The sequence below is a fragment of the Corythoichthys intestinalis genome, chromosome 14 (genome assembly GCF_030265065.1).
Source record: "Corythoichthys intestinalis isolate RoL2023-P3 chromosome 14, ASM3026506v1, whole genome shotgun sequence".
NCBI lineage: Eukaryota > Metazoa > Chordata > Actinopteri > Syngnathiformes > Syngnathidae > Corythoichthys > Corythoichthys intestinalis.
Window position 1 is genome coordinate 2252814 of NC_080408.1, and position 260504 is coordinate 2513317.

The window sequence follows — 260504 nt, forward strand, 5'->3', positions numbered from 1 at the left end:
ACACGGTAAGATTTTTCTTATTTTGGCCTGAGAGAATATGCCATGTTGCTTTAGCCTTGTGCTGAGTGATCATCGCACACTAAATGTAACTCGTAGCATTAGCATAGCATTAGGCTAATTAGGCTCTTAAACTCTCAGACTTGGGCCATGGGCGTAGGTTTGCATAGGGACGGTTGGGACATATCACTAGCAACTTTTCAGGATGTACTTATTTGCATTATTTAATGAGTTCGGTTATAACGGTCATTTAGATTGTCTTCACATTAGGGCTGTCAAACGATTAAAATTTTTAATCGAGTTAATTACAGCTTAAAAATTAATTAATCGTAATTAATCGCAATTCAAACCATCTATAAAATATGCCATATTTTTCTGTAAATTATATATTCTATAAAATAATTTGTTGGAATGGAAAGATAAGACACAAGATGGATATATACATTCAACATACGGTACATAAGGACTGTAGTGGGCATTTCACTCTACTGTCATTTAAATCTGTCTATGCTGTCCTCACTCCGAAGCGTCTACTTTTTCCAAAGCTAGACAGCTAGTGAACGACGCCTTAATAATCAGACTTCTTCCTTTTTTTTTTTTTTCATCTGATTTATTAATAAAATGGCCTCAAACCACTGTCCTCTTTAGACCTCAGTGAAACTACAAAAAAAAAAGTACACAAGCATTGCATTAGCAACAACGTTAGCTTAGCACGCTATACAGGTTCACTAAACATAAACAAAAAGCGTCTCATACAAAAAATATAACATTTCGCTTACTAACATAATATGTACATTCTTTACAACAACCATACTTATGGACAAATCTTGTCCAAGGATAATATAAGCACAACATTAAAATGGAGGCGTCAGCCATGTCGCAAAGCGACCACAAGAGTTCGCTGTTAGACAGCATTAAAAACCTTGCTGTAAAACTTACCAAAAGGCAGAATACTGTCTGAGCGGGACATGTGCGTTAATTGCGTCAAATATTTTAACGTGATTAATTTAAAAATTAATTACCGCGCGTTAACGCGATAATTTTGACAGCCCTACTTCACATATTTCGTAAGGGCAGAATTGACGCTAGCATTATTAAGTGAATTATATTCAGACTTACATTTACCCAGGGGTGAAAGAGACTAGAATTTCTTGCCGGAACTGCCCGACGTGAAGGTCGCCACAGAGCCAGAAATTTTGTTTATTTTTCATTCAAAATTGTATTTTTTTCAATGATTTGCAAAATAAAAGTGAAGAAAAACAGCAATAACCCCAACCTCTGTCAGGAATAAGAGTGTGACAATATCTCGAACAGCGATATATCGCGATATTTTGCAACCCGATGGGTTATCGATATGCTCCCGCCAAGAATCGATACTTTTATTTAACATATTGGCCATACAATGGAGTATGGATGCTGTAAACTGCTCAATGTTTGTTGAGCAATTCCTTGGCGGTCCACTAGGGGCGCTCGGGAGTGGCGGTGAGGGTAAAGTGCGCACAAGTTGTCTAGAGAAGAAGAGAGGAAGCTCCAAGTGGGTTGAAAAAATAAAAAAGCTCCGTGAGAACGGTGGAGGGAAAAAATGAGAAAAATATTGCTACAAATCACACATGGGGACACAGTTTAGATTTTACACCAACAAGAAAGGAAGTTAGGTGAACAAGGACTTTGCTGTATGCAAGAATTGTCTAAGAAAAATAAGTTTCACTGGGAGCTGGTGACGTAGTGGACACCGGAGTTTGTGAGCTTCGCTTTCATCACTTGAGGTAAGAAAGTTTTGCAATGTAATTGACTTTTTAATTTACATGTATGATTTTGATGACATTTGGTGTTGAATGATATAAAATAAACCAGGACCCTAAACTGGATGAAAATGAATATCGAACAAGCCCACATGAATTTACAGATTTATATGAGAACCAATTTCCATCTAGTTTACTACACAAACTTATTACTGTCATTTTGTTACAATAAGCTATAAAAGTGGTTTGAATAGGTTCCAAGATATATAAAGTGATGTGCATGATAATTAATGTAGCCTACATATTAAAAATAGGGAATTATTGAATTTTTAATTTCTATACATTCAATTCATATTTTTTTTAATTCAATACTTCCAACACAAAAAAAATCAGGATTTCAACTCAAACGCTATGAAGTAGCTAATATTTTTTGTTTTATTTTGTTGTTTTTAAGGTGAGGAAGACTGTGACTGAGCAAGTCTGACATCTTAAATGCTGAAGCAGATAGCGGAAGTGCTCAAACCAAGCAACAAAGGTCATATACGAAGAAAAGACCCACCAATTTGATCATTGCCCCACTCCAAGCTCAACTGCTGACACCTACGGCACTTTTTATTTATTTTTTTTTTTAAAGATTTAAAACTTTAAAGAAATTAAGGGTGCCATTCATCATGATCTCTTCAAGCGATATCAGTGGTCGTGGTTGGTTTCCTCTATATGTGCAGGGGCACAATTTGCAGTAGATTTATATTTTACAGCAATGTTGCACAGAAAAGGTGTCACTGTTTAATAAATGACTTAAACAGTATTTTTTCTATTTTTAAATATCTTTTTTTTTTCCGTTTCAACAGTAGTATCGTAAAATGTCATGTATCCAATTTCTGACTAATATATCGATAATCGCTGTATCGTGATATAATCGTTATCGTGAGCCTTGAATCGCGAATCGTATCCTATCGTGAGGTGCCCTGAGGTTCCCACTCCTAGGCAGGTTGTGGACCCAAATGCAGGGAAACAACAATGCACTCAAAAAAGCTTTTAATAATAACTAACAAAAAGCACAAATCACAACCAAAAGGACTGGGGATTAAAAAGGCAAGGTTCAAACAAACTTACTTTATCGGAGGGACTAATACACGAGGGCTTGGACAGGAGTTCAACATCTACATTGACATTGACCTAGACAATGACGCAACAAGGAGTGAAAAGAAACTGGGAGCTTACATACACACACAGGCAAAGGGTAAAGACACAATGAGGAACAGGTGAGCACAGGAGGATGCAGTTTGGAGGATACACTGGGAGGAGGCACAACAGGTGAAATCAATGGGCAATCACAGGGACAAGTCACACTAGGAGAAAACCAACACAAAACCTAACAACCTCCATCTCCTCTAATTTTTGTTTTCCCTCATTTCCTCACATACTAAACGCCAAATCTCAATTTTAACTACTTAAGAACATAGGATATATATCAAAATATAAGTTAATGTAAACATTTACTGTGTTTTTTTTTTAATAATAAAGATTTAAGTAACATACATTCAGAAAAATACGTACAAATGTCTTATATTATGCAGTGAAATGGAATATATTATGAAAATCTCGCAAACATTGACTTTTTTAAATCATAAGGAAATGAATAAGTAGCCTAACATAAATGAACAGAAAAAAGTCCAAAGTGCACATTGACAGTTAAGATGTTCTGAACCTCCTCAGCAGAGCAAATAAAACTAAATATGATGAATAAGCCTCCTCAACTCTTTCATTGCGCTTATAGATTTGATCCATTTTAACCAATCAGAGCTAACCATCTCTGCTGATCACATGTCAGTATGTCAGCCAATTGAACGTATAAATGAGTCCAGGCGTTTTGCTTTGCTGCGTGCATTCGCACATTGACGTGACTCATCATCGTCAGACTCAGATGACTGCAGTACCTAGGGAAACCTCCATAAAATAAATAATATAGGTGGAAACGGATTACGCTACACAAGCCCTTTATTGTGCTTGTTGTTAACACTTGTGTATGTAAATCTGATGTTGGTAGATTGTTTTCTTCTTGGAGATGAAATGCATGTGTGGCAGCTAGAGCTGGGAATCTTTAGGCACCTAACGATTCGATTACGATTATGATTCAGAGGCTCAGATTCGATTATAAAATGATTAATTTATGCACCGCCCAATTTTTTATTTTTTTTATTTTTTTTAAAATGTTTTGTACATTACTTCCAAAATTGTTCAATTACTCTCAGGCTAAACCAAACTACTATTTCAGTATCAAGTTAACATATAGCAGTAAACAAATATACAAAAATAACAGTAAATAAAAAACTCCAGTCCCCATTCTGTATCAGCAGCTTTAAACTACATTCAATTAATTTAATGTTGTGAATCAACCGTTAAAGTTGTTAAAATTGCTCCCGTTATTCCATAATTTCCCTTTTGTCTACTTTCGACATGTGAAAGTTTTAAAACTATTTTAAAGATAGATTCAAGTCAATATTTTACCGATTTAGGAGTATTTTAGATAAAAAGTTAATTAGGTTTGCTTGGAAGGTTCACTACAACAGCCGTGCAGGGAAATGTACTGCTTTAAGATGGCGGCCGTTTACTAACGCCCGCATCTAGCTTTTTGTAGGTGTGCTGCTAACGCTAACGAATCTATATTGCATCTAGTCTTATATAAATGATATCTACTGTAACGTTATGTGGATGTACATTGTAGCAGCTTTTCGGCAGCAGTCAGGTAGGTTGTTTTTTTTTTATCTCGTGGCATGAGTTGAGCTAGAGCCGTGAGTTGAGCATTGGCATTACCCGAGGGGCCGGGTAATGAGAAGCATGATGTTTAGCTACTCTCGCTCCGTTCCTCATTGACTGCGCGGCGCGCTAAGTGTGTTGTACTTCCGCTTTACTTGGCATATTTCAATAATCGGAATTTGGATGTTTGTGAATCGTTCTCGAATCTTCCACGGCCGAATCGCGAATAATCTAAGAATCGGAAATTTTGCACACCTCTAGTGGCAGCTTTGTTCTTTGTTTTTACATAGCGTTTTGACAGTTGCCTTCATATTTTTGGAATCAAAGTACCGTGTACTGGAACCGGCCCTGAATCTTATACCGGAACTGCGTTCCTGACCCTTCTGACCCACTTTCACCCCTTCCTGGAACAGTTGGCCAAAGAAGACTGGTCTAAAATTCCAGCAGAGCATTGTAAGAAACTCACTGATGGATCTCGGAAGCGGTTGTTCGCAGTTATTTTGTCTAAAGATTGTGCTACCAAGTATTAGGCTGAGGGTGCCAATACTTTTGACCGGCCCATTTTTGGAGTTTTGTGTAAAATGATAACGATTCATGAAAAAATGTCATTCTTTTGTGTTTTTTCATTGCAAGCTAAATAAATGAAGACATTACTACCAAAGCATTTGTAATTGCAATCATTTTCTGGGAGAAATTCAGCATTATCTGACAGAATTGCAAGGGTGCAAATACTTTTTGCCAGCAATTTATGGCCCATTTCAGAAAAATCCTAGAAGCGCCTCTGGGCCAACCTCACGAAGGTCTAGTCCTCCCAGTCATAAATGTAATTCGACTTGCCCGTCTCCAACAGTCACTGGCAGCCCGTGAGTTAATAAAGTGGGAGGAGCTTGTAATAAGATATGTAGCACATGACCTTGGCGCAGGTAATCTAATATTAATTCAGTCTGGTATACCTCAGGCTGCAATTAGAACGTCAGCAGTAAGTACCCTAGACCCTCATTAACAGTTAATTAAATCAAATCTATCAGGAATTAAAGCTGTCCGGACCCATCGAAATGAGAACACGGAGCCAGCTTTTGTTCTGAAAAGTCGGCCTCGCTCATATTCATATTTGACACGTCGCGTGTGCAAAAAATAGGGAATGAAAACAGAGGCCGTCACAAATAATTAACAATTTAATTCCAAAAAAAGGCATCATATTTAACATTAACTGTACACATTTAACAGTGAGAGCAAGATTTAAAATAGTGGATCATTTGGACATGAATTTGACAAAAATAACATTAATTTATTTCTTCTTAAACATGTAAAAGAAACTAGAAAAAGACTGGATACGTATGCACAAAAGTAAAAACGTATAAAAGTCAGAGTCAGTGTTCCTCCTCTTCAGGTCTTCAAGTTCATCAAGTGAACTTATACGTGTGAAGGTCAAGGAATCCATTTATCAACTCATCGGCTCCTGTTGACGACGCTACAACATTCCATCGTTTGCCGCCACTCTCCCGATTGAAACAGATTGGACGTCGAGCGCCGTCAATGGCAGATAAACTAGGGCCGCTACGATGAATTGGCTTATCGATTAGCTAAGGAATCGTAATCTATTTTGTTTAGCGTTGTTGTTTTGGTCGATGACGACGAAATATTTCGTCGGCGATAACGAGCTAAAACGTGTCTCGGGAGACTAAAAAAATCCGATAAGACAAAAATGTGCCATAGTTCAGTTGGTCTAAACGAAAAGTAGCATTTGATTGGATTTTGACATGTGGCATTGTTTTTTTTTTTCTGTCATGTGGCATTGCATATTTTTTGTGGTATGTGGCTTTGTTGGGGGGGGGGAGGGGTATGGCATTTTTGCAGGCCATGCACGTCAATAAAATTGGACGTTAATGGCCAGCAAAAATGCCATATACACCCAAAAAAATGCCACATACCAAAAATTCCACAAACCAAAACACATTTTGCCACATGGCAAAACAAATTCACACATAGCTAAATCCATTTTGCCACACGGCAAAAAAATTGCCACTTGGCAAAATCAATTTTGCCACATGGCAAAAAATAATGGCACATGACAAATCAATTTTTCCACATGGCAAAAAAAATGCCACATGGCAAAATCTATTTTTCCACATAGCAAAAATAAATGCCACATGCCCCCCCCCCACTCCTCCAAAATGCCACATGGCAAAATCAATTTTACCACATGGCAAAAAAAAAAAATGCCAGAAGACAAAATCCATTTTGCCACATGCCAAAAAAAGGCCACATGGCAAAACCCATGTCACCACGTGCCAAAAAAATGCCCCATGGCAAAATCAATTTTGCCACATGCCGAAAATAAAGGCCACTTGGCAAAATCAACTTTGCCACATGTCAAAAAAAAAATGCCACACGTCAAAATTCATTTTGCCACATGCCGAAAATAAAGGCCACTTGGCAAAATCAACTTTGCCACATGTAAAAAAAAAAAAGCCACATGGCAAAATCCATTTTGCCACATGCCGAAAATAAAGGCCACTTGGCAAAATCAACTTTGCCACATGTCAAAAAAAAAATGCCACACGGTAAAATCCATTTTGCCACATGCCGAAAATAAAGGCCACTTGGCAAAATCAACTTTGCCACATGTCAAAAAATATATATATATCCACACGGCAAAATCCGTTTTGCCACATAGCAAATACCACTTTTTGTTCTCGCCATCTCAACGTTGTAGCGTCCACAAGGACAATGCTAACTTGGTGGTGATATTATTACTACAACTTAATCTAGTGGACGTTGCCATGCAAGTTAGTTCATTGTAAACATTAGCATTATATAGCATTTAAGCTAGTAACACCATAACGCCATAGTGGACTTTTGTGGCGTAAGTTAGCAATTTGGTGTAAACATTAGCATTTTATAACATTTAAGCTAGTGGACTTTAGCTATGCAAGTTAGTCAATAGCAACACTGCAACAATTGTCTAACTTGCAAAGCAAAAGTCCACAAGCTTAAATGCAATATAATGCTAATTTTTACCAGATTGTTTCCAGTGCGCACCAAAAAGAAACAACAATATGGTAAACGTTAGCATTATATAGCATTTAAGCTCACGGACTTTTGACATGCAAGTTAGCCAGTTGTTGTAAACACTAGAACTGTATAGCATTTAAAGCTAGCAGACTTTTGTTATGCAAGTTAGCCAATTGTTGTAAACCTTAGCATTATATAGCATTAAGCTAGCAGACTTTTGCTATGCAGGTTAGCATATTGTTGTAAACATTAGCATTATACAGCATTCAAGCTAGTGGACCTTTGCTATGCAAGTTAGCCAATTGCAACAATGCAACAATCCGAGAGCTCAAATGCTATATAATGCTAATGTTTAGCAGATTGCTTTCATTTTTTTTCAGTCGATCTCTCTTTAGGTGTGCCGTAGAAATTAAATACTTAATAATCCCTGTATTTTTCATGATCTTTTCTTTACAATTTTGATAAACACAAATGGTGAAAATCGGTAAACATTCTCATTTCTGTATTTAATTTAAAAAAAAAAAAAAAAAAGTTGTTTTTTTATTATTTCACCCAAAAAAGAATCTGATTTTTTGGACCACACAAAACCATGCCCACGCTCATTCAAGTCTTTTCACTGCCGACGACAGAGCAGACCTGTTGAAATTGATTGGACGTCTATCGCTGTCAGTGGCGGTGAATGAGTGCGACTCATGAACTAACCAAGTGACTGACTGTTTGAAACGGCACGAGCGTTAAAAGGATATGAATCGTAGTTAAGTTTCTGGGTGAGGACTCCGGTCAGAATGAACTCGGCGTTGTGGACATCTGGACAATAAAGACACACCTTAGAATCGATGAGCTTCAATTGTTATTCCCCCAAAAAACGAATGAATGACGGTGCCTTACCGATGTTTTTAAGGAAGTACTCTCTACACAGGTGGAGATCGTTATCGCACGAAATCAAGACGATCTCTGGAAGATTCTGCAGGAACAAAAAAGAGCAGCAATTGTTTGACGAGTCCTATAGCTTCCAGGATAATATTTATTGACCTTGTTCTGTTTGTGCTCCATGATCTTCCGGTAAGAGGGCTGTTTGGCGAGCAGCTTCCCTCCGGCGCTTTCCACGATGGACTTCATGGTGCTGAGACTGGGGCTCATACCGGGGGTCAGGTAGAAATACTTGCCCTAAGGAATCACAAATTAGGCCAGAAGATATAAACAGCTCATTTTCCTAATCAAAACATTTCAGTTTGAAAACTTGAAAATGCTTTGCTGTGATGGTTGGTGTATCGGGTCACTTCCTGCTGATTTTCAGGAATGTCCAGGTCACTTCCTGTTGATATCGGGTCATTTCCTGTTGATTTGGGGGCATTTTAGGGTCCCTTAAAAACAACTTATTACCGTAATTTCCCGAATATAACGCGCACTTTTTCCCCCCAAAATCAACTGGTAAACTCATGGTGCGCATTATAAACGGGTACATGGATGGAGACAGAAATATATATGTATTACATATATATATAAACCGATTTTTTTTTCATTGACACGGCCACGTTGTGTTGAAGAAACGTATGCGGCCACCCGTTGCCGACCATTACGGTACGTGACGTCACCATTTTGTTTCGGTAATACTTCACTCTAATCGGCCGAATGATTTCGTCTGTGTTAAATTCTGCTTTTTTCACTCTTCATAAAGCACAGAATTTAGTTTCTTGAACTCATTTGAGTCGACGTTTATTGCAGCTCCGCAATTCGGACCGTAACAAATGTAAGGACACACACTTCCTGTGTCCGTCAACTATATCGGTCCCTCGGGAAACTCAAACCCAAATAACAATAGTTCCTTTTGTTACTGTCGTGCTGACAGCTATGAGCTCTCACGGATTTCCGACTTACGTTCTCACTTTCATTTTACCGTATCGATCCATGGAAGAAACATTTATTCATCATGAGGAAACGAGCAAGTTATACAGCAGCCTTTATAAGAAAAGTCACATCTGTTTTGTTTTCTCCTAGATTCTGGTAAGTTGGAGAAGTTGTCAAATCATATTATTACCGTAAATATTGTCAGTTCACGTTAATGTTTTGAACTACCAATGTGCTATGCTTGAGCTGTGTTTCACCTGTCAGTAAAATGACATCTCTGTATCTGTACACAAGCTCTGTTTTCTTGTATTCTTCTATTTATTGGTGCTAAAATTAGGGTGCGCGTTATAAACAGGTACAATAATTTTCCCTAGATTTTACAAGTAAATTTGGGGTGCGCATTATACACGTGTGCGCCTTATATTCGGGAAATTACGGTAACTGATTTGGCTCCCGCTGAAGGCGATAGACGTCCAATCCATTTGAAGTGGGAGGACTGCCCTCCTAGTTCAAATGAATTGGACTTCTGCTATAACAAACTAATTTAAAAAGTTTTAATTGATTTTACAAGATAAAAAAACACGACTGGACAGTCGTCATTGTCAGTGGAACTGAAAGAACTAACTTTTACTAGCATTCGCCAGTGTACAGTATGTTGTCTAACAGCTAAGCTGCTATGCTCAGGCACGAAAATGGGTCTGGGGTTAAAAAGGTGAGAAGGGTGTGGAGGAAATATGTTCCGGTGTTCAGTCATTCCTTACTACACGGCGAAACGTGCTACACAATGCTAAGCGCGCTTGCGCATGCATCCACACGCATGCACACATCGGTTGGATACTTTTTGCATGTACTACCATCTCATACTTTTAACCATTGTGTTTTTTGTGTTAGCTTTGAAGCAGTTGACCACATTAGTCACGTAGCGTATTTAAACTGTCCTTATTTGATATAACTACATTTAAATATTTTCTGCAGGCATTTTTTTTAGTACGTTATTCCTGTATGCATCTAAACACAACAAGTTTAGAGCGCACAGTAGTACTTTGGGTGTCAAATTCGACTAATGTAGGACGTTTCGCCGATGTAGGAGATTTTGGCAGAACCCCGGTACACTGTACAACTAGGGCTGTCCCAAACGACTAATTTTCTCCCGGTTAGTCAGCCGACTATTTTTGCCCTTTTTTTTTCCTCACTAATTTAGCAATGAAATTTTTGATGACGCTTATTAACTCACAAAAACCTATTGTAACACTTAAATTCTTTATTAAAGTACCAATAACACGTAAATAACAACAATGAATCACGAATAAACAATGAGGTCAAATGCCGATAGCATTAACTAGTGCAAAATGATGGAACCTAAACAGATTCAGAACACTGACTTCGCCTTTCCAACATGATTGAAAACAATTCTTATAAAAATATCTAGCATTAATATTTTAGTATACTATTATATATAATAGTATTATAATACTCATTGCCAATCAGATTTTTCATAAAGGGTGTCCTTTTAAAGCTATTCTTAGTGTAGAATCTGAATTCTGAAGTACAGTATGTGGGATTAACTCCAGAAATCGTTATTTATATGACGAACATGAAGTGCTTTTATTTTGAAATGTTTACCGGACGTACATTCGCTAAACGGCTCACCGCTTTACACTCCGCAAAAGTCAGTAATCTTTTTTTAATTTGCAAATGCTGTTAACCTGCGATTTTTCACGTTTGAAGTGTCACCTTTTAACCGCACGTTTGGGTTTTGGAAAAGACTGCCAATGTTTTATAGCAGGCTAAAGGAGGTTGTCTTTTCCCCCCCATTAGCCTCAATGTAGCAATGCTAACGTTTACAGTGTTTAATATACATGTTTCCTTATTTTGTATGTTTGAACTTAATTAACTTAATTCTACGGCATGTTGATAACCAATAAACTTCTGTGAAAGGAACTTGAGTCTCATATGCCATCAAAAAGCACTTGTACACGCACGCACAAATGTATGCACGCGACGATAAAACGCAGCCGTGAAAATTATCACCTTCATTTTTATTTACTGTGCGATAAATTGACTCACTGCATATCACGAAAGGCTTAGCAACTTCAATTAAACATGTCGTTATTAGTAAGATGGACTTACAAATTGGGTGACGGCGCTTTAGGTGTTCATTCACGGCCAACGTGCAGCCAAGCTTGGCATTGAGGAGACAGGAAAACAGTGAACCCTCCTTTGTTTCGTTGAAATAAGTCAATGTTTTGGCCACTCTGGTGCACTTTTTTGACTTTGTATCGCTTTCCCCGCTTGCATACCAAGCGTCCGACATTTAAAAAAAAATCTCCCGACCCCCCCTGCTTAAAAAATTTCTGCTCGGATCTACACAATTCACGAAGGTCACCCTTTTTGACTTCAAAACGGCGAATTTCGCCGAAAGGTGAGAGATTTTCATGCCTGTATGCTATGTCGCGGTAACGATTACACCTAAAAACGGCATGAGTGCACCATGTAAGCTCTTCTTTTCTAACCTTGAAAAGTGGTGTGCTGTGGGCTTTCTTTAGCGACTCTTCCAGACTGAAACTGAACAAGACCTCGGCTTCGGCGTCCCTCAGAACGTAGCTCTGCTCATCTGGAGCACAAAATACAACATGTTAGAGACTCCGTCAACAGGAAAAAGCTAACGCTAGTCCCTGTGTAGAAATCGGAAGCCACGTCAACGTTAAGAAACGTACCGACGAATTTCTGGCTCCTCCAGCTTTCTTCCAGCCAATCCGGGGTGACGATGTGTTTTACCACAGACATCGCGCTGAGAAATTTGACAGTGCGCTTCACTTTACTGGCCACCAAGTGCGTCGTCTTCAGGCTGCCATCTGCTACTTCGCCACCTAAAGCATTAAGCCTCTGACAAAGGGAGATGCCAGAATGTCTGTGCCAAAGTCCAATGATTCTTGTAATGTGAATTGAAATGAGTGTATTACTTCAAATGGACTGGACGTCTAGGACTGGCAATGGCAGCCAAAGAGTTACCAAATACACATAAAAGCATTGGAGGAGTACATAGGTACATATAGTATTGATAAAAAAGAAAAAAATAATAGATATAATACAGAAAAATACAGCAAGAAATTTTAAAATCCTAAAATCAAAAAAAATTAAAAATATAGAACATTTAATTTATAAGTCATTTCTTGATTGCAAAATATATTTCAATTTCTCAACGATTTTGATTTAAAATCATTTTTAATTTCGATATTTTCTTTTAAAAAAGATTTTTAAAATATAACAAACATACAGCTAGAAATTTAATAATCCTAAAAATAATAATAATAACAATAAATGTAAAAATTGAAAATTAAAACTAAACTGGTTTTTAATTAATTTTGAAAAATGAGTGAATTCTTCATTTTTTATGTTTTTTTTTTTGCAAAAAATATTTCAAAATTTCAGTGTTTTGTTTTAAAATCATTATTTTGAATTAATTTTCCATATTTTCTTCAATTTTCTTTTTGGATTTTTTTTTTAATGTTTTGTATTTTAAATCTTTTATCTTAAAATAATATTCTATATTTTCTAGCATTTGTCAATTTAAAAAAGTAAAAATAAAATATAGAATTGATAGAAAATATAAAAGAAAAATAGCTAAATTCAAAAATCCTAAAATTAAAAAAAAAATAATAATAAAAGTAAATATAGACATTTTTTTTTAAATCCTATTTATTTTATGTCTCACAAAAATATCTAAATCTTTGATTGTATTATTATTATTATTGTTATATTCAATATTTTAAATTAATATTCTATATTTTCTAACATTTTTAATATTAAAAAGTAATATAGAACTGACAAAAAATATAGAAAAATAAACAGAAAAATACAGAAATGAAAAAAATCCTAAAACAATTTTTTTTAAATAACTTAATTAAAATATACAAAATTAAAAAGCTTTTTAAATTAGTCATAAAAAATGAATTCCTCTGATCAATTTTTTGTGTTTTACAACAAATATTTACATTTTTAAGCTTTATTTTAAAAATGATTTTCCATCTTTTTTTTAAAAAAAAATATTTTGATTTAAAATAAAAACAAAAAAATTGGTTTTTATTTTAAAATAATGTTATTTTCTACCATTTATAATGAATTTTTTAAAATTTTAATTATATTTTCATTTCAATTTTTATTTATATTTGTTACAATAACAAAAAAAAGAAAGTAGAATATTTTCATATACTCATGTATTCCCCAAATACAAATAAATTCAGGCAAAAAAAAGTTGGATGTGATATAATATAAGGAACAATGACATGACAGAAAGAATGATATTAACTTGAGTGTACCTTTGTGTATTGCTGAACCTGAGAGGGCTCAAACCCTGTGAAAACAACAATCGGAGTGGACTCCGGTGGAAGCTTCTTACTGGGGGACTGGAGGTCCTCCATTCTGCTCAAACACAAAATCAGCATTGGAGAAAATGGATAAAAGTAGATCATGTAAAAAGGCGGTCATGTGACTGACCTGGCCTTTTTATTGACGGGTTGGTTCGTGGCGTCGGCCAGCTTCTGTTTCTGGATAAGTTGCAGGTTCTAAATACCAAATCAAGAAAACCACAACTCAACCGGTGTCGGAAATGTACTGTTCCGAGTACAGTGACTTGACCTGGGAGTTTTTCCAAATACGACTCATTGATCGGTCGTCGGTGATTATTGCATGTTTTGAGTTACAAGCAAAGGTGGGTAGTGTACATATACTAGTGTTGGTCTTCACAGGGAGCAGCTGGATTCAGCCATGTGAAATGAGTTACAGTATATCATATTCACTGTTGCCATTTAAGGCCAAATCAATAAAACTAAATGTAAACACTTTCAAAACACAGCATTACAACACCACTTTAATTAAACGAATACTCGAAGCAGCAACACACTAATGTGGCTCATGACTTGAGTATTCCTTTCGCCTAATACTTTTCTACTTGTACTTGAGTATATTCTTTGGATGACTACTTTTACTTGAATAATATTTTAGAAGTAACGCGACTCTTGGTTACAAGCATCACCTCAAAAAATATGGCTTTCATCTCAAAACACCATATGAGTAGAATCAGTCACAAACTCACCGCTAAGGCTTCTTGAGATATTTTGATTGGTGCCCTCCAAGGAGCTAAAAAAAAACAACAACAAAAGGAGTCAAAACAGTTGAAGTCATGTTCACCCAGTAAATGGATGACTCAAATAGGACTGCAGCTCTCGATTATTTACGTAATTAATTAATCAATCGATTAGTTAGTTCGAATAATCCAGTCATCGGATTACGAACATTTGCTGCGTTGCAGAATACAATTTAGGAGATTTTAAAAAGGAAACAAGGGTTTATGACTGTAATAACATTTACTTTTAGCTTGCTAAGATTACCTGAGAAAACAATATAAAATTCCTGCGTGTTTCTTCAAACGATGCTGAATTGCACTTTCATTTCGCAAGATTAATAAATGCATTTAAAAGTCAATTAAAACACCTGAGCTTAGCCTCAAACAGTATAAAAATGCGGTAAATAAAAGAGAACAAGAGTCAAACTAAATACAACAAAAGAACAATTGGCTAACTTGCATAGCAAAAGTCCGCTAGCTTAAATGCTATAAAATGCTATTGTTTTTTTTTTTTTTTTTTTGCAAAGCTTTAAACAAATCGTTCAAAAACATTTTCCCACAAAAAAACTGCCAAATATACTTCTAAACTAAATAACGAATGAATAAACAAAGAGTATCTCAAACAAAAATTTACCTTATGTTGGTCTTAACAGGGAGCAGCTACAGTGGTGTGAAAAAGTATCTGAACTTTTTGGAATTTCTCACATTTCTGCATTAAATCCCCATCAAATGTGATCTAATCTTTGTCAAAATCACACACACGAATAAACTGTCTATTTTAACTAAAACCAACCAAACAGTTATAGGTTTTCATATTTTAATAAAGATAACATACAAACAATGACAGAAGGGGGAAAAGAGGTAAGTGAACCCTCTGCCTAAGGAGACTTAAAGAGCAACTGAAACCAATTTTTACCAAACAATTAAAGTCAGGTGTGTGCCCAATCACTTATGGGTGGTTTAAACCTGCCCACTATAAAACACACCTGGTATGAATTGTCTTGATGAGAAGCATTGTCAAATGTGCATCATGGCTTGGTCAAAAGAGCTGTCTGAAGACCTGCGATCAAAGATTGTTGATTTGTATAAAGCTGGGAAAGGATACAAAGCCATCTCTAAAAGCCTAGATGTTCATCAATCGACAGTCAGAGAAGTTGTCTACAAATGGAGCGTTTGGCACTGTTGCTTCTCTCCCAAGGAGTGGCTGTTCACCAAAAATGACGCCAGGTGTTCAGCGCAGAATCAGAGAGGTAAAAAAGAACCCTAGTAGAGTGTCTGCTAAAGACTGACAGAAATCACTGCCACAGTCCAATATCTATGTGCACACATCAACTATATGGCCAAGTTGGTGTGCAAGGGAGGACTCCATGGAGGAAGCCACTGCTGTCTAAAAAAAACATTTTTGCTCGTTTAATTTTCGCAAAAAGGCACCTGGACCCTCCACGGAAGTTTTGACAAAATATTTTGTGGACTGATTAAACCAAAGTTGAACTGTTTGGGAGTAAAACACAACGTCATGTATGGAGGAAAAATGGAACAGCTCACCAACATGAACACCTCATCCCTACCGTGAAGCATGGTGGAGGGATCATCATGATTTGGGGCTGTTTTGCTACCTCACGGCATGGACAGCTTGCAATCATTAACGGAAGAATGAATTCAAAAGTTTTGCAGGAAAACCTGAGGCCGTCTGTCAGACACTTGAAGCTAAAAAGAGGACTGATGCTGCAACAAGACAATCCAAAACACAGAAGTAGATCAACATCAGAATGGTTTCAGAAGAACAAAATAAAGGTTCTAGAGTGGCCAAGTCAAAGTCCAGACTTTAACCCCATTGAGATCCTCTGGCATGACCTAAAGACAGCGATTCATGCCAGACATTCCAGGAATCTGACTGAACTACAGCAGTTTTGTAGTGAAGCATTGGCCAAGATTAGTCCTGATCAATGTGCCAGACTGATCTGCAGCTCCAGGAAGCATCTGGTTGAAGTTATTGCTGCCAAAGGGGGGCCCACAAAATATTAAATGTGATAATTCACTTACTTATTTTTCCCCCTTCTGTCATTGTTTGCATACTATCCTCATTCAGATATGAAAACCTATAAATGTTTGGCTACTTTTAGTTAAAACAGACACTATTTTTTCATCTGTGTGATTTTGACAAAGATCAAATCACATTTGATGGTGATTTTAAGCAGAAATGTGAGAAATTCCGAAAGGTTCAGCCATGTTCGACAAGTTATGGTATATTCACTGCTCCCACCAGAGGGCAGGGTATCCACCCAAAAATAAATGCAACACTTTCAAAACCAACCATTATAATGTCACCCTAATTAAACGAATCCTTGAAGCAGCAAAATTTGATTTGAAGCTTCCCCCCCCCCCCCCCCCCTAATCGAGTTAATCGTTGGAGCGCTATACTCAAATACGATTTGTACTTACCAAGCAGGTTCTGGACTAGCTGTAGATTTGGTACCAGAGGCTCAGGATGTGTAAAAATGGAATATCTGCTGTGCTGAATTTGTCTTAGCGCTTCAAAGTTCCCCAACAGAATATCACACATCCACTGGGCGTTTACACATGGAATCTTCCACTCTTTCGCCTTCTCATACTTTAGCCCGCTGGGTCTGCAGAGGAAAAACCCGCAACACAAACATTAACCAGACTTATTATTCTGGAAAATTGCTTTGTGATAACTACTATTGCTCCCAGTTAATCTCTGTACATGTATTTTATTTTCCTTACTCTTTGCAGATAAGGACCGTGTTGCTCCGGCACAGGTAGCCGGTGTATCTGGCACCGGCCAAGTACGCCATCAACTTCAAGTCGTCCCTGTCGGCGTCCACAAAACCAGTCACAGATACGATCTGAGAGCAAGAAAAGTGGATTACAATAGCACAAGACAGCAATAAAAGTTTGTAAAAGTAGTTTGTGTGGCATCTACACACAGAAGTCTGACAGGACCTTTTTATTTTTACTTTGGTGTTTGTCATCACGTTTTTCATTTATTTTCCTTTTTTATGTACAGCTTCTCTCTTGGATCTTTTAAATGTGCTATACAAATACAGTTGATCAATTGATAAAGAAACAGCATGAAGCTAACGCAAAAAAATAATTTGTTTTTAAAGGGAACCACAGACAGAAAGACTTGTCGTTCCTAACAGATAAATGTTAGTACGAGTTATTATAATTTGTATTCAAACCCTATTAATGTTTTTGTTTTTATAAAATTTGAAAAATAGCTTAATTAGGGTGTCGCCATTGTTGTTGACGACGCAATGCACTCTGGGCGGTCACGTCACTGGGCTGTGCTGCCGTACTTTCACAGTGTCACTCGTTAACTACATAAACATGTCGTCGGTTCTGTCCTTTCAGTTTTAACCCGAGCAGAAAAGTGATGGGAAGGACAGCACTGTCGATATTTCACAAAATGAGCAGCAAAAGCAATTAAATGAAGGTTTTCAGCAGGATTCGAACCAGCGTTTCCCGTGAGACAGACGAGTGCATAGACCACAGGACGATACTAAAACCTGAAAAGGAAATGCAACTGAAAAGAAATGAATAATAACATAGGGATTGCGTAAAAGGGTTAACTGAACACGCAAAAAAAAAAAAAAAAAACACTTAATCGCGAAAAGGGTTACACAAAAAGGGTCCGTGATAATAGGTCGGGATCAAAAAACAAAACAAAAAAAACCAAGGGAAAACCACGGTGAGAGGTAGACAAACGAAAAAGAAACAAGGCAATGATGCAACTAACAACGAAGGGATATACAAACAGTCAAATGGCAGCAAGTCAATATCTCAGGAAGCCGCCTAGGATCGGTTTTTAAGATGTTGCTGATGAGCTGGATTTGGACGCAAGAAGGATGTTGGGAACTCATCCCAAATTTTTGTAACAAAACAATCAGACCAGCAGCAGAAATCATGCCAGTCATCATGCTAGCTTCGCTTGCTAGCTAGCACAGCTATTCTCTCAGTCCAGGCCATCACTTCCAGTTTGCATTGCGCGCGTAAAACATGGCGCCCTCTGTCGGTCAAAACATGTACTAAACAATGAACTCAATACAACTTAACATTAGTGCTGCAACAATTCATCGATTAACTGGAGTATTCGATGAGAAAAAAAATATTCAAATTAAATTTTGCTGCCTCGAGTATTCGATTAAAGTGGCGTTGTTATGGTTTGTTTTGAAAGTGTTTGCATCTCTTTTTATTTATTTGGGTGGATACACTTCCCTCTAGTCTGCCTCATTTCACATAGCTAAATCCAGCTGCTCCCTGTTAAGACCACCATAAGCTAAGTTTTTGTCTGAGCTAATGTTTTTTTAATGCATTCGTAATTTAGTTTAGAGGTATATTTAACCGTTTTTGTGGGAATATGTGTTTGAACTATTTGTTAAGAGCATTGTAAAAAAAGTTGGCATTTTATAGCATTTAAACTAGCAGACTTTTGCTATGTAAGTTAGACAATTGTTTTGTTGCACATATATCCTCATTTATTTTTTTACACCGTTTGAGGCTCACGTCAGGCATTTTAATTTTTTTATGTTCCTTATCCGATTACTCGATTATTCGAACTAACTAGTTCATCGATTAATTTACTAAAATAATTGATAGCTAGAGGCCTACTAAATATTAAAAGATTTTTAAATCAATGGCAATTATATATGTTTATGAACATATTTTAGTAAAAGAGAACAATTGTGGCTTCGTAGAGCCTCCAAGTCTTTAATTCTGAGGTACCCTTTATTTAAAAAAAAATAATAATAATAATTTTAAATCAAAAACCCAATCCTTTTCACTAGATTCCGATCCTCTGAAAAATGGCACAATCAGCCTGATTTCCGATAAAGTGATTGGATGGGGGACATTCCTACCATTGCCTCTACATTTGGCAAGATTCCCAGGTCACTTCCTGTTCTGGAACCCCAGAAATGACCCAAAATCAACAGGAAGTGACTGAAAATCAACAGCAAATGACCCGAAAAGCCCCAAAATTAAACTGTCTAAATTGGTTGTCATTGGCCGCCATGGACATCCAATCTGTTTGAAGTGGAAGGAATGGCGGCGAATGAACATTCCTCCTAGTTCAAATATTTGGACGTCTACTAGTGATCAACCCAATTCAATTCACAGCAGAACGATTAAAAAAAGCTTGTTTTTCTGTTTATTACTTGTATAGTAAAATATTGTAAAATGATTTCCTGACCTATGTATTGATAATCACCATATTGTAAGATTATCGTTATCGCGAGCCTTGTATCCCAAATCGTATCGTATTGAGAGCTGCCAAGAGGTTCCCACCCCTACTATACATACATGTTGAGAACAAGGCTTGGCTCCAGGAGGAAAGGCAAATGGCAGATGCAGTGTTCGATGAGGAGGCACCATTCTCTTGCGTTTGACCACCGTGTTGAGCCAGTGGACCGTTATGCAGCGTTTCCCCTCTCTGAGGGCCTGGTGGGAGCGACACAAGTGCCACAATGACAAGGGTGTCAAAACAAACAGAACATCTTGACATGCTGCTTAGCAAGCATGTGTCATTTTTTACATATTGAATCTTGTTTGTCTGCGTTAGCAAAAAAAAAAAAAACAGCCTCTAACGCAGTATTTCATGCCATTGTATGCACAAATCATTCTTACCTGCACATACATGTTGCTGACCTGACTCTCACAAAGCAGGTGAGTACAGCGACTGGTCAGGGTGGGATCCACGGCACCCCCGTAGGTTTGGATCACCTGCAATTGAAGGAGGGGGAAATAGTTTCTATAGTTACAGTGCATTCAATTCCATTGATGATATTGATATCCAATCATGTCAAGGTTTCCCCTACATAAAAAAGATTGTGGTACACCGCCAAACCAAAATCTTGCAGATGAGATGTTTTATTTTGTTTATATTAGGGCTGTCAAAATTATCGCGTTAACGTGCGGTAATTAATTTTTTTAATTAATCAGGTTAAAATATTTGACGCAATTAACGCACATGTCCCGCTCAGACAGTATTCTGCCTTTTGGTAAGTTTTACAGCAAGGCTTTTTGTGCTGCAGCACAACAGCGAACTCTTGTGGTCGCTTTGCGACATGGTTTATTTTTTTCTTGCCAGTTCATATGGCTGCACGACGTCTCGGGCTGAAGCCTACGTTGTAATGTTGTGCTTATATGATCCTTGGACAAGATTTGTCCGTAAGTATGGTTGTTGTAGAGAATGTACATGTTATGTTAGTAAGCGAAATGTTCTATTTTTTGTATGAGACGCTTTTTGTTTATGTTTAGTGAACCTGTATAGCGTGCTAAGCTAACGTTGTTGCTAATGCAATGCTTGTGTACTTTTTTTTTTTGTAGTTTTACGACGGTCTAAAGAGGACAATGGTTTGAGGCTATTTTATTAATAAATCAGATGAAAAAGGAAGAAGTCTGATTATTAAGGCGTCGTTCACTAGCTGTCTAGCTTTGGAAAAAGTAGACGCTTCGGAGTGAGGACAGCATAGACAGATTTAAATGACAGTAGAGTGAAATGCCCACTACAGTTCTTATGTACCGTATGTTGAATGTACAGTGGGGGGAACAAGTATTTGATACACTGCCAATGGGAAAATCCACTGTATATATCCATCTTGTGTCTTATCTTTCCATTCAATGTATTTTACAGAATATATATAATTTACAGAAAAATATGGCATATTTTATAGATGGTAATTAACTGCTGTTATTAACTCGATTAAAATTTTTAATCGTTTGACAGCCCTAGTTTATATTTTTAAAGCCATTTCAAACTAGTGGCAGCCTAGTGTGAAGAGTTCAGCAGCAGCCCATTCATCTTTTTGGCAAAAGTGAGCGGTGGACAGCTGTTCGTTCATCCGCCATCCCTCCCACTTCAAACAGATAGCACGTCTATGGCCGTCAGTGGGAGCCAATCCTAGGCAACGAGTTCATTTTGGGGCATTTCAGGTCATTTGCTGTTGAATTTTAGTCAGTTTTCTGTTGATTTTGGGTTACTGAACAGGAAGTGACTCGAGAATAGTGCTGCAACGATGAATCTATTGACACGAGTGATTCGATAAGAAAAAAAGATAAGAATTAAATTTTGCTGCTTCGAGTATTCGTTTAATTAAAGTGGCGTTGTAATGGTTTGTTTTGAAAGTGTTTGCATTTAGTTTTATGGATTTAGGTGGCTGCACTGCCATCTAGTGGCAACAGTGACTATGACATAACCCATTTCACATGGCTGAATCCAGCTGCTCCCTGTTAAGACCAACATAAGCTACAAGTTTTTGTTTGAACTAATGTTTTTTTTAATGCATTTGTAATTTAGTTTATAGGCATATATAGCCATTTTTGTGTGAAAATGTGTTTGGACCATTTGTTGAGAGCATTTACCAAAAAAAAAAACAAAGGGAAACATTAGCATTTTATAGCATTTAAGCTAGCGGACCTTCGGTATGTAAGTTTGCCAATCGTTTTGTTGTAACTAGATCCTCTTTTATTTATTTTTTCATACCATTTGAGGCTCAGTTTAAGTATTTTAATGTTATGTTCCTTATCCGATTACTCAATTATTCGAACTAACTAATTCATCGATTAATCAACTACTAAAATAATCGATAGCTACAGCCCTACTCGACTCAAAATCAACAGGAAGTAACTTGTAAATGCCCTAAAATCAACAGGAAGTAATCTGTAAATACCCAAAAAAAAGACTGACTGTGAATGCTATGGTTTCAGTGCCATTGACGGCGTTACATGTCCAATCCAGTCAAAACGAATTGAATGACAATTAGCTAACATAGACACAACTCTAATGGAAAATGTTGGTAGCAACCTGTAAAATTAAAAATAAATAAATAAAACAGTCGCACTTAAATTTTAAAACGATACATCGATTCTTGGCGGGAGCACATCGATAACATTTTGGGCTGTAAAATATCGCAATGTATCATCACCTTTTTGATATGATAAATTTTGTCAAATATGTCAGAGGAGGCGTTGCCAGATAAAGTGACGTGACTAAGAGACATAACTGTTACCATAGCTGCAACAACAACAATCATAGATAAAGGGGAACTAGTTTCATTTTATTTTTTTTAACTGTGTGATATCATTGAGAGTGGATCCTTTGGACTGTTCCTTCTTTAAAGAGAGCTTACGGTACAGTAATGTTTACCTACAAGCAGGCAAAACAGGATTATGTAGCTAGCGGGGTAGCTGGCATATGAATGTCAGCAAACTGACGGAATTTCAAAACAGGCTCACAAATTAACAAATGATAACAGAATTGGTTGGGGAAGCACAATTTCATTCTTCAACAACCTGATTGTTTCTTTTTAGCGTAACTTTGATATCTTACCCGTTTCCATGAGGCCAGCAGTTGTTTGTCCGCTATCTGTTCTGGGTAGTCAGCAATGGCAAAGACACATCCTAGCATAAAGCCATCCTGTGGAACTGTGGGACAAAAAATAAAATTAGAAGCATATCCAATTCCAGCCACAACAAAAATAAATGTTAAAAGTTTGTGTAGCTCAGTAAACAATTGGTGTTTTCTGGAATGAAAAAACTTGTGGCAGTCGCCTGCAGATGGATTAAACGACATTTCATTTTCCAGCGGCTGTGTGAAAGATGAATAGTAATAAGGTAATGAATCCAGTTGTGGCTAAACAATAGCATATGACGGTTAGCAACCGTGCGGCTAACTGTGGGCGTCATGCCAGCAAGTGAACGCTAGGCCAATGTTTATTCTGTATATCAGGGGTCGGGAACCTATGGCTAGATCCGGCTCTTTTGACGGCTGCATCTGGCTCGCAGACAAATCTTTAGTTATTAAAAAGTTTCGTTATACAGTCCCTGACAAAAGGCTTGTCGCTTATCCATTTTGTTGAAACAATTGCTAATAACCTGACTTTTACTTATTCAACTGGTTTCAGAAATGGCTCATATGAAAGCTAAGACCTTCCCAAGTGATGATAAATGTACAAAAATATAGTTGTTTCACTGAAAAAAGATTTATCATTTAATGAAGACATAAAGGTCAAATTTTGGCAAGACAAATTTTGTCGCCTACAGAAAGTAGTGTGAAATTGAACAAAAAAATGTACTTCAAATACAAAAATACGTTACATAACATAAGTGAATCAAGTAGTGGTGCTGTGAGATCCAAATGTTATGTTAAAATATTTTGTATGGCTTCCATGGGTTTGAAGGACTGCATCCATGCAGTTCGGCAAGGATTCATACAATTTATCGATGAAGTCCTCAGGAACATAAAGAAAGCAGTCTTGCATGCCTCCCAGAGTTCATCAACATTCTTGGGTTTTGTCTTCCATGCTTCCTCTTTCATCCTACCCCAGACATGCTCAATGATGTTCATGTCTGGTAACTGGGCTGGCCAGTCCTGGAGGGTCTTGATCTTCTTTGCCTTGAGGAGCTTTGAGGTAGAGATTAAAGTATGTGATGGAGCACCATCCTGCTTCATAATTTGTCCCTTTTTATGGTTAGAAATGTAACCGCCCCATACTGGATGTAACCCCAGACCATGATTTTGCCAACACCAAACTTCACTGTTTCCTGAGTGAATCTCAGATCCATGCGGGCTCCAGTAGGTCTCCTGCAATATTTACGGCGACTGTGGTGTAATTCAATGGAAGATTCATCTAAAAAAATGCACCTTTTGCCACAAAACAGTGAAGTTTGGTGATGGCAAAATCATGGTCCGGGGTTACATCCAGCATGGGGGTGTGCGAGAGATCTGCAGGGTGGAAGGCAATAAATAAATAGTCTGAAATATCAACAAATCTTGGCTACCTCTTACATTCCTAACCATAAAAAAGGACAAATTCTGCAGCAGGATGGCGCTCCACCGCATACTTCAATCTCTACCTCAAAGTTCCTCAAGGCAAAGAAGATCAAGATCCTCCAGGACTGGCCAGCCCAGTCACCAGACATGAACAGGATGAAAGATGAAGCATGGAAGACGAAACCCAAGAATGTTGATGAACTCTGGGAGGCATGCAAGACGTTTTTCTTTTATGTTCTTGATGACTTCATCAATAATTTGTATGAATCCTTTCTGAACCGCATGGATGCAGTCCTTCAAGCCCATTGAAGTCAGACAATATATTACATTTGGATCTCACAGTACCACTATTTAATTCGTTTATGTTATGTAACATATTTTTGTATTTGAAGTACATTTTTTTGTTCAATTTTTGCACTACTTTCTGTAGGCGACAAAACTTTTGTCTTTCCAAAATTTGACCTTTATGTCTTCATTAAATGATAAATCTTTTTTCAGTGAAACAAATATATTTTTGTACATTCAACATAATTTGGGAAGGTGTTAGCTTTCATATGAACCATTTCTGAGACCAATTGAATGATTAAAAGTCAGGTACAAAATGGATAAGCGACAAGACTTTTGTCAGGGACTTTAGAGTGTGGCTTATGGTCTGAGCACTAACAGGCTGACCCCCCACCTCTTCAATCAATGCAGCAATGCTGACAGAAGCCCTGTAACGAGTCACATGACATTTTGGAGGGAATATGACAAGCAGTTCTGAATTTAGAAACCTGTACGTTTTTTCAAAGGGGTGTACTCACTTTTGTTGCCAGGTGTTTAGATATTAATGGCTATATTTTGAGTTATTTTGAGGGGAAAATGAATTAACTCTATTATATAAGCTGCGCACAGACTACTTTTCATTGTACCAAAGTGTCATTTTGTCAGTGTTATCCCATGAAAAGATATACCATATTGTCCCGAATATAAGACATTTTTTTTTTTTTTGCATTGAAATAAGACTGAAAAAGAGGGGGTCGTCTTATATTCGCGGTCTAGACATTATACCCATTCACGACGCTAGATGGCGCCAGATATCATTGAAGTGAAGTTCTGTCATGACTAGGGTTGTCAAAATTATCGCGTTAATGGGCTGTATTTTTTTTTTTTATCAATCACATTAAAATTTTTCACGCAATTAACGTACATGCCCCGCTCAAACAGATTAAAATGACAGCACAGTGCAATGCCAACTTGTTACTTGTGTTTTTTTGGAGTTTTGTCGCCCTCTGCTGGCGCTTGGGGGCGACTGATTTTATGGGCTTAAGCACTTATGAGCATTGTGTAATTATTGACATCAACAATGGCGGGCTACTAGTTTATTTGTTTGATTGAAAATTTCACCAATTTTACTAAAACGAAAACATTGAGGGGTTTTAATATAAAATTTCTATAACTTGTACTAACATTTATATTTTAAGAACTACAAGTCTTTCTATTCATGGATCGTTTTAACAGAATGTTAATAATGTTAATGTCATCTTGTTGATTTATTGTTATAATAAACAAATACAGTACTTATGTACCATATGTTCAATGTATATATCCATCTTATCTTTCCATTCCAACAATAATTTACAGAAAAATATGGCATATTTTATAGATGGTTTGAATGAAGATTAATTAATTTTTAAGCTGTAATTGACTCGATTAAAAATTTTAATCGTTTGACAGCCCTAGTCATGACAGATCTCAGCTACTCTCCCCATTCACGACGCTAGATGGCGCCAGATTTCAATGTCGCGATGTTCTGTCATGACAGATCTCAGCTACTCTCAAGTTTAACCAGTTGGCATTATTTTATTGCAATGTTTTTCCTTATTCAGATTTGTTTCAAGACTACAGTTACAGTTAGACTTCACTTTGATGGTTAATGCAATTATTGCAATGTTGTTGTTTTATCACAATAGATTGGTTTATTTACATTTCAAAAACCAGAAGCCATTCATTTACGAATGTGATTGCACTTCAGTTTACATATTTAAATGTTCAGATATTAAGATTTGAATGAGGCAAAATAACATGCTTTTTCTCTCAAATATATTGTTATTAGTGCTGCAACGATTAATCGATTAACTCGAGTATTCCATTAGAAAAAAATATTCGAAATAAATTTTATTGCTTCGAGTATTCGTTTAAAGTGGCGTTGTAATGGGTGGTTACACTACCCTCTGGTCTGCCTCATTTCACATGGCTGAATCCAACTGCTCCCTGTTAAGACCAACATAAGCCAAGTTTTTGTTTGAGGTAATGTTTTTTTTAATGCATTCATAATTTAGTTTATAGGTATTTTTAGCATTTTTTTGTGGGAACATGTGTCTGAACCATTTTTTAAGAAGAGCATTGTAAAAAAAAAAAACGTTAGCATTTTATAGCATTTAAGCAAGCGGACTTTTGCTATGTAAGTTAGCCAGTTCTTTTGTACATAGATCCTTATTTATGTTTTTATACCATTTGAGGCTCAGCTCAGGTATTTTAATTTTTCATGCATGTTCCTTATCCGATTACTCGATTATTCGAACTAGTTCATCGATTTATCGACGACTAAAATAATTGATAGCTGCAGCCCTAATTGTTATAATTATTTGTTTCAGATGTACTGTAATTATTTTCTGTATAAAAATTTGGTGTTCAAAAAGTCTTTTTTCAAACTTGAGTCTTGAAAAAGAGGGGGTCGTCTTATAATCAGGGCCGTCTTATATCCGGGCCAATACGGTACTATATTTTTTCCTGGTGTCCTATAACATATAAATTTCATTTTTTTAGGAGAGTTTTATGTTTTTTCCTCGTCATGATGTACTTTCTGGCTGGTGCAACCTACAGTGGCCTCCATAATTATTGGCACCCCTGGTTAAGATGTGTTTTTTAGCTTCTAATATTTTTTTTATTCAAATGATATGGGACCTTAATGGAAGAAAAGAGAAAAATCCAACCTTCAATACAAGTGCATTTATTCAGTGGGGAAAAAATCCCTCAGGAAGAAATAATTATTTGACATCAAATCATGTGTGGCACAATTATTAGCACCCCTGGTGTTAATACTAAGTTTGTACAACCCCCTTTTGCCAACAAAACAAGGTCTGGGGACTGAGATGGCCGTGGGAGGTGCTTGATTTTGTGTCTGGTGAACCATTTCTGTCTAGATTTGGCCATATGTTTAGGGTCATTGTCTTGCTGAAAGACCCAGTGACGACCCATCTTCACCTTTCGGGCAGAGGGCAACAGATTTTGATTTAAAATGTCCTGGTATTTCAAAGCATTCATGATGCCCTGCACCTTAACAAGGTTCCCAGGACCTTTGGAAGCGAAACAGCCCCACAGCATCACTGACCCACCTCCATACTTCACAGTAAGTATGAGGTGCTTTTCAGCATGCACATCTTTCGTGGCACGCAAGACCCACTTAGAGTGTTTGTTGCCAAAAAGCTCAATCTTGGTCTCATCTGACCAAAGCACACGGTCCCAGGCTTCAACTTTTGTTGGCAAAAGGGGGTTGTACAAAGTATTAACACCAGGGGTGCTAATAATTAGAGGTGTGCAAAATTTCCGATTCTTAGATTATTCGCGATTCGGCCGTGGAAGATTCGAGAACGATTCACAAACATCCAAATTCCGATTATTGAAATATGCCAAGTAAAGCGGAAGTACAACACACTCAGCGCGCCGCGCGGTCTTCGGGAGCAATGAGGAAGAACGGAGCGAGAGTAGCTAAACATCATGCTTCTCATTACCCGGCCCGTCGGGTAATGCCAATGCTCAACTCACGGCTCTAGCTCAACTCATGCCACGTTATAAAAAAACACAACAACATACCTGACTGCTGCCGAAAAGCTGCTACAAAGTACATCCAGTGGCATCCACGTTACGGTAGATATCATTTATATGGGACTAGATGCAATATAGATTTGGTAGCGTTAGCAGCACAGCAACAAAAAGCTAGATGCGGGCGTAGTAAACGGCCGCCATCTTAAAGCAGTACACTTCCCTGCAAGGCTGTTGTAGCGAACCTTCCAAATAAACCTAATTAACTTTTTATCTAAAATACTCCTAAATCGGTAAAATATTGACTTGAATCTATCTTTAAAATAGTTTTAAAACTTTCACATGTCGAAAGTAGACAAAAGGGAAATTATGGAATGACGGGAGCAATTTTAACAACTTTAACGGTTGATTCACAACATTAAAATAATTGAATGTAGTTTAAATCTGCTGATATAGAATGGGGACTAGAGTTTTTTATTTACTGTTATTTTTGTATATTTTTTTTTACTGCTAATTGTTAACTTGATACTGAAATAGTAGTTTGGTTTAGCCTGAGAGTATTTTTGAACAATTTTGGAACTAATGTACAAAACATTTTAAAAAATAAAAATAAAAAAAGTGGGGGGTGCATCAATAATCGTTTTATAATCGAATCGGAGCCTCTGAATCGTAAACGTAATCGAATCGTTAGGTGCCCAAAGATTCCCAGCTCTACTAATAATTGTGACACACATTATTTGATGTCAAATAATTATTTCTTTATGTGCGATTTTTTTCCCCACTGAATAAATGCACTTGTATTGAAGGTAGGATTTTTCTCTTTTTTTCCATTAAGGTCCCATATTATTTGAATTTTAAAAAATGATTAGAAGCTAAAAAACAGATCTTAACCAGGGGGGCAAATAATTATGGAGGGCACTGTATAGTAGGTGTGTTTTATAACCTGAAAAATCCAGTAAATGTCAAGCGTTTCCTTTTTTTAGAAGTTGAGATCAGTATATGCTCACTTTCTTGTCCTGGCTCGTGACCAAACAGCGAGATATGAGCGGGCTGCTGCGGTTGCTGCGGCTGAATAGTCTGTTGTTGCTGTTGCTGCTGCTGCTGTTGCTGAAGTTGCTGTTGCATGGCCTGTTGGTTGTGGTGCTGAATAGCTTGCTGCTGATGATTCTGCAGTTGCTGTTGCTGCATCTGCTGAATTTGTTGTTGTTGTAGAAAGTGTTGTTGTTGTTGCTGCTGTTGTAGATGCTGTTGGTGTAATTGCTGCTGATTCTGTTGTTGCTGCTGTTGTAATATCTGCAAGCGTTGCTGTTGCTGGAATTGCTGGAGCTGTTGTTGCAGCGCTTGCTGCTGCTGCAGCTGCTGTAGGCCGGGACGTAAGAGTTGCTGAGGGCGAAGCTGCTGCTGTTGTTGTTGCTGCTGCTGCTGAGTGAAGGCATGTTGCTGTTGCTGTGAGAACATTTGCTGTTGGTGCATTTGCTGTTGTTGCTGCTGCTGCTGCTGCTGCTGTTGTTGGAGGAACTGATGCTGTTGGGACATTTGGGGAAAGCCCTGCTGTTGAACCACTTGAGGCTGTTGCTGTTGGTGATGTAGCTGCATCATCTGATGTTGCTGCTGTTGCTGTTGGAGCTGCATCATGGGGTGTTGAGCTTGCTGGGGTAACTGTTGGTGGTGTTGTTGTTGGACCGTCTGATGGGATTGTTGTAATAATTGCTGCTGCTGCTGCTGCTGGGCAGTGAGTTGTTGGCCGACCATTTTGGACTGATTGAACAGAAGAGGATTGATGCTGTTTGGAGTTGGGGGATGGCTGTGATTTGTTTGGGGCTCTAATGGCTTTCCCTGGTTGGCTGTCAGATTATGGAGAATCTGGAAAAGAGGAAAAACAGGAAAGAAGGTACCACTGTGCTTGTTTTTTTTTGTTTTTGTTTTTTTTTTGGGGGGGGGGGTCATACAGTGTTGGCCTAAGGTATTGGCAATTCTGTCAGATAATGCTCAATTTCTCCCAGAAAATTATTGCAATTACAAATGCTACAGTAGTAATATCTTCATTTATATTGCTTAATATGAGAAAACACAAAAGAAAATGGGGAAAAAAATAATAGACCATTATCATTTTACACAAAACTCCAAAAAGGGGCCAAACAAAAGTATTGGGAAAAAAAATCATGTGATGCTTCTCTAATGTGTGTAATTAACAGCACTAGTTACTTACCTGTGGCACATAACAAGTAGTGGCAATAACTAAATCACACTTGCAGCAAGTTAAAATGGATTAAAGTTGACTCAACCTCAGTCCTGTGTCCTTGTGTGAACCACATTGAGCGTGGAGAAAAGAAAGAAGACCAAAGAACTGTCTGTGGACTTGAGAAGCAAAATTCCGAGGAAGCATAAGCAATCTCAAGGCTATAAGTCAATCTCCAAAGACCTGAATGTTCCTGTGTCTACTGTGCGCAGTTTTATCAATAAGTGTAAAGCCCATGGCACTGTGGCTAACCTCCCTAGATGTGGTCGGAAAAGAAAAATTGACAAGGGGCTTCAACGAAAGATTGTGCAGATGGTGGATAAAGAACCTCGACGAACATCCAAACAAGTTCAAGCTGTCCCGCAGTCCGAGGGTATAACCGTGTCAACATGTACTATCCGTCGGCATCTGAATGAAAAGGGACTCTATGGTACGATACCTAGAAAGACCCCACTTCTGACCAAGAGACATAAAAATCCAGGCGGGAGTTTGCCAAAACTTACATGAGAAAGCCAAAAACGTTTTGGAAGAATGTTCTCTGGTCAGATGAGACAAAATTAGAGCTTTTTGGGAAAAGGCATCAACGTAGAGTTTACAGGAAAAAAACGAGGCCTTCAAAGAAAAGAACACGGTCCCCACAGTCAAACATGGCGGAGGTTCCCTGATGTTTTGGGGTTGCTTTGCTTCCTCTGGCACTGGACTGCTTGGCTGTGTGCATGGCATTATGAAGTCTGAAGACTACCAATAAATTTCATAGTATAATGTAGGACCCAGTGTGAGAAAGCTGGGTCTCCCTCAGAGGTCATGGGTCTTCTAGCAGGACAATGACAAAAAACACACTTCAAAAAGCACTAGAAAATGGTTTGAGAGAAAGCACTGGAGACTTCTAAAGTGAGTCCAGACCTGAATCCCATAGAACACCAGTGGAGAGATCTGAAAATGGCACCCTTCAAATCTCAGAGACCTGGAGCAGTTGGCCAAAGAAGAATGGTCTAAAATTCCAGCAGAGCATTATAAGAAACTCATTGATGCATACCGGAAGCGGTTGTTTGCAGTTATTTTGTCTAAAGGTTGTCATACCAAATTTTAGGCTGAGGGTGCAGATACTTTTGTCCGGCCCATTTTTGGAGTTTTGTGTAAAATGATAATGATTTTTTTTTTTTTTTTTCCATTCTCTTAAATAAACAAAGATATTACTACCAAAGCATATTAGGGCTGCAGCTATCGAATATTTTAGTAGTCGATTAATCGATGGACTACTTAGTTCGAGTAATTGAGTAATCGGATAAGGAACATGAAAAATTAAAATACCTGAGCTGAGCCTCAAACTTTTTTTTTTTTTTTTTTTTTTTTTACAATGCTCTTAACAAATGGTTCAGACACATTCCCACAAAAAACGGCTAAATATACCTATAAACTAAATCAAGAATGCATTAAAACACATTAGATCAAACAAAAACGTAGCTTACGTTGGTCTTAACAGGGAGCAGTTGGATTCAGCCATGTGAAACGAGGCAGACCAGAGGGCAGTGTATCCACCTTGATCACAAAAATTGCAAACACTTTCAAAATAAGCCATTAAAAGGCCACTTTAATGAAACGAATATTCGAAGCAACTAAATTTAATTCGAATATTTTTTGTAATCGAATACTCGAATTAATCGATTAATCGTTGCAGCACTTAAGCATACAATTGCAATCATTTTTTGGGAGAAATTGACCATTATCTGACAGAATTGCAGGGGTGCCAATTAAAGATGTCCCGATCGTTCGGGATGTCTGATCACATCATTTTCAAAGTATCGGAATCGGCAAAAAATATCGGACATGGCTTTTTTTAATATATATATATATATATATTTTTTTTTTTTTTTAATTTAAATCGTTTTCTAATTGTATTTAACGTTACGGACAAAATGTCTTACACTCATCCAGAGTCTTCAGTTTTGTCTTAAAGTAGGGCTATCAAATTTATTGCGTTAACGCCATTAACTAATTTTTTTTAATTAATCAAGTTAAGTAATTAATACATGCGCTGCACGACCCACTCATGCATTGTCGCGTTCAATCTATAAAGACACCGTTTTACCTGTAGATAGCGCTAAAAGGCAGCGTATAATGAGTAGAGAGAACACTGACAGCCTATGGGCCATTTTTTATGTGGCTAAAGCCTTACAATACCTCTCTCAGCAATTAAATATAACGTGAGAATGTGGGGAAGAAAGGTAGTAGTTGATCATTTTCTTAACACCCTATGTTCTTTCCCAACGCAGAGAAGATATATCAATTGGTAGCCCTACGCAGTCATGGTTGCACTTCCCATCATGCATTTGGGCAGAAGTTAAATGGCTGTGGTATCATTTACTGAAAGCTCAATAAATAAACTAGATGGCAATATTTAGTCACAATATACAAAGTCACATTTATCCTTTAAAAATTACAAGTCTTTCTATCCGTGGATCCCTCTCACAGAAAGAATGTTAATAATGTAAATGCCATCTTGAGGATTTATTGTCATAATAAACAAATACAGTACTTATGTACTGTATCTTGAATGTGTATATTCGTCCGAGTTTTATTCATTTTTTTCTTAATGCATTGCCAAAATGTATATGATCAGGAAAAATTATCGGGAATGATTGGAATTGAATCGGGAGCAAAAAAAAAGCAATCGGATCGGAAAATATCGGGATCGGCAGATACTCAAACTAAAACGATCGGGATCGGATTGGGAGCAAAAAAACATGATCGGAACAACCCTAGTGCCAATACTTTTGGCCAGCACTGTACATGTTGAAAAAGCAATAAACCTTTTTGAATGTCTTACATGTGCTACATTGGTTGGTCGAATATTGGGCTGCATGTCAGAGTTGTTGGTAATGTTGCGGAGTGTTCTCGCTGCTTGGCTCCAGCCAGCGATGCTATCTGGAACCGATGCACCCCCTAAAAAGAACAAATCCCAGGTTAACTCATCGGCTGCCGTTGACGTCTACTAGCGACAAAGCCATTTCTTACCTTGGGCGTTTTGACCGATGACGGCAGCAGTGCGGACTTCTGGCGGGATAGCTCCGGCGCCGGGAGGCACGGTGGCGCACAGGTTGATCAAACCTCCGCCCGTTGAGGAAATGGGGTCTTTGCTACCCGGCGGCCCGCTCCGCCGCCGCGCGACGCCCCCCGCGAACGGCGGGGTGGGCGTCACCACTTCGGCGGGAGTCCAGTTGAGATTGGTTCCCTCCTTCTCCGTGGACGAGTCGTCGTCCGAGTCATCGAACATGCGCTCGCTGCGACGTTCGATTTTCCGCGGGGACGACGGAGAGACCGAGTTCAGTTTTTTGGGGCCGGGTCGTCTCCGGGGGCTGGACTCTTCAGACGAGGCGCCGCTAGACATTCGCGAACGCCGCGGGCTGTAGCTTCCGTCCGAGCGGGAACGCTGGTCGTAAGATTCCGGTTCGCTCTCGTCCACTTCTTCCGGCTCTACGTAGGTGAGTCGGGGGTGATAGAGCGCTTCGTCATTCCTGCTTTTTGCTGGAGAGGACGTTTGAGAAATGTTCATATTTAAAGAAATCCACAGATAAAAATACATGTAGTTCTTAAAAGATAAACGTTATTATGGGTTAAAATTAGGGGTGTAACGGTCCACAAAAATCTCGGTTCGGTACGTACCTCTGTTTTGAGGTCACGGTTCGGTTCATTTTCGGTACAGTAAGAAAACAAAATGCAAAATATACTGTAAATGTGCTAGCTAGAATTCTGCTCAAAAAGTAGCGGGTATTTAAAGATAATCCAACAACAATTTGGTCAGCTTTCTTTCTGAAAGAAAGAAGAAAAAAGTCATTTGCTAATGAGAAAAGCAATCCCAATGACAAAGATTTTACATGTATTTTCCAAATGAAATGCCTCAATGAGTCTTTTTTTTTTTTTTTCTTATGAACGGTTTTCAAAAGCTTTATTGGTGGATTTTCTCAAGTTAAAGCACCACACCGAAATTAATAAATTTAATTGTGTAAGCAGGGCCTGTGTTTTATTCTTATTATTTAATTACAAGTGTTTTAGCTAATTTTAATTTATTTTATTTAAATGGGCTATTATTTATTTTATTATGTGTTTATATTTTACAAATGTGATGTAGTATTCATTTATATTGTATATTTCATGTTGTATAACTTTAGTTCCTATTTGTTTTGTTGTGGTAGGAGGGTTTTGTATTGAACACGGGGCCGTGTTGGTTATTATTATAGCAGAGAAGACAGCAGTAAATCCACAAAAACAAGTCAACTGTGCCCCGATCTACCACCCAAGAGATCTGATGGACTCAAAAAGTGCGTTACGATTGCATATTAGTTTAAAAATCGACCGGATCCACCGTATTTTTACTCAAGTGACTTCCGGTCTGCCCGATCCTAGCTACCGGTAGTAGTATTGACGCAGGAGGGTCGCGTCTCGCGTCAAATAATAAACTCTGCCGTTGCGTTGAGCCGCTTCTGGGACACGTCTACCCCGCGGCCGCACTGCGACTGGTGTGCATTGGCTGATTGACTTTAACGCCCGCGTTTCACTGCGTTCTCGCTGCGGCCACGTTGTCGCGCCGTTGACGTTTCTGGGTTATACTGTCCTACCGTGTTGGTCCTCATTATAGTAGAGAAGACGGAGTAAACATAATCTACGCAAAGAAACTCTAACCCGATCGACTCACAGCCACGAAAAGTAAGGGTTACATTGCGTCAGAAACTCATTCGGTACGCCTCCGTTCCGAACCGAGCACCACGTACCAAAACGGTTCAATACAAATACATGTACCGTTACACCCTTAGTTAAAATAATTTGATATTAAAACCCCTCCCATCCCCATGGCCCAGGTCTAATTCTACCTCCCAGCAGAACCAGAACTTTACCTTTGACAGAATCTGTTATCCAGTCAGGAGTGACAATCTTAATACCGGGATGTTTCAGGGCACATTCATACTTGGCCTAAAGGAAAACAAATATACACAGATGAATTATGCAGTACGCAATTTGTTCAAATTGAACAAAAATCTCAGTTAACAAAAGAATAAAATTAATAATTGTGCGATGTCAGAGCTTCCACTTACCCCTTTTGGTTCATTCACCACCAAGTGTGTGACTTTTTTGTTAAGGTTCAGCTGACATTCTCCACCATAAAAGGTGATATATGCCCACAATGCATTGAGGTCATCTGGTAGCTGTGGAGAAACAAGCCGTTAAATTGTCTTTTAATGTCAAAAAATAAATCACATAACTGTTTATTTATGACTAATATCACAATTTTCTCCAAGGACAAGCTGTCGTAATATTTCAGTATTGTACACTCACACGAGGAAGACAGGCCGTCACTCCAAAGAAAATCTGTCCAGATTCTGGAGAGAACCCTGTGACTCTGTGGGGTTACTGGTTATGAAAACAAATATTCAACTTTTTAGAACTGCTTAAAATAAATGTATACTTTTTAACCACTGCATAAACTTGCTCATCGTGGAAGGATACGGTAACAGGTCTCCGCACCGGACCGAGAGGATCACCCAGGATGGCTGGAAAACACCAGTGATGCTTTTGAGTTAATCGTGTCTTTGAAATAATCTCCGCGTCACTAGCTTTTAATAGTATTTTTAAAATATTGTCGACATGTATGTACTTACCTTTGTGGAAAATAAAGAGAAAAGTAAAGTACCGTGATTTTCGGACTATTAGCTGCTATGTTTTTCCCCCTCATTTTGAATACGGCGGTTTATAGTCCAGTGGCTTATACTACGAACTGAGTTCAACCTCCCCAGAAGTAATCCAGTTTACCAGCGGGTAACCGGAGTTGACAAAACCTGGTTGTCTAGTTTGTGGTCAGTCGGTGCTACGACGCTGATTATGAGGTTGATTAGTCGAACGTGTGTCAACCCAGTCAGAGTTACTGCGCGTTCACATAAAAGGATGCGCGATGATCATGCGGAGTTATGAGGAATTAAAATCCACCCTCACCGCGAAATCGAACACCGTTTCAGCGAGTAGAACGCAACGGGTCTGTTGACAGCGAATTTACAGATCGTGTGATTTGTGAATGCGTCAATATGCCAGTTTACTTATGTCCATGCAAAGAAATAAAGCCTGCTGTCAGGACAATAAAATAAGATTTGGTACGTTAACAGTAAGAAATAATTTATCGCGCATCACCACATGAAGCAGGATAATTGTATGTTTAGTCCCATTGACTGTATGAATACGTATGTCCTTTTTTTTTTTCCTTAGTTTGGGCCTAAAAAATCAAGCCCGACCAGAGCCCGATCAATTAACTTGATTTGCAGGCCCGAGCCCGACCCCCCCCCCCCCTCCAAAATTTTATGTTATCTTTGTGAGGACTCAGGAGAAGAAGGAAATGCGGGATGCCATGCGTTGTTGCGTGAATTAAAGCCCGTCTTTTGTAACGAATTTTCAGTTAAACAAGACTGTAAGTTGAGTATTCAATAAACATTTATATCTTTTATATTTGTGCGTCTGTCCTATCAGTGGATTTGACATTTAATCTCTTCGAGTTGGCAGAAAAAAACGCAAGTTTTCTCAATGCAGTGTTTCCCACAAATGAACGAGACTGTGGCGGCCCGCCACAGTCTCGTTTGCCCCCCCGCCGAAAAAAAAAAAAAAAGATAATAATCAGATGCGTCAGTCAGCTGATTACACAGCTGTAGCCCACTCCACTCTACTACCCGCGAGAGCGCGCGCGGGTAGTAGAGTAGCTTTTTAGAGTAGTATTTTAATTTATTTATTTAAGAGACGCAAGGGGAACGAGTAGGAAGAATGGGAGAACGAGCGAGATAGCGAGAGATATCGGTCGCATGTCTTAGCAGCATGCTGTTATTTTGTTATTGTTTTTCTGTATTATTGTTACCACAATCAAGTGGGTAAGCAAATACAGACTTCTCTCCTTCTTCCCCATATCCGGGGCATTACAATAGTTTGGATCGGACTTTTCGGCGAAAGTGAGCGGTGGACGGGCGTCTTGGACGGAAAGCAAACTTTGATTGAACTTGCGCGGAGAGGCGGGGCCCAAAATAAAGCTTTGCTCTATTTTCAGAGCGTTGGTCACAGTAAAATATTTATTAGTTCAAGCAGAGTAAAATGATACATATTCACAGTACAAGAACGTCGTTTCCGTGTCCATCGATTGGTAAGAAAAGGCTGTTTGTACGAGTGACGTGTGGGCGCTCCCGTCGGGGGGACATTTCGCGTGGAGTGGCTATTTTTCGGCACAACACCGACGCGCCAACTTCAAACAGGAGTTGGATAAATGCGCCCCCCCCCTCCCAATTTCGCGAGCTCTGGGACACTTGAAAAATGACTTTCATACCTCTCCTTGCTAAGTTAATGGTACCTCGATGTGCGTTTGTGTGGAAATTTAGTTCACGAACAACGGGGAAAAAACTATTCACCTTCTCACCGAATCAAGAAAAACTCTTTACACGGCCATTAGAATTCCCCCAGTCCTGTAAATGGGTCAGTTGACAGAAGGACTGTTATTGTTGTGGTAATGTAGTACTTATGAGGGTCAAATAAAAAGGAAAAAGGAGGGCTACGACGGCGGTCTGAAACCCGCGGCTCTTGGGCCGCATGCGGCTCTTTAGTGCTGCTTCGGAGCTTTTTTTTTTTTTTTTTTAATGGAAAAAGATGGGGGAGGGAAATATATTTTTTGTTTTAATAGGATTTCTAGGAGGACAAACATGATACAAACATTCTTTCAATTCATTAATATTGTAATGAAGTTAAACTTGTGGTGTCATCGTACAACAGAGTAGTCACGTGGTGCGCTATAGGATCCACTGCAGGGAAAATAAACATTTAATCATGAAGGCTAATTATGTATTTCTAGCCAACTTAGTCATTTTTATAGTAGGCTAATATAGCTAGTATTGATAATTATAAGGCTAGTACAAGGCTTTGAATTTTTTGCTGCTCCAGACATACTGTATCAGTTTTTTTTTTTTTTGGGGGGGGGGGGGGGGGGTCAAATATGGCTCTTTCAACAGTTTGGGTTGCCAACCCTGAGTCACTACGAGATGTAAGTCGTACTATTGCTACGAGAAAAAAAGTCGCATTATTAAATAGAGTAACGTAGCTGTAATCAGCTACGCATTTTACATACATGTACCGTAGCTGAGAGCTATAACATTAGCCTTGCTAATGAAATATTTCAAATATATCTTTGTTGTGGTTCTTCTTGGGGGAAAAAAATAATGAAGAAAAAAATAAAAAATTCGCCATGGCACGACATGGTGAGGCTGTCCGACTCCGATGCAGCCCACCACCAGTTTCAAAAAATCCTATGGGAAACACTGCTATGTTTACATAGTCTACATATTTCTATGATTATTATTAACTCATTTACACAACGAAATAACGCTGGAAAAGTCCGTTAAATATATTTCTTGTATATGAGAGCAAAGCTCCGCATTCGTTTACATTCAGCAATTTCAACGATCAATTTGAAGCGTTTCCATACCCCACTTCGAATCGCACGGCATACAGTGTTCTTACGCAGATATTCAGCATCACCATTGGAATGCATATATTGTCCCTGGCGAAAGAGCGCACGGAGAGGCACACAATCTGCCCGTTTGTGAGGGCCTGACTTCGGCGGGTTACATTATAGTGACGTCCGCCTCGATCAGTTGGCACAGGTAAAGAATTCCCTCAGCTGAAAATCTTTGATGGAGAACATCTTCCGGGTACGCCAGCGGATTCTGGCGGTCTCCAAAAACCCGTGCACTCCGAAGAGAGCCCCTCACAATCCGCGCGCCAATGTCGTATGGGTCGTCCAGGTACGCTGTCATTGTCAGGAGGACACGTCCGCGGCTGAGTGCTGTTTAATTATAGCGTGGTTAATTAGAAGTCTGGGGTTGAGCAAGATCTAACTCTGAGACGACCAGGTTTGGCATGTGGCGTGTGTTGCCATGGCAACACTTCTTGGTTCCAACATATCCACCTTTCGTAGTCTCGCTTAGCTGCGAACTTAGGTCGCACGTGATGAAGTTACTCTCGAAGTTACCTTGCTAAGCCAGAAAACTGGCTTCGTAGTATAGGCCACAGTGCAGCTTATTTGTTTATTTATTTGGGTTTATAGATAAAGCTTTATTTGACAGCGGCGTCATAAGACTGCCATAAGACCATCATAATTATGACATGACACTATCGTGGGCATCACTGAATGCTTATGACAGATGTCATTAAGTGTTATCCGGCAAAATACGTCACTAATTTCATTTATGTCCAGCTTGGATGCTTTACATCCATTCAAAAGTGTGACAATTTACCAGATAACACTAAATGACATCTGTTATAAGCATTCATTAATGCTCATGACAAAGTCATATCATAATTAGCATTGTCTAATGACAGTCTTATGGCACCACTGTCAAATTAACTGTTACCAAATACCATAACTAGCAATTAATGAAACAACTGGAACAGTAACTGAAGAAATAATTAGCACAGAACATGAATTTCGATAGTTATTTATAGAGGTGGGAATCTTTGGGCACCTAACGATTCGATTATGATTACAATTCAGAGGCTACGATTCGATTATAAATCGATTATTGAGGGGCCGGGTAATGACAAGCATGATGTTTAGCTACTCTCGCTCCGTTCCTCATTGCGTCCCAAAGACCGCGCAGCGCGCTGAGTGTGTTTTACTTCCGCTTTACTAGACATATTTCAATAATCGGAATTTGGATGTTTGTGCATAATTCTCGAATCTTCCACGGCCGAATCACGAATAATCTAAGAATCGGAAATTTCGCACACCTCTAATAACTAGCAATTAATGAAACAACTGGAACAGTAACTGAAGAAATAATTAGCACAGAACATGAATTTCGATAGTTATTTAAATCTGTAACGCTGCAATGCATGCTAGGTGGCATGTTTGACAACGACAGTGTTGACAGTATATGGCAGCAGAGGTTGACTGTCTCCCCCAAGAGAACAGTGATGGCTAAATTGAAGCTTCTTGAAGAAATGAAGCTTTGCAGCCAACTGGTTCAAAGCTTCATGGTGGTTCATTTGGTCTTATGACAGTATTATGATGCCTCTGTCAAATATAGTGTTACCGGTTAATATTTTTTGGTGTAAATATCCCATAATCCAGTGCGGTTTACCTATAAACAAATGGTAAATGGTAAATGGTGTTACACTTATATAGCGCTTTTCCACCTTTCAAGGCGCTCAAAGCGCTTTACACTATCTCACCATCCACCTACTGGTGACGCAGCACCAGGAGCAACGTGGGGTTCAGTGTCTTGCTCAAGGACACTTAGACGAGTTCATCAGGGTGAAGAATCGAACCCACAACCTCCGGGTTGGGGGACAATTACTCTACCACTGAGCCACGCCACCCCACAAATGCTGTTTTCGTGTCAAATTTGGTGGGTTGCGGCTTATAGTCAGGTGCGCCCTATAGTCCAAAAGTTACAGTATGTTGTATGTTCTTTTTTTTCCCATCAAAAGATTATAAAACAGAAATACAATGCATCGTGGCATATCGCTAACGTGATATAAAATAGCCCATATCATGATATAGATTTTTTCCCATATCGCACACAACAATAGGAGACTATCCAAAGATGATCCACTTGTACGTGAATTTTACAAAAGACAGAATTCATACCTTTACCACAGGCAGATCGAAAACTTCCCGGGATTCCCCCACTTCAGGGTTGTCCCCATCCTCAGCGATAATATGAGTGGCCAGAGCATTGTAGGAGACCTCTTTGCCTTTTCCGTCTTTTAACAGCTGCACCACCTGAAATATCAGCGAGCACGGCCAAAAAATGCAATTTAGTCATGATTTGGATCTTTCTATGATCAAGTCACGCCCACTTGACGTCCTTGCGTCATCATAGTTCCCACCAAAACTTCACTCCATCATCTAACTACCTTATCACAAGTGCTTTCAAAAGAAAAGAACGATTATTCCATTAAGTCACACCTTGGTGGACTTTTTGGCAAGAAAGTACACCTTCGCATAAAGTTGACAGTCACAGGTTGATGCAGATCTGTGACCATTAGCATGTCAAAGTTGTTCACCTTGGTACTTCTACATCACTCAGTGCAATCACTTACTATTTGAATACTGCATATGCAAGAAAAAACTAAGACATTGCTACACCGTCTAGAAATTGGTACTATTTCCAGTAGCTAACCATAAATGCCAATGGTAAATTCAAGTCCGCACACTGAAGAACCGAGTGAATATTAACTCATTCATCTATTCGCTTACGTTGCTAATAGAATAAATGTGAGGTATTTGATAGCCCATAACTTTGCCGAATGTGGTATGATTGACGCAGGCTCTCATAAATAAAATGTTCGCCAAGGAGCAAGCGCGCGAACGCGAGCAGCGTTCGACAGCCTGCTAGCCAGCTAGCTAGCTTGACAAACAAAACCTATTGCAATTCAATGGTGCTAGCATGCTATATGAGGCTAGGAAGGAGAAGCTAACATCCACACAGCCTCACCTTTGGGTCAATGTCCCCAACCACGTAGAATTTGACATCTTTAAAAAGTTCCTCAACAACCTTACTTTCCTCCTCAGACATGGTGGTCCATTAAGGTACTATGATGAAACATGTATGCAACCTGAAGCGATACGGCTTAAAACTAGAAGATAACTGCGCCTGCAGTAGAGCTTACTGTAGACCTGAGCTACTCTAGCGCCAAATCGCTGAGCGCGCCTTGGACTACACCATTCTCATGTGACAGGGGTGTTTTCAAACAAAACGCTAGAGTCTGAAAGTCTTTTGGGGGTGTTTTTACGCTATCTTCTGCATATTTATTAATTAAACTGATAAATTACCAAGGATATGCTGAGGATTTTTCGAGTGGCAAAGAAAACAAAAACATTTGACAAATGCGTAAACAAGTATTTTTCCAAGGATCCTGGACACCACTAACCCAGCCAGGCTAATGTTTTGACCCATTTCGTAGTAACCGTTTCCGCCCCAGAGAAGTCAAAAGTCAGGTTCTTTTGCTGTAGTAACAGTGCAATACATTGAAACAGAATACTTTATAAGATGTGGATTTTAAAGGTTCCTCATACTAATTCTAAGTCTGAAATGAGGTACACTTCAATTAATTTGAAAAATATTATGGCCTGCCACTTCTCTGCTGCAAATGGAAAACAGTAAAGGCCCTGCAGGCTGCAGTGGTTAAAGATGCGCGCAGGGGAGAGCGGGGTTGGTTGTCACATTTTTCATATGTTTTTGACTATTAATAGACATATTTTAGAACACTCAGTTATTTATTACAGGGAAGCTTAATATTTTGGCCTGGATTTGACATCCTCATTGTATATCTTCCTTTTTATTCTATTTTGTGAGTTATTATTAATCAAACATGACAACCATGCCCATTGTGGGAATGGTTAGCATTTTTTGTTTAATTCAATTGGGATTTTCTTTTTAAAATTATAGCAACATCTGAATAATTTGGTAACACTTTAATAACTATAAACCTATTTTATAAAAGCCCCCAAAAAGAATAGTGAAGACCTCAACATTTTTAAATTGACCCTATATAAAAGTATATGCCTCTTACCTCAAAGTGATGTCTGACTGTGGAGTAAAAACAATGTACAGGTAGTCCCCAGGTTACGAACAAATTCCGTTCCTAGGCTGACGACGTAACCCGATTTTCCGCGTAAGTCGGAATTTTAACCCTTTAACTCATTTGCTCCCAAAAACGTATAAATACGTTCTATTTTTAATTGTTTCAGTGTCCCGAAGACGTGTTTATACGTCTTTTAAGTTTGTTTTTTTGTTTTTTTAAAAAAAGACATCTCTGGGTCATGTTTCAATTTAGCTCCAAAGCACAAAGCTGAAAATTCTTTTTAAAGCACTAAAACTGGCCACTATAGGGCAGTAGCGCATTTGATAAGAGCTGCAACCTGATTCAACGGCCACGAACGGCCAAGCTGCACAGCCGGGCGCCGGCGGAAGGCGACCGAATGGATGCCAGGCGGCAGACGATCGAGCAGAACAACCGGTAGGACGCCCAGGATGCCAGGCGTTGGACGACCGAGCAGAACGACCGGGACCACTTGTGCAGCGGACAATGACTTTGAGTTCGTGCTGCTCGCGAGCAGAGCCCGCAGAGACTAAAAAAAAATTCATGAGACAGACGGCGATGAGGGAAAAGTTTAACCGACTGTCGCGGCTAGAACAGTGTCATCTTTCAGTTAGTTATGTGTAAATAAATTGTTACTTTGCTATCAAAAGTTCTATTTGTCTTGTTGTGTATATTATTATGTAAAAGGAAAACATTATTGAGATGTTTGGGATGTAACTAAAGTAAAAAATAGCTGTGTATAAGTCAAAGTTATGTTTGAAATGTATGCTTTCACAAAAAGCTCAATTTTTCAGTTTTTTCATCAGAAATTGGAAAATTGCTCAAACTAAGCTATTTTCAAATGCTGATTTCTAAAGAATGGAAAAAGATGTGAAATAACTTTTTTTCTGCTGAAAAAAGAGAGTCTAATCTTTCTTATGGTGGGTTCCATGTTCATATTGAAATAGAACAGAATTTTCTGTGGGCCTTGCAAAATCAGTCAAAATCCACTAAAACGGCTGGAAGTGAAGGGCCTTGCTCTGGTGAAAATGGCTGGGAGTGAATGAGTTAAGTACCCCAAAATGACGATCGAAAAACATGTATAATTCGTCATTGTGCCAAGAGCTAAATCCTAGCTAGACAGCGAGCTAAGCGCCGAAATGACGAAATCAGAAGTCCGCGTGGTTTGCTGAATTTATTCAGCTATTCATGACATCAACACCTGCAGAATGAAACTAACACAAAAATGAAATGAAATCAGTTTCATCCTCAATAATAGCAATTCCAATTTGTGTTTACAACTAGCTGCTAATGCAGCTATAAGAACCCACACAAACGATTAGCATGTACCAGTTAGCATCCGCACATCATCAAAAACAATCACATCAATTCGCCCCAAGAATTCGACCACAATTGAAAACACAATAAAGAGTACAAGAGGTGTTATATCCAGGTGTTGCCTCTATGGATGCTTCACAAGCAACATATGTGTGCGCAGGCTTGCAGCTCTTTCCCCTTCTTTGTGGGAGCAAATGGTTCTTCCTCACGTGGGTGTGCGTGCGCTGTTCTTGGTGTGTGCAGATAAGTTCTTCTTCGCATAAGCGGATTTTAAGGGGGGTCAAACCCCCCCCGGTGGCCGAAAAGTGTCATTGCATCTAATTGACTTTCCGATATATGTAAAAGTTGTAAAGCAATAAAACGGCCACAAAAATGAATGAAATGAACAAAAAATATATTTTTATAATGGGTCAAAAATATTTTTCGAGCAGATCATGTGACTAGCACTTTAGACAGTCATTTGTTTTGCATATAATTTAAATATATATATATTAGCGGAGGGCAATTTTATTTTTCTTCGATTGAAAATATTTTTTTTTTTTTTTTTTTTTTTTGATTGAAGCAACTTTTTGGGGGATTGAATGATTTAGACACAAACGTCCTACCCATAATATCAAAGACAACTTTTTCAATGAAACATTAAAGAGCATACGACACGAGAAAAAAAGTCTTCAACGGCATTATTATGTGAATTAGAATCATATTTTGAGACGATTCGACTATATACAACAATTTAGCAAAGCACAGATGACGAGAAATTAGCCTTTTAATCTGCCGGTTAGCCACGCCTTCCATTATAGGGCTTTAGCGTCCCCAACAGGTGGATGACGTCAGCGGTAGACTGGGCTCATCGATTTTACTATTCAGCCCATTGAGGGGGAATTATTCAGAACGAGGAAAACGCGACGAAGAAAGCCGCAAAATGTCATTGTTTCAGTCTCTCTACTCCAATATTTTTACAGGATATTCTTTTTATCCAAGTATTTTTCCCCAATAGCAATATAAATGGCTTGAGAAGGACCAGTCAGCCCGTCGAGGGGGAACTATTCACAATGAGGAAAACGCGACGAAGAGAGCGGCAAAATGTCATTGTTTCTGTCTCTTTACTTCAATATTTTTTACAGGATATTCTTTTTATCCAAGTATTTTCCCCAATTGCCAAATAAATGGCATGGTCATGACAAATAACAGTCTTGTGCTGAATGGAATATGAAATAATAAAAATGCATTTATTCAGGACGACATGGCAAAATTACTCCATAATGGTCAAAACTGTCGACTTCACCTTTACTGTCGCACCTCCCGAACTATATTTTATGACACCTAAATCGAACATATGTCATTTCCCTTCCCCGGCTTCGGAGAATGTAAACAAACCAGAAGGCGTGACAGCTAGCCGACATGCTAACCCGAACCGAGTGATGTTTCAAAGTCTTCAAAGCGGAAAATCACACATAACTATCCTGGATTATTTGACATGACGACCCGGTTGTCTATTGTCGTCGCGGATCGGCAAACCGCCCGGCGGAGAGCAATTTACAGTTCGTTCCCCGGAGGAGGGTGGCTGGAGTTATTGTGCCGCTAACGTGCTGCTGCTAATGAGCATTAGGACAGCTTTTTACATGCCTATCAATGATCAAACGTAAGTAGTCCTTCATTTAAAGGAAGTTTGTAGTGTTTACTTTGTAATCGCTGTATTCGTATTTGACATAATACAAAACAAGATGTTTATTCACTTCCTCGTAAGTCCAATGGTCCCACAGTAAATATCCACGGTGAATGTGAACCTTTTGAAACTCCAAAAAGGCGCATACGCCTCTCCCTCATACAGAATGATTTTTCTGCAGCCGTTTGGCTGGCGTGATGCGAAAAATAAACATATTAATCCGCAAAATCAGCTGAATCCTTCGTCCCCATACACAACAGTACGCTGTATAGTGAAGAGGACGTCTTCTACCGTACACGTCACAGCGCCCTCCTCCTCAATGCAAGACCGAAGCCGGAAGTCACTCATTTTCCTGGCGCGGGATTCAAAAAACTAAATAAATATAGCGATCGCTTCCACACACATCCAAGCGGTCCATATCATTCAGGAGCATAAAATACCGCGTGTATTATGAAATAAACATGCTTTTTCGTGTCACAGGTACTTTAAGTGTTCAAATGCAAATTTTTCAATCTCACATATTCTTTCGCACCCAAAAACTATTTCTATGATTGAAATTTGTCTTTTTTTGATTGAAGTGATTTTTCTTTTTGAAAATTTTTTTGGAAGCAACTTATTTTTTGATTGAATAATAAAGACAAAAAATGTCCTAGCCAAAATGTGGCCCAAACACAAAGCAATGGCACTTCAATAAAAAAAAAGTTGCTTGAATTAAAAAAAATTGACTTCAATCCAAAAAAAAAAAAAAAAAATCAAAGAAAAATAGCTTTCACCTGCTTTTTTTTTTGTTTTTGTTTTTGAGTTTCAAATTTATTTCAAACACTTTTTTTTTAAATTGAAGCGACTTTTTGATTGAAGCAACTTTTTTTGGATCGAATAATAAAGACACAAATCTACCTCCATATGGCTCCGCCCATGGGATACAATTTTTAACTGGGGTAACTACATTGGCACGACACTGACGGGCGTACCATATTCAATGGATGACGATTTTGGCGTAAAGTGTTGTCTAAGCAGCCTGATTTAGAATTCCCCTCAAGAATGACCAGAAACAAAAAAAATGCTCATTTTCAAATTATTGTCAATATTCTTGTAAGTTAATTTTATTGCTGACACTGCGTTTCGGGGTCATCAACATGTTGTGCCCCCCTGCCCCAAAAGTCAAACTCCGCCTATGCTTCTTTGTGCGTACATGCGCTCTTGCTAGCGTGCGGAAGTACTACCTGCTCTACGCTTCCTGCGCCAAAATAAAAGCATGCATCGCAAAACAAAAGTCAACTTTTTTTTTTTTTTAAATGACTGGAGACTCCGGTGTCGTAAAGTCGAAATCAAGTAAGTAGGGTACGTCGTTTTTGACACAATTATGATCATTTCGATCCTGATGTTTGTGCAACGCCACCCTCTAGTGGTTGAATTGTAGCAAGGGTGTCCACCCACTCATGGGTCAATGAACCCTGCTCTCCACTACTTCAAATATATAACAAAAATCTAACAGACTACATCACTCAGACATAGTTTTAATTCATTCAAATTCCAACTTCTGACTTATAATTTTCAATCTTGTCTTTACATTGACAATTTGGTTAATGATTCCATTAGTGTCAAGCCCATAATCATCCACATTAATGGCCGAGGTATTTAAGACGGAAACACTGCACGGTGAATCAAAGATGAGTCCGTTCCAGAAGACCTTGACTTGCAAATTGAGCTGCAGCCAATAATGTGATAAGCCACATTAATTATGACCTTTTGACCTTCTCGGTGTGAAATGGAGACATTATCCTTTGGACACATCACATGTCATTACCGTCTTGCTTTCGGATATTAAATCTGTCATTATTTCACCTTCCAAACACCACTCGCTAATCATAATTACGTGCATGAATGACACGTTGAATGAATGAACTCTTTGAGTGCCATTGACAATGATAGATGTTGTATCATCCTTCTGCCGTGAATTGAAATGAGTTTGTCACTAATAGACGTCAGAGGTGGGTAGTAACGTGTTACATTTACTCTGTTAGATTTACTTGAGTGGCATGTTTGCTGCTTTTTTAGTATTTTAGTGATACAGATGCAACTAAAATTATATTTATAATTAGGGTTGTTCCGATCATGTTTTTTTGCTCCCGATCGTTTTAGTTTGAGCATCTGCCGATCCCGATATTTCCCGATCCGATTGCTTTTTTTGCTCCCGATTCAATTCCAATCATTCCCGATAATTTTTCCCCATCATATACATTTTGGCAATGCATTAAGAAAAAAATGAATAAAACTCGGATGAATATATACATTCAACATACAGTACATAAGTACTGTATTTGTTTATTATGACAATAAATCCTCAAGATGGCATTTACATTATTAACATTCTTTCTGTGAGAGGGATCCACGGATAGAAAGACTTGTGACTTTGTATATTGTGACTAAATATTGCCATCTAGTGTATTTGTTGAGCTTTCAGTAAATGATACTGTCGCCATGCCCAAATGGATGATGGGAAGTGGAACCATGACTGTGCGTAGTGCTACCAATTGTTATCTTTCCATGATATTTCTAATCATAAGGAGAGGGATTGTAAGGCTTTAGCCAATTAAAAAAAGGCTCCAAAGGCTGCCAAATTTCACTCTACTCATTTTACGCTGCCTTTTATCTCTCTATATAGGTATAACGGCGCCATTACAGATTGTGCGCAACAATGCGTGAGTGGGTCGTGCAGCGTATGCATTAATTGCGTTAAATATTTTAACGTGATACATTTTTAAAAAAAAATTAATTACCGCTGTTATCAGGATAAATTTGATAACCCTACCTTAAGCCTAAACTAAAGACTCTGGATGAGTGTAACATATTATGTTTGTAACGTTAACTACAAGTAGAAAAAATTTAATTAAAAAATATATATATATTAAAAAAATGGCATGGCCGATATTTTTTTGCCGATTCCGATACTTTGAAAATGACGTGATCGGACCCGATCGATCGGCAGTTATAATCATTTGTTTCAGATGTACTCAGGGGTGAAAGTGGGCCAGAATGGTCGTGAACAGAGTTCCGGTATAAGATTCAGGGCCGGAACGCGGTTCCGGTAGACGGTGCTTTGATTCCAAAAATATGAAAGCAAATTTCAAAACGCTGTGTAAAAAAAAAAAAAAAATCCTAAACTGCCACACATGCATTTCATCTATCTCCAAGCAGAAAGCAATCTACCAACATTAGAGTTACATACACAAGTGTTAACAACAAGCATAACAAAGTGCTTGTGAAGCGTAATCCATTTCCACCGATATTTATTATTTCTTTTATTCCACGGACGGCATGGAGGTTTCCCAGCTGCTGCAGTTATCAGAGTCTGACGATGAAGAGTCACGTCAATGTGCGAATGCATGCAGCAAAGCAGAACAGCTGGACTCATTTGTCTGTTCAATTGGCTGACATACTGACATGTGATCAGCAGAGATAGGTGATTGGTTAAAATGTGCATGTTTTCTGGAACAGCAAAAAAAAAAAAACAAGTTTGTTGAATTGATGCGACCAAAAAAATGGCAATGCAACAGAAAAGGGATCAAATCTTTAAGAGCAAAGAAAGAGTTGAGGAGGCTTATTTAGTTTTATTTGCTCTGATTGGGAGGTTCGGAACATCCTGGCTGTCAATGTGCACTTTGGACTTATATTTGTTCATTTGTATTAGGCTACTTATTTATTTCCTTATGATTTAAAAAAAGGTCAATGTTTGCGCAATTGTAGCGTGGTGCAGACAAAGGCGAAATGCTTAGGTCTGTCGCTACAAATTTATTTTATTTTCCCTTTTTCTTGCACACTGTAACACAAGAAAATACTTTTTAACACAACGTTCGTCTGGCGTGGATGGACAAGTGCTCAGGCGGCTATTTCTTATTCGCTCCCAAAATGCGACTTCCCATAGCCCATTCACGCCAAGCGGCGAACGCTGACACCTGCTGGCTAAAACCCGTCAGTACAATTGTCTTTTCAGGCAGAAACGTCTGTGTATATTTTCCAAAACCCAATGAAATAATATGAAACATTTTAAACATATGGTTAATCACGTTGTGGACACAACAAAATATTCAAATAACTATTTTGATTTTAACTGTGTGCCACACAATCTTCAAAATATATTCCATTTCACTCTGCATACTATAAGTCATTTGTGCTTATTTTCTGAATATGTTACTTATATATTTATAATTTAAAAAAAAAAGAAAAGAAAGCAAAAGTAAATGTTTACATTAACTTCAATTTTAATATACATCCTACGATCTTAAGTAGTTAAAATTAAGATTTGGTATGTGAGGAAATGACGGAAAATAAAAATTAGGAGATGGAGGTTGGGGTTATTGCTGTTTTTGTTAGCTTGTAGTTTGGAAATCAGTTTTAGAAATAACTGTGCCAAAACAGTTTTCTTTGCATTTCAGTAGTTTTAGGAGGTTTGACCCCAACCCAAAAAATGAAAATAAATAAATAAATACACAAAATTTCTTGCTCTGTGGCGACCTTCACGTCGGGGAGTTTCGGCAAGAAATTTTAGCCACTTTCACCCCTGGATGTACTGTAACTATTTTCTGTATAAAAATGAATTTGGTGTTCAAAAAGTCTTTTTTCAAACTTGAGTCTTGAAAAAGAGGGGGTCGTCTTATAATCAGGGCCATCTTATATTCAAGCCAATACGGTACTACCAAAGCATTTGTAATTGCAATCATTTTCTGGGAGAAATTGAGTATTATCTGACAGAATTACTTTTTGGCCAGCAGTGTACATGGTTTTAGTGTCAGTTCAAACTCAAGTCAGAACTTCCGGAATCCCTCACTGTGATGCCTCCTTTTTTCCTGCAGAGAAGAATGTTGGAGAGACCTTTTAAAATTAAAAAAGCAGTGAAGCAAAACCTCCCTTTGTCATCCATGCCTGCTGTGAACTCACTCGGGAGCGCGCACCCGTCCGGTCTGCCAAGCTTCACCGGCGCCAGGGACGCCCATCGCTCGGGCCCGTGGGCCGCTTTCACGCCGGGTTTATTCCCGGCACGGTGATCAGGGGGATCAAAGCGGCAACTGATAGTGACAAAGCTACTCGCGGCCTTTTCAACATGTTGTCAGGGCTCCGGACACGAGCGAGCGGTACTGAAAAAGAAGATACAGGAGGAGAAGTCTTAAAGTAAGAGTCATATTTTTTTGCTTATTAAATTCACTACGGACACCTGATTGAGTACAAAATTTGCAAAACTTGACTATGCATCCAACTTTATGGAGCACCTGCACACTACTTGGTGCCTACTGTATATTAGAAAAGCAGTACGCTGATTAGGGGTGGGACATTATATCAGCATATTTTGCATCCCAAAAGGTTATTGATATGATCCCACCACTGATCTTTTAACCAAAATTTTTTCATCTTCCTCTAATTTTCCAATTGATCTATAAGAACTGTCATGTTCCCAGTCATTAGCACTCAAACGTGATCATTAGCATTTAATAAATCCAGGGTAGATTAATCTGTCAAATAATTTTGTTATTAATAGATGAATCAGACAGATGAATCTGGTGACCATATATCATTTTCTTCTGATCAATCTAATTTTGCTTTTAATTAGGGCTGTCAAACGATTAAAATTTTTAATCGAGTTATCACAGTTTAAAAATTAATTAATCGTAATTAATCGCAATTCAAACCATCCATAAAACCATCTATAAAATATGCCATATTTTTCAGTAAATTATTGTTGGAATGGAAAGATAAGACACAAGACTGATATATACATTCAACATACCGTACATAAATACTGTGTTTGTTTATTATAACAATAAATCAACAAGATGGCATTAACATTAACATTCTGTTAAAATCATCCATGGATAGAAAGACTGGTAGTTCTTAAAAGATAAATGTTGCTAGGGCTGTCCCAAACGACTAATTTTCTCCCGATTAGTCAGCCGACTATTTTTACGATTAGTCGACTAATCTAATAATTTAAAAAAATATTTTTTGTTTTTGTTTACTAATTTAGCAATGAAATTTTTGTTTGACGCTTATCAATTCACAAAAAACATATTGGAACACTTAAATTATTTACTAAAGTACAAATAAACACGTAAATAACAATAATAAATCACAAATAAACAATGACTTCAAATGCTGATAGAATTAACTAGTGTAGCATCCAGATTGAAAAGATGGTCTCTTAAACTGATGGTTTACAACTTTTATTCCATCCTTGATGTAATCACACTGTAAGAGCTACGGTGCACACAAATAAAACAACACAATTAGAAATTAATGAAAACTTTTCACCTTTTTCCTTTTAAACCTTATTCATATATCAATGAATTGCCTATATGAATTGCCTTTATCTTAATTTATTACCTTATCATTGACAATCTCTTCCTTGAGTGCAATCACTGTATATACTGTATATATTTATGACCTTTTAACGTTATATAATTTTCTATACCATAAAATAAACCATAACATGAAATAAACCTTTCAGTTGGCAATACTAATAGCACTTATAGGCCCATTGTCAATGAAACATTATTATTTACTAAAGCGACAGCATCCTCTGGTGTACAAAAAATGAAAATTTTTTTTTTTTTTTTTTTTTTTACAAACGGTGACGGCGCTTGAGGTGTTTATTCACGGCCGACGTGCAGCCAAGCTTGGCAGTGAAGAGACAGGACACAAGAGTGTACCCTCCTTTATTTCTTTGAAATAAGTCAATGTTTTGGACACTCTGGTGTGCTTATTTGGCTTTGTGCCGCTTTCCCCGCTTGCATACAGAGCATCCGACATTCTGAACTTTCCGCGCATATTTTTTTTTAACCCTTCATTAACCGTCGACGGGATGTTGTGCTCGTCGACGGATTTACGTCATCGATGACGTCGACTATGTCGACTAGTCGGGACAGCTCTAAGTACAAGGTATAGAAATGTTATATTAAATTAAGGCTGTTAAAATTATCACGTTAACGGGCGGTAATTAATTGTTTACATTAATCAAGTTAAAATATTTGACGCAATTAACGCACAAATGCCCCGCGCAAACAGATTAAAATGACAGCACAGTGAAATGTGTACTTGTTGTGTTTTTCTGAGTTTTGTCATCCTCTGCTGGCGCTTGAGTGTGACTGATTTTATAGGCTTTAGCACCCATGAGCATTGTGTAAGTAATTATTGACATCAACAATGGCGGGCTACTAGTTTATTTTTTGATTGAAAATTTTACAAATTTTATGAAAACAAAAACATTAAGAGGGGTTTTAATATAAAATTTCTATAACTTGTACTAACATTTATCTTTTAAGGACTACAAGTCTTTCTATCCATGGATTGCTTTAACAGAATGTTAATAATGGTAATGCCATCTTGTTGATTTATTGTTATAATAAGCAAATACAGTACTTATGTACCGTTATGATGTTGAATGTTTATATCCATCTTGTGTCTTATCTTTCCATTCCAACATTAATTTACAGAAAAATATGGCATATTTTATAGATGGTTTGAATTACGATTAATTGCGATTAATTGCGATTAATTACGATTAATTAATTTTTAAGCTGTAATTAACTCTAATTGACACTAATTGACACCCCTAATTAAAACCCCTCTTAATGTTTTCCTTTTAATAAAATTTGTACAATTTTGAATCAAAACAATAAACTAGTAGCTCGTCATTGTTGATTTCAAACCATAAAATCACTCGCACCAGCAGATGGAGACAAAAAACACTAGTAACAAGTGCACATGACACTGCTGTCATTTTAATCTGTTTGAGCGGGGCATGTGCGTTAATTGCGTCAAATATTTTAGCGTGATTAATTTAAAAAATTAATTAACGCCCGTTAACGCGAAAATTTTGACAGCCCTTCTTTTGATCTATGAATCATACCATTGCCAGTTCAAAGTGATTGGGCATTGACGCTAAATCCTGATCATTAGCAGTGAATACATTGAAGACAGATTAATTATTTTATGATTAATCAATGAATTTGATAGATGACTCTGTCAACCAAAATACATTTTTGAGATTAATCTAATTGCAACGTTGCCTGTCATTGACACTGAAACATGAACATTGGCAGTGAGTAAATCCAGGATATATTAATCTGTCGAAATATTTTGTCATTAGTAGATTAATCCGATAGATTAATAGTAGATTAATCTGATAGATAAATCCCTTGACACCCCACCTAACTTTGTGCGATTAATCTAATGTTTCCATGAATGCTAACGTTGCCAGAATAATTTTGTGATCACTCGAACATTTGGATAGATTCATCACGACGACTCATCTTGCGATCATTCTAATTTTGGAATTAATCTACGAATGCTAACATTGCCTGTCCAGCTGGATTGCTCATGGACCCTGAAACATGATTTTATCAGTGAATAAAATCAATGACAGATTCATCCCTCCAATAATTTTGTTATTAATCAATGAATTGGATAAAATCATCTGAAGACTCATTTTGCAATTAATCTAATTTTGCGATTAATCTACAAATGCTAATGTTGTCCAAATGAATTGCTCATGGACACGGGCACGTGATCTTGTCAGAATAAAATGAACGATAGATTAATCTCTCTAATACCTTTGTGAGCACTCAATCATTTGGATAGATTTGTCTAACGACTCATCCTGCGATTAATCTGATTTTGCAAATAATCTGCAAATTCTAATGTTGCCAGTCCAATCAGATAGCTCGTGTATACTGAAACATGATCTTGTCAGTGAATAAAATCAACGACAGGTTCATCTCGCCAATAATTTTGTGACGAATCAATGAATTGGATAGATTTGTCTGACGACTCCTCTTGCAATTAATCTAATTTTGGAATTAATCTACGAATGCTAACATTGCCAGTCCAGTTGGATTGCACTTGGACACTGAAACATTATCTTGTCAGTGAATAAAATCAACGACAGCTTAATCTACTCAACGAATTGGATAGATTTGTCTGACGACTCATCTTGCGATTAATCTAATTTTGCAAATTATCTATAAATTCTAATGTTGCCAGTCCAATCCGATTGCTCGTGTACACTGAAACATGATCTTGTCAGTGAATAAAATCAACGACAGATTCATATCTCCAATAATTTTGTGACGAATCAATGAATTGGATAGATTTGTCTGACGCCTCATTTTGCGGATAATCTAATAATGTGATTAATCTACAAATTGTAATGTTGCCAGTCCAATCGGATTGCTCATGGACACTGAAACAAGATCTTGACAGTGAATAAAATCGACGACAGATTAATCTCTCCAATAATTTTGTGCCTAATCAATGAATTGGATAGATTCTTCTGACGACTCATCTTGCGATCAATCTACAAATTCTAATGTTGCCAGTCCAATCGGATCGTTCATGGACATGGAAACATGATCTTGCCAGCGTATAAAATCAACGACAGATTAATCCCTCCAATAATTGTGTGATGAATCAATGAATTGGATGGATTCATCATGAAGACTCATCTTGCGATTAATCCAATTTTGCAATGAATCCACGGATTCTAACGTTGCCAGTACAACTGGGTTGCTCATGAACACCGAAACATGATCTCGGCAGTGAAAAATATCAACGATAGGTTAATCTCTCGAATAATTTTGTGATCACTCGATGAATTGAATAGATTGATCTGACGACTCATTTTGGGATTAATCGATTTTTGTAACGAACACGATCACCGGCAGTGGATGAGTTCGTTGCCGCCATCGACGGCAATAGACGTCAAATCCATCCGGACTAGGTACATGTTATGCGGATGATTTTTTTGTACGCCATAATCAAACAAAGGTCAAGAGTTCAGCCATCTCCATTTCCTGGTACGATGCGTTAAAAGTTGTGCGATTATTGTGTGGCCTCGCGCTAATTCCCCCCGTCCTTGTGTAAACAGAGCGCACGGAGCAGAATAGGAAATGTCCCCTAACCCCGGCGTCCCTCTCATCCCTCCTCCCCCTCTGGGAGGTTTTGTAAAGGGGACAGGAAGCCGATGCTAGTGGCTGACCTCCGCTTTGTCTCTTGACTCATCTCACATCTGGGCAGCCGCACAATGTGGGAGACAGCGGTATTCAGAGTAGCACAAAAGCCCAGCTCTTATCTTGGGAGCTGCACATCAACCCGAGTCTAATTGACTGAAATGATTTTGGACGTGTTGCTGTCTGAACGGCCATGCCAAAAAAATCGAAATTGTGCATTAAGACAACCTAGACTAACACTACAATGAGTTGCCACAGCACACTTCAGACTGGGCCACCGCTAGTGTGTAACAAGCTTAATGATAATTAACACATTTGTGCAGTGCTTAATTTTTTTAGATCATAAGGTGCCGGAACGCAAAGTACATATGACAGCGTAAGGGTGACGAGACGGGCACAGGTCCTGGAACATACGCAGAAAATGGTGCTTAAAAACAACACGCAAAGGCCCACTTGCCATGCTTTAGGACTTACAAGCCTCAATTTCAGATAATATCCATGGTATAAATGTTATGACAACAATTTACAATTATTTAGACTATACTCTGCACAGCACGGGCAATTGCCCACATAATCACAGGTGGGACTTACAGTAACGTACAGTCTAACTTGTAAAACATAAAAAACTTTATTTTTGCAAGGTTTTTTTTTTTTTTTTTTAATGTCAGGAGCGTGATTTGTTGGTCCAGCTTTTCAGTGCATCAACAAATCTCTGACTCTTTCAAATGATGTTAAATTTTTATAAACAACATGTAATTCTTGGGATTTGTTCTGTAAATGAATTTATGCATATTAGTGCTGTCAAATTTATCGCGTTAATGGGCGTTAATTAATTTTTAAAATTAATCACGTTAAAATATTTGACGCATTTAACGCATGCGCGGAATGACCGGCTCATGCGCTGCCTCAGATTACATTGACGTACAATTACAATACGATTACAATGAAGCAGTTAATGAAGACAATCATTTGAGGTATTCTTGTTTAAAAATAGTTCACATGATGAATGTGGCACAGTGGTTAGCATGTCAACTTCACAGTTCAAAATCAGTGTCTGAGATGAAAAAAATCTAGTCAAATAATCTAAAGAGAAGACAAAATGATGTTAATGCAATTTATTGTAAGTAGTTGTTTAATATCTGGGTAATGGAGTTACATTACATCTAGTGTGTAAACTTTACACAACTTGAATTAATATTTTTTAAGAGGAGACATTGCTTAATTTCAACAAAAGGTAGTGACACATTTTGCATATAGAATATTCAAATAGGAATTTTAAAAAACTTGTTCAAGTGGTTTATTAAGTGAAGGAATCTGACCTTTTAGCCAGACAGCCGGAATTTTGCCACCTCAGCATCAAAGGGGCTCTTGGAGTCTTACCAGCTGTGCTATCAGTTGGATATTGGGTGTTCTCCTGTGTTCCTTGCGTTGGGACAGGGCATCCCGCCATTTGTTGTGTACGGTCCGGGAGAACTGATTGCGAGAGTTGGTGGTGCAGACGTGGGCTTGTCAGGGTCAATCTTGCTCATTCAGTTGCATGACGCACACTTTGGGCTTCCGTGATAAGAAGGCGTCATGTATCTCTTATGCCCTATATTCTGCTTGTTTCCCTTAAACTATGGTATAAATGCTATTCATTTTATATTGGGTGTGTTAGAGTAATACAAACAGTCAAACAGTAAATACGAGAAACAATACCTCATTGATTATATTGAGTATATTAGAATAATGCAAACAGACGGTGCTTTTTTTTTAATAAGACTTACTTAAATCAATTTTTTATTTAACTATACAAAACTTAATAGTTAAAGCAGTTGTGTGTAACCACTTGAAATAAGATTCCTGCATAAATAATATGTTTCATTTTTTGGAGTGATACCATAGTGCAAAATGAAATTTAGCCCATGATGTGGTCTTGCGGAAACATATAATCGATACTTTGGCAAGCAAATATCGTATCTAAATACAACATTTCAGATGTCATGCTTTCCGATACTACAGAAAGTTTCGTTTTGACTTCAAATCCCCCTCCCCCCAAGTTTTTATGAAACAACAGTTTCAAATACATTTGACATCTACTAGTGATAAACTCATTTAAAAAAAAAAAAAAAGAGTCGGATGATTGGACGTATATCGCCGTCAATGGCAGCCATTGAGGAAATGGTGCTTCAATGTGTAAAATTATCAAAGTTTTTTTTTTGTTGTTGTTTTTTTTAAATCAGCATCTTAACTTTTTAATTATTTTCACAACTAACTGCAAATACAACGTGTTTTTTCTATATAAGTGAGACAGGTTTTTATACTTTTCAAAATCAATAACAACAGATTAAAGTATATATATACTTTAATTTTTTCAGTTTTATTACCGTAGGACGCATGCTGAATAATTTCAATGTTAATTGCAATACTTCTACCAAATAGGGACATATCACAAAATTTCCCCGAATGTTCTAATTTAACGTGCAAGAGAAATATTTTTATTTATTTATTTATTTATTGGAGTTCAAATAAATATTCTCAAAATAAACACACACTTACTACTCAATGACAAAATGGTTTGGATGCAAAAAAAAAAAATGAATTCCGAAACGGTTAATTTGTACCAGCGGACAAACATAAGTAAAAACACTGAACTGGAAATATAAAGGCCGCCCGTTAAAATAATTATCAAGCGCATTGTACGATTTGAGACAATAATCGGCCCACTTTTAGATTTTTTTTTTTTTTTTAATTTATTTGACTGCATCATGAAGCAACATCGCAAATTTTAATTTTAGCACGTGGAAAAAGAAACCTCCGATTGCAAAACAAATCTCTGCAGTAAATCGTATCAGACAGGATTTTGTGGGCCGATTCGGGATATCTTTAGGGTTGATCATCAAGCCAAGATTTAACTTGAAGTCCATACACATTTTAATTTAATTACAAATATAATTACATTGCGGACTTGTGTCGTTGGCGTTCAAAATCGGACGAGAAGCACACATGCAAAAGGAACAAGAAAATGAACTCTATCACAGCGGGTCAAATTCAATTTGTTGTTAAACAGACAGAAAGACGTCTATCACCGTCAAAACCAGCGATTGCGGGGAAGAGATTTACGGATACTTGAAACTAACGTCGGCTCAACATTTTCTCATATGAAATGATTACGTCATCTGCTGCCAAGTGTGTGTGTAGGATGACGAACTTTGACGTATTGAGGCACGTGCGTGATTCACAGTCATGTTTTATTTATGTGCGACTTGGAGTCTTTACTGCCATTCAGTTTTGAATGGGAGAAGCACAAACAAACAAAAACATATGTATGGAAGAGATTTCCCCTGTGTTGCATTCATGTGCTATCGGAAAACGGGGCTAATGTGTTTAACGGTGTCAAGTTGTGAAAAATAATCTCAGCAAAATTGTTTAAGGTCAACGGAGTGGAATTGAAAATATGAAAATTGTAAACATGTTTGATGTGATTGGCGGAGCTAGACGTCCAATCCATTTTGACTGGGAGGGATAGCAGTCATGAAAATCACACTGCGTTACTTTTAGAAAAAAACATATTCCCTATATTGCAGTTGGTCGTGACAATAATAAAAATCTTAAAATGCTGATTTTTACATATTGAAGCAGCATTAACTCATTGGGTGCCACTGACGGCGATAGACGTCCAATCATGTGGCCTCCATTCATCTCTCTGCTGTGAATCTGAATGAGTTTATCACTATAGTATACGTCTAACCCATTTGAAGTGGGAGGGCTGGCAGCACGGGTGTTAGGCCTGTTATGGAGGAGCTGAGTTGTGCTTGTTTACGAGTTTGTTTAAGAGTTTAATGTACGTTTAATGCACTTATTGGATGCATGGTTTTAACCTTGAAGCAACACTTGGTAACTTTTCAGTTTTGGTTGATTTTAGCTACGCCTGTGGACAAAAGCGGTAGTGTTTTGCCTTTCAATGGTAAATGGACTGTACTTATATAGCGCAATCATCTGCATGTTGACCATGCCCAAAGCACTTTACATTACAACGCTCACATTCACACACCAACGGGGCTGTTGCCAAGCAGGGCGCGTTCAACCCATTGGGGGTAAATCAGGGTTACCACTGACCCTTCGGTCCAGGGACAACTCTAACAACCAACTGCGCCACGGCCGCGTCGCTTAAGGAAGACTGCATTTTCCATGAGGACCAACGCACAACCACACAGTGTTGTAAAATCATGATCTCCCGGTCGCCTGCAGATGTATTCAACGATATTTATGTTTTCAGTAACTGTGTGAAGGATGAATAGTAATAAGGTAATGAATCCAGTTGTGGCTAAACAATAGCACGTGACGGTTAGCAACCATGTGGCTGAGGCTACGTCTTTCTCCAAGGTATTTTGTCAACAATTTTTATACCTGTCTGCAATACGTTTATAAGGTGAGTTTAAGCCCCCCCTCGACCTATTCTGCAAGGTACATGCGTAGAAAGGAGCAGCCTTATGTGTTACGTCATCGTCTGCGCGGTTTACCTCTGAACCGGAAACTCATTACTAGGTGGTGGGAAATTTCAAAATGACTACACCTTGTAGATCAGGAATTGGGAACTGGTTTTTGTGATCACTGTTTTTTTTCATGAACGCTTTTGAACGCATCACGCAGGAGCTAGAGTGAAGGGACTGAGGGCACACTCAGCTTTTACGAGCAGTCGCCAAGTTGTGATTGAAAAAAATCTTTAGAAAACAACAATGAAAGCCTGACATGGTTACTGGGGATGTTACAATTGATGCTCAGTTGCGCACTCACCACCTGGAAAATAACAAATAGAAACATATAGGACATGTGTGAATATGTGAATATGAAACATACTTTATAAGTCTTTATAAGTCAGCACATTTGTAGTTTGCTTGTGTGGCAGGGTTCCTGCTACCCTCCTCAAAGTGAATTAGTGACGGTGCAAGCGATACATTGCGGGGACACGTTCTGTTGATATCAGGTCACTTCCTGTTGATTTGGGTACATTTCGGGGACATGTCCTGTTGCATGGCTGTCAATTGCGTTGACTTACTCGGGCGTATTTGAATGTCAGTTGGCTGTAATGGTAAGTTTTTAGTGAAAAATCGAAACCACAAAGTTTTTTCTGGCATTGAAAATGAACAGGAAATTTGGTCATACATGGCCGTCAATGGCATGGACCTGAATGTAATGTAATGGCAGGGACCTAATTGGGCGCCAGTTGAATGTCAATGGGCTGTCATGGTAAATGGTCAAAAGTCACAAGGACCTATGTTTTCCTGCCATTGAAAATGAATGGGAAATTTGGATGTACATGGCTGTCAATGGCATCCCATTAGATATGAATGGGAAAAATTTGAGCGTATATTGGAGGAACCGTAATTTTAGGACAAATTCTTTATACATTTATGCCATTTACCGTCCTGGAATTTTTGCTGTTATGCGATTTGGTCAAAAATTGTAGGACAAGTAGGTTTTTTAATCGTTATTTATTTATTTATTTTTACTCGCGTTTACGGGCAAACAGAAAATGTTGGGGGGGTTATTTGAAAAATTCCCTGCATTGCACAAAAATTCCAGTCATTTTAAAATTTGAACGACGACGGTCGGTCAAACCATTGGGGCTGTGCGGCGTGCCGAAGAAACGCCATTCTTTTTTTTTGTTTTCTTAAGGAATTTTACTATCTGGGCCTTTGCCTTGCAAAGCCCCATCTAATTATATATATATTTATTCACAAATGTCCTTCCATGCACTTCAAATGGATCGGACGTCTCATGCCGTCAATGGCAGCCAATGAGAACATTTGAATGTTAGTGGGCTGTAATGGTACGTTTATAGTCAAAAATCGCAACTAGAAAGTTTTTTCTGCCATTGAAAATGAACGGGAAATTTGGACGTACATGGCCGTCAATGGCACGGACGTGCATGTAATGTAATGGCATGGACCTACTTGGGCGCCAATTGAATGTCAATGGGCTGTCATGGTAAATGGTCAAAAATCGTAAGGATCTTTGTTTAACTGCTATGAAAATGGGAATGGGAAATTTGGACTTACATGGCTGTCAATGGCATCCCATTAGATATGAATGGGGAAATTTTGGGCGTATATTGGGGGAACCGTAAAGTTTGGACAAATTCTTTATACAACATTTATGCTATTTACCGTCGTGAAGTTTTTGATGTGTAAGGTATATGCAATTTGGTCAAAAATTGTAGTAAGTTTTTTTTTTTAACCAGCATTTACGGGCGAACGGGAAATTTTGGGGGGTCCTTCGACCCTCCAAAATTTTTGGGCTGTGCAGCGCGCCGAAAAAACGCCGTTCATTATTTAAAAAAAAAAAAAAAAAAAAAAGGCCTTTTAATATCTAATTATATATATATATATATATATATGTTCATTCACGAGTGTCCTCCCATGCTCTTCAAATGGATTTGGACGTCTAGCGCCGTCAATGGCAGCCAATGAGAAAATTTGAAAACGTCCACAAAAACTTTTTTAAACTGTTAAAATTCACATTTATTTCTGAGACATACCGAACGGAACATTATTCAAATTCCAAAATATTTCTTCATTTTACCTAATGAAGCATTATTAACTGACTGGGTGCCACTGACGGCGATAGACGTCCAATCGTGTGGCCTCCATTCATCTCTCAGTTTGTCACTAGTATACGTCCAATCAATTTGAAGTGGGAGCTATTGAACGAATGTTCATTCAGAAATGTCCTCCCATGCACTTCAAATGGATTGGACGTCTCGCGCCGTCAATGGCAGCCATTGACAACATTTGAAAATTTCAACAAAAACTTGATTTGTTTTAAACTGTTACATTTCACGTTTATTTCTGGGAGACGGAAACCGAAAATTACGCAAATTCCAAAATATTACGTCATTTTATTCACGTTCATTTCAGTTTGTGTTTGAATTCGTGAAGCTAATATTTCAAACATTTTTGCTTTAACATGAACGTACCACATATGGGTTGGACCTGTTCACCCTCCAAGGAATTCCGGTAATATCACGTGACGAGCCTTCCGCCTCGCTATTGGTTCAAGGCACGTGTCTCAAAGCGTCGTAGTACAACGACTCTCAGCCAATGAGAAATAAGAAGCAAATCCTTAGTCAAAAGTATTTGAGCGTCGTCTCATTCACAACGCTTTTACTGCTGAGGGCATCAAAAAAAATGTGTGGACAGATCCGTTAAAACTCAACAAAACCACCCAAAAGTATTTTCCATAAATTTTCTAATCGAGTGGTTTATAACCGGAAAGCGAATTATGATTTTTCTGAGTAAAAAATCTCGTTTTTTGAGTAAACAATAAGTTGTACTCTAATTTTCTAGGGTAGTTTTTCTGTTGTTGTATCGTTTGACTGGAATTCTATTTAAAGTTCTGAGGAGATTCGGACTTCATCATCATCATCATCATGGAAGAGAATGCTCGCCGAGACCCGGACGATTCCGCCGAGGAGTCCAACAGAGCTCTCATAATTCCACCTGGCAACCAGCAGTCCCACAGGATCACCAACTTTTACATCGACAACATTTTACGGCCGGATTTCGGTCGAAAGAGAAAAAGCGCGCTTCTGCAGGAAGCCTTCAGAACACGGCCGAAAATTGGGGACACCGCAAGGGATGATTCTGGATCGTCCGACCGTAACATTGGGAGCCGGAAAAGAGAGCTGAGAGGCGGGGAGGAGGAAGAGAAGGTCCGGGAAGAGGACGAGAACCGCTGCGGAAGCCCTCAGGCCGGTTCGGCATCGGATGGGGCCAAACAGATGCTGTGGCCGGCTTGGGTTTATTGTACACGCTACTCGGACCGTCCGTCCTCAGGTTAGTCAATTCAGTCCTAAATAATAGAATATTATAAATACAATAAGATTTTTTTTAAATTAAACTTTAAGGAAAAAGTTTACTCCAAGAAAAAACAAAAATTAAGGGTTTTTTTTGTTCTCAGTATACGACACACCATCCCCCAATCAAAGTTAATAGACATATCACTTGTAACAATTGACAAACCAATTATTATATAATAACATGATCAAATCTTACTGTTATGATATAATACAACAATCGAATACTTTTATTTTTTTGCATCCTTTCAAAAAATAATCATACAATACCGTAACAATAGCCCAATTTGGACTCGAATTCCTCTCCAATAAATAAAAACTCGACGTTTTAGCACATGCAGTATACTTAAAATGAAGTTTTAATCAGAATACACTCCAAAAAGTGAAGTACAAACGTTAAAAAAGTGAAGTAAAACCAAGTTTAACGCCATTGTTCCTGACTCTTCTTTGTTAATATTCTATTAGCATATTTTTGACAATGGAGGGTGTCTAAAAAAAGTGAGGGTCCGAAAGGGAGGGAATTCATCGATGTGAAATGCAGGCCACGAAGCTGCTAAAAGACAAAAAAAGCATATCCAAAATATATTTTAATATCATTTTTGAATAAATACCCAACTCTGTATGCATCATTCGATGAATTTAAGTGCGTGTACTTAAAGTTAAAGAAATACATGAGTACTATTCCTTTGTTAAAAAGATGAAAAGATCAATGTTTCCCTTATTTAAATCGATACTCAAAAATTTGGAATACAACTTTTACGTATGCAAACCCCCTTACAATAAACATATGCATATATTACCAAAATTGCCATTGAAGGTCAGCGTGAAACACAAAACAATAAACGTTCGAATGTATTTCCATTGTTTTGTTTAAGGACAAAAAAGTTTGAATGAAATGAATGCAAATATGGAAATGAAGGCCCGCAATGGGGGTATGACGCATCTATCAAAGAATAACCAATGACGTAACAGAAATTAATTATTATAAGGTCTGACGAACTCTAAACTTCTTATTCCCGATTTTATGAGTCTATTTTTCTTCTTTTATAAACCTGCAGTATATACTTTTGACCGTAAAACACGAAGGTCTAGTTCATATTTCTGATTTTCCCTAAATGCATCATTCGAACAAAAGTTTGTCGTGCCTTTTAATGAAATAAAATGGGGGAAAAAATGCCAAGTAAGAGAGGGAAACCCCCTCCTCCATTTGATTATAGCCCCACCCCCCGTCTGCCCCATGCACCCCCCATTTTATCCTGAGCTACCTCCAAAACTCTTGTTTAAGTGACACACAATAAGTATTATGGGACGATCGCGGCCAGCCCGCCCAGTTCAAATGGATTGGGTGTCTATCGCCGTCAATGGTAACGAGAGAGTTCAATGTTGGGGAGTTGCTTTGTTTTGATTTTGATTCAAATGGATTGGACGTCCACTGGCGTCAATTGTACTGAAACGTCACGCAAGGGAACACATTTTTTTTTTTTTAAATACTGTATTGTTTTAGGTCAGACAACTGTTTTTAAATAATTTTCGGGGGCGGAATATCAAACTGATGTTAGTTATTCCTCTAACAAGTCAATTATTGAACTGCTGTGACTGTTTAAAAAAAAAAAAAAAGCTAGTTATTGTACCCGTTTTAAAACACGAATGAATATATTTGTAAATTAATCAAATTTGAATAGAAAAAAACATTAAATGGGTAAAACCAGAAATAAACTTTTTGTGATATATAAAAATCAAAACAACATAATTCATTTTCAAACATTCCAATGCAGCTTAGAAGGCAACTGCAAAATGTATTTGAATTATTTCTGGATACTTAAAAAATATTAACTAATATTATTTTATTCTTTTAAAATTCTGGACATTTTAATGAATAAATACATTATTAACTTAACAAAATGTAAATAAAAACAGATTTTAAAAGTTTAGTGCATATAGATAGATAGATAGATAGATAGATAGATAGATAGATAGATAGATAGATAGATAGATAGATAGATAGATAGACAGATAGATAAGTAATGTGTAGTTTAGTATCATATATATTATATATATGTGGTAGTATAGTATAATGTATAGTATAGTGTGTATATATAGTAATAGTTATATGGTGTGTGTGTATATATATATATATACATACATATGAATGTGTATATCATATATTATATTCGTCGTAGTATATTATAATGTCTAGTATATGGTGTGTGTATATATATATATATATATATATATATACTTTTAGTTGTATAGTATAATATGCTTAATTAAAAAAAATTAAAACATTAACAAAGACTGAAACATTTAAGAAACAGGTACTATGTTGACACGACGTCTTCTGTTTGGTTACTTAAAAAACATTTTTAATATTAAAAATATTATGATATACAGTACATATATATGGTAGTGTTGTATAAAGTATACTGCATATTTAGTCATTTGTTTACAGTATATGCATGGTATATATATAAATATATATAATTTAGTAGAAAATATATACTTTAAGTTGTGAAGTTTAATGTGCTTAATTTAAACCAAAAAATCAAACATCAACAAAGACTGAAACAAAGAAACAGGCACTATGTTGACTCAACTTTTTTTTGGTTTCTTAAAAAAATATTTTTAATATCATTTTTATGATTTTTTAAAAATGAATACATTATTAAATTAACAGAATATTAATAAAAACTGATTTCAAAGTTTAGTATAGTGTATACAATATATGTATAGAATAGTGTATAGTGTATTGTATATATAGTAATATATTTAGTAATATAGTGTATATAGTGTGTATAGTGTGAAATATATATATATATATATATATATATATATACATATTGTATGCTTGTATTTTTTTAGTGGTATAGTATGATGTATAGTATAGTTTATATGGTATATTTCGATTGGTGGCCTTTGGGGTTCAAAATGGAAAAACACAGAACTTACTATATGACAACAAAGTTCAAATTGTTAGCAAATATGGTAAATTCAATAAATGGTGCCGTTTGTTTTGTTATCTGGAGAGAGAAAAAAAGATTTAAAAATAATAATTAAAAAAACAAGCACCATGTTGACCTGACGTCCCAAAAACTGCCATCACTTTTGAATTCCGTACCCAAAAAAACGCCTTCAAAAACAGCTGTCAGACGAATTTCTTTCCAAAGCGGTACTCATTTTCAATCCCCTCCCCGTCGCACGCAGGTCCCAGATCCCGCAAACCAAAGAGGGCTCGGACCCCGACTAAAGAAGACAAGCGACCCCGGACCGCCTTCAGCGCGGAGCAGCTTCAGCGGCTAAAGACGGAGTTCCAGAACAACCGCTACCTGACCGAGCAACGGAGGCAAGACCTGGCCCGGGAACTGGGCCTGAATGAATCCCAGATCAAAATCTGGTTTCAGAACAAACGGGCCAAAATCAAAAAGGCCACCGGGAATAAAAACTCGCTGGCGCTTCACCTCATGGCGCAAGGATTGTACAACCACGCCTCGTCGAAATCGGACGCCAAATCGGACAGCGATTAGCTCCTCCTCGATCTCCATGCAATAATAAAAAAATCACTCCGATATACCAGCGTATTTAAAATAGAGACCTTTTTTAGAATGTGTTTGCATGTGTTTTGTCCTCAGGGCTGGTGATTGAAACGATGTGACCTTGTCGACTCATCTACCATTGACGGTGACGGACGTCCAATCCATTTTGACTACGAATGGATTGGACCAAGGGCGTAGGTTTGGTCTCAACATTGGTAGGGACAATATGGCGAAACCTGCACTTAGACTTAAATCTGCATTGACTTGACAAAAACTACTAAAGCAACATTTTGAAAACTGCCAGAAAAAATGTCCAGATTTTATGAGCAAATTGAAATTGCGTTATTTGAACATCACTAAAATAATATTAACATACACAATAAATAAAAGCTTGTTAATCATCTCTAATCTATCTGGGAATGCGGGGAAATAAACAAAAAAAAAAAAAAAAAAAAAAAAAACCATACAAACATTTGTCTTAAGACCACTCAACATTGTCTGATTAAAGACATTAAATATAATAATATAATAAAACTTCTTTGTCAGGAAATAACAAAAATAAATAAAAATTGAGCTTTTAAAGGGTAGCAAGTTCACACAGTTTAATATTACGCTAACTCTGATGCAGGTTGGACTTTCAGTAGCAAAATTAGTGGTGTGTTCCCCACTCCCACAACATTGAAGCCTTTTTACATTTCTTATAGTGGCTGCTGCTGGCTGAAAAAAAATTCTAATAATCAAAAAATAATTTACTTAATAATGGTGGGGTCAGTTACAACCGTTAAAACTTGTGGGGAGACAATCTAAATTGTCTTTATAAGTGAAGTCATTATATTATTATTTAAAAGTTGGTGGGGACAATTTGAGCATCCTGAAAAGTTGCTAGTGTTTTGTCCCGACTGTGTGCAAACCTACGCCCGTGGATTGGATGTCCGCGCTTCAATTGGTAGCTAAAGAGTTAACTTCTAGTTCTGATAGGTCACATGAACAAGACTTTTTTTTTTGAGACACGAGAATCATGCAAATGGAGCTGAGAAACACGGATGATGACCCGTTCACAGGACTAGTGATTATACAAACTATATGCTGAATTCCAAAGATTTTTTTTGCTGCAAGTTTTGTTACGAAATGTATGAAAATGTTTTATTTCTGAATGAATTCTGCATTCTTCTTTTGGTCCTTATTAGCCGATAGTGTCTTTTCTTTGCGTCAATAGGGCTCGGAATTTGGCCTTTCACGCACGGGTGCCTGCAACCCAAATTCGGGAAAAAAGTCCGAATTATGGGAATAATTCATAATGGCATTTTTTTGTATTTTAGAGTGAGTTTGGCGTGAATCAACCTGAATTTGAACGAGACAAAAAGTTGTCAGTTATTTCGTTGAATGAGAATCAACAAACCTTTAACCCTTTATAGGGCAAGTGATTATTTTTGTTCATCAAACAACAACAAATGCGTCCACAAAATTCACATTTTTTATGTGACCTATAAAATGTGAGGTCGCCAGGTCTAAATTACATATACTTTTGTTGTTGTTTTATTTATTACTCATTATATTTATATTTTAATGCATACATTAGAAATAAAAGCTGTAATACACTCTGCATGGTTATGGCCCTTAATAATACTCCCAAGTTGATTTATTTGATTAAATGACGAAGCATTTAATCCTTTATAGGGAAAGTGATTATTTTTGGTAATTAAACAACAAGGTCTGCCTCACAGTTCTGAGATTGTTGGTTCAATCCGGCCACCCTGTGTTTGCATGGGCGTGGGGTTTTTCGGGTACTCGGGCATCCCAAAAACATGCGTGGGAGGCTGATTGGATACTCCAAATTGTCTTTACAGGTTTGAGTGTGTGCATAGATGTTTGTCGGTCTCAATATGTGCAAGGTGTACTCTGCCTCTGTCCGTTATTAGCTGGGATAGGCTCCAGCTCCAGCGTGACTCTCGTGAGGATAAGTGGTTCAGAAGATGAATGAAACAACAACAAAAACTTTAAATGCGCCCATAATATGAACATTTTTTGGTATGCGAGTTAAGTGATGAACGCCAAGGTCTAAATTACAATTACTTTATTAATTATGATTCACTAAGTTTTTATGAATAAATAAAAATTTAGATAAAAACGGTGATACACTCTGGTTATGGCTCATAATAAAACTCATAGGTTGATTTACACTATTATAACTCATTGCCTGTATGTCATTGACAACGATGGACGTCCAATTCATTTCAACTATGGCTGTGAATGCTCATCTTTCAGTACCGTTGATGGCGCTAGACGTCCTATGAATGACTGGGTCTTTCAAAAATGTGTTACTGATTTAAAAAAACAAACCATTTTTAAATGACTAAATACATGAATAAAGGAATGAAATCTTAATTTTAAAAAATCCTCTTATTCACATGTGTGGCCTATATAAAGGGTTAAACCAAATATGAAAAACATTGCATTTAACACATTGAAAAAATGGACATTGATAGTATATATTAAGTAAAGAAAAGAAAAAAAAATCAACAAATGGTCCAGGCTTTGTGTTTCCTGGATTTTTTTTTTTTTAAAAAGGACATGCACTCCTCCCATTGTAAATTGATTGGACGTCTTGCGTCGTCAATGGCAGAGAATGAATTAAACGAGTGCCCTGTAAAGTTTTTTTTTTTTTTTTTTTTTAATGTTTGGCTCGCATGTATGCTGCGTTCAGGGGACATGCGTTTTTTTCATGCAACAAAATATGTTGACGTAGCACCGAAATAGTATTACAACTTAACCCTTTAAGGTCTGGGCCTATTTTTTCTGATTTTGCATGCCTTTATATTGCAAAAAGGGAAAAAATGTTCACAATGGCCTGGTTGGGTCCCTTTTTCCAGCATACCATAACCTTCACGTCCCAACTGTTGTTTTCTTCACTGACCAATTACGATTAATATTTTAGACCCAAAAAGACCATCAATCATAAATCTAAAATATTTTTGTCAAAATTTGTTGAGGTCCTGCTGACAACCAAATATGCTTGACGAACTGTTTTGAAGCTTGATCATATTTAATGAACTTGTCAAGATAAACATTCAAAAGGAAAAAATTAGACAATAGTTTTATATTTGATTATTCAACAAAAACAGCAGATATGGTCATAAAGGCGTTTTTGGCCTTTATAGTATGTATAAAGCGTTGGGGTTTTTGGACTTTATACATACTATAAAGCCTTTATACATACTATACGGTCATAGTCACAGTATACAAAGTATAGAGTAAGTGACTATACTATGACCGAATAGGATGTGCTTTGGGGTTTTTGGCCTTTATAGTATGTCTAAAGAGTATGTATATACTATGTTAGAGTATGTATGAAGGCTGCAGCTTTATATATAAAAGACCACTTTATAAAGCTATGGTAGTATAGTATGTATAAAGATACATTTATGGTATGTTTAAAGTGTATGAAGCTTGGCGTTTTTGGCCTTTACAGTACGTATAAAAGGCCACTTTATACATACTATAAAGGCCAAAAAGGCCGATGACCATACCTGCGGTTTCTGTTGAATTATCAAATATAAAACTATTGAGTCTAATTTTTCTCAGTTCAATGTTTATGAATCTTTAAAACTTTATAGTATATATAAAGGCTATAGTATGTATAAAGTTTGTAGAATGGCTAAGGATTTATACGCACTATAAAGCTTTATACATGCAATATTCTATTATATATAGTATGTATAAATGCTATAGCATGTATACAGGCATACTATAAAGCTTTATGCATACTATAAAGTTATTATAGATAGTATGTATAAAGGGTATAGTACTGTATGTATAATGGCTAATGCTTTATACACTCTATACATAATAAAAAGATTTATATATACAATAAAGGTCAAAAACACCAAACTTTATACATACTATACGACTAAACAGCAGGTATGGTCATATAAAGGCATGTTTATACATACTATACGACTAAACAGCAGGTATGGTCATATAAAGGCCGAACATGCCACCACTTTATAGACTTTGTACATACTATAAATGTATCTTTATACATACTATCCTACTATAGCTTTATAAAGCGTATGAAGTACATTTAATATATAAAGCTTTCTCCTTTATACATACTATAAAGCTTTGTACATGCTATAAAAGCCAAAAACGCCTATGACCATACCTGCTGTTTCTGTTGAATTATCAAATATAAAACTTTGCAGTTTCATTTTTTTCCTGTTGAATATTTAGGAATGTTTGAAGCTTTATACTATATATAAAGGCTATAGTATGTATAAAGGTTGAAGTATGTATATTATATATACAGTACAGGCTATAGTATGTATAATGGCTAAATGGCTATATACATACAATAAAGGTCAAAAACACCAAACTTTATATATACTATACTACTAAACAGCAGGTATCATCATAGGCGTTTTTGCCCTTAGACATACTATAAAGCTTGATACATACTATAAAGGCCAACAACGCCAACACTTTATTCATTCTATAAATGTATCTGTATACATACTATACTACTATAGCTTAAGAGTATAAGTACATAGAGTACATTTTATATATAAAGCTTTAGCCTTTATACATGCAATAAAGCTTAATAAATGCTATAAAGGCCAAAAACACCTATGACCATGCCTGTTGTATAGCAGTATAGTATGTATCAAGCTATATAGTATGTATAAATTGTATAAAGCTTTGGCTTTATTTAAGATATAAGACTGAATACTTGTATATTAGATGGCTTTATATAAAAAATAAGACTGAAAAGTTTTATATTTGCTTATACAATAGCTTTATACATCGGCGTTTTTGGCCTTTATAGTATGTATAAAGCCTTATAGTATGTATAAAGGCTAAAGCCTTATAAAAAGCATTAAGAGTATGTATAGAGCAGTGGTTCTTAACCTTGCTAAAGGTACCAAACCCCACAAGTTTCATATGTGGATACACCGAACCCATCAGAATTAGATAATAAAGCTTTTTTTTTTCTTCAAATTCAATATCAATATATCTAAGCTAGCAAGCTAATAATTTTCAAAATCCCCGTTCAAAATTCTTCTAATTTTGACAGCATGTTTTATAAGCAGGTCAAAATTTGAGACCATCCTGCCCCTCGGTCTGTTGTATTCCCTCATACCAAGTGCGAGTCTGCCTTCCACTGAGTTGAGGATGAGCAGTTAAAAGAAATCGATTAAGCCTGTAAATTGGGAGCAAACCAGTCCAAAATCTGATCTAAAAGCCACTTTGCCCAGATTTAATTAGCGTACGAGAATAGGGCTCTGCATTTCTTTACCTTCGCCGAACCCCTTACACTTACTCACAGAACCCCTGGGGTTTGATCAAACCTAGGTTAATAACCACTGCTTTATAGTATGTACAGTGGGGCAAATAAGTATTTAGTCAACCACTAAATGTGCAAGTTCTTGAAAAGATTAGAGAGGCCTGTAATTGTCAACATGGGTAAACCTCAACCATGAGAGACAGAATGTGGAAAAACATCCTAGAAAATCACATTGTTTGATTTTTAAAGAATTTATTTGCAAATCATAGTGGAAAATAAGTATTTGCTCAATACCAAAAGTTCATCTCAATACTTTGTTATGTACCCATAGTTGGGAATAACGGAGGCCAAATGTAACTCTTTACAAGCTTTTCACACACTGTTGCTGGTATTTTGGCCCATTCCTCCATGCAGATCTCCTCTAGAGCAGTGATGTTTTGGGGCTGCCGTTGGGCAACACGGACTTTCAACTCCCTCTTCACCCCGTGGCGTCAAAATGATAACAAGAACGGTGAGCAAAAATCCCAGAACCACACGGGCGGACCTAGTGAATGACCTACAGATATCTGGGACCACAGTAACAAAGGCTACTATCAGTAACACAATGCGCCGCCAGGGACTCAAATCCTGCACTGCCAGACGTGTCCCCCTGCTGAAGAAAGTACAGGTCCAGGCCCGTCTGCGGTTTGCTAGAGAGCATTTGGATGATCCAGAAGAGGACTAGGAGAATGTCTTATGGTCAGATGAAACCAAAATAGAACTTTTTGGTATAAACACAGGTTCTCGTGTTTGGAGGAAAAAGAATGCTGAATTGCACCATACCCACTGTGAATCATGGGGGTGGAAACATCATGCTTTGGGGCTGTTTTTCTATGTTGCCCAACGACAGCCCCAAAACATTACTGCTCTAGAGGAGATCTGGATGGAGGAATGGGCCAAAATACCAGCAATAGTGTGTGAAAAGCTTGTGAAGAGTTACAGAAAATGTTTGGCCTCCGTTATTGCCAACAAAGGGTACATAGCAAAGTACTGAGATGAACTTTTGGTATTTACCAAATGCTTATTTTCCACCATGATTTGCAAATAAATTCTTTAAAAATCAAACAATGTGATTTTCTGTTTTTTTCTCTCTCCACATTCTGTCTCTCATGGTTGAAGTTTACCCATGTTGATAATTACAGGCCTCTCTAATATTTTCAAGTGGGAGAACTTGCACAATTAGTGGTTGACTAAATACTTATTTGCCCCACTATATAAAGTGTATAAAGCTTTGGCTTTATATAAAAAAAATAAGACAGAATTATTTTGTTTCTAATGGCTTTATATAAAAAACAAGACTAAATAGTTTTGCATTTGATTATTCAATGGCTTTACACTTATAATTAGGGTTGTTCCGATCATGTTTTTTTGCTCCCGATCCGATCCCGATCGTTTTAGTTTGAGTATCTGCCGATCCCGATATTTCCCGATCCGATTGCTTTTTTTTTGGCTCCCGATTCAATTCCAAAGATTCCCGATAATTTTTTCCGATCATATACATTTTGGCAATGCGTTAAGAAAAAAATGAATAAAACTCGGACGAATATATACATTCGACATACAGTACATAAGTACTGTATTTGTTTATTATGACAATAAATCCTCAAGATAGCATTTACATTATTAACATTCTTTCTGTGAGAGGGATCCACGGATAGAAAGACTTGTGACTTTGTATATTGTGACTAAATATTGCCATCTAGTGTATTTGTTGAGCTTTCAGTAAATACTGATACTGCAGCCATTCAACCCAAATGCATGATGGGAAGTGGAACCATGACTGTGTGTCGTGCTACCAAGTGATATATCTTCTCTGCATTGGGAAATAACATAAGATGTTAAGAAAAAGATCAATTGCTACCTTGCTTCCCTTGATATTTCTAATCATATGGCGAGGAATTTGAAGCCTTTAGCCAATTAAAAAAGGCTCCAAAGGCTGCCAAAATTCACTCTACTCATTTTACGCTTTTATCTCTCTATATAGGTAAAACGGCGGCATTACAGATTGAGCGCGACAATGCGTGAGTGGGTCGTGCAGCGCATGCATTAATTGCGTTAAATATTTTAACGTGATACATTTTTTAAAAAATTAATTACCGCCGTTATCGGGATAAATTTGATAACCCTACCTTAAGCCTAAAGACTCTGGATGAGTGTAACATATTATGTCTGTAACGTTAAATACAATTAGAAAACAATTAAAAATTATATATATAGTTAAAAAATGCATTGCCGATATCTTTTTGCCGATTCCGATACTTTGAAAATGACGTGATCGGACCCGATCGATCAGGACATCTCTACTTATAATATAAAGGCCAATTATTATATATATTATTATTATATCAATGAAACAATTATAAAGACAGGTACATTTTAAGTGAACTAAACTTAATACTGCAAGCAGTAAAATTTACTAAATAAAAGTGCAAATTCTTACAATGACTTTATCAAGTAAATCCACCAGTTATTTTTTTCCAGTGTATGGATTTATAAAGTGTATAAAGCTATTGAAAAATCAAATATAAAACTCTTCAGTCTTATTTTTTGTATTGAATGTTTATCCTAACAAGTTGAATAAATATTATCAAGGTTCAAAACGGTTCGTCGAGCATATTCGGTTGTCAATAGCAGATTACTATTACAAATTTTGACAATAATATTTGGAATTTTTGGGTCCAAAGTGTAGATAATAATTGGTCAGTGAGGGAAAACAACATTTTGGACATGAGGGTGTCCTAAAAAGGGGACCCAACCAGGCCATTGTGTACATTTTGACATCAAAGGTATGCAAAATGGGACAAAATATGCTTAAACGGTTCATTGAATATTAATCGTTTAGAAAGAAGAAAAAAACAATTTCAAGTTGGTATTTTTAAGAAAACAGCTATTTTCCAGCAATAACTGTGTTTTTAATGCAAAATCTCAAAGGCCTTCTCGCAAACCAAAATGGCGGTCTACTAACTATCCTGTGAATGTTTTGTTTTTCCTGGCAAGTCAACTCATTTGCCTTAAGAACCGATGTAAATAAAAGCTAAATACAATGCAGTGTTGTCAAAAGACGTCTTTTCTTGTATGGCAAATTTATATGGAAAAAAAACAACAAAAATGAATGAAATGGGCCATTTGGTCTTCAGCTCTCTTGCACATGGTTCTATATGTAAACGAGTTTTCAATGGATGCTATGAGAGTCAATAAAAAGAAGTGCTGAATCATTTTGGGGATTTTATTTTTTTGAGGTGGGGGTCAGAAATGAAGCATTTCATTAATTCATTCAATAATTAATAAAGAAGCTTCGGAAAATATCAAAAAGAAGAATTAATTGGAATAAGTTTATCACTGGTAGACGTCCGATCTGTTTGAAGTGGGAGGGTGGCAGCGAATGAACGAACGTAAGGCAGCCAATGGGTCGATGGAATTTCTCACATTTCTGCGTAAAATCACCATCCAATGTGATCTGATCTTTGTCAAAATCACACAGATGAAAAAAAAAGTGTCTGCTCTCACTAAAACCACCCATACATTTATAAGTTTCCAAGTTTAAGAGGATAGTATGCAAACAATGACCGAAAAGGGGGTAGAATAAGTAAGTGAACCATCACATTTAATATTTTGTGGCACCCCCCCTTTGGCAGCAATAACTTCAATCAGATCCTGTGGCTGCAGATCAGTCTGGCACATCGATCAGGGCTAATCTTGGCCCATTCTTCTCTACAAAACTGCTGTAGTTCAGTCAGATTCCTGGGATGCCTGGCATGAATCGTTGTCTTTAGATCATGCCACAGCATCTCAATGGGGTTCAAGTCTGGACTTTGACTTGGCCACTCCAGAACGTGTATTTTGTTCTTCTGAAGTTGATTTACTTCTGTGTTTTGGATCATTGTCTTGTTGCAGCATCCATCCTTTTTAAGCTTCAACTGTCCTCTGACAGACAGCCTCAGGTTTTCCTGCAAAACATTTGAATTCATTCTTTTAATAATGATTACAAGTTGCCCAGCTCCTGAGTCATGATGCTTCACAGTGGGGATGAGGCGTTGATGCCAATAGTCGCGGTCTGCCCCGACAGTTCCGTCACCTGGCGCAAGGTTGCATCCACTTTTCTCCGTCCTTCCTCGGACCGAACCGGGAGTCCACGGAGCCAGTTCTCGATCCGAGCCTCGACCCGGTCTTCCGATGCCTTGAATCGGACAGTTTGATCCGTGGTCAAATTGTTGATTTCCTTGAAAGCTGCCGTCTTGGAAACTTTCAGGTAGAGCAGGGTACCTCCTAAACCATGCAGAAGGAACGTAATGCCGAACAGCCAAATATCCTTGACATCGTCCACAGATAGGACAGTAAGACACGCTGGCTTCTGGTAATCCCATGAATCTCTCAAATATCCAGCGGCAAAGGTCTCTTGTTGAAAAAATTCCTGTCAATTGCGCTGGGACCAACTAATCAGATCCATTTTTGTATAAGAGAGTAGCACAGTTGATCCACAGAGGAAATACAAAAAAAGCAGACAGAATAGACTGATGAAGATAGCAGCAAGCAGGAGCAGGGAGGAACCACGTCCGTGGAAGGCAGTAAGAAGAAATACAAATAAAATCCATGGTATTTCTGCTTGTTTTCTCCGGTAATCTTTCAAAAAAGAAAATGCCAATCAAACACTGCTGCTATGGAACTTGTAGAAACGACTCTTGATATCACGACATATGAAGTATGTTTTCTTCATACGTTTCCCAAAACCAAAAATTTCATTCCATTCACATTTCATATGGAGTAAATAATTTGTTGGGGGCCATGGTGCTTCAGAGGACAAAGTGGTAAGCCATTTTGATATTTTTACTTATTTTTTTTAGCGTGGCGCTTTGCCGCGGTACTTCTGTCTGGCAACGAATGACTTGGAACAAAAATTAAAATGGTATCTGACTGCCACCATTGTTACCTTTTCTGCTGTATAGAAACAACTTTAGTAAGGGGGAAACGTAAATAAATTAATAGAATTAAGATTAGTTATCAATGAAAAAAATTAGGTGTTTGTTGGCTGTCACTGAGTCGCATTTATGATCGCTACACACAACTAACAATGTAAATTACCCCCAAGAACGGGCAGAGACGTAAGACAACCAGAGGGTATAATATATAAGAAAGACAGGGCATATGATGCTAAAGGATAGCTTGTTGAAACAGAATTTTATTGTCAGTCGCGTAAGAAAAAGGTGTCGATAAAAAGCTACCTCTGGATCAGGTCGGCTCTTTTTTAGCCCTCAGCCTAGACACTCAAGCCATCTCTTGAACTGAACATTTGTACATTCTTCCACATCTTTACCAGTGAATTTTGCACCAGGGACATCCTTTTCGAATTTGTACTACAGAATTTGTAGGTTTAGCTCAGTAAACATCTCGTTTGTGCACTATTTCCATTTATTTACTATTAGGGACACACGGAGGTTGACCCGCCTAGCCATAAGCGGAGTTTACGGGGGGGCCAGGCCTCCCCTCAGTGGCCAAAAAGTGTCATTGCATGTAATTGACTTTCCTATGTATGAAAAAGTTGTAAAGCAATAAAACAAACAATAAAAATGAATGAAAGGAACAGATTATGTGATGAGCATCTTAGACAGTCATTTGCTTTGCATACCCCCCCCCCCCCCCAAAAAAAATGAGGGGAGGGCAATTTTATTTTTCAAATGATTTTTTTCTGTTTGAAAATATATATTTTTTTTATTTAAGCAACTTTTGGGGGGTTGAATGATTTAGACACAAATGTCACTCAAAAAGGATTGCTAAAATCAAATATTTTTTTAAAATGAAAAATTAAGTGTTCAAATGCAAATATTTGAGTCCAATATTTTTTTCCGCATTCAAAAACTTTTTGTCTATGATTGAATTTTTTCTTTTTTTTGATTAAAGTGATATTTCTTTGGAAAATATATATTTTTTGTTTGAAGCAACTTATTTTTTGATTGAATTATAAAGACACAAATGTCCAAGCCAAATGTGGCCCGAATGCAAAACAACATTACTTCAATCAAAAAAGTTGCTTCAACCTAAAAAAAAAAAAAAAAAAAAAAAAAAAAAAAATCCAAAGAAAAATAGCTTTCAGATGCATGTTTTTGAGTTTCAATTTTTTGGGGCATTCAAACACATTTTTTTAATTGAAATGTTTTTTCTTTTGAAAATATATTTTTTTGTTTGAAGCAACTTATTTTTTGATTGAATAATAAAGACACAAATGCCATAGCCAAATGTGGCCCAAATGCAAAAAAACATTACTTCAATCAAAAAAATTGCTTCAACTGAAAAAAATTGACTTCAAAAAATCAAAAAAAAAAAAAAAAAAAAAAAAAAAAAATCCAAAGAAAAATAGCTTTCAAATGCCTTTTTTTTTTTTTAGTTTCAAATTTATTTTTGCATTCAAACACATTTTTTTTATTTTGATTGAAGTGACATTTTTTAATTGAAAATAAATATTTCGACTGAACTTTTTTTTGACTGAAGCAACTTTTTTGGATCGGATAATGAAGACCCAAATCTACCTCCATTAGGCTCAGCCCAGGTGATACAATTTTTGACTGGGGTAACTACATTGGCACGACACCGGTGGGCGTACCATATTCAATGGATGACGATCTTGGCGAAAAGTATAGCTGTCCTAAGCAGCCTGATTTAGAATTCCCCTCAAGAATAATGGGAAACAAAAAACAATCATTTTCAGCTTATTATAAATATTCTTGTAAGTTAATTTTATTGCTGACACTGCATTTTGGGGTCATCAACATGTTGTGCCCCTCCTACCCTAAAGGTTAAACTCCGCCTATGCGCCTACCAACAATTGCTAACATCATGAATATTAATGAGCAGAAGTAACGTGTAGCATGCAGTATGCTATTGGCGGCCACTGACAGCCATAGAAGTGGGAGTGGCCCGTTTTAAGTGGGAGGGGTTCATTTGTTGCCATCCTCCCAATTCAAATGGATTGGACGTCTACTAGAGATAATCTTACAGCAGAAGGATGAAGATAGCTTGTTTTTATGTTGATTAGTTGTTTTGTAGTATACCCTAGCATGATTTGCAGACCAATATATTGATAACTATTGTATCGCCATATCGTGAGATTATTATCGTGAATTTTGTATCATGTATTGTATCGTGAAGTACCAAGAGGTTCCCATCCCTACTAGTGGGTGAGTTTGGGGGGGGGGGGGCACATCACACGAGTGACACAGGCAGACACTGCTACGATGCGGGCTAACTACACATAAAATGTCACATATTGTGAACACGTGACAAAAACTATGGTGCGTTTTTGTCTCGTTCTCGTCTCGTCAGACGAAAACTGGCAGTCGTGTCGTTATGTTTCAGGCTCCAAAGACATGTTTTTAACTCGTTATCTTCTCGTCACAGTCATGAAAAATTATTCGTCGACGAAATATTTTCGCTTTAGTCATCGTTGACGAAAACAACATTGCTGCCATCCATCCCACTTACAATGAATTGGACATCTATGGCCGTCAGTAATGGCAATGAGTGCATTTTAGGGGCATTTTACCTCATTTTCTGTTGATTTTCGGCCACTTCCTGTTGATTTTTGGGGCACTTACAGGTCACTTCTTGTTGATTTTTGGTTACTGGAAAGGAAGCAACTAAAAAATACAACATGCACACAAGACACGCTCTGGTTTCAGTGACGTTGATGGCGCTACACATCCTAGCCAGTCAAAATATAGTGGATGTCTTGAGCCGTCAAAGCTAACGTAGACACTATTCTAATTGGAAAATTTTGGTAGCATTTTTAAAACAATGACACCTTTTTAAAACGATATATTGATCCTTGGCGAGAGTGTTTCAATAACCGTTTGGGTGACAAAGTATCGTGATTGGAGATGTCGCGATCGATCGTGTCCGATCGGCAAAAAAATATCGGACATGCCTTATTTTTTAAATTAAATCGTTTTTTAATTGTATTTAACGTTACAGACATAATATGTTACACTCATCCAGAGTCTTTAGTTTAGCCTTCAGGTAGGGTTATCAAATTTATCCCGATAACGGCGGTAATTAATTTTTATAAAAATGTATCACGTTATAATATTTAACGCAATTAATGCATGCGCTGCACGACCCACTCACGCATTGTCGCGCTCAATCTGTAATGGCGCCGTTTTACCTATATGGAGAGATAAAAGACAGCGTAAAATGAGTAGAAGGAATTTTGGCAGCCTTTGGAGCCTTTTTTAATTGGCTAAAGCCTTCAAATTCCTCTCCGTATAATTAGAAATATCAAGGGAAGCAATGTGGGGAAGCAAGGTAGCAATTGATCTTTTTCTTAACGTCTTATGTTATTTCCCAACGCAGAGAAGATATGTCAATTGGTAGCACGACACACACAGTCATGGTTTCATTTGGGTTGAAAGACTGCAGTATCATTTACTGAAAGCTCAACAAATACACTAGATGGCAATATTTAGTCACAATATACAAAGTCACAAGTCTTTCTATCCGTGGATCCCTCTCACAGAAAGAATGTTAATAATGTAAATGCCATCTTGAGGATTTATTGTCATAATAAACAAATACAGTACTTGTGTGCTGTATGTTGAATGTATATATTCGTCTGAGTTTTATTCATTTTTTTTCTTAATGCATTGCCAAAATGTATATGATCGGGAAAAATTATCGGGAATGATTGGAATTGAATCGGGAGCAAAAAAAAGCAATCGGATCGGGAAATATCGGGATCGGCAGATACTCAAACTAAAACGATCGGGATCGGATCGGGAGCAAAAAAAACATGATCGGAACAACCCTAATCGTGATACATCTTTTCGATGTATTGTGACAACCCAGTTATACTAGTATAGACGCAAAAAAAAAAACATGTTAAAAATGGTAATGTTTTAGTTTTTATAATGACCCAAACTTGCCCTATATAGGGTTATAGGTCAACTTTTGAATAGGTGTCTACTATATCAACCAGTCCTTGAAAGGGTTCATTAAAACATTAAAAAAAAAAGCTCTGAAGTGCCTTTTTTAGCATTAGCATGCTAGAAAAAAACGGGGCACGTTAGCTTGAAAAGAAATATCATCTGTTCTGACTTGAAATATGTGATGAAAGAGAAAAGAAAGCAGCAAAAAGTTGCTCCGAAACGAAACAACCCGAGTTGTCCGTCAACCCTCGGCGGAAGCGTGTTGACTTGATCTGCATTTTCTTTTGTTTATTGACTGTGAGCTAAAAGGAAATGCCGAATGGCTTTGTCAGTTGAAGGGTGTGAAGAGTCCAATCAGCAGAGAACCTGGATGAAGGTCAAAATACTCTACGCAAATAGCAGCAGGTGCCCGAGCTGCTGCCAAGATTGCCCAGAAAAGGGCATTCGTCTCCTCCGTGCTTCCAACTGTGCATGGGGATGAATGATTTCATATTCAAATGCTTCCTCTGACTAAATGAGACGCGATCCTAAATGGCTGCTTGGTTTTAGATCGGGGGCCTCCAACAAAGCTGGATTGAAAATAAGAGCAAATGGTATTAGCTTGAGCTATGTTAGGTTAAAAAATTCCTATGGGCAAAGTACACAGGGGTTAATTTATGTCATTTTAAAAAATTCATTACATTTTCTTCCCATTATTTCATTTGATTTTTGATTCATTTTTATTTTTTTTATTGCTCAAAGCAAAATATTCCAGGGCAAATGAACTTTTTGGGACTGATTTTTTTTTGCCCTCACAGATTTTTTGGGGTTTCATTGTTTTTGCGACCACATTTTTTGCAACCTGGTATATTGCAGTTGAATTTTTCATGACTGAATTATGTTCTCTGACTGAATTTTATTGAATCAATTTTATCGACTGATTTTTTTCCTGATTTTTTGTGATTCAATTTTTCTGCAACTGAATTTTTTTTGCAACAAATTTTATTTTAACTGAATTCAATGCGACTGAATTTTTTTGCAACCAATATTTTTTTCCCGACTGAATTTTATCTACTGATTTTTTTTTGCGTCTGATTTTTTGGGATTCAATTTTCCTGCAAGTGATTTTTTGCGACTAATTCTTTTGCAACCCAAATTTTTTTCCCGACTGATGTTTTTGTGACTGAATTTTTTCCAACTGAACTTTATCGACTGAAATTTTTTTGTGACTAATTTTTTTGTGTCTAATTTTTTGCGACTGGATTTTTTTGGGGATTCAATTCTTATGAAACTGATTTTTTGCGACTAACGTTTTTGCAACCGAGTTTAATGCGACTAAATTATTTTGTGAATGAATTTTATTGACCAAATTTTTTTGTGACTGAATCTTATCGACTGGATTCTTTGGGGATTCATTTTTTTCTGATACTGATTTTTTTCGCGACTAAAGTTTAGAGTTTAATAAGACTGAATTTCTTTGCAACCGAATTATTTTTACCGACTGAATATTTTTGCGACCACTTTTTTTTGGTAACCAATTTTAATTGTGACCGAATTTCTTTGCAACCCGATTTTTTTTGCGACTGAATTTTATTGACTGAATTTTTTGGGATTCAATTTTTTTGCGACATTTTTTTTTGTTTACGAGTAAATTTTTTTTTACTGAATTTTTTTGCCACTTACTTTTTCCTACTGATTTTTTTTTTTTTTTTTAACAAAAAATTTTTTAGTGACTGATTTTATTGACTGGATTTTTTGGGGATTCATTTTTTCTGCAACCGTTTTTTTTTTTTTTTTACGACTAAAGTGTTTTGTAACGGAGTTTAATGCGACTGAATTTCTTTGCAACCGAATTATTTTTACCGACTGAATTTTTTTAATGCAAATCATTTTTTTAGGGATTCAATTTGTCTGCAAGGGATTTTTTTGAGACTCACATTTTTTGTAATCGAGCTTAATTGCGACTGACTTTCTATGCAACCTGATTTTTTTGCGACTGAATTTTATCAAATTCAAATTTTTTTCATGAGTGAATATCATTACTGATTTTTTTTTTTGTTACTGATTTTATTTCCATTTTTTTTCCCCTGACTGATTTTTTTTTTTCGCAAGAAATTTTTTTTGTAACCGAGTTTGTTACGACTCAATTTCTTTGCAACTGAATTTTCCCCCCTACTTTTGGCGACAAAACGTTTTGAAACTGATTTTTTTCCCCAACCGATTATTTTTGCTGTTTTTTTTTTTTTTTTTTTTTTGTGGCCGAATTTTTTTTCCCACCCTTGGTCAAAAGTTCCGAGACTTTTTCCCAATCAACCGAGTGGTGACAAGTCTCAAAACATATGACCGCACTTCTACTTTAGTACACTTTGATTTTCAAAAAGATATTCTGATGAGTAAATGATGTGAATGGGATCGAAAAAAAAATGTAGGACAAAATTCATTTACTAATTTCAACTATTTTTTACCTTTAGAAACGAATGGGGATTTTTCTTCCTGGTGAAAATCCGTCAATATGTATCGAAACAAACAAAAAAAAAACCGTGAGACATATCCATAACAACGAATCATATTAAAGTTTGGATATCAGCAAAAATAGTCGGTTTGCCTTGTAAAGGCTCGATTGAGGTGAGGTTGTAAATGTTTCAGTTGAAGCCGCAATCTTTGTACTTAGAACAAAACTCTTTGTGAGACAAAGTGTGATTTAGTTTCCTAACGGTATAAAGTTTGCTCACTGAGCTGTGGCATTAACTTGTATTCTAACAAGATTAAAATATATTTGTCCTGGAGATTAGCATAGTTAAGTCTCTCCTTTTTTGCCTTTTGGGGCGGCTTTGATCAGTCTAGCGCAGGCTTGGCCCGGCCATCCGCGGCCCGGGTGTGAAATTGCTCTGATGTCATCCCCCCATTCTCCCGCTTTCAGGCCCGTAATTATATTTCCGCCACAAAGCCCCCGTCCCGTCCCGTCCCGTCCCCTTCGTTCCATATTTCGCCTTTGACTAGGAAGCGTTTTGGAGAAATGACTCAGTGGGGGATGGGGGAACTTGATGCCTCCTCTTTTGTCCCTCTTGGACATCGCTACTTGTATATGTACTTTTCTTTTCTCTGTTTGTCTGCCATTTGCCTCTTGCTAAAGCACAGGACGGGTGAAAGGACGCCAACTTTGCTCCCGAAAACACAACTTTTGCACCTCCGAAATGAACAGAAAATTGTCAAATACATTTGCTCGTGATTAAGAAAAGTTGCCATTCATTGAGAGTTTAAAATAGCGAAAAATTTGCAGACAATAATAATTGAAATACAGATAGTCCACGAGTTACGACGTACTCTATTTGCGCGATGTTGCCTTTACGACGCCAAAGTCTTGTCTGCCATTTTGTCTCCAGTCGTTTTTTTTTTTTAGTTGCATGCATCTCATAGTATCTTTTTTTTAAATTTTTTTTTACTTCATTAATATGACGTGTTCTGGTCTGAGTTGTTCAGCTTGACAGACAGCAAACAAAGCAATTGTGCTTTACTTTTTTTTTTTAAATTAGTATAATTTGCCAAACTAAAGTCCACTAGCTTAAATGCTATGAATGCTAGCAATTCTCATAGCAAATCGCTCACACCTAAATCCACAAACTGTAGCTTTAAACTTAATTACAAATGCATACACATATATATATATTAGCAGAAACAACTTACAGACTTATGAAAAACGGGAGGACAGCTATCTTTTATCCATGTCAGACGTCAGAGTCTGCTTCTCAGTCATACAAGCCAGCCAGAACCAACACTGCCAACAGAGGTCAGTGTATCCTCCATCATTTAACAAAATACAATACTTTTAGACTTTTTGGATGGTTATATTGGTGTACTTCAAGTGTTAATTCTGATTTACGTGGAAATTCGTGTTGTGTCGCCAGTGTAGGGACAACCTGTATGTGACATATTTGCAATCAGTCGTGAGTTAACTACTAAAAAAGCAACAAATTTACAAATAATTATGAACAGGGGCGTCAGTACATCTAATATAATATTGAGTCACAACAGGGCACTGGCGAGCATGCAAATTTTCTATCCATAGATAATTTTATTATAATCTATGATAAAAATTCAGAAATTGCACTTTAAACTATATAAAATCTAACCAAAATACAAGTTTCTGTAAAAAATAAATATAAAAAAGAAAAAAAAGAAAAAAAGTTTTTCAGGCCTCCGTATTCAAAATCAAAATTGAGGCATCCCTTGTCGTAAGTTAACCATAAAAATGCAAAAAATATGCGATGAATTGCGAGTTAACTATAAAAAAAAAAAGCAAAAAAAAAAAAAAAAGTAATTTGTGATTAACCTTCAGTTAACTCTAAAAAATGGGACAAATTTGCGATTAATCCTGATTTAACCGTTTAAAAATGTGACAAATTTGCAGTTACAGTGGGGCAAATAAATATTTAGTCAACGGCTAATTGTGCAAGTTCTCCCACTTGATAATATTAGAGAGGCCTGTAATTGTCAACATGGGTAAACCTCAACCATGAGAGACAGAATGTGGAAAAAGAAACAGAAAATCACATTGTTCTATTTTTAAAGAATTTATTTGCAAATCATGGTGGATAATAAGTATTTGGTCAATACCACAAGTTCATCGCAATCCTTTGTTACGTACCCTTTGTTGGCAATAACGGAGGCCAAACGTTTTCTGTAACTCTTCACAAGCTTTTCACACACTGTTTCTGGTATTTTAGCCCATTCCTCCATGCAGATCTCCTCTAGAGCAGTGATGTTTTGGGGCTGTCGTTGGCCAAAACACGGACTTTCCCTCCACAGATTTTCTATGGAGTTGAGATCTGGAGACTGGCTAGGTCACTCCAGGACCTTGAATGGGGCAGAAAAACACCCCCAAAGCATGATGTTTCCACCCCCATGCTTCACAGTGGGTATGGTGTTCTCCGGATGCAATTCAGTATTCTTTCTCCTCCAAACACGAGAACCTGTGTTTCCACCAAAAAGTTCTATTTTAGTTTCATCTGACCATAACACATTCTCCCAGTCCTTTTATGGATCATCCAAATGCTCTCTAGCGAACCGCAGACGGGCCTGGACGTATGCTTTCTTCAGCAGGGGGACACGTCTGGCAGTACAGGATTTGAGTTCCTGCCGGTGCATTGTGTTACTGATAGTAGCCTTTGTTACTGTGGTCCCAGCTATCTGTAGGTCATTCACTCGGTCCCCCTGTGTGGTTCTGGGATTTTTGCCTATCGTTCTTGTTATCATTTTGACACCACGGGGTGAGATCTTGCATGGAGCCCCAGATCGAGGGAGATTATCATTGGTCTTGGATGTCTTCCATTTTCTAATAATTGCTCCCACAGTTGATTTCTTTACACCAAGCGTTTTACCTATTGAAGATTCAGTCTTCCCAGCCTGGTGCAGGTCTACAATTTTGTCCCTGGTGTCCTTCGACAGCTCTTTGGTCTTGGCTGTAGTGGAGTTTGGAGTGTGACTGAGTTTGTGGACAGGTGTCTTTTATACCGATAATGAGTTAAAACAGGTGCCATTAATACAGGTAACGAGTGGAGCCTCGTTAGACCTGTTAGAAGAAGTTAAGACCTCTTTGACAGCCAGAAATCTTGCTTGTTTGTAAGTGACCAAATACTTATTTTCCACTCTATTTTGGAAATAAATTCTTTAAAAATCAAACACTGTGATTTTCTGTTTTTTTTTTTCCACATTCTGTCTCTCATGGTTGCGGTTTACCCATGTTGACAATTACAGGCCTCTCTAATCTTTTCAAGTAGGAGAACTTGCACAATTGGTGGTTGACTAAATACTTATTTGCTCCACTGTATTTGCACATTAACTATAAATCGTGGTCATTCAGTCCAAAGTCATGTTGTGGGGTCTAATAACAAAACATAAAATGCGACTTTGGCGTCTTCAAACAAAACAATACAACGCTCAACTCTGCGTTGATTTATAACGTACACGGCGTATGCGTGAGTGCGTGCGGTTGAAAACTATATCCATCAACGTTCCAAACCTGTTCAGAATAAGTCATTAATATATAGAGGCATAGTGATGACGTCATTGCCCATAGTGGCACGTTACGTCACTCAACATAAAAACTGCTCCAACAGTAACAAATTTGCAATTAATCGCGAGTTAACGTCAGAAGAAAATGCAAAAAAAAATCCAAATAATTGTGTGTTAACTGTTAAAAAAAAAATGGAACAAATTTGCGATTTTCGTGAGTTAACCATTAAAAAAAGAAAAGAAAAAAAAAAAAAAGGAATTAATTGCGGTTTTACTTTAAAATAAATGCAAAAACTTTCTGAGTAATCATGCGTTAACCGTTAATTTTGTTTGTTTGTTTGTTTTTTTGCAAATTTGCGATGATTGCAACTTAACCATTAAAAATCTATATAACAAATTGGCGATTAATCGCGATTCAACTTTAGAAGAAAATGCACAAAAAAAAAATTGTGAATAATCGAGTGTTAACTATTTTTTAAAAACGCAACAAATTTGAAATTAATCGCAAGTTAATTTTTAAAGAAAATGCAAAAAAATTCTGATTAATCGTGCGTTAACTGTTTAAAAAATGGAACAAATTTGCGATTATCCTGCGTTAACCATTAAAAAAAATAAGGAAGTTGCGATTAATCGAGAGTTAACTTTAAAAGAAAAATTTTTGAAAAATGTGCTTAATCGTGCGTTAACCGTTAAAAGAAAATAGAACCAATTTGCAATTATTGTTAGTTAACCATTAAAAAAAGCAACAAATTTGCGATTAATCGTGACTTTAAAAGAAAATGCAAACAATTTCTGATTAATCGTGTGTTAAACAAAAAATAAAAAATACAAAAAATGCGATCAATCATGAGTTAACTTTAAAAAATAAAGCAAAATAAATTTCTGATTGTGTGTTAACTGTTACGAAAAAAAAAATGGAACAAATTTGCGATTATCGTGAGTTAACCATTAAAAAAAAAAAGAAACAAATTTGGAATTAATTGCGAGTTTAATTTAAAAGAAAATGCAAAAACTGAGAAATCGTGCATTAACCGTTAAATGTTTTTTTTTTTTTTTTTTGCAAATTTGTGATGATTGCAACCATTAAAAAAATATATATATAACAAATTGGCGATTAATCGCAATTTATCTTTAGAAGCAAAAAAAAAAAAAAAAAAAAAAAAAAAAAAAAAAGGGAAAAATCGATTTTTAAAAAATGCAACAAATTTGCAATTGATCGCGAGTTAACGTTAAAAGAAAATGCAAAAAAATTCAGATTAATCGTGCGTTAACTTAAAAAGAAAAAATAGAATCAAATTGCAATTATCGTTAACCATTACAAGAAAGCAAGAAATTTGTGATTAATCGTGACTTGACTTTAAAAGAAAATGCAAACTATTCCCGATTAATCGTGCGTTAAACAAAAAAATATATAAAAAATACAAAAAAAATGTGATTAATCATGAGTTAAAACTAAATACATTTGATTGATTGTGCGTAAACTGTGAAAAAAAAGAAAGGAACCAATTTGCAATTATCGTAATATAACAATTAAAAAAATTAGCAACAATTTTGAAATGATCGTGAGTTAACCATTACAAAAATGGTAATTGAACTATTAAAAAATGTGACAAATTTGTGATGAGTCATTCGTTCATTCAACCTTCCTAGTCAAAATGGATTGGACGTCTAGTGGTGTCAATGGCAACTGATGAATTAAGAAGACAATAAGAACGTAAGACAGAGAAAGGTCAAAACAAGTTTGAAATCTTAACATGATTTCCCCCCCCCCACCTATTTGTGCTGTCAGCCCCCCCAAAACTAATGGTGGCTTATTTGATTCTGATCTTTGCAAGAACCCATGAATGGTACCTAAATATCTACTCCTCCCGAGATAGTTGGTGGGAAATGAGCAAGAGCGGCTGTCAGCCCTTTGTCAGCACTTTTGTAACCCTTGATCTGTCAAGTGTGCAAGCCCAGCTCGCTAACATTTCCAGACAGGCGGCTGGCTACACAAAGACTTTGTATGGGTCCTACCGTGACTTGAGCTGCAAGGAGAGAGGGATGTCTTGGCTTTAGTCCTTATTGTTCTTGCTTATTACTTTTGGAAAGTAGAAAATATTCACCCGACGCAGGCTGTTGATTTCAACCTTCACGTTATGGTTTTTCGCCCCAGTCAAATGGCAAAAACAGATGTATTTTTTTTGTATTTTATAAGTTACACAAAAGTTGTAATGAGTTTTTGTCAAAAACAGACAGCTCTGCCAAATTTGGACATCAACTTCACCATTCATTTCCAAGTAGGGAAAAAAATGAGCAAATATCAACAGGGTGACACTTAAAAAAACAACAGGAAGTAACCCAGAAATGCCAGAAAATTAACAGGATATGAGCCAAAGTGTATAGGAAGTGACACAGAAATGCCCCCCCCAAAAAAACCCAGCAGAATACAGGTAGTCCCCGGGTTACGACGTACTCGACCTAGGCCAGGGGTCCCCAAACTACGGCCCACCTCCACATTTGGTCCGGCCCCCTGAACATTTCCCCCCCCCCTCCAATAGTGTTATTTATTTTGTGGCTTTTTTCTGTGAAGAACCCAGAGAGGGTTATTTGGTTATTATCTATTTAATTGTGTTATTATTATTTATTATTATAATATATATTATTATTACGGCTGTCAAAATTATCGTGTTAACGGGCGGTAATTAATTTTTTAAAATTAATCACGTTGAAATATTTGACGCAATTAACGCACATGCCCCGCTCAAACAGATTAAAATGACAGCAGTGTCATGGCCACTTGTTACTTGTGTTTTTTGTCTCCCTCTGCTGGCGCTTTGGTGGGACTAATTTTATGGGTTGACATCAACAATTGCGAGGTACTAGTTTATTTTTTGATTGAAAATTTTACAAATTTTATTAAAACGAAAACATTTAGAGGGGTTTTAATATAAAATTTCTATAACTTGTACTAACATTTATCTTTTAAGAACTACAAGTCTTTTTATCCATGGATCGCTTTAAGAGAATGTTAATAATGTTAATGCCATCTTGTTGATTTATTGTTATAATAAACAAATACAGTACTTATGTACCGTATGTTGAATGTATCTATCCGTCTTGTGTCTTATCTTTCCATTCCAACACTAATTTACAGAAAAATATGGCATATTTTATCGATGTTTTGAATTGCGATTAATTACGATGAATTAATTTTTAAGCTGTAATTAACTCGATTAAAAATTTTAATCATTTGACAGCCCTAATTATTATAATTTTTATTTTATTTACTTTTGTTCCGTGAGGAATCCAGAAAGCGTTATTTGATTGTGGCCTTCTGAAAAACAATACATTTTTACATTTAGGCACTCCTGCAATCGTCACACTTTTTCTGTTACAAACTGACCCGGCCCCTCATCAGAGAACGGAAAAGTTATGTGGCCCTCATAGGAAAAAGTTTGGGGACCCCTGACCTACACGATTTCGACTAGGATGCCGGAGTCTCGTCCAAAAAGCCCCCACCCAAAACATGAAGTGAGCCAGAAATGTCAAAAAAATCCACAGAAAATGATCCAAAATGTACAGGAAGTGAGACTGTAATGCCCCAAAATCAACAGGGAGTTACCCAGAAATGTCCCCCCCCAAAAAAACAAACAAACAAAAAAATCAACAGTAGAGGTAGTCCCCAGGTTACGACGTACTCGACTTGCGTGATTTAAACTCTACAACGCTGGAGTCTCGTCCAGCTTATTATTATTTTTTTTTAGGGCTGTCAAAATTATCGCGTTAACGGGTGGTAATTAATTTTTTAAATTAATCACGTTAAAATATTTGACGCAATTAACGCACATGCCCTGCTCAAACAGATTAAAATGACAGCAGTGTCATGTCCATTTGTTACTTGTGTTTTTTGTCTCCCTCTGCTGGCGCTTTGGTGGGACTAATTTTATGGGTTGACATCAACAATTGCGAGGTACTAGTTTATTTTTTGATTGAAAATTTTACAAATTTTATTAAAACGAAAACATTGAGGGGTTTTAATATAAAATTTCTATAACTTGTACTAACATTTATTTTTTAAGAACTACAAGTCTTTCTATCCATGGATCGCTTTAACAGAATGTTAATGTTAATGCCATCTTGTTGATTTATTGTTATAATTAAAGATGTCCCGATCGATCGGGTCCGATCACGTCATTTTCAAAGCATCAGAATCGGCAAAAAAATATCGGACATGCCTTTTTTTTATATATATTTTTTAATTAAATCGTTTTCTAATAGTATTTAACGTTACAGACAAAATGTCTTACACTCATCCAGAGTCTTTAGTTTTGGCGTAACGGCGGTAATAATGTTAAAATATTTAACGCAATTAACGCATGCGCTGCACGACCCACTCACGCATTGTCGCGTTCAATCTATAATGGCGCCGTTTTACCTATATATAGAGCTAAAAGGCAGCGTAGAATGAGTAGAGAGAATTTTGGCAGCCTTTGGAGCCTTTTTTTAATTGGCTAAAGCCTTACAATCCCCTCTCTCAACAATTAGAAATATCCTGGGAAACAATGTGGGGAAGAAAGGTAGTAATTGATCTTTTTCTTAACACCCTATGTTATTTCTCAACGCAGAGAAGATATATCAATTGGTGCCACTACACACAGTCATGGTTGCGCTTCCCATCATGCATTTGGGCAGAACAGTTAAATGGCTACAGTATCATTTACTGAAAGCTCAACAAATACACTAGATGGCAATATTTAGTCACAATATACAAAGTCACATTTATCCTTTAAGAATTACAAGTCTTTCTATCCGTGGAGCCCTCTCACAGAAAGAATGTTAATAATGTAAATGTCATCTTGAGGATTTATTGTCATCATAATAAACAAATACAGTACTTTTGTACTGTATGTTGAATGTATATATTCGTCCGAGTTTTATTCATTTTTTTCTTAATGCATTGCCAAAATGTATATGATCGGGAAAAATTATCGGGAATGATTGGAACTGAATCGGCAGATACTCAAACTAAAACGATCGGGAGAAAAAAAACATGATCGGAACAACCCTAGTTATATTAAACCAAAACAGTACTTTTGTACAGTATGTTGAATGTATATATCCGTCTTGTGTCTTATCTTTCCATTCTGACAATAATTTACAGAAAAATATGGCATGTTTTATAGATGGTTTGAATTGCGATTAATTACGATTAATTCATTTTTAAACTGTGATTAACTCGATTAAAAATTTTAATGCTTTAACAGCCCTAATAAAAACTCATTGGAGTTTCATAGACTTATTGATACACTCCTACCGGCAAACACAGAAGAGGGTATGACAATTACCCCCGTTTTCAAAAACAATATGATTAAAACTACATGGAAGATTTGAATGCTCCAAAATCCCTTGGACAACCAAATTACCAATCTTATCAAGATGAAGTACGTCCTCTTCATCCTCCTTCATAGACAGCGTGGTGCGTTCGCAGCCTGCCTGAAATCACAAAAGCCTTTAACAACAATGTTGCTATCAAGATGAAGAAGAAAAGATCAAATCCACTTCACCTTTGATTTCTTCTTCATCGGTAAAAAAAAAATCACTGGAGTGTTTGACGAAATTCACTGGAGTAGACCGGTGGAAGCGAACGTCCTCTCCGTGTTTCGTGCACCGCTCACGCTCGGCGTAAATTCTTCGTCTTCCCTTGACAATTTGGTATGTAATTACCTCGCTTTCGCTCAAACGATAATAACATGGCAGTCCGGGTATAAAAATGGCCTCAATTTACACGTAAAATAAACAAGGAAATCATTAGTATTATGTCACACGTTTACCATTTTGTTTTCCAACCAAAATGTGTCCACCACATAATAAAGTCAAAATACACAAACCCTTCTGAAAATGAATTTTATTTTTGATATTCTTCAAATTCCCATTTCATTACAACAAAATGGATCACCCAAATTTGAACTACAAAAAAATACATCAAACACTATAACTCGTCATTAGTGTTACTGCTGCCTTTACAGTAATCTGAAACAAAAAGCAGAAAAAAAATTGCTCAATTATTCATGCGTAAATTAATTAGACAAAGTAGCACAACGACTGTGAACGTTCAAGACGAAATTGATAGAGAGCCTTAGTCGCTACACTAGCCTATACAACACAACACAACAATTTCGCAGCTGTCATAGTAAAACAACAAACATATAAAAGTTGCTCCAGCCCCAGCAGTCAAAATATGAAAAAAGTGCGGAATAGTGCTGCAACAATTAATTGATTAACTCGAGTAATTTGATTAGAAAAACCTTGCTTTGTGTGTTCGTTAAAATACTGTGACGTAATAATGGTTTGTTTTTGAAAGTGTTTGCATTTAGTTTTATTGATTTGGGTGGATACACTGCCCTCTAGTGGCAACGGTGAATATGACATAACTAGATGTGCAACAATTAATCGATTAAGAACTAATTAATCGACAACTAATATGATAACAGATTAATCGTTTAGGACCTTCTTCACCTTAAACCCGCAGCAGGGCCGAGAATCAAAAGTGGTATTTGCCATGTGGCAAAATGGATTGGCCTTTTTTTTTTTTTTTTTTGCATGCGTGTATAGCCGTCAATGGCATAATCTGACTTGGGTGTCATTTGAATGTCAATGTGCTGTAATGGTAGGTAGATGGCCAAAAATCAAAGCCACACGTTTTTCTGCCATTTAAAATGAATGGAAAATTTGGATGTGCATGGCCATCAATAGCATGGACGTGCATGGCCTGCAAAACTGCCATATACCCCCAAAAATGCTACATACCCACCAAAAAATGCCACATACCCAAAAAATGCCTCATGTCAAAATCCATTTTGCTACATGCTAAAGAAAAAATGCCACATGGCAAAATCCATTTGCCACATGGCGAAAAAAAATGCCATGGCAAAATCAGTTATACCGCATGGCAAAAAATGCCACATGGCAAAATCAATTTTGACACATGGCAAAAAAAGCCACATGGCAAAATCAAATGGCAAACAAAAAAATGCCACATAGCAAAAATCAAGTTTGTCAGCTGGCAAAAAATGCCACGTGGCAAAATCAATTTTGTCACATGGCGAAATCCATTTTGCCACATACCAAAAAATTGCCACATACATGGACGTGCATGGCCTGCAAAACTGCCATATAGACCCAAAAATGCTACATACCCACCAAAAAATGCCACATACCCAAAAAATGCCCCATGTCAAAATCCATTTTGCTACACGGTAAAGAAGAAATGCCACATGGCAAAAAAAAAAAGCCATGGCAAAATCAATTTTACCGCATGGCAAAAAATGCCACATGGCAAAATCAATTTTGACACATGGCAAAAAAAGCCACATGGCAAAATCAAATGGCAAAAAAAAAAAAAAAATGCCACATGGCAAAAATCAATTTTGCCACATGGCAAAAAATGCCACATTTTGCCACATGGCAAAAAATGCCACGTGGCAAAATCAATTTTGCCACATACCCAAAAAAATGCCACATACCAAAAAAATGCCACATGTCAAAATCCATTTTGCCACATGGCAAAGAAAAAAATGTCACATGGCAAAGAAAAAAATGTCACATGGCAGAAGCTAATATGTTTTTCCATACATTCGTAATTTAGTTTATAGATAAGTTTAGCTGTTATTTGTGGGAATACGTGTTTGAAAATTTTGTTTAAAGTATTGTTAAAAAAAGGTCAGTATTTTATAGCATTTAAGCTAGCGGATGCTTGTTTTGCAAGTTAGCCAATTGTTCTTTTGTTGTACTTAGATCCTCATTTCTTCATTTTTTAATACCGTTAGACGCTAAGATCGGGTATTATAATTTGTTTTTACATGAAATGCAATTCTGCATAGTTTGAAGAAACATTCAGTAATTTGATTCTGATTTGATTGCATTTAATGGTTTGTTTTGAAAGTGTCAGCATTTAGTTTTATTGACTTGGGTGGATACACTGCCCTCTAGTAGCAACGGTGAATATGACATAAATGATTTAACTTGGCTGATTCCAGCTGCTCTCTGTTAAGACCAACATAAGCTATTACGTTTTTTTATGCATTCATAATTTAGTTTATAGACATATTTAGCTGTGCTTTTGTGAGAACGTGTTTGAACGATTTGCTCAGAGAAAAAACTAAGTTAGCATTTTATAGTATTAAAGCTAGTGGACTAATGCAAGTTAGCCATTTGTTCTTTTGTTGTACTTATATCATAATGTGTTTTTTTTAAATACCGTTTGAGGCTAAGCTCAGGTATTTTAATTTATTTTTAAATGAAAGTGCAATTCGGCATCGTTTGAAGAAACATTCAGGAATTCTATTTTGTGTTCGCATTCTATACTCTTTTGAAAGTGCAATTTAGCAAGCCTTTTTTACGGTACGCCTCCTAAAATATAGACTGCAACGAATGAAATGTTCCTAATCCGATGACTCGATTATTCAAACTAATTAGTTGATGGATTAATCGACAACAAAATGAATCGATAGCTGCAGCCAAAGTCCGGAAAATACGTTATTCTAAATGCACTATGTACTTCTAAGTTCACGTATCAGCTAATAACGTATTAGCGAATGAATGACTACATTGTTAATGTTCAAATTGGCTAACGCTGACAGCACTAGACGTCCGATCCATTTGAAAGTGGGAGGGTTGGCAGCGAATGAACTCGCTGCCAACCCTCCCACTTTCAAATGGATGGACGTCTACAAGCAATAAATTCATTTCGATTCGCGGCAGAAGCACAATTGGACGTCTAGCACCGTTAAAGGCTTTGATGAATAAACAAAATGCTGAGCCATGTGTACTTACCTGATACATTGTTGCATAACTCCTCTTGCGCGTTCTCTGTGTTCTTGCTAAAAAGAGCAATGATCTCATCCTCCAGCTCCTCCACGATGGTTTCACACTGCCGGAAAAAAAATACACAATAAGAAGAAAGACCCAGCCTGGAAGGGCAAGTCACGTGTACATGCATACACGCACTGTATTGGCAAGTTTTGTCCATTTTTGTACACAATAGAGTACCGCTGCCACCTCATACGGCCATTTTGTTCCGTCTGTTTTCCTATTTGTAGAAATTTTGTGTTTTGACTTCGATTGAACATTCGCTAACTAAAGATTAATCCCAAATTTGTGTCATTTTTTTCATAGTTAAGTCACTATTTACCGCAAATTTGTTGCATTTTTTCCCCAATAGTTAGCTTGTTATTAATCGCAAATTTCTTGCATTGTTAAATCATTAACTCGTAATACATTGCAAATTTGTTGCATTATTTTAATTTTTAATTCACAACGATGTGCCAATTTGTTGCACGTTTTTTTTACAGGTTAACTCGGAAATAATCGCAAATTTGTTGCATATTATTAGTCGTTAGCTCGAGATTAATCACAAACTTGTTGCAATTTCAAATGGGTAAATTCACAGTTGATCAATTAAGTAATTAATTAACTCGCTATTAATCGCAAAATTGTTGCATATTGAATCGTTAACCCACGACTGACAACAAATTTGTCACATTTAAAAAAAAACAACAAAAAAAAAACACATCGTTAACTCACAATTATTACCAAATTTGTTGCATTATTTTAATCACAAACTAAAGATGAACAACACATCTGTTGGATTTTGTTTTAATTGTTAACTCGCAATTAATCGCAAATTTGTTGCATATTATTAGTCGTTAGCTCGAGATTAATCACAAACATGTTGCAATTGCAAATTGGTAAATTCACAGTTGATCAATGAAGTAATTAATTAACTCGCTATTAATCGCAAAATTGTTGCATATTGAATCGTTAACCCACGACTGATAACAAATTTGTCACATAAAAAAAAAAAAACCCAAAAAAACACATCGTTAACTCGCAATTGTTAGCAAATTTGTTGCATTATTTTAATTACTAACTAAAGATGAACAACACATTTGTTGGATTTTGTTTTAATTGTCAACTCGCAATTAATCGCAAATTTGTTGCATATTATTAGTCGTTAGCGCGAGATTAATCACAAACTTGTTGCAATTTCAAATTGGTAAATTCACAGTTGATCAATTAAATAATTAATTAACTCGCTATTAATCGCAAAATTGTTGCATATTGAATCATTAACCCACGACTGATAACAAATTTGTCACATTTAAAAAAAACAAAAAAAACCCCACATCGTTAACTCACAATTATTAGCAAATGTGTTCCATTATTTTAATCACTAACTAAAGATGACACATTTGTTGGATTTTGTTTTAATTGTTAACTCGCAATTAATTGCTAATTCGATATATTTTTTATGGGTGAAACACGGTGATATAACAAGGGTCGCGATGCAGAAATCGCAGACATCAAGGAGTGGTCGACATGTTCTTTTTCATATATTTACCCTTTTAAACGTTCTTTTTTCCCCCAAGTTTTCCTTGTTTAAATCGATTATCATCTAAAATATCTGGAAAAATGCGACAGTAACAAATAATACAATTAAGCGATAGTTATGAGGTAGATATCCGTGATTTATTTACAGACACAATTTTTTTCATTGTGACATCATTTGTTTAAAAGTTTAAAATATGCGAGTGAAAAAAAAATTTAGTCTTTTTTTTAAACTAAATATTAGACATCAATGAATGATTCTAAGCGAAATATGACGGACATTACGAATAATAAATACAATTTACCTTCTTTTTATGGCTAGGGTGAAACAAAAGTGGTTGTGCGGTGTCTGTAAACGGGGGTTTCTGGGGTAAAACGGACAAATCAAAAATAGTTCAGGGGTCTAGTTTGTCATTAAACTGCCATGGCAGCATATAGACATATTGTTCTATCAAACACAACAGTTCTTTTGTCTGTGTTTTCCGCCATATATATGAAAAAGAAGTTTAAGATAGGAGAATCTAAAGATAGTCATGGGTTTTTGACCGAGAGCCAAAACACCCAACATATGATTCCACAAAAGCCATACAGTGTGTGTTTGTGTATATATATATATATATATATATATATATATATATATATATATATATATATATATGGCGGAAAACACAGACGAGGCAGAAAAAGCAGTTTCTGCTCTTGCACGCCTCTTTAGAATAAACTGCTGTATTTTAAGCCATAAGAACTGTTGTGTTTGATAGAACAATCTGTCTTTATGCTGCCATAGCAGATTCACGGCGCAAGAGGTCCCCGAACTATTTTTAATTTGTCCGTTTTACCCTGGAAACCCCCGTTTACAGACGTCGCGCAACCGCTTTTGTTTCAACCTAGCCATGAAAAGAAGTATTCGTATCTATCATTTGAAATATCTGTCATTTTAGCTTAGAATCATAATCGATGTGTAATATATTGTTTAAAAAAAAAAAAAGAAAGAAAGAAAAAAAAACCTTCAAAAAATTATTCACTCGCATATTTTAAACTTTTAAACAAATTACGTCACAACGAAAAAATTGGTATCTGTAAAAAAGTCACGGATATCTACCTCATAACTATTCCTTAATTGTAGTTTTATCATTACTGTCGCATTTTCACCAATATTTTAGATGAGAAATAATTGATCCAAACAAAGAAAAATAAAAAAAGTTAAAAGGGTAAATATATGAAAATGAAAATGTCGACCACTCATTAATGTCAGCGATTTCTGCATCGCGACCCTCGTTATAAGACTATTATGGCTACATTCATACTACAGGTCTTAATGCACGAATCCGATTTTTTGTCATATCCGTTTTTGGCGTGCCCGTTCAGACTGCCTTTATCCATTGAGACCGTTCAAGTATTACGCATGCGCACTAATTCGCAGTCCGACACGCGCTAAGCAAGAAGACCCGCATGCGCAGAAGCATCAAAACAAATGACAGACGTCATCCGTCATTCCAGGGTTATCATATTTTGCTTTTCAAAAGGTGGACACAAATAACAGACATAAATAATCCCCGTTTAGGCTTATATTCAAAGTTTATATGGATCGATAGCATGCACGCACTTTCCGTGCACGTCACACACACATACGGGCAGTTTGTCCCGACTCTCGGCCGTGGAGGCAATCTTGAAATATTGCTCACTTGGAACAGAGAGAAAACTGAGCATTCTCAGGCTTATCCTCAACCCATTTTTATTTTTTATGACTGTTGTCAAGCCCAGCCCTTCCCCAAAAGCCGTGTTCAATGCAAGCTAGGCGCTAATAACGCACAGGTGCATCGCTACGGTAACGACTCTCTCGCTATTTGATGACGTAATTGCTGCATTAAATCCGATTTGCGGGACTGGACAGTACAGACCGCCGCGACAGTCTGGAAAAATGTGGCCCAGATCGGATTTAGACCACATACAAAAGTGACCCAGATCGGATTTGAAATGGTCCCGTTCTATGCGACCTGTCACGTTCAGACCGTCAAGTTAATGCCTCACTCGTGTCGGAAAAACACCAAAAAATCGGATTCGTGCATTAAGACCTGTAGTATGAACGTAGCCTTTGTTTCACCCATAAAATCCTCCAAAAATCCGGCTGTGGCCATTCGCAGCTGTGTCTTGACACTCAGTGATACATGCTACGTGGAGTTTTGGGATCGAAACAAGGTACCGGTAAGTACACAATAATATCTTGTTAAAGTCATGGCGTCTTTAATTCTGCTCTCGCACGCTCTCACCTCCAGTTAGGGTTTTGCTGTTTAAAAAAAAAAAATTGGGGGGAAAAATGCCCTCCTGTTCAAAATTTTTCTTCCTTCAGAAAATTGAGATTTAAAGCTTTCCAATAATGTATCACACATGCATATAGGACAATTTTGAAATTTGGCCAAATTGGGGGTCTCGGAGGGGAACTTCAAGTCACCTCAGTGTTTTCCGACATATATATTATACATTTGTATATGTGTGTGAGGGAGGGAGTACGTGGTCACGCTCTGATTTTCCAAGCAGTCGCAGAGTACGATTAAAATAAATCTTGAGAAAAAGACAAAGTCTAACATCGTTACTTAGGATGTTACAAGCATTGCGCAGTTGCTCACTCAGCACTTGGAAAATATCAAATCGAAACATGGTGTGGCACCGCATATATTCCCTAAAAGCGATAACCACGACCAGAGTGACGTTTGAATGAATGTGGCCGAGGCAGGCGGAGCCTCTCGGGGCAACCGTTTTGTGAGTCTTTCTCTCCTGGAACTGACCCGGAAGTCCTTTTCTTGTGTTGTATTTTCCCTGCAAACAAGCTCGTTACGTGACCGCACACTACTCGATTTAACCCTGAAGGAGTTTGTCACCCCCCCCCAAAAAAAAAAAAAAAAAATACAATTCAATCTTACTGGTCATGCATGCGCGAGTAGAAGAAAAAATACTCACACTGGCTCTAATTTTAGTTGCAAAATGTCCCCATTTGGGGGCAGTCTGGAGTCCTGACATAGCGTGATGAACTTTCAACAGGGATGCACTTAGTGCTGCAACGATTAATTGATTAACTCGAGTATTCGATTAGGAAAAAAAGATTCAAATTAAATTTTGCTGCTTTGAGTATTCGTTTCATTAAATTGACGTTGTAATGGTTTGTTTTGAAAGTGTTTGCATTTAGTTTTATTCATTTGGGTGGATACACTGCCTCATTTTACATGGCTGAATCCAGCTGCTCCCTGTTAAGACCAATATAAGCTAAGTTTTTGTTTGAACTCATTTTTTTTAATGGATTCGGAATTTAGTTTAGAGGTATATTTAGCCTTTTTTTGTGGGAATATGTGTCCGAACCATTTGTTAAGAGCATTGTTTAAAAAAAAAAAAAAGTGAGCATTTTATAGCATTTAAGCTAGCAGATTTTTGCTATGCAAGTTAGCCAGTTGCTCTTTTGCTGTACACATAAATCCTTATTTATTTATGTTTTTATAGCGTTTGAGGCTCAGCTCAGATATTTTAATTTTTCATGTTCCTCATCCGATTACTCGATTATATGAACTAACTAGTTAATCCGTTAATCGACTACTAAAATAATCGTTAGCTGCCGCCCAAGACGCACTGATCCCAACTCCAATACAGAAGCTCAGGTGTCACATTGAGTGACTAAGAAAGCTTTTAAAAAAATGTTTTTGTGTTTTTTGGATTTCTATTCAGTACACGACGTGATAATGTTAATATAGTCGATATACTGTAAGTTAATTACATTTTTTGCTTGGTGGCGTGCCTTGGGATTTTTTTTTAATGAGAAAAGTGTTCCGTAGGTCAAAAAAGGTTGAAAAACACTGACTTAAACTGTTAAAAACAGCTTTTGATGACTATAGTTCAAAATTTTGAATAGCAGTCCAATGCAGTGAGCACTTTAAGAATTAAAGAAGGTTAAAGAATGTATTTAATGTGCTTTTTCACACACGGAAACATTTTTTTTTTTACTTGTAATGAAATGAATGATTCAGCTCATTTTTGAAAGAGTCTATCTGGAGTAAAATGATATTGTACTTACGGCGAATTTCAAAGCATTGGGAGCTTCTGGTCCATCGAATTGGAAGTTTTTAATGTCGGGGAAGCCCTCATTGGAGCCGGCGCTTCTGGGCGCGAACCTCTTGTATCGTTTTCGCTGGGTTTGGGGGTCCACGTAGAGGGCGTAGTCGCTCATGGACTCGCAAACCGCATCCAAGAGTTCGCTGAGGTGAGTCTCCGATCGAGCCAGGGGTACCTTGGACCCACCAAAAAAAAAAAAAAAAATTCTCAGCTTCTTTAATCCTTTTTTTAGTCAAATGTAGAAAAATGCAGGGTCTGCAAATGTCAAAACATGATACTAATGCGGGTAAAATTGAAATGAAGATGGGGGAGAAGCTCTTGAAAAGCTCTTCAATGTTAAAAGTCCTTTGGAGTGTCATTCGTGTTACACCGCAGGTCAAAAGTCTGACCTCCTATTCCTGCCATGTTTTCTTTCTCCCCGCGAACAAACTCTGACTTTTAACCCGCGCTGATCCCGACCACGCCGCTACGTCCGAACCCCGCGGTCTACTTCCCGGCCCCTGTTCGGAAGACAAAACAGAGAGCGGCCACGTCTAGACGGGTCAAGACAGGTGCGGCGCCCTGACCGCCCGGCCCCGGAAGCACACCCGCTTTTGCGGTGAAGCGTGGAAGAGTGGGAGGTGGCCATGTTCATTCAAAAGGGCAAAAGTGAGGGGCTCATTTTGAAAAAAAAAAAAACTTTTTTTCAACAGAGCAAGGCTGGGAAAAAACACAGAGGGGTGCATTTCCTGTGGAGGATGGCTGTCAAAGGCCTAAACAGAAGCCAAGTACAGCTTTGTGTCCCGGATATCTCACGCTTAATGCTGCAACCATCAAAATTAGGAAAACGCTGGGTGATAAAAAACTTTTGTGCTACCGATATCAACTCCTATCACCTGCTGCTGATATTGTACCGATTAAAGATGTCCCGATCGATCGGGATGCCGATCACGTCATTTTCAATGTATTGGAATCGGCAAAAAAATATCGGACATGCCTTTTTTTTATATTTTAATTAAATCGTTTCTAATTGTATTTAACGTTACAGACAAAATGTCTTACACTCATCCAGAGTCTTTAGTTTTGGCTTAAAGTAGGGCTATCAAATTTACCACGGTAACAGCGGTAATTATTTTTTTTTTAAATTAATCACGTTAAAATATTTAACGGAATTAATGCATGCGCTGCACGACCCACTCACGCATTGTCGTGTTCAATCTATAATGGCGCCGATTTACCTACATATAGAGCTAAAACGCAGCGTAAAATGAGTAGAGGGAATCTTGGCAGTATTTGGGGCCTTTTTTTTAATTGGCTAAAGCCTTAAAATCCCTCTCTCAACAATTGGAAATATCGTGAGAAAGCAATGTGGGGAAGTAAGATAGTAGTTGATCTTTTTCTTTACACCAGATATATCAATTGGTGCCAATACGCACAGTCATGGTTGCACTTGTCATCATGCATTTGGGCAGAATAGTTAAATGGCTACAGTATAATTTACTGAAAGCTCAACAAATACACTAGATGGCAATATTTAGTCACAATAAACAAAGTCACATTTATCCTTTAAGAATTACCGTAATTTCTGGACTATAAGACGCACCCAACTATAAGCCAAATTTGATATGTTCATACATAAGCCGCACTGGACTATAAGCCGCAGTTGTCCTCATTGTATTATGGGATATTTACACCAAAAGATATTAACTGGTAACACTTAATTTGACAATGGCATCATAAGACTGTCATGAAACCAAATGAACCACCATTAAGCTTTGACTCAATTTGGTTCAAAGCCTTATTGTTTTAAAAATCTTCATTTGGCCATCACTGCTCCCTTGGGGGAGACAGTCAACCTCTGCTGCCGACACTGTTGTCATCCAACATTCCTCCTAGCATGCATTGCAGCGCTACAGATGTAAAAACAATCAAAATTCATGTCATGTGCGAATTATTTCTTCAGTTACTGTTCCAGTTGTTTTATTAATTGCTAGTTATGGTATTTGGTAACATTTGTTTGGATAGTGGTGTCATAATACTGTCATAATTATTACATGGCACTGTCATAGGCATTATTAAATGCTTATAATAGATGTTGGTTAGTGTCATCCAGCAAATTACCTCTCTTACACATTTTGACACCTGTCATAATAATTCAGTAATGCCCATGATAGTGTCGTGTCATGTCATAATTATGACGTTCTTATGACAGTCTTATGATGCCGCTGTCAAACAAAGTGTTACCTACAAACCCAAATAAATAATCAAATAAGCCCCACTGGACTATAAGCCGCAGGATTCAAAATGAGGGAAAAAAGTAGCGGCTTATCGTCCGAAAATTAAAATCTTTCTATCCGTGGATCCCTCTCACAGAATGTTAATAATGTAAATGCCATCTTGAGGATTTATTGTCATAATAAACAAATACAGTACTTATGTACTGTATGTTGAATGTATATATTCGTCCGAGTTTTATTCATTTTTTTCTTAATGCATTGCCAAAATGTATATGATCGGGAAAAATTATCGGGAATGATTGGAATTGAATCGGGAGCAAAAAAAAAAGCAATCGGATCGGGAAATATCGGGATCGGCAGATACTCAAACTAAAACGATCGGGAGCAAAAAAACATGATCGGAACAACCCTAGTACCGATACCACATTTTTTGCGAAAATATACAACTTATCTTTCTTTTAAAGGAAATTGTAACCTGTGAGTGACTATATATCGAAAAGGTCGCCCAAAATGTCATCGATATGCTCCCAACCAAGAATTAATGTATCATTTTTAAAAGCTGTCACTGTTTAAAATGCCAGTGACAGCATAAAAAAAACTTTTAAATAGCATTATTATGTGAATTACGATCTTATTTTGAGACAATTCGACTATATACAACAATTTTGTAAAGCGCAGATGACGAGAAATTAGTCTTTTAATCTGCTGTTTAGCCCTGCCTCTCATTATAGCGCTCTAGCGTCCCCAGCTGGAGGATGACGTTGGCAGGGTAACAATTTCATCTGATTCAGAATCGAGCCCAAAAAGAAGGAAAATTCCACAGAGAACAGCAAAATGTGATGATTGTTTCAATCGCTCTACTCCAATATTTTTACAGGCTATTCTTTTTATCCAAGTATTTTTACTCAATTGCTAAATAAATGGTATGGTCACGACATAACAGTTTTGTGCTAAATGAAATATGAAATATTCAACATGCATTTATTCAGTACGGCAGGGCAAAATTACTGCATAATGGTCAAAAACTGCCTATTTCTTCCTCTGCCGAATGGTATTTCATGCCACCGGAGTTAGTCAGGCTTTTGTCATTTTCCTGCCCCCGCTTCGGAGATGGAGGAAAGAACGTAAACAAAACAGGAGGCGTGACAGCTAGCCGCCATGCTAACCCGAACCGAGCAGCTTTTCCAAGCCTTATTCTCGCCTTTCGAAAACTAAAAATCACACAAAACTACCCCGACTTATGTCACACACGGCGGCGGGGTTGATTGTCTTCACCGATCGGCCACCCCCGGCAGCGAGCAAGTTACAGCTCGTCGTTCTTGATACTACCCATTCAGCAGGAAAACAGTACATTACTTTTAATATATGTATTATACCCACCTGGACGCCACAAATTGTATTTACCCCCCAAAAAAGTTAGCCGTTAGCATTAGCCCAATGCTAACGCAAACATGAATGCTATGCTAACGCTTGCTATGCTACATTTACAGTCTCTGCAGGGTTCAACAAGCCAAATTTAGGACTTTGAAAGACTTTTTTAAGAACATAATGGATCAAATTTAAGATCCATTTCACATCTATACCGGCAAAAAAACGTACAAAAGATATAAAGGAAAATTGGAAGCCGGGAATCACATCTAACGTATATGAATTTTTTCCCAGCTCTTTCCCACTGTGATACAAATGAGCACAAAGTACTGCTAATAGTAGTATTGAAGTAGTAAAGTAACGTCAATAGATTTTCAAGACCTTTAAAAATTGTATTTAAGACCTTTATTGAGATTTTAGGAGAATTCTAAGGTCTTGTATTCAAATGATTGGATTTAAGACTTTCCCAGACATTTTAAGACCCCGCAGATACCCTGATTTAGTGTGTGATGATCACTCAGCACAAACCTTTAAAGGCTAAAGCAACATTCTCTTGCCAAGATAAGAAAACAAATCTTACTGTGTATGTTTCAAAACAAGCAATGGGGAGACTGGAGAGGACACTGGTGAGTTGGGAGGAGGGGTGCAGCACGTCACATGAGTGACACAACCAGACACTGCTACGATGCAGGCTAACTACACATAAAATGTCACACATTGTGAACATGTGACAGAAACAAAGGCGCATTTTCATCTCAACAGACAACAACAACTGGCGTCTCAATATGTTTTAGTCTCCCAAGAGACGTTTTTAGCTTGTTATAATCTCGTCATCGTCATGTAAGTCGACGAAATGTTTTTATAGTCATCATTGACGAAAACAACACTGCGCAAAATCATCAATCAATCCAAAATCAATCTCCCTGTTAAACAACATTTCTGTTTCCAACGAGTGTGTGAAGGATGAGAAGTGAATTTCACGCCAGCGAGTGAAAGCCGGCCAATGTTTATTCTGTAGATCTTTGTAGCCTTCATTTTTTCCTCCTCAGACAAAACTTTTTGTCTCTTTTGTTGCTCTGCCATCTTTAAAGCGTTCGTATCGACTTCTGTCTTTATAATGAATAGGGAATGGAGGAATTGACGTATGCCGTAAAGCAGTCAGCACATTTGTAGTTTTGTTTCTTCTGCCACCCTCCTCAAAGTTAAATGGTGTCGGTGAAAGCGATGCAGGGCCCCTCAAGATATAAAAGAAGTGTCATCCAACTAGTTGTCAGTCGACATATTATCACAAATGTTATGAAAATATTTTATAAAGGTTGAAAAGTTACCTATTATTACTTTAAAAATACAAAACAAAAAACCAAGTAAGGCCCTAAAGAACTGACTAATCCCTAAGTCTTTGGGTTAACTCCACCTCTTCCCCATTCATGAGAAATGCGACTCATTGAGAAGAGGATCCCTTGAGCTTGAAGAGGAAGTTGGCAGAACAACACAATGTTACAGCACGAGGGCAAAGGCTGAAAGGTGAGCAATTGAGGATGTTGCTCAGCTTTATCTGTCAATCCAATTTTTTTCATACTAACTATTGTATACATTCATTTGTATTCATTAAAATACACTGGTGTTAAACGATCTCCTGACCCATAATTATATATGGCGGAAAACACAGACACGGCTGAAAAAGCAGTTTCTGCTCTTGCACCCCTCTTTAAAATAAACTGCTGTATTTTAAGACAAAACAACTGATAGAACAATTTCTATATGCTGCCATAGCAGATTCATGGCACAATAAGGCCCTGAACTATTTTTAATTTGTCCGTTTTACCTTGGAAACCCCCATTTACAGATGTCGCGCAACCGCTTTTGTTTCAACCTAGCCATAAAAATAAGTTAAGTAATTGTATTTATTATTCGAAATGTTTGTCATTTTCAGCTTAGAATAATTAATTGATGTCTAATACTTAGTAAAAAAACAAACAAACAAACAAAAAGACTTTAAAAAATTATTCACTCACATATTTAAACTTTTAAACAAATTATGTCACAATGAAAAAATTAGCATCTGTAAAAAAAGTCATGGATATCTACCTCATAACTATCGCTTAATTGTATTTTCCCCGATATGTTAGATGATAAATAATCGATCCAAGCAAAGAAAAATTGAAAGAAAACGTTTAAAAGGGTAAATACAGTGCCTTGCAAAAGTATTCGGCCCCCTTGAATCTTGCAACCTTTCGCCACATTTCAGGCTTCAAACAGAAAGATATGAAATTTATTTATTTTTGTCAAGAATAAACAAATAGTGGGACACAATCGTGAAGTGGAACAACATTTATTGGATAATTTCAACTTTTCTAACAAATAAAAAACTGAAAAGTGTGGCGTGCAATATTATTCGGCCCCTTTACTTTCAGTGCAGCAAACTCACTCCAGAAGTTCAGTGAGGATCTCTGAATGATCCAATGTTGTCCTAAATGACCGATGGTGATAAATAGAATCCACCTGTGTGTAATCAAGTCTCCGTATAAATGCACCTGCTCTGTGATTCTGTGATAGTCTCAGGGTTCTGTTTAAAGTGCAGAGAGCATTATGAAAACCAAGGAACACACCAGGCAGGTTCGAGATACTGTTGTGGAGAAGTTTAAAGCCGGATTTGGATACAAAAAGATTTCCCAAGCTTTAAACATCTCAAGGAGCACTGTGCAAGCCATCATATTGAAATGGAAGGAGCATCAGACCACTGCAAATCTACCAAAACCCGGCCGTCCTTCCAAACTTTCTTCTCAAACAAGGAGAAAACTGATCAGAGATGCAGCCAAGAGGCCCATGATCACTCTGGATGAACTGCAGAGATCTACAGCTGAGGTGGGAGAGTCTGTCCATAGGACAACAATCAGTCGTACACTGCACAAATCTGGCCTTTATGGAAGAGTGGCAAGAAGAAAGCCATTTCTCAAAGATATCCATAAAAAGTCTCGTTTAAAGTTTGCCACAAGCCACCTGGGAGACACACCAAACATGTGGAAGAAGGTGCTCTGGTCAGATGAAACCAAAATTGAACTTTTTGGCCACAATGCAAAACGATATGTTTGGCGTAAAAGCAACACAGCTCATCACCCTGAACACACCATCCCCACTGTCAAACATGGTGGTGGCAGCATCATGGTTTGGGCCTGCTTTTCTTCAGCAGGGACAGGGAAGATGGTTAAAATTGACGGGAAGATGGATACAGGAACATTCTGGAAGAAAACCTGTTGGTATCTGCACAAGACCTGAGACTGGGACGGAGATTTATCTTCCAACAGGACAATGATCCAAAACATCAAGCCAAATCTACAATGGAATGGTTCAAAAATAAACGTATCCAGGTGTTAGAATGGCCAAGTCAAAGTCCAGACCTGAATCCAATGGAGAATCTGTGGAAAGAGCTGAAGACTGCTGTTCACAAACACTCTCCATCCAACCTCACTGAGCTCGAGCTGTTTTGCAAGGAAGAATGGGCAAGAATGTCAGTCTCTCGATGTGCAAAACTGATAGAAACATACCCCAAGCAACTTGCAGCTGTAATTGGAGCAAAAGGTGGCGCTACAATGTATTCACGCAAGGGGGCCGAATAATATTGCACGCCCCACTTTTCAGTTTTTTATTTGTTAAAAAAGTTTCAATTATCCAATAAATTTTGTTCCACTTCACGATTGTGTCCCACTTGTTGTTGATTCTTGACAAAAAATTAAAATTTTATATCTTTATGTTTGAAGCCTGAAATGTGGCGAAAGGTTGCAAGGTTCAAGGGGGCCGAATACTTTTGCAAGGCACTGTATTGTTGACAATGGCAGGCAACGATTTAATAGTCATATATTTATTTAATTAAATATACATATATATATATTTTTAAATGAATTTAAAAAAACAAAAGGGGGGAACTCATAAATATTGTATTTGTATTTTTGTATATTTTGTATATTACATAAATACTAAGAGTGTAACGGTACATGTATTTGTATTGAACCGTTTCGGTACAGTACTTTTGCAAGGCACTGTAGACGTCCAATTCATTTAAAATGTGAGGACTGGCTGTAAATGCTCACTAAATACATATTTTATGAATACATTTATTTAAAAAGTAAAAAACACGGTAAGAAAAATAAATAAGAGAATTACAGGCTTTTCATTTTTTTATTTAAAATGTTTTTGAATTCAATTGAAAAAAAAAAAACACACCTCATATTTACGTTTTTCCCCCTTTCCTGTTTTAATTTTAAAAAAAAATTAAAAAAAAGGGGGGGGGTCAAAAATAAATTTGTTTTTCCATTACATTTAAATTAAACATGGTAAGTATGAAAAATAAATAAGAGATAATTAGCTTTTTTTCTTTTTTTTTTTTTTTTTTATATTTAAAGTGTTTTTGAATTCAATCTAAAAAAAAAAATCGCAAAAAAACATCATATTTACTGTTTTTATTGGTTTTTTAAAAAGGGGAAAATATTTTCTTTTCATTCGCCCATCCCAGTCAAAACAGAATGGACATCAAGCGCCGTCAATGGGCGCCACAGAGTTCAACGATGGAAAATAAAAGTATTTTGTAACAGGAAGAACACTTCTGATTTAAACAAAAAGGAAAAAATGGCACTATTTGTCCAATTTGAAGCCCAGCTTTCTCTGTCAAAGAACACAAGGCAAAGCATGTTGGTCTATTGCAGCCCTTGGGCTTGTGTCTGAGTCATTATCATGCCATGCTACAAAACGGTTTAGAATTAAACCCCTTCCTTGCCAGTCGCGGCCCTGTGAAAAGGAGCTGTCAGTCACCGCGTTTGTTTGAAGAATGAGCTGGAAGGGGGTTCCAATAGGGATGCTTTCCTCCATTTAATTCCCATTGGACAGGGCGCCATTATTACACCGCTGCGGACGGGGGCCTTTCATTTTCATTGTCCGGCTAAAACGGGCCAATGAAGACCCAGAAAAAAAAAAAAAAAGATTTATATAGATATATATGTACATATATATTAACAATAATACGAAATGTAGTTGACTATGCTAATTAAATCCGTCAGCGAGTCCACTGGGCAAGGAATAATTTCGTTGCTGTAATTTATATTCAATCATTGAAAAACAATCGGATATCGCCTTCAGCTACTTTATGTCTGTCAGTCTCAAACTGGAGGACAGCTGTGGCAAAAAGCAGCCAGCGGTGTGACACCAGAGGACGCTTTTCTCCATGGAACTCGCTTCGTTTATTACCTTGACGAACAACGACAGTTGGATTTTAAATAGGAAACAGTCGGTCTTGCTTATTAGTACTGTATCGCAGGAGCATCACGATCAAGATAAACCCTTTAAAGGTAACCTCGGACTTAAAGTCTTGTAGGCTCTAATAAGCCACAATTGTTCTGTTTTACTATAATGTTATTAGAAACACATACCGTAATTTTCGGACTATAAACCAACATTTTTTTCCCTTCATTTTGAATCCTGCGGCTTATTTATTTGGGTTAACAGGTACCCTAATTTCTGGACTATAAGGCGCACCTGACTATAAGCCGCCACCCACCAAATTTGACACAAAAAAGACATTTGTTCATAGATAAGCTGCACTGGACTATAAGCCGCAGCTGTGCTCACTGTATTATGGGATATTTACATCAAAAGATATTAACCGGAAACACTTTTTTTGACAGCGGCATCATAAGACTGTCATAAAACCAAATGAATCATTATGAAGCTTTGAACCAATTGGCTGCAAAGCTTCAATAATTCAAGAAGCGTCATTTTGCCATCACTTCCCGCATGGGGGAGACAGTGAACCTCTGCTGCCACCTGCTGTCAACACTTGTTATCCAACAGGCCTCCTAGCATGCATTGCAGCTCTACAGACGTAAATAACATTCAAAATTCATGTTCTGTGCTAATAATTTCTTCAGTTACTATTCCAGTTTCATTACTTGCTAGTTAGCTACTTTGACTGTGGTGCTATAAGACTGTCATAAACCATCATAATTATGACATGACACTGCCATGAGCATAAATGAATGCTTATGAGAGATGTCAAATTATCCCACTTTTGACTGCATGTAAAAGATCCGAGCTGGACATAGAGTTGGTGATATAATTTATGATAAAATGTGATAAAAAGTGATAAAATGACAGTTAGTGACATCTGTCATAAGCATTAATTGATGCTCATAATAGTGTCATGTCATAATCATGGCTGTCTTCTGGCAGTCTTATGACGCCGCTGTCAAATAAAGTGTTAGCTATTAACCCAAATAAATCAACATATAAGCCGCACAGGATTCAAAATGAGGTAAAAAAGTAGCGCCCTATAGTCCGAAAATTACGGTAATACTTTATTTGACAGCGCAGTCATAAGACTGTCATAAGATCGTCATAATTATGACATGACAATATCATGAGCATGAATGACATTATGAATGATGTCACTAACTCCATTTATGTCCAGCTCGGATTTTTTTTTACAACCATTCATAAGTGAGATAATTTGCTGGATGACACAAAATGACATCTGTCATAAGCATTCATTAATGCTCATGGCAGTGTCATGTCATAATTATGATGGTCTTATGACAGTCTTATAGCACCACTGTCAAAGTGTTACGAAATACCATAACTAGCAATTAATGAAACAACTTGGACAGTAACTGAAGAAATAATTAGCAGAGAACATGAATTTGGATTGTTATTTAGAGCTGTAGCGCTTCAATGCATGCTAGGAGGTATGTTGGACAAAACAGGCTTGACAGCAGGTGGCAGCAGAGGTTGACTGTCTCCCCCAAGGGAGCAGTGATAGCCAAATACAGCTTCATGGTGGTTCATTTGGTCTGATGACAATCGTATGATGCCGCTGTCAAAGTGTTACCAGTTAATATCTTTTGGTGTAAATATCCCATAATGCAGTGAGGACAGCTGCGGCTTATAGTCCAGCGCGTCTTATCTATAAAGAAAGGCCATTTTTGTGTCAAATTTGGTGGGTGGCGGCTTATAGTCAGGTGCGCTTTATAGTCCAAAAATTACGGGACATCATTGCCATTGATTTAAAAATCTATAATATTTAGTACATGTTTTGACCTACGGAGGGTGCCATGTTTTGCGTGCGCAATGCACGCTGGGGGTGATGACGCGGTTGGGCTGGACTAGGAGAATAGTTGTGCTAGCTAGCAAGCGAAGCTAGTATGACAACTGCCATGATTTCTTCACTTTCTGCTGCTGGTCAGATTGTTTTGTTACAGAGCTGTGGGATGAGCTCCCGACGTTGTACCTGCATCCAATTCCAGCTCATCAGCAGTAGGGCTGCAGCTATCGAATATTTTAGTAATCGAGTAATCGACTGAAAATTCTATCCATTAATCGAGTAATCGGATAAAACAAATACATTTTTAGGTGAAGAGCAATTATAAATATACATGAGAAAACAAGACATTTCATCTAATCTTGAACCATTTTCAGTCAATCAATGTCTTTATTTTCGATGTATATTGTTGAAAACAGCCAACAATTGCATCTCAGATGTAACTACAATTAAAAAAAAAAAAAAAAAAAGACTAATTCACTGCTTTCACTCAAAAAACTTTTAGATCTTATGGAAAAAAAAATATATAAATATGTATATATATATATATATATATATATATATATACCCAAAAATGCCATTACGCTTGATAACACACATCACTTAAAAGTTAGGATTTTTTTCCCCCACGTGTTTCAATTGAATTTCTATTTGTGTCAAGCCATTTTTAAGTTCTAGTTTAGTTTTAAGTTACTGTAAGTCCTGATAGGATTTTGAGTTTTGGCAGTGTTCAAAATAAATGTATGATACAGGCTGTATTGGAGCACATTAGGGACCAGTGCTACTTGGTGTTTTATCCAGCAATGACTACTGAGCTAAAATTGATAGTTAGCATTACTGAGTTTTTATTTTACACCCTCATCACTCCAAAACGCTATGTTATGTTAAAGCCTGTCTGTAAAACACGTTAGCCACGCATCGACAGTGGTCATAAGTAACGTTAATCTTTATTTAATAGCGCTTAGCGCTCTTTATTAGCGCTTAGCGCTCTACTGCTTTAAGATGGCGGCTGTTTACTAACGCTGCCCAGACGCGGCCAAGTCTGTCATTGCGCATCTAGTTCAACATACATGTGATCTCTATGAGACGCTACCTACCAACGTAGCATCGTGCGGGCTAGTATTTAGCAACGTCGGCATCGTTTGGAGCGGCTGTCGGTTGCAGTCAGTTTTTTTTTTTTTTTTTGCTTCTTCCTCTACGCACGTGACATCAGCGCGTTGTCCCGCATTAAAAATAGTCCGAGCAAAACGTGATGTCAAAATAAACGATTAGTCGAGGTGAATAAAATTACTCGGATCAGTTTTTAAACTCGAGTTACTCAAGTATTCGTTTCAGCTCTAATTTTACACCCTCATCACTCCACAATGCTATGTTATGTAAGACACGTTAGCCACGCATCGACAGTGGTCATAATTAATAGAAACCTAGCCCTCCGCAGGGCTAACGTTACGTGAGCTAGTCGTGATAGTAACGTTAATCTTATTTATTAGCGCTTAGCGCTCTTTATTAGCGCTCTACTGCTTTAAGATGGCGGCTGTTTACTAACGCTGCCCAGACGCGGCCGAGTCTGTCATTTCGCTTCTAGTTCAACATACATGTGATCTCTATGAGACGCATCAGACGCTACCTGCTACCAACGTAGCATCGTGCGGGCTAGTATTTAGCAACGTCGTTGTCGTTTGTAGCGGCTGTCGGCTGCAGTAAGTTGTTTATTTATTTATTTTTCCTTCTTCCTCTCCGCACGTGACATCAGCGCGTTGTCCCGCATTAAAAGTAGTTCGAACAAAACGTGATGCTTAGAGCTGTCAAAATAAACGATTACTCGAGGTGAATAAAATTACTCGGATCAGTTTTTAAACTCGAGTTACTCGAGTTGCTCAAGTATTCGTTTCAGCTCTAGTGTCTTTAAACCAATCCTAGGCGGTTTGCCAGGAATTGACTTGCTGCAATTTGACAGTTTGTATATCCCTTCGTTGCTAGTTGCATTATTGTTTTGTTTTTTTCATTTTTCTGCCTCTCACTGTGGTTTTCCCCCGGGTTTTCATTTTATACTGATCCTGACCCACTGTCACGGACCCTTTTAGTGTCTTCCTTTTTGCGATCGCGTTTTTTTTCTGTGTTCCTACTCATTAATGTTCCGCTCCGGCTCAAATTGGAAGGGCAGAACCGATGACATGTTTATGTAGTTAAAGAGTGACACTGTCATGTCCCTGTACGACCGGTGTCAGAGTTCGGTCCGCATTGCCGGCAGTAAGTCAAATTCGTTCTCAGTGAGGGGGGCTGCGAGTCACGTCTTCACTCAAAATGATTGTCTCAAGCACCCCATTTACTGCAAAATGGACCTGAAGGGGTGCCGTTTGTTTGTGCTACGTTTGCGTTAGTTGTTGGGACACCCCTGTTATCAAGAGAGTTGGTACGCTCCATCAGCTGCGTGAGTTGGATACGGATAAGCGGCTAGTGACGTCGTCACTTGAAATGAATATCTCAATATCTACAAAACAATAGCGGCACAAACAAAATTTTTACCGCACAAACGACTGACACCATTTTTAGCTATTTTTGATCAAAATGGGGGTTGGTTGACCTCAGATTGACCTGTAAAACAAATGTAAATGCTGTAACTTTTGGACTATAAGGTGCACCTGACTACAATCCGCCACCCACCAAATTTGACACGAAAAAGACATTCGTTCATAGATAAGCCGCACCGGACTATCCTCACTGTATTATGGGATATTTAAACCAACCGGTAACACTTTATTTCACAGCGGCATCATAAGACTGTCATAAGACCAAATTAACCACCATGAAGCTTTGAACCAATTGCCTGCAAAGTTTCATTGCAATAAGAAGCTTCATTTGGCCATCACTGCTCTCTTGGGAAAGACAATCAACCTGTGCTGTCATAACACTGTTGTCATTCAACATGCCTCCTAGCATGCATTGCAGCGCTACAGATGTAAATAACAATCAAAATTCATGTTCTGGGCTAATTATTTCTTTAGTTACTGTCCCAGTTGTTTCAATAATTACTGGTTATGGTATTTGGTAACACTTTATTTGACAGCGGCGCCATTAAACTGTCATCAGACCATCATAATTACGGCTTCACACTGCCACAAGCATAAATGAATGCTTATGACAGATGTCATTTTGTGTTATCTGGCAAATTATCTCACTTTTGAATGGATGTAAAAGATCCGTGCTGGACATACAGTGCCCTCCATAATTATCGGCACCCCTGAAAAAGATGCGTTTTTTTTAGCTTCTTATATATTTTTCTATTCAAATAATATGGGACCTTAATGGAAAAAAAGAGAAAAATCCAACCTTCAATTAAAGTTGCACCGATACCGATACCAGTATCGGCAGGGGGTGCCGATCCGGCCCGAAATGGTGGTATCGGTATCGACGAGTACCAACATTTAGGGCGCCGATACCATCGACTAGCATCACTTGAACGCAAATGTACTGTCCTCCCCACGTGAGCTAACTTCCCAAATCCCGATGCATGACATTTGTATGTCTTTGTCTCGAAATTACCAAACAAAATTAACACCTTTGTCTTCAATATTAAGGATGTAAACTACAACGCGTATCCGCGATGTTACGCTGCTCATCTAACATGGCATTCAAAACGATTAGCATGCGTAAGCTAACGCCCGTTGTTGTAGCGCTGATGAGATCAGAAAGGTTAAGACTGTGGGAGACTAAGCAAACTCATGGTTTCATGATGAACAATGAGTGGCAAATTAAGAGCGCCGTACTTCAAACTCGTTCTGTTTATGAAAGTCGATTGTCATATGCTGGTGTTGTGCAGTAATGAGCAGAAGTGACTTCTGTGGCCAGAAAATACTCTAGCGGCGCAGCGCACACACTAGATATAATCAAATGGCAACCTAGATGTCCGATGTTAGATCCCATGCCAATTCTCGCACGCACACACTAGATATCATCAAATAGCAACCTAGATGTGCTACATTAGATCCCATGCCATTAGCTGCGTGAGCCCAGAGCGACGCGTAGTCCATATACTACATTGATGAATTAGAAACCGCCATGACTGAATGGAAGTTAAGCAGGCCAAATCAATCCATACCAGTGACTATAGATAATGCTGCAAATACTGTTAATTCAGTACATGTTACAGATGGACTCGGACCACAAATAGGATGTTTAAATATTGCTGCTAAGAGAGCTGCAGCAATCAGCAGTGTGCCCCACTTTACAAACAGTAAAGATTGTTCTCAGCACTTATATACAAAATTTCTTCAGCTCAGTAAGAAGTAAGCACATAAATATTCTGCACTAAAATACACACGGTCCTAGGCTTCAACTGGGACCGTGTGCTTTGGTCAGATGAGACCAAGATTGAGCTTTTTGACAACAAACACTCTAAGTGGGTCTGGCGTGCAACTAAAGATGCGCATGCTGAAAAGCACCTCATACCCACTGTGAAGTATGGGGGTGGGGCAGTGATGCTGTGGGGCTGTTTTGCTTCCAAAGGCCCTGGGAACCTTGTTAGGGTGCATGGCATCATGAATGCTTTGAAATACCAGGACATTTTAAATCAAAATCTGTTGCCCTCTGCCCGAAAGCTGAAGATGGGTCTTTCAGCAAGACAATGACCCTAAACATATGGCCAAATCTACACAGAAATGGTTCACCAGATACAAAATCAAGCTCCTCCCATGGCCATCTCAGTCCCCAGACCTTGTTTTGTTGGCAAAAGGGGGTTGTGTACAAAGTATTAACACCAGGGGTGCTAATAATTGTGACACACATTATTTGATGTCAAAAATTTTTTTCTTTATGTGGGATTTTTTCCCCATTGAATGAATGCACTTGTATTGAAGGTTGGATTTTTCTCTTTTTTCCATTAAGGCCCCATATTATTTGAATTTTTTTTTTCTTTTTCAGGGGTGCCAATAATTATGGAGGGCACTGTAAATGGAGTTAGTGATATAATTTGCCAGATGACACTTAATGACATCTGTCATAAGCATTCATTAATGCCCATGATAGTGTCATGTCACAATAATGACAGTCTTATGGCAGTCTTATGACACCGCTGTCAAATAAAGTGTTACCAATTAACCCTAATTAATCAACTAATAAGCTGCATTGGACTATTAACCACATGATTCAAAATGAAATAAAAAAGTAGCGTCTTATAGTCTGAAAATTACGGTAATCAGGATCTAAGTACAACAAAACAATTGGCTAACTTACAAACCAAAAGTCCGCTAGCTTAAATGCTATAAAATGCTAACTTTTTTTTTTTTTTTTTACAATGCTCTTAACAAATCATTCAAACTCATATTCCCACAAAAACAGCTAAATTAGGGCTGTCAAACAATTAAAATTTTTAATCGAGTTAATTACAGCTTAAAAATTAATCGTAATTAATCGCAATTCAAACCATCTGTAAAATATGCCATATTTTTTTGTAAATTATTGTTGGAACGAAAAGATAAGACACAAGACGGATATATACATTCAACATACGGTACATAAGTACTGTATTTGTTTATTATAACAATAAATCAACAAGATGGCATTACCATTATTAACATTCTCTTAAAGTGCTCCATTGATAGGTAAACTTGAAGTTCTTAAAAGATAAATGTTTGTAAAATTTTCAATCAAAAAATAAACTAGTAGCTCGCCATTGTTGATGTCATTACACCATGCTCACTCCGCAAACCCATAAAATCATTTGGACCCAAGCGCCAGCAGAGGGCGCCAAACAACAAGTAACAAGCGGACATTACACTGCTGTCATTTTAATCTGAGCGGGGCATGTGCGTTAATTGCGTCAAATATTTTAGCGTGATTAATTTTAAAAATTAATTACCGCCCGTTAACGCGATAATTTTGACAGCCCTAAGCTAAATAAAATAAAAATGTTAGCTCAAAACAAAATCTTACAACTTTATGTTGGTCTTAACAGGGGGCAGCTGGATTCAACCATGTTTAATGTGTTATGTCATATTGACTGTTGCCACTAGAGGGCAGTGTATCCACCCAAATCAATAAAACTAAATGCAAACAAACCACTAATTAAACAAATACTCGAAGCAGCTAAATTTGATTTGAAGCTTTTTTCTACTCGAGTTAATCGATTAATCGTTGCAGCGCTACAAAATGTAAAGCCTGATAAATACTTTGGATCTCAACGAGCCCTCTCTCTCATCTTGAGCAACAGAAAACGGCTTCGCTCCATCTCCCGTGATATTATGTGTCAGTGTGTATAAGCGGACCATTGTGCATCCTCTCATTCTCAATGCATGACTTCCCACCGGTCGCTATGAGATGAGCTCGCCTTCCAACTAAGTTCAATGTCTTTGGAAATCTTAAATGTGTCATTGTTAGCACGGGCAGGTTTAACTTTTGTGCCGCGCGGCCCCCAGGAAGTCCTACTGTGAAGAGGCCAAAGAGCAGAGACTCCAAAGCGGCAAATCCTCCTGGCTGATGGCATCTAAGCTGTGACATCCCTCCCTCTCTGATTCACGCTAGGTCAAAAGCTGCTGAAAAGGAGGGCACGGGATCAAGGTTTGCCTTCTTCTCCGCTCCGCTAACATTTGACGGACGAAACAACAGGTGGAGGATTGTGGCGGCAAAGGCCAGAGGAGGGGCTCGACTCTAAAATCTTCTTCCTGAACAGAATGCTCACAATTCAGCAACTCTTCACTATAACTTTAAAGGGAAATTAGGCAATAAAACCAGAATTCATTGGAGTTTTTTTAAGTTGCTGTTTTTTTGCCGTAAAGGAAATCTAGAAAATCTAGGAACCAGTTATTGAATTGATTATTCCATTGCTTTTTTGCATAGTTAGGACTAGGGATGTGACAAAATACCTTTGTATCCTGAAAGGTTATCGATATGCTTCCGCCAAGAATTGAGGTATCGTAAAAAGGTGTCAATGTTTAAAAAAAAAAAAAAGGAACCAACAAGTTGCTACCAAAATCTTCCACCGTAATATTGTCTCAGTTAACTCTATGGCTGCCATTGACAGCGCTTGACACCCAATCCATTTAGACTGGGAGGGGCGAATGAACATTTGTTCATTCGAAACCAGAGCATTCACACTAAAGCCGGGCGGTTAACTAAAAATTTACAGTTACTGAGATTCACGATGACCGATGTAATTTTGACCCGTGGGTAAATTTTGATATCAGGTCACTTTCCTGTTAATTTGGGGACAATTTAGGGACATGTCCTGTTGATATCAGGGGATTCGGGGACACAGTTTTTTTGCCATTGAAAATATGTGGGAAATTCAGACGTACAGTGGGGCAAATAAGTATTTAGTCAACCACCAATTGTGCAAGTTCTCCTACTTGAAAAGATCAGAGAGGCCTGTAATTGTCAACATGGGTAAACCTCAACCATGAGAGACAGAATGTGGGAGAAAAAAACAACAGAAAATGACATTGTTTGATTTTTAAAGAATTTATTTCCAAATTAGAGTGAAAAATAAGTATTTGGTCACCTATAAACAAGCAAGATTTCTAGCTGTCAAAGAGGTCTAATTTCTTTTAATGAGGTCTTACAAGGCTCCACTCGTTACCTGTATTGATGGCACCTGTTTTAACTCATTTTCGGTATAAAAGGCACCTGTCCACAACCTCAGTCAGTCACAAGAGACAAAATTGTAGACCTGCAACAGGCTGGGAAGACTTATTCTGCAATCGGTAAAACGCTTGGTGGAAAGAAATCAACTGTGGGAGCAATTATTAGAAAATGGAAGACATACAAGACCACTGATAATCTCCCTCGATCTGGGGCTCCATGCAAGATCTCACCCCGTAGCGTCAAAATGATAACAGGAACGGTGAGCAAAAAACCCCAGAAACACACGGGGGGACCTAGTGAATGACCTACAGAGAGCTGGGACCACAGTAACAAAGGCTACTATCAGTAACACAATGCGCCGCCAAGGACTCAAATCCTGCACTGCCAGACGTGTCCCCCTGCTGAAGCCAGTACCCATCCAGGCCCGTCTGCGGTTCGCTAGAGAGCATTTGGATGATCCAGAAGAGGACTGGGAGAATGTGTTATGGTTAGATGAAACCAAAATAGAACTTTTTGGTAGAAACACAGGTTCTCGTCTTTGGAGGAGAAAGAATACTGAATTGCATCTGAAGAACACCATACCCACTGTGAAGCACGGGGGTGGAAACATCATGCTTTGGGGCTGTTTTTCTGCAAAGGGACCCGGACGACTGATCTGTGTAAAGGAAAGAATGAATGGGGCCATGTATGGAGAGATTTTGAGTGAAAATCTCCTTCCATCAGCATGGGCATTGAAGATGAGACGTGGCTGGGTCTTTCAGCATGACAATGATCCCAAACACACAGCCGGGGCAAAAAAGGACCTCAAGGTCCTGGAGTGGACTAGCCAGTCTCCAGATCTCAACCCCATAGAAAATCTGTGGAGGGAGTTGAAAGTCCGCGTTGACCAACGACAGCCCCAAAACATCACTGCTCTAGAGGAGATCTGCATGGAGGAACGGTCTAAAATACCAGCAACCGTTTGTGAAAAGCTTGTGAAGAGTTACAGAAAACGTTTGGCCTCCGTTATTGCCAACAAAGGGTACATAATAACGTATTGAGATGAGCTTACGCTATTGACCAAATACTTATTTCCCACCATGATTTGCAAATAAATTCTTTAAAAATCAAACAATGTGATTTTCTGAGGGGTTTTTTCTCCACATTCTGTCTCTCACGGTTGAGATTTACCCATGTTGACAATTACATGCCTCTCTATTTTTTTCAAGTAGGAGAACTTGCACAGTTGGTGGTTGACTAAATACTTATTTGCCCCACTATACATGGGTGTCATTGGCATCTGTCTACATTGGTGTCAAAGCAATTTAAATGCTATTGGAAATGAATGGGAAATTTGGACGTAGATAGAGGCATAGAGGCTTAATGTTTTTTATTCATTTTTTTAGTGTTTCTGAATGCTAAAAAGTTGCACTTTTGAACTAATTCATTATTTTTTTCAAGCTTTTTATCCGAGTTTGTTGTTCTACACCAGGGGTTTTCAACCCAGTCCTCAAGGCACACTGTGGGTCCTGGTTTTTGTTCCAGCCGATCCAGCAGAGACAGTTGAACCAATGAGGCTTCTGCTAAAACAAGCCACACCTGACTGCAATCAACTGATTGCACTTGTAAAACACCAGATTGGGGAAAAAGTGTTGTCATCTTGTTTGGTAAGAATGAAATCCTGCACCCACAGTGTGCCTTAGTGGAATAGGTTGGGAACCCCTGTTCTACACGATAAAATGTCTGAGTGAGTGCTGGTCCGAGACTGGTGATTCCATACTTTTTGTTAGGGGTTGTAATAGTCCGCTTGGGCGAATTTATCGTCATTGATCATTATTGAGATAAATCTGTTCTATTTACCGTGATAAGTACTTAATCGCCTAGTCCTAGCTGCCACCCAGCCAATTCAAACCAATTGGACATCTATAAGTGATAAACTCATTGAGAAGATTAATTGGAAACCACATGATAGGATGGCACAGAAAGCAGAGTCTTTTCTCACTGTATCACTGACAGTGGAAGAGGCTCTAATCCTGGGAAATCAATACCAGATGGACACCTAACGATAGCCAGCTTCCTGGGGAATAAAGGATATCAGTGCTCCAGTGGGACGCGACCTCATTAGACCACCAACAATAAGCTAAATCTGCTGTGTTAACACACTATCAGTGTACCTTCAGCTCCTTGTCATTTTAAGATAGTTATGCACACAAATGACAAAACTCCGGTTTTACGGCGTCAATGTCAAAACAAAAGCACGGGATTTTGTATGTACAGTATGTATGAGCTACAACAGACAGAACACCCATGTTAGTGCATTTTTACCTTTTTATCTTTGATTGTTCCATCCGCATCGAGTCGAAAGCCGCCGATATTGATGGTTTTCTTCGGGTCCACCAGATTGATTGAGTGAGTTAATTCGTCTACAATTGCACCGCAAGCTAAAAAACAGAGGTTACACTCAGAATTAAGATAGGATGTGGATTATCTACAGTGGTATGAAAAAGTATCGGTAACACTTTATAATAACTACCTGTTTTACTAGTTAATAGATCATTAGTAAACTGTTGATAAATGATTTATTGTTGTTTGTGAAGTATTTGTTAACAGTTTGTTAAGCATTTACAGGGTGTTCCAAAATGGTTGACCCCATTCTAAATGCCCATGCTAGTTGATGGATCTTAATAAAACTATATACACTTTATATTGAAGGTCATAAGTTTTATTGGTTAAATATACACAGAAAAGTACAAATATTTGTTGGTTCTATGGCAGATTTTCATAAATGTGCAACATGAGCGCTGCCTGCAAAATGCCTTATCAAAATGCCTTTTCTTTTGAAGTAAACGGCTTTTCTTAACCTGAAAAGATAGAAATACCAAACGTTACACACAAAAACTTGAAACGTTTATACACAAACTGTGTTTCAAGTTAAGAATACCCTGTAAATGCTTAACAAACTGTGAACAAATACTTCATAAATCAACAATAAATCATTTATCAACAGTTTACTAATGATCTATTAACTAGTAAAACGGATAGTTGTTATAAAGTGTTACCAAAGTATCCGAACCTTTTGGAATTTCTCACATTTCTGCATAAAATCACCATCAAATGAGATCTTTGTCAAAATCACACAGATGGAAAAACTGTGTGCTTTAACAAAAACTACTCTAACATTTAAAGGTTCTCATATTTTAATGAAGATAGTATGCAAACAATGACAAAAGGGGGAAAAATAAGTAAGTGAACCGTCACATTAAATATTTTCTGGCCCCCTTTGGCAGCAATAACGTCAACCAGACGCTTCCTGTAGCTGCAAATCAGTCTGGCACATCGATCAGGACTAATCTTGGCCTATTCTTCTCTACAAAACTGCTGTAATTCAGTCAGATTCCTGGGATGTCTGGCATGAATCGCTGTCTTTAGGTCATGCCACAGCATTTCACTCGGGTTCAACTCCAGGCTTTGACTTGGCCACTCCAGAACGTGTATTTTGTTCTTCTTAAACCTAAAGTTGATTTATTTCTGTATTTTGGATCACTGTCCATCCTCTTTTCAGCTTCTACTGTCTGACTGACAGCCTTAGGTTTTCCTTTTGAATTAATTCTTCCATTAACAATTGCAAGTGGTCCAGGCTCTGAGGCAGCAAAACAGCCCCAAATCACGATGCTCTCTACACCATGCTTCACTCTGGGGATGAGGTGTTGTTGTTGGTGAGCTGTTCCATTTTTCCTCCACATATGACGTTGTGTGTTACTCCCTAACCAACTTTGGTTTCATCAGTCCACAAAATAATTTGCCAAAACTTCTGTGGAGTGTCCAAGTGCCTTTTTGTGAACATTAAACAAGCAACAATGTTTTTCTTTAGACAGCAGTGGCTTCCTCCGTGCAGTCCTCCCATGAACACCATTCTTGGCCATATAGTTGATGTGTGCAAATTATGTGTGCAACGATTAACTCGAGTAGTCGATTAGGAAATGAAGATTTGAATTAAAGTTTGCTGCTTCGAGTACTCGTTTAATTTAGGTGGAGTTGTAATGGTTTATTTTTAAAGTATTTGCATTTCGTTTTATTGATTTGGGTGGATAGTCTGGCTTCTAGTCTGACTCATTTCACATGGCTGAATCCAGGTGCTCCCTGTTAAGACCAACATAAGCTACAATTTTGTTTAGCTAATGTTTTTTTTTTTTAATGCATTTATTTAGTTTAAAGGTATTTTTAGCCTATTTTTGTGGGAATATATGTCTGAACCATTTGTTAAGAGCATTGTAAAAATGTTAGCATTTTATAGCATTTAAACTAGCGGACTTTTGCTATGTAAGTCAGCCAATTTTTCTTTTGTTGTACATAGATCCTCATTTATTATTTTTTTTATACCATTTGAGGCTCATCTCAGGTAATTCAATTTTTCATGTTCCTTATCCGATTAATCGATTATTCGGACCAATGGTTCTTCGATTAATCGATTACTAAAATAATCGATAGCTGCAGTCCTAGTGCAAATAGACATTGGACTGTGCCAGTGATTTCTGTAAGTCTTTAGCAGACACTCTCGGGTTCCTTGCTACCTCTCGGAGTATTCTGCGCTGAACTCTTGGTGTCATCTTTAGTGGACGGCCACTCCTTGGGAGAGAGGCAAAAGTGCCAAATTTTCTCCATTTGTAGACAACTTCTCTGACTGTTGATTGGTGAACATCTAGACTTTTAGAAATGGTTTTGTATCCTTTCCCAGCTTTATAGAAATCCATAATCCTTGATTGCAGGTCTTCAAACAGCTCTTTTGACCGAGCCATGATGCACATCAGACAATGCTTCTCAAGACATTTCTTACCAGGTGTGTGTTTTTTTGTGGGCAGGGCAACTTTAAACCATTCATCATTGATTGGGCACACAACTGACTTAAAATGTTTGGTAAAAATGGGTTTCAATTGCTTTAAGTCTCTTTAGGCACAGGGTTCAATTACTTATTTTTCCCCCTTTCGGTCATTGTTTGCATTCTACTCTCATTAAAATATGAAAACCTAGGAATCTTTGGGTGGTTTTGGTGAAAGCTGATATTGTATTTTCATCTGTGTGATTTTGACAAAAGATCAGATCACATTTGATGGTGATTTATGCAGAAATGTGAGAAACTCCAAAAGGTTCAGATAATTTTTCATACCACTGTAACTATCTATCAATCGCACAGGCAACGCAGATGAGGCAGAGACACTGTTCAAGTGGGGTTGCCGTATTTTGCTGTCCAAAACAGCGGCCTATGTGCGCATGTGCGTGAGATCAGAAAGTAAACTTCCCTCGCTTTCAGTTTCGTTTTCCGCGTTGTCACTTGTCAGCTAATTTCAGAGACCCATTTGAAAAGATGGCAAAAAGAAAAAAAAGACGAGGAGTATCGTACATATCAGCAGGACACAAGGACATAAATGCAGCACCATTTTTTTTCGCTCGCTTTGGACGAGTCAACAGACATAAGCAACTTATCCCAGTTCAGCGTGATTGCAAGGTTTTGACTAGGGTTGTTCCAGTCATGTTTTTTTGCTCCCGATCCGATCCCGATCGTTTTAGTTTGAGTATCTGCGATCCCGATAATTCCCGATCCGATTGCTTTTTTTTGTTCCCGATTATATTCCAATCATTCCCGATAATTTTTCCCGATCATATACATTTTGGCAATGCATTAAGAAAAAAATGAATAAAACTCAGATGAATATATACATTCAACATACAGTACATAAGTACTGTATTTGTTTATTATGACAATAAATCCTCAAGATGGCATTTACATTATTAACATTCTTTCTGTGAGAGGGATCCACGGAAGATTTGTGACTTTGTATAATGTGACTAAATATTGCCATCTAGTGTATTTGTTGAACTTTCAGTAAATGAACTGTAGCCATGGCCAAATGCATGATGGGAAGTGGAACCATGACTGTGCGTAGTGCTACCAATTCATCTTCTCTGCGTTGGGAAATAACATAAGCTGTTAAGAAAAAGACCAAGTGCTACCTTGCTTCCCCACATTGCTTCCCATGATATTTCTAAACGTAGGGAGAGGGCTTGTAAGGCTTTAGCCAATTTAAAAAAAAAAGGCTCCAAAGGCTGCCAAATTTCACTCTACTCATTTTACGCTGCCTTTTATCTCTCTATGTAGGTAAAACGGCGCCATTACAGATTGAGCGCGACAATGCGTGAGTGGGTCGTGCAGAGCATGCATTAATTGCGTTAAATATTTTAACGTGATACATTTTGTAAAAAAATAATTACCGCAGTTATTGGGGTAAATTTGATAACCCTACCTTAAGCCTAAACTAAAGACTCTGGGTGAGTGTAACATTTTATGTCTATAACGTTAAATACAATTAGAAAAGGATTTAATTAAAAAACATATATACACATTGTATATTAAAACAAGGCATGGCCGATATTTTTTGGCCGATTCCGATATTTTGAAAATGACGTGATCGGACCCGATCGACATCTCTAGTTTTGACTAACGAAAGAGACAAGAGGGGAGGATTTATTCAAGTCCTTCACTGAGTTTGCTAAAGAAAAAAAATCAACCGATGGATAAACTTGTTTCGGGAACATGAAAAGAGACGAATCCTAAGTTTCTCAACGCCAGCATGAAGCTTAACCCCACCAAGTATCAACCAGACTACAAAGCCATCAGCAAAACCATGCAGCACCAGAAGTCGCATTAATGGTAAGAAATACTCATCATTGATTAACAACAGCATAACAATGTTATTAAAAAGAATTCTGAGCCTTATTGTACCTTTAAAAGTGGTGAAATTACATACAATGCACACTTTACTTGTATTTTTAGTTTTAAAGTGCATGTGACATGAAAAAGCATGTTTATTTCATAATACAAACGTTTTTTTATGCTTTATGATTATGATTAATACGTTTATTTTTCGCATCACGCCAGCCAAACTGCTGCAGAAAAATCTTGCTTTATGAGGGAGAGGCGTGTGCGCCTTTTTGGAGTTTCAAAAGGTTCCCATTCACCGTGGATATTGGCCAAAACAAGCCCTACTACTGTGGGACCATTGGACTTACGAGGAAGTGCGTAAACATCTTGTTTTGTATTATGTCAAATATTAATACAGCGATTACAAAGTAACCACTGCAAACTTTCTTTAAATAAAGGACTACTTACGTTTGATCATTGATAGGCATGTAAAAAGCTCTCCTCGTGCACATTAGCTACACGTTAGCGGCACAACAACTGCAGCCGCTCTCCTCCGGGTAACGAGCTGCAAATTGCTCTCTGCCGGGCGGTTTGCCAATCCGCGAGGAAAATCGACAACCCAGTCATCATGTCAATTAATCCGGGCTAGTTATGTGTGATTTTCCGCTTCGAAGACTTTGAAACATCACTCGGTTCGGGTTAGCATGTCGTCTAGCTGTCACGCCTCTTGGTTTGTTTACATTCTCCCAAGCCGGGGAAGGGACATGACATATGCCCGATTTAGGTGTCCTAAAATATCGTTCGGGATGTGCGACAGTAAAGGTGAAGTCGACAGTTTTGACCATTATGGAGTCATTTTGCCATGTCCTGAATGAATGCATTTTTATGATTTCATATTCCATTTAGCACAAGACTGTTATTTGTCATGACCATGCCATTTATTGGGGAAAATACTTGGATAAAAAGAATATCCTGTAAAAATATTGAAGTAAAGAGACAGAAGCAATGACATTTTGCCGCTCTCTTCGTCGCGTTTTCCTCGTTGTGAATAGTTCCCCCTCGACGGGCTGACTGGTCCTTCTCAAGCCATTTATTTAGCTATTGGGGAAAAATACTTGGATAAAAAGGATATCCTGTAAAAAATATTGGAGTAGAGAGACTGAAAAAAATGACATTTTGCGGCTCTCTTCATCGCATTTTCCTCGTTCTGAATAATTCCCCCTCAATGGGCTGAATAGTAAAACCGACGAGCCCAGTCTCCCGCTGACGTCATCCACCTGTTGGGGACGCTAGAGCCCTATAATGGTAGGCGTGGCTAACCGGCAGATTAAAAGACTAATTTCTCGTCATCTGCGCTTTGCTAAATTGTTGTATATAGTTGAATCATCTCAAAGTATGATTCTAATTCACATAATAATGCTATTTAAGACTTTTTTTTCCTGTTGTATGCTCTTTAAACATATTGTATGGCTCTTACAGAATTACATTTAAAACTAGAAACTGCAATTTCGGGAGAAATTACACACCTTGGTCTTTCCTCTGTGGAGATACAAATCTTAGCCCCACTCAGGTCTATCAATAGAATGGACCATAATGCCAGTCATTGGCACTAAACAAAGTTAAAGCCATTAGAAAAGATTGGGAGAATTGGACGTCCATGTCCGTCAATGGCAGCACCCTCCATAATTGTTAATGGAATCGGGGAAGTTTGGGGGACACGTCCTATTGATATGTAGTCATTTTCTGTTGATTTGGGAAAAAAAAAAAAATTCCCATTGAAAATGAATGGGAAAAATTTTGGACGTCCATGGACGTCAATGGTATCAACTTACATAAGCGTCAATGGAATCCAAGTACATTGGCATCAATAAAATGAAAAAACATGAAGAAATGCCATTGGAAATGAATGGGAAGTTTGGACGTCCATGAACGTCAATGGCATCACCCTCCATAAGCGGCAATGCAATCGGGGACATTTGGGGGACACGTCCTAATGATATCTAGTCATTTTCTGTTGATTTGGGGAAAAAAAAAAAAATTCCCATAGAAAATGAATGGGAAAAATTTTGGACGTCCATGGACGTCAATGGTATCAACTTACATAAGCGTCAATGAAATCCAAGTACATTGGCATCAATAGAATGAACAAATATGAAGAAATGCCTTTGGAAATGATTGGGAAGTTTGGACGTCCATGGACGTCAATGGCATCACCCCCCATAAGCGGCAATGCAATCGGGGACATTTGGGGGACACGTCCTAATGATATCTAGTCATTTTCTGTTGATTTGGGGAAAAAAAAAAAATTCCCATTAAAAATGAATGGGTAAAATTTTGGACGTCCATGGACGTCAATGGCAGCACCCCCCATAAGCGTCAATGGAGTTGGGGACGTTTGGGGTATACGTCCTATTGATATCTGGTCATTTTCTGTTGATTTGGAGAAATGTAGTTTTTTCCCCATTGAAAATGAATGGGAAAAATTTTGGACGTCCATGGACGTCAATGGTATCAACTTACATAAGCGTCAATGGAATCCAAGTACATTGGCATCAATAGAATGAACAAACATGAAGAAATGCCATTGGAAATGAATGGGAAGTTTGGACGTCCATGAACGTCAATGGCATCACCCTCCATTAGCGGCAATCCAAGTACATTGGCATCAATAAAATGAACAAACATGAAGAAATGCCATTGGAAATGAATGGGAAGTTTGGACGTCCATGAACGTCAATGGCATCACCCTCCATTAGCGGCAATGCAATTGGGGACATTTGGGGGACACGTCCTATTGACATCTGGTCATTTTGTTTTGATTTTGGGAAAAAAAAAAAAATTCCTATTGAAAATGAATGGGAAAAATTTTGGACGTCCATGGACGTCAATGGCAGCAACCCCCATAAGCGTCAATGGAGTTGGGGACGTTTGGGGTTTACGTCCTATTAATATCTGGTCATTTTCTGTTGATTTGGGGAAATTTAGTTTTTTCCCCATTGAAAATGAATGGGAAAATTTTTGGACGTTCATCGAAGTCAATGGCGGCACCCTTCATAAGCGTCAATGGAGTTGGGGACGTTTGGGGTTTACGTCCTATTGATATCTGGTCATTTTCTGTTGATTAGGGGAAATTGTATTTTGTCCCCATTGAAAATGAATGGGAAAAATTTTGGACGTCCATGGCCGTCAATGGCATCGACATCCATATAGTCAATTGAATCCAAGTACATTGGCATCAGTAGATTCGACATGCATGGCCGTCAATGGCATCAATGCAATGTAAATTCCATTGAAATCCCATTGTAAGTGAATGGGAACTTTTCCCATTAGAAATGAATGGGAGAGTTTTTGGCAAATTTCCGGGGAACCGTAAAGTTTTGCCAAATTCTGTATACAACTTTTATGCCCCTCACCGTCCCGGAATTTTTGATACCCAAATTATGTGATTTGGTCAAAAATTGTAGGACTAGATACATTTTTAAACTTTTTTTTTTTTCCGGAAAATTGCCGTTTACGGGCGAACGGAAAATTTTTCGGGGGATTTTGAAAAAGTCCCCGCGTCGCGCGAAAAATCCGGTCGTGTCAATACTTGAATGGTGCCGATCGGTGGTACGGTTCGGGCTGCGCGGCGCGCCGAAAAAACGCGGAGAATAAGATGATGATATAACTAGAAACTGCAATTTCGGGAGAAATTACACACCTTGGTCTTTCCTCTGTGGAGATACAGATCTTAGCCCCACTCAGGTCTATCAATAGAATGGATCATAATGCCAGTCATTGGCACAAAACAAAGTAAAAGCCATTAGAAATAAATGGGAGAATTGGACGTCCATGGACGTCAATGGCGGTACCTTTCATAATTTTTAATGGAATCGGGGAAGTTTGCGGGACACGTCCTAATGATATCTAGTCATTTTCTGTTGATTTGGGAAAAAAAAAAAATTCCCATTGAAAATGAATGGGAAAATTTTTGGACGTCCATGGACGTCAATGGTATCAACTTACATAAGCGTCAATGGAATCCAAGTACATTGGCATCAATAAAATGAACAAACATGAAGAAATGCCATTGGAAATGAATGGGAAGTTTGGACGTCCATGAACGTCAATGGCATCACCCTCCATAAGCGGCAATGCAATCGGGGACATTTGGGGGACACGTCCTAATGATATCTAGTCATTTTCTGTTGATTTGGGAAAAAAAAAAAAAAATCCCATTGAAAATGAATGGGAAAAATTTTGGACGTCCATGGACGTCAATGGTATCAACTTACATAAGCGTCAATGGAATCCAAGTACATTGGCATCAATAGAATGAACAAACATGAAGAAATGCCTTTGGAAATGAATGGGAAGTTTGGACGTCCATGGACGTCAATGGCATCACCCCCCATAAGCGGCAATGCAATCGGGGACATTTGGGGGACACGTCCTAATGATATCTAGTCATTTTCTGTTGATTTGGGGAAGAAAAAAAAATTTCCCATTGAAAATGAATGGGAAAAATTTTGGACGTCCATGGACGTCAATGGTATCAACTTACATAAGCGTCAATGGAATCCAAGTACATTGGCATCAATAGAATGAACAAACATGAAGAAATGCCATTGGAAATTAATGGGAAGTTTGGACGTCCGTGGACGTCAATGGCATCACCCTCCATAAGCAGCAATGCAATCGGGCACATTTGGGGGAAACGTCCTATTGATATCTAGTCATTTTCTGTTGATTTGGGGAAAAAAAAAAAATTCCCATTGAAAATGAATGGGAAAAATTTTGGACGTCCATGGACGTCAATGGTATCAACTTACATAAGCGTCAATGGAATCCAAGTACATTGGCATCAATAGAATGAACAAACATGAAGAAATGCCATTGGAAATAAATGGGAAGTTTGGACGTCCATGAACGTCAATGGCATCACCCTCCGTAAGCGGCAATGCAATCGGGGACATTTGGGGGACACGTCCTAATGATATCCAGTCATTTTCTGTTGATTTGGGGGAAAAAAAAAAAATTCCCATTGAAAATGAATGGGAAAAATTTTGGACGTCCATGGACGTCAATGGTATCAACTTACATAAGCGTCAATGGAATCCAAGTACATTGGCATCAATAGAATGAACAAACATGAAGAAATGCCATTGGAAATGAATGGAAATTTTGGACGTCCATGGACGTCAATGGCATCACCCTCCATAAGCGGCAATGCAATCGGGGACATTTGGGGGACACGTCCTAATGATATCTAGTCATTTTTTGTTGATTTTGGGGAAAAAAAAAAAATTCCCATTGAAAATGAATGGGAAAAATTTTGGACGTCCATGGACGTCAATGGTATCAACTTACATAGGCGTCAATGGAATCCAAGTACATTGGCATCAATAGAATGAACAAACATGAAGAAATGCCATTGGAAATGAATGGGAAGTTTGGACGTCCATGAACGTCAATGGCATCACCCTCCATAAGCGTAAATGGAATTGGGGACGTTTGGGGTATACGTCCTATTAATATCTGGTCATTTTCTGTTGATTTGGGGAAATTTAGTTTTTTCCCCATTGAAAATGAATGGGAAAATTTTTGGACGTCCATGGACGTCAATGGCAGCACCCCCTATAAGCGTCAATGGAGTTCGGAACGTTTGGGGGAGACGTACTATTGATAACTGGTCATTTTCTGATGATTTGGGGAAATTTAGTTTTTTCCCAATTGAAAATGAATGGGAAAAATTTTGGACGTCCATGGACGTTAATGGCAGCACCCCCCATAAGTGTCAATGGAGTTGGGGACGTTTGGGGTATACGTCCTATTAATATCTGGTCATTTTCTGTTGATTTGGGGAAATTTAGTTTTTTCCCCATTGAAAATGAATGGGAAAAATTTTGGACGTCCATGGCCGTCAATGGCATCGACATCCATATAGTCAAATGAATCCAAGTACATTGGCATCAATAGATTCGACATGCATGGCCGTCAATGGCATCAATGCAATGTAAAGTCCATTGGAAATACTATTGAAAGTGAATGGGAACTTTTCCCATTGGAAATGAATGGGATAGTTTTTGGCAAATATCCGGAGAACCGTAAATTTTTTCCAAATTCTGTATACAATCTTTATGCCCCCCACCGTCCCGGAATTTTTGATGTCCAAATTATGTGATTTGGTCAAAAATTGTAGGACAAGTAGCGTTTTGAAAAAGTTGTAAAAAATCGGAAAATTGCCGTTTACGGGCGAACGAAAAATTTTTCGGGGTCGTTTGAAAAATTCCCATCGTCGCGCGAAAATTCCGGTCGTGTCGATACTTGAACGGTGCCGATCGGTGGTACGGTTCGGGCTGCGCGGCGCGCCGAAAAAACGCGGAGAAACCATTGCATAATAATAATAATAATAATAATAATAATAAAGTTGTAGAATAACATAACCTTGTTCTTTCTTTCAGAAAGACCAAGGTAATAAATAATAATAATAATAACTAGAAACTGCAATTTCGGGAGAAATTACACACCTTGGTCTTTCCTCTGTGGAGATACAGATCTTAGCCCCACTCAGGTCTATCAATAGAATGGATCATAATGCCAGTCATTGGCAAAAAACAAAGTAAAAGCCGTTAGAAATGAATGGGAGAATTGGACGTCCATGGACGTCAATGGCGGCACCTTTCATAATTGTTAATGGAATCGGGGAAGGTTGGGGGACACATCCTAATGATATCTAGTCATTTTCTGTTGATTTGGGAAAAAAAAAAAATATCCCATTGAAAATGAATGGGAAAAATTTTGGACGTCCATGGACGTCAATGGTATCAACTTACATAAGCGTCAATGGAATCCAAGTACATTGGCATCAATAGAATGAAAAAACATGAAGAAATGCCATTGGAAATTAATGGGAAGTTTGGACGTCCGTGGACGTCAATGGCATCACCCTCCATAAGCAGCAATGCAATCGGGGACATTTGGGGGACACGTCCTAATGATATCTACTCATTTTCTGTTGATTTGGGGAAAAAAAATAAATTTCCATTGAAAATGAATGGGAAAAATTTTGGACGTCCATGGACGTCAATGGTATCAACTGACATAAGCGTCAATGGAATCCAAGTACATTGGCATCAATAAAATGAACAAACATGAAGAAATGCCATTGGAAATGAATGGGAAGTTTGGACGTCCATGAACGTCAATGGCATCACCCTCCATAAGCGGCAATGCAATCGGGGACATTTGGGGGACACATCCTAATGATATCTAGTCATTTTCTGTTGATTTGGGAAAAAAAAAAAAATCCCATTGAAAATGAATGGGAAAAATTTTGGACGTCCATGGACGTCAATGGTATCAACTTACATAAGCATCAATGGAATCCAAGTACATTGGCATCAATAGAATGAACAAACATGAAGAAATGCCTTTGGAAATGAATGGGAAGTTTGGACGTCCATGGACGTCAATGGCATCACCCCCCATAAGCGGCAATGCAATCGGGGACATTTGGGGGACACGTCCTAATGATATCTAGTCATTTTCTGTTGATTTGGGGAAAAAAAAAAATTTCCCATTGAAAATGAATGGGAAAAATTTTGGACGTCCATGGACGTCAATGGTATCAACTTACATAAGCGTCAATGGAATCCAAGTACATTGGCATCAATAGAATGAACAAACATGAAGAAATGCCATTGGAAATGAATGGGAAGTTTGGACGTCCATGAACGTCAATGGCATCACCCTCCATAAGCAGCAATGCAATCGGGCACATTTGGGGGAAACGTCCTATTGATATCTAGTCATTTTCTGTTGATTTGGGGAAAAAAAAAAATTCCCATTGAAAATGAATGGGAAAAATTTTGGACGTCCATGGACGTCAATGGCATCAACTTACATAAGCGTCAATGGAATCCAAGTACATTGGCATCAATAGAATGAACAAACATGAAGAAATGCCATTGGAAATGAATGGGAAGTTTGAACGTCCCAGGACGTCAATGGCATCACCCTCCATAAGCAGCAATGCAATTGGGGACATTTGGGGGACACGTCCTATTGATATCTAGTCATTTTCTGTTGATTTGGGGGGAAAAAAAAAATTTCCCATTGAAAATGAATGGGTAAAATTTTGGACGTCCATGGAAGTCAATGGCAGCACCCCCCATAAGCGTCAATGGAGTTGGGGACGTTTGGGGTATACGTCCTATTGATATCTGGTCATTTTCTGTTGATTTGGAGAAATGTAGTTTTTTCCCCATTGAAAATGAATGGGAAAAATTTTGGACGTCCATGTAAGTCAATGGCAGCACCCCCTATAAGCGTCAATGGAGTTGGGGACGTTTGGGGGACACGTCCTATTGATATCTGGTCATTTTCTGTTGATTTGGGGAAATGTAGTTTTTTCCCCATTGAAAATGAATGGGAAAAATTTTGGACGTCCATTGCCGTCAATGGCATCGACATCCATATAGTCAATTGAATCCAAGAACATTGGCATCAATAGATTCGACATGCATGGCCGTCATTGGCAATGCAATGTAAAGTCCATTGGAAATCCTATTGAAAGTGAATGGGAACTTTTCCCATTAGAAATGAATGGGATAGTTTTTGGCAAATATCCGGGGAACCGTAAATTTTTTCCAAATTCTGTATACAACTTTTATGCCCCTCACCGTCCCGGAATTTTTGATGCCCAAATTATGTGATTTGGTCAAAAATTGTAGGACTAGATACATTTTGAAACTTTTTTTTTTTTCACGGAAAATTTCCGTTTACGGACGAACGAAAAAATTTTCGGGGCCATTTGTAAAGTTTCCTGTGTCACGCGAAAATTCCGGTCGTGCCGATACTTGAACGGTGCCGATCGGTCTAACGGTTCGGGCTGTGAAGCGCGCGTTTTTTTTCCATTCAAAATGAATAGGAAAGTTTTTGGCAAATTTCCGGGGAACCGTAAATTTTTGCCAAATTCTGTATACAACTTTTATGCCCCTCACCGTCCCGGAATTTTTGATGCCCAAATTATGTGATTTGGTCAAAAATTGTAGGACTAGATACATTTTGAAACTTTTTTTTTTTTTTCGGAAAATTGCCGTTTACGGGCGAACGGAAAATTTTTCGGGGCCGTTTGAAAAATTCCCATCGTTGCGCGAAAATTCCGGTCGTGCCGATACTTGAACGGTACCGATCGGAGGTACGGTTCGGGCTGTGCGGCGCGCCGAAAAAAACGTCAACAATTATTGACCTATAATAATAATAAAAAAAAGTACAATAAAGTTGTACAACAACATAACCTTGTTCTTTCCTTCAGAAAGACCAAGGTAATAATAAGGCGAATAAAGTTGCAGAATAACAATACCTTGTTCTTTCCATAGGAAAGACCAAGGTAAATATGTGGTGTTCATGGCCTAAAGGGACAGAAATAAAATACATTTAAACCATCTGGTAAGCACCAGATAGTATGTGTTTCACACCACAAACAATTTGGTGTGTGAATTTTTTTGTTTGTTTTTTTTTTTAAACCCATACATCTCAAAACAACACATTTTAGAGCTATAATTGCAATGCCGTGATACTGTGAAACAATAGTATTTTTTGCTTAATATTGATACATTTTACTGCTTGTGAACTGAACTTAATATTGCAGGCAGTAAAATGTACTTATTAAAAGTAAGTGCAAATTGCTACAATGAGTTTATCCAGTAAATCCACCAGTTATTGTTTTCAGTGTAGGAATAATAACTTACCAGAACAGTAAAGCATCCGGTTCCTCTTTGCCTGGGAACAGCAGATGAAGACAAATAAGATAATGGTCATCTGAATAATCCATGGCCCCATCGTGTACTGTTAACCTGAAGAAAAAGTAGTAAGCTTTCAAAAAAAATACGTAAATTCCACATGAATTGACGAGACGAGCAGGTAATAGGTGAATTAACTCATTGGCTGCCAGTGAAACATGATCACTCAATGCCAGCCATCCTGTCAATGGAAGTGAATGAGTTCATATACTAACACGGCAATTAAATTATTACTGTATATGCTGAATTAAGGTCTCTTTGTCTAGTAGCAATGCAAATACGCTTCGTTTGAGCAATTTACACTCGTGACCCTGCTGTGAACTCGAACTTTTAGCGATGAAATTCGAGTTTGACAGGTTTAGAATGTGTCTTTGAGGTAGCAACGTCTTACTGGGCGAGAAGTTCATGCTAACAAGCTAACACCAGATGTAATTTAGTTCGTCATTCAAAAAATGATTTGAAATGATACAAGAACAACAAAGAGGAATCGATTATTTCCATTTTCGGCGTTTACCTGTGCTGGACTTGAAACGAACTGTCGGAAGTATGATTTACTTTGATAATATTAAAACTGTATGACTTCCGGACAATTTTCAAACAAAGAGACATATTCAACCTGACTAACGTCAGATGTTTTTGTAAAAATGCCTTAAATAACATATTTATCATGTTAAATTTGTAAGGCAGTCTTCATAAACAATTTTAATGACATTACTTCGTGTGATTGCGTCGTTAAAATGCAAACTATGCTTTATTTTGAAGGCAGGTTTATCTGTGTTCAGGGTTAACACAAGCGATTTCCTTACTTTACCGTACAATTGCGACAGGCTTGTTTGACGTCACCATCCTAACGTGCCTGACAGTAGTGGAGCCACGACAGAATCCATCAACCAATCACATTCAACGTCCAACTAATTATCTTCAAACTGTAATTAACTCCACTAGCTTTGATGCCTGAATTCACATTTAACAATTATACATAAAGCGTTGGAAGAATACATACGTACATTACAATTATTATTATTAAAAAAAGAAAAAGAAAAAAAAAAACCTAAATATTGTATGGAAAATTATTGGAAAAATACGGTTACAATTGCAAAAAAAAAAAAAAAAAAAAAAAAAAAAAATCATGAAACGATAGAAAATGAAACGAAATACAAGTAAATATATAATCAGGGAAAAATTGGAGGACTTCAATAATGTACATTCTTCTCCCTATATTTTTTATATCAACAAATATTTTCTTTATTTTTTTTATTTTAAAAATGTATACAGTATTTGTTTTATTTTAAATGAATTTTCTTTCATTTTTTTAAAAAGCTTTTTTGTTTATACATTTTTTTAAAAATCTGACTTTCCAATTCATAGTTTTATTTTTCAATTCAATTTTCTCTCTATCTGGTATTATGACTATAATTTTCATGTACGTACTTATGTATTCCGCCAAGTTCAGATGCGTATTTATTAAATGTAAATTCGGGCCGGAATTCACATTTTAAAATGAGAAAATCACACAATAAAAAAATATATATATAAGATAACATGATCGAAACTAATAAGAAATACAAGTAAATATAGTACAATTAATTTGAAAAATGAATGACTAATACATTTTTAAAATTCCGGAAAAAAATTTGAGGAATTTGTTTGTGTACATTCCTTCCCCTTATATTTTTTATCTTAAAAAATATGTACAGTATTTTCATGTTTTTTTTTTTTTGTTTTTTTTTTTTAATTTTCAATGAATTGTTATTTCTGCAATTTATTTTTCTGTATTTGTTTTTTCTTTTTGTTAAATTATAACAATAATATATATGTTAATATGATTATGTATATTATATATATATATATATTCATTCATTCATTTTCCATGCCGCTTATTCCTCACGAGGGTCGCGGAGGTGCTGGAGCCTATCCCAGCTAACTTCGGGCAGTAGGCAGGGGACACCTTGAATTGGTTGCCAGCCAGTCGCAGGGCACAAGGAGACACACAACCATTCATGCACACACTCACACCTACGGACAATTTAGAGTGTTCAATCAGCCTACCATGCATGTTTTTGGGATGTGGGAGGAAACCGGAGTTCCCGGAGGAAACCCACGCAGACACGGGGAGAACATGCATACTCCACACAGGAAGGCCGAAGCCCGGGATTGAACCCTTGATCTCAGAACTGTGAGGCAGACGTGCTAACCACTCAGCCACCGTCCCGCCTATATGTATATATAATATAAAAATATATATATATATATATATATATATATATATATATATATAAAATAATCATTTAGAGCAACACTAGGTAACTTTTTAACCTTTATAAAATATTTTCATAACATTTGTGATTATATGTCAACTGACAACTAGTTACATGACACCTACCACAGAAAAAAAGCTACAAATGTGCTGACTGCTTTACGGCATACGTGACTTCCCCCTTTCCTCATTCATTATAAAGACGGAAGTCGTTGCTAACGCTTTCGCACGAAATCTGCAAAGATGGCAGAGCAACAGAGACAAAAAGTTTTGTCTGAGGAGGAAAAAGAAAGGGAGATTACCAGGATACACAGAATAAACATTGGCCTGGCTTTCGCTCGATGGAGTGATGCACTAGCCACACTGAGCCACACGTTTGCTAACCATCATATACTATTGTTTAGCCACAACTGGATTCATTACCTACTATTCATCCTTCACACAGCCGCTGGAAACAGAAATGTTGTTTATTCCATCTGCTGGCGACCGGGAGATTGATTTTTAATTGATTGATGATTTTACGACACCGTGCAGGCGTGCTCTGGTCCTCATGGGAAACGTAGTGTTCCTTAAGGCAAAACACTACCGCTTTTGTCCACTGGCGTCGCTAAAATCGACCAAAATTGTTGCTTTAAATTTTTTACATGAAAGCGTAAAGTTTGATAGCCAATTGCGACATTGCCATCTTTTTATGGTGTTAAATCACTGCCAAAAGTTTTGTAATCTGAAAAAAAGAAACGATTGAAAAAAAAATCTTTGAACCTGAAAATATCAACTTTGTAACTGGAAAAAATAAAACTTTTTTTTTCGCTTTTGAAAGATTCAAGAATAAAACTTAAACATTCAGTTTCAAACATTTTTTTTTTCCAATCGTTTCTTTTTATCAGATTACAAAACTTTTGGCCTTGGTTTGACACCATACATCTTAAAAGACGTGTCTTTTGCCTGAAAGATAGTGCTGTTGCCTCCACAATCAGGGATTTTCTCTGCCTATTTTTGGTGTTTCAAATTAATTTCCTGCATTAAATGGAGGCTTATGGAGATTAAAGCCATCTAAGAACACTCCAAGACACATTGAAGAGCATACGACAGGAGAAAAAAAGTCTGAAATAGCATTATTAAGTGAATTAAAATCATATTTTGAGACAATTCGACTATATACAACAATTTAGCAATGCGCAGATGACGAGAAATTAGTCTTTTAATCTGCCGGTTAGCCACGCCTACCATTATCGGACTTCAGCGTCCCCTCCAGGTGGATGACGTTAGCAGCGGCTATTTTTAACTCAAAGTTGCAATTTCTGATCGGTCGGAAAATTTGACAGAACACCGGGCACATGAGCACAATAAGCCGACTATAGTGCTCTCCCGGCGGATGGATGTGCGACAAGCCGCCGGTGTTGTGCCGAAAAATAGCCGCCCCGCATGCATGTCAGCCACAAAATGCAAGCCACCTACATAATAAAATGATCCCAGTATTTGACATAATACAAAACACGATGTTTACGCGTAAGTCCCATGGTTCCACAGTAGTAGGGCTTGTTTTGCCCAATATCCACGGTGAATGGGAACATTTTGAAACTCCAAAAAGGCGCACACGCCTCTCCCTTATACAGCAAGATTTTTCTGCAGCCGTTTGGCTGGCGTGATGCGAAAAATAAATGTATTAAACCGCAAAATTAGCTGAATCCTTAGTCCTCATCAGAGGTTGCGCTAGACTTTTTCGTTGTCTGTCATTTTGACTGACAGGGTCATAAAAATCCGGTCATAATCTATTTTTACCCGTCACTTAAATTTTTAAAATGACTATATCTTGATGCAGTCACTATATGTATATACACAATAATACTTTATAATATAAAGTAACGAACATTAGTGCAGTCATGGATTACAGTAAACAGGCCAGTACTGTGTTTCCATATATATTTTTATTATATTATGTATATACACGATATATATACAGTGCCTTGCAAAAGTATTCGGCCCCCTTGAATCTTGCAACCTTTTGCCACATTTCAGGCTTCAAACATAAAGATATGAAATTTAATTTTTTTGTCAAGAATCAACAGCAAGTGGGACACAATCGTGAAGTGGAACAACATTTATTGGATAATTTAAACTTTTTTAACAAATAAAAAACTGAAAAGGGGGGCGTGCAATATTATTCGCCCCCTTTACTTTCAGTGCAGCAAACTCACTCCAGAAGTTCAGTGAGGATCTCTGAATGATCCAATGTTGTCCTAAATGACCGATGATGATAAATAGAATCCACCTGTGTGTAATCAAGTCTCCGTATAAATGCACCTGCTCTGTGATAGTCTCAGGGTTCTGTTTAAAGTGCAGAGAGCATTATGAAAACCAAGGAACACACCAGGCAGGTCCGAGATACTGTTGTGGAGAAGTTTAAAGCCGGATTTGGATACAAAAAGATTTCCCAAGCTTTAAACATCTCAAGGAGCACTGTGCAAGCCATCATATTGAAATGGAAGGAGCATCAGACCACTGCAAATCTACCAAGACCCGGCCGTCCTTCCAAACTTTCTTCTCAAACAAGGAGAAAACTGATCAGAGATGCAGCCAAGAGGCCCATGATCACTCTGGATGAACTGCAGAGATCTACAGCTGAGGTGGGAGAGTCTGTCCATAGGACAACAATCAGTCGTACACTGCACAAATCTGGCCTTTATGGAAGAGTGGCATGAAGAAAGCCATTTCTCAAAGATATCCATAAAAAGTATCGTTTAATGTTTGCCACAAGCCACCTGGGAGACACACCAAACATGTGCAAGAAGGTGCTCTGGTCAGATGAAACCAAAATTGAACTTTTTGGCCACAATGCAAAACGATATGTTTGGCGTAAAAGCACCACAGCTCATCACCCTGAACACACCATCCCCACTGTCAAACATGGTGGTGGCAGCATCATGGTTTGGGCCTGCTTTTCTTCAGTAGGGACAGGGAAGATGGTTAAAATTGACGGGAAGATGGATGCAGCCAAATACAGGAACATTCTGGAAGAAAACCTGTTGGTATCTGCACAAGACCTGAGACTGGGACGGAGATTTATCTTCCAACAGGACAATGATCCAAAACATAAAGCCAAATCTACAATGGAATGGTTAAAAAAATAAACGTATCCAGGTGTTAGAATGGCCAAGTCAAACTCTAGACCTGAATCCAATCGAGAATCTGTGGAAAGAGCTGAAGACTGCTGTTCACAAACACTCTCCATCCAACCTCACTGAGCTCGAGCTGTTTTGCTAGGAAGAATGGGCAAGAATGTCAGTCTCTCGATGTGCAAAACTGATAGAAACATACCCCAAGCGACTTGCAGCTGTAATTGGAGCAAAAGGTGGCGCTACAAAGTATTAACGCAAGGGGGCCGAATAATATTGCACGCCCCACTTTTCAGTTTTTTATTTGTTAAAAAAGTTTAAATTATCAAATAAATTTTGTTCCACTTCACGATTGTGTCCCACTTGTTGTTGATTCTTGACAAAAAATTAAAATTTTATATCTTTATGTTTGAAGCCTGAAATGTGGCGAAAGGTTGCAAGGTTCAAGGGGGCCGAATACTTTGCAAGGCACTACATATATACATTTTTTTTTTTTTCCCCCAAGTGGGACCTTCCATGATCCTAATACATTTAATAATAATAAAATATTATAATATATATATATATATATATATATATATATATATATATAATTTTTTAAAAATTTATTATTATTATTAAATAAAAATGCACGTTGATACGACGCACATAAAGGCAACTTCCAATTTTTAAAAAAATCGTTAGAAAGTTGTATGGACTTACAATCCGCTAGCTTGTTGTTTCCTGTTGTCTTCCGAAATACTCCTGGGTGACGGCGCGTCAAGTGTTCGTTCATAGCCGACGTGCTACCGTGGTATGCGAGCTCAGCTTGGCAAAAAGAGTACACACAGTGGTGGCACCCTCCATATTTTCCTTGAAATAATTTCAGGCTCTGGCTAGTCTGGTCCGCTTTTTTGGCTTTGTGCCGCTTTCACCGTGTTACCAATTCTGCCCTTCTTGGTAATTGGCGGCGTTTTCAACTGCTCGCCGCAGTGAGGAGTGAACCGGCGATTCACTTGATTCGTTGTCATCCTTCACTGCATCAGTCCCTCTTTTATCAACACCATCGTCGTTTTGGGGCTTTTTGAAGAAACTTCGGACACTCAGTTGCCTTGACATTTTTCCGAGTAAGGCCAAAGACGTCATGCATCAAGAGAGACAGTAGCTAATTAATATGCTCATTCGCCACCCTGTGGTCTGGGGTGTGAATTGCAACCTGTCAAAAATAACAGATGGACTTCAGTTTTTTCCGTCACCGTTGTAAAAAAACAGTCAACGACGGAAAATATTCGGTTAACGCGACCCCTGGTCCTCATACACAACAGTGCGGCTGTATAGTGAAGAGGACGCCTTCACCCGTACACGTCACAGCGCCCTCCTCCTCAATGCAAGACCGAAGTCGGAAGTCACTCATTTTCACGGGGCGGGATTCAAAAAACTAAATAAATATAGCGATCGCTTCCACACACATCCAAGCGGTCCATATCATTCAGGAGCATAAAATACCGCGTGAATTATGAAATAAACATGCTTTTTCGTGTCACATGCACTATAAGTCTCCTTAGGCAGAGGGTTCACTTACTTATTTTTCCCCCTTTTGTCATTGTTTGCATGCTATCCTCATTAAAATATGAAAACCTATAAATGTTTGGGTGGTTTTAGTTAAAGCAGACACTGTATTTTCATCTGTGTGGTTCTCATTTTGGTTCATTTATGGCAATTAGATCAATATGTACCATATTGTTTGGACAGCTTGCGGAAAACACTCACGTAAGCATGTTTGTCCATTTGTCAACGTGTACACGCTTGTATTTTCACATGACCTTGTTCTCATGTAGAACAACTGTAACCTTTTGCACTCCATACATGCTTTTCATTTGTAGTCAAGTGAAAGGTCAACGTGGAGCTGCTTTACTTCTTTACATTCCAACTGTATACTGTAAGAGGACTTTTTCACTCAACAACCGAGATCTATACTTATATATAAATGGAACTTTTTTCTTTGTGTGTGTGTGTGCGTGTGTTCGTTCCCTATAGACCCTACTCACCTATGTCACAAAATGACGTGTCGCTGTATCCGGCCGCCATATTGTCCGTCATTTTTTAGCCCGATTCTCAATGGTTTCAATTAGTCGTGCAATTTATAGAGCAATTCATGGAAGCCCCGGTGTCATCTGACGCTGTAAACTCATTGGATGCGTTGCATAAAAGGCGTTATGTGGAAAAGCTTCAGTTTATCCATTCGCCAGATCCATATTTGATGCCTAAATCGATGTTTTTCGACCCGCTGTCTTCGCCGTCTCTGCCTGACATCTGCTACCCTGATATTTACAACTATCTTGTCCACACAAAATCAGCCTATTCTCACGAAAGTTTGAAAAACTTTTAAGAGCTTGGAGGCTTATAAATACTTCGTTGCTGGTTGGGTGAAACAGGTCCTCGTCCATGAAAATTCGGCAGGAATCTATCTTGTGCTCGGGAAGGTGAGTTACGAGATTTTCAATTCAAAATCTTTCGTTCTTGCTAACATCCACTGTCAAGTCTAATGTATTTCATGTCATTTGTCAATGGAGCTAGGGCTTTTAATGTTTATATGGTTTAGCGATAGCCCTCTCACTACATACATATGTAATATGTAATAAATATGAAGTGCGATAGCACTACTCCAGATTGTCCTTAGTTGAATTTATTTTTTGGCTTTTGACCTCAATAGTGAAATTGTAAATTAACTGTATGACAACTGTCTTATTATCCCCTTATAATTATATATTTTCAGGTAGTTCATTCACAACGTCTGAGTGTATGTTGTCGGCTATTAGCCTAGCAATGATCTTAATTGTGGTTGTCAGCCCCAAACCCTCTAAATATATATTAAATGAATCTTACCAGATATAAAATGACTACTACATAATCTGTGGTAATCGTATCGTTTGGAGCCCAGTTTTCTCGTCGAATTGCAGCAGCCCATCTCGCTCTCCTCTCCGGGTCTCTCGGAATCCGGTAGAACTTCAAGTCTCTCCGTCTATCTTCTCTGTTATTGCAACCGACCGCCACACACACCTTCACCATTTTGATTATTAATGTTAACGAGCAGAAAAACACGCCATAATAGGAGGAATTTACGTCGCGGTAATGCATCAACAGTGACGAGTTGACGGACAATATGGCACGGGGGCGTGTTTGTGACGTCATGTGAGTAGGGTCTATAGAGTCCGAAACAGCTGGACGAATCTTGACGAAATTTTACACCATTGTACTTAATGTGTCTGGGAGTGTTCTTAGACGGCTTTAAAGTGCATGTGACACGAAAAAGCATGTTTATTTCATAATACACGTGGTATTTTATGCTCCTGAATGATATGGACCGTTTGGATGTGTGTGGAAGCGATCGCTATATTTATTTAGTGTTTTGAATCCCGCGCCAAGAAAATGAGTGACTTCCGGCTTCGGTCTTGCATTGAGGAGGAGGGCGCTGTGATGTGTACGGATGAAGGCGTACCCTTCACTCTACAGCCGTACTGTTGTATGAGAAGGACTAAGGATTCAGCTGATTTTGCGGATTAATACGTTTATTGTTCGCATCACGCCAGCCAAACGGCTGCAGAAAAATCTTGCTTTATGAGGGAGAGGCGTGTGCGCCTTTTTGGAGTTTCATAAGGTTCCCATTCACCGTGGATATTGGCCAAAACAAGCCCTACTACTGTGGGACCATTGGACTTACGAGGAAGTGAGTAAACATCTTGTTTTGTATTATGTCAAATACGAATGCAGCGATTACAAAGTAAACACTACAAACTTTCTTTAAATAAAGGACTACTTACGTTTGATCATTGATAGGCATATAAAAAGCTCTCCTCATGCAAATTAGCTGCACGTTAGCTGCACAACAACTGCAGCCGCCCTCCTCCGGGGAATGAGCTGTAAATTGCTCTCCGCCGGGCGGTTTGCGGATCCGCGAAGACAATCGACAACCCAGTCGTCATGTCAAAACATCCAAGCTAGTTATGTGTGATTTTCCGCTTCGAAGACTTTGAAACATCACTCGGTTCGGGTTAGCATGTCGGCTAGCTGTCACGCCTCTTGGTTTGCTTACATTCTCCGAAGCCGGGGAAGGGAAATGACATATGTCCGATTTAGGTGTCATAAAATATCGTTCGGGAGGTGCAACAGTAAAGGTGAAGTCGGCAGTTTGGACCATTATGGAGTCATTTTGCCATGTCGTCCTGAATAAGTGCATTTTTATGATCTCATATTCCATTTAGCACAAGACTGTTATTTGTCATGACCATGCCATTTATTTAGCAATTAGGGAAAATACTTGTATAAAAAGAATATCCTGTAGAAAATTTGAAGTAAAGAGACAGAAACAATGACATTTTGCAGCTCTCTTCGTCGCGTTTTCCTCGTTGTGAATAATTCCCCCTCAACGGGCTGACTGGTCCTTCTCAAGCCATTTATTTAGCTATTGGGGAAAATACTTGGACAAAAAGAATATCCTGTAAAAATATTGGAGTAGAGAGACTGAAACAATGAATTTTTGCGGGTCTCTTCGTCGCGTTTTCCTCGTTCTGAATAATTCCCACTCAATGGGCTGAATATTAAAACCGATGAGCCCAGTCTCCCGCTGACGTCATCCACCTGACGTCATCCACCTGATGGGGACACTACTGCCCTATAATGGTAGGCGTGGCTAACCGGCAGATTAAAAGACAAATTTCTCGTCATCTGCGCTTTGCTAAATTGTTGTATCAAATCGTCTCAAAATATGATTCTAATTCACATAATAATGCTATTTAAGACTTTTTTTCTCTTGTCGTATGCTCTTTAAGTTGACTGTCTGAACGGGACAGGTCGCATAGAAGCCCACCCCGCTATTTGAGAAGTACTGAGCCACAGGAAGCGTCCAGTTGAAGTTATTGTTCCCAAAGGAGGGGCCACAAAATATTAAGTGTGATGGTTCACTTACTTATTTTTCCCCCTTCTGTCATTGCATGCTATCCTCATTAAAATATGAAAACTCGGGCTGTCAAACGATTAAAATTTTTAATCGAGGTAATCACAGCTTAAAAATGAATTAATCGTAATTAATCGCAATTCAAACCATCTATAAAATATGCCATATTTTTCTGTAAATTATTGTTGGAATGGAAAGATAAGACAGAAGACGGATATATATATTCAAAATACAGTACATAAGCACTGTATTTGTTTATTATAACAACAAATCAACAAGATAGCAATAACATTATTAACTGTTAAAGTGATCCATGGAAAGAAAGACTTGTAGTTCTTAAAAGATAAATGTTAGTACAAGTTATAGAAATTTTATATTAAAACCCCTCTTAATGTTTTCGTTTTGATCAAATTTGGAAAAATTTCAATCAAAAAAATAAACTAGTAGGTTGCCATTATTGTTGTAAATAATTACACAATTCTCATGGTCATAAAATCAGTCACACCCAAGCGCCACCAGAGGGCGACAAAACACAAGTAACAAGTGCACATGACCCATTCTGTCATTTTAATCTGTCTGTTTGAGCGGGGCATGTGCGTCAAATATTTTAACGTGATTAATTAGAAAAATGAATTACTGCCCGTTAACGCGATAATTTTGACAGCCCTGATGAAAACCTATACATGTTTGGGTGGTTTTAGTTAAAGCAGACACTGTTTTTTTTCATCTGTGTGATTTTGACAAAGATCTGATCACATTTGATGGTGATTTTATGTAGAAATGTGAAAAATTCCAAAAGGTTCAGATACCACGGTAGATGAAAACGTTTTGGAGTCCACACTCATAAAAGAGATCAAAACAGACATAAAAGAAACCCAAAAATAGTCTTCCCCAATGTAATAAAAAAGGTATGCAGTTTCATCTGCAGTAAATTTCTAAAGAAATCAGTGCTTTTGAGAGTGTTAAATCAGCAGAAAACAAGCTTTGAAGGCCTCCAGGGGGCACCACTGTTTTGTCCACATGGCGACAAGGGTTTGTGTGATCCCGACAACCTTGACAGCAAGGTGTGTGCTTTTGTCTATCTACGTGACAGCTATCAGTGACAAGAGAGCTTTTCACTTGTTTCCCAGCTTTGGATAAACGGGCCACATTGAAACTAATATTGACGTCCTGGACGTCAATGTGACAAGGTAATTGTATTTCCTCTACTTTGTTTCTAACAGCCCTTTTATCATATTGTCGGCGAGGTCAACAATATATTGATCCCATAAAAGTAGACGGAATGGGTGGTGGCAGTCACATTGTTGTGACTTGATTTGTTATCTATCTGCTCTTTCATTCACTGCCATTGACAGCATTGGACGTCAAATCCTACGTACTGAGCTATTCCAGAATGCTGCTGCTAGAGCAGGGGTCCCCGCCTCCACATTTGGTCCGGTCCCTTGAACCAAAAAAAAAAAGAAAAATTCCCTCAATAGTGTTATTTATTTCCTGGCTTTTTTTTCTGTGAAGAACCCAGAAAGGGTTATTTGGTTATTATCGATTTAATTAATAGTGTTATTATTATTTATTATATTATATTATTAATAGTGTTGTTATTATTATTATTAATAGTGTTATTATTATTTATTATATTATATTATAATTTATTATTAGGGCTGTCAAACGATTACAAATTTTAATGGAGTTAATCACAACTTAAAAATGAATTAATCGTAATTAATCGCAATTCAAACCATCTAGAAAATATGCCATATTTTTCTGTAAATTATTGTTAAAATGGAAAGATAAGACAGAAGACGGATATATATATTCAACATACAGTACATAGGTACTGTATTTGTTTATTATAACAATAAATGAACAAGATAGCAATAACATTATTAACTGTTAAAGCGATCCATGGATAGAAAGACTTGTAGTTCTCAAAAGATAAATGTTAGTACAAGTTATAGAAATTGTATATTAAAACCCCTGTTAATGTTTTCGTTTTAATAAGATTTGTAAAACTTTCAATCAAAAAATAAACTAGTAGCTCGCCATTGTTGATGTCAATAATTACACAACGGTGCTGAAACCCATAAAATCAGTCGCACCCAAGCGCCAGCAGAGGGCTACAAAACACCCAAAAAGACAAGTAACAAGTGCACATGACACTGTGCTGTCAATTTAATCTGCTTGAGCGGGGCATGTGTGTTAAATGCGTCAAATATTTTAACGTGATTAATTTTAAAAAATTAATTACCGCCCATTAATGCGATAATTTTGACAGGCCTATATAATATATTATATTGTATTATATTGTTATTACTATTATTTAAAAAAAAAAAAAAAAAAAGTTCTTTACTTTTGTTCCATCAAGAATCCAGAAAGGGTTATTTGATTGTGGCTTTCTGAAAAACAATATATTTTTACATTTAGGCACTCCTGCAATCGTCACACCTTTTCTGTTGCAAACTGACCCCGGCCCCTCATCAGAGAAGGGAAAAGAGTTATGTGGCCCTCAAAGGAAAAAGTTTGGGGACCCCTGTGCTAGAGTCTTTACAAATACAAGGAAACAGGACCATATTTCACCAATCATGAAATCATTTTATCTCACCAAACAAAAATATCATTGAATTTGGCCCGCACAAGAAGCTCCAGCTCAGCATGCACTTTGTTGCACTTCTCAGTTTATTGATAGCCAATCACAAATCGCGATACATCACATTATCATACTCTAACTGATGTTTCAGACAGTGACATCCGTCTGCCCGGCGCCCCGTTGGAGTCAGAGGCCAGAGCCAATCAAGTGGCGGGTCTGACGATAGCTATCGATCGAGGGTCTGCTGTTGAAAGAGTCTCTCGCAGGCGTATTGAGCTGCAAGAACCTTTGTCTGAGCTCATCATCTAGTCTCATGATAAGGCACCGCTAATGCTTTCTGACCTTGAGCTGTCAGAATGGCCGAAGAACAATATGCAGAGACGGAAGATGCTTTACATATTTAATGTCAGTTGATTAACACTGAAGGAGATCGTACCTTTTCTCGTAGGCACCGTCTAACTGTTTGCATTATTCTATCACACTTAATATAATTTGCCAAGTGGTATTTTGTTTGCCATGTGGCAAAATTGATTTTGCCACGCAAATTTTTTTTTTGCCATTTGGCATTTTTTGTGCCATGTGGCCCTGAAATGACTCAAAATCAACAGGAAGTGATCCAATATAAACAGTAAGTGAACCTGAAATGCTCCAAATTTTACAGGAAATGACTCCATATATACAGGAAATCCGAGATGCCTCAATGGCAACAGGAAGTGACCCTGAAATGACTCAAAATCGCAGCAGGGCGGAGAACGAAAATTAGTATTTACCATGTGGCATTTTTCTGCCATGTGTCGTAATGGATTTTGCCATGTGGCATTTTTTTCCCATGTGGTAAAACGGATTTTTCCACGTGGCATTTCTTTTTGGCGTGTGCCAGATGGCAAAATCCATTTTGCCACATGGCAAACAAATGCCACGTGGTAAAATCTGTTTTGCCACATGGCAGAAAAATGCCACATGGCAAAATCCATTTTTCCAAATGGCAAAAAAGCGATACGGCAAAAAACATGCTACATGGCAAAAAAATAAAATAAAATAAAATAAAATGCCACATGGCAAAATCTATTTTGCCACATGAAAAAAAATGCCACATGGCAAAATCCATTTTGTCACATGGCAAAATCTATTTTGCCACATGCCAAAAAAAGCCGCATGGAAAAATCCATTTTGCCACATGGAAAAAATGCCATATAGCCAAAAAAAAAGCAACATGGCAAAAAAAAAATGCCACATGGCAACAAAAATACCACATGGCAAAATCCATTTTGCCAAATGGCAAAAAAATGCCACATGGTAAAATCCATTTTGCCACATGGAAAAAAATGTGACATGGCAACATCCATTTTGCCACATGGAAAAAAAAATGCCAAATGGCAAAAAAAAAATTCCACATGGCAAAATCAATTTTGCCACATGCCAAAAAAATGCCACATGGCAAAATCAATTTTGCCACATGGCAAAAAAAAAAAAGCCAAATGGCAAAAAAAAAAAAAAAAAAAAAAATCCACATGGCAAAATCAATTTTGCCACATATCAATTTTGCCACATGGCAACAAAAATGCCAAATGGCAAAATCCATTTTGCCAAATGGCAAAAAAATGCCACCTGGCAAAATCAATTTTGCCACATGGCAAAAAAAAAAGCCAAATGGCAAAAAAAAATATTTAAAAAACATTTAAAAAATGTTTTTTTTTTTAAATGTGGCAAAATCCATTTTGCCACATGGCAAATCCCACTTTTGGTTCTCTCTGTCTCTCCAAAATCAACAGGAAATGACCCAATATAAACAGAAAGTGAACCCGAAATACCCTAAAATGTGACCAGATATCCAGAGGTAGTCCGAGAAGCCTCAAAATAAACAGGAAGTGACCCAATATACCAACCATCACAGCAAAACTACCATAGCAATTTCTCCAGATTTTTTTCTTTTGTTCATGATCCTTTTTTTCCCCATCACCTGGTGCAACTTATAGTTTGAAAAATACGCTCTGTAAAGGAAATGTGTGTTATTTTTAAAACAGTTCTTTGTCTGAGGGTTTTATTCAGTGTCTCATTGAAGTGCCCTTCATATGCATCCCTAAGCAAACAACAAATAGTCAGAGGCCCACTCGGTCCTGAGAGACACCCGGAGAGTAGCAGCTGCTGTCCACGCACGGACGCACACACACTCTTCTGACATGCTTGTTTGCCATTTGTAAGGGTTGGTAAACATTGATACGCCTCCCTTCACACAACTGCTATCCTGTGATATGAGCCTCCAGGATTTAATGATTCCATTTTGTTTATTAATGGCGGCAGTGCAATTTGAATAAATAGGCCAGGTAAACGGATGACATCATGCTTATCACCAGTCACACTGCATTGAAAAAGAAAAGGGCGGAAATCTGAAGTAACCAGACAGTTTCTAGTGCGCACCAGATATTTTCTATGGTGCACCAGGTAGTTTCTAGTGCACACCAGACAGTATCTAGTGCGCACCAGACAGTTTCTAGTGCGCACCAGACGGTCCCTAGTGTGCATCAGACGGTCTCTAATGCACACCTGACGGCTTCTGGTGCACACCAGTTTCTATTGCGGACCAGGTAGTTTCTATTGTGCACCAGGTACTTTCTTGTGTGCACCAGATTGTTTCTAGTGCGCACTAAATAGTTTAAATTTATTTGATTTCTGTGGATGTCCTTTTACTTCAAAAGAACAGTTGGCTAACTTGCATAGCAAAAGTCTGCTAACTTAAATGCTAAATAATGCTAATGTTTACCAGATTGCGTCTAGTGCGCACCAGATAGTTTTCAGTGTAAACCAGATTGTTCCAAGTGCACACCAGATTGTTCCAAGTGTGCACCAGATTCTTTCTAGTGCGCACCAGATAGTTTCTAGTGTGCACCAGTTAGTTCCTAGTGCGCGCCAGATTGTTCCTAGTGCGCACCAGATTGTTCCTAGTGCGCACCAGATTGTTCCTAGTGCGCACTAAATAGTTTAAATTTATTTGATTTCTGTGGCTGTCCCTTTACTTCAAAAGAACAATTGGCTAACTTGCATAGCAAAAGTCATCTAGCTTAAATGCTAAATAATGCTAATGTTTACCAGATTGCGTCTAGTGCGCACCAGATAGTTTTCAGTGCAGACCAGATTGTTCCAAGCGCGCACCAGATTCTTTCTAGTGCTCACCAGATAATTTCTAGTGCGCACCGGATAGTTTCTAGTGCACACCCGTTAGTTTCTAGTGCGCACTAGATTGTTCCAAGTGCACACCAGATTGTTCCTAGTGCGCACCAGATTGTTTCTAGTGCACGCCATAGTTTCTAGTGTGCACCAGATTGTTCCCTGTGTGCACCAGATTTGTTTCTAGTGCTCACCACATTGTTTCTAGTGCGCACAAGATAGTTTACTGCGCCCACCAGATTGGTCCCAGTGCACACCAGATTGTTCCAAGTGCACACCCGATTGTTTCTAGAGCGCGCCAGATTGTTCCCAGTGCGTACCACAGTTTCTAGTGCGCACAAAATAGTTTCTGGTGTGCACAAGATAGTTTACAGCGCCCACCAGATTGTTCCCAGTGCGCACCCAATTGTTTTTCTAGTGCGCACCATAGTTTCCATTGTGCACTAGATTTTTCCCAGTGCACACCAGATTGTTCCTAGTGCTCAACAGATTGTTTCTATTGTGCACCAGCTAGATTCTAGTGCGAACCCGATAGTTTTTAGTGCGCACCCGTTAGTTTCTAGAGTGCACCAGATTGTTCCCAGTGCACACCAGATTATTCCCAGTGCACACCAGATTGTTCCTAGTGCACACCCGATTGTTTCTAGTGCGCAAAAGATAGTTTCAGTGAGCACAAGATAGTTTACAGCGCTCACCAGATTGTTCCCAGTGCACACCAGATTGTTCCAAGTGTGCACCCAATTGTTTTTCTAGTGCGCACCATAGTTTCCAATGTGCACTAGATTGTTCCTAGTGCACACCAGATTGTTTCTAGTGCGCACCATAGTTTCTAGTGCGCATCAGATAGTTTTTAGTGCGCACCCGTTAGTTTCTAGTGCGCGCCATAGTTTCTAGAGCGCACCAAATTGTTCCCAGTGCTCACCAGATAGATTCTATTGCACACCAGATTGTTTGTAGTGTGCACCAGATAGTTTCTAGTGTGCACCCATTAGTTTCTAGTGCTTGCCATAGTTTCTAGTGCGCATCAGATTGTTCCCAGTGCGCACCAGATTGTTTCTAGCACGCACCAGATTGTTTCTAGTGCGCACCAGATAGTTTTCAGTGTGCACCAGAATGTTTCTAGTGTGCACCAGATTGTTCCCAGTGCGCACCAGATTGTTTCTCGTACTCACCAGTTTCTAGTGCGCTCCAGATAGTTTCTAGTGCACACCAGATTGTTTCTAGTGCGCACTTGATAAGTTTCTAGTGCGCACAAGATAGTTTACAGCGCTCACCAGATTGTTTGTAGTGTGCACGAGATTGTTTCTAGTGCTCACCAGAGTTTTTAGTGCACACCAGCTAGTTTCTAGAGTGCACCAGATTGTTTTGCAGTGCGCATGTCCCTTTAGGAGCTCCGTACAGGTTTGTTGTCTTCTGTTCTGAGGAGTTTTCTTGTCAAGGAAATGCATCCGTGGCTTGTCGCCTTGTTAAACTGGATTGCCCTCTAGGGCCTAGCATGAATACATCGTTTTCACGTGGAATTGCGCTGTCGTTCGAATGGAGATGGATACATGAAATTTGTCGTATTCTTGGATGTAAACAGCACTTTAGAACCGTCATGGACGGGGCTAGAAGTTCTATCCGTTTGAGGCCTAGCAACGAATGAACGAATGTCCAGCCTCCCACTTGAAACGGATTTGACGTCTACTCATGATCAACACATTCATTTTTCAAGAGTAAAAACTGCATTTATTATGCAAACTTTCTTTAGCCCTTTGTTTTCAAGCCCTGTATATCCATAAAAAGAAATCCTACACCAAACTAGAAGGGAAGCGTACTGATAACCATGACACTCACTTTCTCTCCCTCACCCAGAGGGAAATTTTCCAGTCGCGGAGATGATAAGAGTGTGGCAGATCACGTTGACAGTCGGTGAATGAAGATGTTGGGTTGCTCAGACATGCTACACTTGGACTGGACAAGCATCCAGAGAATAATCTGCGGAATGATCGGTATGCACTGTGACTGTATTTACCTTGAAAATCATTGATCCGCTGATACAATTGGACAGCGAGTCAAAGAATGAAGAAGGAAATGAAACGAGATTATCATCTGATTATCGCTGTTCTCGTCTCCCGCTAGGAACAGGTTGAGAATTTCCTCCGCATTCAAACCTTTTGTCACCTTCGGGTGTATCGAACCGGGACGGCTGGCGTTGAATGATGCCGTTTCGGCGCCGATGACATCGATAGACGTCCAATCCGTTTGGAGTGGGAGGGCACAAGTGTGTGCATGTTTGCTTGTTTTCTTTGCTAAACCATGATGTATATAAAATTTCTGTATTCCTCGATGGCACTAGCATATGTATGTTTTTTTTTTTTTGCCATTTAAAAATGATGTACAGTGCCCTCCATAATTATTGGCACCCATGAAAAAGATGTGTTTTTTAGCTTCTAATAATTTTTTAAAAAATTCAAATAATATGGGACCTTAATGGAAAAAAAGAGAAAAATCCAACCTTCAATACAAGTGCATTCATTCAGTGGGGAAAAAATCCCACATAAAGAAAAAATTATTTGACATCAAATAATGTGTGTCACAAGTATTAGCACCCCTGGTGTTAATACTTTGTACAACCCCCTTTTGCCAACAAAACAAGGTCTGGGGACTGAGATGGCCATGGGAGGAGCTTGATTTTGTGTCTGGTGAACCATTTCTGTGTAGATTTGGCCATATGTTTAGGGTCATTGTCTTTCTGAAAGACCCAGTGACGAACCATCTTCAGCTTTCGGGCAGAGGGCAACAGATTTTGATTTGAAATGTCCAGGTATTTCAAAGCATTCATGATTCCATGCACCCTAACAAGGTTCCCAGGGCCTTTGGAAGCGAAACAGCCCCACAGCATCACTGAGCCACCCCCATACTTCACAGTGGGTATGAGGTGCTTTTCAGCATGCGCATCTTTCGTGGCACGCCAGACTCACTCAGAGTGTTTGTTGCCAAAAAGCTCAATCTTGGTCTCATCTGACCAAAGCACACGGTCCCAGTTGAAGCCTGGGACCGTGTGTATTTTTGTGTGAGACCAAGATTGAGCTTTTTGACAACAAACACTCTAACAATGTGCTAATAATTGTGACAAACATGATTTGAAGTCAAATATTTTTTTCCTTTATGTGGGATTTTTTCCCCCACTGAATGAATGCACTATTGAAGGTTGGAGTTTTCTCTTTTTTTCCATTAAGGTCGCATATTATTTGAATTAAAAAAAAAAAATAGAAGCTAAAAAACACATCTTTTTCAGGGGCGCTAATAATTATGGAGGGCACTGTATATAAAATTTGTATTGTTGTTGATTGTGGGACATTTCGAGGTCACTTCAGGGTCACTTCCTAATGACTTTGGGACATTTCAGGGCCAATTTGAGCTAATTAGGGGGCATTCGATTGTCCCTTCCTTTTGATGTGTCACTTCCTGTGATTTTGGGGCATTTCCGGGGTCACTTCCTGGCGATTCGGGGCAATTTCATTGTCGCTTCCTGTTGACATGTCACTTCCTGTGATTTGACTTAGAGTGGCTGCTGCTGGCTGACAAAAAAAAATTCTAATATCCCTCCTCTTTAAAGGGGCAAGATGAGGCGGCATGTTGGTGACATGTTGTATTTTCATCGGGTCAGTGCGTGTTTGTGTGTGTGGGGGGGGGGGGTCAAGTCATCAGCCGATCAAACGTGAGTTTGAGGGGGGAAAATAGCACATTCAGCAAGTGAAAAAGAGGTAAACATAAGTCTGAACATAATGAGAATAATTCACTTAATAATGGTAGGGTCAATTGTAACCTTACAACATATGAGACGGGCAATCTAAGGCTACGTTCATACTACAGGTTTTAATGCACAAATCCGATTTTTTGTAATATCTGTTTTTTTGGCATGCCCGTTCAGACTGCCTTTGTCCATTGAGACCGTTCAAGTATTACGCATGCGCACTAATTCGCAGTCCGACACGCGCTGAGCAAGACGACCCGCATGCGCAGAAGCATCAAAACAAATGACCCACGTCATCCGTCATTCCAGGGATATATTTTGCTTTTCAAAAGGAGGACACAAATAATCCCCATTTAGGCTTATATTCAAAGTTTATATGGATCGATAGCATGCATGCGCGGTCCGTGCACGTCACACACACACATACGGGCAGTTGGCCCCGACTCTCGGCCGTGTAGGCAATGTTGAAATATTGCTCACTTGGAGCAGAGAGAAAACTGAGCATTCTCAGGCTTATCCTCAACCCATTTTTATTTTTCATGACTGTTGTCAAGCCCAGCCCTTCCCCAAAAGCCGTGTTCACTGCAAGCTAGGCGCTAATACGCACAGCGGCACCGCTACGGTAAGCGTCTCTCTTGCTATTTGATGACGTAATTGCTGCATGAAATCCGATTTGGGAGAGCGGACAGTACAGACCCCGCGACAGTATGGAAAAATGTGGCCCAGATCGGATTTGAACCACATACGAAAGTGACCCAGATCGGATTTGAAATGGTCCAGTTCTATGCGACTTGTCACATTCAGACCGTCAAGTTAATGCCTCACTCGAGTCGGAAAAAGACGAAAAAATTGGATTCGTGCATTAAGACCTGTAGTATGAACTTAGCCTAAGTGACCTATACAACTGAACTCAATATAAAATGGTAAATGGTGTTATACTTGTATAGCGCTTTTCTACCTCTCAAGGTACTCAAAGCGCTTTAAAATGCAAATAAGGCTGCTTAAAAGTTGGTGGGGACAATTTGAGCCTCCTGAAAAGTTGCTAGTGTTATGTCCCTACTGTCCCTATGCAAATCTACGCTCTTGCCTGAAACTAAAGACGGCTTCGTGAAAAGTACATATCTCGGCTTTTGTTTGCGCCCTAATCCTCTCTTTGACAGTCCGGTCAGGCGACACTCAACTAACTAAATATCAATGAGGTGGATTTGAACGTCGTGTTAACACTTGATTAGTACAACACACATTAGGTTGAAAACAAATACTCTATTTACTCCCATTCATTTTCTCTACCCTATTCCCTCATTTTGGCCTCAGCTAACAGAAGCCTAAGCAAGATGACTCAAAAGGATTTAGCTAAAAGCAAAACAAAGCTTTGAGAAAAAGAACGTGATTAACGGAAGAATCAAAAATGGGCAATGGAACCTGGCAGCGGATCTAACCTGACAGTCAATCTGGCTTAACGCTTTGAATTCTAAATTACAGCCCCGCTACTGAACGTCAAGGTTGATTTTCTCACCCGGCGTAATGAAATGATTCCATATGACACCTCCAATTTGTGTCTTTGGAGGCGTGCCCAGCGGAACACTTCGCTATGCAGAAAATATTTACTTATATCCTTCAAAAAATGGTGATATTCTTGATTACATAAGACTGCATCACTCTTAAAATCATAGTATCACACTATAATAAAAAAAAAACAGATTTGTAATATAGCAGATGTCAGATGAATGTGACAATGTGCCATTTCCTTCCTTCCCCCTTTTCATGCTTCACTAATTTAGTGCCCCCTTTCCCTTCCCACCCCCCAGCCCTCCCCAAAACATCCAAATATGTTCCCTCTTCCTCCCCATCTGCCCCATGTTCTTTGTGTTCAGTGGCATCCGGAAACAAACAAAAAATCTGATCATGAATAATCATATTTCAGTGCCACGGACGGTCATAGGCGTCCAATCTATATGAAACGGGAAGGCTTACAGTGAAGAAAATAGTACCTTTCCTCGTATTTACCGGTCGACTGTTTGTATTACTCTAACACAGGGGTTCCCAACCTATTCCACTAAGGCACACTGTGGGTGCAGGATTTCATTCTTACCAAACAAGATGACAACACTTTTTCCCCAATCTGGTGTTTTACAAGTGCAATCAGTTGATTGCAGTCAGGTGTGGCTTGTTTTAGCAGAAGCCTCATTGGTTCAACTGTCTCTGCTGGATCGGCTGGAACAAAAACCAGGACCCACAGTGTGCCTTGAGGACTGGGTTGAAAACCCCTGCTCTAACACACTTAATATAATCAATCAGGGAATAGTATTTACTGTTTGTCCATCCATCCATCCATTATCTTCCGCTTGCTCAGGGGCCGGGTCGCGGGGGCAGTAGCTTTAACAGGGAAGCCCAGACTTCCCTCTCCCCAGCCACTTCAACCAGCTCCTCCGGCGGGATCCCAAGGCGTTCCCAGGCCAGCCCAAAGACAGTCTCTCCAGTGTGTCCTGGGTCGTCCCCAGGGACTCCCGCCGGTGGGACATGCCTGGAACACCTCACCGGGAAGGCATCCGAACCAGATGCCCGAGCCACCTCAGCTGGCTCCTCTCAACGCGAGGAGTAGCGGCTCAACGCCGACTCCCTCCCGGATGACCGAGCTTCTCACCCTATCTCTAAGGGAGAGCCCAGAAACCTTGCGAAGGAAACTCATCTTGGCCGTTTGTATCCGGGATCTTGTTCTTTCGGTCACGACCCACAGCTCGTGACCATAGGTGAGAGTAGGAACGTAGATCGACTGATAAATCGAGAGCTTTGCCTTTCTGCTCAGCTCCTTCTTCACCACTATGGACCGACACAAGACCCCGAGATACTTGAAGTCCTCCATTTGGGGCAGGATCTCATCCCCGACACGGAGAGGGCACTCCACCCTTTTCCGACTGAGGACCATGGTCTCTGATTTGGAGGTGCTGATCTTCATCCCAATCACTTCACACTCGGCCGCGAACCGTTCCAATGAGAGTTGGAGGCCACGGCTTGATGAAGCCAACAGCACCATATCATCTGCAAAAAGCAGAGATTCAAAGCTGAGGTCACCAAACCGGACCGCCTCAACACTTTGGCTGCGCCTAGAAATTCTGTCCATAAAAGTTATGAACAGAATCGGTGACAAAGGGCAGCCTTGGCGGAGTTGGCGGAATCCGACCCTCACTGGGAACGAATTCGACTTACTGCCGGCAATGCGGACCAAACTCTGACACTGGTCGTACAATGACCGAACAACCCGGACCAAGGGGCTCGGTACCCCGTACTCCCGGAGCACCCCCCACAGGACTCCCCGAGGCACACGGTCGAACGCCTTCTCCAGAGCCACAAAACACATGTAGACTGGTTGGGCAAACTCCCATGCACCTTCGAGGACCCTGCAGAGGGTGTAGAGTTGGTCCACTGTTCCACAGCCGGGACGAAAACCACACTGCTCCTCCTGAATCCGAGATTGGACTTCCCGATGGACCCTCCTCTCCAGCACCCCTGAATAGACTTTACCGGAGAGGCTGAGGAGTGTGATCCCTCTATAATTGGAACACACCCTCCTTATTTATTGTTTGTGTCAGGGAAATTCACTTTTGAACACCAAGACAAGTATCAAATAAGAGAACAAAATCAGACTCAGGCAAGGATTGTCTTGCTTCGAAAACTTTATGAACAAGAACTCTTGGGTATAGACACAGAGCCACGCACAAAGCGTCCTCTCCGCATGTGAACGAAAGAGAAATGCAGGGCATGCCTCTATTCATAGGTTGACATCATAGATACAAAACTGAAACTTACTATAGCATATCCTTGTAAAAACATCTCAAGTTACAAAAAAAAATCTCCAGTCGGGGAAAAACACCTCAAGTTATGACCTTGAACACCGGCTCTGGCTAGAACGATGATGAGCTCAGTCTGATAAGCCACAGTCGCCCATTGTATTCATTCAGGGCATATTGGAAAACACAGGAACATAACAGTCCATATTCGGGCATATTGTGATCAGTCTACAATAGTCAAGGCTATGGGAAGGCGCACTCAAACAGATTAATATAACAATGATACTCTATGCTACAATGTTCTCATGCAAGGATAACAAAAGCATACAGAAAATGATGTATAATGGTTGTGTTTTAAGCATGAATAAAATTCTGACAGTTTGTCTGTATTACACACCCAAGATAAAATAAGTAGCACTTATACTATAGTTTAAGGAAAACAAGCAGAATATAGGACATAAGAGATACATGACGCCTTCTTATCACGGAAGCCCAATGTGTGCGTCATGCAACTGACTGAGCAAGATTGACGAGGCAAGACATCTACAAGCCCACGTCTGCACCACCAACTCTCGGAATCAGTTCAGAACAAATGGCGGGACATCCTGTCCCAGCACAAGGAACACCGGAGAACGCCCGATATCCAACTGATTACGCGACTGATAAGATTCCAAGAGCCACTTTGGCGCTGAGGTGGCAAAATCCACAACCCTCGTTGCCCTGACAACAATAACTCCCGAATCCTCCTGTCCAATCCACAAACAGACAGTAATCCTAAACAATGCCCGAGCTCACCCTTCTTCTGCCCACAGCCCGCACCCTGAGAGCCTTCAAAAAGACTGAATGTTTAATTGTTGCCATTTTTCTCAGGGACCTTTTGTTGACTTGTGATATGGTGACCTTGAAACAAGCCTGCTTCCTCGCCGGAGTCTGTTTCTATTTCGCCTTGCTTTTGGATTGCTGTTGACTTGAATAAATTGTCAACTTGTGCTCCGAAGCCTGTTACCAGCTTTCAAAATGGAGTCTGTACAAGGGGTTAAGACTAAGGTGAACACGCAGAGTTCGGCCTTTTGGCCGGGTTGTTGGGTCCCGTCAGCCCTGGTCGTTGGAGCTGTGCCAGCGCGGGTCCGGCGGTTCGGCTGGCATGATTCCCGCGATTTGGCTAAAGGGTCAGATTCCTTCAATTGTTAGGGTTTACCTGTTGTATCGCTACATTGCAGTATCTTTTCTCATATTTACTGTAATACATAGACTTCATGACTATTGACGTGTCACTTTGTCATTTTTTTGCGTATCAGAGGGGGCGGAGCTTCATTTAGTGCACTTGCTCGGCGCAAGTGCACTGTGTTTACATGGGAAAAAAAAAAAAAAATTTAGGGCTGTCAAACGATTAAAATTTTTAATCGAGTTAATCACAGCTTAAAAATTAATTACTCGTAATTAATCGCAATTTAAACCATCTACAAAATATGCCATATTTTTATGTAAATTATTGTTGGAATGGAAAGACAAGACACAAGATGGATATATACATTCAACATATGGTACATACTGTAAGTACTGTATTTGTTTATTATAAAATAAATCAACAAGATGGCATTAACATTAACATTCTGTTAAAGCGATCCATGGATAGAAAGACTTGTAGTTCTTAAAGGATAAATGTTAGTACAAGTTATAGCAATTTTATATTAAAACCCATCTTAATGTTTTTGTTTTCATAAAATTTGTAAAATTTTCAATAAAAAAATATACTAGTAGCTCGCCATTGTTGATGTCAATAATTACACAATGCTCATTGTGCTTAAACCCATAAATTCAGTCGCACCAAAGCGCCAGCAGAGGGAGACAAAAAACACAAGTAACAATTGGATGTGTCACTGCTGTCATTTTAATCTGAGCGGGGCATGTGCGCTAATCGCGTCAAATATTTTAACGTGATTCATTCATTCATTTTCCATGCCGCTTATTCCTCACGAGGGTCGCGGAGGTGCTGGAGCCTATCTCAGCTAACTAGGGGTAGTAGGCAGGGGACACCCTGAACTGGTTGCCAGCCAATTGCAGGGCACGTGATTCATTAAAAAAATTAATTACAACCCGTTAACGCGATCATTTTGACAGCCCTAATTTACAGTGGGAAGAACAAGTATTTGATACACTGCCGATTTTTGCCGATCATACAAAAAAAAACAGAAAATCACTTTGTATGATTTTTAAAAAACAAATTTGCATTTAATTGCATGAAATAAGTATTTGATACATCACGAAAATCGAAGTTAATATTTGGTACAGAAACCTTTGTTTGTTATTACAGATACCAAACGTTTCCTGTAGTCCTTGACTAGGTTTGCACACAATACAGCAGGGATTTTGGCCCACTCCTCCATGCAGATCTTCTCCAGAGCCTTCAGCTTTCGAGGCTGCTGCCGGGCAACACAGACTTTCAGCTCCCTCCATAGATTTTCTATCGGGTTCAGATCTGGTGACTGGCTAGGCCACTCCAGGACCTTAAGATGCTTCTTACGGAGCCACTCTTGAGTTGCCTTGGCTGTGTGCTTTGGGTCGTTGTCATGCTGGAAGACCCAGCCACGACCCATCTTCAGGGCTCTCACTGAAGGAAGGAGGTTGTCAGCCAAGGTCTGGCGATACATAGCCCCATCCATCCTCCCGTCAATACGGTGCAGTCTTCCTGTACCCTTGGCAGAGAAGCAGCCCCAAAAAATGATGTTTCCTCCTCCATGTTTCACGGTTGGGATGGTGTTGGGGTTGTACTCATCCTTCTTTTTCCTCCAAACACGACGAGCAGAGTTTAGACCAAAAAGTTCCATTTTGGTCTCACCCGACCACATGACCTTCTCCCATTGCTCCTCTGGATCATCCAGATGGTCAGTGGCAAACTTCAGACGTGTCTGGACATGCACTGGCTTCAGCAGCGGGACCTTGCGTGCGCCGTAGGATTTTAATCGATGACGACATAATGTGTTTCCGATGGTTTTCTTCGAGACTGCGGTTCCAGCTCTCTTCAGGTCATTGACCAGGTCCTGCCGTGTAGTTCTGGGCTGATCCCTCACCTTCCTCATGATCAGTGATGCCCCACGAGGTGAGATCTCGCATGGAGCCCCAGAACGAGGCAGATTGACCGTCAACTTGAACTTCTTCCATTTTCTAATAAACGCTCCAACAGTTGTTACCTTCTCACCAAGCTACTTGCTTATTTTCCTGTAGCCCATCCCAGCCTTGTGCAGGTCTATTATTTTATCCCTGATGTCCTTATATAGCTCTTTGGTCTTGGCCATTGTGGAGAGGTTGGAGTTTGTTTGTTTGAGGATGTGAACAGATGTCTTTTATACAGGTAATAAGTTCAAACGTGCAGTTACTTCCGGTAATGAGTGGAGAACAGGAGGGGTTCTAAAAAAAGAACTAAAGGCCAAAATATTTACTCGTTGATAACGTATCAAATACTTATTTCATGCAGTTTAATACAAATGTATTATTTAAAAATTATACAATGTGATTTTCTGGATTTTTGTATTAGATTCCGTCCCTCACAGTTGAAGAGAACTTATGATACAAATGACAGACCTCTACATGGCTTGCAAGTGGGAAAACCAGCAAAATCGGCATTGTATCAAATACTTGTTCTCCCCACTGTATTTGCGTCTCATTTTACACCGTGAAAATAGTATGTGAAGCAAGGATATGATAGAATGAGAATGTCGACATGAAAACAAAAATATAGTGTGAATTGAATCAGGTTTAATTTGATTTTCAATGTAAAAAGCAAATGAAAAGGCAAAATTATTTGTTGTAAAACCAATATTTATTGGATTTGTCATGTTTTTTAAATAGCATAATGACTGTGTACTAATGTGCCGATTATTTTGTGCAGGGGAACTGAAAAACAATGCAACAATAAATTCATAAACCACTCGTCAGTACACTGAAAACGATGGAGTCATAATGAAAACAGCTTTAGCATTGTTTGCATACAACTCAATTACTATGCGTATTGGAAGATATTTGTGGGATTTTTTCAGCAAGAGTGGCAGATTGGAAGGACGTTCAGTACAGTGTGAAAGTGTGCCAATGTAAGGAAGGGAAGATGGTGGGGGTTCCGGGCCCGCTGAGGTGGGCTGTCAGTGTTGGAGCATGTCAGCTGAAGGGCTTTTTCGATCATCTGCGAGTGTCCTGTAGAGAGAAACCTGCTGACTGTAGGGAGATCCTTTTGGCTAGGTCAAAAACGTTTCCCGCAGGCATCGCTGACTCCTTCGCATTAACGAACAAGCTTCTTGGCGCTCCCTTTAACTATGTTGTGCATGTGAAATTGATTACATGATTTCACAATGCTAAACAGTGCTGGGAAAGTTCTTTTTCACCATGAACGAGTTCAAATTGCAGTTCACAAATTACACAAATAAAACAAACTGTTCAGTTCATAATTCTAAGTTTTTGACTAAAGTAGTCAATTAATCTAGTTAGTTCGAGTCATAGAGTAAATGGATAAGAAGGATAAATAATTAAAACACCCGAGCTTATCCTCAAACGGTAAAAAAACTATAAGGCGCACTTACCAAATTTGACACAAAAACTGCATTTGTTCATAGATAATCCGCACTGGACTATAAACCGCAGCTTTCCTCACTGTATTATGGGATACTTACACCAAACGATATTAACTGGTAACAGTTTATTTGACAGCTGCTTCATATCACTGTCATAAGACCAAATGAACCACAATGAAGCTTTGAACCAATTGGCTGCACAACTTCATCAAGAAGCTTCATTTAGCCATCACTCCTCCTTCTGGGCGACGTATTGTCAACACGATTGTTATCAATACATACCTCCTAGTAGAGCTGGGAATCTTTGAGCACCTAACGATTGGATTACGATAACAATTCAGAGGCTCCGATTCGATTATAAATCGATTATTGATGCACCCCACCACTTTTAATGTTTTGTCCATTAGTTCCAAAATTGTTCAAAAATCCTCTCAGGCTAAGCCAAACTATTCTAGTGTCAAGTTAAAAACAGTAAATAAAATACTCAAGTCCCCATTCCGTATCAAAAGCTTTAAACTACATTCAATTAATTTATTGTTGTGAATCAACCGTTACAGTTGTTAAAATTGTTCCCGTTATTCCATAATTTCCCTTTTGTCTACTTTTGACATGTGAAAGTTTTAAAACTGTTTTAAAGATAGATTCAAGTCAATATTTTACCGATTTAGGAGTATTTTAGATAAAAACTACAACAGAGCCTTCTAGAGAAGTCTACTGCTTTAAGATGGCGGCAAGTCTGTCATATTGCATCTAGTTCTTTGTATATGTTCCAACATTGTCGTCTGTCATTTTGCATCTAGTTCTACATATATATATGTGATATCTACTATAGCCGTATGTTTGTAGCAACTAGCAACTGGTCGCTGTTTGTAGCGGCTGTCGGCCGCAGCCAGGTATGATTGTTTGTTTTTTATCTAGCGGCATGAGTTGAGCAAGATATTTACTCTCGGTCCATTCCTCATTGCGTCCCGAAGACAGCGCTGACTGTGTTTTATTTCCACTTTACCTGGTATAATTCAATAATCGGAATTTGGATGTTTATGAATCGTTCTCGAATCTTCCACGGCCGAATCGCGAATAATCTATGAATCGGAAATTTCGCACACCTCTACCTCCTAGCATGCATTGCAGTGCTACAGATGTAAATAACAATCAAAATTCATGTTCTGTGCTAATTATGTCTTCAGTTTCTGTTCCAGTTGTTTCATTAACTGCGAGTTATGGTATTTGGTAATGCTTTATTTGACAGTGGCACCATAAGACTGTCATTAGACAATCATAATCATGACATGACGCTGTCTTGAACATTAATAAATGCTTATAACACATGTCATTTAGTGTTATCTGGCAAATGATCTCACTTTGAATGGATGTAAAAGATCCGAGCTGGACATAAATGGAGTTAGTGACATAATTTGCCGGATGACACTAAATGACGTCTGTCATAAGCATTCAGTAGTGCCCATGATAGTGCAATGTCATAATTATGATGGTCTTATGACAGTCTTATGACACTGCTGTCAAATAAAGTGTTACCTACTAACCCAAATAATTCAATAATAAACCGCACTGCACTATAGGCCGCAGGATTTAAAATGCAGGAAAAAAGTAGCGTCTTATAGTCCGAAAATTACGGTAATCAGGATCTAAGTACAACAAAAGAACAATTGGCTAACTTGCATTCCAAAATCTGATAGCTTAAATGATATTAAATGCTAAAGTTTTTTTAGTTTTTTGTTTTAATAGTGATATTAACAAATGGTTCAAACATATTCCCACAAACAAACGGCTAAATATACCAATAAATTAAATTGCAAATGCAATAAAAACATATTAGCTCAAGCAAAAACTTACCTGATGCTGGTCTTAACAGAGAGCAGCTGGATTCAGCCATGTTAAACGAGTTATGTCATATTCACTGTTGCCACTAGAGGGTAGTGTATCCACCCAAAAAAATAAAAATAAACGCAAACACTTTCAAAACAAACCATTACAATGCCACTTTTATTAAACAAATATTCGAAGCAGCAAAATTTAATTTGAAGCTTTTTTGTAATTGAATTACTCGAATTACAATATTGGCCCAAATATAAGACGGCCCTGATTGTATGACGACCACCTCTTTTTCTAGACTGAAGTTTGAAAAAATACTTTCTGAACACCAAATTAATTTTTATACAGAAAATAATTACAGTAGATCTGAAAAAAATGATTATAACAATATATTTGAGAGAAAAAGCATGTTATTTTGCCTAATTCAAATCTTTATATTTGAGCATTTAAATATGTAAACTAAAGTGCAATCACATTCGTAAATGAATGGCTTCTGGTTTTTGAAATGTAAAAAAAAAAAACAATCTATTGTGATAAAACAACAAAATTGCAATAACTGCATTAACTATCAAAGTGAAGTCTAACTGCAACTGTAGTCTTGAAACAAATCTGAATAAGGAAAACCATGGCAATAAAATAATGCAAACTGGTTAAACTTGAGAGTAGCTGGGATCTGACAGAACATTGCTTCAATGATATCTGGCGCCATCTAGCGTCGTGAATGGGGAGAGTAGCTGAGACTTGTCATAACAAAACATCGTCTTGCGTCTTGAATGGGTATAATGTCTAGACCGCGAATATAAGACGACCCCCTCTTTTTCAATCTTATTTCAATGCAAAAAACACCGTCTTATATTTGGGCCTATACGGTAATCAAGTAATCGTTGCAGCGCTAAAGTTCATAGTAAAAAACAAAAACAAAAACAAACCTTTGTAGTTTAAAAAAAAAAAAAAAACTTTTCTAGTATCTCCTTCACCAATAATTGCTGCAAGATATTATTGACAGTCAGTATTAGAACCCCAGAGAGCAATTACTGTATCCACTTAAACTCTGAAAGTGTCAGATTAGTTGTTGCAGCCTAAGAACACAAAAGAAAGAAAATGCCCATCTTCCATGATAACTTTTTTCCCCCACTTTTCATTTATATTTTACTTTATAAAATGTAAGAAACAGTATTGTGTTTTGTTAAATTTATTTCCATATTGTCCCTTGAATGAAAAATGGGTTGCAAACATTGGAGGACTAGATACATTTTGATATACATACAAATATCTATATCTATATATCTAATATATATATAAAAATGTCTATATCCATATATATTCCCCCCCCCCTCCCCCCAAACCTATGTTTACGGGCGAACAGAAAATTTTGAGGGGTCATTCGAAAATTTCCCCGCGTCGTGTGAAAATTCCGTTCATTTTGATATTTGAACGGTGACAGTTGGTCAAATGGTTGGGGCTGTGCAGAAGAAATGCCATTATAAAAAAAAAGATTTTTACTACCTGGGCCTTTGCTTGAAAAACCCATTCTAACTAAACTAAATACTGTAACAACAATCATGTCAGTGGCACAATAGTAAAGCTTAACCTTATAAACAGCACCCCCAGTTGGTCACCACTGCTCATTACCTTTACTGCTTGCTGCAGTTTCAAGTTTTAACTGGTCTCTAGCGTCCCCTACTGTCGCACAATATCACAGTGAAATCAGCGCTCGGTGACCTCCACTTTCACGACGGTGGAAAGGGCTCCGGACATTCTTCGGGTTCAGAGAGCTGACGTTGCAGGATGGGATACTTCAGGGAAACATCCAAACCCACCAGAGGGCCGACCGAGCTGAGCCATGTCAAAATGTAGTTCACTTGACTGCAAAAGTGTAAAAAAAAAAAAGTGACTTAACGTGTTGTTTTTTCAAATTGATTTGATAAATCAACATCACCTTCATCTTACCTGTGTTGCTCTTTTTCTATTTGCACAACCGGTTTCATAAATTCCTCAGTTCTACAGGGATGGAGCATGAAGAAAGGCTGACCTAGGAGTGGATGCTCCTGTTACAGTACAGATTAAGATGATCCAATTGAACAAGCCAAAATTTACAGTAATTACATTTCATGTGGGCCGGACCCAGGCCCGGATCTAGGTTGACCCACCAGAGTGGGCACTAAGAAAACTTGAGGGGGCACCCACAATGCAGGCTTTTTTTTTTTTACCCTCTGCATTTCTCTGGGTTTGGGACCGGCGCAAGTAGGACACTGGCTTGTGTCCCGTTGAGGCTGCATTTTTTTTTTTTTTTTTCCTTCATCTACTTATTTTCGCAGTCGGCATGATGCTATGATGACGTCATCTCGCATGGCAACGTGTCGCCATTTTGAGATGGGGGCACGCACAGGTAAACAGCCGTAGACAAACGCTGTCTAAAATTCATAATTTTCAGCTGCGTTTTGCGTCTTTTTTCATAAAAACGTCTTAAACATGACTTATTATTACCACGAGTCACTGCCGACAGACACGAGGAGGCAATACTACTTAAAATTAGCGTGTAATGGCCTGCAAATCTGCCCATACAAAGTCGCAGCTGATAGCTGGATAAACATTCCACAGGAATTGTCTGCAGTGGAGTTCGGAAACATCTACAACTACCTCATAAAGAATTGTGGGATTGCCTGTGAAGACAGCTATGAGAGAGGATGTATCCGCATGTCAGTGGAAATTAAACACGCCCAAGTTTTGGCTAAAAGACAACTTATTCTCCGTCAATTCTTCCTACGAATGCAACATTGAGCTGCAACCACCTCAACACAAAATATGCACAATATATGAAATCGCATATGTACTGCACTATCTTTAGCAAATTTTGCCGACCCTCTAACTCGTGGGTAATTAGCATATCACAGGTTTCATGATAAGTGAATCTGTCTCACTTTTTTTGCACTGAAGTACACACAGTTCACATATTTACGTTTTTAAACACATTTAAACAATAAATACCGGCGATGCAACTTCAAACTCAAGGCAAAATGGTCACACAGACGGTGCGAACTGACTGCGGCCGTCGTCTGATTCTCTACAGAACAACGTCCCTTCCTTGTTGCAGTTTCATTCAAATAAAGTGCGCATGAGATGCAGTAAATTAAGGCGTCCACTAGATGATGCTAATAAGATGTAAAAGAAACTCAGGTATTCAATCACAAAACCCATCAATCTTTTATACATAACAGAACACCGTCATTTTGATTGGGTGGGCACGACTCACGTCTGGGTGGGCCGTGCCCACCCTGGCCCCCCCATACATCCGGCCCCGGACCAGTTTATTTTTGGCCAAACAAGTTAACTCACTGGCTGCCATTGACTGTGCTCGACTATGGAGGTAGATTTGTGTCTTCATTATTCATAAAAACAAAAAGGTATTTCAATGCAAAAATGAATTTGAGACTCACTTTTATCTTTTTGGATTGAAACAACTTTTTTTGGTTGAAGTAATGTTGTTTTGTTTAGCGAACTGGAAGTTGAGCGTTCGCAGCCAGTCCTTTGAGTATAAGTGAATTGGAAATCTATAGTTGTCAATGGCAGGCAATGAGATCATGTTGTGTCACTTTCATGTCAGATTAAGATACTAACAGGTCACACTACCTGACAATTTTGGATCATTTCCTATTGATTTTTTAGGCATTTTCAGGCATTACCAGGTGACTTCCTGTGTATTTGTTGTCATTTCCTATTGGTTTTGGGTGACCCCCTTGTTAACTCATCTGCTGCCATTGACGGTGCTAGATGTTGAAGGAATCTGACGTTTTAGCTAGATTGCCGGAATCGCGCCAGCCAAACCGCCGGACCCACGCCGGAGCAGATCCAACAACCAAGGCCGGCAAAACCCCAACAACCCGACCACAAGGCCAAACTCCACGCGTTCACCTTAGTCTTAACCCCTTGTACTGACGCCATTTTGAAAGCTGGAAAAAAGCTTCGAAACATAAGTTGAGAATTTATGCTGAGTGGACAGCAATTATACAGCACGGAGGGACCCAGGCAAGGTCACCATATCACAAGTTAACGAAAGGTTCCCGAGAAAAATGGCAACAGTTAGTTAAACATTCAGTCTTCCCTAGGCGGGGGCGGGCTTTGAGCAGAAAGAAGGGTGTGTTTAGGCGTTGTTTAGGATTATTGTCTGTTTGTGGATTGGACAGGAGGATTTGGGAGTTACTGTTTTCAGGCCAACGAGGGTTTGGGATTTTGCCACCTCAGCGTCAAAGGGGCTCTTGGAGTCTTGTCAGTCGTGTTATCAGTTGGATATTGGGCGTTCCTTGTGTTGGGACAGGGTGTCCCACCATTTGTTCTGGACTGTCCGGGAGAACTGATTGCGAGAGTTGGTAGTGCAGACATGTGCTTGTAGATGTCAGCGTCAATCTTGCTCAGTCAGTTGCATGACGCACACGTTGGGCTTTCGTGATAAGAAGGTGTCATGTATCTCTTATGCCCTATATTCTGCTAGTTTTTACTTAAGTATGGTATAAGTGTTATTTATTTTATATTGGGTGTGTTAGAGTAATAAAAACAGTCAAACAGTAAATATGAGAAACTGATTAATTTAATCAAGTGTGTTCGAATAATGCAAACAGACGGTGCCTACGAGAAAAGGTACTATCTCCTTCAATGTCTAATCAATTTTGACTGTAAGACAGCGAATGAATGAATGTAACCGCCAAGTGCACAAGAAATAAGAAAACAAGTAGAATATATTTGAAGTATGAGTGGTTGGACTTGGAGTGATTGGAATTTGCAGCGCCAAGACAACGGGCGAATAAGGGCCATAACAACTACAGGATGCCTGCTGACCAACATGCGTGTCATGCAGCTGAATGATCGAGATTGATGTTGACAGAGCAATACAACCAGGTGATGGCCAAGACATCTACAAACCCACGTCTGGATCACCAAATCCCACCGTCAGCTCTTCTGGTAACCAACAATGGAAAGTCCAGAACAATGAAAGGACATCCTCTCCTCCCACAAGGTACATCTGATAACGGAGGAACCCGTTGGCCACTCAGCGCACACACATGGAAAAATTCTCAACTTTTGTTGCCCTGACAACAGTAACGCATAAACACTCCTGCTCAAACCGAGACAATTACCCTAAACAACGCCCAAACACACTCTTCTTCCGGCCCACAGCCCGCCCTACAAAAGCCTTCAAAAGACTGAATTCTTTAGCTAGCGCTGTATTTTGTCGGGAATCTTTTGTTGAACTGTGATATGGTGACCCAGGTTCTAGCTTTCCTCTTCGTTTGGGTCTGTTTGCTGTAAAGACCCTGAAAAGACAGTAGTCCTTATAATGGGCCGAAAAGGGTGAGAGACTCTTCAGCTGCCCAGATAGTCAATATGGACAATGTAAATGTAGCCTCCAGCACCACAGTTAAAAACCTAGGAGTTTTATTCGACCCTGACTTATCGTTTAAAGATCACATTAAACAAACCTGCAGAACGGCCTTCATTCACCTGCGCAACATAGCCAAAATTAGAAATATTTTATCTAAAAGCAATGCAGAAAATTAATTCACACGTTCTTTACATCGAGATTGGATTACTGTAACTCCCTACTTGCAGCTTGTCCTAAAAGTTCTCTAAAAGGTCTTCAGCTAGTCAAAAACGCAGCAGCAAGACGTTTAACAGGAACCAATAGAAGAGAGCACATCACCCCTGTGCTCCAGGCCCTTCACTGGCTTCCAGTCGAGTTTAGAATTCAATTTAAAATCCTCCTTCTTACATTTAATACCATTAATGGGTTGGGGCCATCTTATCTCACCGATGCTCTGCTTCCATACTGCCCCAACAGAACACTTCGCTCTCAGAATGCAGGTCTACTGGTAGTTCCCAGGGTTTCTAAAAGCACTGTCGGAGCTAGAGTCTTTAGCCACCAAGCCCGTTTTATGGAATCAGCTTCCAGCTAATATTAAAGAAGCCGAGACAGTCTGCACATTTAAGATTAGATTAAAAACGTTCCGATTCGACAAAATTTATGGTCATGCTAGTTGAAGTCGGAGTAGACTCACAGTTTAGTCTAAGCTGCACTAGAAGCTATAATGCTGGGGTAAGTACAACCACTGAGTTCTATCTCCTTTTTCTCACTCTACCAATCACTTGTCTTGCTTTATTTGTATTTTCCAATGTTAATATCTAGTTGTATAGTCCCTTCATCAGTAGTCACCCGGTGTCCCCTTTCCCTATTTTTCAGCTGCAGCCTCCTGACTGTCCGGACCCCTGGCTAGATGGACCTCTTCTTGTTCCTTTACTCCACTGCGTCTTTACGGACTGTAACTTCGCCTTTTAATTTCCATTAGCAGTCCTGGGGCTTCCTGTCTATCCGTCCTGGGAGTGGATCTCTCCTGACTGTGGTACTCCCCAAGGTTTCTCATTTTCTCCCAAAGACTCTGGAGTTTTTTGGAGTTTTTCCTTGCCGAAATGGTGGGTCTAAGGATGGGGGATACCCAGGACTTGAACTTTATTTATTCATCTTTGTTGCTTCATTTGCCGTTTCTGATTGTGTATCATATTGCCTCTGCAAAGCCCTTTTAGACAACCTTGTTGTGATCCAGGGCTATACAAATAAAATTGAATTGAACTGTGGACTACCTGCTGCGTGATGGTCGTCAATGGACTTTGCTGTAGTCGCAACCTGAAGTGCGGATGGACGGAACGACACACTTGGTCTAAAGAAAGACTCCTCCCCTCTAATATTCAGAAGAAAAGAAACGAAGGCATTTGAATCTTTATGATCATGAAGGGCTAAAATAAAACTCACCGAGAGTGAAGGCTCTGAAATAGAGCACTGGGTTCATATAGCTGCAGGAGTACAGGATGTGATATTCATACTGGATGACTTGACTGCTAACAGCATCTTCATGACAATGGTGATCAAAGTCCTCATTGGTTTCCTCATCAGCAGCGGGAATCCAGCTAGCTCCAGAATGGACCGAGACTGACCTGAGAGAAGTTTTTCTCAGGTAGCCCTCATTTGAACTCTGGTGGTAAAGTCACAAACATATGTAGGGATGTGACAATATATTGAAAGCAGAAGCTGTCCCCACTGTATTATGAGAAATTTACACCAAAATATATTAACCGGGAACACTTTATTTGACAGTGGCATCATAAGACCAAATGAACTGCCATGAAGCTTTGAACCAATTGGCTGCAATGCTTCATTGCTTCGAGAAGCTTCATTTGGCCACAACTGCTCCCTTTGGGAAGAAGTCAACCTCTGCTGTCAACACTGTTGTAGTCCAACATGCCTCCCAGCATGCACTGCAGCGCTATAGATGTAAATAACAATCAAAATTCATGTTCTCGGCTAGTTATTTCTTCAGTTACTCATCCAGTGGTTTCATTAATTGATAGTTATGGTATTTTGGTAACACTTTATTTGACAGTGGCATCATAAGACCAAATGAACCACCATGAAGCTTTGAACTAATTGGCTGCAAAGCTTCATTGTAGTGCTACAACGATTAATCGATTAACTCGAGGATTCGATTAGAAAAAAAAGATTCAAATTAAATTTTGCTGCTGAGTATTCGTTTAATTATTGTGGCGTTGTCATGGTTTATTTTGAAAGTGTTTGAAATCAGTTTTATTGATTTGAGTGGATACACTGCCTTCTAGTCTGCCTCATTTCACATGGCTGAATCCAGCTGCTCCATGTTAAGACCAACATAAGATAAGTTTTTGTTTATGCTAATGTTTTTTTTTTATGTATTCGTAATTTAGTTTATGGGTATATTTAGCCGTTTTCGTTGGAATATGTGTCCGAACCATTTGTTAAGAGCATTGTAAAAAACGTTTTATAGCATTTAAGCTAGCAGACTTTTGCTATTTAAGTTAGCCAATTTTTCTTTTGTTGTACATACAGTGGGGAGAACAAGTATTTGATACACTGCCAATGGGTTTTCCCATTGACTGTGTATCAAATACTTGTTCTCCCCAGTGTAGATCCTTATTAATTTTTTTTATACCGTTTGAGGCTCAGCTCAGGTATTTTAAAATTTTTCATGTTACTTATCCTCGATTATTCGACAAACTAGTTCATTGATTAATCGACTACTAAAATAATCGATAGCTGCAGCCCTATTTCATTGCTTCAAGAAGCTTCATTTGGCCATCACTGATCTCTTGGGGGAGACAGTTAACCTCTGCTGTCAACACTGTTGCCGTCCAACATGCCTTCTAGCATGCATTGCAGCGCTACAGATGTAAATCATTATCAAAATAAATGTTTTCTGCCAATTATTTCTCCAGATATTGATCCAGTTGTTTCATTAATTGACAATTATGGTATTTTGGTAACACTTTATTGGACAGCGGCATTATGTTACTGTCATAAGACCAACTGAACCACTTCAAGAAGCTTCATTGTGCCATCACTGCTCCCTTGGGGGAAACAGTCAACCTCTCCTGTCAACACTGTTGTCATCCAACATGCCTCCAAGCATGCATTGCAGCGCTACAGATCTAAATAACAATCAAAATTCATGTCCTGTGCTAATTATTTTCTTTAGTTACTGATCCAGTTGTTTTATTAATTGATAGTTATGGTATTTTGGTAACACTTTATTTGACAGTTGCATCATAAGACTGTCATAAGACCAAATGAACCACAATGAAACTTTGAACCAATTGGCTGCAAAGCTTCATTGCTTCAAGAAGCTTCATTTGGCCATCACTGTTCCCTTGGGGGAGACAGTCAACCTCTGCTGTCAATACTGTTGTCGTCCAACATGCCTCCGAGCATGCATTGCAGCGCTACAGACGTAAATAACAGTCAAAATTTAAGTTCTCTGCTAATTGTCCCTTCAGATAATGATCCAGTTGTTTCATTAATTGATAATTGTGGTATTTTGGTAACTGTAAATGCCCCAAAATCAACAGGAAGTGGCCAAAAATCAATCAGGAATCAGGAAATGACGTGAAATGCCCCAAAATGAACTCACTGGCTGCCATTGACGGCGCTAGACGTCCAATTAATTTTTATTGGATTGGACGTCTAGCGTCGTCAATGACACTGAAACCAGCGTCTACTCGTGATAAACTCAATCCATTTTATTCAGGTTGAAAAGAGCTTGTTTTTCTGTTTAGTAGTCATATTGTAGACTATTCTAGAATGGTTTCCTGACCTATCGTGAGATCGATAAAGTGAGCCCTGTATCGCAAATCGTGTCGTATCGTGATGTATCCAGAGGTTCCCACTCCTACTATTTACATCCAATTGATGTAAAATAAACAGCTACAGCTACCTCTAGTCATATGCGAACAACATATATTGTTGTCGTATTGTAGACCGCCAATAATTCCTCACCTTGACCGACTCCCAAGTCCAGCCGTCTCTTAACTGATCCGAGAGCTTCAGGAAGGCCTGACAGCACCGATGGAAGTTCTCTTCTCCTTGCAGACGTGCGCCCATTCCTGCATGGAAAGAATCGGACATGACTCCGCAAATACGGCTATAATCAACTCATTGTTTGCCATCGACGACGCTAGACGTCTAATCCATTTGAACGAGGAGAGGTGGCAGTGAATGCCATCCTTCCTGGTTAAAATTGATTGGACGTCTACTGGTGATGAATTTTCATTGAAATTCACAGCAAATTAAAAATAGACACAATTGGACATCTATCAGAGTTCATAAAGAATGATTTGAGCGTTGTTTTTACCGGCTGTCATTTAGACTTCCGAACCCAAGAGGGTGCAAACGTGAACTTTAGTGCAAAAGCTAGCATAGAAACATTATCGCATAAAAGGAAAACATGACAGCGGGACATAATTTAAGTCACATTCAAAGGCAAACTATAAGTGTGTCAAATGGATTCAAGCACATTCGCGTGCAGGCATAATTTAACTAACATAAGTAAGTTAAATTTCGAACATGTTTTCATTGAAATGCTATGGCGTAAAAAACACTGAGGAGTCATATCCATCTTCAACAAAGCGTTTTTACTAAACTTACCGTTAGTCGACATCAACAGGACAAATTATAACAGTAATTCTTTTTTACAGTCCATGGGAATGATCAAGCTAGCAACCGGGAAAAGCGCTACTCGTAGATGGATCACGTGAGTAGTCCACACTATCACGTGACTATGATATCGCCTTTTCTTGCATTGTACTGTACTGTTATAACATACACCATCATATTAAAGTGGTATATTTTTTTAAACAAACAGAAAATCTCCCTTGATATAATTTAAAAAATAATTCTTTCCAAATGAAGCTCTCATTTATGTTTACGTGCTGTGACGCTCACTCGCCACATGACATTCCACCTTTACGCCAGCAGATGGCAGTGTTGATAAACAAAGTTCTAACACTTTCCTGTTCGACACGACTTTCCTCTATCAAAATCTTTTTTTATTCTCTATTAATTCTTTATTCTCCAGTAAAGATTGTATTCTCTATTAAAACATTCTTCCCTATGTTTATTGTTGGAAATTGAATAATAAACATATCAGCTTCAGTAACTCAACCGATAAAAGCAGGTATGTTTATGAATATCGATTAGCATGTTAGCAAAAATACCATTTCCTTTCATTTCTTATTGAAAACCAGTCGCGATTGGATCTTCTACTTTGACAACTTTTCAATACAACCCATCTAAAAATGATGATAATCAGCCGCCCATCAATTTGTCCTCACAGTGAAAAAATAAAACTCAGTCAATGGCAAAAAGCCATTTATTGGAACAATGCAAAAGAGAACCTAAACATGAACGCGCCCCTCCTCCCCATTCAGTCAAGTAAGATGGAACATTTCCACGTCAAAACGCAGCCAACACTAAGCTTCTTTGATGAAACATTTAGTGCTGAAGGCAGTTACCAGACAAGGCTGCTCGGAAAATCTTCCAACAAATGGGGCCGAAAAACACAAATCCGAAACACTGATTCCCCCCGCCCTCCCAAGCCAATTTTGCTTACATCATTTACACGTAGAAAAAAAAAAATACCACAGAAGAACTTCCAATTCTACCAATGAACTACATCTTGTTGACAGAAATATAGCAAAGTATGCAGACACGGCAAGAACAAGACGTGGCTGTTTTCATAATGCTGACGGCGGGCTTTTGCTGAAATCCAAAGAAAACAAGAAAAATGACATTTCGGGAGAAATGCTGTGATGGTTGGAATTACGGGTCACTTCCTGTTGGTTTAGGGTCACTTTCTGTTGACGTGACCCCGCAAGTGACCTGTTATCAGCAGGAAGTGACCCAAAAATGCCCCCAAATTAACCAGAAGTGATCTGGTGTAAACAGGAAGAGACCGTGAAATGGCCCCCAATCAACAGAAAGTGATCTGATAGCAATAGGAAGTGACGTGATATAAATGTGTGTCACTTCCTGTTGCTTTTAGGTAACTTCCTGTTTATGTGTGGCCATTTACGGGTCACTTCCTGTTGATTGGGGGGCATTTCAGGGTCACTTCCTGTTGATTTGGGGTGAATTTCTGTTGAAGTGACCGCAGAAGTGACCTGTTATCAACAGGAAGTGACCAGGAAATGCCCCAAATCAACAGGAAGTGACCTGTTAGTAAAGGTGAGTCACTTTCTGTTGATTTCAGGTCACTTCAAGTTGATGTGGGGGCAGTTTGGGGTCACTTCCTGTTGATATCCCTTCACGTCCTATTGATAACAGGTCACTTCTAGAATCACTTCAACAGGAAGTGACCCCGAAATGCCCCCAAATCAACAGGAAGTGACTCACGTTTATATCAGGTCACTTCCTGTTGATTGGGGGGCATTTCAGGGTCACTTCCTGTTGATTTGGGGGCAATTTGTGGTGAACTTCTGTTGAAGTGACCTGTTGTCAACAGGATGTGACCCGGAAATTGCCCCACATCAACAGGAAGTGACCTGATATAAATGTGAGTCACTTCCTCTTTATATCTTCACCATGATTTTGAAATGCCCCCACATGGTCACTTTGCAGGGTCACTTCAACAGGACGTGACCCCTAAATTGCCCCCAAATCAAAAGGAAGTGACCCCGAAATGGCCCCGCATCAACAGGAAATGACCTGATATAAATGTGAGTCACTTCCTGTTGATGTGGGGCCATTTCGGGGTCACTTCCTGTTGATATTGGTTCACGTCCTATTGATACCAAGTCACTTCCTGCTGATTGGGGCGTATTTCAGGGTCACTTGCTGTTGATATCAGGTCACTATCTGTTGATGTTGGGGTATTCCAGGGTCACTTGCTGTTGATACCAGGTCACTTTCTGCTTATTTGGGGCCAATTTGGGGTCTCTTCCTGTTCAAGTGACCCCGGAAGTGACCTTTTATCAAAGGGTAGTAAGCCCAAAATGCCCCAAATCAACAGAAAGTGACCCTAAAATACCCACTAATAAACAGGAAGTGCCCTAGTATGTATGTGAGTCACTTCCTGTTGATTTCAGGTCAGTTCCTGTTGATGTGGGGCGATTTTGGGGTCACTTCCTATTGATTGCGGAGCATTTCAGGGTCAGTTCCTGTTGATTTGTGGGCAATTTGGGCTCACTTCCTGTTGAAGTGACCCCAAAAGTGACAATGAAATGCCCCAAAATCAACAGGAAGTGACCTGATATAATTGTGGGTCACTTCCTGTTTATATCAGGTCACTACCTGTTGATGTGGGGGTATTTCAGGGTCACTTGCTGTTGATACCAGGTCACTTTCTGCTTAGGTGGGGCCAATTTGAAGTGACCCGTTATCAAAGGGTAGTAAACCCAAAATGCCCCCAAATCAACAGAAAGTGACCCTAAAATGCCCCAAATAAACAGGAAGTGACCTGATATAATTGTGAGTCACTTCCTGTTGATTTCAGGTCAGTTCCTGTTGATGTGGGGCCAATTTGGGGTCACTCCCTATTGATTGCGGGGCATTTCGGGGTCAGTTCCTGTTGATACCAGGTCACTTCCTGTTTATTTGTGGGCAATTTGGGGTCACTTCCTGTTGAAGTGACCACAAAAGTGACAATGAAATGCCCCCGAATCAACAGGAAGTGACCCGATATAAATGTGGGTCACTTCCTGTTGATATCAGCTCACTTCCTGTTGATGTGGGGCCATTTTGTGGTCACTTACTACTGATTGTGGGGCATTTCAGGATCAGTTCCTGTTGATACCAGGTCACTTCCTGTTGATTTGTGGGCAATTTGGGGTCACTTCCCGTTGAAGTGACCCCGAAAGTGAAAATGAAATGACCCCAAATCAACAGGAAGTGACCTGATATAATTGTGGGTCACTTCCTGTTGATATCAGCTCACTTCCTGTTGATGTAGGGGCATTTCAGGGTCACTTCCAGTCTATACCAGGTCAGTTCCTGTTTATTTGGGGGCAATTTAGTGACGTGTCGTCAACAGGAAGTGACCCCGAAATCAACCGGAAGTGATCTGATGTCAATAGGAAGTGATCATCAAACTCCCCTACTTCAACAGGAAGTGACTTGAAATAAATGTCACTTCCTGGGTCCTTCCTCACTTCCAGGGTCACTTCAACATAAATAGGGAGTGACATACTAAATAGGAAATGACCCCACATCAACAGGAAGTGACATGATAGAAATGCAAGTCATTTCCTGTTGATATAAGGTCACTTCCTGATGATGTGGGGCCGTTTTGGGGTCACTTACTGTAAATTTGTTGTGTGATTTTGGTGTCGGGTCAATTTCTGTTGATCCTTTGTCACTTCCTGTTGATAGTTTGTTACTTCCTGTTACTTTCCAGGCATTTTGGAGTCATTTCCAGTGGATATCGGGTCACTTCCTGTTGCTTTGCTGGCATTTGGGGGTCACTTGCTGTCGATTTGGTGGAATTTTGGAGTCTGGTCACTTTCCGTTGATTGCGTCACTTCCTCTTGATATCGGGTCACTTCCTGTTGATAGTTTGTTACTTCCTGTTGCTTTACAGGCATTTTGGGGTCACTGCCTGTTAGTATTGGGTCACTTCCTGTTTATTTTGTGGCATTTCGGGGGTCAAGGGTCACTTCCTGTTGATAGTTTGTCTATTCCTGTTGATTTGCGGGCATTTGGAGGTCAAATCCTGTTGATATAAGGTCAGCTCCTGTTCGATTTGGCATTGGCGTTGGAAATCAATAGGAGTGAATGGAAGTTTTTGTGCCATTGAAATGAATGGCGATTAGGACCATTGGAAATGAATAGGAAATTTTAGCCATTAGAAATGAATGCAAATCTACCGTTAATAAACGATTGATTGTGAACTGCTAAAATTCCTTATTTCACCGTTACGCTGACAATGCAACAAAAAAAATTCTAAAAGAGTACATTTTGATCTGTCTTAAGAGGATGTTACGATGGTTCTGCTTCTATTTGAAAGATCTAGTTCACAATAATGGCATCAACAGTTGCTTACGTCAAGCTTTAATTAATTTACCAAATACTGTGTTGCCTCAAATAGTTGCCCGGAGTGTTTATAAACGCCCTTAATGTTACAGTGCCATTTAAAGTGATAAGACGTCCAATCCATTTGGACTGGGATCGGGGACATCCCTAATTTTTGACACCTATCACCATCAATGGCAGCCAAAGAGTACATTTTTGTATTAACTAGGGCTGTCAAAATGATCGCGTTAACGGGCGGTAATTAATTTTTAAAATTAAGCACGTTAAAATATTTGACGCAATTAACGTACATTGTGTTTTATGGAGTTTTGTCGCCCTCTGCTGGCGCTTGGGTGCGACTGATTTTATGGGCTTAAGCACCTATGAGCATTGTGTAATCATTGACTTCAACAATGGCGGGCTACTAGTTTATTTTTTGATTGACAATTTTACTAATTTTATTCAAACGAAAACATTAAGAGGGGTTTTCATTAGTGCTGCAACGATTAATCCATTAACTCGAGTACTCGATTAGAAAAAAATATTCGAATTAAATTTTGTTGCCTCGAGTATTCGTTTAATTAAAGTGGCGTTGTAATGGTTTATTTTGAAAGTGTTTGCATTTAGTTTTATTGATTAGGTTGGATACACTGCCCTCTGTTCTCTTTTCACATGGCTGAATCCAACTGCTCCCTGTTGAGACCAACGTAAGTTAAGTTTCTGTTTGAGCTAATGTTTTTTAAGGCATTCACAATTTAGTTTATAGGTATATTTAGCCATTTTTTTGTGGGAATATGTGTCTGAACCATTTGTTTGTAAAAAAAAAAAAAAAAAAACTATCATTTTGTAGCATTTAAGTTAGCAGACTTTTTCTATGAAAGTTAGCCAATTGTTCTTTTGTTTTACATAGATCCTCATTTTTCAAAAAATAAACTTATACCGTTTGAGGCTCAGCTCAGGTATTTTAATTTTTCATGTTCCTGATCCGATTACTCGATTATTCGAACTAACTAGTCCATCGATTAATCGACTACTAAAATATTCGATAGCTGCAACCCCTAGTTTTAATATAAAATATCTATAACTTGTACTAACATTTATCTTTTAAGAACTACAAGTCTTTCTATCCATTGATCGCTTTAAGAGAATGTTAATAATGTTACTGCCATCTTGTTGATTTCTTGTTATAATAAACAAATACAGTACTTAGTATGTACCGTATGTCGAATGTATATATCCATCTTGTGTCTTATCTTTCCATTCCAACAGTAATTTACAGAAAAATATGGCATATTTTATAGATGGTTTGAATTGCGATTAATTACGATTAATTAATTTTTAAGCTGTAATTAACTCGATTCAAATTTGTCATCGTTTGACAGCCCTAGTATTAACATTAAAGCTGTATAACAAAAGGAAGATTCTTGATGTGTTTCCTTTGTTTCCCAAAGTTATTGTCTCATTTTCGAGGGCCACCACAAAATATTTCAAGTTGAGGCGACCATTTGAGAAAAGACGGTATTTTGTGTGAACGTAAAGGTTTGAAAGATCCGCGAATCTCTTCCATGCACATCACCTGACCTATTTTAGCGGCTGAACTAACGAGCGGTTGATGACTCACAGGACTCAAAGCAAACCAGATGTGATTTCAAGGATTGTTTCTCTATGATAGCTCAGTAGTCTTTGTCACGAGGCAGTCACATTGTTCGTGTTGCTCAAGCTAATGTTCAAATTTTCTCCGTCAGAGTCCCTAAATACTTGCAAGTAAAGGTCGACCGATATCTCAATCAGCTGACTGTTTTTAAAGATCGGACAATATTGTCAGACAACTAGAATAGTAATAATAATGTTCACTGTTTTGAGTGATTATATTTGTTAAAGGGGAAGTTCAGAATTTTTGACATTAGGCTTAATCTTTGAGTTAGCGGGGGTTTAAAACTAGAAGTCCCAGAGAATTCTGGTACTCCTACGAGTCCTAAACAATGGCCGTTATGACCTCTCTCCACAGAAAACCCAGAGGTGGCAAAAATGACCCAAGTGCTTTTGAATTGGCAAGTCGTTGTCGGACAGACAACAGCCGTTCATATGGAAATGCAACCACTAGACATACATTAACTCAGACAAAATTACCACAATCCATTCTCCATGCCCCTGATTCAGTCCTTCTAAACTATAGACACAATTCCTGCTTTACACTCAAATTGCAGTTCTAAAACGTTTTTTTTTTCCTTCTTCAAAACAATGTACACATTTGGGCCATTCTTTCTGTCGTTATGTGTGGAGTATAGGAGAAGTGAATAAAAAAATGTGTAAAAAGTGTCGAACTTCATAAATAAATGTAATTAAATATATGTAGCTTGACTTGAACTGACACAAACTATCACGAGTCACGGAGGAGATGCCAAATCAGCCACTGTTAGGGAATACTAGTGAATATTAGGAGTGTTTGTCTTGGGAAAGGCCAAGTCGGCCTCTGCTGGGTTTTCTAGTGTTAATTAGTTGGTGGAGTTTGATTTCAACTCTGTGCAAGTTATTTGTTATTAGTTTCAGGGCTCCAGAGTGGCTAAGCTAGCGCGAGTCAATTGAGCTGACTTAGCGTGCCAATAAAAAAAAAAAAAAACGATTCAGATCTACGAACAGATCCAACATAGTCAAATAAATTCAAAATGCAAATCATTGTTCCAAAACAATGTCACACCAAATTGCCGTAGTTCATTTCATTCTGCAGGACGGCCACTCGTGCTCACGCTGCATTCGAGGGAGTTGGAAGTTGGATTTATCCAGCTCAGATGGTACCAGTTAGGACCTCAAAGCGTTCCGAGCGAATGTAAACAGCAAAGATGGCTGATGGCGAAAAGCTGTTTATTTTGGCCATCAAAAGACATTTTGACCTCCAGCAAACCAGGGGTCAGCAACCCAAGTTATTGAAAGAGCCATATTGGACCAAAAACACAAACAAATACAGTATGTCTGGACCCTCAAAAAATTAAAAGTCTTAATAAGCCTTATAATGAACATATGCTGTATGTATCTACTGGACTGTCTCAGAAAATTAGAATACACAATATTCTAATTTTTTGAGACAGTCCTGCGTATATATACAGGACTGTCTCAGGAAATTAGAATACACAATATTCTAATTTCTCTCAGGAAATTAGAATATTGTGTATTCTAATTTCTCTCAGGAAATTAGAATATTGTGTATTCTAATTTCCTGAGACAGTCCTGTATATATACGCAGGACTGTCTCAAAAAATTAGAATATTGTGTATTCTAATTTTCTGAGACAGTCCAGTATATTAGCTCATAGACTTCATAATGTATAATATACTGACTGGTCAGATCGGTCATGCCACTGCGCCTCGCATTCAAGTAGGGGGACGCCCACATCAAGAGAAGCTATTCACAAAGTGATCACTATTCACAGTGATCTAACGCCGGAATTCTGTTGAAAAAGAACAAAAGCTGTACCGCATACAAACAGGAAGGATTGTCTCAGGAGTGATTTGTTCGAGGATTCAAGGTAATTATTATATTTTCCACGTAAAAAGCTCTTTGCTGTAAGGCTGCCGCCACATTTACTAACAGACTAGCATCATTCTTCAACATATTTATGTGAAATAAACGCTAACTGCACGTTTTTTTACTTTTAACCAGGAATCGAGACTGTTTTAGTTCCATATTTTTAAAGAATTCAGGGAATTAAGCATTTATTCACAAGAATTTTCACTGGAAAAGCTGTTGACATCAGGCGGCAGCTGGCTACATTCACTAGCAGACTAGCATTGTACTTCGTCATATTTACGTAAAATAAACGCTAACTGTATTTCCCCCCCCCCCCCCTGCTTTTAACCAAGAATCGAGACTGTTTTACTACCATATCTTTAAAGAATTCGGGGCATTTATTCACAAGAATTTTCACCGGAAAGGTGTTTACATCAGGTGGCGGCTAGCTACATTCACTAGCAGACTAGCATTGTACTTTGACATATTTACGTAAAATAAATGCTATCTACACATTTTTTTTTTTTTTGCTTTGAATCGAGACTGTTTTACATCCATATCTTTAAAGAATTCGGGGATTTAAGCATTTATTGACAAGAATTTTCACCGGAAAAGCTGTTTACAACAGGTGGCGGCTAGCTACATTCGCTAGCAGACTAGCATTGTACTTCGACATATTTACGTAAAATAAACGCTAACTGCACGGTTTTTTTTTTGTTTTTTTTTTTTGCTTTTGACCATGAATCGAGACTGTTTTACCTCTATATCTTTAAAGTGTTATTTTGAAATTATATTTATGTTGCAGTTCCAATTTGCAAATATGTTGTGAAAAATAAAAGAAAATCCTGTTCAATGGAAGAAAAAAAAATTAGCAGCCCATACATCTCAAAATAACATTTTAGAGCTTTAATTGCAATACTGTGATACCACTGTATTTTTGCTTAAGGTTATCATACCCTCAAAATCTCATACCGGCGCAAGCCTAGTTGCTATTCATACTGCAATTATAGCCATTTAATGGTAAGTTTTAATATTTCTAACCTGCACTCTTGATTGCATGTGTCGTCAATGATTTCCATGTGTGCATACGCACGCTAGGTCAGCCCAATTGACTCGCGCTAGCGTTAGCCACTCCGGAGCCCCGAAACTAACAAACGACTAACAAACCACACGGAATTTGTTGTGTGCCGGTCTATTTTTTCCACCTAAACGCACATTTGATTGGCTGATGACTTGACCACTCCCCCACCCCACACACACACATTAAATATTAGAGATATTAGAAGGTTTTTTTTCAGCCAGCAGCAGCCACTGTAAGAAATGTAAAAAAGAGGTCAATGTTGTGGAAGCGGGGAACACACCACTAATTTTGTTTCTGAAAGTCCGACCGGCATTAGAGTTAGCATAAGATTAAACTGTGTGAACTTGCTACCCTGCAAAAGTCGACTCAAGGTTTACCCCCTTCTCGCCATTTTTAGTTTTTATTTTATTTATATGGTCTTAAAGCAGCCCACAGGAGCTTTCATTTTTAGTGTCGAGTTTGGCTGTGGACAGAAGCAGTAGTGTTTTACATGAATGTCCCGTCCCCAGCAAAAAGTGTACAAGCAGGTTATGCCATATCGTCCCTACCAATGTTGTCAGTGTTGTCAGTAACGCGTTAGTTAGTAACGCGTTACTGTAATCGGATTACTTTTTTCAGTAACGAGTAATCTAACGCGTTCATTTTTCTACACCAGTAATCTGATTAAAGTTAGTTTTCTTAGTATCTCTGTGTTACTATTTTTTCATTGCCTCATAACGTATGTAAATTGAAGATTATTGTAGTCATGTACGAAGAGCATTTTGAATAGAAAATGCTAAAAGGTTCCCGGTACGTGTTTCCATGACAACCTCTTAGCTATTTCCTGTTTTGGTCTCGTGTCACATGTGTTGTGGGACTGAAGGCGTGGGCCAGGCGGGTGGACATTGGAGCCGAGTGTTGACACGTTGCGAGGGAATGTTGATCTGTGGATATCCATGAATAAAGGTGTGTATTTTTCCTTCATTCTGGAGGGTATCAGCAAAAGGTTGGACTTCCTACATGCGTGGCCGTTTCGTAGCTTTGCTGTAGCAACGACGGGCAGTCATCGCTCCAAGTTGGCAAGCTTTGTTTACATCATGATGTGTTCGTTTAGCATCTGTGGGATGTGTTGTAAGTCCGATTGAGTGTAAAGTGCGTTTTGTGGCCAAATTGACCGCCTGTGTGTTGAGAGGAGTACTTCCGGGTAGTGGACGCGCATCCGCGCCCGCCACCACCTTTGCAATTTTGTGCAGTCAGTTTGCATTGTTTTTAGGACTGTCAAAATTATCGCGTTAACGGGCTGTAATTAATTTTTTTAATTAATCGCGTTAAAATATTTGACGCAATTAACGCACATGCCCCGCTCAAACATTAAAATGACAGCACAGTGAAATGTGTACTTGTGTTTTTCGGAGTTTTGCCGCCCTCTGCTGGCGATTGGGGCAACTAATTTTATCGGCTTCAGCATCCACGAGCATTGTGTAAGTAATTATTGGCATCAACAATGGCGGGGTACTAGTTTATTTTTTGATAGAAAATCTTACAAATTGTATTAAAACGAAAACATTAGGAGGGGTTTTAATACAAAAATTCTATAACTTGTACTAACATTTATCTTTTAAGAACTACAAGTCTTTCTATCCATGGATCGCTTTATAAGAATGTTAATAATGGTAATGCCATCTTGTTGATTTATTGTTATAATAAACATATACAGTACTTATGTACCATATGTTGAATGTATATATCCATCTTGTGTCTCATCTTTCCATTCCAACAATAATTTACAGAAAAATATGGCATATTTTATAAATGGTTTGAATTGCGATTGTGCTTAATTACGATTAATTAACTTTTAAGCTGTAATTAAATCGATTAAAAATTTTAATCGTTTGACACCCCTAATTTTTTTACATTGGCTCTGATATGCTGTTAACCATAACCCAAAATTCAGAAGTTTTGACATTAGTCTTAATCTTAGAGTTAGCGGGTTTAATTGGTCGGTGGAGTTGATTTCAACAAATTCCAAGCAGTTTGTCAGATATTTGTTAGTTTCAGGGCTCCGGAGTGGCTAAGCTAGCGCGAAATTCTGATATTCCCCTCGGAAAGGTGATGACATTTTTCTGTTGTCATTCTTATGTTGAGGCGGCAAAGGAAGAAAAATGGGTAAAAAGTAACTGACAGATGACTTTTAAAGTAACTTAGTTACTTTGATAATGAAGTAATCAGTAAAGTAATTAGATTACTTTTTTGAAGAGTAATCAGTAATCCGTAAATAAATGACTTTTTCAAGTAATCTGTGACAACACTGAATGTTGGGACCAAACCTACGCCCTTGCGACTAATTAAGCCTTCGCTAACTCGATCATTAAGCCTGATTGAAAAAATTCTGCACTTCCCCTTTCATTGCGATTTTGCACTACCTAGTGGCCAAAAGGAAGTAGCAGAAGAAAACTTGAATCTTGAAGACATATTTATGACTATTTCAATAACCTTTCGTAATCAATTTGAAGAATATCGGCCTCAAATATCAGCTTACAAAATTGACTTTAGGGTTAGGGTAGTGAAGGGTTAGGGTTTGAATTTATTGATTTTTTTAAAATTGGCCTTTGAAAATCCCAAATCGGTCGACCTCTACTTGCGAATGAATTGAACCGGTTGGTGTTCATACATGTCATTGTATTCTTTCGAAAGCAGTTTCAGACCAGTGACGAGAAGCGCTTTGATTGTTATCTAGACATGAGAGACTTTTTGCGTCTCTCTGGCCTGTTTGATGCTGTACAGCCATTTAATGACCCTGGCGTTGCGCTCCACGGCCGAGATGCCGTAAGGAACTCGCTCTCCGGCCTCCTCGTCCTCGTCTTCCGCCTCGTCCCCGTCCGACAGCCCGTCGTTGGAGGACCGGCGCGAGCGGTCGCAGTCCGAGGAAATCATGGAAGCCGATCTGAAGTTCAAGCTGACGATGTCGGAATTGGCCCGGGCGAAGCTCTCCGGCCCGACGGCCTCCAGCTCCTCGGGGTCGAGGCCGCAGTAGTTAAAAAAGCGTTCCACGTCGGCCCCGGCCCGGGCGTACCTGTCCGACAGGTCCGATTTTGACCTGTGTAGCGAGGAACGACGCGCGACGGAAGAACCGAGCTCCGGGTTGGGATCCGCCGGCGCGTCGGCGGCCTCTCCGACGTCGCGAGGGGCGGGGTTGTCGCAGGGCGACGGGGACGGATTGGGACGAGGCGGGGGCAGCGACAGGGCGGGAGGCGGTAGGGACGCGGGGTGAGGTTTCGGGGGAAGCGGCGGAGCCGAGGAGCTGCTGGATCGCGCCGCGCGCAGCGGTTTGCCGTTGCACAGTCGCAGGAGGTCGGAGGAGGAGTGCGACGTCAGCAGCGGCGGTAGCGGAGACCGCGATCTCTCCGCGCCCCGTCCTTCGCCGCCTCTTTCATCCGATACTCGGCTGAGATTGAGGTTTCCCAGCAGCTGCGGACTGCAGCGTCCGCCGCCGCGCGCCGGAGGTACTTTCAAGGAATGGGAAAATGAGCGCAGAGAATGTGAAGTGCTGGGACTGGGAGCAGAGTCTCGGGGTTGCTCGTTCAGAGCCATGGTGGATTGGTAGGTTAATGGCATCCTATCCACGGCAGAAAAATAGAGAAAAAGTGTTAGAAGGAGAGACAAGCAAGGCTGAAACATTTGAGTACATCTCAGTGATGGCGCAAGACGTGGACCAGTAGTGCTACATTTTGGGATTCCATAATAGTACCACCATTCGGCCTGAAGAGGTCCTCGTCTCCTCTCAATAGTTCGCTCAATAATTGCCTCCCTATGCTAATCGAAAAGGAGTAATGCATGCAAGACAATTGAAAATAGCAACACATGCTCTTTTAGTGCCATTGATGGTGCTAGACTTGAGTTTTATGCTATTATATTATGCTAACTTATTATAAAACAGTCTTAAACGTCCATTAGCGTCTTTGCTGCTTCTGTTTACAGTGGATAGTTTTAGCTTGCAGCTTAAAGTCTTTTATTACAATTTAATCGTCCTTTAAAAGTGGTTTTACAATGAAATTTAAATGTACAGTAATTTACCTGGACGGCGTCCAACTTCTTGTCAATCCCCCAGATGACCTCATCAACACGGCACTCTTAGCGCCACCACCGAGGCCTTTGGACCCGGCTCCCGAAGAAGACGATGAGTTAAGGAGATTCTTTAGGATCTCCAGGTTTAAATTCTCCCGTTTGCCGCCGGCGCTGCCGGTCGCGCACGTGTCTGACTTGGCGTTGTTATTGGAAGGTTTGAAAGGTGGTGCTCCGCCGCAAACGCCAGAGGTTCTCTTGGAAAGGACGATCGGAGGCTTGGCCAGAATCGGAGGTTTGATGGGTTCCTGTTTGGCGTTGATGACTTCTTGGCTCTTGACATACTTTGCTTTGTCAGCTTCCAGTCTCTCGACGGCACTCAGGCGTTTTGGGTTGGGTTCAACCTAAAACACGAAAAGAACAACATTTTCCGCAAATCTGGGTCAAAGGGCAAATATATTGTAATAGGGCTTGTAGCATTAACAGTTAATTTTGTGGCCTGTTGCATTTAAGTCATTGGTCACCACTGACGGCGCAAAGGGTATATAAAGACTGTGACAGACTGAGAAAGATAAAGAGTGAGTTAGAGAGAGTTAGAGGGACAGAGAGAGAGATAGTGAGTGTGAAAGCGTTTGAGAGTGTGAGCGAGCGAGCGGAGGGGTGGTTTGAGTGAGCGGGGGTGTGTGTGGGTGGGTGAGTGACAGTGTGAGTGAAACGGTGTGAGTGAAGGTGAGTGAGTGTGAGTGAGAGAGGGTGTGTGAGAAAGGGTGAGTGAGGGTGTGTGAGATTTGGTGAGTGAGTGCGAGAAGGTGTGTAAAAGTGGGTGAGTGAAAGCGTGAATGAAAGAGGGTGTGAGTGGGTGAGAGAGTGAAAGAGTGCGTGGGGGGGTGTTTGAGAGTGTGTGAGTGAGAGGGTTTGTCAGAGTGGGAATATGAGAGGGTATGTGAGTTGGTGAGAGTGAGTGAGTGAGTGAGTGAAAGAGGGTGTGAGAGAGTGAGTAAGAGGGTGTGTGAGAGTAAGTGATAGAGGGTGTGATTGAGAGGGTGTGTGAGAGTGAGAGAATGTGAGAGTATGTGTGAGTGGGTGAGTGAGTGAGAGAAAGAGGGTGTGAGTGAGGGTGCGTGAAAGGGTGTGAGTGGGTGAGAGAGGGAGTGAGTGAGTGAGAGTGAGTGAGAGTAAGTGATAGAGGGTGTGATTGACAGGGTGTGTGAGTGGGTGAGAGAATGTGAGTGAGTGAGTGAGTGAGTGAGTGAGTGAGTGAGAGAGAAAGAGGGTGTGAGTGAAAGAGGGTGTGAGAGTGTGAAAGAGGGTGTTTGACAGTGGGTGGGTGAGAGGGTGTGTGAGTGGTTGCGTGAGAGTGGGTGAGAGTGAGTGAAAGAGGGTGTGAGAGTGTGAGTGAAAGAGGGTGTTTGAGAGTGGGTGAGTGACAAAGTGTGCGTTAGAGGGTCTGCGTGACAGGATGTGAGTGAGACTGGGTGAGTGAGAATGTGAGAGGGTGGGTGAGAGTGAGTGAAAGAGGGTGTGAGTGAAAGAGGGTGTTTGAGAGTGGGTGAGTGAGAAAGTGTGAGTTAGAGGGTCTGCGTGAGAGGATGTGAGTGAGGGGATGTGAGTGAGACTGGGTGAGTGAGAATGTGAGTGGGTGGGTGAGAGTGAGTGAAAGGGTGTGAGTGAAAGTGGGTGTGAGAGTGTGAGAGAAAGAGGGTGTTTGAGAGTAGGTGAGTAAGACAGGGTAAGTGAAAGTGGGTGAGTGAGAGGCTGTGAGTAGGGATGGGAATCGAAATCCGATTCCAATTCGGAACCGGTTCCGAGTGTTTCGAGGCCTCGACATCACAATGAAAAAGCCTTAACGATCTCTTTAACGATTCTTAAAGACGCGTATTGCGTCGTGACGTGTGTTGTTGTCCAGACGCATCAAACTAGCATGGTGCCAAGAACCACTCGCTCCAAAGTAGCATGGTGCCAAGAACCACTCGCTCCAAAGTTTGACTACACTTCACCAGGAAAGAGTGTGAAAATGAAAGGTTACGACGGGTAAGCACGAGCATTGCAGCCATAAACATAACAATGACAGCACGTAGGTTCAAACGCTCGAAAGTGTGTCTTCACTCCAAGAGGAAAAATTACAACAAAGCGACTTACAGTCATTGCAAGGTGGAGATAACTGCATCAGGAGGGAATACGATTGCGCTGTCCTCACAGAGAGGCTAAGGCTCAGTCCTGTTTATAAAAATAAAAAATAAAAGTCCCGGCTATACAGCTAGCTAAACTCCCAAATGACGATGCAGAAGACGTTGGTATAATTTGCTGACTTTATTCAACCATCACTTGAAGAGTGAAACTAAGAATAGAAATGAAACAAATCAATTTCGTCCCCAATAACAAACAGGTTTGCATCAAAGTAAATCAGCGATGACTAGCTGCTAATAACAGTATGGTTAGCATTCGTTCGCTAGCATTAGCACATCGTTCAAACCACTACACAACTGGATTTAAGTGTCCGATCGCGAGTGGAAACACAACAACAACAACACAAATGATGATACATACATGCGTTGCCTCTGTAGATATTAACATTAACAAAGAACGTAGGCTCGTAGAAGTGTTTCCCTCTCTCACTCACTTGGATGCGGCATTTCTTCTTTGGGTGTATGCGCGCTCCAGTAGTCCTCAAACTGCGGCCCGCGGCCCAAATACGGCCCGCCTCCACATTTGGTCCGGCCATTTTGATTTTTAAAATTTTTTTTTTCTCAATCGTGTTATTTATTTTCTGGCCTTTTCCTTGAAGAATTCAGAGAGGGTTATTTGGTTATTATCTATTTAATTAATAGTGTTTTTATTATTAATTATTATTATTATTATTATTATAAAGAATCCAGAAAGGGTTATTTGATTGTGGCTTTCTGAAAAACAATAATTTTTTACATTTATGCACTTCTGCAATCGTCACACTTTTTCTGTAACAAACTGACCCCGGCCTCTCACCAGAGAAGAGAAAAGTTATGTGGCCCTCACAGGAAAAAGTTTGGGGACCCCTGCTTTAACACATATTGCCAAAGGCAGAACAAAAACCTATCTGCAAATATATACCAATATTTTTTATTTCTATTAGATAAATGTTTCTGTAAAATGTTACACATTCTTGTGTATTTGCCACTTATTGCTACAGTTAACATTGAGGCTTTGGGCCTCTTTTGATCTCGTTGTGAGTTCGTAAGGTTGTGACTTCTGATTAAACAAACTCGATGCCAATCAAAACGTTTGTTCTTTTTCCCCAAATTAGAATCGATAAGAGAATCGATAAAGAATCGAATCGTTAAGCAATATCGATAATGGAATCGGAATCGTAAAAATCCTATCAATTCCCATCCCTAGCTGTGAGTGAGAGTAGGTCAGTGAGTGTGAATGAAAGAGTGGGTGAGTTTGAGAGGGTGTGAGAGTGTGAGTGAAAGAGGTTGTTTGAGAGTGGGTGAGTGAGAAAGTGTGAGTTAGAGGGTGTGCGTGAGGGGATGTGAGTGAGATTGTGAGCAAGGGTGGGTGAGTGAGTGAAAGAGGGTGTGAGTATGAGAGAAAGAGGGTGTTTGAGAGTAGGTGAGTAAGAGAGGGTAAGTGAAAGTGGGTAAGAGAGAGGGTGTGAGAGTGGGGTCTTAGTGTGAGTGGGTCAGTGAGTGTGAGTGAAAGAGTGGGTGAGTGAGAGAGGGTGTTCTAGAGAGGGTGGGTGAGGGTGTGAGAGAGCAGCTGTGTCAGAGTGTGCGTGGGAGAGTACGAGTGAGTGAGTGAGTGAGTGAGTGAGTGAGTGAGTGAGTGAGTGAGTGAGTGAGTGAGTGAGTGAGTGAGTGAGTGAGTGAGTGAGTGAGTGAGTGAGTGAGTGAGTGAGTGAGAGTGAAGAAGTGGTACCTGTCTCCTAAAGTAATCCGGGCCCTTGTTGAGAATTCGGAGGGGTACGGCAGAACTGAAGGGTGTTGCAGCGCCAGCGGCCTTGCTATCTGGCAGAGCTGGAGCGAGTGTCTCTGTTGGCATGGCAACGAAGTGGCTGGGGTGGCTGGCCGTGGTGGCAGCGGGAGCAGGGGGGTCGGCAGAGGGCGGGGGCACTCAAAGACCCCCAAAACATGAAGACGCAAAGTGGAATAGAGAACACCTACAGAGAGAGAAAGGCCTTTTCCCTCACCCACGGCAACCAGTGAGACGTCAACCCGACTAGAGAAGATTTCTTAAATGATCATTTTGGAGACCATTCTTTCAAGATGATACAAGAGACGAGATCTAGCTCGTGCATGTCCGAGTTGTCGGAGTCACCCCTGTCGGTCGACGCTCTTGCTCTTGTTTCAGTCAATCTGGAAAAAAAGCAAAAGGAAAGAGAAAAAGAAGACCGGGTTAACAGAAATAAGGATAATCATGACATCATGCACCTAGCAACAATATCAGGAATAGCTATGCGGTGAGCAGCGGTATCAGGAATAGATATGGGACACAACACTTTGAGCTCCCACACACACTCAACCACAAACACACGCACGCACTATCGATTAAGCACATGATCATTTCTTAACTCCCTGATTGAGTTAAAACAGAGAACACATTATAACTTATGGTCTTACAACTTGTGCTCTGCAGTATGGAAAAAAATATCATGATATAGGCCAAATACAGTGCTTTATGAGTCTTATGAAAATGAAGAGATGACCCCGGTATCACCTCCAAGTCTTGCAGAACTCTCACTCCTTCCCTCCCTCTCAGATTCATGCAAGTCTCGTAATCTTATTACAGGCTTTCGGTCCTCGGAGGCAGATGAAGTCACTTGTGTTTGTCGTTCACCCAATTATATTTTGGAATATGCAAGCGAGATAGCTAAGTCATTTCATGTGAGCAAGGGGAACAAATAGAACACAACAGAAATAAGTGTGTGTGGGGGAGTGCATGAAAGTACAGTTAAACAGTTAATGTTTTTTCTCTCTCCTGTTTACATCTGAATGTATAATAATATAGTATAAAACAAATCCCAGTGTCCTGGTTGCCAAATATTTACTTCTGTATTGTTCATTTAAGAAAAAAAAAAAAAAAATTCAAAATACCTATATATAATTTTTTAAATGTAAATATAACCAAAATATACAGTAATTTATTCTTTTAAAATAGTATAAATTTTAAAAAAATATAGATCTTTTGTCCTGATCCAATTAAAGAAGAAAAACAAACAAATTATTTTATTTATTTTCCTAAAAACGTCCTTGCTCTAATAATTAAAACAAAAAAAAAGAAAGAGGAGAAAAGAGTAAATAAATATTGGTTATTATAGATTTTTAATTTTTCAATTTAAAAATGTGTAAAAAAATTTCTTTAATCATCATCTTTTAACGGACTTTTACCAACCTTTTTTTATTTTTTATTTAATTTTATTTTTTTAAAGGAGAAAAAACATTTTGTTTTTCATGGTTAATGCGGACCAGAACCCACTGTGATAAAAGAAAAACTGCAACAAAAACAAAAAAAAATTAAAAAAAAAAAAAAAAATGTTTTAGCAATTGAAATAAATACTTATAAGACATGTTTTTTCACTTTTTTCCCCCCAAAAGTATAACTTAAAAATAAAAAACAACAACTAGTTTTATGTATATATATTTTAATAAATATTTTTGATAAGGAAAAAAAAATAAACATAAAAATAAACAATTGGCTAACTTGCATAGCAAAAGTCCGCTAGCTTAAATGCTATAAAATGCTAACTTTTTTTTTTTTTTTTTTTTTTTTTTTTTTACAATGCTCTTAACAAACGGTTCAAATACACATTTCCACAAAAAAAGGTTAAATATACTTAAAAAGACAATAAGTCAAAAACTTAGCTTATGTTGGTCTTAACAACAGCAGCTGGATTCAGCCATGCGAAATGGGTTATGTCATATTCACTGTTGCCACGAGAGGGCAGTGTATCCACCCAAATCAATAAAACTAAATGCAAACACTTTCAAAACAAACCATTACAACGCCACTTTAATAAAATGAATACTCGACACAGCAAAATTTCATTCCAATCTTTTTTCTAATCGATTAATCGTTCCAGCACTAATCTGAATGTATAATAATGTATACATAAAAGACAAATCCCAGTGGCCTGGTTGCTTAATATTTACTTCTGTATTGTTCATTTTAAAAAATTACAAATATAATTTATTTCTTATTAAAAAAATATTTTTTTTTAAATCATCAAAATATAATTTCTTTTAAAATAATATAAATAAAAAATATATCGTTTGTTTTTTGATCCAATTAAAGAAGAAAAACTGACTCATTATTTATTTTCTAAAAAGCTTTTCTTTGCTTTAATAAACAAAAAGGCGGGGGGAGGGGAGAGTTAATATTGTTTTTCTTTATTGATTTTTAATTTTTCAATTTAAAAAAAGTTGTAAATATTTTCTTTTTATTATCTTTTGAACATAATTTCATTAATTATTCTTTTTTAAAGACAAAAAAACCCAACACATTTTGATAAATATTCTGTAGTTCTCAATCTCGACTGAGGACTTTGAGGATTTTTTTTTTTTGTGATAAACATGAAGTCAAATCACAATTTACTTTCTGAAAATGAAGTGGCTGGTCTAAACTGGCCCCCGGGCAACCAGTTTTGACACCTTGTTAAGAACTATGTTTCTTCAACTTTTCATCCCCCCCATCCTCCTGGAACATTACCTGGCATCAGTTTCCATAGAAATAATAAAAAGTTGTGTGTGTTTTTGAGGACAGTCAAAACAGGTTATCCCTTAAAAAAATCCCTTTAAGCAAACTGTGCATGTAAACAGAGGTTTGGTAATTTCAGTGGCTCACATACAGTTTGCCGATGTAAACACAGTTAAACCGTGGTGAGATGGAGAGGGGAAAAAAAAGCAGTGAGAATGACAGGCGTGCTCTCAACCCTCATGACCAACACATTCCACGCAACACAGTAACAACAACGAGTTGCTCCTTTAGCAACAGGATATGACTGATACATGGCAAGAATTTGGTGAATGTTCTCATCTGCCAGCAAAATGATTGCAACTGTTCGTTAGGGATGAGTATTTGAGCATTTTCACAAGATGCCTCTGAAGCAGACACCTGTCTGGAACGCTTGTCTTAAGTAGAAAGTAAACGCTAAGCTAAAGCACAGTTGCATCCACGATAATAGGTTTAGCACAGAGCTACTGATCAATTCTTACAGATTTACAGTCCGTCTCAACTCAACTTTAGCAAGAACCACAACTGCAACAAAATAAAATCCAACGTAAAACATATATCTCAATTATCACTGTGCGGTACAAGTAAAAAAAATAACCACATAGGTAAATTTAAAGTGATATGAAAAAGTATCTGAACCTTTTGGAATTTCTCACATTTTAGCATAATATCACCATCAAATGTGATGTGATGTTTGTCAAAATCACACAGATGAAAAAACAGTGTCTGCTTTAACTAAAACTACCCAAACACGTATAGGTTTTCAAATTTTAATGAAGATAGCATGCAAACAATGACAGAAGGGGGAAAATAAGTAAGAGAAAAAGAGCAATTGAAACCAATTTTTACCAAACAGTTTAAGTCAGGTGTGTGCTCAATCACTGATGAGTGGTTTAAAACTGCCCTGTCCACGATAAAACACACACCTGGTAAGAATTGTCTTGATGAGAAGCATTGTTTGATGTGCATCATGGCTTGGTCAAAAGAGCTGTGTAAAAACCTGCTATCAAGGATTGTTGATTTGTATAAAGCTGGGAAAGCAAAAAAAAAAAAAAAAAAAAAACATCTCTAAAAGTCTGGATGTTTATCATTCGACAGTCAGAGAAGTTGTCTACAAATGGAGAGCGTTTGGCACTGTTGCTTCTCTCCCAAGGAGTGGCCGTCCACCAAAGATGACGCCAAGAATTCAGCGCAGAATACTCAGAGAGATAAAGAAAGAACCCTAGAGTGTCTGCTAAAGACTTGCATAAATCACTGGCATAGTCCAATATCTCTGTGCACATATCAACTACATGTAAAACTATGGCCATGAACCATGTTCATGGGAGGACTCCACGAAGGAAGCCACTGCTGTCTAAAAAAAAACATCGGTACTCGTTTAATGTTCGCAAAAAGGCACTTGGACGCTTCACAGAAGTTTTGGCAAAATATTTTGTGGACTGATGAAACCAAAGTTGAATTGCTTGGGAGTACCACACAACGTCGTGTGTGGAGGAAAAACGAAACAGCTCACCAACATCAACACCTCATCCCCACCGTGGAATGAGCATCATGTTTTGGTGCTGTTTTGCTGCTTTAGGGCCTGGACAACTTGCAATCATTAATGGAAGAATGAATTCAAAGGTGTAACAGGAAAACCTGAGGCCGTCTGTCACACAGTTGAAGCTAAAAAGAGGATGGATGCTGCAACAAGACAATGATCCAAAACCCAGAAGTAAATCAACTTCAAAACGGTTTCAGAAGAACAAAATAAATGTTCTGGAGATGCCAAGTCAAAGTCCAGACTTGAACCCCATTGAGATGCTGCTGCTTGACCAAAAGACAGTGATTCATACCAGGAATCTGACTGAACTACAGCCGTTTTGAAGAGAAGAATGGGCCACAATTATTCCTGATCGATGTGCCAGACTCATCTGCAGCTACAGGAAGTGTCTGGTTGAGGTTAATGCTGCCAAAGGGAGGGGGCACAAAATATTAGATGTGATGGTTCACTTAGTTATTTTTTCTTCTTTTGTTTTTGTTGCATACAATACTCATTAAAATATGAAAACCTATAAATGTTTAGGTGGTTTTAGTTAAAGCAGACGCTGTTATTTAATCTGTGTGATTTTGAACTGAGATCAATCACATTTGATGGTGATATAATGCAGAAATGTACATTTTTTTAATTACAAATTTAAAAAAAAATTTAATTACAAATTTTTAATTAGTCTCTGGGTTGCGAATGAGTTCCGTTCCTACTCTGGCGACGTAACCTGAATTTACGCGGAAGTTGGAATTAACCCTTTAATTACCCCTAAATACCCCCTAAATCTCAAAATAACTATCAAAAAACATATTATGCGTCACTGTACTTTCTTCGTCAAGACATTGGCGCTAAGTCCTAGCTCGACAGTGCGCTAAACTGCAATCTCAATATCAATCTTTTGGGATACAAAATATCATGACACACCACCATTTCGATATTTTGTCACACCCCTAATATAGAATCCAATCAATGGAGCAAGTCAGCACAAATTGGGCGACATCCGTCGTCCAAAATGTGCATTGCAGGAACAGGTCTATTTATTGCGATAATGACGTCGATAGAAAATTTGATATCATTTTGGCAATATATATCATCATATAGCACAGTACTAATGGCAATAACAAAAACGATTATGATGACAGAGTTCCCTACATTAAATACACAAGTCACACAGACAAAATGGATTTGATGTCTATTACTGTTAATGGCAGCCAAAGAGTTTTTTATGTTGCTTTTCCTGCAACACTGTGTTTTTGTCTTCTATGCGAGAGTTACACAAGTAATAATTTGGGACTTCCTCCTAAAATCCAATCTTGTGAAAACACTCATGGCTAAATCCCAGCCGCAGCTGTTTGAATAAAGTATGGAATATACCATCAAGAACAGATGCTGATGAGAAAATCTGGCTTACATAATAATATATTATCTAACATCGCTGTGACCATACAGTACAGTATATTTAAACGAGCCCGGGGATGATCTAGCGTCGGAGTCGGCAGCCTTCAATACTCCAACAGCCGTTACGGCTGTCTCTTGTTCAAAAATTATTAAATAATAATAATTTCGGGAGCCACAAGACCCTGGTGATATCAAAAAATCAGGATAACACTGTAGTTGTTGTTCTTCAATGAATAAGTTGAATCATGTGTCCTCTAGAGCTGAACAATTTTAGAAAACAATCTCACTTTGGGAAATTTTTCTGACCGATACTGCTCTTTCAATTCACGTTTCATTTCCTTCAAATAAAGCTTCAGTGCAAAATTCAAAAAGTTATCGGCAGCCATTCAGTTCATTCATTTTAAACCAAACACGGTTTCACTTTAGTTCTAATGTAGCTGTTTATTGTACATAAATTGAATGTCAATATACTGTATGTACCTAACCCTAACCCTGTCACCAGAGGGCAGAGTATCCTTCATCATTAAACAAATTGCAATACTTTGGATAGTTATTTTGAGATTTAGGGGTACTTAAAGGGTTAATTCCGACTTACACGGAAATTCGGGTTACGTCGCCAGCGTATGAACTAAATACGGCCGTAACTCGGGGGCTACCTGTATGTTTAAAAAAAATATTCATTAGCCCTCTCCCAGTCCAAATGAATGGACGTCTAGTGCCGTCAATGGCACTGAAACAGGAGCAACAAATGCTGATGAAACTTACTGTCTCCCATTGACTGATAGTCCTTTTGGAAAAGGAGGGCTGGCAGCAAATCAGAGCGTTAGTAAAAAATACAAATAAAAAAAACATTTAAGTTTTAAAATTCTATTTATGTAATTTCAAAAAAATGCGATTGAAGTTAATTTAAGTATCGATATCGAGGTAAAAATTTTTAATAGAGGCCAACCGATAAATGGACTTTTTCCCCAACATCGGCCATCGGCCAATTAACAAACAAATAAATAAATACTGATAAAAAAGGATTCTGATCTGGCATCTGTGTGGGCAACTGTGGCCGCCGCTGACTGACAGTAGGACACTGGAAGGACCCTGCAGCAGCTTGTTCACTGAGTGATCCTCGCACTTAAAATGTAACTCATAGCGTTAGCGTAGCATTCCCGTTAGCATTACCATTAGCATGGCGAACATCCACTTAAACTCTCACTTGTTTACATCTCCTCATCAAGTCCTGGTGGCTTTAATTATTTTAAAATAATGTGCTGTTCTTGCTGAGTGTGTATAATCATAAAAAGAAGTGCTGCGTTCGCTGGTTTGGTAGCACTAGAATGAAATAATCCTGTAAATTTGAAGCTGTTGAAGCAATTTTTTAAAAATTGCCTTTCATCATGTACGTGCTTAAAAAAACAGTATATCGATAGCTTTGGCTATCGGGAATCGGCTGAGAATTTTTTTAGATATCGGCATCTGCATTTGAAAATCCCTTTTCGGTCGACTCCTAATTTTTTGTATCGTGACAAGATTAGTCGTGACAAACTCACAGCGAAAAGAGCTACGCGATTGGACGTTTATCATTGTCAATGGCACCGAAGCAGTGATTTGCTGCCACTTTTTCTCCATTGCAAGATGTAAACTTTGCCGTGTAATCTGGGATAAGTCATTGAGTTTTACATCAGGGCCCCAGTGGGACGCTTGCTGACAATGCACTGCTTCTGTCTGCATTCATGATGACTAATGCTGGATAATTTAGTGCAGGCAAACACAAACAGTCAGGATTTTTCCTGGCTCTGATTGGAGTTTCAGACTTTTGGCTGCACGGCTGGAGAACTTTTTTCTTTTTTGGATGCCATCAAAAATGTGTAACATACTCTTTCAGTGCCATTGACGTGACAGGCGTCCAATCATGTGGCTGTTTTTATCCTTCTGCTGTATTTACATTTAAATTTACCATATTTTCTGGACTAGAAGTTGCACTTTTTGGGGGGAGGCCTGCGACTTACACTACCGTTCAAAAGTTTGGGGTCACTTAAAAATTTCCTCCTTTTTGAAAGAAAAACACAGTTTTTTTCAATGGAAATAACATTAAACTAATCAGAAAAACACTCTATACTAGAGATGTCCCGATGCCGATCGATCGGGTCTGATAACGTCATTTTCAAAGTATCGGAATCGGCAAGAAAATACCGGCCATGCCTTTTTTTGATATATATATTTCTTTTAATTAAATCGTTTTCTAAATGTATTTAACGTTACAGACATAATATGTTACTCTAATCCAGAGTCTTTAGTTTAGGCTTAAGGTACCGATAACGGTGGTATTTAATTTTTTAAAAATGTATCACGTTAAATATTTAACACAATCAATGCATGCGTTGCACGATCCACTCACGCATTGTCGCGCTCAATCTGAAATGGTGCCGTCTTACCCATTTAGAGAGATAAAAGGGAGCGTTAAATGAGTAGAGTGAATTTTGACAGCCTTTGGAGCCTTTTGTAATAGGCTAAAGCCTTACAATCCCTCTACCTACGATTAGAAATATGATCTTTTTCTTACCACCTTATGTTATTTCCCAACGCAGAGAAGATATATCCATTGGTAGCACTACGCACAGTCATGGGTCCACTTCCCATCATGCTTTTGGGTTGAATGGCTGCAGTATCATTTACTGAAAGCTCAACAAATACACTAGTTGGCAATATTTAGTCACAATATACAAAGTCACAAGTCTCTATCCGTGGATCCCTCTCACAGAAAGAATGTTAATAATGTAAATGCCATCTTGAGGATTTATTGTCATAATAAATACAGTACTTATGTACTGTATGTTGAATGTATATATTTGTCCGAGTTTTATTCATTTTTTTCTTAATGCATTGCCAAAATGTATATGATCGGGAGAAATTATCAGCAATGATTGGAATTGAATCGGGAGCAAAAAAAAACAATCGGATCGGGAAATATCGGGATCGGCAGATACTCAAACTAAAACGATCGGGATCGGATCGGGAGCAAAAAAACATGATTGGAACAACCCTACTCTATACATTATTAATGTGGTAAATGACTATTCTAGCTGGCAACGTCCGATTTTAATGCAATATCTACGTAGTTTTGTAAAGAGGCCCATTTACGGCAAACATCACTCCAGTGTTTTATTGGTACATTGTGCTTGCTAGTTGCCTTAGAAGGATAATAGATGAATAGAAACCCTTGAGCAATTATGTTAGCTCAAAACAGTTTACGTGGTTAGAGAAGCTATAAAACCGATCTTCCTTTGAGCTAGTTGGGTATCTGGAGCATCACCTTTGTGGATTTGATTAAACTCTCAAAATAGCCAGAAAAAGACAGCTTTCACGTGAAACTCGACAATCTGTTCTTAGAAATGAAGGCTATTCCATAAGAGAAATTGCCAAGAAATTGAAGATTTCCAATAACGCTGAGTACAACTCCGTTCAGAGAGCAGCACAAACAAGATCCAAGCAGAGTAGAAAGAGAAGCGGGAGGCCCCGCTGCACAACCGAGCAAGAAGACAAATACATAAGAGTCTCTAGTTTGAGAAATAGATGCCTCGCAGGTCCTCATCTAGCAGGGTGGGTGTGTGAGACAAATTACCCCTGACCCAGATATTACTTCAACAAATTAGAAATCAAGAAATTAGTAGTATTTTTCAGGGTTCTAAATTACAGACATTTGTGCGACTTACAAATATTCAGGAACAAACAATTACAGTACTGTGTTGTGAGCGAAAGTCATGGCATTACCTTCTATCATTAAAAATATATAAATGTATATATATAACGTTCACTTACATCCTTGCCATCTCCTGGGGGCTAAGCCCCCCTGATTCTTAAAAGCTAGTGATGCCCCTGTTTCGGAGACTAAAACATAACGAGACTAATGCCAGTTTTCATCTGAAAAGACGAGAACGAGATGAAAATGCTTCATAGTTTCCGTCACATGTTCACAATGTTTGACATTTTATGTGTACCGTAATTTTCAGACTATAAGCCGCTACTTTTTTCCTTCATTTTGATACCTGTGGCTTATAGTCCAGTGCGGCTTATTTGTTGATTTTTTTAGGTAACACTTTATTTGACAGCGGTGTCATAAAACTGTCATAAGATCATCAAAATTATGACATGACACTATCGTTACTGAATGCTTATGTCATTAAGTGTCATTTGGCAAATTATGTCACTAACTCAATTTTTGTACATCTTGGATCTTTTGCATCCATTCAAAAGTGAGATCATTTGCCGGATAACACTTAATGACATCTGTTATAAGCATTAATGAATGCTCAGGACAGAGACATGTCATAATTATGATTGTGTAATGAGTCTTATGGCATCACTGTCAAATAAAGTGTTAGCAAATACCATAACTAGCAATTGATGAAACAATTGGAACAGTAACTGAAGAAATATTTAGCACAGAACATGATTTTTGATTGTTATTTACATCTGTAGCGCTGCAATGCATGCTAAGAGGCATGTTGGATGACAACAGTCAACAGCAGATGGCAGCAGAGGTTGACTGTCTCTCCCAAGGGAGCAGTGATGGCCAAATGAAGCTTCTTGAAACAATAAAGCTTTGCACTAATTGGTTCAAAGATTAATGATGGTTCATTTGGTCTTATGACAGTCGGTTGTATGATGCCGCTGTCAAATAAGGTTGTACCAGTTAATATCTTTTGGTGTAAATATCCCATGATACAGTGAGGACAGCTGCGGCTCATAGTCCAGTGCGGCTTATCTACGAACAAATGCCGTTTTCGTGCCAAATTTGGTGGGCTGCGGCTTATAGTCAGGTGCGCCTTATAGTGCGAAAGTTAGGGTAGTTAGCCTGCATCGTAGCACTGTCTGGTTGTGTCACTCATGTGAAGTATCAGTGTCCTCTCCAGTCTCCCTGTTGCTTGTTTTCAGACACACACTATAAGATTTATTTTCTTATCTTGGCAGGAGAGAATATGCAATGTTGCTTTAGCCTTTAAAGGTCTGTGCTGAGTGAGCATCACACACTAAATGTAACTCGTACCGTTAGCATAGCATTCACATTCGCAAATGCTCACAGCGAGCATCCTCTTAAACTCTCGGATTACTTTTTTTACACACTTCGTGGCGCCCAGGTGGGCATATTTAATTGAAAATATTGTACTGTTTTCCTGCTGACTGTGTACTATCACCAAGTTGCTAATTGATTTGTAGATGCTAAAATATGTGCGCGCCGGTCAATGTTCAGTCATAGTTGGAAACATTTATTCATTTTTGGAGTAAAAGTTTTGAATTTGACAGACGTAAACGTTGACTAAAACTAGACGAAGACAAACACATTTTTAAATGACTAAAATACGACTAAGACTTATAAGTATTCTCGTCCAAAAGACTAAGACATACATTAAAAGGGCTGCCAAAAACAACACTGGTAGGAACGGACCTCGGTCGTAACCCGGGGACTACTTGGAGTATCAAAACTGGTATTTTTTTAATTAGTTATATCAACAACAACAGTAAGAGCAATCGTAGTTGACCACAAAGTAAGCCGCAGATAAATGGTCAGAGGTTTGATCAATGTAGGTCACAAGTGGACTGCTTGCATGGAGGCACATTGGTGTTAATGTGGCTGACAAGAGGGATGGCTGGCCAAAGGAAAGAAGAAAAAAAAACTATGCCAAGGGTTTTATTCCCAACTAATTAATGTAAAAACATGAAAGCTGTTACAAAAGTAGGAATGATTGTACTGGGATAGGTACAATGGTACCTCTACTTACGAAATTAATTGGTTCTGGAAGTACTGTAGTTTCGTAACCTGAAAATTTTGTAAGAAGGCAAGGATGTAGGCTGACTAACTACACGAGCAATAAGCAAATGTGGTGAACATATGACAGAAACTGTCGCATTTTCCTCTCATTCTTGTCTCATCAGACGAAAACAGGCCATCATTTTGTCACCGGAGACACTATTTTCGCTTGTTATGACATCATGAAAAATATGGAAGGGTGTCAGGGTCTGAACATTGGTTCATTGGCTCCCATTGATGGCGCTGGACGTCAATGGAACGTAAAAGCCATTTTCAGATCACTACCTATTGGGTAAGTGCCTATTCGTTTGGGAAGATTCACGAGTCACTGTTCTGTAACCCAAAATCAACAGAGAATGAGTGAAAGTCAACAGCAAATTATCTGAAATGTCCCAATATTAAACTCACCAGCTGCCATTGACCTAATTTGACGTCCTATCCATTTGAAATGAAAAAGAAGAATGAATGCTCATTCACTATCTCTCTCACTCCAAATGGATTGGATGTCTACTAGCAGTGTTGTTAATAACGGCGTTAGAATATAACGGAGTTACTAACGGCGTTATTTTTTTCAGTAATGAGTAATCTAATTAATTACTTTTCTCATCTTGGCAACGCCGTTCCCGTTACTGAGGGGGGAAAGGCGTTCGTTACTAGAGCTGGGAATCTCTGGGCACCTAACGATTCGATTATGATTACGATTCAGAGGCTCCGATTCGATTATAAAACGATTATTGATGCACCCCCCTCCTTTTTTTTTTTTCTTTTCTTTTTTTTAATGTTTTGTACATTAGTTCCAAAATTGTTCAAAAATACTCTCAGGCTAAACCAAACTACTATTTCAGTATCAAGTTAACATATAGCAGTAAACAAATATACAAAAATAATAGTAAATAAAAAACTCCAGTCCCCATTCTGTATCAGCAGCTTTAAACTACATTCAATTAATTTAATGTTGCGAATCAACCGTTAAAGTTGTTAAAATTGCTCCCGTTATTCCATAATTTCCCTTTTGTCTACTTTCGACATGTGAAAGTTTTAAAACTATTTTAAAGATAGATTCAAGTCAATATTTTACCAATTTAGGAGTATTTTAGATAAAACGTTAATTAGGTTTGCTTGGAAGGTTCGCTACAACAGTCTTGCAGGGAAGTGTACTGCTTTAAGATGGCGGCCGTTTACCAACACCCACATCTAGCTTTTTGTAGGTGTACTGCTAACGCTACCGAATCTATAATGCATCTAGTCCTATATAAATGATATCAACCGTAACATTATATGGATGTACTTGTAGCAGCTTTTCGGCAGCAGTCAGGTATGTTGTTGTGTTTTTTTATCTCGTTGCATGAGTTGAGCTAGAGCCGTGAGTTGAGCATTGGCATTACCCGAGGGGCCGGGTAATGGGAAGCATGATGTTTAGCTACTCTCACTCCGTTCTGTCCCAAAGACCGCGCGGCGCGCTGAGTGTTGTGTACTTCCGCTTTACTTCGCATATTTCAAAAATCGGAATTTGGATGTTTGTGAATCGTTCTCGAATCCTCCACGGCCGAATCGCGAATAATCTAAGAATCGGAAATTTTGCACATCTTATAGCGTCCCCACCAATATTGAGACCAAACCTACGTCCTTGTAATGGAGCCATTTCAAGGTGTAGGGGGAAATTCTAATTGCCGTCTAAAGAGTTTTACTAGTTTCGGTAAGAAGGTGAATAGTTTTGTTGTTGTTGTTGTTCGTGAACTACTTTTCCACACAAACACACATCGAGGTACCATTTAGCTTAGCAAGGAGAGGTATGAGAGACATTTTTCGAGTGTCCCAGAGCTCGTGAAACTTGGGGGGAAAAAAGGCGCATTTATCAAGGGTTCGTCAGCCATGATTGCATATATCCGTCCGCTGTAACAGCCCTGCATTTTCTGCTATTGAATGCGTTGTTGACACATTAGCGTGGCGGCACTCTGACCTGCCACTCGGCGCAAACTCATTCAAACTTGCCTTTCCGTCCAAGACGGCCGTCCACCGCTCACTTTCGCCGAAAAGTCCGATCCAAAATACAGTAATGCCCCGGATGGGGGAAGAAAGACAGGAGTCTGTATTGGCTTAGCCACTTTATTGTGGCAACAATAATAAAGAAAAGGAATAAGAAAATAATGGTGGGCTTCCGCAACATGGTTGCCGCTGAACCCTTCACGTTAGGCTGTCGTTAGTTTTAAACAGCCTTAAAAAAAACATCTCCTTTGCACGGCGTCGCGACTTTTATTTTGTTGTGGCGGTGCGCCACAATATTTAATATGTAGGGGAAACCCTGCTCCAGCATGTTTAGTGTGTCTAGCGGTGGTAAAATGTGTTTTTTTTTCTCTCTGGCATCTGTGTTGAGAAAGTGTGTGCATAATGTAAACATGATACAAGTCGTACACACGGTCTTTTTATGGAAAATAATTAAATTTTATTTTATTTAGAATATTTCAGTTATTTTTTAAATTTATTTTAACTTAACATTAAACTATGGTGAATTTTCATCTCGCTCTCGTCTCGTCAGACGACAACTGACATCCATCTCATTATGTTTTAGTCTCCCAAAGCAGTTTTTTAGCACGTCATCGTCATTAAAAAAAAAATGTTCATTGACGAAATATTTTCGTTATTGTCTTTGTTGACAAAACGAACGTTCAATTGCCCTTTTCCCAGTCTAAATGTATTGGTCATCGAGCGCCGTCAATGGCAGCTATAGATTTAACCGAGACCCTATTATGGTGGGAGATTTTGATAGCAACTTGTTGGTCCTTTTTTTTTTGTTTTGAAATCTTTTCAAAATGATATGTCGATTTTTGGCATGAGCATATCGATGACCTTTTGGGATGCAAAATCCATTCCGATATTTTGTCACACCCCTAATATCAATGGTAAAATGTTACTGTGAGCTTAATGCAAAAACGGCTCATTTTTTAAGCAACTCTGGTTCTTCTATCACTGTCAAAGGCAGCCAACGAGTTAATGAACCAAGAAGCTCATTCGAACCCATGCGAGGGGGGTCGAATAGGGCAGTAAACAGCGATCATACCTGCGCACGCACGCGCTGGTGATGCAGCAAACCGATGCCAACCCCCCCAAAAATACATCATAGCACCCCCTACCATGGAGGCTAGCTATGTCGCCACATACAAAACCTTAGCACACATCCACAGCGCAAATCCACCACTTTGACTACTTCTCTCGATTAAAGTAAAATTAAAAGGTATGAAATAAACGTTAATGAACTGTTGCCGATATGACAGTTTGAGAACAATGGCTTTGCTATCGACATTCCGGCATTTTTAAGAGAGATACAAGCCTCGCGTAGCCCCATTGATACGTTTTATATCAGGAAGTTCAAGGTTAACGTCGTGATAAGGTTAGTTGAAGGTTCTTACCTTAACGTTTAGTATAGGAAAACAAAGGATGCAGCTAAGGTTGCCAACCGCTTGGTCGGTGCGTCTTTTCGGCCTGACAGCATCCTGTTCGCAGCCAACAGCAAGACTGGCACTCATTTTTAGCACGAACACGAGTAGTTCCGCTTAAAGATTTCGCAATAAAAGGCAATAACGGTGTACGTGGATGTTTACTGGACGGATTGACGGCGACGATTAAAATAAAAGAGGTAAGGAATTTTAGCAGAGATGTTTGATTTGATTTACGCGTAAAAAATGTGAAATAACCGGAGTGAAGTAACGACAATACGCCTTTGTTTTGAAAGTAAAATCCAATTAATTATTGTGAGCTTTGTTCAGCTACTAGCAGTCTGCAGTGAGACAAATCCCCAATGCATAACGGGTGACCTGACAGAGATAAATAATGCGTATCTACATTTATGCACCATATATATTTTAGAGTCATTACACGTTATTAAAAGCAGTCAGAGTACATTTATCGAAGCATATGTTTTTGTAAAATATTTTGGAATGTTTTGGGGCATGGTGGCATTCCTAGCTTAATCATGTCAACTGTGGATTTCTTAAAATATGTTCTTTTAAACCACTCATTTAACTTTTTGGCTGCCATTGGCGGTGCTAGAACTTCCATGTATTTTTGACTACGGAGGGGCGAATAGGTTTGACGTCTAGCGCCGTCAATGGTACTGAATGATTTGCAGTGACAGCCAGTCCTCTCGGTTTAAATGGATGTGACTTCCATCCTTAAATAAACCCATACAATAGACTTTAAAGTGTTTTTGGGGGCCATAACCAGTGTATTAAGTTTCAATTTTAACTGTGTTGATGTTTTTATTAACATTTCAATAATTCATATTTTTTATACGTATATTTTAATTACAAAATTATATACACAAAATGATTCATAAATAAAAATATGTTTATGATTAAAATTGAGACCTGGCGTCTACTCATATGGAGTTAAATGACCCAAAATGCGATGTACATGACATGTACAGCAGTATGAAAAAGTATCTGAACCTTTTGGAATTTCTACATTTCTGCATAAAATCACCATCAAATGTGATCTGATCTTTCTTTGTCAAAATCACACAGATGAAAAAAACAGTGTCTGCTTAAACTAAAACCAGGTTTTCATATTTTAATGAGGATAGCATGCAAACAATGACAGAAGGGGGGAAATAAGTAATTGAACCCTCTGCCTAAGGAGACTTAAAGAGCAATTGAAACTAGGGCTGTCAAACGATTAAAAATTTTAATCGAGTTAAATACAGCTTAAAAATTAATTAATCGTAATTAATCGCAATTCAAACCATCTATAAAATTTGCAATATTTATCTGTAAATTATTGTTGGAATGGAAAGATAAGACACAAGACGGATAAACATACGGTACATAAGTACAGTATTTGTTCATTATAACAATAAATCAACAAGATGGCATTAACATTATTAACATTCTGTTAAAGCGATCCATGGATAGAAAGACTTGTAGCTCTTAAAAGATAAATGTTAGTACAAGTTATGGAAATTTTGTATTAAAATCCCTCAATGTTTTCATTTTATTAAAATTTGTAAAATTATCAGTCAAAAAATAAACTAGTAGCCCGCCATTGTTGATGTCAATAATTACAGAATGCTCATGGGTGCTGAAACCGATAAAATCAGTTGCACCTAAGCGCCAGCAGAGGGCGACAAAACTCCAAAAAACACAAGTAACAAGTGGAGATTACACTGCGCTGTCATTTTAATCTGTTTAAGCGGGGCATGTGCGTTAATTGCGTCAAATATTTTAACGTGATTAATTTTTAAAAAATAATGACCGCCCATTAATGCGATAATTTTAACAGCCCTAATTGAAACCAATTTTTACCAAACAATTTAAGTCAGGCGTGTGCCCAATCATTGATGAGTGGTTTAAAGCTGCCCTGCCCACTATAAAACACACACCTGGTAAGAATTGTCTTAATAATGAATGTTCATGAATCGACAGTCAGAGAAGTTGTCTAGAAATGGAGAGAGTTTGGCACTGTTGCTTCTCTCCCAAGGAGTGGCCGTCCACCAAAGATGATGCCAAGAGTTCAGCGCAGAATACTCAGAGAGTTGAAAAAGAACCATAGAGTGTCTGCTAAAGATGTACAGAAATCACTGGCACAGTCCAATATCTCTGTGCACACATCAACTATATGTAAAACTATGGCCAAGAATGGTGTTCATGGGAGGACTCCACAGAGGAAGCCAATACTGTCTAAAAAAACATTGTTGCTCCTTTAATGTTCGCAAAAAGGCACTTGGAGACTCCACAGAAGTTTTGGCAAAATATTTTGGATGAAAGCTGATGAAACCAAAGGAGAATTCTTTGGGAGTAACACACAATGTCATGTGTGGAGGAAAAATGGAGCAACCCACCAATATCAACACCTTATCCCCACCATGAAGCATCATGAGCATCATGATTTGAAACAAAAGCAAGTTAACTCATTGAGTGCCATTGACAACAATATACATCCAATCCATTTGAAGTCAGAAGGATGAACCAGAATGAACAAATACCACTTTATCCATCCATTATCTACTGCTTAATCCGGGGTCAGTTCGCGGGGGCAGCAGCAAAGCCCAGACTTCCCTCTCCCCAGCCACTTCTACCAGCTCCTCCAGCTGGACCCCAAGGCGTTCCCAGGCCAGCCGAGAGACATAGTCTCTCCAGCATTTCATTGGTCGTCCCCGGGCCTTCCCGCCGGTGGGACATGCCCGGAACACTTCTCCAGGGAGGCCTCTCCAAGAGGCATCTGAACCAGATGCCTTAGCTAACTCAACTGGCTCCTCTCAACGCAGAGGAGTAGCGGCTGGACACAGAGTCCCCTCTGGGTGACCAAGCTTCTCACCCTATCTCTGAAGGAGAGCCCGGACACACTGCAAAGGAAACTAATTTTGACCACTTTTATCCGCAACCTTGTTCTTTCAGTCACGGCCCACAGCTCGTGGGTAGCTCGAGAGTAGGAACGTAGATCGACTGGTAAATCGAGAGCTTCATCTTTCGACTCAGGTCCTTCTTCATCACTACCGGTGCATAGTCCGCATCACTGCAGACGCTGCACCGATCCGCCTGTCGATCTCCCGCTCCGCCTTACCCTCACTCGTGAACAAGACCCCAAGATACATCAACTCCTCCACTTGGGGCAAGATCTCATCCCCAACCCAGAGAGAGTACGCCGCCACCCTTTTCCGACTGAGGACCATGGTCCCGGATTTAGAGGTGCTGATCTTCATCCCAACTGCTTCAGACTCTGCTACGAACCACTCAACGCTTCGGCTGCACCGAGGAATTCTGTCCATAAAAGTCATGAACAGAATCAGTGACAAAGGGCAACCTTGGCTGAGTCCAACCCTCAATGGGAACGAATTCGACTTACTGCCGGCAATGTGGACAGAACTCTGACACCGGTTGTACATGGACTGAACATCCCTTACCAAGGTGCTCGGTACTCCCGAAGCACTTCTCACAGGACTACCCGAGAACACTCCAAATCCACAAAACACATGTAGACCAGTTGGGTGAACTCCCGTGCGCCCTCGAGGACCTAAAGCTGGTCCACTGTTCCACGGCCGGGATAAAAACCACACTGCTCCTCCTGAATCCAAGATTCGACTTCCCGACGGACCCTCTTCTCTAGGACACCTGAATTGACTTAACCGGGGAGGCTGAGGAGTGTGATCCCTCTATAACTGGAACACACCTTCTGGCCCCCCTTCTTAAAATACTACTCTTCCACTTCAAATGGATTAGACGTCTAGTGATAAACTACTGACAGATTTAATTCAGAGCCACATGAATGGACACCTTGACACTGATCCTGTCCCGCTTACTTCGGCTTCAAGCAAGCCTTCACCCCGGACTGGTCGCCATTCGCAAATCCTCATCCCCGTTCCCTGGACTCGCCACAAAAAGCATCCACAGCTGGTCAGGGTAAAAGCGAGCAAAGGGGAATCGTGTTAGGAGTCGCTAAGTATGCGCTAGCTCAAAGACGCTGCTGTTCAGAAGCTCTGTATTATGTGTGCGAACCCTTTCACGGTTACCTAGCAACAGGAAGAAACCAGGCTATGTCGATGTTTTTTTTAGGATGGGGGGTCATCACAGATACTCCAAATGGATATGTACGCACGCTTAGTTTTGTTGTGTCATCCGATGATGTGATGTATCGGAATAAGTGTAAATGGAGAATTATTCTGTGATCAATACTGTATTTAGGTCACAAATATAATGGCTACTCAGGTTGTGCTAGTTCTTGGCACGCGTGCACAGACTGGGATTGTCCCTCACATTCCACTACTACTTCTAGTCTGCCAGTTTCATTTTTCTAGTGTTTGGGTAGATTTGATTGATCACTGGAAGCCAGTGGTGAGGTCTTGCTACTTGGTGGTGTCCAAGGTGCGAGTACTACCCAGAGGAGCACCACATGTACAGCATTTTATCTCGTGAGTACGGTCATTTTCAGTCTATAAGACGCTACTTTGAACCCTGGTGTGCAGTTTTTTTTTTTAATGGATTTTACAGGCTAATGAGCTGCATGTCTATTAGTGTAAATATCCCGATATACGACATGGAAACCTGCGGCTTAAGGCTGTTTCACACTAGCAACAGCCAGAAATGGGTAGTAATGTGTTATATTTACTCCGTTACATGAGTAACTTTTTGAAAAAAAAAAATGGCCCGGCTTTAACTCAATGGCATGAGACCCCACCCCCCCACCCCTAACCAACTCGTCAATGCTGACGAGTTCGGTTGGTATGGAGTTGGGGTTAGCCACACGGTTGCTAATGGTCATATGCTAACGTTTACTTTAGCAACAACTGGATTCATAACAGGGAGATCATGATTTTACGACACTGTGCGGGTGTGCGCTGGTCTTAATGGGAAACACAGTCTTCCTTAAGACAAAACACTACCGCTTTTGTCTGCTAAAATCGACCAAAATTGGAATGTTACCTAGGATTGCTTTAAATCGTCCAGAGAATTAAAACAATGAAATCGGAAATACAAATTTAAAAAATGAATAAAAGCAAATAGCTTGAAATTTGAAATATATACACAGTTATGAATATGCTGGGCTAAACAATAGTGTTTTTCTGCTCAGATTTAAAGGAGCTAACGTTTAAGCACACTTCAAAACTTCAGGTAATTTGTTCCAGAGGTGAATGAATAAGGCGATCGTCTACTTTGCCTGAATAGTAAATCCGCCTATGCCTGTAACGAGTCACATGACATTTTGGAGGGAAAATGACAAGCAGTACTCAATTGGGACATTTAGGGATGTACGTAGTTCCCATGTGGTGTACTAACTTTTGTTGCCAGGGTTTAGATATTAATGGCTATATTTTGAGTTATTTTGAGGGGAAAATAAATGAACACTATTATATATCTGCACACAGATTACTTTTCATTGTGTCAAAGTGTCATTTTGTCAGTGTCCCATGAAACGATTACTTAAATATCTGCAGAAATGTGAGGGGTGTACTAACTTTTGTGATACACTGTATAAGGAATTCAGTATATATATAGATCATTTGTTGGCCATGTGTTGTAAGGATAGAATCGACCCTACCAATTACTAAGTGAAAGTTTTTCATTATGTTCAGACATTTTATTTACCCTTTTTCCCTTGTTGAGTATGCCAGTCCATTTCCCCCTCAAACTCAAGGCAAAGGCTCAAATAGTAAAATTCCTTTTTTATTTTTAATGGCGTTTCTTTGGCACGCCGCACAACCCGAACCGTTTAACTGATTGACACCATACGAAAATTGAAATAATCAGAATTTTTGTGCAAAAATTCCAGGACAGTAAGTGGCATAAATGATGTATACAGAATTTGGCAAAAACTATTCATTTCTAATGGGATGCCATTGACAGCCATGTCCGTCCAAATTTCCCATTCATTTTCAATGACTGGAAAACATAAGTCCTTGTGATTTTTGACCATTTACCATGACAGTCCATTGACATTCAACTGCCACCCAAGTAAGTGGATACCATTGACGACAATGTACGTCGAAATTTCCCATTCATTTTCAATGGCAGAAAAATCTGTGTGGATGTGATTTTTCACCAAAAACTTACCATTACAGCTCATTGACATTCAACTGGCGCCCAAGTAAGTCGATGCCATTGACAGCCATTCAAATGGACGTATCCCCCAAATGTCCCCAAATCAACAAGAGGTGACCTGATAGAGCTGTACCTAGCACAGCAAAGCCCCATCCAGAGGCGTAGCAAGGGTCTCCAGGGGCCTTAGGCAACAAGCAAGGACAGTTGGAGCAATAGCATATTTAACAAAATTATAATAACGCTCTGGTCTCATAGAGCGCTTTTTAGGACACTCAAAGTGCCCGGCTTCTACTACATTAGGACATAAAACTACTGTAACATAGTACACTCACCGCTGTCTTGCTTCCTTTTCTCCTCTTCTGCTTATTTTTCTTTCTTTTGTTGCTTCTAGAAGGATAACTTCTCTTCATTTTGGATATACGCCAATTAAAAAAAAGCCAACTCTCCGCTCACTCTCACTCTGAGTCACGTGAAGGGGGGGGGGGGGGGGGTGTAGAGCGAGTGAAGGGGCCCCTTCAGGGAACTCAGACACAAGGCTTTGACTGACAGTACGGTAAAGCTGCATGAGCTAAATCTGTTGGCCATCTGGGGGCCCCTGCTGGCTGGGGGCCCTAGGCAATTGCCTGGTTTGCCTAATGGGACGCGACGCCTCTGGCCCCATCTTAATTTCTCCAGAAATTGCAGTTTCTCCCTTTTTTTTTTAAAAATGGTGTTTCTTGGGTAAGCCTCACAGTCGCAACTGTTTGACCGACCGTCACCGTTTAAATATCAAAATGACCCCCCCAAATTTTCCATTTGCCCGTAAACGTTTATTTAAAAAAAAAAAATCAAAATGTATCTAGTCCTACAATTTTTGACCAAATCTTATAATTTACACATCAAAAATTCATGACATGTCGTTATTGCTTTACATCGGAATATACGATAGCTTTTTCAAGAGAGGGTGGTCATATAATATGTGGTGTTCACTGTGGGTGGCTGTTTCGCGGGTTTCTAGCGCCCTCTAAAGATTACAGAGGACATTGCATTTACACATTGGGTAACCGGCAAGCTAGTTCATCACCCCCTTTCTTATAGGTCATTTTAATGATTTGTTTCATTTATTCAACTTTTTTTCAATTATTCTTTTAATGTAACCCCTTGGTTATGTTACCAATGCAGTTCCCTGATTAACCACCAGAGTGCAGAAAATGGATTGACATGGTTATCAGTGAAACGGTCATCAAAAACTTTGTTTTTTCTACCATTGCCAGTACACACTGAAAAAATATGTTTTCCTTCAAACTTTAAATTCCACTGATAGCATTTACCATTTTATTGACACGACTAAAAACCCCACCACACAAAACATATTAAAAAGTTGTAAAACGACGTATTTCTGGGTGCGCCCAATTTCTGTTTTACTATGACTAAACAAGTAAAATAATGAAATCCAACACAGAATGTAGGCCTGCACGCTTATTTATCTGTGATACATGTAACAATGACATTGTAGCGTCGTAGGAACAGATGTGTGCTGTTTAAACTGGAAAGAGGCACGGTTTAGATGAGCCGAACTTTCATAACATTCAGATCAGGTTACCGTGGGCTCACTCAGAGGATTCTTTGCTTTCCTTCCTACTGACATACAAATACATGAACTCATTCGTAGCCAGTACATAAAAATGTAGAGTGCTGTATTTATACAAGTACTGAGTTAGGGATGTCCTGATGCACATTTTTTTTTTTAAATTTCTGATCTCATTTTTTTCATGATCTGTTTTACCGATATTGATCTTTTTGGACCAGTAAAAAAAGTATGCCCCAAAAAATAATGTATTCAGTAAAGGGGAAAAAAAAAACATTTTTTTTTCTGGTACCGCCTCAAAAATGCTCTGTTTACAAATATTACATGATGCTCTGATACTATCGTTACTTTCTAAAGAGCAGTAGTAGCACTCAGCTGACATATTTGTCCTAGTGGTTTGATTTAAAAAAGCCGAAAAACATCATAGTACTGAAAACAAGCGACCACTGGATCGGATCCGATCTAGTAACCAAACCTGATACTGTCCTATAGTCCAGAAACAGCCATATCGGGCGCCTATACCAATACGAGTAGTTAGTGAAATATATAAAGCAGACATGTCCAAAGTCCGGCCCGGGGGCCAAATGCGGCCCGTGGTCAAATTTCATCCGGCCCCCCAGCATCTGTCTGGCCCGCACACAGACTTAATAAATTGGTCAGCAGTACTGCTACTAGCATATGAAGTAGCTTACACACTAAATGCTGCTCCTCATTTACCCACTAAAAGGCAGCAGCACTCTAAGCAACATTACCCCTTGTGACCTTAACTTCCAATTTTCTAAAATGGCGACAACTGAAAAAAAGTTGACTGCGACGGCCTCAAGGTTAGGTGGAAATAGGACTATTTCTTCACTAAAATAGGCAACAACTGTGTCTGCCTCATTTGCAAAGAGACAGTCGCTGTTTTTAAAGATTTCAATGTAAGGCGATATTCCCAAAAAAGACACGCCGACATGTACGATAAGATTACAGGGAAGAAACGCAGAGTGAAATTGAAGCAACTTGAAGCTAGTTTAATTTCACAGCAGCAGTATTTCGCAAGAGCCTGAGAGTCGAATGAGAACACCACAAAGGCTATTTGCGAGATTGTTGAAATTTTCAATTTAAAAAAAATAATAAAGCAAATGTGACACACAGAATGGCTTGCTAAAATTAGCTTAATTATATTGTTCTACGTGAAGGATGTCAGCCAAGGTCGGCCCCCCACATTTTTACCACACCAAATCTGGCCCCCTTTGCAAAAGGTTTGGACACCCCTGATATAAAGTGTCCATCATATGAGATACACTGCTGGCCAAAAGTATTGGCACCCCTGCAATTCTGTCACATAATGCTCAATTTCTTCCAGAAAAGGATCGCAATTACAAATGCTTTGGTAGTAATATCTTAATACGCAAAAGAAAATGGGAAAAAAAAAAAAAAAATCATTGTCATTTTACACAAAACTCCAAAAATGGGTCGGAAAAAAGTATTGGCACCCTTTGAAAAATCATGTGACACTTCTCTAATTTGTGTAATTAACAGAACCTGTTACTTACCTATGGCACATAACCAGGGGTGAAAGTGGGCCAGAACGGTCAGGAACGCAGTTCTGGTATAAGATTCAGGGCCGGAATGCTGTTCCGGTACACGGTGCTTTGATTCCGAAATTATGACAGCAACTGTCAAAACGCTATGTAAAAAATAAAAAATAAAAAAAAATGCTAAGCTGCCACAAATGCATTTCAACTCCAAGAATAAAACAATCTACCAACATCAGATTTACATACACAAGTGTTAAGAACAAGCATAATAAAGTGCTTGAGTAGCGTAATCCGTTTCCACCAATATTTATTATTGATTTTATTCCACGGACGGCATGGAGGTTTCCTCAGCTGCTGCAGTTATCCGAGTCTGACGATGATGAGTCACGTCAATGTGCGAATGCACGCAGCAAAACAACTGGACTCATTTATCCGTTCAATTGGCTGACATGTGATCACCAGAGATGGTTAGGTCTGATTGGTTCAAATGTGCATGTTTTCTGGAACAGCAAGAAAAAAAAAAAGCTTGTTGAATTGATGTTTAAAAAAAAAAAAAAAAAAAAAAGGGCAATGCAACATAAAATGAATCAAATCTTTATCGGGCGGCCGTGGCGCAGTTGGTAGCTGGAGTTGTCCTTGGACCAAAGGGTCAGTGGTTTGATTCCCGGCTACGACTGCCCACTTGGCAAGGCACTGAACCCTAATTTTCTCTGAATGGGATGGCAGCAGCACCATTGGCGTGGGAATGTGTGCATGAATGGGTAAATGTGTGCTAATGTAAAGCGCTTTGGGCATGGTAACCATGTAGATACACGCGCTAAATAAGTACTGTCCATTTACCATTTAAGAGCAACGAAAGAGTTGAGGAGGCATATTTACTCTGATTTACTCAGATGGAGAGGTTCAGAACATCTTAGCTGTCAATGTGCACTTTGGACTTATATTTGTTCATTTATGTTAGGCTACTTATTCATTTCCTTATGATTTAAAAAAGTCGATGTTTGCGCAGTCTTCAAAATATATTCCATTTCACTCTGCATAATATAAGTCATTTGCACTTATTTTTTTCAATGTATGTTACTTATATCTTTATTATAATTTTTTTTTTTTTAATTAAAAATGTTTACATTAACTTCAATTTCAATATATATCCTATGTTTTTAAGTAGTTAAAATTTAGATTTGGCATTTAATGTGTGAGGAAATGAGGGAAAATAAAAATTAGGAGATGGAGGTTGGGGTTATTGCTGTTTTTGTTAACTTTTATCCTGCAAATCACTGAAAAAATACAATTTTGAATGAAAATCAATTTTTGTATGTGTTATAGAAATAACTGTGCTAAAACAGTTTTCTTTGCATTTCAGTAGTTTAAGAGGTTTGACCCCCCCCCCCCCCCAAAAAAAAAAAACCCTGGGGGAAAATAAATAAATAAATAAATATAATTTCTGACTCCGTGGTGACCTTCACGAGGGGGAGTTCCGGCAAGAAATTCAAGCCTTTTCCACCCCTGTGAATATGTGACGGAAACTTTTGTGCGTTGTCGTCTCGTCTGATGAAAACTGGCCAGAAACACGTTTTTAGCTCGTTATCGTCATGAAAAAAAAAAATATATATATATATATTTATATATATATATTTTTTGTTATAATCATTGTTGACAAAAACAACACCGGACAGCACTAGATGTTCAATCCACTTGATGTAATGCATTCAAATGAACCTCATGTGCATTGGACGTCTCGTAGCGATAAACACATTTAAATGCACAGCAGAAAGATGATCGGACACCGCGATTGAACGCATATCAGCGTCAATGTCCTGGAAAGACTATAAACGTCCTTCCCACAAAAACCTATAACGCTGCTCCCACGTTGTCATATTTTCTCAATGACTGTTGTTCTCTCCAAATGGGTTCCAGATGTTTACTCCTAAATTCCAATAAACGGTGATGAAAACGAGTTACACATAATTCCAGAAAATCTTACTCAAACAGTTGTGCGTTATGTTGACATGTCTCTTTTGGCCCCACATTCCTTGTCTCCATCCCGCTCTCAGGGGGGTCCCGAGTGAGCGCCTCCAGTTTGTTCATGAATGGGGAAAAAAAAAATACTTCTGAAAATGTGCGTCACCAAAAAGCAGCTTAGTGTGCACTTCCTCTTACAGTGATGAGTGTTCCCACTTGTACTTTTGGTTTTCTGGTCTGGATGGACCATAGCAAAAAGCCGTAAGTGGTGGATCCCAATTGATTCCGGTTCATTGGATGCACATACTTCCAAATTTCAAGCTTTAAACGAATCTCTCATGAATCCTTGCCGAAGCCTATGGAAGTCATACAAAATAAGAAATTTGGATCTCACAGCACCACTACTTCATTCGCTTATGCTATGTAACTTATTTTTTGTATTTGAAGTACATTTTTTGTTCAATTTTCAAACTACTTTCTGTAGGCGCCAAAACTTTTGTCTTGCCAAAATTTGACCTTTATGTCTTCATTAAATGATCAATCTTTTTTCAGTGAAACAAATATATTTTTGTACATTCAACATCATTTGGGAGGGTCTTAGCTTTCATATGAGCCATTTCTGAAACCAATTGATCATTAAAAGTCAGGTTATTAATAGGGCTGTCAAAATTATCGCATTAACGGGCGGTATTTAATTTTTTAAAAATTAATCTCGTTAAAATATTTGACGCAATTAACGCACATGCCCTGCTCAAACAGATTAAAATGACAGTACAATGTAATGTCTGCTTGTTACTTGGTTTTTGGTGTTTGGCGCCCTCTGCTGGCGCTTGGGTCCAACTGATTTTATGGCTTAGTACCATGAGTGAGCATGGTGTAATTATTGACATCAACAATGGCGAGCTACTAGTTTATTTTTTGATTGAAATTTTTACAAATTTTAATACAACAAAAACATTAAGAATGGTTTTTAATATACAATTTCTATAACTTGTACGAACATTTATCTTTTAAGAACTACAAGTCTTTCTATCCATGGATCGCTTTAAGAGAATGTTAATAATGTTAATGCCATCTTGTTGATTTATTGTTATAATAAACAAATACAGTACTTATGTACCGTATGTTGAATGTATGTACCCATCTTGTGTCTTATCTTTCCATTCCAACAATAATTTACAGAAAAATATGGCATATTTTATAGATGGTTTGAATTGCGATTAATTACGATTAATTACGATTAATTCATTTTTAAGCTGTAATTAACTCGATTAAAATTTTTAATCGTTTGACAGCCCTAGTTATTAGCAATTCTTTCTACAAAATGGATAAGCGACAAGACTTTTGTCAGGGACTGTATTTTGAACCAGTACGTGTAAAAGTGAATCATATGAGCAGGGTTAAAACAGAAACATTGCATAAAACATATTCATTTAAGTGGTCTTCTCGCTGTGCATCATGTACAAAATTAAGATACACAGTAAATGAGTGACTTCCGGCCAGAGTCTAGGGTTGAGGAAGAAGGCCAATGTGAAGTCAGAGAATGAGATCATCTTCACTATACAACCATACTATTGTATGGAAAAGGACTGCAGATTCAGCTGATTTTGCGGATTAATTCGTTTATTTTTCGCGTCACGCCGGCCCAATGTGCTGGAGGGTTTTGGGGCTACACCAGAGAGAGTGGTGTGAGCCTTTTTGGCTTTCCAAAACATCCTGTTCACTGCGAAAAATGGACAAAACAAGTCTGTGTCCTTTTGAGCGACAGACTAAGGATTTTGCATGTAATCCATGTTGTTTTGCTGTTTTGACAATTTTAATTCTGATCTGAGAAATGTACATAAGCAATTGAGAACAACCAAACAGATGACAACACACAATCCCAACCATCCATCCATGGATCCATCCATCCACCCATGGATCCATCCATCCATCCATGGATCCATCTATCCATCCATCCATCCATCCATGGATCCATCCATCCATCCATGGATCCAGCCAGCCAGCCAGCCAGCCAGCCAGCCAGCCAGCCAGCCAGCCAGCCAGCCAGCCAGCCAGCCAGCCAGCCAGCCAGCCAGCCAGCCAGCCAGCCAGCCATCCATCCATCCATCCATCCATCCATCCATCCATCCATCCATCCATCCATCCATCCATCCATCCATCCATCCATCCATCCATCCATCCATCACAATTATCTAAGGTGGTATAAAAAAAGTATCTGAACCTTTTGGAATTTCTCACATTTCTTCATAAAATCACCATCAAATGTGATGTGATCTTTGTCAAAATCACGCAGATGAAAAAACAGTGTCCACTTTAACTAAAACCATTCAAACAGTTATAGGTTTTCATATTTTAATGAGAATAGCATGCAAGCAATGACAAACAGGGGAAAAATAAGTAAGTGAACCCTCTGCCTATGGAGACCTAAAGAGCAATTGCAACCAATTTTTATCAAACAATTTGAGTCAAGTGTGTGCCCAATCACTGATGAGTGGTTTAAAGCTGCCCTGCCCACTATAAAACACACACCTGGTAAGAAATGTCTTGATGAGAAGCATTGTCTGATGTGCATCATGGCCCGGTTAAAAGAGCTGTCTCAAGACCAGCGATTGAGAATTGTTGATTTGTATAAAGCTGGAAAAGGATACAAAACCATTTTAAAAAGTCTGGATGTTCATCAGTCGACAGTCAGAGAAGATGTCTGCAAATGGAGAGAGTTTGGCACTGTTGCTTCCCCCCTAAGGAGTGGTCGTCCACCAAAGATGACGCCAGGAGTTCAGTGCAGAATACTCAGAGAGGTAAAAAAGAACTCTAGAGAGTCTGGTAAAGACTTACAGAAATCACTGGCGCAGTCCAATATCTCTGTCTACACATCAGTTATACTGTATGTAAAACTATGGCCAAGGAATACATTGCTGTCTAAAGAAAACATTGTTGCTCATTTAATGTTAAAAAAAGGCACTTGGACACTGCACAGACTTATCGGCAAAATATTTTGTGGACTGATAAAACCAAAGTTGAATTGTTTGGGAGTAGCACACAATGTCATGTATGGAGGAAAAATAGAACAGCTCACCAACATCAACACCTCATCCCCAATGTGAAGCATGGTGGAGGGAGCATCATGATTTGGGGCTGTTTCGCTACCTCACAGGCCTTGCAATCCTTAATGGATGAATGAATTCAAAAGTTTTGCAGGCAAACCTGAGGCCGCCTGTCAGACAGTTGAAGCTAAAACGAGGATGGATGCTGCAACAAGACAATAAAACACGGAAGTAGATCAACTTAAGAATGGTTGCAGAACAACAAAATAAACGTTCTGGAGTGGCCAAATCTATGTCCAGACTTGAACCCCATTGAGATGCTGTGGCATGACCTAAAGCCAGAGATTCATGCCAGACATACCAGGAATCTGACTGAACATTATTAACATTCTCTTAAAGCGATCCATGGATTAAAAAAAAAAACTTGTAGTTCTTAGAAGATAAATGTTAGTACAAGTTATAGAAATTCTATATTAAAACCCCTCTTAATGTTTTCGTTTTATTAAAATTTGTAAAATTTTCAATCAAAAAATAAACTAGTATCTCGCCATTGTTGATGTCATTACACCATGCTCATTCCCCAAACCCATAAAATTATTTGGACCCAAGCGCCAGCAGAGAGCGCCAAACAACACAAAAACAAGTAACAAGCGGACATTACACTGCTGTCTTTTTAACCCTTTAACACCTAAGCCTATTTTGGCCGAATTTGCATGCATTTGATGTTGCCTTTATATTTCAAAGAAAACATTGTTTACAATGGCCAAGTCGGGTCCCTTTTTTCAGGACACCTTGAACTTCATGTCCGAACTGTTGTTTTCTTCACTGACCAATTTTAATCCACATTTTGGACCCAAAAAGACAAAAAAATCCCAAAATCTTTTTTCAAAATGTGTAATGTTGACGTCCCACTGACAACCAAACACGCTCGACCAACCGTTTTGAAGCTTGATCATATTTATTCAACTTGTTAGGATAAACATTCAATAGAAAAAAACAAGATTGAATATTGTTTTATGTTTGACAATTCAACACTAACAGCAGGTATGGTCATAGGCGTTTTTGGCCTTTACACATACTATGGTCAAAACAGGTTATATACAGTGCAAAATAGTGAGAAAAAAATTTATATATATCATCTAACACAAAAAGGGTTTGGAGGATATCTCTTTGTGAAGTTAGGTGTTGTGCCCATCACCTTATCAAAAGTATATACAGTGCCTTGCAAAAGTATTCGGCCCCCTTGAACCTTGCAACCTTTCGCCACATTTCAGGCTTCAAACATAAAGATATAAAATTTTAATTTTTTGTCAAGAATCAACAACAAGTGGGACATAATCGTGAAGTGGAACAACATTTATTGGATAATTTAAACTTACAAACAAATAAAAAACTTAGGTTAGGTTAGGTTAGATTAGGTTAGGTTAGGTTAGGTTAGGTTAGGTTAGGTTAGGTTGGGCAGGCATTGATTCCTTCATTCATATACAGTGGTATGAAAAAGTATCTGAACCTTCTGTAATTTCTCACATTTCTGCATTAAATCACTATCAAATGTAATCTGGTCTTTGTCAAAATCACACAGATGAAAAAACAGTGTCTGCTTTAACTAAAACCACCCAAACATTTATAGTAGGGCTGTCAAAATTATCGCGTCAACGGGCGGTAATTAATTTTTTAATTAATTACGTTAAAATATTTGAGGCAATTAACGCACATGCCCCGCTCAGATTAACCCTTTAACACCGAACGTGACGGCAGCGACGCGTTTACGCATATCGTCTTTGAAGCTTCGTCACGCTGTAATTACGTCACCCACGTGCCGCTGATTGGTCTCATTTGAAAGTGCGGAAGTTGATGTCCACACCAGTTTTTATTTGAAGTCAATCGACCAAGAAAAACGGGAGATAATGTCATTTGAGTTTTATAGTTTTATTCCACTCATAAATATGCATTAAAACGCTGCATGGACCATGTATCTATCTCCATATTTCCATCATTTCTTGTCCTTTTTCAAAACCGAAAGCAGCACAAAAGACTACATATCCCAAGAGCTGTTCTGATGTCAAGAAAGACGAACCGAATGTGATCATTTTTAATAAATTTCCGAACGAGGCACCAACTAATGAAAGGGAGACATGCGACGCAAGCAACGGCTGGTTGGTTTGAGCGAGCGACTTTGAAACGTGTAGAATAAATATAAAACTACATTTAACGCAAGCTAATGCATATTTCATTAACTCAAGGAAGAAGATGAGCCGTATTTGTTGTCTTTTTCTTTGCATGAGACGGCGTCTCGGTGAATAGAAGTGACGGCAGCGCGTAAACGGCGAAGAGTAGGCTGTGTGACGTTGTGTGTGACGTAGCTCCGTGACCTGTTCAAGCTTTATTGAGTGAGCAAAAAAAAAAAAACTTTATTGGGTCGCATGCCTGAAAATTTTGAATTGAACTGAACTACTCGTCAATATTTTTTAAAATACTTTTTTTTCAATGTTATATATATTTTTTCTTTACTGTAATCTTTTCAATTTTTATGTAGATGTGTGTTCGAGAAGCTTGATTGCATGTAGGTACAGTGCCTTGCAAAAGTATTCGGCCCCCTTGAATCTTGCAACCTTTCGCCACATTTCAGGCTTCAAACATAAAGATATGAAATTTAATTTTTTTGTCAAGAATCAACAACAAGTGGGACACAATCGTGAAGTGGAACAACATTTATCGGATAATTTAAACTTTTTTAACAAATAAAAAACTGAAAAGTGGGGCGTGCAATATTATTCGGCCCCTTTCCTTTCAGTGCAGCAAACTCACTCCAGACGTTCAGTGAGGATCTCTGAATGAGCCAATGTTGTCCTAAATGACCGATGATGATAAATAGAATCCACCTGTGTGTAATCAAGTCCCCGTATAAATGCACCTGCTCTGTGATAGTCTCAGGGTTCTGTTTATAGTGCAGAGAGCATTATGAAAACCAAGGAACACACCGAGATACACCGCAGGTCCGAGATACTGTTGTGGAGAAGTTTAAAGCCGGATTTGGATACAAAAAGATTTCCCAACCTTTAAACATCTCAAGGAGCACTGTGCAAGCCATCATATTGAAATGGAAGGAGCATCAGACCACTGCAAATCTACCAAGACCCGGCCATCCTTCCAAACTTTCTTCTCAAACAAGGAGAAAACTGATCAGAGATGCAGCCAAGAGGCCCATGATCACTCTGGATGAACTGCAGAGATCTACAGCTGAGGTGGGAGAGTCTGTCCATAGGACAACAATCAGTCGTACACTGCACAAATCTGGCCTTTATGGAAGAGTGGCAAGAAGAAAGCCATTTCTCAAAGATATCCATAAAAAGTATCGTTTAATGTTTGCCACAAGCCACCTGGGAGACACACCAAACATGTGGAAGAAGTTGTTCTGGTCAGATGAAACCAAAATTGAACTTTTTGGTCACAATGCAAAATGATATGTTTGGCGTAAAAGCAACACAGCTCATCACCCTGAACACACCATCCCCACTGTCAAACATGGTGGTGGCAGCATCATGGTTTGGGCCTGCTTTTCTTCAGCAGGGACAGGGAAGATGGTTAAAAATGACGGGAAGATGGATGCAGCCAAATACAGGAACATTCTGGAAGAAAACCTGTTGGTATCTGCACAAGACCTGAGACTGGGACGGAGATTTATCTTCCAACAGGACAATGATCCAAAACATAAAGCCAAATCTACAATGGAATGGTTCAAAAATAAATGTATCCAGGTGTTGGAATGGCCAAGTCAAAGTCCAGACCTGAATCCAATCGAGAATCTGTGGAAAGAGATGAAGACTGCAGTTCACAAACACTCTCCATCCAACCTCACTGAGCTCGAGCTGTTTTGCAAGGAAGAATGGGCAAGAATGTCAGTCTCTCGATGTGCAAAACTGATAGAAACATACCCCAAGCGACTTGCAGCTGTAATTGGAGCAAAAGGTGGCGCTACAAAGTATAAACGCAAGGGGGCCGAATAATATTGCACGCCCCACTTTTCAGTTTTTTATTTGTTAAAAAAGTTTCAATTATCCAATAAATTTGGTTCCACTTCACGATTGTGTCCCACTTGTTGTTGATTCTTGACAAAAAAATTAAAATTTTATATCTTTATGTTTGAAGCCTGAAATGTGGCGAAAGGTTGCAAGGTTCAAGGGGGCCGAATACTTTTGCAAGGCACTCTATCTATCTATCTATCTATCTATCTATCTATCTATCTATCTATCTATCTATCTATCTATCTATCTATCTATCTATCTATCTATCTATCTATCTATCTATCTATCTATCTATCTATCTATCTATCTATCTATCTATCTATCTATCTATCTATCTATCTATCTATCTATCTATCTATCTATCTATCATCGTCCACTTCTCTGGACCCTAGCGCTCACTCCTCACTGGGGAGAAATCCAAAAACTTTCCTGAAAAGAATGCGAACCATTTGGAATAGTGCCCATTTGTTGTCATGGTAACATGAAGTATTTTCCTTTCTGAGATTACACCGTTGGTTTTTTGTCAAGGTGGTGAGTTTTGCATGTAGATTCCTGTATTTCTGAGATGGCAGATTAAGGGCAGCGTCTGTTTGGCTAAAAGAAGTTTTATGGGAATGTTCTAAGAGAGAGCAGGCATGTGAGAAGGAGGGAGGGAGGGATCAGTCAGTGGAGCAGAGGGGCGGAACCCTGATCAGACCCCTCAGTCCCCCCAAATTCAGATCCCACACTCTTGGAGACACTGCAGTTTAAACAAGGAGGAAGCTCGTCACTCTTTAATAATATCTCGGCTTTAAGGAGAAAGGAATTTACGTGTCGCAACATGACCTCTTTGAGAAAGGTTCTTTATCTTGGAGTCTACATGGCTTCTTGGATGATCGTTATTGCAGGTAAATGTTTCACCAGATTCGGGCATTTTGGCACACGATCACCGACTCTCATGTGCTTCTAATTTACATTCCTTTGGATAATCTGGAAGGCACAAAATGCACAATTGTGCTGGTGCCGTTCAGGGAAATAAGAGGTTGATTTGTTTACTTTGGTTGAACTTGACTTATTTTTATTTAGGTTTTTTGTACTTTTGTGTTTTTTGGACTTAGATGGCATTGAATGATCACGATTTGATGACAAAAGACAAGTAGGGGTCGGCGGCGATCGATCCAGTCAAAATGGATTGGACGTATCAAGGCGTCAATGGCAGGGGTGATGCGATTAACCGACTAATCGGTTAGCAAATGAAACGTCATTTTGATAGTTGACAATTTATTTAGAGAGATTGTGGAACATAAAATTGTTGAGCCAAATCTTTTAGCATCTTAGTACATTTTTATTATGTTTTGTTCATTTTTATTTTCCTTTAAAAAGGATGAGAAATAGTAAATATTCTTTATTATTGCTTTGTAATTTTTTTATTATAAAAAAAAGGATGAATATACGTAACTATACTGGGTATGTATGTATATACTGTTTATAATTTATATCTATAGATATATACATATATCCTAACCCTGACCCTTACACATATTTACTTAATCATTTATTTTTCCATTTCCATCTTTGATTTTTAATAAACAAAAAAAGGGAAAATAATCGGTAAACATTCCCTTTTCATTTTCGGCTTGAATTAAAATAGAAAAACAGGAAAAATATTCGATTATTTACAATTCATTTTTAAATAAAAAAGGATAGGATAAAAAAATATTATTTTTTCCATATATTTATTTATGTATTTTTTTTTCATTTTTATCTTTGAATTTTAAGAAATACCAAAGGAGAAAATAATTGGTAAATATTCCTTTTTTCTTTTCATCATTGGGTTAAAGAAAAAGAAAAAAATTGTAAATATTCTTATTTTTCATCAAATGTTTTTTTTTCTTTCTTTCTTTTTTTAATTAGAGTGGCTAAACAAAATATCATTCCATATATTTATCCCTGTATTATTTTTTTCGTTTTTATCTTTGAATACTAAGAAATAAAAAAGAAGAAAATAATTGGTTAACATTACCTTCTCATTTTTGGGTTTAATTAAAGTAATAAGAAATAATACAAAGAAAAAAATCATAAATATTCCTTTAAAAAAAAAAAAAAAATTATATTCATGTATACATTTTTTTTTAATTAACGGGGCTAAGCAAAAATATTCTCTTTTCATATATTTATCGATGTATAATTGAAAAAAAAAACTTTGAATTTTAAGAAATAAAAAAGAAAATAATTAGTAAACGTTCCCTTTTCATTTTTGGGTTTAAAGAAAAAAAATAATAATAATGCAAAGAAAAAAATTGTAAATATTCTTGTTTTTTAATTTTTTTTATTTAAAAAAAAAAATTAATTAAAGGGGCTAAATACGGAGCCCCTAAAAGGACATCAACAGAAATAAAATACATTTAATCAATCTGGTATGCACCACATTGTTTCTGGTAAACATTAGCATGATATTGCATTTGAGCTAGCGAACTTTTGCTATGCAAGTTAGTCAATTTCTGCAATTGTCTAACTTGCATAGCAAAAGTTCGCTAGCTTAAATGCTATATCATGCTAATGTTTACAACAATTGAAACCAGAAACAATCTGAGGCGCACCAGAAATCCTCTAATGCTCCGTAGCAAAACAAAAGTATTCTATTTTTATATATATATTAATTTTTCCATTTTTTATCTTCAATTTTTAACAGACAAAAAGGGGAAATTTATCAATAAACATTCCTTTTTAATTTTTTTGATTAAAAAAGGAACAAGGATAAGTAAATATTCTCTTGATTTTGTTTAAAAGCAGAAAAGAACAGTAAATATATTCCAATTTTTGGGCAGTGGAAATTTTATTTTAGCGAAAAACATGCGGTCGATGCATGTGATTTACTGTACAAAATGATACTGAGCCGCTAGTTTGCGATCCGTGTTTCTAGAGTGACAATAATGTGGGCCAACCAACCGCCCACATCTAAGTCATCTTTATATAGTAATTGTATGACGTATGTAAGAGGGAGTTTATGGTGTTGCAACACAAAAACAGTTGGGAATTGAGGTTTTGGTGTCTCATTGTTTTTCTTATCATGAATGAATGCTCACTGACAATCACGTCAGCTGTCGAGCTTATTTTCACACCGTCACCAAAATTCCTCTAAAGTGACATCATCTGTAAACAATTCTGACCCAAAGTCAGATATTACCTAACGGTATTTCTTCCGACATGCGTGATTGATGAAAAATATATTTCATTTTTTGGTTTGCGCTGACGAGTTCGGATGGGGTGGAGAAGTTAACCACGCTAAACCACACGGTTGCTAACCGTCATATGCTATTGTTTATATTTGTTGTAGAATAAAGTAAATACATTGACATACAGTAAACCATGAGGTTTTTAATGTTGCCTCTATGAATTTTTTTTTTTTTTTCACAGTCGAAGACTCACCCAGAGCAGAGAACGTACGTTGGGTGTCTCTGGATTTTAAAACCCTTCTGAAATGGACCGCAGCGCCATCAAAGTACACATTTACTGTCCAATTCACTTGGTGAGTCGGCACACACTTAAACACGTGAAAAAAAAATACATTATTATATCATGTATATTTGCACTTTTTTTTTTAAAATTAAGGTATCTATTTTTAATGGTTAGGTGGTCAATTTAATCAGTGTCTTGAAATAATACCTGTGCCCTGACAAAATGAATGAATGAATGATGGTTGCTTACCATCTACAGTATAATACTTCTCTTGTTATTTTCAATGGCATTTCTTCCAAGCCAAAACAGCTGACCCACCGACATAGATGTTTTATAGTTTTTAAATTACAGTGATATGAAAAAGTATTTGAGCCTTTTGCAATTTCTGCATAAAATCACCATCAAATGTGAGCTGATCTTTGTCAAAATCACACAGATGAAAAAAACTTTATAGGTTTTCATATTATAGTGAGGATAGTATGCAAACAATAGAATAAATAAGTGAACGATGATATTTAATATTTTGTGGCCCCCAGTTTGGCAGCAATAACTTCAGCCAGACGCTTCCTGTAGCTGCAGATCAGTCTGGCACATCGATCTTGACTAATCTTGGACCATTCTTCTCTGCAAAACTGCTGTAGTTCAGTCAGAGTCCTGGAATATCGGGCATGTTTGGGTGGTTTTAGTTAAAGCATACACTGTTTTTACATCGGTGTGATTTTGACAAAGATCAGATCACATTTGATGGTGATTTTATGCAGAAATGTGAGAAATTCCAAAAGGTTCAGATACTTTTTCATACCACCGTATCTTAATTTTGTCAAAATTCCACATTCACTGTGCAAAATATGTAAATAAAAGACCAAATTTTCATGTTTTTCTGAAAAAAAAAACATTCTTTACGCGTGAATGATTTAAGTTTCTCTTCGAACCCTAAGGCTATAGGGACCAAGAGTCTTTGCATTAAAAAAAAAAAAAAAAATACAGCCTGTTTTGGAAATGACCTTTTTATTTATTATTACAGGTAGTCCCTGGGCTACGACATACTCGACTTAGGCGATAAACAGTACCTTATTGTATCTCACAGTATCTTATTTTTTACTTTACTGATCAATATACATTTAGTAGAATACATTTGCATAACAAAAGTCCACTTGCTTAAATGCTACGAAATATGAATGCTAACGTATTTACAATTCTTATAGCAAATCGCTCACACCTAAATCCATAAACTGTAGCTATAGCCTTAATTACAAATGTATACACAAACATATATTAGCTGAGACAACTTACGGCCTTATGTGGGCCAAACCAGAGCGCAGCTATCCTTATTATCAGACGTCTGAGTCTGCTTCGCAATCATACAAGGCGACAGTCCACCAGAGGGCATTGTATCCTCCATCATCAAACAAAATAATACTTTTGGGCTTTTTGGATAGTTATTTTGGGGTACTTAAGGGGTTGATTCCGGTTTACGCAAAAGTTCTGTTTACGTTGTCAGTGTAGGAATGGCACTCGTTCGCAACCCAGGGACTGCTTGTATTATTATTATTAGAGCGATCAAAATGATCGCATTAACGGGCGGTAATTAATTTTGTAAATTAATCACGTTAAAATATTTGACGCAATTAATGCACATGCCCCGCTCAAACAGATTAAAATGACAGCACAGTGCAATGTCCACTTGTTACTTGTGTTTTTTGGAGTTTTGTCGCCCTCTGCTGGCGCTTGGGTGTGACTGACTTTATGGGCTTCAGCACCCATGAGCATTGTGTAATTATTGACATCAACAATGGTGAGCTACTAGTTTATTTTTGATTGAAAATTTTACAAATTTTATTAAAACGAAAACATTAAGAGGGGTTTTAATTAGGGCTGTTAAAATTATCGCGTTAACGGGCGGTAATTAATTTTTTAAATTAATCACATTAAAATATTTGATGCAATTAACGCACATGCCCTGCTCAAACAGATTAAAATGTAATGTCTGCTTGTTTTTTGGTGTTTGGCGCCCTCTGCTGGCGCTTGGGTCCAGCTGATTTTATGGGTTAGTAACATGAGTGAGCATGGTGTAATTATTGACATCAACAATGGCGAGCTACTAGTTTATTTTTTGATTGAAAATTTAACAAATTTTAATAAAACAAAGACATTAAGAGGGGTTTTAATATAAAATTTCTATAACTTGTACTAACATTTATCTTTTAAGAACTACAAGTCTTTGTATCCTTGGATCGCTTTAAGAGAATGTTAATAATGTTAATGCCATCTTGTTGATTTATTGTTATAATAAACAAATGCAGTACTTATGTACCGTATGTTGAATGTATATATCCGTCTTGTGTCTTATCTTTCCATTCCAACAATAATTTACAGATAAATATGGCATATTTTATAAATGGTTTGAATTGCGATTAATTACGATGAATTAATTTTTAAGGCAAGGCAAGGCAAATTTATTTATATAGCACAATTCAATACAAGGCAATTCAAAGTGCTTTACATCATTCTGTACTAGCTGCAGCTTCCTGACTGATTTTTTATCAAGACCTGTAAATATACCGTTGCAGTAGTCCAATCTGCTGAAAATGAATGCATGCATACGTTTTTCCATGTCTTGTTGAGTCAGAAGCCCCTTAATTCTGGTTATATTTTTTAGGTGGTAATAAGCGGATTTAGTGACGGACTTTAGATGGCTATCAAATTTTAGGTCTGAGTCAATAATTACGCCAAGGTTTCTGACTTGATTTGTAGCTGTAAGTGACATTGTGCTAAGTTGGCTGCTTATCTTTGACCTTTCCTTTTTTGACCCAAAAATGATCACCTCTGTCTTCTCCACATTTAACTGGAGAAAATTCTGGCACATCCATTCATTGATTTGATGAGTGCATTTACTCAGGGAGACTAAGGGACTATAATTATGTGGGGACAGAAATGTACAGTTGTGTGTCATCTGCATAGGCGTGATAGGAGATGTCATACTGTTCCATTATCTGAGCTAACGGAAGCATGTAGATGTTAAATAAGAATGGTCCAAGAATTGACCCTTGAGGGACTCCACATGTGAATTTGGTTCGTTCTGACTGATAGTTTCCAATTGACACAAAGAAATCCCTATCATGTAAATAGGATGTGAACCACTGAAGAATAGTGTCAGTAAGCCCTACCCACTGTTCCAATCTACTGAGTAGTATGTTGTGATCAACCGTGTCAAATGCGGCGCTGGGATCCAATAGTAGCAGAACAGATGATTTGCCTGCATCGGTATTCCGACGAATATCATTTAGGAATTTGATAAGCACGGTCTCGGTGCTGTGTTGTGGCCGAAATCCAGACTGAAATGAGTTAAAAAGATTGTTTTGCATCATAAAAGTCTGGATCTGTTCAAACACAACCCTTTCGATAATTTTCCCCAGGAATGTCAGATTTGATATTGGCCTGTAATTACTAATGGTTGAGGCATCCAGATTAGGTTTTTTTTTTTTAGGGGAGGTTTTATTACTGCAGTTTTTAAAGTCTGAGGAAACTCTCCTGTTTGGAGAGAAGTATTTATAATCTAAAGTATGTCTGGGGCTATGCAATGAAAAACAGTTTTGAAAAAGTTTGAAGGAAGGATGTCAAGGCAGCATGTTGTGGGCTTTAATTTCGACACAATTTTTGTTAAAGTGGCATGGTCCAAGAGGCTAAACTGTCTAAGATTGACGTGAGGGACATTTTGGGAGGCATTTAGTGTAACATTTGTTAATCCGGAGTTGCACACAGTCTGTCTAATCTTTAGTACTTTGTGTGTAAAGAATGCTGCCAAATTATTACAGGACACCTCAGATGCCAATTCCTGAGGTATTGATGCTTGTGGGTTTGTCAGTTTGTCAACAACAGAAAATAGTGTGCGAGTATTGTTGGTGTTTCTACTAATGATCTCTGAAAAATATGATTGTCTAGCATTTTTCAGTTCCTGGTTGTATTTGCGAAGACTCTCTTTGTAGATATCACAAAAAACTAGGAGTTTCGATCGATTAAGCTGTAATTAACTCGATTAAAAATTGTAATTGTTTGACAGCCCTAGTTTTAATATAAAATGTCTATAACTTGTACTAACATTTATCTTTTAAGAACTACAAGTCTATCCATGGATCGCTTTAAAAGAATGTTAATAATGTTAATGCCATCTTGTTGATTTATTATTATAATAGACAAATACAGTACTTATGTACCATATGTTGAATGTATATATCAGTCTTGTGTCTTCTCTTTCCATTCCAACAATAATTTACTGAAAAATATGGCATATTTTATAGATGGTTTGAATTGCGATTAATTACGATGAATTAATTTTTAAGCTGTAATTAACTCGATTAAAAATTTTAATTGTTTGACAGCCCTCCTTATTATATTTTTTATTGTAATATTTTTTTCCCTGTTAATTTGCTTACTCTGTGTATCGTCCACCCTTTATTTGTATAGCAGTGACTGCAACTTGTGTTGCGGTGCCATGTTTGTAGACATTTAGTAGTTTATGACCGTAACACGTGACGTGCTGGCCATAAGTCATGTGATATGTTGGCCATGTTTGTAGTTATTTTGTAGATTTTCAAAACATTGTGGTGGCCATGTTTGGAGTCAGTAATCTAAGTACAGCTATCTATTGGTAGTAGGCGGGGTTGCCAGACCATTGCAGTTTTTTTTTTAATCTTTTTAATTCGTGAATCTTTTGTAATTAATTTATCGAAATGAATACTTTAAAGTCCCATAACGTAACGTAACAAATAATGAAGAAGTATCCATTTTATGACTTTGATGAGATCTTGAAATCCAAAATCGTGATAATAATGATCTTTTCTGTGCTCGTAGAAAACAGCAACTTGTAACTACCTGTACGGAGCCCCTACCCAGATAGCAGACCGACGTTAAAAAGATGTTGGATCAACATTCTGCTGTCTATCTTGTATCGTTGAATCAACGTCACTTTTGCACCCTCAATTAATGTTGTTTCAACCTTGAAATCCTTACAAAACCTAAACGTCATTTCGATTATGAGTAATATTGGAACAACGCTGAATCAATGTTATGTTTTCAACCAAGACTCCCCCTCATCCATAATTCAATGACTTTTCAATCTTATTTCCCATTCAATCATAAATCAACTATTTGTCAACATTAATTCATCAACTATAAAACAATGTTAACCCAACCATTGCCTGACATAGTACCATAGAGCAACGTTGCTTCAACGTCACTTGACGTCGAAAATTTCGATGTCAACCATACTGATGATTTTGATGGAAAATCAGCGTTTATTAAATATAAGTCTGCTATCTGGGTAAAGGGGCATCGAGAGAAATAAAATAAATTTAAACCATCTAGTGCGCAGCAGATGGTATGTGGTGTGAACCAGAATCAATCTGGTAAACATTAGCATAATATAGCATTTAAGCGAGCAAACTTTTGCTATGCAACTTAGTCAAATGTTCTTTTGTAAGATCCTCATTTAATAAAAAATGTTTTAATCGTTTGTGGCTAAGCTCAGGCGCGCATCGGACACCGGCAGTTTCAGCACGCTAAAAATGATAATACAGGATTTAGTTGAGCTTTACTTCAGTCTTGGACTCAACTAGCACCTGAGTTTAGCCTCAAAAGATTTAAAAAAAACAAACAAATACATGAGGATTTAAGTACAACAGAAGAACAATTGGCTAACTTGCATAGAAAAAGTCCACTAGCCTAAATGCAATATAATGCTAATGTTTACCAGACTTTTTCTGGTGCACACCAGATACAGTAGTTTCTAACAAGGGCGTAGGTTTGCATAGGGACGGTAGGGACAAAACACTACCAACTTTTCAGGATGCTCAAATTGTCCCCACCAACTTTTAAGAAACCTTATTTGCGTTATATAATGACTTCAGTTATATTTCATTTAGATCAGGGGTCCCCAACCTTTTTTGCACCACGGACCGGTGTTATTTGGGTCTTTTTTTCCACGGACCGGTGTTCTGACAAATTTTGCAACCCATCAAAAACTGCAACGATGCGGTTCTGCGCATGCGCATAACGTTAAACATAGCCGCAAAATGCGCAAATGCAGCGATTCCAAAGTTAACACTACAAACTTTCTTGAAAGAAAGGAATATTAACTTACGTTTGACTATGGAAGGACTTGTAGAAAAGTTCTCCTCAGATTCATCCTGCCATGTAAGCTTCAAACAACAGCTGCACACTGCGCTCACCATTAACGACTTCGCCTTGTCGTTAAACATTAGTTAAGAAGCCCGCTTCACAAAGATACGATGTTGGAAATTGTAGCAAGGTTTTCAACGCTCTTGTCACGATGTCAGGATATTCCAGAATGACTTTAATCCAGAACCTTGGTAGAGTTGTTGTCTCAAATGTACGTTTAATAAGGTCGCCGTCATTTGCGATCTCTGTTTATTCACAAACGGGTCACGAATCCACTCCTTCGCAGTTCGTGGGTCTTCGAGGTTGTAGGCTCGTCAGGTGCCCTTTTCGCCGTAAAAATATCCTTTTCGCCGTAAAAATATTTCCAAAGACGTCTGTTTTCCTGTTATCTTCGCTCGTGTGGGGGCTAATTATTTCCGGGAACAAATGTGCTGCGCCGCGGCCTTGTAATACGCTATTATCGAGGACAAGCGCACATAGATATATTATATACACAAACAAGATGTACTGCTAGCAGTCCAATGAATGGACTTCTATGACATCATTGTAATCTATCCCGTAGTATTATATCTAGAGTAGACAGAGATATTGGTGTGTTAAGCAGGGGCACAGGGTTAATTTGGCCAGAATGCGGTCGTTATTAAATTATTTTTTCTTTGCGGCCCAGTCACAAATGCGCCACGGACCGGTACCAGTCCGCGGCCCGGCAGATGGGGACCCCTGATTTAGATTGTCTCCCCATATGGTTTAACTGTTGTATTTGACCCCACCATTATTAAGTGAACTATTTTTATTATGTTCAGACTTACATGTACCTCTTTTCACTTGCTGAATGTGCCGGTCCATTCCCCCCTCCCCGCCGAAACGATTATTTGATTGGCTGATGACTTGACCCCCCCAACAAACACACACACACATTAGATATCAGGGATATTAAAAGTTTTTTTTCCCAGCTAGTAGCAGCCACTGTAAGAAATGTAAAAAGACATCAATGTTGTGGAAATGGGGAACACACCACTAATTTTGCTACTGAAAGTCTGACCTGCATCAGAGTTAGCATAACATTAAACTGTTTGCTAACCTGCAAAACTCAAGTAGGAAGCTGCTTAGAGAGAAGGGTCCTCCTGTACAGTGCCCTCCATAATTATTGGCACCCCTGGTTAAGATGTGTTTTTTAGCTTCTAATATTTTTTTTTTTAAATTCAAATAATATGGGACCTTAATGGAAAAAAAGAGAAAAATTCAACCTTCAATACAAGTGCATTTATTCAGTGGGGAAAAATCCCACATAAAGAAATAATTATTTGACATCAAATAATGTGTGTCACAATTATTAGCACCCCTGGTGTTAATACTTTGTACAACCCCCTTTTGCCATCAAAACAGCACCTTATCTTCTCCTATAATGTTTCACAAGCTTGATTTTGTGTCTGGTAAACCATTTCCGTGTAGATTTGGCCATATGTTTAGGGTCATTGTCTTGCTAAAAGACCCAGTGACGACCCATCTTCAGCTTTCGGGCAGAGGGCAACAGATTTTGATTTAAAATGGCTTCAACTGGGACCGTGTGCTTTGGTCAAATGAGACCAAGATGGAGCTTTTTGGCAACGAACACTCTAAGTGGGTCTGACGTGCCACGAAAGATGCGCGTGCTGAAAAGCACCTCATACCCACTGTGAAGTATGGGGGTGGGTCAATGATGCTGTGGGGCTGTTTCGCTTCCAAAGGCCCTGGGAACCTTGTTAGGGTGCATGGCATCATGAATGCTTTGAAATACCAGGACATTTTAAATCAAAATCTGTTGCCCGAAAGCTGGAGATGGGTCGTCACCAGGACTTTCAGCAAGACAATGACCCTAAACATATGGCCAAATCTACACAGAAATGGTTCACCAGGCACAAAATCAAACTCCTCCCATGGCCATCTCAGTCCCCAGACCTTGTTTTGTTGGCAAAAGGGGGTTGTACAAAGTATTAACACCAGCGGTGCTAATACTTAAAGCAGCCCACATGAGCTTTCATATTTTTTGTTGAGTTTGACTGTGCTTGTGGACCAAGGGTTTAGGTTTGGTCTCAGTGTTGGTAGGGACAATATAACCTCAATCATAACCTGCATGTACACATTTTGCTGGGGACGGGACATTTATAAAGCTAAACAGATTGGGTGAACGGCGGTCGGGTGAACAACAGATACATTGAACACCAACACTAATTATGAATATGTTGGTGCTATCATTAGCTAGTTGTATTATCAAATTAAGAACATTTCTTGCAAACAATTTTTAAAGATTAAATATTCAAGATTTTTTATTCAAAATGAGTCTGTTAAGTTTATTTTTCAGCTAGCTATTTTGTTTTATTTCAAAAAAATCGGAGTAAAATTTACTTGAAGCACTAGCAGATAATTTCAATTATTTCTAGTAGATTTACACTGAAAACAAGGGAATTTAATTTTTTTCTTACATTTTAAGGTGGTGGTTTTTTTGCAGTGCATATCTATTGGTTCAGGTGATACACCATTTGATTCAAACCTTTGTTTTCAAAAACTGCCAAAGAAAGTTTGAAAACTTCCAGAATAAAGGTCTGGATTTTATTAGGAAATTTAAATTGCATTATTTCAACACAAATTATATTAACATACACAAACTTGTTAAACATCTCTTAAGTATCCAGGTATGCAAAAATAAATAAATGACTAAATTAATAAATAAATGACTAAATAAATAAATAAATAAATAAACATTTGTCTTAATGGCACTCAAAATTGTCTGTCTAAATAAATGAAATATAACAACGGAAAAACTTCGTCAGGGAATGACAAAAATAAATAAAAATGGAACCTTCTTTCAGGAAAAACACTACTGCTTTTGTCCACAAGCACAGCCAAACTCGACAAAAAAATGAAAGCTCCTTTGGGCTGCTTTAAGACAACATAAGCAAAATAAAAATTAAAACTGGGGAGAAGGGGGTAAACCTTGGTACACTAAATTTCTTACAGCTGAGCAGAGTTTACTATATTTCTCACAGTTTAATTAACGTTAACATAGTAGAAAACACATACAGAAGGACACTTCTCCTAAGCAGCTTCCTACTCCATTAGCAAGTTTACACAGTTTAATGTAATGTCAATGCTAAACTGTGATGCAGGTCGGACTTTCAGTAGCAAAATTAGTGGTGCGTTTCACAACAACTACATTTTCCATTACTTACAGCGGGCTGCTGGCCGAAAAAACTTCTAATATCCCTCCCATGTAATGTAATTCTGTACTGTGAGAGTTGCGTGTCTATGTGTGGAGGGGGGGGGGGTGTCCAAGTCATCAGTCAATCAAACGTGCGTTTGAGGAGAAAAAAAATGAAATGGCACATTCAGCAAGTGAAAAAGGGGTAAATATATATTATATAATATATATATATATATATATATATATAATATATATATATATATAATATATATAATATAATATATTTTGTATGTTAATGTAATTTAAGTTATGTTCAAATAATGCAATTTAAATGTGCTCTTAAAAGCCGGACATTTTTCTGGGATTTTTAAAAAATGTTTCTTTAGTACTTTATGAAAGCAAAGGTTTGAACTGAACAGTGTCGGCTGAACCAATACACATAAAAGTTAGTATTAATCAATACAGATTTATTTTGCTTTGATCATTATGAATGTCCCGTCCCCAGCAAAAAGTGTACATGCAGGTTATGCTGTTCCATCGTCCCTTCCAATGTTGAGATCAAACCTACGACTATCTAGTGCGCCCCATGTGATTTAAATTTATTTTATTTCCGTCGATGTCCCTTTAGGGACTCCATACATTGTTGCTCAAATGATAGCAAATGATAGCAAATAGAAAATGTAACCGTAAATTGAAATGATCTCATTTGAATATCAGGGAACACAGCGATCAGTGGATGAAAAGTCCCAACTGCATCCAAATAACGGAGACCGAGTGCGATCTGTCCAACGAACTTCAACCCCGCAACAGGTTTGACGTTAGCTGCCATCCCGCCCGCTTCAAATGGATTGGACGTCGGGTGCTGTCAATTTAATGAATGTTCTACTTTGACAGGGAGTATACAGCTGACATCCTAACCGAATCAGACGATGACGTTGACTATGGTCTGGACGAGTTTCCTCACACTTTGTCGCCATCCTTCAACCCCTATCAACAGAGTAAGTTCTACTGACGTTTGAACAAGAAGTGTCAGACTCAACTTTACAATCACTGTTATTTCAGGTGAGATCAGTGCTCCGGAATTCACAGTGGAGGTGGTGGAAGAGGGCAAAGCCAGTGTGACCATTGAAGATCCGCTAACCAGTTTCCATAAGAATGAAAATCAACTCAGCATTCGGGATATTCTGAAGAATGACCTCCAGTACAAGATCAGCTATTACAAGTCTGGAAGTACAGGAAAAGTAATGACTATGACCTACAAGGAAAAGTGAACTGATATAACTAGAATATTAAATGGTACAGTGGAATGAAAAAGTATCTGAATCTCTTGGGAATTCTCACATTTCTGCATAAAATCACCATCAAATGTGATCTGATCTTTGTCAAAATCACACAGATGAAAAAACAGTGTCTGCTTTAACTAAAACCACCCAAACATTTATAAGTTTCCATATTTTACTGGGGATGGCATGCAAACAATGATAGTTGGGGAGAAAAATAAGTAAGTGAACCCTCTGCCTAAGGAGACTTAAAGAGCAATTGAAAGCATTTTTTACCAAACAATTTAAGTTAGGTGTGTTCCCAATTACCAATGAGTGGTTTAAAGTTGCCCTACCAACTATAAAACACACACCTGGTAAGAATTGTCTTAATGAGAAGCATTGTCTGATGTGTATCATGGCTCGGTCAAAAGAGCTATCTGAAGACCTGCCATCATGGATTGTTGATTTGTATAAAGCTGGGAAAGGATACAAAACCATCTCTAAAAGTCTGGATGTTCATCAATCAACAGTCAGAGAAGTTGTCTACAAATGGAGCGAGTTTGGCATTGTTGATTCTCTCTCAAGGAGTGGCCGTCCACCAAAGAGGACGCCAAGAGTTCAGCGCAGAATCCTAAGAGAGGTAAAAAACAACCCTAGCGTGTGTGCTAAAGACTTACAGAAACCACTGGCACAGTCCAATATCTTTGTGCACACATCAACTATATAAAAAACTATGACCTAGAATGGGGTTCATGGGAGGACTCCATAGAGGAAGCCACTGCTGTCAAAAAAACAAAACATTTTTGCTCGTTTAATGTCCGCTAAAAGGAACTTGGACACTCCAAAGAAGTTTTGGCAAAATATTTTGAGGACTGATGAAACCGAAGTTGAAAAATAGAACAGCTCACCAACATCAACACCTCATCCCTACCGTGAAGCATGGTGGAGGGAGTCAAGTGATTTGGGGCTGTTTTGCTGCCTCAGGGCCTGGACAAGTTGCAATCATTAATGGGAGAATGAATTCAAAAGTTTATCAGAATGTTTTGCAGGAAAACCTGAGCCCGTCCGTCAGACAGTTGAAGCGAAAAAGAGGATGGATGCTGCAAAACAGAAGTAAATCAACTTAAGAATGGTTTCAGAAGAACAAAATACACGTTCTGGAGTGGTCAAGTCAAAGTCCAGACTTGAACCACATTGAGATGCTGTGGCATGACCTAAAGACACGATTCATGCCAGACATCCCAGAAATCTGACAGCAGTTTTGTCCAGAAAAATGGGCCAAGATCGATGTGCCAGACTGATCTGCAGCTGCAGGAAGCGTCTGGTTGAAGTTATTGCTGCCAAAGGGGGTGATGGCACAAAATATTAAATGTGATGGTTCTCTTACTATTTTTCCCCCTTCTGTCATTGTTTGCATACCACCTTCATTAAAGTATGAAAACTAGGGCTGTCAAAATTATCGCGTTAACGGGCGGTAATTAATTTTTTAAAATTGATCACGTTAAAATATTTGTATATATTTTATATATTCCTAAATGTAAAAATTTATTGTTTTTCAGAAAGCCACAATCAAATAACCCTTTCTGGATTCTTCACGGAACAAAAGTAAATAAAATAATAATATAATATAACATAATATAATATAATATAAAAATAATAAATAATAATAACACTATTAATTAAATAGATAATAACCAAATAACCCTATCTGGGTTCTTCACAGAAAAAAGCCAGGAAATAAATAACACTATTGAGAGGGAAAAAAAAAACAAAAACTACTCTCTGGTATTGTTCAGGGGGCCGGACCAAATGTGGAGGCGGGCCGGTTTGGGGAGTGAGCATGGTGTAATTATTGACATCAACAATGGCGAGCTACTAGTTTATTTTTGGATTGAAATTTTTACAAATTTTAATAAAACGAAAACATTAAGAGGGGTTTTAATATAAAATTTCTATAACTTGTACTGACATTTATCTTTTAAGAACTACAAGTCTTCTATCCATGGATCACTTTAACAGAATGTTAATAATGTTAATGCCATCTTGTTGATTTATTATTATAATAAACAAATAGTCCTTATGTACTGTATTATGAATGTATATATCCATCTTGTGTCTTGTTTCCATTCCAACAATAATTTACAGAAAAATATGGGATATTTTATAGATGGTTTGAATTGCGATTAATTACGATGAATTAATTTTTAAGCTGTAATTCACTCGATTAAAAATTGTAATCATTTGACAGCCCTAATGAAAACCTATAAATGTTTGGGTGCTTTTAGTTAAAGCAGACGCTGTTTTTACATCTGTGTGATTTTGCCTTAATCAGATCACATTTGATGGTGATTTTTTGCAGAAATGTGAGAAATTCCAAAAGGTCCAGATACTTTTTCATACCACTGTAGCTATGCATGTAATTCAAAAGCTTAAAAATTGTGTTTTTTAAAAAAAAAAAGGAACATTTCAAAATGTGTCTTGTCCTGCAATTCTTATCCAAATCACATACTAAATTTGCATTTATCAAATATTTCTGATTTTGCTGTTGTTGATTTCTCCATTGCAGCGTGACATCATCACCAAGTCCAATAGAGGAGAAGTGGCAGGGTTGGATGCCGGTCAGAGTTACTGCTTCATGGTGGCGGCTTACATCCCATCAAGATCCAAACCCTACCAACAAGGAGCCTGGAGCATCCAGCAGTGCACTCCTGGACAGACCAACGTCTTCCAAGGTACGCAATGCAGCCCGGAAACTGCGTCCGCTCCAACTACAACCGTCGTTTTTTTTTTCTCCTAGAACTGAGTCTTGGAGCTTTGGTCGGCGGACTTTTCATCCTGGTAATTGTCCTAATAACCATCATCACGGTGACCGTTCTATGCTGCAAACGAAGAAACAGAAGCTCACAAACATATCAGTCGTCTACTGTTGTTTAATCCAGGGGTGTCAAACGTTTATCTGCCTGACAAGCACCTTGTCGCTCATTCATACTGTACATACAGAATCGCGTGCTTTTACAGGTAGTCAGTCCCCGGGTTATGAACGAATTCCATTCCTACGCTGGCACCGTAACCCAAATTTCCGCTTAAGTCGGATATAACCCTTTAAGTACGCCTAAATTTCAAAATAACTATCCAAAAAGTCAAAGTAATGATAGAGGATACACTGACCTCTGGTGGCAGGGTTAGGTCTGGCTGGACTGTCGTTTTGTATGCAGTGGCGCCTCCAGAAATTTTTTCATAGGGGTGGCCAGATATAGTAGAGGTGTGCATCGGCACTGCCCTCACGATTCGATTCTATTCAGAGGGTCACGATTCGATTCTGTTCGATTCGGCAATGCATCGCGATGCATTAAAGCCAATAGCAATAGCAGCCGACGAGTTAACACCAAAGTGACCTAAAACCAAATGGAAGCACAACAAATGGTGTTATACTTGTATAGTGCTTTTCTACCTCTCAAGGTACTCAAAGCGCTTTACACTACATTGCCATCTACCTACTGGTGACACAGCACCAGGCGCAATGCAGGGTTCAGTATCTTGCTCAAGGATACTTATACGAGTTCATCAGGGTGGGGAATCGAACCCGCAACCTCTGGGTTGGAGGACAACTACTCAGTGACATGCGGTAAGGTTCATGGTTGGTGAGGCACTGACTCCTTTAGTGTCAGATTTCCAAATATATAAACCAAAAAGGGTAGCTTATTCAATTGGCTACTGGTTATTTCATATCTCATCAGCATTCTTCACAAAACACGCGCACACGGTACATATTATCTATACGTAAAAGTAAGAAAATATCATGCATTTGCGCTACACCCTCAATGTGTTGGCCGTCGCAATTCTATAATTCATGCAACATAAATGAGAGTAAAGAGTGGTGTACAAAACCACAGAATTCAATTCTGACCTTTAGTGAAATATTCAGTTGTTTTTAAAACTTTTAATTCTGATACTTTAATCAATTTATTACAGATTGCTAAACAAAAAGTGTGAAAAGAAAAACAAAGGATATTTTATTTAAGTCCAAAATTTAGTTTTTAAATATTCTATTGTATTTTTCTTGGTCTAAGCTTTTTTTTTTTTTTTTTTTAAATTTTTTAATAAGATTGAAATGAAAACTGTTTGTGGTCTTGCGCCTGTCCTTCACCACAAAAACCACCGTTACTTTGGAAGGGCATAGGTTTGGTCTCAACATTCGTAGGGACGATATAACAGCATCACCTGCATATAGGTACACTTTTTGCTGGGGACGGGACATTAATAAGACCAAACAGATTGGATGAAGGGGGCAAAGGGCCACATTTCTCATGTATATGAACCTAAATAATTAATAGGCAAAAATGATCAATGCAAAATAAATCCTTATCTACTGATAATAACTTTTACGTGCATTGATTCAGATGACACACTGTTCGATTCAAACCTTTGTTTTCAAAAAATACTAAAGAAACATTTTGAAAACTTCCTGAATAAATGTCTGGTTTTTATTAGCAAACATAAACATAAGGAAAATAATTCACTTAATAATGGTAGGGTCAATTCTATCCTCGCAACATATGGAACTATTGAAAGATCTAAATTCTCTATATAACTGAACATTATATCAAGCAAAAAAGGTAAGGTTGCTTAAAAGTTGGTGGGGACAATTTTAGCATCCTGAAAAGTTGGTAGTGTTATGTCCCTACCGTCCCTATGCAAACCTACGCCCTTTTTGTAAAAGTCCTCCTTATTTTCCTTTACTTTAAAAAATCTCTCCCCCTCAATGGAGAGGATTGCTTCAATTAGATCGTTCTGTGTTCTATTTGACAAGCCAGAAAACACAGTGGATGTGTCCAAATGTCTAGCTAAATTTTCATCTTTCTCAGCAAAACCATGAAATCGTTCTACATATATGCCACGTTTAGAAGAGCTTACACGCTCATCGTTACCACGAAATGTTAACTCCAGTTTAGCTTAGGATGCAGGTTGCATTAATGAGGTCTTTCAAACTCTTTCGGTTTTCCTTTACCTTGGGCGTTGTGAATGCTACCGTTGAGCTTCCGCTGTCCGTCAAAGCCAAATCGATTCTTGAGCTTCCAAAAGTTTTTAAAGCAATCAGGCTTTAAATGTGAGTGGTCGAGCTCTCATGTTTGCTGAGGCTTCGTGGTAGATTTTTAATGTCACAATATCTCGTGTTAGTCCAGACATTGGCACAAGTTGAGAAGAAAAGGCAGGGAAAGCAGCAAAGGCGATTTTTCGAAGGACAGCCACATAGCCAGTCTTTTCGGGTGTACCAGTCCGTTTGAAAAGCGCGAGTTATCTTCTGTCCCGTAGTTTGAAGCAAACCTTTTAGCTCCGGTGTTGTTAATCGCGTCCACTTTTGACGGAAAGTCCAGTTTCACGTACGCCCCCATTCAGTGCGGCAGAGTACTATCTGCCGCAACCTGTGCCTTTTCACTGCTGTTTTATTTCCCATCAGCAAAACTAAATATGTCGCTAACAAACATTAAACTTTAAGGGTTAAAGACATTAGCCAGACTGTGGAAAATCAGGTCAAATAAACGTATCTGGAAACATTATAATGGCGACATGCAGATGTACGGCAACCAGCACACTCCAATTCCATGTATCAACCCAGTTTGTTATGGATTGCGAAATCAGAGGTGAGGCTTTACTCGTTGCTGCCGCACCTCTCGTTTCATTTCGTTATTTGAACAGGAAATGGGCAAATTCAGCGATTTTGACTATAAAAAATGTTTGAAATGAGTCATACATTAAGAGCAATGAACAAATATTAATATAAATTTGATGCTATAATTATTTTTTTGTCATGATGACAGCTGAGGCTCTGCCTCACCTGCCTCCCCGGACCGCACGTCACTGCAACTACTCCACCACTGAGCCAGGCCATCCTCAAAAACAAAATAAACAGGAAGCAGAAATGCCCGAGAAATCAACTCGCGTTTGTCCGTCATGCTAGATGCATGTAAATAGTGTACAAATGGATGTTTACTGAGGTAAACCTACCAATTCTGTCCGAAAATGATGTCCCCGGTGCCAAATTCACTGGTAAAGATGTGGAACTTGAACATGCACGAAAACTCACCAAAATTTGCACATACATGCGGCTTTGCGTAACGTTCAATAATCTTGCAACGTTACTAAAACATGTAACAAAATGGCTCAGTGGCGCCCCCTTGAATTTTTCAAAAAGGCCTCTCCATTTAGGTTTTTTCAACGTAGCGGGATGAAATTCGGAGAGTCGTTACCTTGTACAAAACTGCTCCAAAAAGTCTCTTGCGCGTGCATTCCAAACCCAACAGGAAATCGGGTATTTTGGATTGAATGTGAAATTTTTATCGATTTACAGTGTGCACATTTGAGACCTTGGCACCTAGGGAATTTGTTTGATCATCCTCAAAATTGACGAGACTGTTCATGAGGGATATGAAATCTTAAGTTATTAAAATGGTGTGTTTTCATTCACGCGCCTGACCTGGGCGGGGTGCCAAAGTCGGCCATTTTTTCGGCAAAACACCGAATTCAAAAAATTACTGATAACTCCCTCATACATTGTTCAATCTATTTTAAATCTGGCATGTGTGTGAGGTATCCCAGCCTGAGCAGGACTGGATTTAAAATTTACCATTTGTGCCTGGCGCCTCCTAGTGGGAACAGGAAATGCCCTTTTTTACGGGACACACTCCTCCTCTAAAGGGAAAAAAAATCAATGTACCTCAAACCTGCATAAGGGGAGCCTTAAGACATGTGTTCAGATGCCTGATGAAAATGATTGAGGTTTGGTTGAAGCAGAGGGGTCCAACAGGAAAGTGATAATGACTGTCACCATTCTGTCTCTCCACACATTTTGAACAGTCATAACTTGGTAGATATACATGATATCTGCTCCAAACTTCCCATGCTTGGTGAAAGTCTTACCCTGAAGAGTCCAGTAGTGGTCATTTGCATCGACTCTGTAGCGCCAACTAGTGGCAGCAGAATTTGTGGCCATTGCATGCTCGAACACTGAAAAACAATTTTTCATCCCAAAAAAAGAAGTGAGTTTAAAGCATGTTAGGTTCTCATTAGATGATTAGAGGGGGGCTGTCTGCCACCACCCCGACCTGCGTGACGTCCGAGTTGCGCCAAAGTGCGAGGGCCTAGTTCTTTTTATAATGGCAAATGAAAATCGCCAATTTGGAGGTCTCAACATGCTAAAAAACTCACCAAAATTTGCACAAACATGCGGATTCACGAAAATTTCGATAATTTGGCAACGTTGTGAAAAAATGTCCCAAAATGGCTCAGTGGCGCCCCCTGGAATTTTGAAAAAAGGCCTCTCCATTGAGGTTTTTTCAACGTAGAGTGATGTAATTTGGGAAGTCGATATCTTGTGTAAAAATGCTTCGAAAAGTTTCTTGCACCCATATTCCAAACCCAACAGGAAATCGGATATTTTGGATTAAATATTGAAAAACATGCCATTTTTGTCGTAAACCAGGGTGCACGTTTGAGACCATTGCATCAAGGCAGTTAGTTGGATCCTCCTCAAAATTGGTGAGACTCTTCATGAGACATATGAGATGTTAAGTTATCAAAATGGTGCGTTTTTGTTCACGGGCCTGACCTGGGCGGAGTACCAAAGTCGGGTTTATTTGGGGATTAGGGTTAGGGTTTAGGGTTGGGGCTTCTTCAGGGCAAATGAAAATGCCCAATTTGAAGTTCTGAACATGCTTGAAAACTCACCAAAATTTGCACATATCAAAATGGTGACTTTTCATTCACGGGCCTGACCTTTTTTTTTTTTTTTTTGTGTGTGTTAGGGTTAGGGTTAGCGTCACACTCTGCTACTTCTTCTGTGGGTGAAAAAAATACTATGTACTTTTCAATGAAATAAATTAGGGATAAAGGGATAAATTGGTTCATCTGATGACAGCAGTGAAGAACTGCTGTGACTCATTAAAACTGTTGCTTCACACTCTGCTACTTCATCTGTAGGAGAGAAAAGATACAATGTATTTTTCATCATGCCAAAGTCGATGGGAGGTCAAAGTTGTACTTTTTTTTTTAACGAAACACCAAATTCAGAAAATGACTAATAACTCCAAGACACAACGTTCAATCTTTTTCATATTTGGCATGTACGTGATGTACTTCATTGAAATATCACCCATTTGGCCTGGCGCCCCCTGCTGGAAACAGAAAATGGCCTTTTTTATGAGACCGACTCCTCCTGGAAGGGAAAAAAAACCTAATGAGCCCCCCCCCCCAAAAAAAAATTGCTGAAAAAAAATGGAGAAATTATTATTATTAGGTGTTTGTTATGTCTTATTTTCTTGTATTATTCTTTTTTCATGGCAAATGAAAATGACCCTTGCTTTTTTGACATTATGTCGAAGCGTAGGCAAAATGTATTTAGCATCCCCCCCAAAAAAATCACCGAAAAGAAATTGGAGAAATACGCTCGACCACGGGCCTGTTGAGTCCTGCTTGCAGGGCTAGTTTATATTGCTATTTTTGTGTGGAAAAGGTAACAACAGTGGCAGTCGGACACCATTTTAATTTTTTTCAGGTCATTCATCGTCAGACAGAAGCAGCACGGCAAAACGCCACGCTAAAAAATCAGTAAAAATATCAAAATGGCTTACCTCTTCGTCTTCTGTAGGACCATGGCCCCCAACAAAATGTTTACTGCATATGAAGGCGTTAAACTGCTCTTTTGACGTCCGCACAATTGGATCCATTGTTCACATTTTTTCCCTCTGAGTTTTTGGCTTCAGGAAAACATGTCATAATGTCTAGAGTCGTTTCTACAAGTTACATAGCAGCAGTGTTTACTCGGCATGTTCTTTTTTTGAAAGATTACCGGCAGAAAACAAGTAGTAATAGCATGAGTATGTACGTGTGTACGTGTATGCAAGGGCGTGTCTATGTTGACCGACTTCCGGGTTACGATGAAGACGTCACGGTCTATAAATAGCATTCGTGCTGTACGCTATTCAGAGGACTCTTCACATCCTCAACGCCGCTGTTCGTTCCCTGATTCAATACCATTAATGGTGCTAACGTCTAGCGCTGTCCGTGAGTTAATTGAGACTTTCACATGAGATTTAATTAGCATGAATGTGGCCTGTGAACTAAATTGAGTTTGACACCACTGGTTTAATCACTGTCAATGTGTGTATTTCACTGACTTTTTCAGCGGTTAATGCCACGTTTTTTCTTTGAGGGAGCTGGTTTCCCTCTTATTTTATGTGTTTACTTAAGCATTTAATACATGTTCTATCTATAATATAGATATATTGTGACCAGAATTGACTTCACCTTCAGCCTCTGTCATGAGTTAGCCTGGCAATCGAGCTTGACTTTGGCCAAGGACAAGTTACATGGCAAGTTAGTCTGGTTTACTGTGGGTTTATTTTTTTCTTGCATTTCCACTTTACGATGTGTCACAAACAAATAGCAATGCTGATACAGTGCGGATATCACGTTTTTCGAAAGAACAATTTTGTCTTTTTTCAATGTTAATTTTCTGCATTCTCACTTGATTTGTGAAGTTGTTAAAGAGTAGAGGTGTGCATCGGTACTGCCCTCACGATTCGATTCGATTACGATTCGGAGGGCCACGATTCGATTCAATTCGATTCAGAGGGTCACGATTCGATTCGGTTCGATTTGGCAATGCATCGCGATGCCTTAAAGCCTGGGATGCATTAAAATTCTAAAGCAAAGCATATTTTTCGTGAATCATGAGGCAACACAAGCGGTCAGACATTAAACAACTTTTTATTGGCTCTTGTGTCACTCCTGGTTGAAGTCAAATGAAAATACTTTGAGATATATATTTAAAAAAAAAAAAAAAAAAAAAAAAAAAAAAGATCACAGCATTTAATTGGTGCTTTGAATGAGACCAGGGCTTTCTCTTTTTTTTTTACACACAGTAGCGGCCTTTCACACAGTGCAACATCTGAACTCCTGTGCAAAATCAGTAACAGTCACTGTATTTTAGTCACAACAACCCATCGATAAAAATATTCAAGTAAATATTAAAGAAAGCGACAAAGAAAATATTGTAGCGCAGCAGCATCTTTATCGCAATATCAATCCAGGGATCAGTTCAGTTGCAAACAAAACATCCAACTAAATTGCAATGTAGAACAAAAGTAAAATGTAGGCCTAGCCCACTATATATGTGCAATCAACTTAGAAATGCAATCAGTAACTACCACATAACAATAGAAAATAATGAATTAAAATGAAGTGCAGCAGCATTTTAGCAGCCATAACAATCTGTTTCAACATGAGGAAATATCATTTTTTTTTTGCAATTGAGAGAGCAGAGAGATAGTAGAGGTTAGATGGGGCCTAAAAAATCCAGCCCGACCCGACACGGCCCGCTGGTATTGAAGCCCGACCCGGCTTGGAGTGACGCGAAAAAAAAAAACGCAGCAGCAGCAGCAATTTATTTTCATTTCTTCGAGATGGCAGAAAAAACACATGTTTCTTAATGTTTAAATAGTCTACATATTTTTGTGATCATTATAGAAGCATTTACACAACGAAATAACGCTGGGAAAGTTTAATATTATAAAAAAAACATGCGATTTTGCAGACACGCAGAGGAGAAGATTCAAAAGGATCACATTTGTGTTGCCTTTGTGTGCATAAAAAAGTGTCTTTCGTAACGAATTCTCAGTTGGCAGAAAAAAAACGCAGGTTTTCTTAATGTTTAAATAGTCTACATATTTTTGTGATCATTATAGAAGCATTTACACAACGAAATAACGCTGGGAAAGTTTAATATTAAAAAAAAACATGCGATTTTGCAGACACGCAGAGGAGATGATTCAAAAGGGTCACATTTGTGTTGCCTTTATGTGCATAAATAAAAGAGTTTTTCGTAACGAATCGCAAGCGCCACAGCAGAGAAGAAGAAAAAGCGGGCGGCGTCACTGCTTCATGTGAGTGCACAAGCATATGCACAATACAGAGAGCCTGCTCTCGGTTTTATCTCTTTTTTTTTTAATTTTATTTTTTTATAATTTATTAGTCGGCGCGGGGCGGCCCGACCCGACCCGACCCGAACGCACTTTAAGACTTAAGGCTTAGTTAATAGACCGATAAACTGCTGACATTGATGGTGGTAGACATCCAATCCATTTGAAGCGGGAGGCCTGGCAGCGAATCACTCGCCTCAGCGAATCATTACACCATTCATTAATGGGAGGGAAGGTGCATCTTTTTTTTTTTTTTTACCTCATTGCCATTGACACCAATAAACGTCCAATTCATTTGAAGCAGGAGGGCTGGACAAAGTCCAGCGAGCATGCCAGGCTAGTCATGGGTGGGCCTCTACAGTACTCTATTGTTGTACTCTATGTCACCTTCCAAGTTAAAATGTATCAAATCTCATGTTGAATTGCTCTGTGGTAGTACTACTAACAGTATCTTCTGAAGCCCTGTGTTTGTACATTCTCACCTAGGCGCACAAATATATATGTGTATGAAATATTTAAGATTCACAATATGTACTAACCTGTGTAAAGGTACTCGTACTTTGAGTCACCTCGCGTTGTTTCTGTGACTTTTGTTGATCAAAAGTGTGACTTTTGCAACTGAATGGTGAAGTGTCTCGAACCTTTTTGACCAAGAAGTTGGCTTCAATACCTGTTGTTTTATTGTATTGATATTTCAAGCACAGACTAATGCATTGACATTGCAACACATAAACTACAAAAATAAAAGTGGATTTAAATCATATTTCTGTCAACCTTGGCTTAAAGGGGATATGAAATGTTTTTTTTAAATAGTATTTTTATAGGAATTAAAATCATAAATTGAAACCATCTATAAACAACAATTGGGCATAGTGCAGATGTTGAGACGTATGATGACTCAAGTGGTATGTTTACATGAACAAAAATTTCTTCAATCAGCGTTCGAATTAAAATTATGGGCTGTTTTGGGTTAGAATATTCCAAATGGGGTGTGCACAGTGGTAAGAAAAAGTATCTGAACCTTTTGAATTTTTTCAAATTTCTGCATAAAATCACCATCAAATGTGATCTGATCTTTGTCAAAATCACACAGATGAAAAAACAGTGTCCGGTTGAACTAAAACCACCCAAACATTTGTAAGTTTTCATATTTTAATGAGGATAGTATGCAAACAATGACAGAAGGCAAGGCAAGGCAAATTTATTTATATAGCACAATTCAACACAAGGCAATTTAAAGTGCTTTACATCACATGAAGATCATAAAAATCACATTTAAATCAACACAACGTAAAAACCAAGACAAAAAATCGCATTTAATCACAGAATAAAAATAAATAAATAAAAATAAAACAAAAACTACTATTAATAATAATAATTGAAATCAGCAATGGAGATAAGCACAAGAGGAATAGAAAGCAGGTAGATTGAAATATATAGACAGTTATGGATATGGAAAGGGGGGAAAATAAGTCAGTGAACCGTGACATTTAATATTTTGGCAGCAATAACTTCAACCAGACACTTTCTGTAGCTGCAGATCAGTCTAGCACAGTGATCAAGACTAATCTGGGCCCATTCTTCTCGACAAAACTGCTGTATTTCAGTCACATTCCTGGGATGTCTGGCATGAATGACTGTCTTTAGGTCATGCCACAGCATCTCAATGGGGTTGAAGTCTGGACTTTGACTTGGCCATTCCAGAACGTGACAGCCTCAGGTTTTCCGGTAAACCTTTTGAATTCATTCTTCCATTAATGATTGCAAGTTGCCCAGGCCCTGAGGCAGCAAAACAGCCCCAAATCATGATGCTCCCTCCATCATGCTTCATGGTAGGGATGAGGTGTTGATGTTGGTGAGCTCTTCCAACTTTCCTCCACACATGACGTGTGTGTTACTCCGAGACAATTCAACATTGGTTTCATCCGTCCACAAAATATTTTGCCAAAACTTCTGTGGAGTGTCCAAGTGCCTTTTGGCGAACATTAAACGAGCAACAATGTTTTTTTTTTTTTTAGACAGCAGTGGCTTCCTTGGTGGAGTCCTCCCATGAACACCATTCTTGGCCATAGTTTTACATATAGTTGATGTGTGCAGAGATATTGGACTGTGCCAGTGATTTCTGTAAGTCTTTTGCAGACACTCTAGGGTTCTTTTTGACCTCTCTGAGTATTCTGCGCTGAACTCTTTGCATCATCTTTGGTGGACGGCCACTCCTTGGGAGAGCAGCAACAGTGTCAAACTCTAGACAACTTCTGTGACTGTCGATTGATGAACATCCAGACTTTTAGAGATGGTTTTGTATCCTTTCCCAGTTTTATACGAATCAACAATCGTTGATCGCAGGTCTTCAGGGTTTTGACCGAGCCATAATGCACATCAGACAATGCTTCTCATCAAGACAATTCTTACCAGGTGTGTGTTTCATAGTGGGCAGGGCAGGTTTAAACCACTCATCAGTAATTCGGCACACACCTGAGTTAAATTGTTTGGTATAAATTGGTTTCAATTGCTCTTGAAGTCTCGTTAGGCAGAGGGTTCGCTTACTTATTTTTCCCCATTCTGTCATTGTTTGCATGCTATCCTCATTAAAATATGAAAACCTACAAATGTTTGGGTGGTTTTAGTTAAAGCAGCAACTGTTTTTTTTCATCTGTGTGATTTTGACAAAGATCAGATCACATTTGATGGTGATTTTAAGCAGAAATGTGAGAAATTCATACCATTGCATATGAATCATTATTTCGACCAGGCCTCTAATCATAAAAACAGTGTCCACATAAACTTAGATAGTGAATAAGGAAGTAACGTTTTGCTTGCAAGACCAATAAAATACCGCTTGTTATATGAAATAAACATGATTGTTGGTACAGTCATATATACAGTACTTTAAATGCAACTAGAAACTGCAATTTCTGGAGAAATTAGACCTGGTCTTTCCTGTGTGGCTATACAGATCCTAGCCCCGCCCAAGGCTATCAATAGAATGGACAAACATGCCTATCAATGGCATTAAACAAATTAAATCCCATTAGAAATGAATGGGAAATTTGGACGTCCATGGCCGCCAATGGCGGCAACCTTAATAAGCGTCAATGGAATTGGGGAAGTTTGGGGGACATGTCCTATTGATATCTGGTCATTATCTGTTGATTTTTGGGAAAAAAAAAATTCCCATTGAAAATGAATGGGAAAAATTTGGACGTCCATGGATGTCAATGGCACCACCCTCCATAAGGAAAATTCCGATCGTGCTGATACTTGAACGGTGCTGATCGGTCAAACGGTTTAGGCTTTTTTTTTCATTAAAAATGAATAGGAACATTTTCGGCAAATTTCCTGGGAACCGTATTTTTTTTCCAAATTCTGCATACAACTTTTATGCCCCTCATCGTCCCGGAATTTTTGATGCCCAAATTCTGTGATTTGGTGAAAAACTGAAGGACTAGATACATTTTGAAACTTTCCTTTTTTCCCATTAAAAATGAATGGGCACGTTTTTGTCAAATATCCGGGAAACCGTACATTTTTTCAAAAAATTTTCCACGGTCTTTCTTATTCCCCTCGCCGTCCCGGAATTTTTGATGCCCACATTGTGTTCAAAAATGGAAGGAGTAGATACACTTTGAAAATGGTCTTTTTTTCCCATTAAAAATGAATGGGCAGGTTTTTGGCAAATTTCCGGGGAACCGTATATTTTTTCCAAATTGTGTGTATAACAATGAAAGCTCAGGACACAACACACTTGAGACGATTTCTGCTCTACTGACACATTTTAATGATGACTCTGTGAATTGCGTTACATGACAGGCACATTTTACTCCAGACCAGATATTGTAACAAAACTAAGTGTCGGCGTGGATGATATGCAGGATATGTTCTGTTCCTAGATACAGTAGTTCATAACTAGACAAATACCAAGCATTCACAAGGACATTATCACCCCTAGGCCTAGACACAGCATCACTGATCTGTGAAAGACTGATGACTCGTATGATGAGAAATGTCCAGTGGCGATGACTGTTAGTATGGCATGCATTTTTGATGGGAGAATACAGGTTTACATCACAGAATGTGTGCCGTCACAGGGTTCGCGGTGTTATCATGCAGTCATGACAAAGTAGCAATGAGGTAGGCATCAACTAAAATGAGGTAACACAAATATTTCCGCTGCATTCTTTCAACTCATTGGCTGCCATTGACAGTGCTGTGACAGCCAGTCTAAATGAGTCGTGAGCTAACTATTAAAAAAATGAGGCAAATTTGCGATTTATCAAGAGTTAACTCTTAAAAGAAAAAAATTCCGCTGAATCGTGAGTTTAGCATTAAGAATATGCCAAAAAAATTGCTTTTAATCTTGAATTAAGTATTAAAAACAAACGACAAATTTACGATTCATTGCGAGTTAATGATTAAGAACAACAAATTTGCGATGAATCATGAGCTAACTGCTGAAAATGTGACCAATTTGCGATTTATCCTGAGTTAACTATTTTTTAAAAAATTACAATTTTTTTTTTTTAATAGTTAACTTTAAATAGTTAACTTTTTTCGATGAATTGGGAGTTTAGCATTAAAAATAGGCAAAAAAAATGCTATTAATTGTGGGTTAGCTATTTGAAAGAAAAAAACATTTGTGATCAATCGTGAGCTGCCTTTTGAAAATGCGACAAATTTGCGATTAACTCATGGGTTAACTATTAAAAAAGTGACTAATTGGTGATTAGTTGTGATTTAACTTGACAAATTTGCAAGTAATGGTGAGTTAACTACTTTAAAAAAGCAACAAATTTGAGGTTAATTATGAGTTAACTTAAAATAATGCTACAAATTTGCAATTGAGTGTGAATTCACTAAAAAATTTTTTAACAAATTTGCAATTGTTAGCTCACTGTTAAAAAAAAGCAACAAATTTGCATCAATTATGAGTTAACAATTTTAAAAAAAAAATGCAACAAATTTGCGATTAATTGTGAGTTAACTACTTAAAAACAGTAACAAATGTGCGATTGTGAGTTAGCTATTAAAAAAAATAAACAAATTTGTGATCAATCATGAGTTAACTTTTGAAAATGCGACAAATTTGCGATTAATCATCGGTTAAACATTAAACAAGTGATTAAGTGGCGATAAGTGTTTTAACTTGACAAATTTGCAAGTAATGGTGAGATAACTACTTAAAAAAAAGAAACAAATTTGAGGTTAATTTTGAGTTAACTAAAAAAAATGCTACAAATTTGCAATTGAGTGTGAATTCACTACTTTAAAAAAAAATTAACAAATTTGCAATTATTAGCTCACTATTAAAAAAAAAGCAACAATGCCATCAATTATGAGTTAACGCTTCAAAAAAGTGCAACAAATTTGCGATTAATTGTGAGTTAACTACTTAAAAACAGTCACAAATTTGTGATTAATTGTGAATTAAATTTTTTTTAAAACGATTATGCGATTTTTAGCTCACTATTAAAAAAAAAAAAAAAGCAACAAATTTGCAAGTAATCGTGCCTTAGCTACATAAGAAATGCAACAAATTTTAGATTAACGGTGCGTTAACTACTTAATAAAAAAAGTAGCACATTTCCGATCAATCGTTAGCTCACTATTAAAAGAAAACAAATTTGAAATTAATTGTGAGTTAACGATTCAAAAAATTTGCAATCAATCATGAATTGTAAAAAATTTATGACACGTTTACAATTAATCGCGAGTGAACGATTTTTTTTTTTGCCAATTAATTGTGATTTAACTATTTAAAGATGTGACACATTTGCATGCAATTATGAGTTAACTACATAAAAAATGCAACAAATTTGCAATTAATCATGAGTTAACTATTAAAAAAGCAATAAGAAATTTGCGATTAATTGTGAGTTAACTGCTTAAAAAATAAGAAATTTGTGATTGTTAGCTCACTAGTAGAAAAATTTAACAAATTTGAGATAATTGTGAGTTAATGATTAAAAAAATGCAACAAATTTGCATTTGTGGATTAACTACTTTAAAAACTAATAAATCTGCGATTAAACACTAGCTCACTATTAAAAAAAAAAGCAACAAATTTGCAATTAATCATGAGATAAGTAATGAAAATGTGACAAATGTGCGATTAATCGTGAGTTAACTATAAAAAAAAGCGCTAAATTATCAATTAATCGTGTTTTAACGCTTTAAAGATGTGACAAATTTGTAATTAATTATGAGTTAACTACCTAAAAAAGGTAACAAATTTGAGATTAATTGTGAGTTAGGCATTCGAAAAATGCAACAAATTTTTGATGTATCGTGAGCTAACAATTTCAACATGCGAGAAATTTGTGATTGATCAATATTCAACGATTTGCCTCAAAACGGATTGCGTGTCTAACGCGGTCAGTGGCACCCAAAGAGTTGAAACGGATTGGACGTGTTTGTCAAAGGCAGACAATAAATTAACTATGTTTAAAGGAAACGGTAGATGAATAGTTGTCCTAAATACATACAGTGCATCCTGTGACCTGGCTACATGAATATGACGTGTACACTATTCATTTGTAAAAAGACATTTTTGAAGCAGTTAACTCATTTGCTGCCTACTGACGGAGAATCGACCACTTGGACTGCCAGTGGAAGCCAATGAGTTAAATGACTCTGGGGTACGTTCAGGGTTCAAAAAGTCAGTGGATATATTATTACACAGTATTGCACGAGTCAGGATGATTGCATAAATACTTTGGGCCTGATGTCTGGACTTAATGTTAGCAAACATATTGGGATCTTTTTTTAAGTAGGCCTACAGTACTTTGGCTACAAACAACCTCTTTGTGTTCATATGTCCATTATCTTGTGGCTGAAAGGCAAATTATACTTCAAAAGTAAGAAGTCATTAAGAAAAGTCATTACAAAAATAATATATCCTTGCTACTCCCTTAAAGACAGGCCTACTACATATCCAGCGAAACTAGCTAGCACCTAAAGATCTTGATAGCGTTTTTGCGCACAAACGTTCTTTACGGCAGAGACGAAGGTCCAACTTTAAATGAATCGTTAGCCGACTATTAATGTGACAATGTTGAGATTAATTGTGAGTTAGCTATTTAAAAACGCGACAAATCAGTGATCCGTGATGAAACAATTTAAAGAATGTGACAAATGTGTCACAAATTTGCATTAGACTATTTAAAAAAACAGCAAATCCGTGATTAATCGTAAGTTAACGATTTAAAAATTTTAACCGTGAGTTAACTAGTTAAAAAATGTAACAAATTTGCGATTAATTGGGTGTAAAACATTTTTTAAAAAGCGACAAATTTGTGATTAATTGTGAGTTAAAAAGCGACAAATTAACAATTTGTCATGAGTTAAGTATTAAAAATGTGACAAATTTCGCATTAATCGTGGGTGAAGTATTTTAAAAAGCAACTGAATTGCTATTAATCGTGAGTTATATATACATACATGTGTGTGTGTGTATATATATGTACATATAGATATATATGGCAGAAAAAACAGACAAGACTGAAAAAGCAGTTTCTGCTCTTGGACCCCTCTTAAAAATAAACTGCTGTACTTTCAGCCAAAAGAACTGTTGTTTTTGATAGAACAATCTACTCTATATGCTAGCATAGCAGATTCATGGCGCATTAAGCCCCCAGGCTATTTTTAATTTGTCCGTTTTACCCTGGAAACCCCCGTTTACCGATGTCGCGCAATTTTGTTTAAACCCAGCCATAAAAACTCAGTAATTACATTTATTATTCGAAATGCCTGTCATTTTTAGCTTTGAATCATTAATTAATCATAAAAAAATGACAGACATTTTGAATAATAAATATAATCAATTACCTTTGTTTTATGGCTGGGTTGAAACAAAAGCGGTTGCGTGACGTCTGTAAACGGAGATTTCCAGGGTAAAAGGGACAAATTAAAAATAGTTTGGGGGCTTATTGCGCCATGAATCTGCTATGGCAGCATATAGACATATTGTTCTATCAAACATAACACTTCTTTTTGCTTAAAATACAGCAGTTTATTTTGAAGAGGAGTGCAAGAGCAGAAAGTGCTTGTATATATATATATATATATATATATATATATATATATATATATATATATATATATATATATATATATATATATATATATATATATATATATATATACATACACATATTCACATATAGATATATTGGGGCTGTCAAATTTATCGCGTTAACGGGCGGTAATAATTTTTAAAAAATAATCACGTGAAAATACTTAACGCAATTAACGCATGCGCGGCACGACCCACTCACGCATTGTCACATTCAACCTATCATGGCACCGTTTTACTTATATACAGAGCTAGAAAGTCGCATCAAATGAAAGGAATGGACACTTGTAGCATTTGGAGCCGTGCTATTAACTGTCTAAAGCTTTAACATTCCTCCCTTTGCAATTAGAAATAATGTGGGTGTAGCATGGGGAAGAATGACAGCAGCTGTACTTTTCTTACCACACTGTGTTGTTTCCAACACAGAGAAGATATATCAATTGGTGCCACCACGCACAGTCATGGTTGCACTTCCCATCATGCATTTGGGCAGAACAGTTAAATTGCTACAATATCATTTACTGAAAGCTCAACAAATACACTAGATGCCAATATTTAGTCAAAATATACAAAGTCAGATTTATCCTTTAAGAATTACAAGTCTTTCTATCCGTGGATCCTTCTCACAGAAAGTATGTTAATAATGTAAATGCCATCTTGGGGATTTATA

The 260504-nt window shown here is 38.3% G+C and overlaps 6 protein-coding genes and 2 long non-coding RNA genes across 12 annotated transcripts; 4 read left to right on the top strand and 4 right to left on the bottom strand.

Annotated features, from left to right (window-relative positions):
• Positions 1-5573: 5573 nt before the first annotated feature.
• Positions 5574-42064, bottom strand: paxip1 (PAX interacting (with transcription-activation domain) protein 1). The gene is made up of 23 exons (XM_057856970.1): positions 41837-42064; positions 40987-41121; positions 35826-35869; positions 35655-35718; positions 35414-35524; positions 35216-35291; positions 33339-33848; positions 33151-33266; positions 29092-29947; positions 22838-22932; positions 20134-20229; positions 19810-19947; positions 17233-17354; positions 16930-17114; positions 14458-14501; positions 13860-13927; positions 13682-13784; positions 12080-12248; positions 11876-11976; positions 8547-8681; positions 8403-8478; positions 8261-8321; positions 5574-5918 (listed from the first exon to the last, which is right to left on the bottom strand). Exons 1-23 carry the CDS (start codon positions 41915-41917, stop codon positions 5903-5905), a joined length of 3402 nt encoding a protein of 1133 aa, XP_057712953.1. The 5' UTR covers positions 41918-42064; the 3' UTR covers positions 5574-5902.
• Positions 22451-72696, top strand: LOC130929637 (homeobox protein engrailed-2b). Of its 2 annotated transcripts, XM_057856973.1 has the most exons (3): positions 22451-22638; positions 63301-63742; positions 66964-72696. In XM_057856973.1, exons 2-3 carry the CDS (start codon positions 63337-63339, stop codon positions 67281-67283), a joined length of 726 nt encoding a protein of 241 aa, XP_057712956.1. In that variant the 5' UTR covers positions 22451-22638; positions 63301-63336; the 3' UTR covers positions 67284-72696. The 2 variants fall into 2 exon arrangements, with proteins under 2 accessions (XP_057712956.1, XP_057712955.1); XM_057856972.1 differs by lacking the exon at positions 22451-22638 and having other exon boundaries at positions 62372-63742.
• Positions 44843-119198, top strand: LOC130929640 (uncharacterized). The gene is made up of 3 exons (XR_009066933.1): positions 44843-45903; positions 50781-51096; positions 119169-119198. It is a non-coding gene; the product is annotated as an uncharacterized LOC130929640 (long non-coding RNA).
• cnpy1 (canopy FGF signaling regulator 1) lies at positions 93386-137260 on the bottom strand. Of its 2 annotated transcripts, none has more exons than XM_057856974.1 (6): positions 137203-137260; positions 136638-136742; positions 122532-122647; positions 101944-102156; positions 96330-96426; positions 93386-93527 (listed from the first exon to the last, which is right to left on the bottom strand). In XM_057856974.1, exons 2-6 carry the CDS (start codon positions 136726-136728, stop codon positions 93487-93489), a joined length of 558 nt encoding a protein of 185 aa, XP_057712957.1. In that variant the 5' UTR covers positions 136729-136742; positions 137203-137260; the 3' UTR covers positions 93386-93486. The 2 variants fall into 2 exon arrangements, with proteins under 2 accessions (XP_057712957.1, XP_057712958.1); XM_057856975.1 differs by lacking the exon at positions 137203-137260 and adding an exon at positions 137080-137172.
• A 10820-nt stretch (positions 137261-148080) lies between these two features.
• Positions 148081-154977, top strand: LOC130929639 (uncharacterized). The gene is made up of 3 exons (XR_009066932.1): positions 148081-148184; positions 154598-154734; positions 154865-154977. It is a non-coding gene; the product is annotated as an uncharacterized LOC130929639 (long non-coding RNA).
• Positions 154978-166322: 11345 nt separating this feature from the next.
• atg10 (ATG10 autophagy related 10 homolog (S. cerevisiae)) lies at positions 166323-176781 on the bottom strand. Its single transcript, XM_057858217.1, has 6 exons — positions 176663-176781; positions 176015-176121; positions 173465-173684; positions 173296-173393; positions 168616-168713; positions 166323-168531 (listed from the first exon to the last, which is right to left on the bottom strand). Exons 1-6 carry the CDS (start codon positions 176673-176675, stop codon positions 168396-168398), a joined length of 672 nt encoding a protein of 223 aa, XP_057714200.1. The 5' UTR covers positions 176676-176781; the 3' UTR covers positions 166323-168395.
• Positions 176782-184248: 7467 nt separating this feature from the next.
• Positions 184249-212518, bottom strand: fam110b (family with sequence similarity 110 member B). 3 transcript variants are annotated; one of them, XM_057858038.1, is made up of 4 exons: positions 212370-212518; positions 193542-193978; positions 189660-190051; positions 184249-189201 (listed from the first exon to the last, which is right to left on the bottom strand). In XM_057858038.1, exons 2-4 carry the CDS (start codon positions 193662-193664, stop codon positions 188319-188321), a joined length of 1398 nt encoding a protein of 465 aa, XP_057714021.1. In that variant the 5' UTR covers positions 193665-193978; positions 212370-212518; the 3' UTR covers positions 184249-188318. The 3 variants fall into 3 exon arrangements, with proteins under 3 accessions (XP_057714021.1, XP_057714020.1, XP_057714022.1); XM_057858037.1 differs by lacking the exon at positions 212370-212518 and adding an exon at positions 208486-209610; XM_057858039.1 differs by lacking the exon at positions 212370-212518 and adding an exon at positions 197279-203602.
• A 14869-nt stretch (positions 212519-227387) lies between these two features.
• Positions 227388-249586, top strand: LOC130930064 (tissue factor-like). Its single transcript, XM_057857769.1, has 7 exons — positions 227388-227616; positions 230126-230237; positions 240243-240335; positions 240420-240523; positions 240588-240766; positions 243354-243519; positions 243585-249586. The coding sequence occupies exons 1-7, from the start codon at positions 227550-227552 to the stop codon at positions 243719-243721; spliced, it is 858 nt and encodes a 285-aa protein (XP_057713752.1). The 5' UTR covers positions 227388-227549; the 3' UTR covers positions 243722-249586.
• Positions 249587-260504: the final 10918 nt, after the last annotated feature.

Bases quoted from the DNA above. Each gene is read 5' to 3' on its own strand.
- LOC130929637 (XM_057856973.1), top strand. From the start codon at position 63,337: ATGGAAGAGAATGCTCGCCGAGACCCGGACGATTCCGCCGAGGAGTCC. The intron at 63,743-66,963 runs GTTAGTCAATTC...CGTCGCACGCAG, and splicing joins CTCGGACCGTCCGTCCTCAG to GTCCCAGATCCCGCAAACCA.
- paxip1 (XM_057856970.1), bottom strand. From the start codon at position 41,917: ATGTCTGAGGAGGAAAGTAAGGTTGTTGAGGAACTTTTTAAAGATGTC. The intron at 20,230-22,837 runs GTAAGATATCAA...CTTCAATTGCAG, and splicing joins TGCTGGCCTCATGGAAACGG to GTGATCCAAACCTACGGGGG. The intron at 8,479-8,546 runs GTCAATAAATAT...TTGTTCCTGCAG, and splicing joins TGGAGCACAAACAGAACAAG to AATCTTCCAGAGATCGTCTT.
- cnpy1 (XM_057856974.1), bottom strand. From the start codon at position 136,728: ATGGGGCCATGGATTATTCAGATGACCATTATCTTATTTGTCTTCATC. The intron at 102,157-122,531 runs GTAAAAATGCAC...GGTGGGTCCAAG, and splicing joins GAACAATCAAAGATAAAAAG to GTACCCCTGGCTCGATCGGA. The intron at 93,528-96,329 runs GTAAGTACACAT...TTTTTGTTTCAG, and splicing joins GTTATGCAACAATGTATCAG to ATTACTGTAAAGGCAGCAGT.
- fam110b (XM_057858038.1), bottom strand. From the start codon at position 193,664: ATGCCAACAGAGACACTCGCTCCAGCTCTGCCAGATAGCAAGGCCGCT. The intron at 190,052-193,541 runs GTACCACTTCTT...TTCGTGTTTTAG, and splicing joins CGGATTACTTTAGGAGACAG to GTTGAACCCAACCCAAAACG. The intron at 189,202-189,659 runs GTAAATTACTGT...TGCCGTGGATAG, and splicing joins AGAAGTTGGACGCCGTCCAG to GATGCCATTAACCTACCAAT.
- LOC130930064 (XM_057857769.1), top strand. From the start codon at position 227,550: ATGACCTCTTTGAGAAAGGTTCTTTATCTTGGAGTCTACATGGCTTCT. The intron at 240,336-240,419 runs GTTTGACGTTAG...CTACTTTGACAG, and splicing joins GAACTTCAACCCCGCAACAG to GGAGTATACAGCTGACATCC. The intron at 243,520-243,584 runs GTACGCAATGCA...TTTTTCTCCTAG, and splicing joins ACAGACCAACGTCTTCCAAG to AACTGAGTCTTGGAGCTTTG.
- atg10 (XM_057858217.1), bottom strand. The intron at 173,685-176,014 runs GTGAGGAATTAT...CTTTACCACCAG, and splicing joins GGACTTGGGAGTCGGTCAAG to AGTTCAAATGAGGGCTACCT. The intron at 168,714-173,295 runs GTAGTCCACAGT...GTACTGTAACAG, and splicing joins TGACGACCATCACGCAGCAG to GAGCATCCACTCCTAGGTCA.